At 40.6% G+C, this 284647-nt stretch overlaps 11 protein-coding genes and 3 long non-coding RNA genes across 46 annotated transcripts in view; 7 read left to right on the top strand and 7 right to left on the bottom strand.

Moving 5' to 3' along the window:
- mycbp2 (MYC binding protein 2) overlaps positions 1-61766 on the top strand; it is a 65863-nt gene extending 4097 nt beyond the window's left edge. Inside the window, exons 3-84 of one of the 16 annotated variants that reach the window (XM_081601366.1) lie at positions 7652-7867; positions 9958-10111; positions 10223-10419; positions 11228-11470; positions 11636-11707; positions 12621-12717; positions 12817-12890; positions 14687-14825; positions 15007-15083; positions 15806-16010; positions 16096-16260; positions 16366-16524; positions 16648-16852; positions 16959-17104; positions 19189-19275; positions 19609-19713; positions 21801-21920; positions 21999-22080; positions 22231-22348; positions 23203-23561; positions 23669-23841; positions 24158-24283; positions 24744-24871; positions 25034-25125; positions 25274-25408; positions 25500-25583; positions 26149-26245; positions 26340-26532; positions 27487-27761; positions 27859-28080; positions 28743-28934; positions 30270-30476; positions 30597-30734; positions 30831-31009; positions 31092-31234; positions 31330-31430; positions 31522-31740; positions 31818-32040; positions 33008-33126; positions 33556-33643; positions 33755-33804; positions 33902-34074; positions 34498-34642; positions 34775-34981; positions 35497-35552; positions 35622-35737; positions 35867-35964; positions 37070-37186; positions 37676-37816; positions 40188-40265; positions 41614-41838; positions 42725-42857; positions 43185-43310; positions 46573-46785; positions 49219-50850; positions 50938-51107; positions 51183-51430; positions 51527-51694; positions 52158-52315; positions 52402-52601; positions 52684-52833; positions 52912-53072; positions 53174-53330; positions 53412-53636; positions 54318-54383; positions 54612-54851; positions 54957-55046; positions 55135-55215; positions 55299-55565; positions 56860-57143; positions 57236-57332; positions 57828-57947; positions 58037-58138; positions 58261-58389; positions 58773-58905; positions 59065-59168; positions 59595-59783; positions 59868-59975; positions 60104-60313; positions 60402-60509; positions 60663-60828; positions 61379-61766. In XM_081601366.1, coding sequence (XP_081457492.1) covers positions 7652-7867; positions 9958-10111; positions 10223-10419; positions 11228-11470; positions 11636-11707; positions 12621-12717; positions 12817-12890; positions 14687-14825; positions 15007-15083; positions 15806-16010; positions 16096-16260; positions 16366-16524; positions 16648-16852; positions 16959-17104; positions 19189-19275; positions 19609-19713; positions 21801-21920; positions 21999-22080; positions 22231-22348; positions 23203-23561; positions 23669-23841; positions 24158-24283; positions 24744-24871; positions 25034-25125; positions 25274-25408; positions 25500-25583; positions 26149-26245; positions 26340-26532; positions 27487-27761; positions 27859-28080; positions 28743-28934; positions 30270-30476; positions 30597-30734; positions 30831-31009; positions 31092-31234; positions 31330-31430; positions 31522-31740; positions 31818-32040; positions 33008-33126; positions 33556-33643; positions 33755-33804; positions 33902-34074; positions 34498-34642; positions 34775-34981; positions 35497-35552; positions 35622-35737; positions 35867-35964; positions 37070-37186; positions 37676-37816; positions 40188-40265; positions 41614-41838; positions 42725-42857; positions 43185-43310; positions 46573-46785; positions 49219-50850; positions 50938-51107; positions 51183-51430; positions 51527-51694; positions 52158-52315; positions 52402-52601; positions 52684-52833; positions 52912-53072; positions 53174-53330; positions 53412-53636; positions 54318-54383; positions 54612-54851; positions 54957-55046; positions 55135-55215; positions 55299-55565; positions 56860-57143; positions 57236-57332; positions 57828-57947; positions 58037-58138; positions 58261-58389; positions 58773-58905; positions 59065-59168; positions 59595-59783; positions 59868-59975; positions 60104-60313; positions 60402-60509; positions 60663-60828; positions 61379-61494 — 13911 coding nt within the window. In that variant the 3' untranslated portion in view covers positions 61495-61766. Of the gene's footprint in view, positions 1-7651; positions 7868-9957; positions 10112-10222; positions 10420-11227; positions 11471-11635; positions 11708-12620; positions 12718-12816; positions 12891-14686; positions 14826-15006; positions 15084-15805; positions 16011-16095; positions 16261-16365; positions 16525-16647; positions 16853-16958; positions 17105-19164; positions 19276-19608; positions 19714-21800; positions 21921-21998; positions 22081-22230; positions 22349-23202; positions 23562-23668; positions 23842-24157; positions 24284-24743; positions 24872-25033; positions 25126-25273; positions 25409-25499; positions 25584-26148; positions 26246-26339; positions 26533-27486; positions 27762-27858; positions 28081-28742; positions 28935-30269; positions 30477-30596; positions 30735-30830; positions 31010-31091; positions 31235-31329; positions 31431-31521; positions 31741-31817; positions 32041-33007; positions 33127-33555; positions 33644-33754; positions 33805-33901; positions 34075-34497; positions 34643-34774; positions 34982-35496; positions 35553-35621; positions 35738-35866; positions 35965-37069; positions 37187-37675; positions 37817-40187; positions 40266-41613; positions 41839-42724; positions 42858-43184; positions 43311-46572; positions 46786-48271; positions 48380-49218; positions 50851-50937; positions 51108-51182; positions 51431-51526; positions 51695-52157; positions 52316-52401; positions 52602-52683; positions 52834-52911; positions 53073-53173; positions 53331-53411; positions 53637-54317; positions 54384-54611; positions 54852-54956; positions 55047-55134; positions 55216-55298; positions 55566-56859; positions 57144-57235; positions 57333-57827; positions 57948-58036; positions 58139-58260; positions 58390-58772; positions 58906-59064; positions 59169-59594; positions 59784-59867; positions 59976-60103; positions 60314-60401; positions 60510-60662; positions 60829-61378 lie in introns of all 16 variants that reach the window. The other 15 variants (XM_081601391.1, XM_081601387.1, XM_081601382.1 and 12 more) reach the window with 15 other exon arrangements.
- Positions 61767-63790: 2024 nt separating this feature from the next.
- Positions 63791-72571, top strand: fbxl3a (F-box and leucine-rich repeat protein 3a). The gene is made up of 5 exons (XM_008433705.3): positions 63791-64163; positions 65343-65715; positions 65839-65961; positions 66800-66971; positions 68402-72571. Exons 2-5 carry the CDS (start codon positions 65344-65346, stop codon positions 69040-69042), a joined length of 1308 nt encoding a protein of 435 aa, XP_008431927.1. The 5' UTR covers positions 63791-64163; position 65343; the 3' UTR covers positions 69043-72571.
- A 360-nt stretch (positions 72572-72931) lies between these two features.
- Positions 72932-77008, bottom strand: cln5 (CLN5 lysosomal BMP synthase). The gene is made up of 4 exons (XM_008433695.3): positions 76782-77008; positions 75630-75804; positions 75158-75383; positions 72932-74501 (listed from the first exon to the last, which is right to left on the bottom strand). The coding sequence occupies exons 1-4, from the start codon at positions 76883-76885 to the stop codon at positions 74014-74016; spliced, it is 993 nt and encodes a 330-aa protein (XP_008431917.1). The 5' UTR covers positions 76886-77008; the 3' UTR covers positions 72932-74013.
- Positions 77009-77740: 732 nt separating this feature from the next.
- Positions 77741-81047, top strand: LOC103479317 (glutamine amidotransferase-like class 1 domain-containing protein 3, mitochondrial). The gene is made up of 4 exons (XM_008433683.3): positions 77741-77987; positions 79253-79424; positions 79549-79747; positions 80579-81047. The coding sequence occupies exons 1-4, from the start codon at positions 77790-77792 to the stop codon at positions 80772-80774; spliced, it is 765 nt and encodes a 254-aa protein (XP_008431905.1). The 5' UTR covers positions 77741-77789; the 3' UTR covers positions 80775-81047.
- Positions 81036-88817, bottom strand: acod1 (aconitate decarboxylase 1). 2 transcript variants are annotated; one of them, XM_008433674.3, is made up of 5 exons: positions 85106-88817; positions 84773-84934; positions 84518-84607; positions 84110-84309; positions 81036-82560 (listed from the first exon to the last, which is right to left on the bottom strand). In XM_008433674.3, exons 1-5 carry the CDS (start codon positions 85115-85117, stop codon positions 81600-81602), a joined length of 1425 nt encoding a protein of 474 aa, XP_008431896.2. In that variant the 5' UTR covers positions 85118-88817; the 3' UTR covers positions 81036-81599. The 2 variants fall into 2 exon arrangements, with proteins under 2 accessions (XP_008431896.2, XP_008431888.2); XM_008433666.3 differs by having other exon boundaries at positions 84773-88817.
- Positions 88818-88998: 181 nt separating this feature from the next.
- Positions 88999-91859, top strand: kctd12.1 (potassium channel tetramerisation domain containing 12.1). The gene has a single exon (XM_017307896.2). It carries the CDS (start codon positions 89267-89269, stop codon positions 90125-90127), a length of 861 nt encoding a protein of 286 aa, XP_017163385.1. The 5' UTR covers positions 88999-89266; the 3' UTR covers positions 90128-91859.
- A 29225-nt stretch (positions 91860-121084) lies between these two features.
- Positions 121085-180653, bottom strand: lmo7a (LIM domain 7a). 12 transcript variants are annotated; one of them, XM_017302070.2, is made up of 30 exons: positions 180039-180653; positions 170768-170838; positions 167901-167970; positions 160700-160806; positions 151490-151520; positions 148628-148741; positions 146608-146827; positions 144892-145138; positions 138874-138903; positions 138129-138243; positions 137036-137175; positions 136053-136719; positions 135343-135606; positions 134960-135074; positions 134016-134177; positions 132921-133099; positions 131899-131962; positions 130602-130643; positions 129845-129870; positions 128952-129062; positions 127781-127867; positions 126899-127356; positions 126614-126670; positions 125633-125688; positions 125362-125505; positions 124078-124261; positions 123543-123857; positions 122288-122396; positions 121795-121897; positions 121085-121705 (listed from the first exon to the last, which is right to left on the bottom strand). In XM_017302070.2, exons 1-30 carry the CDS (start codon positions 180108-180110, stop codon positions 121683-121685), a joined length of 4383 nt encoding a protein of 1460 aa, XP_017157559.2. In that variant the 5' UTR covers positions 180111-180653; the 3' UTR covers positions 121085-121682. The 12 variants fall into 12 exon arrangements, with proteins under 12 accessions (XP_017157559.2, XP_017157557.2, XP_017157574.2 ...); XM_017302068.2 differs by lacking the exon at positions 130602-130643 and adding an exon at positions 130923-130979 and having other exon boundaries at positions 180039-180651; XM_017302085.2 differs by lacking the exon at positions 130602-130643 and adding an exon at positions 130923-130979 and having other exon boundaries at positions 132921-133015; positions 180039-180650.
- LOC108165752 (LIM domain only protein 7-like) lies at positions 139905-144276 on the bottom strand. Its single transcript, XM_081601339.1, has 3 exons — positions 143657-144276; positions 142613-142759; positions 139905-142208 (listed from the first exon to the last, which is right to left on the bottom strand). The coding sequence occupies exons 1-3, from the start codon at positions 143881-143883 to the stop codon at positions 141416-141418; spliced, it is 1167 nt and encodes a 388-aa protein (XP_081457465.1). The 5' UTR covers positions 143884-144276; the 3' UTR covers positions 139905-141415.
- Positions 180654-181949: 1296 nt separating the features above from the next.
- uchl3 (ubiquitin carboxyl-terminal esterase L3 (ubiquitin thiolesterase)) lies at positions 181950-186162 on the bottom strand. The gene is made up of 9 exons (XM_008433642.3): positions 186017-186162; positions 185819-185830; positions 185309-185437; positions 185003-185159; positions 183995-184080; positions 183828-183875; positions 183654-183729; positions 182702-182760; positions 181950-182569 (listed from the first exon to the last, which is right to left on the bottom strand). Exons 1-9 carry the CDS (start codon positions 186056-186058, stop codon positions 182480-182482), a joined length of 699 nt encoding a protein of 232 aa, XP_008431864.1. The 5' UTR covers positions 186059-186162; the 3' UTR covers positions 181950-182479.
- Positions 186163-189156: 2994 nt separating this feature from the next.
- LOC145549316 (uncharacterized) lies at positions 189157-196197 on the bottom strand. The gene is made up of 2 exons (XR_014085230.1): positions 190167-196197; positions 189157-190088 (listed from the first exon to the last, which is right to left on the bottom strand). It is a non-coding gene; the product is annotated as an uncharacterized LOC145549316 (long non-coding RNA).
- A 3073-nt stretch (positions 196198-199270) lies between these two features.
- Positions 199271-201372, bottom strand: LOC145549314 (uncharacterized). 2 transcript variants are annotated; one of them, XR_014085229.1, is made up of 3 exons: positions 201179-201287; positions 199368-199694; positions 199271-199285 (listed from the first exon to the last, which is right to left on the bottom strand). It is a non-coding gene; the product is annotated as an uncharacterized LOC145549314 (long non-coding RNA). The 2 variants fall into 2 exon arrangements; XR_014085228.1 differs by lacking the exon at positions 199271-199285 and having other exon boundaries at positions 199324-199694; positions 201179-201372.
- Positions 201373-209876: 8504 nt separating this feature from the next.
- commd6 (COMM domain containing 6) lies at positions 209877-214020 on the top strand. The gene is made up of 7 exons (XM_008433632.3): positions 209877-210153; positions 211054-211112; positions 211420-211485; positions 212292-212368; positions 212518-212686; positions 213217-213369; positions 213471-214020. Exons 1-7 carry the CDS (start codon positions 210129-210131, stop codon positions 213519-213521), a joined length of 600 nt encoding a protein of 199 aa, XP_008431854.1. The 5' UTR covers positions 209877-210128; the 3' UTR covers positions 213522-214020.
- An 814-nt stretch (positions 214021-214834) lies between these two features.
- LOC103479266 (uncharacterized) lies at positions 214835-220416 on the top strand. The gene is made up of 3 exons (XR_014085222.1): positions 214835-215085; positions 216551-216693; positions 216783-220416. It is a non-coding gene; the product is annotated as an uncharacterized LOC103479266 (long non-coding RNA).
- A 2011-nt stretch (positions 220417-222427) lies between these two features.
- On the top strand, positions 222428-259979 carry tbc1d4 (TBC1 domain family, member 4). 5 transcript variants are annotated; one of them, XM_081601270.1, is made up of 23 exons: positions 222428-223506; positions 231694-231822; positions 231930-232161; positions 233335-233579; positions 235527-235616; positions 236037-236141; positions 236225-236357; positions 236486-236577; positions 236731-236841; positions 239403-239525; positions 240088-240147; positions 242143-242357; positions 242744-242887; positions 246093-246250; positions 247365-247577; positions 249349-249510; positions 249614-249772; positions 250919-251019; positions 251122-251265; positions 253975-254134; positions 254274-254443; positions 255229-255405; positions 256047-259979. In XM_081601270.1, exons 1-23 carry the CDS (start codon positions 223117-223119, stop codon positions 256275-256277), a joined length of 3744 nt encoding a protein of 1247 aa, XP_081457396.1. In that variant the 5' UTR covers positions 222428-223116; the 3' UTR covers positions 256278-259979. The 5 variants fall into 5 exon arrangements, with proteins under 5 accessions (XP_081457396.1, XP_008431801.2, XP_008431834.2 ...); XM_008433579.3 differs by having other exon boundaries at positions 242140-242357; XM_008433612.3 differs by lacking the exon at positions 242744-242887 and having other exon boundaries at positions 242140-242357.
- Positions 259980-284647: the final 24668 nt, after the last annotated feature.

The following is a 284647-nucleotide window of genomic DNA, read 5'->3' as shown; positions in this document are numbered from 1 at the left end:
ATAAATCCTCTGCTGAAGTGTTTGAACTGATGCTGTGATTAAAGACGAGGTCAGATTTTTCCTGCAGATCTGTGGTTTTTTTTTTGTTTGTTTGTTTGTTTTGTCAGGATAATCTTTTTTTATTGGTTTTGAGCTCAGTCAGGTGCAGTATAGCCCCTCCAAACATGAAGTTGGGGAGGTTTAATGTGGAGCACTCTGGGAGTGGCTCAGAGTTGTGCATGATGGGCTGTTGCCAAGCGACCTAATGTGTTCCACATCTCCACAGCAACAGTTTCCTGCCTCCATCTCCTTCATCCGAAGGAGGATCCAGGTCTGGATAAAAAGGATGCCGTTGTGTTGTTTTGATCCCAAATTACTTCAAACTCATAAGGAGTTTAATTATACTGAAAGTTATATTTATTCCTTTCCACTGTTTCTTTAAGAGAGTAGGTTTCCAAGGAGATGTGGAAAATATGTCATGCCTCTGTTCTACAAAAAAAAGAATCTGTCTGAAATGTTTCAAGTTTTCTTCAAGTAAAAATCCTCCTTTTAGATGATTTCTTCTTAAAGTTAAGTGACAATCTCTACACGCAGAGAAATGAGGCTGGATATCAGGGAGGCATAAGAACTGTGGGTTGCTGTTACATGGACACTGGGCAGTCATGTCGTATTTGTACTTGTCACGCTCACTCTTGCTCTGTCATGCCTCTGACGCTGGAGTAGTCAGACAGTAGAGTGGTTTGAATTCTCTTCAGCTCCTCTTCTGCTGCTGCATTGAAACATGAAAGTAGGGCAAAGAACAAAACGGAAAAAAAACAAAACATGCACGCTTGTCATTTCTATGAAGAGCATTATGTAACATCTTGTTTGTAGGCAGATGTGTTATTTGTTTTTGTTAAAATTGTATCGCAATTGTGTATAATTGCAATAGTAATATGTATGATATGGTACGCTAAGCAATTTCCTCATCATGCATTTCTTGCTTGAAGTCATCATCACCAGAAAACTTCTAGTTTTCTTAAGTGTCTTGGAAATGTAATAATAGAAATGTTTTGCATCCCTTTTCTGGTGGCTTCCTTCTTGTATATATTTCCTGAAAGTCCAAGCTTTTATGCTAAGTGATCATTGATATTGAGCTTTAAAAATATTTGAGCTTTTTTTGCTAGGAATGTCCTGATGAGAATTTCTTTCTTAGATGCAGATCAGAGTAATTATGATGCTAAGGAAATAAAATGAATACCATGGATGTACCCATTTGCTATAGATTTTTTAAAAAAATTTTTGCGTCTGGAATTTCAACAGGACATCTACAAAATACCACTCCATCATGACATGAAATAATTTAGTGTGCTACTATATATTAGCATAACTTTATCATTTGTATCTCTACATATGGCTGCAGTTTACAAACTCATGCAACTCTTCATGCAGAGCAGTTTGCTAAAATGCCATGCTAACATTGGCATGTCTGCTTTGTTTTTCTGTTTCTCATTGATGATTCACATATATGTAGCATAAATCAATGCAGTACCAAGTCATTGCGTATGGACAAAACATACAAAAAAGTTTCTCCTGCGTTGTAAGCTTTGCACTTTTGATTTGAACGTTGTACGATTTAAATGACTGGTGTTTCTGCTGCCATCTGTTCTGCTTTAGTACTTTTAGACAGCTTGCCTAAGGATGTCCGAGCACAGGTCAGAGCAGGCGACATCACACAGACAAGGAACTGCAGAAGACAGTAGACTTTATGATTTTTCAGTAGAGAGTAAAACGCTCTTAGAAGTCTAATTGTTGCCATATTATAAAACAGCAAAAAAAAAAAGTCTTGATTTAAGCCTGAATTGAGATTTATCACAACACTATGGGGGGATATGATTGTTTTAAAAGTGGTTTGATTGCAAACAGGATAAACTCCTAATGTCTGGAAGAATGGCACAGTGTGGTTGGGATTGTTTTAGTTAGTTTTTCAACTATTTCTTCCTCCACTGTTGCAGTAAATGTAACTGCCGGTGTGCTGAAGTAAACGATTTGCTAACAAGTGTATTATATCTTAAGAGCGGCATCTGTGTTTGTGATTGTCTAACATAATGCAGTGGTAGCTCCACTGATGAATTTTTAAATACTTTATATCATTGTTTTTATTGTCATCAGTAAATACTGCAAAGCATCGTGATGACATTTAGAGTCCTTATCTCCGGTTCCTAATAAGGACTCTGCTCCGATACTTGAGATTATTATGTGGTTTATTTATATAAAGCCATAATTAGTGTGTTTGTGGCATGGATACGATGTCTCTCTACTCGTGTGCACAGATATTTTAGATGTGTTGATGTGATCTTCATTTGATGTCAAAGATTACAGTTAATTTCTTTTATAACTTGTGGCTCTTAATATTTAAAGAGATTTAGCTTTCAGCCAGTTAGACATAGAGCAGATCCTTGGAAAGGAGAAGCAATCTCCTTTTCAGCGCTGTAAGCAGAAAGGTCTTTCCATGAAATGGTTCAGCAAGCTTAGAAGCAATATTGAACATTATGAAAATGACTCTTTTTTTTTTTTTTTTTTTTTAGAGTGAAGCTAGTAAGTGCAACACTACTTGAGAAGCACAGACTTGAGCTCAAAGGTTAAAAACTGGCATGGTTTATGTTAACATAAGGTATTATTGAATTGCTTTTTATTAGGATTTTCTCAATGAATTGTATTGTAATGGTGATGTAAAGATGCATTGAGCACGAGAGGAGAGACAATACGCGATGTTTAAAAAGAACATAAGATTTTAACAATATTTCGGAGGAAACCAAGAAGGACTTAGGCTTCCACAAACACAGCGAAGGTTTTACAAGTGCGATATTGATCTAGTTGTAGTTGTCATTTCAGCATTGGCGAGTCCAGTATTGCTTTTGCAAAGGAGTGCAAGGATGCTATCAGAAAAGATATGGCCACACCTTATGTATGTTGTTAGTGGCTGAGATATTAAGCGTGTTGGACAATGTGTAATGGCAAAGACAGAAATGAGTCAGAAAAATGCAAGTTAATCATATTGATGATTAGCAAGCCATTCAACGTGCGGTGGTGTCAGTGCAATAATGACATGATTTGCGCTAAATAAGTCACATTTGTCGAAAGTATAAATGCTTTGTGTTTCTGCAGAAACACTTTACTCTCTCCAGCATTTTGATGCTGCCTTAAACAATAAGCGTCTCCAATCACATCGCTACTGTAAAATGCCTGAATGCGTCGTACTTAAATAATCATCTGATATTGTGATTGCAGTGATGACGCAACTATGAAGAATTTGCAGTATGCAGTCATATGCAATAAATTACAATATGCGTTCTGATGAGGCTCGTTTATGAGATTAAAAGTACTTTTTGAAAATGACCTTTAATCTGGTACTAAACATGCTTTTCATTAAGCCCATTTTTCTTTCTTAAAAATGTTTCTTTTTATTGGTATAATGTAATATTTTAATCTTAATGGTCATGTTTTTGGCATGAACCAATACAGCAACTACAGATTTGATTTCACATGTTTACTCATGAAATAGCCTGTTATATAATTTGATTTCAGCTTACCATGCTGGCTTTCATCCCCTCTGTTTTAATTTTCTATTAGTCTAAGATACTTCCTTGACAAAGTGCCGTTGGATGTCTGGCAGTGGCTTTGTAAAACTTTTTAATGTTAACTTCAGATCAGCAGTGTGGAGCACACAGAAACCCTCTGAGCAGCTTGCTGGAGTCATGCGTTGTACTTTAGCAAAGTGAGAAGAAACCCATGAGTGTGCCGGTTGGATTTGCATATTGCATAATGGGATCTTCATCTTCTTGTGTGCTTTCAGATAGAATGGATTGGCTGTTCGTTGGCATATTTGATAACAGTTAATAGTTCTCGCTAACCGGTGCTGCTCCTGTGAACTTTATAAAACTGGCAGATCTGCCCAACACCATGGAGCATCTGGGTCTAACGCTTTGAAACACTCCTTTTACAGGTGGAAGATAATTAAATAATTCAACTTTATTTTCTCTGCTGCACAAGTTTGACAGGATTTAGTTTGCTGGCTCTGAATATCTCCACGCTTTAATTCTGTTACATGAACGCTGTACGGCCTGAGTCACAAAGGTTATGCTACTACCGTGGCAAAAGATCAGCTGACGGGACTGTTTGGGGAGTGTGGAGCCAGCGTTCTCCTCCTCGCAGGTTGTAGTTGATAATAAATGACCCTTTCCTCCCCTCAATAGATGACCTCACCTCCTGCCATCACGATGCCAGCATCACAGCAGTGCGAGAGATCCTGGGTGGATCGATGCAGTTCTTTAGAGCTCGTCTCAGGACTGTGGTTTAAAATACTTCTCTTGGTGGAACTGGGAAAGCAGTCAGCAATTAGTTAAATTGTTTATCGAGTTTCTCAGTCAACTGCAGTTTGTCTGATCATGATTATAGAAAACCTTTAATCTGAATAGTTATTTTAATCCAAAGTTTCCCAGCTGGGCTGCCCTCCTCATTTATATTAAGAGTAAAATCAATTAAAGAAAAAAAAAACAACTCCTTGTATTGTAAAAGCTCAGTAATGGAGGAGAGTGGTTACGTTGAGCTGCTTGCTATCCATTTCAGAAAATATTTGCTGAATCATCAACTCCTGTCATCTATATGAAACATATATGCTATTTAAATATGTTAAGTGTTTTTTGGGAAGTCAAAATTCAAAGCAATTCATCTCTGTGTTGGGATTTGGGTCAAGTCTTCTTTGCAGATTTGTTTTCATTAGGCTACACCGTATGGGTTTTGAAGCACAAATGACCCATTTAATCTGTTTAAAGACCCGACTTTGACTAGACCACTCCAGAACCACTTGTATTTTTGGCTGAAACCAGACTTTCTGGTTCAGTCAATTATGACAACTTGTCTAGGTCCTGAACCGGCAAAGAAGTTCAACATTGTCACACTAATACCACCATGTTTTTTTTCCCTCTTCCCCATCTTCTTCCTTTTACTTTCCAGATGTAATTTTGTTGCTTGACTCACACTTTTAAAAATTCCACAACAAAGTTTTGGATCATTATGATGCCTTTGTGCCAAATGTGAAGTATCACTTTCTGTTCTTTTTTGGTGAGTAGGAGTTTTAACCTCAAGGTCCCATGGATGCCATTTTTGCCCCATGTCCTCTTTATTTTTAAATCATCACCTCTGACCTTGACTGAGACAGTTGAGGCCTGCGGTGCTTCCAGTGGTGCAACCATCTGGACTAATGGCGTCCTGGAGTAATTTTGGTAGGAAGGACCCGTAGGAAGGATGAGCTTTTCAGTCTTATTTTGTGTGTAGTGGCTCTCACTGTTTGTTGAAAACACAAAATCTTAGAAAGAATTTGTAGATGCTTTTCAAGTCTGATGGATCTCAATGACTTTTTCTTATGAATTATTATTATTATTTTTTTTTTTTAAAGATCTTTTGGCATACTTCATGTTGTCAGACAGGTTCTATTTTTTATTTCTTTATTCAATGAGGCAATAATCAGCACTGAATATTGCTAATAATGTATTCAATATTTTTCTGAGTACTGTGTATATAAATTAAGGGTCAGTTTTTAGGCAACACCTAGATATTGTGTAGCCTTCAACAATGGAGTGTAAAATGGCAGAAGGCAGCTTTCGAATTGTTTGCATTAGTTGCTCTATGGTCAAAATTGGCTTTAAGGAAATGCATTAGACAGATTTTTTTTCAGCATTAAAGCAAACTTAATAAATCAGTTAAACCCGGTGACCTATTTCACTATTTCTTTACATTTTTCTGGAAAAAATCTGTATCCAGCCTAAATTTTACACCACCTATTAATTTCTTCTGTAGCTGATTTCCAAATCTTTTATTTTTCTCATTTTAAGAAAATAAGTTGTAGCATTGGCCAAATGTTTATTTCTGCAACACTGTTCACTGGTAGTAAGAAGCTACTGCTGACGACACTCACGTTAACAGGCAAAATGATCTAACATGTTTCATTTTGTTAAATTATGGAACTATATTCCCTCCTGTCCCTTTAGCCTTTTCTGAGATGACACCTCTGTTGCCAAACAAAAAGACTGTGGCCACACGCTGCGGTGACTCACACCCAATCTGTTGCTCAATGAACAATATATGTCACAATGCCAAATTCTGTAGCCTATCATACTTTACTGTTTGCAAAAGAGCATAAAAAATGAGCTGTTCACTGTGATTTCATTGGACCTGTGTGATCCTTTCTGATAGTAAGACATCTATGTTCCGGGCCATCAGCAAATTATTGGCACCCTTGGCAAATATTTACACAAAGCCTTAAATTAGCCTTTTATTAACCTTTTTTATTTTATTATTATTATTATTTTTTTTTTTTAAAGTTCACCCTCATTACTGTTTGCGGTGACGAGACAAACATGGGTCCTCACTCAACTTTGCCTGTTACACTTCGAGTTGTTTAACTTTAATTGGTACAGTTAATTGGTTGTGAGATATTTAAATGGTAAATTTGATCATATTTTTCCCATCTTTAAACAGTTATTTCAGTTATGATAGATTCTTACAAAATGAATAAATTTATTCCAGCTATATCCTGGATTTTTCTCAAATGTGCATTTTTGTGAGGTTATATGCTTGCTAATTAAAAAAAAAAACTATTTAGTAGATGTGCAAATTTTTGTGTAGAGTACCACATTACTGAAACTCGTTCCACATTTTAGATAGGTGTCGGCCCTGCAACATTAAATACTTCAGCCACAGACCATTGGAGGATATTTCCGGTTGCTTACAACATGGTGGTTAGGTTTGCTAGAAATAAAAACTCTATCTAGGAATCCTAGTTTATCATGCAGAGTATCTGGTAACGTCTGTTCAACAGATGCTGACAGGCCTTGCACATTATGTTCATATAGATTTTTTCTGTCTGTTCTGAGTAGACGGTTACATAGTGATGGCTTTGTGTAAATAATTTGAAGCCCGTTTGGTCGACATACGTTTTAGACATACAGATGTTTTCTAGTGAGAAATCATATATAAAATTGGCCTTAGATGTAGGATTTCTTACATGTCTATTTTCTAGATGCAAGTTGAAAAATCTGTGTGCATAAGACTGACACGACATGACATCTGTCATGAACCTGAAGAATCTTTATGAATCTCTGACTGTTGTCATGAAGTGTCATTTGGTAAATAATGACACTTATAATGCAAAGTTGTTCTAAAAGTTGCATTGAAAGTTAGAAGTGTCAAATTTGCATTAAAGTGTCGTTATTTTGTAAATGCTGCAAAGTTGGCACTTTTAATGGACTTTCAATGCAACTTTTAGAGCAACTTTGCATTAAGTGTCATTTTGTACCAAATGACACTTCATGATGAGTCATGGACATTCATTAAGACTCCTTCATGTTTTTGACGGTGTCATGTCAGTCTTATGCACACCTCATCTAATAAAGTGTTACCAATATGTTTGGTTGGAGGAGGAATTCATCGCTTCTTTCAGCAATGAAGAAACGAGAAGAAAAGTTGGGATTTCTATTTAATCGACATTGTGGAAATGTTTTTTTTGTTTGTTTTTTTTGTTTCCTTTCAGTGTTTATGTACTTGTGAATGCACTAATTGAGAACATAGTGACCAAGTAAAATATTTATAGATCTTTGTTGTTTGTTTGTGTTTTTTTTTTTTACTTCCACAGGCCGAGAGTCTAGATGGAGCTCTTTTCGTGCCAGACATCAAACTACACAGTAACCCCTCTGCGTTTAATGTCTACTGCAATGTGCGACACTGTGTTCTGGACTGGCAGCAGAAGGAGGCCTCCCTAGCTCTGGCCTCCAGGACCTCGGTGCAGAGTGGCGACTCGGACAGCGAGGAGGAGGAAGAGTACCGTGAGCCGGCGGTAAAGCTGCCAAAGGTATGAACCAAGAAGGAGGTTGTTTTTTGTTGTTTTTTTTGTTTGTTTTGTGACATTTTTGTAGTGGTGTCATTGCTTTGTGTCTTGGTAGAGACAATAGTAGTTTTGATGAGCTTTTGATGGCTCTAATTGTTCAAATTCATCCTTTTTTTTTCTTTTTTTTTTTTTTACCTGTAAACTTTGTAATTTTGTTGATATTACCAGGAATACCTTTAAGCACTGAAAGCCCTGATCAAAGAAGAATTGTTTGGGGTACAACTTTTCCCCTTGGTTTAGAACAGAGTCAACCTGTGGACTTTTGACATGTTGCTATGGCAGTGGCGTAATTAAATTATGACCCTTGTGCCCGGGTAATTACCTAGCCACAGCCATTTACTGTAGCAAGATGGAATATTTCCTTATGTGAAACAACATGGCTAGAGGTGATCTTGTTTTTGTTTTCATGCCGTTATCAGAACTCAGGAATAGATCAGCTGTTTGGAGACTAAGGGTCTTTAATGTTTGTTTACAGCTATTTCAGGGCCAATAAGGTGGTAAACATTGCTTCTTAAGCAAACTGTCTACACAATTATCTGCCAATTATTCATTGGTCGGGGGGGAATAGGCTTGGTGCTTGACAGGTGTCGTGCACTGACAACAGAGGAAAAAAATGTAAAAAGATGTTTTCCATTCATGGAAATTTGATTAAATATAACTTGATGTTTTAATCTTTGAAAACAATATAGTATCAGACTTTTTAAATTTATTTTAACATTTTCTGCATTTCACTCACTTTATATCCCCAGTCCCTGATGGTTTGTAGGTGCTGTTGATAAAGAAACAGGCAGTCTTGTTCATGCTTATTGTGGCTCTAGTTGTAGTTACCAAAAATCTAGCATGTGTAAATTACAGGGTCCTGATTCTTAACATGTCTCTTTGTTGGTGTGTTATTTTTACATACATGCATTTTGAACTTAAACATGGGTGCAGGCTTGGATTCACAAATGCAGAACTGGACTAACATTTTTTTAATACAGCCACTCCTGAATGTGCCCTTAAAAAGCTAAATGATAATTATCTCCCATTGTGCGGTACCCATTAAAAGGTTTTTGTTTGTTCCTTTTTTCTGTAGTCATCTTTCATTCACTCTTTTTTGCTTGAATAAGATTGCGTCTTGAGTGAATAACTGCATCAGAGATGGAAACCCCAATAATCTCTTTCTTTAGTGACTCACTTCAGCTCTTTCTGAAGTGAGTCACTGCACACTGAAGATGCTTACAGAACTTCATCTACAAAGAGCAAAGATGAGACCAGTCAACAAGGTCCAAAAACACTTGTTGACTGGAAAATTAGAGCCAAACCCTTCTCACCCCAGGATGGAGGCCACTCTACTTCTCCTGAATCTGACCCACTGTATAATAAAAAAAAACTGCTACTGAAGCATTGTTTACCATGTAAATATTCCACAGCAATGTAGATTCTTTCATTATGGATTATGATAAAGAGATGCAAGTCTTCATGCTTACATAATCTCTGAGCCAAACTCTTTGATGATACAACGCTTTTTAGGATTGAGTTTTAATTCCATTGTGTTGATGACAAGATAGATGCTGCAAATATGTGTTAGCAATGTTAACAACATGAATGTGTTGAGAAAACAATTCTTGACATGTTTTTAAAATCTGATGTTATCATTGAATCTGTCCATTTAGATTTTTTTTCTTGGACTTGTATTGCATCTTTTATGCAATAAAGCTTACTTTTAAGTAAGGGGAGAAGAGTTTCTTCAGTGGCATTGCAGCGTTATTTGATTGTCTAACAAACCTTGTTAAAAAAGATGGGAAAGTACATCTGTTTCTGGGCCAAACTCTTCCACATATGTAGACATCCAATTGCAGCTGACATTCTACCCAATGTACTAATTGGATATTTAAACTGACCCAAGTAACTATGCATACTATAGGAGATTGAGCAGAGCAGGACTCCAATCCTTGGTTAATCTACTCTTTGCATTAAAATATGTAGAAAGAAAAACATTTTGTGTTAGCAAAATGTCCAATATCTTTCCTCACTGACTGTTTACACAAACCTGCTTCCTTTCTCGTCTGCAGATCATCGGCATCGGCCTGTGTGGGGTTTTTGAGCTGATTAAAGAAACTCGGTTCTCTCACCCATTACTGTGCCTGCGCAGCCTGCAGGCTTTGTTGGACATGCTGCAGGGGCAACAGCCAGAGGGTTTTCAGACGGAGCCTCCTGATGTGTTAGGTAAACTTCTATTTGCACTTGCCTTTCTATAATGGTAATTACTTATTATTCTATTCTATTTTCCAAATATCTAAATCCTCCACATTTTTTTTGTTTGTTTGTTGTTTTTAGAGTCTCTTTTCCAGCTGCTGTTGGAGACCACGGTCCGGAGCACAGGGCCCAATGACCCAACTGGACAGGACATCACCGCTCTGTCCTGTGCATGCCTTTTCAGCCTTGTGGTGGCTTGGGGAGATACGGGCAAAATCCTGCAGGCTGTTTCTGCCATTCTCACAAATAATGGCAGCCATGCCTGTCAGACTATACAGGTGATTAACCACTAAACTTACTTCAACAGACTCCAATAGTAATTATCTACCTGCAGAAGGTATCTCAGAGCATATTTCATAAGAAGACACCTGGTCCCAAATAGGAATGAAAAACATGAATAAAAGTTGTGTGGAGCATAAAGTTTTCTTTTTTTTCCAGTCTGTTCTGGATAGCATAACTTTAGCTGCCTTTGTCCATTTGCTCTGTGCACAGATGCTCAGGGCCACGTCTGGACAGCTCAAATTGAGTTTTGCAAAATGTCAAGCTGCTCTGATTCTCCTTTTTAATCTTGTTACTCTGCTTGAATTCCTCTGTCGGTTAGCTAATCTTCTTTTTGCGTCTGCCTTTCAGCTTCTGCATCCTCTTTCTCTTGTTTTGTTTTGGCCTAAAAGAAAGAAAAACAAACAAAAAAAGCTTCAGTTGTATGTAGAAAGAACTCTACACTTGATCAAGGATTCACCGGACCTCTCACAAATTTTATTCCTCACTATGCTAATAAATGCGCTTATATTTTACGTATTGCCTGGATTGTGAATCATCACAATGTCAGGCGGAGTGGCAGAAAGTGTGCTGCTTGGTTGTGCGTGGGTAAACATCTGTGAGATCAGTGACATTTGTAGTCGCTTTAATGGTAATGGTGTCAGGTTGTGTGAAAATGCTTTTGGACAGAAATGTAAACATACAGAAAACTGCAGTTTATGAAACATTACAAGAGTTTGACTCAGATCTGTTGCAAATGTAAATATCAGGAAGTCCCACTTTTTTCTAATCAGAGGTCTACCTGCTTATCTTGTTCAATCAAACCAGGTCCCCACAATATTGAATGCACTACAGCGAAGTGTCCAGGCTGTCCTGGTGGGAAAAATCCAAATCCAGGACTGGTTTGGAAATGGCATCAAACGTGCTGCACTGATGAACAAATGGGTCCTAAAGGAAGTGTCCATTGACGAAGACGAGCGCTGTCTTCTGCAGACTGATGGTTCCTTCCTGTATTTGCTCTGCAAGGATGGACTCTACAAAGCTGGATCTGGATATAGTGGTACTGTCAGGGTATGTGACTCTTCAACATGCATTTTGCTTTTGACTAGTTGTTTGAAACACAAGACAAGAGACTAGGAGAAACTCACGACATGTAACTTCAGCAACTTAGAAAAAATTGCATTCAACAAAGCATTAGTGGAGGTTGTCAACTCACCGAAGCGCAATTCCCCACAGGGACACGTCTACAACTCCACGTCTCGAATCAGGAATCGAAAGGAGAAAAGGTCATGGCTTGGCTTTGCTCAGGTAAGTAGTGCAGCAGCCTCTTCGAAAAACATTTCATATGATACATTTTGCTGTGAAGTTTCAAATATCAAGTTGTTCAAATCTTTCAAGTCATGGCTTAAAATTTATGTTTTTTTTGTTTGTTTTTTACATTTTCTATTCATTTTTTTAAAAGAAATCTCTATGGAGAAGATTTTAAATCAAACACATTTAACTGTTTTAAAGCCAATTACCTTCTCTTACTTAAAGCAAAAAAGTCCACTGGGATATTTTTCTATTTTTATAGTATCGGCATATTTTCTTTTAAGCTAACATTAGCATAATAGGCAATACTGCAAAGTACTTTCTATTTGCATATTGGCTAGCGGTCGCTAAATTCAGCTGCTAATATAATGATTTTAGCATGTTAGCTGGCGGTTGCTTTTTTTCTAATGCTGGTGCCACTTTTATCACTTGAACTATTGTTGGCTAATTTCAAGCTGTTGATTGTTTTTTGAGGAATTCATTATGATTTCAAAATTGTAAATTTATTTTATTTTTTTGTATAACCTACTTTTGGAATAATGCTTCTATTTTTACGGCTTCCACTTAAAGTTCAGCAATTCTTTCTGTTTCAGTTTGGCTTTTTTAGGAAAGCAGTCCACCCATTCAGTTTATGGCATTCAGACAGCTCTTGTAAAGTTAATGTGATTTTTTTAAAAATGTATTTATTATTTTTCTTCTCTAGTTTGACAATATTGAGGGAACCAACCGGTGTCCCTCAATATTGTTGAATATTGTTTAATAATAACAAATATCAAGCAATCTGTTTTTAAGAAGATCTTAAATACTTAAAATGACACTTAAAATCCTAATTCCATGTGTTGTGACTGCCCTGTCAAGAAGAGTCGGCTGTAATTTGAGATCAGTAATAGTGTCTGTGTTGTGTCCTCAGGGGTACTTATTGTATCGGGACACAAGTAACCACAGTATGTCGGCTATCAAGATCAACCCTGAGACCCTGGAACATGAGGGTGTGGTCACCATGCCAGGTACAAAGGAAACACATTGACATGCTTTCATCAATGTGCTGTTAAATTAGGCCAACATTAACTTAAGCAACACTATATTCACCTTGTCTCTTGCTGCAGGTCAACATTCAGATGGACAAAACATCATATTCACAGATGGAGAGTACATTAACCAAATAGCAGCCTGCAAAGATGTAAGTTTTCATAGGCTTTTGTTCTTCTTACATTGTATCTAATATAATAGCAAAAATATTTCTGGCTTTTCACATCTTTCAGAAGAAAGATGTGAAGGCTTAAAGCTATAAGAGTCCCTAACTTTTTATAAGTAATCCTGGAAAGAAAACTCAAGCAGCACACCAAGTAGAGAAAGCTGATAACTTGCTTTGAAAAGTAAAGTCATTCAATTTTCCTTATTCTCAGATGTTCAAGTCTGGGGTTTAAATGAGTCAAATAATCCCTGGAAACGTCTCTAAACGTCTAACTTTGTCTTCGTTATCTTCCAGGGAGGGTGTTGGAGAGTTCTTTTAGACAGCTGACTGGCAGTGCGCAGCATCTAGTGAGGAAGGGGCGGCACTAAATTAGCCGACTCTGTTTTTTTTGGCACTTTCTCTGGTGCCTCATTAAAAGAGGTTTAAACATTATGATGGAATTTTTATCTGTTTCAAATTTGAAATATTTTTTTAAAAGAAGAAAACAAAATCTTGGTATACTTTGATGCCACTACCAACCCCTTACTAGATTGCACCAGTTAAACTTAAGGTGGCTATAAAAATTGAATCACTTTTGGGCTGAGAATATCCTTAGATAATAAATTAATATAAATGGACTTCAAATAGTATTTTTCTTAGTCAAACTGAGGTTAGTTGCCTCTCTTTATTCTCTCTGTGTAGCACATGTTTCTCTCCCTGAAATCCTCGGTTGATCATCAGCTGTGCCACAGAGAGGCCTCTCATTGTATCCCTTCATCTAGATGTGTGTGGGCGTGGCAGCTGCGGCCCCACATGCGTGCACTCTCCAGAGAGCTTAACCTCTCCAGCGAAAGCACTTTGTAATGGGAGTGGGGGCAGGGTAATACGTGAAATCCATACATCCACTGTAAGAAGAAGCCTTCTTCCCAGCTAATTGTATGGATGGAGTACTGTTTGGAGGGGAGGAGTTTGTCTGCATTCGTCAGTGCAAAAGCTGCACAGACCACTTGCAGTTAATTGATCGGATGAATGTCCAATACATGACTGTGATCATTGCCATGCTGAGTTATAGTTTCTGTTCACTTGAAGTCGATTCTTGTTTTCTGCTTTGTAAATAGTTGTTTTTATCTACATTTTTTTTATTGCCTCACTCTGGCAGATGTATCATTTTACAGGCATAGAGCTGAGTCAAGTAGGACTAAAGTCAAGGTGCTTTGATCTCTTGCAAATAATTTTAATTAAAAAGACTGTGCATATATTTATCTAAACGAGAAGTTCAGTATGTTGACCCAGATTTTCTGCAGCTAATAGCAACATGTTCTAATTCCTCGAATCTGTCCACATTTTGGCATGTTACAACCACAGACCTCCATGTATTTCTTTGGGATATTTTGTGACCAACACAAAGTTGCCTGCAGCTCTGAAGTGAAAAGATCTTTTCAAGATCTGTTGCAAAACAAAAATCAGGAAAGTGTGGCATGCATTTGTATTCTGTCCTCTTTATTCTATCTAAAAAAAAAACAACCAAAAAACTATTCACTTTAAGGAGCACAAGAAATATGTGACAGAACTTGCTCATTTCAGATAAATCCAGATGTGATTCATCAGAATTTTTTTTTTTTTTGTGCCTGCAAGATGCCGTTTGCGTCAAACTGAACTTACTGATTGTTTAAATGGTTGCAACTGGGTAAACAACATTCAGTGACAGTGTTTGTGTTTAATATGCCTTAGATGCCAAACAGTAACAGTTTTGTGTTGTGAAGTCAACGTTTCCCCTCCCTGTGATGCCCTTGCTCCTGCAGGACGGTTTTGTTGTGCGGATCTACACCATGAGTTCAGACCCGGCTCTGCAGCAGGAGCTGCAGCTGAAGCTGGCGAGGAAATGCCTGCACGCCTGTGGCATCTCTCTCTTCGACCTTGAAAAGGATCTACACATCATCAGTAAGTGATACAAAATGAGTCTGGCTGCTGAGTGTCATATGGGGCTTTACAGCTGCAACAAGTACTTAGTTGTTGTAGGGGTGTGTGATAGGCTGGAAAATTTTATTTATTTATTATTTTTTTTAATTGATTCTGTCCTGCAGGATGTTCCTTTTTTTTCAGTCATCTGTTTTTCTCTCAGGCACTGGCTTTGATGAAGAGGCAGCATTGCTTGGAGCTGGCAGGGAGTTTGCTCTGATGAAAACTGCCTCTGGAAAGGTGAGCAGTCGGGTGTCTGAACATTTAAGAGTAATGAAAGTTAGCGCAGCGTCAACAGCTAAGCTTTTATCTTGATAAGGGTAAGCCAAACTCTCTGCCTCTAAAAAGTTTATGCAAGTTGTTTCAGTGCACTTTTCCCCCACTTTACAGATACCATTAATAATTTTCTAAATAACATATACTTGGCGCGTAGAAGCTGTATTAACCGAATTAGTAGGAATTGATTTTTTCAGAGGCTCTTTTTTCTAATTAAAACTAGTAGGATGTTTTTAGAAAGATTGAAGATCCTACTGCTGAAACTGCATCATGTGTACGATAACTCATTTTCTTTGGAGCACATTCAGTCAGCACTAAGTTGAAGTAAATAATTTACATATTTTGAAAAGTGTCTCATCTTGATGAGAACGCTTACTATGTAGGTGGTTTAGGGTGTGTTGCAGGGTGTGGTTGGCTCTACGTTGAGTCTAGGTGTGGTGCAGTGTGCCTCTTTGGCAGATAGCAGCTCATGTTAGCAACATGCTGCACATTTTATGTGCCTGATTTCAAAGCATTTTATCCTTTATTTTATTCTTGATTTTCTTTTGTTGTTGTTGAGGTTGAAACTCTACCATAGTGTGTGAGAAAATTCTCTTTGACATTAAAATTAAAAACTTAATTTTAACTATATTAAACAAGCATAGCCAGCAGTTCTCCAACAATCTGCCAACATGTTCTTTTCTCAGATCTACTACACAGGAAAATACCAGAGCCTGGGTATTAAGCAGGGTGGCCCATCAGCCGGTAAATGGGTGGAGCTGCCCATCACAAAGTCTCCGAAGATCATTCAGTTCTCGGTCGGCCATGACGGCTCCCACGCCCTTCTAGTGGCGGAAGACGGGAGCGTTTTCTTCACCGGCTCTGCCAGCAAGGGAGAGGACGGGGAATCCAGTAGGATATATTCCCAACTACATTCAAGCATTCACAGAGTAACATTGGGTGTTGATTAAAGCAGACGTCTCATTTCCCGTTGCAGCTAAAAGCCGCAGGCAGCCCAAGCCGTACAAGCCCAAGAAGATGATAAAACTGGAGACAAAGACAGCCGTGTATACTGCTTGCAACAATGGCAGCAGCAGCATCGTGACAAAGGACGGAGAGCTTTATATGTTTGGCAAGGACGCTATTTACAGTGACAGCACCTGTAAGTCGATAGGAGTATTTCAGCTTTTCTTTTAAGAGCAAGTTTGACACTCGCTTGAACAGGGTTTCTTTTGTTTTGTCATAATCGTTTCATGTCTCTCCACAGGCCAAGTGACGGACCTTAAAGGCCATTTTGTAACTCAGGTTGCCATGGGGAAGGCTCATACGTGTGTTCTCACTAAGAACGGAGAAGTGTGGACATTTGGGGTCAATAACAAGGGCCAGTGTGGCAGAGACACTGGAGCCATGAGCCAGGCAGGGAAAGGTGAGCAGATCGACGGCAGATTAAATCAGTAAAATACAGACCCACGATTCTAATAGACGTACATTAGCACTGCGATGTCCTCAGACTAATTTATCGTTCTGGTGGTGCTCGTGTTTATTGCAGCATTTGGCGTTGAGAGTATGGCCACGGCCATGGATGAGGACTTGGAGGATGAGCTGGAGGACAAGGAAGAGAAGAGCATGATGTGTCAGCCGGGCATGCACAAGTGGAAGCTGGACCAGTGCATGGTTTGCACCGTGTGTGGAGACTGCACCGGGTACGGTGCCAGTTGTGTCAGCAGTGGGCGACCAGACAGAGTACCAGGAGGGTAAGCCGGCGATGGAATAAGAACGCGTTTATGCGCAGTGCGTTTAAAGTTATTAATTATAATGTAACAAATTATCTTTTATCTGTTTGTGTTGTCTCTGGGCTAGTATCTGTGGTTGCGGGTCTGGAGAGTCTGGCTGCTCAGCGTGTGGTTGCTGTAAGGCCTGCGCCAGGGAGCTGGATGGTCAGGAGGCCCGGCAGCGGGGGATCTTTGATGCTGTGAAGGAGATGATTCCACTGGATCTGCTGCTAGGTATTTCACCACTCGTGTCTTATCACTTTAGCCTCATTTTAATTAAGCATGCAAACAGACAAAGTATAAGCATGGATGTTTGCAAGTACCTTCCACTTTGTGTCATTATTAGAGGTCGAATGCAATCTAGTAAAAAAAAACACATTTTTTTTTTAAATTGTTGAAAATTATCCTGACATTCATGCCATATGATCACATACGACTCAAACGTTTTGCTACAGCTCTACAAAAGTAAAATGAAAGTTGTTTTTTTTTAGAGAGAAATCTGAATGTAATACAAACAATACAAATTAATATATTAAAAAGATCTCTGTTCAATTGTCTTATATAATACAACTTAATTTATGTGCTTGTACAAGTCTGTTTTTGGGAGGGTTGAGTTTATCTTGATGTTTTGCAAAGGAAAATGCACAAATGGGAAAATCTCATTTGGATTTGCTGTATTTATAAAAAGTAACTTTAATTTATTTAAGCAATCAGTCCCTAAATATTTTAACTAAGCTTTTTATTGTAATAAAACTTAAAATATATTTTATGCTATTTTTTGCATTTTCACATTTAATTTTCTTTTTTTTTTTTTTTTCTTTGTGCATAAATGGTTTGCAGCAAACTCATCACTCCTCTTGTTTGTGTCTCACATAAAGCCAAATCATATGCATGTTACAATCTTAAGCACATTTATGAGTCAATTGTTTATTGGTGTAATAATGTCTATAAAATTGATTAGGAAAAAAAATTTCTGTCTAAATTAGAACAATATACAAAAACTTTGACTCATTGCTTGTATAATGAATTTGTTTAAAGCTGCACTCTTACCAGTGTTTTTCAGGCCTGTAATTTCTTTTGTTAAATTTGTAAAAAAAAAAAAAAAAAATTAATTAATTAAAACAAAGTGCGACACATCATGACATTCCTAAAGAAAAACGGACAATAAGAAAACTTGCTCTACCTCCCAATTTCAGTCCAGCCTTTGTTATTCTTTCTTACATTTTCCTACGGATATCAGCTTCAGATGCTGATCATTTGTTGTAGATGTGATGTGTTTTAAGGTCCGGTTCTGTTGATCTGCTGCTTGTGCACTATTTCCATTGTGTGCAGACTCTGCTCAGTGCTGCTTTCTTTCGGGTACAAAGAACTAATCAGAAATGAAAAGAAAAGAAAGATTTGAGACTTTGGCTGAAATGCACTTTAGAGGTTTTCTTCGGTCTGGCTGCTTTAAAACAAAATTTAAACAAATGACCCAAGCCTTTTGCATAGTGCTGTACGTCAGAGTGTGAGTGGTTTCTGAGGTCTTCATGAACGCTTGCCTTCACACACAGTACCTTGCAAAAGCATCTTCAAACATTGAACTTAACTTTTTATCACATTGCAGTGACAAACTTTGCTGTATTTTGTTGGGATTTTACGACTTGAATCAAAAAGTAGTGCACAATTGGGAAGTGGAATGAAAATGATAAATAATTTTCTAGATTGGAAAAGTATTGTGTAGATTAAGCTAAAAAAAAAAAATCAGTTTGAGTTTGGAAGACATACAGCCAGAGCCAGATGTGCTGAGCTGGTTCAAACTTAACTCAAAAGACTCGCAGCTGTAATTGCAGTGAGTGTCAGTTCTACAAAGTATTGGCTCAAGAGGGTCAATGACAGATCTAAGTTATATATTTTTTTAGTTTCTTTTTAAGTAGAAAATCAATTCTTCCACTTCACAATCATGTACTAGTTTGTGTTTGAGTCATAAACTCCCAAAGATGTAACTGTTTAGTTTGTTAGTCGTAATGTGAAAAAGTTCAAGATACACGAGCCGTTGTTTAAGGCCATTAGTACACGACACGCTGCCAATATTACGTTCTTCTTTGCAGTTGTCTGAAAGCTGTATTTCATAAACTTGTCAGTGTTCACTCTTTGTTAAAATGCTTGTTTTGCACAGTCACTTGCTTTCTCCATCAAATCCCTCCTTCGCTCATTGATGTTTGTCTTGTTCTGCTCTGCTCTGCCTCATCCTCCCACCTCTGCCTTCATCCCATTTGGGGCGCCCTTTACCCCGGGGCCTTTTATGTTTTCAGCTGTGCCTGTCCCTCCCCCTCCAGGAGTTAACATCGAGGAGCACCTTCAGATCCGCCAGGAGGAGAAGCGTCAGAGAATCAACCGCCGGCATAGGTTGGAGGAGGGAAGAGGTATGGGCCAAAAGATTTTGGAGAAGAATGCGGTTTGGAAATAATGTTTCAATGCTTCAGAGTTTTGGTTGGGGATATTCAGGATACCTGGCTGCTGGGATGGATTATAAAAATGTGGAATGACAGACAGTAGGTCTATCCTTTTTTTTTTGTTTACGTTTTGGATTGTTTACAGATGTGAGGCAAGAGCTTGGGTTTTGTGTGCCTTGGTGACTTCCCTCTTCCTTGTCACATATTTCTCCGTGTCTGTATTGTTGTGATGTAGTATTGCCATGTATTTCTATCCCATTTGTGAGCATTGTGCATGCATGTGAAAGTTTTTTTCTCCCCCAGGCCCCCTTGTTTTTCCTGGTCCCATTTTTATGAACCAGCGTGAGCAGGCCCTAGCCAGAATAAGACCCCTTCAGGCACTCAGGCATAAACGGGACAAGCACAAAGGTACTATGGTCTTCACTAATTCAGCGGGTGCGGAGACGCCCCTTTGACCCATCTCCCAATCTGGCTGTCCCGTCCACCTCCTTTCACTCTCTGAAGGAAGGACTCTTTAAAGTCTGCACCAGGATAAACACCTGCTGGCATGGAGGACTATAAACTCAGTAGAGCTAGTTAAAGACTTCTTTACAGAAAAGGTTTATTATTGGGGATTTGCTGATTAGCGTTTTTTTCTTTTTATTATTATTGTCCCTGATACTAATATGCTTCATTAAAGCAACTCTATGTGTAAACCATTTCTAAATCAGTTTCACATTATTATGAACCATCAAGGATATCCTTGATGCTGCAGTGGCCATTTGTCTCAGCAAAACCTTTTTGTTTCTAAAAATGCATCTGATTTTATTTTACACATACATGTAGTTGTCAATAAACTAATGACTTGCTCCTGCTGAGGATTTTATGACCAGCAGTTTTAGTTGGACAAATTTGTGGACACAGGTTTAGAATTTTAGGTTGTATTTCATTGTGTATCCCTGCATACAGTTAAAGGCCATGAACAAAATTACCGCTCTTAAAAATAACTTGCTTTTCACAAAATAATTATAAATAATGCGATAATTAACCATTCCTAGACTAAGACTCGCAAGATTATTCTTTCTTTAGATGTGAGTTATTGTTATTTTAGTTATACTAGTTACATATTTCACTTAATCCGCCTACGCGTGTGCAGACAAAACCTACAGAAAGCTGTTTACTGCATCATAAACGCACTACTTTGTTCTAAAAGTTGTAAAATTGACAGCTGGTGTTCTTGTTGCGCTTTAAGCAGATCTTTCCTAAACTGGAAGATGTGTATAACGTGTGGAAACGAAAAGCTGCAGCAGCCAACACGGTTTCTCTTTTTTTCCATTATAAATGATGAAAAAAAAAAAAACTTAAACTTTTTGGGGAAAATACAGATTTTTTTCTTAGATCAGCAAATCAGCGAATTTTTTTCTTAGATCAGCAAATCAGCGAAAGAAAGTTATTGTAAAAAGTTGGCTGAGCAAAATGTGACTTGCACAACATGGATCAGGAGATGAGTTTAGTTAGTTATTGGTAAATGAAAAAATAGCAACAATCATTAATAATTCGTGAATTTTGCTATTTATTTATTTATTTATTTTTGCAAGAATGATCAGGACACTTCCAATCCTTTCCAAGTTCTTGTAACTATAACATTTAGTTAATTATTATCCTGTCATCATATCGGCCTCTGTAAGATGTCTGTTGATTATGCATTTTAAAAAATGGTTTTCTAAGGACAAAAATCAGAATTAGCTTCAATATCTACGGAAAATACCCTGCAATAGTACGGCACTTGTCATGTTCGTTTTCCCATTCTTCTGTAAAGTAATGATAATGCACTACTTTTTCACATTTCCTTTTTGTGTTTTTATTTTACCGATTTGCAGTGTGTTTTTTACTGCATGACATACCTGCCGGCTCAAAATCTGCAACACACGCTTGTTAGTTTGTTTTGACCTGCCTGTTCCTGAACAGTTCAGATTTGGTGAGCCGTTCAGATTTGTAGAGGACTGTAGCATTGCAGACCCAGCTAGTCGGTGAATTATCCAGAACCTTCAGAAATTTGTGCCCTGAGCCTCGTCCTAAAAAAAAAAAAAAAAAAAGCAGGGATAGGTTGCTGAGTGAGAGTGTTGAAGAAAGCAGAAGATTATTCCTTCATTGTAAAATCAGTTTTTTTTTTTTTAAACAGCTCCGGGTTTGAAAAGATTGAGAAAATGTCCAGTTATACTTTATCCCTATGATTTTTTTTTTCTCTCTTTTTGGACTAATGCATGTGAGAAATTTTGAATTTAAAATGCGCCGATACCAAACGGCCCTTTTCCTGCACAACCGTTAGCCCCTCCCTTCTATTCCAGCATGTTTTCCCCTTTTTTCCTCTCATTTTCTTTTGAGTCCTCTTTCCCCTCCAGCTCTGTTTCTCAGGACTCTGCAGAGACACCCACCTCGGCGCTCTAAAGCCGCCACTACACTTATCTGTATTTACCCTCCGCTCGGATGTGCTGACTTCAGTGTTTTTCTTCTAGATGGTAGCAGCGAGCGCGGAGAGAAGGATGCCAGCAAAATTACCACTTATCCCCCCGGGGCGGTGAGGTTCGACAGCGAGCTGCGAGCCGTTCAAGTCAGCTGCGGTTTTCACCACTCAGGTAAGCGCTTTCTCGTCGTCGCTGCTTTAGCCCTTTGGTGGTTTTGTCTGGTTGCTGTAAACAAAACCTGCTTTGCAGTGGTGCTGATGGAGAATGGAGATGTCTTCACGTTTGGGTATGGCCAACACGGTCAGCTTGGTCACGGAGACGTCAACTCCAGGTAAACAGATTGATGGTTTGCCGTAGGAATGGCCACAATAGCTGGATTCCGCAGCTCCATTCTGGAGCCCAGATCTGTTTAATGAGTTGGGTTGTTGAAACACATTAATTTCTCTAAACTAGCCAGCTAATTCAACATTTTACCATGCAGGGGCTCTCCCACCCTGGTTCAGGCTCTGCCAGGACCGAGCGTCCAGGTGACGGCAGGCAGTAACCACACAGCTGTTCTCCTCATGGATGGGCAGGTCTTCACTTTTGGGAGTTTCTCGGTGAGAAAATGTAGCAATACAGTCTTCTACCTACACATGATCTGGGTAATTCTCATGGCATGATAAAGTTGAGTAAAAATTATGATTTGACAGTATTGATCAGGGTGTCCGCATATCATTAAAAAGTCGTAAAAAGTCTTACATTTATTGGGAAAATGCAAGTTGGCCTTAAATACGTTACAGGTATTAAATTTTGGACTGTTTAATCTTGAAGAGTTTAGTGTTTTTTTTGTCTCGAGGAATATTTCTGTTGGGTGAAAGTTTGAGTCAAGTGCAGATATCTTTGTTTTCGCCGCTTTCTCACTTCTTTTGCGAACCTATGAGACTAAGCGCAAAAAGAAAACAAAACCAAAAAAAACTTTCCAACTAGGCACTAAGGCGGTTGAGGCTTCTATGTGATGTAAGAAGGACAAAGCTGCTGCCTAGAGCCACAAACAGATCCCAGAAATTACAGTTTTTGAGATGTTTGATTGTGATACAGCAGAATTCCCCAACCGCCCCCTGTATTTATAGTATTTTAGCCTTAAATTTGATTCAAGATGGCCTTAAAAAGGCCTTAAAAAGTCTTGAATTTTACTTGCTGAATCCCACAGTTATCCTGTTGATATAAAAAACAAAAACATAATGTGATCTAATTTGTTTTATGTCAAATGGCAACGACAAAATCAGTTCTGCCATCTTATTAAAAGAACTTTACATTACGATGGAAAATTTATAGCAATTTTGAAATCATGATGTTCAAAACTTTGGTGTAATACCCGTACCTCGCTCCGATCTTTACGTAATAAGCGCTTGTTTGCTTGAGTGCATTTCTTTTGCATTTCAGTCTGAATGTTCGCTTGCTTGCTTTGCAGAAAGGGCAGTTGGGCCGGCCCATCCTGGACATGCCCTACTGGAACGCCAAGCCGTCACCCATGCCCAACATCGGTGCCAAATACGGACGAAAGGCCACCTGGATCGGCGCCAGCGGAGATCAGACGTTCCTGCGGATCGACGAGGCCCTCATCAACTCTCACGTCCTGGCTACTTCTGAGATCTTTGCCAGCAAGCACATCATCGGGCTTGTTCCATCCTCTGTGTCTGAGCCGCCTCCTTTTAAATGTTTGCTGATCAACAAGATGGACGGAAGTTGCAGAACATTCAACGACTCAGAGCAGGAGGACCTGCAGGGGTTTGGCCTCTGTCTGGACCCGGTTTATGATGTCATATGGAGGTAAGTCCTCAGAGTCTTTGAAATGACCAGGTTTTCAGTATTTGCTCGATTGTAAAAATAAGGACTGAACTTAAAATCTTTTAACCCCCCCAACTCTTTTTTTGAAGGTTCCTTCCGGCTTCAAAAGAGATGTGGTGTTACAATGCGGTAATAGCTGATGCTAGGATGCCCTCTGCAACAGATCTACAGGCTCGATGTAGCATTCTCAGTCCAGAACTTGCATTGCCCTCGGGATCACATGCGACCACCACTCGCTCTCATGGAGCTCTACACATTCTTGGTAATCCTTCATATTCCTGACACAGTATTTAATAAACGCCTATTGAGATGTCCAATGATTTATTTATAATTTTTAAAATTAAATTTAATTATAAGTATTACCATGTCAGCATCTTGTAAAAATAAGTAACATCTGTTTTGTTTTTTTTATAAATCCTTGTAAATTTTATTATTCTGCTATATTGAGTTTTTTTTCACATTTTTAATTTTATCTCAAACCTGCTGTTTTGTTTTAGCAAAATTAGAGTATTATTTGTGAGCTAAGAGGTAAACCAACGTGATCAGAATTAGCTGAAAAACAGTTTTTCTCGCTGCAGGTTGCCTGGATACATTAGCCGCCATGCAGGAACTGAAGATGGGCGTAGCAAGCGCAGAAGAAGAAACCCAGGCGGTGATGAAGGTCTACTCAAAGGAGGACTACAGCGTTGTAAACCGGTTTGAAAGTAAGACGGAGTTAACGCTCAGAGTGAAACCCAATGCACAGATTTTGGTTATTGCTTGAATCACTGAAAAGAATATCCAGAAAAAAGTTTTATGTCTTCAGTTTATTAACCAACCTATCAACATTTATTTGATTTATTTCACCTGGCTTTTTTTTTTTTTAAGATTTTACTCCTTGTCCTCCTGTTTACAATCTCTGTCCTTTCAATGTGTTCAGTTTTGTTTGCTGGTTCTATATTTGTACAAATCCGTAAATATATCAGAGACTACTGTTTTTCATTTATATTTTAAAAACTGTCTTGAAACGCTTCGAATCTGAAACTAGAATACTAGGGAATTTTTCCATAAAAAATAAAAAAAATATCCAATAAACTCTGAGAAACCCGATTTACAACTAATGGCAAATTAACTCTTTTTAGTCAGCATAGCTTAGCCTCATTGATGCCATGATTAATCTCATAGGTCACGGAGGTGGCTGGGGTTACTCGGCTCACTCTGTCGAAGCCATCCGTTTCTGTGCTGATGCCGACATCCTGCTGGGTGGGCTGGGCCTGTTCGGCGGACGAGGGGAGTACACGGCCAAGATCAAGGTGGGAAATTTTGATAAGTTCCTGTGAGAGCTGATCATTTAACCTCTTTAACATGTGCTGCTTAGAGTATTTTGCACATATAGATGTTATTGGTAGTTGCAATGTACTACTCAAACTCTTAAAAAAAGATTGACAGACTCCTTTCTTAAACAAAATGTGTAGCTCTTTGAGCTGGGACCCGACGGAGGCGACCATGAGACTGATGGAGATCTGCTAGCTGAGACCGATGTTCTGGCTTATGACTGTGCTGCTAGGTACGAATGACGTTTCCTTGTTTTTTTTGTTGTTGTTGTTTTTTGTTTTTTTTTCCATTAGTACATGAAGTTCCCCTTAATGTCCTTAGCTTTTTTTTGTGATCTGCCTACATGCTTGGCTTAAATTGATGGTTCTTTTTGTTTCCAGGGAGAAATACGCCATGATGTTTGACGAGCCGGTGCTGCTGCAGCTGGGCTGGTGGTACGTGGCGTGGGCCAGAGTCTCTGGCCCCAGCAGCGACTGCGGTTCCCACGGACAGGCAACCATCACAACTGACGACGGGTGAAGCATTATTGCATTTAAGCTAATAAATATTTTTATACCCTTGAATTAGTGTATCAAATGTGTGTGTGTGTTTTTTTTTCTTTTTTAGTGTTGTCTTTCAGTTCAAAAGCTCCAAGAAATCCAACAATGGCACCGATGTTAATGCGGGTCAGATTCCTCAGCTACTCTACAGGCAAGCAGAGCTACATTTCTACATTTTGTTGAAAGTTATTTAAGCATTCCAATGCCTGGGGAAAATATTCATATACTTTGTATTTTTCCACACTTTGTTTGATAAAAGTATGCATTTGCTTTGTATTTTTCCACTTTTTGTCATGTTTCAATCACAATCGTAGTCCAACACAAAGTAAAACATAATTGTGAAGTAGATGGAAAATCTGAAATGTGTGGTGTGCATTTAGAGGCTGAAAGTGTTGCCCATCATTATCCTGTATTTAGTTCTCTTGATGTTTCATATCAGTTGTGACAATTCTATCTTTCTCTGCTAAAGTAATGCAACCCCACAGCATGATGCTGCCGCCACCATAACACACTCAAAGTGTCACTTTTCCACCACACAATGTTTTGCATGTAGACCAACATGTACAATTTAGCTTTTATTACTTTCAAGGCTCTGTGTCTGCCTGTAGGTTTATCAAATTCCAAATTCAAATCAAGTTTATTTATATTGCACATTTAAGAGCAATTGGCTAAATATAATGAAGAAATGGGTTAATAATTTTGATGTTTAACACTAGGCTTCCATCCCACGATGGCAACGCTTCCAAAGGAAAACAGCAAACCAGTGAACCAGTTCACATCCTGAAGCGGTCATTTGCTCGAACGGTCTCGGTGGTGAGCTTTTGTGTGTGTGTGTGTGTGTGTTTTGATAATAACTATGTTTGTAAGTGAATTTTTTATTTTTTTTTGACTATCGCTTTGCTTGTAGGAGTGTTTTGAGTCTCTGCTGAGTGTTCTTCACTGGAGCTGGACCACCCTGGTGTTGGGAGTGGAGGAGCTTCGAGGTTTGAAGGGTTTCCAGTACACGGCAACGCTGCTGGACCTGGAGAGACTCCGCTTTGTTGGCACGTGCTGCCTCCGCCTGCTCAGGGTTTACATCTGTGAGATATTCCCCATTGCAGGTAGGAACACCTTTAGAGTCTGGAAAAAATATGTTTAAGTGTTTTTCAGGTCTAGATAAAAACGAAGTACAGAATTCACACTTTATTTTCTTTTTCAAATGCATTCATCCATCCACCCTGTTTTACATGTTCTTGACTCCTATGTATAGTCCTGAGTTTTTTGCTTGAATGTCCAGAATTGCATAAAAACCTGTGGAACAAATCTAGAAAAAAAAATGCTTGCATAATAAGCATAGAATATTTAAACGGACAAAATGTAGGAGCCTTGTATATTTAAAGACTGAGCAATGAAGAAAATATATACTATAAGTTTATCTTTAACTTCTGTACTCTTGCTTTAAAAAAGGGCTAAAAAGATTTTACTTGGAAAAAACACATTACTTGGATTGAAAGATGCTGAATCTTTAACATTTCTTTGCAACACAGAAACTGCCTAATCCGATCAATCAGATTAAGTATTAATCCGATTGAGTTAGTAATCGATTGATTGTTAAATTGAGCACACATACTCAAAAAAGGCCTTTTAGTGAAAAGCATTTCAGAGTAGTAATTAAGCCAAAAACTCTACAAAACTATATACTCACATAGTATAGTTTTAGCTTCATCTGGTTCAGATTTACAAACGGAATGCTATGGTACTGTATTTTAGGCAGTAAAATGTTTTTCTTATTTAAAAAAAAATGTAATTGTTTATTTGAATCTTTTAATGTACTTTTAATATTGTATAAAAAGGCCTAAGTGGTTAAATCTGTAGACTGTGCATATTTCTAATCAGAATAATTGTAAGATTAACTGATTACTAAGATAATCGTCAGCTGCGGCCGTAAAAGAAACCAGTGTGCTATTATTAATGTGATTTTTCCTATGCGCAGGTATTCTTACAGAAAATAATAAAATAAACACCACTTGTATTCATTGCAAGAATAATAATGCTCTGTTCTGTCTGATTTACAGCCAGCACCAAAGCTGTGGTGGAGGAGTCCAGCAAGCTGGCCGAGTGTGTGGGAAAGACGCGCAGCCTGCTGAAGAAGATCCTGTCAGAAGGCATGGATAACTGCCTGACTAAACTGGATAATGACCCTCAGGGCTACCTGTCTCAGCCTCTTACCTTGCTGGAAGCTGTGCTGCAGGAGTGCCACAACACATTCACCGCTTGCTTTCACTCCTTCTACCCAACTCCAGCTCTGCAGTGGGCTTGTCTTTGTGATCTGCTCAACTGTCTAGACCAGGTAGGAGGATTTCATTCTTCCAGAAGCTAAAATTTACCTTCACTCTGAGGAAAAAAATAAATGAATAAAAAATTCTCTTTCTCTCCTTGTAATCCAGGACATTGCTGAGGCAAATTTTCGCACATCCAGCAGCCGTCTGCTGGCAGCTGTAATGTCAGCTCTTTGTAACACTTCAGTCAAGCTGACATCCATCTTGCCCATTGCATACGATGGAGAAGTGCTGCTGCGTTCATTAGTGAAGCAAGTCAGCACGGAGAATGACTCTGCCCTTGCTCATCGCTTCCCCCTGCTGGTGGCCCATATGGAGAAACTAAGCCATGTAAGTTTTGACGGCAGCGATATTCACCCTGTGAATAGATTTTCTTGAATCTTGCTTAACTGTTTCTGTGGAATTTGCTTTTATCATTTTACATTTTTGGATAAGTATGGAAAGACGAAAACCAATTACTGAGAAATGTTTACTCAATTATATGGAAATTACATATATTCTGTTTTTTTTTTTTTTTTTTTTTTGACAATTCACAAATTCAGTTTTGTCACAGTCACTAATAGGAAACCCAGTGATATACATGCTCATTCAGAAATCACATGTGGCCATTTCACCTGTTTGGGTCTTCAATTGGACTCATGGATACAAAAAAAATTAATGCCAAAAAAGTAATTAAAACGGCTACATATCCCAGCAACCCCAGGTTATGAACTTGGGTTTAAATAAAAAAAAAAAATCTGTATTTAGTGGTCGACTTATCCTTTTCACCAAATCATAGATTTGAATTTTTTATACTAAATCAGGAGCCAACTTGAGCTTTGTGATTTCCATTACATAAAGATAATAAAATAAAAAAATTAAAAATGGACCAAAATCTTCACATTTTAATCTAGAGAAGTAGGAAGTTTTCAAATGGAAAGAGAAATGTGTTTTAACTCGGTTACATCAGCATTTAAGAAAATTCCCATGTGTAACGTGGCTTCCTGTTTCAGACCGAGGAGAACCTGATGGGTATGACCAGTTTCCGAGAAGTGCTGGAGAAGATGCTGGTGATCGTGGTGCTGCCGGTGAGGAAGACTCTGAGGAAGGAAGTGGAGCTGTTCTCCCCTCACCTGGTCTCCAACACCTGCGGGCTGCTGGCCTCCATCGTCTCTGAGCTCACAGCGTCCGCCATGGGCTCCGAGGTAGCCTCACATCCACTTCACTTTCACTGAGAGCAACAAAACACAAACAACAAGAGCGTTCGCCTCGAGGCTTGGGTTTGGCAAACACCTCACCATCATCACGAGCTTTATGGTCACTCAGTGACCTGTTTTTTTTTTTTTGTGTTTTTTTTTTGAGAGTATATACACAAAATCAATCTTTAGTGCTTAACTTTGATATTTATGCTTTTTACATTTTCATCTCATGTTTCTGTCTCTTTTAGTTTATCAAATGACTTGAATCTCCTTCTTCATTTTTTAATCAAATGTCACACCCAGACCTTTTATTCCCTCTGCTTATTGGCGATCTTTTGCCATTTAATTTCATTTAAACTGTCACCAAACTAGCTTGTGACAGTTACGGACACTTTGTCCTTCCTGTTCTTAAAAAAAAAAAACAGCAACAAACTGAAGGAGGGCGGGGGGCCGAGGGGCATTTTGCTGTCCTTTATGTTTTGATGACTCATTAGATAGGAGTGGCCAAATGCTTGTCAGCCTTCCTTGTATGCACACTCCCTATTATTATCATCAGTCGCTGCAGTCAGGAATCCTGTTGCCATAGCAATATCACTTGACAGCAGCACCCCCACAGCAATGTTTTTCTCCTCAGTCTGTTGTCAGGGAAACAACTGTTTCCTCCTCAGTGTACCCGATTAGGTATCTCAGCAGTTGTCTGGTCCTTAACTCCCATCAGGGTGGAAGAAATAGCAACTTTATTTTTTTATTTATTTTTATTTTTTATTTTATTTATTATTTATCATTAGGAGATAAAGTTTATTTTTGATAGTATATTTTCATAGTTTTTTGTAATCCTGTCATTTGGAATCGGAGATTTCTTGTTGGTTCCTGGGTTTTAATTACTGTTCAGGCTTAACCTGCTAAAACAGTTTCAGCTAAATCCAATTTCTCTATAGTAGTTATAATTAAGAGCATTCCTTTTTAGCCTTTCTGCCATAAACCACCATTATTTATTTTAGTAGCACAAGAGACCTCACTGTCTATGAGAGTCGTTGTAAAATCATAATTCACTTTTATCTTAAAACAAAGACAAAATAATTGAGTTGATATTTTGAACTCAATTGGCATCTCATCATATTGATTATCAGCCACATTGGCAATATGTATTGGATATAGATACCCATTATTTGTTTTTGTATCAGTTCATCCCTAGTTGTATATTGCATTTATTCCTTTAATATTCGACCTGATCCATGTCACTTATTATATACCGTTTTGCCTTCCTGTAACCATTGCTGCTAATTTCTCAATAAACCTAAGCTATTGGGTACATGTCTTCCTGTGTGCTTCTTTTATTAGGTTGATGGACTGAACTCGCTCCACTCTGTGAAAGCATCTCCAAACCGCTTCACCAAAACAAGCCAAGGTCGCAGCTGGAACACAGGCAACGGCTCCCCGGACGCCATCTGTCTGACGGTGGACAAGCCGGGCGTCGTGCTGGTCGGGGTCTGCGTCTACGGAGGAGGGGGCATCCATGAGTACGAGCTGGAGGTGCTGGCTGACGACGTAAGCGCTCATAAGTCTTTTCTGCCTAGATTAGCTTTTCCTAACACTTAGCTGTGTTGTTGCTTGGCCGGTTTTCAAAAAAAAAAAATTATTTTTAACTTTTGTATACGTGTCCTTCAGGCGCAGACGGAACACCCTGGCGACTCGGCACATTCTCACAGGTGGACGTCTTTAGAGCTGGTGAAGGGCACCTATAGCACTGATGACTCTCCCAGCGATATTGCGGAGATCCGCCTGGACAAGGCGGTGCCGCTAAAGGTACTTGATCATTCTGGAACAGGCCGTTCAGGGATTTCTCTCAAGCTTCAAAGATCTGCAGCCGAGTATTAAAGTGGAAATTATTTTCTGCTGCAGGAAGGGGTGAAATACGCTGTTCGGTTGCGTAACTACGGCAGCAGGACGGCCAATGGGGACGGAGGAATGACGACGGTGCAGTGCTCAGACGGCGTTTCCTTCACCTTTAGCACTTGCAGCTTGAGTAGCAATGGAACCAATCAGACCAGGGGTCAGATCCCTCAGATTCTCTACTACAGGTAAACACAGAGCCAATCAATTCTTATATATTGTCTACAAGGTTTCTTTTTATTTAACACATTTGTTAAATAATAACTGAAGGAGCGAATACGATGGAGACCTCCAGTCTCAGCTGCTCAGCAAAGCCAACGAGGAGGACAAGAACTGTAGCAGAGCTCTGTCTGTGGTTAGTGCTGTGGTCAGAGCTGCAAAGGACCTTCTCCACAGGGCTTTTGCAGTTGATGGTAAGTGCAAAAGCTAATATGATGGAGAAACTTTGTAGCTGAAGACATATGCATTCAGATTTTTTTTTACAGTAGTTGTCCTATCTTCTTTGCAGCTGATGACATTCCAGAGCTGTTAAGTTCTTCCAGCCTCTTCTCCATGCTGCTGCCGCTCATTCTGGCCTACATTGGACCTGTTGCTGCCTCTGTGCCAAAGGTAGAAGCTACAAGCTTTGACCAGTGCTACCAAAAAAAAAAAAAACTTTAATTGATATCATGAGGTGTAATGTCTCCTCTTCCACTTGCAGGCTGCTGTTGAGGTCTTCGGCCTAGTTCAAGAGCTGCTACCCGCCGTTTCTGCCCTCAACCAAAAATACGCCCCGCCTTCCTTTAACCCCAACCAATCCACTGACAGCACCACCGGGAACCAGCCTGAGATCGGCCTGTCGGCTTGCACCACTTCAAACCACTACTCTGTGATCGAGAGCGACCACCCGTACAAGCAAGCTGGGGTCACACAATATAGGGTACTTCACCTTTTAACCATACCAATAAATCATCAAAACATGCAGCGAGGCGCTTAAGTCGTCGTTTCTGCTCTCAGGTCTCCTTCCCAGACTGCGTTCGATGGACCACCATAGAGTTTGATCCGCAGTGTGGGACCGCGCAACCGGAGGACGCCCTTCGGCTGCTCATCCCCAGCCGCACTCTCCACCTGTCAAACCTGGGTGGGAAGCCTTTGATCCACGACACCATCAACACGTGGACTGAACTTAGGAAGTTCTCAGGCTCCACTGGCTGGCCCACCACCGTGCTGGTGCTTCCAGGTGAGATTATTACACCTGGGAAAATCTGTTCTTGTTTTGTTGATCCTAATTAGGGATCCTACATGGTCTGGTAAGGCCTGGAATTTGACCTCAGGGCTTTCCATGTCTTGATGAGTTTAGATAAATGTTTCTTTTCTTATTTGTGTCCTTTATTCCTTATGTTTTTTCCTTCTATCCTTTCTCTCCTTTTTTGTTCTGGTGTCCTCCTGTCCTTTCTCTCACAAGTTCTTCCTTCCTCTGTTCCTTGTGCGCTTACTTCTATCCCTCTTTGGGTTTTTCCTTCTTATCCTCCCTACCTTCCTGTTGTCTTGCATCCATTCCATCCTTGTGTCCTTCCTCCCTTCTCTCTCCTTTTTTCCCCTTTATTCCTTTTCTTTCTTGTTTCCTTCCTCTCACTCCTTTATTTGTCTTTTCTTCCTGAAGTTCATTCTCCCTTACTTCCTTGCGTCTTGCTTCCATGTTTCCCCAGACACCACATCTCTTATTCTGGTAGCTTAAGCAAACCATATCTCTGCTGTTACTACAAGGTTAGATAAAGAATGAACACAGAGTGTTATGTTACTACTTTGTCAATACTAATCTAACAGGACAGCAGCTATTAGCCTCAGGTCTGTGTGACACTGCTGATGGTGCCACAATCGTGATGTGAGGATTTAAATACAATCCTGAAATAGTCAATTATGTTGTGATGTCAAGTATCAGAAAGGATGGGACAAATTATCATAGGAGGCAGGAAAAAACCCTTTGGTACAGTTTAATGATAGTATTACCAGCATTTTAAACAAAGAATGTGGTAGAAAAATGAATCACCGTCATACTAAAGACAGTAGTTCAGTAGTATGTTTTTCATTTATCAGTTAACGAGAATTCCTAGCTGTAAATGAGATTATTATGCAGCCTTTGTCACAGGCATCTTGCTGAACATATAAAATCTCTTAATCAATTTCAACGCCTTTTCTCCCTTCAGGAAACGAAGTTCTCTTTTCATTGGAAACGGCCTCAGATTACGTGAAAGACGAGAAAGCTTGCTTCTACGGCTTTAAGTGTGTGGCTGTCGGATATGAATTCAATCCCGGTCCCGACGAGGTAAAGACTCACTGTTTCACTGAAACAGTTCTACAGGCGATTTGGTTAAATAAAAAAATAAATAAAAAAACACGCAGCACCATCTTGACACACAGTTGAACTTTAAAATTAAAATGAGAGTGGCAAAAAAGAAAATGCACATTAGCATTTTACATGTTTTAAGTGCATGCATCACTTAAATGTGAAGTCACAAACTGTTTGACACATTATGAACTGCAGTTTTGTTTCTGGTATTCCAGCTCAACCAATTAATAATTTTCAGTTTTATAGAAAATTCTGTTGTTTTTTTCCCCTCTACACCCTGTGCTTAAAATGTTCTCCAATTTGGTCCACTGCAAGTCTGAACACTGGTTGGATGTTGTGGCTTGTTGACAACGTTCTGTTAAAGGTGAATGTGAACTCTCATCCAATTTGTTTTTGGGCTTTCAGGGTATAATCCAGTTAGAGAAAGAGCTGGCGTTCCTGGGCAGCGTGTGTGCTGCAGCTTTAATGAAGAAAGATTTAGCCCTCCCTATTGGTATGAAAAACGCAGCATAATGGATTTTTCTTGTCCCTTATGACTATTTTTTTAATAAATCTGTTTTTCTATTTTTAAGTATCAATCTGTTTGGTCCTGTTTCTAATTTAGGAAACGAGTTGGAGGAAGATCTTGAGATTCTCGAGGAAGCCTCCCTTCAGGTACGTTGGCTGTAAAATGAATCCTGAGGTGTGTTGAATGTAAAAGTGTACATTTCTTAAGCACTTGCATATATATTTTTTTACCTCACATTCCTAGGTGTGTAAGGCCCACTCTGGGATCCTGGGGAAAGGTCTGGCCCTCTCTCATTCTCCTACCATACTGGAGGCCCTGGAGGGCAATCTGCCCCTCCACATCCAAACAAACGAACACTCTTTTCTGGAGGACTTTATCACCTGCGTATCAAACTCAAGCGGAGGGCGACTAGCCAGGTGTGCAGCTGCTCTTTGATGCTGACAAATCAAGTCAAGTCATTTTATTGCCATTGCACCGTTTCGCTGAAATCAAAAACACACCAGAGTGAGAATAAATAGATCATAGGAGAACGGCAAACAGATCAAATATATGAAACAAGAGCCCTCTAATGCCATTTTTAGCTCTCCTCACTATGCTGCAGGGCCCAAAGCACCTCCTGAGAGCAAAACAAAGCTTATATTGCCCTGCAAATCTGAAACAAACTTCTAGAAAACAGCAGAAATAGTTGAGTTTCTTTTAAATCGAGGCTAAAAATCCACACCTGCCCAGAATCGTCTTTGATTAGTACTAACCGGAACGTCGATCAACATAGTTGATGTGTTTTGATTACTGAACAGATAAACTTGACTTTAATTCTTTCACCTTTTTGCTCTGTCCAGATGGCTGCAGCCCGACTCTTACGCAGATCCTCAAAAGACCTCTCTGATCCTGAACAAAGATGACATCCGCTGTGGATGGCCGGCCACTGTGGTCGTACAGACTAAGGATCAGTATGGGGATGTGGTTCATGTTCCCAACATGAAGGTAAGGATATGCTTTTTTATTTTATTTTTTTATTTCCTTCTTTTGGGAACATTTAGATTTTAATGGCTTGTAAATGTTGTAATTGTGTTATTTTGCCCAATTAGACTCCGCTTTTATCTTCTTCATCTGTAGGTGGAGGTAAAGGCTGTTCCAGTTTCCCAGAAGAAGTCGATTCAAACGGACAACATGAAGAAGCTGCAGAGGCTTCCTGGAAGCTCCTCTCCTTCGTCCTCCGGCCCTGACCTCACCTTTGGAGGTCTGCCGACGCCTAAGTTGGAAGCCACCTATGAGCCGGTCATAGTGAAAGAAGCTCGATACATTGCCATTACTATGATGAAGGTCAGCATGACTCACTCGCTCTCCGTTTATATTTTCATTTGCTCATCAGTTAGGTGAGGTTTTTTTTTTTTTTACAAAATTTATTCAAGATAGGGAACACTTTTAAAGGAAAAACTGGTGTAATTACGACAAATTCTTGGTTTCAAAAACTGCCAACATTTCTAAATACAGTTGGTTCCATGACTTACTGTTCATTGTGCAATCTCTATTAAAAATGTCCTTTCTAGAATCTTCTCAAAACTTCGGCTCATCCTATCTGAATTAAAGACTTTCATATCACAGAAAAGTGATATCTGATCCTGTTGTTTTCTGGGTGATGTGTTCAGGGATCTAAAAAAAAGAAGGGCAATAGTTTAGTTTTCAACTGGGCAAATTACTGAATAGTAATTGGGCGCATGATAAAGTAAAATTATCATCATAATTTTACTTGACTTGAGGAAATGACATGTAATACAAAGATTACACAAAAAAAGTTTGGTTGTTACCTTCAAACTCATTTTCTACATTTCTTTTAGGTGTATGAAAACTACTCTTTTGAAGAGCTGCGTTTTGCTTCTCCCACCCCAAAGAGGTAAGCAGCGGCATGCAGACCACACTTTCCACTCAGACGCAGCGCTCTCACCGATTCCTCCCTCAACAGACCCAGTGAGAACATGCTCATCCGTGCCAACACCGACGGGACCTACAGTGCTAACTGGACCCCAGGAGCCGTCGGCCTTTATACAATCCATGTCACCATCGACGGCATTGAAATAGGTATTTCCCCACCTCTCCCCCTGTCACTGCCAGTAGTTGGTGTAAATATGAGCATATTCTGTGAACGCTCTGATTAACATCTGTGCAGTGAGTGTACGCCTGAGTTCTGAATCTTTTTTTTAATTTAAGATGCTGGGTTGGAGGTGGAAGTCAAAGATCCTCCAAAAGGGATGATACCACCTGGGACTCAGATGGTGAAGCAGAAGGCTGAACCTCAGCCAAGCAAGGTGAGTTTTAGTTTTCTTTCTGTTGAACACACACACATACACACACACACACACACAAATGTTTTAGAGCATCTAAAACAAGGATTATTTGTTTTTCAATCCATTGTCTTGCACCTGCTTATCCCAGCGTTTCACTGGACGATAGGCGGGGTGCACTCTGGACTGATTGCTTGTCCATTACTGGGCAACACAAAGATTGCCGACGATGACCATGAACGCAATTACCTAAGGGCAATTTAGTGTTACCAATTAAGTTACAGTTTTGTTTTTGGAGGAAGCTGGTGTGCCTGTGATGCACAGGGAGAACATGCAAAAACATGTCGGAAAAGTTTATATTTATATTGGATTACTCTGTTTTGAGCCCAACAGTGTTTTAATAAATGTATTGACATATTCAGGATTTATGTTATAATTTATATTTTCTGTTTTAAGTACTCAAAAAGTGCATTTTAATGTATGTGCGACTCTTGTCTAGCCCATTTTGAATTCCAGAGTGAACAAAAATTCCCATTCATATCCAGTAGATGAGGAAAAAGAAGAGACAGGTTTGATTTGAATCTTGAAAAAGAAACCCCAAATGATTTGTAGCATGTTGTCCAGAGAAAATTAAGGCCTGAAAGTGAGTTTGTTTGTTGTTGATACTGGGGGATAAGTAGCCATTTAAGCTTACAGACTGTAAAGATCTTAACGAATATCCCGTCAACTAATAAGATCCAATTTGATTTCATCATCATTTTGTGAAAAGGATTTTACTTTTTCTGAAAGTCATAATGGGGAAACAAGCAACAATGTGTGTTGTTCGGTTTTGTCAAAAAATAAATAAAAAAATAAACAAGCTTTGGAACTTGTTTTTCCATAAAAGCGAGTTTAAAGAAGCACCGACTCGTTCCTACTGAAAACCCATCTCCTAATGTTCTGTGCTCTTCTGCTATGATGATGCGTATGATGCAAAGCAGGCTCTGTATGGGGACAAATCGCATGTGAACTCCCACCATCAGTGCCTCCCTTGACATTTCTTTCCTTCTGATGCACCTCTTGTTGATAATTTCTTCCTATTCTTTGCTTCCGCTGATCTCGATCTCCATCTCCCTTCTGACTCTATCAGGTCCGCAAATTTGTGTCCAAGGACAGCGCGGGCCTGCGTGTCCGTAGTCACCCCTCCTTGCAGAGTGAACAGATAGGCATAGTGCACGTCAATGGCACCATCACTTTTATTGACGAGGTAACTCAATGTAAAAAAAAAAAAAAAAAAGATCATAGAGGTAGAAGCTGGACTACTCTGATCCAAGCTTTTCTTCTTTAAATCAAGAAATTCAGACTAGAAAATGGGACAAATAATGTAAAGTTTAAAGACTTTGTAATTTTGGTATATTTAACAGAATCATTTCTCTGTAATAATTATTGCTTTTTATAACTTTGATGTTCTTCTTTTAAGTTGCTTCATTTCATCTTGCAAGACACTCTGAGGCCACAAGAAAGATTCTGGTGCTTTTTCTAATTTAAGTACATTTTCTAGCTCTTTATACATTCTAGAGTTGATTTCTGCTGATTTGCTTCTCACCGTAACGGCAAAAAAAAAAAAAAAAAAAAATCCTTTCCTGCAGCCTCAGAGATGTCAGATGTTTGTGATCTGGGTGATTTCCCCTTCTGTCTCCTTTAGTAACAAGCCGGCATGGCTGTGCTCTGCTCTGTTGCTTGTTTTCCCCCTTAGATCCACAATGATGATGGAATATGGCTCAGGCTCAATGATGAAACAGTAAAGAAGTATGTTCCCAACATGAATGGTTACACAGAAGCCTGGTGCCTCTCTTTTAATCAGCACCTGGGCAGGAACCTACTGGTCCCAGCTGACGTAAGTAGAAGGCGGCCTGCTTTGAGTAGCTTTCACCCGGCCTGACGATGACAGGCTCATGCACTGTTGGTTTGGGAAGGAGCTTGTCTATGTTGTGTAGCAATGGTTTTGCTTACATGTCCTGGTGGTAGCATGGTAAGCGGTCAGTTAAAAAGGGCAGCTCTCTGGGTGTTTTTGTGCATGATGCAGTGTCCCGTAACATTATTCATACCTCTTGAACGCTGTCACGTTACAACCACAAACTTCCATGTATCTCATGGGATTTTAAGTGATAGACAGATAAAAGTTCAGTTGAATAAAAATTATACTTGGTTTTCACCACTTTATACAAATGAAAGTCAGGAAAATGTGTTGTTTTTTTTTGCACTCAGCCTCCACCAGTCAATATTGTGTAGAAATAGATTTCACTTCAGCTACAGTTGCCAACCTTTTGGGGTAGAATCTGTCATGTCTCTTCCAGCTTTCCAGATTTAAATCTTTGCCCGTTCTCCTTTCCTCAGACTCTGATTGGATGGAGAATATCTGGGAACATCAGTTTTCCCCACTTGTCTCAGGTTCTCAGTTGTGTTTGCACTTTAATTTGGAGATTTTGACGACGGCTGAAACAATTAATCTGATTAATCATGATGAATTAATTTTTGAAATTACACTCAACAAATTTAGGGTTTGATAGGGTTTAGGGTTTGATTACTTAAGTGGAGTATACAGACTCAGAAAAAAAAGTCAGTAGCTAAAAGAACAACATATTTTGAGCAATAATTAAAACAAGACTGTACAAAAACATATGTACATTTCACAATGAAGATAAAAAAAAATTCTCCTCTGTTGGTAAATATGCTCTACCCTGAACTCAAGTGGCATAGCTTTAGCTTCATATTAAGTAAAAGAAGTAATTATCCTATTTAGCATCTTTTGGTATCAAATTATTAATCGGTAAATCCAAAAAAATAATCAAGTTCGAAGCGACGATCCACTGATGCAAAGTCTAGCAGAAAAGGCTGAGCTTTTTACATGTTGATGTTAGAAGCATTTTCTAGCTGCAGCTGCATCCTTTGCTTCAAGTGGAATGCTATATTGTTGCATTTTAGGCAATAAAATGTTTATTTTCTTGTATAAGAAATGAATTAAATTATAAATTTTTAATATTGTAAAAATAAAAAAAAGGCTTCACAATGCAGCTGGATTTATGAAGACAGTTTGTTGCGATTGAGTAAAGTGAGCTGAATACAAATCCATGCCACATGCATTTTGGTAAATCCTAAAAGCAATGAACATCGTTTTACATTTTCATCAGCAAAACAAGTTTGAACAGCACGTTACAATCACTTCCCAGTTACTTGCTACTCTGTGTTGCTCCCTCACGTAAAATCCCAATAAAATACATTGACTTCTGTGGCTGCAATGTGACAAAATCCGAAAAAGAATTCAAGAGGAATGAATACTTGCTCGGGGAACCGCATAACTGAGAAAGACCGGACTATGAAACTTTCACTTTCACTAACACTGCAAAGGACAAGCTGCTAATCAGTGTGCATGTGTTTACTCGTGTCTCATCCTGCGTTTAGCTGAACACCTTAAAGGAACACCTGATTTGTAGTGTCCACTTTGTTTTGTGCATTAGTGAGAATCCCAATGCAGCGATTGATTCACAAGGAGAAAGAGAAACAATTAAATGTGGTGCAGGTTTATTCTGTAATGAAGGGTGTTTTAGTTGGTGTATCTGACTTGCAAACTGTCTTTCTTAAGGGTATGCACTTTTTATTTTTTTATTTATTTATTTTTGGGAATTTGCTTATTACGTAGATGGCATTTTCTTCTTTAACAACAAGGTCAATATTACAACGGTTCTTCTTTTTTGCTATAAAATTAATCAGTGGTCCATAAAAAGAATATGTGTAACATTTTTACTTTACTGCATTGCAACTCCTCCTCTGCATTGGGATGTTTTAGTTGCTAGGAGGCTTCAGTGAAAGGTCTCTGTCTGAACAGCATGGCACGCCACATCATCCAAGTGGGGGGATTTTTTTGGAAGTCTCCTATTTATCTATATTTTATTGTATTTTTTGGGGGAAAGAAATCTCCCCAAAGTGTTTGCAGGGAGCTTCTGTTATTGCTTTAAATATGTAAACATTTTGGGCCCTTTTATTGGTGATGCACACCAATAATCCCACCTATTTGACATCCGCCCAAATCTAACCGATATCCTTCTTTTCTTCAAATAAACCTCTTAAAGCAGTAAAGCCAGAATGCCCAGGGCTGAACTTTTTTTTTTCTTCCAAAAAAATACATGCACCTTCCCCCCGCCCTGTTTCTGCTTTTTCTTCCTCCTGAGTCGTCTACTGTTTTTTTGACTCTCTCACGATTTGCTCAGAATGTTTTTAATGCAAGCCAAGGATTCAGGGAAATTGCCTTTTTGTCATGGACTCCCTTATCTATATTCCCACCGCAGGTGAGTTGTTTGAATCGGGGATAAATAGCTTGACGGTCTGTGTGTTGTTCCACGTGTCGCCTTGAAACCCTTGTGAGTCAGACGTCAGAAGTATACTTGCATGGTTGTCAGAATGCTGAGGTTAATGACATTTCAACCTCATACTTCCCCTGAATCCGACTCCATTGTTGGTGTTTGGAAGTTTTGCGTAATTGCTTTAAAGAGTTGGTAGTTGCATGGGTCTCAGGTGTTGATGTCCAGTCTGTTGCATGAGATTTTGTGATATGAAAACACAATGCCCATGTTCGAGCATGACTCCCTTCGAGCTGTATAAAAAAATGCCTTTTGCTTTTTAGTAGGCCCGCTGGTTGTTTGTCAGAATTATTTCAATGTTGAATAGATTCTTGATTTCTTGTGTGTGTGTGCTGAGAACACTGCGATCCCGAAGACAAAGAATGAGGCGTATGCTCTTTTAGAATTAGCTGAAACGAAAACATCTATTTTTAACTTGTTTTTGATGACTTGCCGTATTTGTTTTAAAGGTTTTAAGTCGAGCTTGGCTAATGGATTGTGTGTTTGTGCTACAAAGGTATTGAAATTTACTCGCCTTTTGATCCGTTACAACCATTAAATTTCATGCATTCTTTAATATTCTAGACCAATACTAAGTAGTGTGTAATTGTTAGGGGGAGTGAAAAGTTATACACGGGCCCAAGTCTTTTGGGCAGTCTCTTGCTGCTTTTTACGTACAGAGACTGAGATTTCTGCTCATTCTTCATTTGCAAAACAAGTGAAACTCTGACTGAATAGAAAGCAGGTTTCTCTGAAGATTTTTTTTTAAAGCTGATTTAGTCCTGGATATTCACTGGACCATTGCAGCAAATGGAAATGCTGAGGTTCTAACCTAGAGTATGCAACTTTTATTAAATTTTTTTTTTTTTTTTTTTACATATTAAAAGTGTCACTATGTCCCGACAGCATAATATGTGACGGATAATCTGTGGCCCCACCTTCTCATTGTGGCCCTACTGCCATCTGCAGAAATGCATCGCTCTCAGTTAGGAACAACCTATCAGAGAGTGGAGGACGGTCTCAGCATGATTGGTTGTCAATCATGCTTGTGTACGCATAGCTCATATAGCTCATATCCATTCCATTTCATTATGGTAATCTACTTTGTGAGGGTCTTTAAGCATAGAATTCCAACCAACTAGATTGAAGTTTGTGGTTGTAACATTAACACGCAACGGGAGGGAAAAGTGTGAATACTTAATATTCCAGCATTGTTTCCAGCCTCTTTTTTTTTTTTTTAAAGCTTTTTAGACCTTTTTTGTTGTCGTATTTTAATTTATGCTTTTACCTCTTGCAGGAGGTCAGGGGCCAGTCGGAGGAGAACGTAAAGGAGGTGAGCAGCTGCCCTTCCCACGAGGCTCCCGTTCGGGTGCAGAACAGGGCAGGGCAGGGCGGCGGCCCGGGGCTTTATAAGGTAGTGAAGACCGGCCCCTCTGGTCACAACATCAGAAGCTGTCCAAACCTTAGGGGTATCCCTATTGGAATGTTAGTACTTGGCAACAAAGTCAAGGCCATAGGCGAGGTACGCACTCACCCTAAAAATAATACAATGTGTTTTTGTGGCTGCAGCTCAATAATTTAGTCTGTGTAGATCTCCTTACATTATTACTTTTACTTTCAAAGCTGTTCTCTGTAGCTTCCGGGCATTGGGTTTGTTTTCTGCCTTTGCACTTTCTGAGGTCTATGCAATCAACTTTTGTGGCTGCAGTACTTAACACCTGACTAATTCCAACATATGTGTAATTTTATGATGATCTTAGGGTGTCAAGTTCAGCTGCCTTGGTAAAAAAAAAACAAAAAAACCTGATTGCCAAATCCTGGAGCCTTTCTGTACCTTGACTTCACTTTTCTTGTTCTTTTAACTGCTCTGTAAGTTTGATTTAAACACCTCGGTTTCCCTTGATCTTGTCCATACGGAGCCTCCTCTCTTCCTTTTTGTCCTTGGCTGTTGTGGCGTGTCATGCTGTTCAGTAGATTTCTGAGACTGCTCTTGAATGGCCGGTATGGATGTGGGAGATGCTGCCTGCATTTACTAATACTTCCATCTGTGTATGTTTTTCTACAACAATGATATTCCAGCGCGTTGAGAAAACACAACTTCATGCATTTACCTTTCAATAAAACACCTCTATCTTAGAGTAAGTTATTTTTGATTAATTTAACCACAGTTTTGTCCAGCAGTATCTTCTGATGAAATCAGCTTCATGTAATCTTCTGCTTATGAACACTGTGTCTCTAAGATGACCCAAATGCTTGCATGTTGTTGATCCTTCTGTGGCAGAGATTTGCTCTTGGTTTCTGCGTGTGCCGTAACAAACTGGATGTTGAGTGGGTGAACAGTGAAATGGATCAGACTGGCTTGGAAGGGCATGTGAGAGTACGAATAAAACGTGTTGTTTGTACGCCAGGTTGTGAACTCAGAGGGAACTTGGGTGCAGCTGGATAAGAACAGTGTAGTGGAGTTCTGTGAGAGCGATGAAGGCGAGGCGTGGTCGCTGGCCAGAGACCGCGGTGGCAACCAGTACCTCCGTCATGACGATGGTGAGTTTCGCTTGACCTTATAGCGTTTGGTGGCGATTTGAAACATTTACAGGACCCTCGGTATCCATTTAATTTGTCGTTTTTGGACATTTAAAATGTCTTTGAGAGCCAGTGTTGAATGTTTATTATTACAAATTTTATTTGATTTTATTCTTTGAGATTGTGTGCCAACAACATGTGACCGAATTTAACAGCTCTAGAGGTAAATTTATCTCAACGTGTTTTTACGCAATCTTACCAGAGTAATCTGATTACTGTGGAGGATTCTCTGATTAAATATGTCAAGAATGAATGTTAAGACTAGGCGATTTAACTTGGATTTTTCAGAACAAGCTTTGATCGAGCATGGGAATCAAACCCCGCCTCCCAGTCCCTTCTCTGTGCAAGCTTTCAACAGAGCAACTACTTCAAATGGAGCACAGGGCTTTGATTATGGCATCTCCAACAACAAAGGTGAGTTTACTAAAGATGGCTTTTGTTAACAAAAACAGTTGATGAGCTGACATTATCTGAACGGAATGTTCCTTAATATAAATATACATCTTTATGCATTGATCATAGCTCATTGTCATGCTTCTCTCTTCCTTTTGAAAATGCTTGAAAGCATCACCAATGGATTTGCAGTTTGCCGATTCTTTAACTCTGTCCCTTGTGAGATGTTTAAATCATTTATGATCTTGTTCTCGGTTTGTAGCTTTTCCGGGCCATATTTATCAGGAAAAGCTGTTGTATATCTCAAAATATCACTGCTGTATTTGATTAAAAATATTGAAAAGTTATTATTATTTTTTTTTTACAAACTATACTGAGATCTCCTCTACAAATGTGGCTCTCTTTGAATCCCAAGGTGTCAATGTTTTTTTTTTTTCTGTTTTCTTTTTTTATGTTTCTGCATGCTTTTTAATTTGTCTAATGCTGCTGTGTCATGCCTCACATCTCTGCAGTGTTGGGCATATGTCTGCATGCATGGGCCAGTCAATGTCATTTGAACTTTTTGTGGGCTTTGTAGTTGGATGCAGAAGCCGGCTCTGACCACCCCTCTCACCCCTTTCTCTTTGTTGTTTTAGTTAAGTCTCTTTTACAGTATGTGGCCCTTTATTTATTCAGTAATCTTCAACTCATTGTGAAGTACAGCGAGCATCACCTCAGGGACAATGCAGCTGCAGGCTCAGTAAAAAGTGTATTTGTCCCCTTTTTTTTTTCTTAAATATTGTGCCTTTGTCGTGCCAGTTTTCATACAGTGATTTTCTCTGCCCTACTTGGCTAAAGAGGTTTTCCTCTTGAGAGTCTGCTCTGTGGAGAATTATGGTTTTAAAAACCAGTATTAAGCTTCAACTGTTTAGTAGTTTAGAATCAGATCTAAGGTCATCCACAAAACTATGTATGTGTAATCAAGTACAGTGACAACACAATGTTTGACTGCCAAATGTTGCAATTCATAGGTGCAACTTCTTCTTTAGAGAATGAAATAAATATACAGAGCAATCCATTGGGCTTCTCGACAAAAGAACGTTCAACAATCTTTCCATCCTTACATCCATTGTCTTTCACTTATCCAAGATGGGGTAACGAGTAGCAGGGAAACCCAGTAATCCCTCTTTCCGGCAGTGGAATCCCACTGTGTTCCCAGGCCAAAAGGGATTTATAGTTCTACCATTTAGATCTGGGTCTATCCCAATGGCCAATGCCCTTTTAAAGCGAGAGGCACCTCTTTTTCAGTCCTTTGTTCATCCATCCCTTTTTGACCACACATGAAAATCAGAATGTAGTTGTACCAGTAATTTGAGGACTTTGCTTTCGATTCATTGGTTTTTCTTCAGCACATCAAACTGCCCACATTACTTCAGATGAGACGGTATCTGAATTCTCCTGCTTGAAGCAGACTCTACGCCAACTTGGAGAGAGGTTGAGAATACCTCAGACTTGGAGGAGCCGACTTTCATTCAAGCCATGCGACACTGCTGTGAACCACCCCAGTAAATGCTGAAGTTCTTGACTTGCAGATATCAACTCAACTACATAATCTGTAAAGAGCAAAGTTAAGACCTTGAGGGTTTCTGAGGTAGGCGCCTTCATTCCCATGGCTACGTCTTGAGAATGTGTCTTTAAACGCCATAAACGGTGTCGCTGAGTATGGACAACTCGGGTAGAGTCCAACCTGCACTGGAAACGAGACTGACTTTGTGCTAAGAATGTGATCACGACTCTTACTTTGGATATACAAGGACTGAATGACCCTTGCAAGCGTCACTGGCATTGCATACCCTTGCTGGACTCCCAACTAAATGATGACTGTGTGAGCCACACCCAGAAAACCATGTGAAATGGACAGCTGAACTTCAGTGACAATCAGCCTCATCCCTTGATTAAACATGAAAGAAACTTTGACTGAAAATCTCAGAAAACCAGGCTTTCTTTGAGTCGTTATAAGTCCTTTTTCAGCATTGTTTAGTTTTATAAGGTCTGTCCAGCAGCCTCCCCATCCATCAGATCCCGCTCACCACTGGGTGACGATACGTGAGATACATGGACCACCTTGTGCTGAAACTTGGTATTTGTTATAGCGATCCTTTTTATAGTGAAATTCAGTAACTTAATGTTCAGATTCAGATTTGGGAAGCCAATCATATCCCTTTAGGTAAAACCATCATCATCATCATCAGACTGGGTAATCTGAGCTACCTTTCCGTGTCTAAGCACTGACAAGAGACGGACTTTCCCCTCCAAAGAGTCCATCCTGTGGAGGGGTCAACACCAATATTGTGGGCATCCCTTGCACCCACCGAATACCATCTTGCTTGGAAATTCAAGAGAAGAAGAGAGTCTACCTCATTTCTGCAGGCTAGGTCCCAGAGTCAAGGCTGTGTTTGAAGGTGCTCACCGCCACACACAGTTTCTACTCTTTTTCCTACGAGCGATGTAACATTTAAAGTCCTGAAAGTCACATTATGACACCCCTGCTCAACCTGCGCCCGACCTGACCTTGAAGTCACGTGCGGGGTGAGGTGTGAGCAGTGTAAGAGGGGGGCCTTCTTGTAGCATTTTTGGGCTAAGCTCAGCCAAACACCAGGAGCCAATTGTCCCCTAGTGAGCATTCTGTGGAGCTGGGCTTCAGGAAGGAGAACTGACCTCCCTTTTCCAAGCAGGTTCTATCATAGGGTCAACCATTACTGAACTCCATCGTCTGATTTGATCAATTACCACCTTTAGGTAATATCTAAAAATTTAATTGGGATTGAATTGAATTAAAACAAGATGGACTGAATGGTGACTTTATTTATTTGCTTAATCTGATTAGTTGTAGTAGATGGCTTTTGTTGTGAATGAGTGTGGTTAACATAAATTTAACTGACCTAAAATGTAAACATGTGAGAAGAGATGTTGGGAAGGATTAGTATTTTAAATTACATGCCCTGAGCTATTTGTTTTTGATACAGTTTGAGCAGTTAAATATAATGTGGTTTGAATTTTATACTTTAACTTTTTAATAAAAGGACCTTTGGTTGCACATCTAACAAAAGGACTTCCAGGAAGCTGTATGTCCATTTCGGCTCCTCCTATTTTGTAAATCTGATGTGCTGTCAGCGGTAACTGAATGATTTGGCACAAAATGAACAAAACAATCCTGAATTCCCCCCCCCTCCCCCCTCTGACTTCCTCAAAAACCAGAGTATAAGCTGCAGTTTCTCCACTTCCTCTGTGTTCATATTTGCAGGTGACCGGTTAAGTGCCATACTGAATTCCATTCAGTCTGGGCCCTTCCACTCAGCAGCTCCCTCCTCTTCCTCCGTATTTGATCAAGCCGCCCAACCTCCCTCCTCTTCCTCCTCCTCTTCCTCCTCCTCCTCCTCCTCCTCCCTTGTCCAGAGCCCATTTGTGTTTGGACAGTCCCCCTCCCAAGTGTCTCAGCCACAACCACAGCTTCTGAGTAAGTCTGTCCTGCTTTCTGACAGCACTTGCTCACACAGGTGTTGAACTTTTTTAACCTTGCAATGTTTTTGTTTTCCTGATTTATTCCTCCATGTTAAATATTCTATGTGGTGAAGAGGGGTGATAAGTGACACATAACGCTACTGCTCTATGGCGCAGAAATATCTTTAACAAGCTTACGTGTCTAATGTTTACTGCTGAAATCTTGTTTTTAGTCAAAAATAAATGGTTTGTAATTAAGGAGAAAAAAACAACACGCTCATAAAACAAGATTTCAAGCTGAAATACTTAGACTTAATATCTTGGTAAAATGAATATTTTTGCTATGTGCTCACATAGGAGGCTGAGTTGCTTTGATTTCTGTTTGCTGTGCTTGCTCAGTTGTTTATCGTCTCCGTTTCGTTCATGGTTTTTATTGCCACATAAGCGTCTCGTTTCATTTCCCACCTCAGCCAGCCAGAGACTTTTATCTAAGCATTAAGAGCGGTGGCCTGTGTAGATTTTTGTATGCCAGCTCGATCATTTAAATGAAAAAGTGTGACGATATAAAAGACGGTCAGCTTAGATGATCCTTGGAGGTTTCAGCTGAAGTAATATTCTTTGCACATGTTGATTTATTTTGTGGCATTGCTGCTGTCTGCTTTCTTGTTTGTTCTGTGTTGTCTGTCTGCAGAGTCCTGTGAGGGTCATTAAAACATAGATGCAATTTAAAGCACAACTTCCTTGATTGCCTGCGATGAGCAGATTAAATACAGAATAACTTGCATAATTTTTTTTGCTGTGATGCATGCATGAAAGGGACATTCTATGTAGCTATTGCTTGAAAGAATACAAAAGAAAAATGATACAATTTTTAAATGTGTATTTAAAAATGTTTCTGATGTGTTTCCCCACATTTTAAGAATAATTAAATGTCTTGGAGACAAATCAGCATCTTCAGGTCAGAATTTAATAATAATAAAAAAAAACTGCTTGGAAAACAGTTTAGCTCCAAATGGCAGATTTAAGACTTTTCTGGTCATTTTTCCCCAGGCCCATTATTTACATGTTACCATTTGTGCATCTTTGTTTCTGTATATATGTGCATGTCAGGCTCATGGCTATTGAAGATGGTTCAATTCCTTCCAACAAAAGCTACTAATATTTAAAAAACAAATGTTCATTCTGGTGTTCTGCATCACTTAATGCTTTTTATCACTTCACACATCTAAGCAACACATTTCTTTTCACAAAACCCACAGGCCTCTGTGACTTCACTGACTTTTTCTAAGTGTCTTGTTTCCTCATGTTCCATCTATATTTTCCCATTAGTTTGTGCGTTGTTGTTTTTCCTGTTTCGGCTTCATGATTTGACTCCATTGGCTTCCTATTCGTTCTTTCTTCCTTTCTGTCCGTCTGTTCTTCCTCCCTCCCTTTCTTTCCTCCTTTCTTTCTATCTTGCATTTCATGTCTGGCCTGTTTACCTGCTCCACTGTTTCCCGCAGTAGATGGTTCATCTCGCATCCTTGCTTCTCGTGAGCGTGTGCACAAAAGCAGTGTGTCGGTGGCCGGTCATGGTAGTGCTCTCTCATCTCTCGCTCTAAGGCAAAAGGGTGGGTAAATCACAGATTGCATGCTCCCTTCAGACTCAACAGAGGGTGGGTATGAACACCAGAAAAAAAAACTCCTCTGAGGAGCTTTTTATATTTATGTTATTATTAAATGGGTGTAGTGATTAGACGGTAGGGCTCAGGGCATTAGTAGGAGCATAAAAAAAATTTAAACGCTTTGTTTGACAATATTGATTGCCTAAATTATGCTCAGTGCAAAAAGTGACAAACATGGACAGATCCCTCTGGCAAAGACGTATAAAAAGCTGTTAAATAAATGTATTTTTAATTTTATAACCATAATCTTACACTAAAAAACTTAAACAATCCTACCTTTAATTTCAGCACATTGGTGGGGAAAAAAATCCCATTTTCTCAAAAAAATCTTTTACAAAATCACCAGAGACAGTTATTGATACCTTAGCTGGTAATACCTACAATCCTCTATTGCCAATAGGACAGCATTTAGTTTTCTGCTGTAATAATTCATAAGGTTGGAGCATAAAAAGACAGAGATTTAGTTTTTGTAGGAATTAGGTCTTCAAACTTGTCTGGTAAACCATTTTGGTTTGATTTCTGACAGAGCTTTCCCCAAAATTGGGTTGGAAACCATCTTTCATCAATGCTTTCATTGTCCACTGACTAGTTTCATTCTAAAAATTGCTTTTAACTACCTTTATTAATCATGAGTCTTAACATCTTTCATCTTCAAGGCTTTAGTTCTCTTTGTTTGTTTTGGCACATTAAAATTTTTTGTGTGTTTGCAGTTTTTTTTTTATGACTCTTCAACGATAATGGCATGTTTTCTAATTCGTTTGTGTTTGAATCGTCAATGCTTTTAGGCGAACGAGGAAATCTGATGTCCGGCGCGCGCTCCCAAACCAGCAAACAGCGTCAGGAAAACCGCTCCCCCAAGCAAGAAAGTCGAGGAAGCCGCTCCTCTGAACAGGGCCGGGTGAAAACGAGCGAGGGCGGCCTCTTGGCCAGCGAAGCTCTCATTCTGCGGTCGGACACGGCCAAGCTGAGGAGTGACTCTCACAGCCGCTCCCACTCGCCCAACCACAACACTCTCCAGGCGCTAAAGGCGGACGGTAGAACCTCGGGCAGTCGAGCCGAGTCGCCAAATCCAGGCTCTCGCTCCTCTTCTCCCAAACCAAAAGGCGTGTCCTCATCGGGACGATCCAGTCCCTCGAGCAACTTGTCCCAGCACTCCTCTTCGAGCCACCATGACAAAAACCTACCCCCCAAAGTCAGCCCTTCTTCTAAAGCAAAACTGGATCCTCCCAGGGAGAGATCCAAGTCAGACTCGTACACTCTTGATCCGGACACGCTCAGGAAGAAGAAGATTCCCCTCACAGAGCCGCTGAGGGGAAGATCTACGTCTCCTAAATCTAAGCTGTCTCCTAAAGATCCCAATAAAGAAGTGATCAGCAATGCAGAAAACCGTGCTCCATCTCCACACGTGACCCAGGAGAACCTCCACAGTGAGGTAGTGGAGGTCTGCACCTCTAGCGCTCTCCTCTCCAACGAGGACATCAATGACGAGAACGCGGAGCTCCGCAATTCGGAGGAGGGCTCGTGCAAAGTCCACTTCAGCATCGGCAAAGCTCCCGTCAAAGAGGAGCTGGAGAGCCGCTCGTCGCCCAAAGTCAGCCGCAAAACGTCCAGCCGACACACTCGTCCCAAGAAAGACAAATCTGGGCCTCTGTTCAAAGCTGAGAGCACATCGAGAATCGCAGAGCCCGTCAAACAGGCCATGTCTCCCTCGGTGGCTGAATGCGCTCGTGCGGTTTTCGCTGCGTTCCTCTGGCACGAGGGGATCGTCCATGACGCCATGGCCTGTTCGTCCTTCCTCAAGTTTAACCCCGACCTGACCAAAGAGCAAGCCCCCATTCGTAACTCGCTGGGCGGACAGGGACCCGAGGAGAAAGAGAGCAAGTTGAAAAACCGTCACTCCTTGGAGATTTCTTCTGCGCTCAACATGTTTAATATCGCACCCCACGGCCCAGACATCTCCAAAATGGGCAGCATCAACAAAAATAAAGTCTTGTCCATGCTGAAGGAGCCACCGCTGCCAGAGAAGTGCGAGGATGGGAAAGGGGAGGCCTCGTCTTATGAGATGACCTCTCACCCCTGCTTGAGGCCGAAGTCGATTTTGCCGCTAACCTTGCAGCACTTGGTTGCATTCTGGGAAGACATTTCGATGGCCACCATCAAAGCAGCCACCCAGAACATGATCTTTCCCAGCCCGGGGTCCAGTGCCATCTTAAAGAAGAAGGAGCACGAAAAGGACAGCAAAAAGGCAAAGAAGGAGAAGAAGAAGAGGGAGAAGGCGGAGGTTCGTCCAAGAGGGAATCTGTTTGGAGAGATGGCTCAACTCGCCATGGGAGGACCGGAGAAAGACACGATCTGTGAGCTGTGTGGGGAATCTCACCCTTATCCTGTCACCTACCACATGAGACAGGCTCATCCAGGTGAGACGAGCAAAGTCCTTTTCCTTACAAACCGCAAACCCGTCCCGATCTGTTTTCAAACGAGCTTCGTTTGCATTTCCATCCCAGGTTGCGGTCGTTACGCCGGGGGTCAGGGCTACAACAGTATCGGCCATTTCTGTGGAGGCTGGGCTGGGAATTGTGGAGATGGAGGTATAGGAGGCAGCACCTGGTACCTGGTCTGTGATCGCTGTCGAGAGAAATACCTGAGAGAGAAACAGACGGCAGCCAGGGAAAAGGTAACAGACGTCGATGAATCGTCATGATTACATTTTTTTTTTATCTAACCTAATACGGTCAACATAATCTTAAAGGTGAAACAGTCGAGGAAGAAGCCTCTGCAGGTGAAGACTCCCAGAGCTCTACCCACCATGGAGGCCCACCAGGTGATCCGAGCCAACGCGTTGTTCCTGCTGTCCCTCAGCAGTGCAGCGGAGCCCAGCATGCTCTGCCACCATCCTCCCCGACCCCTTCACTCGCAGCTTCTCCCCAGCCTGAAGGAGGGCGTGTCAGAGGAACTCCCCAATAAAATGGGCTGCCTCTATCTACAAACGCTAGCCAGGTAGTTATATGACGACTTCAACTTTCTTCTGGTGAAAACAGAAAATGAGGGTTACAATAATGGTTTTTTGGGGGGGGGGTTTGTCTTTTGTTTCAGGCAACACACTGAGAACTTTGGAGCTTATCAAGATGACAACCTTTTCCAGGATGAGATGAGGTATCTGCGGTCGACGTCCGTTCCTGCCCCCTACATTTCTGTCACACCGGACGCTTGTCCCAATGTGTTTGAGGAACCAGAGAGTAATATGAAGTCAATGCCCCCCAGGTAAAAAAAAAAGTGCAAACTCCTTGCGACTTTTTATTCACTCCATATCGATCACAGACTATAAAAGTAAAGCTGAGGTAAAAGTGTAATAGAAGTAAGAAATACTGCCACCTGCAGGCGGTGAGTTAGCAGCTACGTAAAACTCCATGTTTTTAACAATTTTTGCAGGAAATTTGCAATGGACTCACAATCTTTTAATATTGTGAGAATTTCTGCGATTGCAGAATTGCAAAACACTGGACGAACTGCTTCTTATATGAACTGAAGTTTGTGGTTGTAACATTGGAAAAGTTCAGTGGGCATAAATAGTTTTGCATGGCACTAAATTGGTTAAAAATCTCTTGACGTCCGTACAGTCTGCCAGTTCAACCAATAACATGCCTGAACAGAAGAAGCTTAAATTGTTGTCTTTCGGGATATTCTAACTCAGAGTTTTGCTCCTTTTGTCTTGATTTCCTTTTAGCCTTGAAACCAGTCCGATCACAGACAGTGACACTGCAAAGCGAACCGTTTTTCAGAGGTCTTACTCCGTTGTGGCATCAGAGTACGACAAACAACACTCGCCCTCTCCAGCCCGAGTCAAAGCCGTGCCCAGACGGAGAGTTCATAGCGGCGATGCAGGTAGATCAATGCGAAAGTGATTTGCATCGCTTAGCTTGAGTCGTGATATTATTATTTCTGCATAAACCACTCCGTTTTCCACATAGAAGTGGGCTCCTCCCTGCTGCGCCACCCGTCTCCTGAGCTGTCCCGCCTCATCTCGGCTCATGGCTCACTTAGTAAAGGGGAGAGGAATTTCCAGTGGCCTGTTCTGGCTTTTGTTATCCAACATCATGACCTTGAAGGCCTGGAGGTGGCCATGAAGCATGCTCTGAGAAAGTCTGCCTGCAGGGTGTTTGCGATGGAGGTACGGGTGTTGTGGCTGCGAAATTTTACTTTTCGATGTCGGACGTTGTGATCAATTTTTTTTTTTTTTATGTTCTCGTCAGGCGTTCAACTGGCTTCTGTGCAACGTGATCCAGACGACTTCTCTGCACGACATCCTCTGGCATTTTGTAGCATCTCTCACTCCCTCACCCTGTGAGCCAGAGGATGAGGAAGACGAGGAGAATAAGGGGAACAAGGAAAATTTAGAACAGGCAAGAGTGGCTTACAGTTACGTGATTTTTTTATTTGTCAACTTTTTCTAATCATGAATTATCTCCACGGTTACATAGGAGAGAGACCTCGGGGTTTGTGAACACCCTCTGTCGGACATAGTGATCGCCGGGGAGGCAGCCCATCCGCTCCCCCACACTTTCCACCGCCTTCTCCAGACAATCTCTGACCTCATGATGTCACTTCCTAGTGGCAGTGCACTACAGCAGATGGCACTGAGGTAAAAATCTCTGCTTCCAGAATGGAAATAACTTGCCAGATTGTCTTCTAATTTCAGACAGGCAAACGTTAAGCTTCGCTGACTGTGTCTCGTTGCTTTAGGTGCTGGAGTCTCAAGTTCAAGCAGTCCGACCACCAGTTCCTCCATCAGAGCAACGTTTTCCATCACATCAACAACATCCTGTCCAAGTCAGACGATGGGGACAGCGAGGAGAGCTTCAACATCAGCGTCCAGTCGGGTTATGAAGCCATGAGCCAGGCAAGAACGCAGACCAGTTCTGGCTCTTATTACTGCTCATCTGCTGTGCATTAAACCAGGAGAAAATGTGTGTTTTTACAGGATCTCTGCCTGGTAACCTGCTTGAAGGACCTAACCAGTGTAGTAGACATTAAAACCTCCAGCCGCCCCGCCATGATTGGCAGCTTGACTGACGGCTCCACGGAGACCTTCTGGGAGTCTGGAGACGAGGACAAGAACAAGACCAAAAGCATCACGTTCAGCTGCGTGAAAGGCATAAACGCCACCAAAGTTTCTGTCCATGTGGACAACTCCAGAGACATCGGGGTAAGGAGCAACACCAAACCAGGCTGTAGAGTTTTAAAGGACACCAGTGTGTTCTTTGATTCAAAAATAAGATCCGTTGTGGAATTGCAACATATGGCAGCGATTGGAAAATTTGGGATCCACTCTTAAAGCCAGCTGGAGTTGATCTGTACAAGTTGAGACATTCTTATTTAAAACGAGTAACACGTGCTTGATTAATTCTCGTTTTGGAGACAAAAAGATGGTTGTTTCAATTTCAAGCTTAAGTTTTTAATAATGAGCAACAGTTTCAGCACAATAAGGAGTTTGCTGATTTTTTTTTACATTTTTTTAATCCACTAAAAAGAGGAGTCAGACAAGCCATCCCCTGTTTTTTTTTTTTTTTTAGGAAATCATTTGTTCATCAAGTCAATTTCTCTGGAATCCTTTATTTATGGTCTAATAATTTGTAATTCTCTATTTCTACACTTTCACTGGGCGTACGCTGTTTTTTTGATGCTACTGTTTATATTGAGCTTTTAAAAAAAACTGGTAAAATAACACTAGCTTTCTTTTGATGACTTGTTCATAATTTGGCTTGTAATATTAATGTAGCAAAGCTACATTAAACTTAATGTGTTGGCATAATTGAGAATTAAGTTAGTGAAAATATGTCGTATTATGGATTTCAGGGAATTTCTATTTTGTATTTTGTGCAAACAGAACAAAGTCACGTCAGTAACGTTTCTCTGTGGAAAAGCCATAGAGGATCTCTGCAGAATCAAGCAGGTAGGTGCCATTTCAGTGACGTAACGTGAGAAATTATTTAAAAACAATTTCGGGCATAAAATAGATGGCATATTCACTCTATAAAACTTTTGTTAGTTTTGACTTGTTCCTTTGGCTGTCTTCCAATTTGTTTCTTTTTTTTTAATAAGGAATGAAAAATGGCTAGATGAATTGATTACACTTGTAAAATTTTTTAATAATTTTATTTAATTTTTTTTTAAATTACAGGTTGACCTTGACTCGCGTCACATGGGCTGGGTGACGAGTGAACTCCCTGGAGGCGATTATCATGTGATCAAGGTGGAGTTAAAAGGCCCCGAAAACACTCTGAGGGTTCGCCAGGTGAAGGTTCTTGGCTGGAAGGAGGGCGAGAGCATCAAGATCCTTGGACAAATCTCAGCCAGCATGGCTCAGCAGAAAAACTGTGAAGCCGAGACACTCAGAGTTTTCCGCCTCATCACCTCGCAGGTCTGTCAATCTGGCTCATTTGCGTGCTGTCTCCATCATGCGGTTATATCGGCAGATCATACATTCAACTGAAACCGTGAGTGTAATTCTTCGGTTTGCATCTAGGTTTTTGGCAAACTAATCTGTGGAGACGCAGAGCCGACGCCAGAGCAGGAGGAGAAAAATCTGCTTTCGTCTCCGGAAGGAGAGGATAAGGTCTGTAGAAATCCAGTTCTGTGTATCTTCCTCCCAACTGATTTGTTGTTTCCTGATTGTTTTGATCTTTGTTGTTTTCTGCAAACAGGTACCATCTGATGCGGATCTTAAGGAGCACATGGTGGGAATAATCTTCAGCAGGAGCAAACTAACCAACCTGCAGAAACAAGTAAATGTCCAAACCACTCAAAAGTAACCACCGGATCTTTAAAGCGTCCACAGTCCAATGGAACCGCTGCCTTTTGCTTCCAGGTGTGCGCACATATCGTTCAGGCGATCCGCATGGAAGCCACACGTGTGAGGGAGGAGTGGGAACACGCCATCTCCAGCAAGGAGAACGCCAACTCCCAGCCCAGCGACGACGACGCCTCATCTGACGCCTACTGCTTCGAGCTCCTCTCCATGGTTCTGGCTCTGAGCGGCTCCAACGTGGGCCGCCAGTATCTGGCGCAACAGCTCACCCTCATGCAGGACCTGTTTTCTCTCCTGCACACCGCTTCTCCGAGGGTGCAGAGACAGGTGGGCGTGAATGTGAACACACTCTCCGACATGCAAATTTGTGTTTTGTGGTAGCTTACATATTGCCTGAAAACTGCATGTGCTTCTTCATTGGGATTTCTGTATGGAAATGTCTCCATTAGCTGGTGGTGAAGGGAACTGCAGCATACATAACATTGTAGAAGCGCTTGTTTGAAACACGTGTAGCTCTGGGCTGGGTAGTAATATAAAGGCTGAATCATGACAAATACTCATTCTAACATATTATTCTGTCTCTTATTCATTGAGTTACACATACCCCCTTCTGTTTATTCCACACATTTAGATACAGAATGTTCCTGTAAGGTTTGCTTGAAGAAGTGAAATTGGTGAAATGACACACGGTAAAATGGTTGTTTTGATCATCCTAAATAAGGCTTGGACAAACATGTGCATTCAGATTGGAATAAAATTTATATATAAAATGTTATAAAACTTCAGTTGACCTGCGCAAAAAAAAAAAAGTCTGCTATGCCAACCCTCTTAGCCCAATTCCTCATTGTGTGTTTGAGAAATTGATTAGTTCACACTCTTGTAATAAAGATGTATGCTCAGTAGGGCAATATGGCTTAAAAATCTCATTTTTTTTCACACAAGATCTGATTTTAATACATTTATTTCTCTTTTCTTCTAAAAAAATAAATTACAAATAACAGAGAATATTTTCAAAAGGTGACTTTTACATCAATACATCAATCGTCCCTTTGTGACTTGTACAACAGAGTATTAGGGCCAAGCTACAAAATTATTGCTAATTGTTTAATAATGAGAATTTAGTCATATTATCAGAAAAAAGTCAATTTTACTAGAAGTCATTTTAATGAGAAAAGGCTTTTAGAGTTACTGAGATCTGGCATGACCAGCTCACTAGATCCTTTAGGTCGTTTCTTCAAAATAGATTCAGTTATTTGCACAAAGTCCTGCTACTACTAATAATTTTATGCTGATGTGTTAAAAAAATATTTATCTGTTAAACTGATATCAAAGTAAAACTTCATAAGATTGCTCAACATTCCTCATTTAATCTGTGTTGGATTTTTATGAGAAAAAAATCAATATTACAACTTTATTTTGGTAATGTTAAAACTTCATTCTCATTTTATTTCAACTATGTCTTACAGCTGTATAAAATCGATTTATGGCCCGTCCATATTGTGGAGCTGAAACTAGATTTTAAGACTTTATGGTTGATAGATCAAACAAACTGTTCATAGGATTAAAGTATTACCTGTAAAATAGTTTATTAACATTTACCTCATGACCGTTGTCTTCTTAGGTGACATCTTTGCTTCGACGTGTCCTGCCGGAGGTGACGCCGGTCCGCCTCGCCAGCATCATCGGGGTTAAAGCTCTTCCCCCGGCAGACATCAGCGACATTATCCACTCCACGGAGAAAGGCGACTGGAACAAGCTGTGCATCCTTGACATGTTCCTGGGCTGCATCGCAAAGGCCCTCACTGTGCAGCTGAAAGCCAAAGGCACCACCATCGCCGGGACGGGCGGCACCGTCGCGGGGAAGGGCGTCACGACCGTCACTCTACCGATGATCTTCAACTCCAGGTGAGCTGGAGTTTTGTGGAAGACTCGAGAGACGGGGGTTTTGTTGATGTCAGTTTGTTTTACGTTTTCGTTCTCTATCTTTTTGTACGCAGCTACATTCGCAGAGGTGAGAGCCACTGGTGGATGAAAGGCTCCACGCCTCCGCAGATAGCTGAGATCATCATAAAGCTGGTCAAAGATATGGCAGCGGTGAGTGTTTAACTTTTTTAACATTTAACATTTTCAACCAGAAGTCCTTTCATAGCTTAACTTGGTTCAAATTATATAATAAAGTCTTCTGTGAAGCACCTTTTGCTGTCCAATTATTATTCGGTTAATCCATAAAAATAGAAAACAGATTAGCTGTACATTGAATCGATAAGCTCAGTCCTTTCTACTTGACTTGTCACACGTTAGAAGTACGTTTTAGTTTCCTTTGCTACAAACGATCAAGCATACACTAAATGAATGTTATTGCGCTGTAGGCAATAAAATGTTTATTTTCTTATGTAAAAAAGGAACTGAATTATTTTATTTGCATATTTTAATATCTTTCTAATATTGTATAAAATAAGCTTTAAGTGGCTAAGTCAAAAATCTACAGATTGTGCCAATTTTGTATTCAGTTAATCAATAGAATAACCGATTGCTAAAATAATTGCTAGTTGCAGACCTACACAGATTAAAGTGACACATTGTTTGCAGGGCCACCTGTCGGACGCCTGGTCCAGAGTGACCAAGAACGCAATTGCCGAGACCATCATAGCGCTGACTAAAATGGAGGAGGAGCACCGCTCTCCTGTTCGCTGCATAGCAACAACAAGGGTAAAGGAAGCAATTCAGAAGCACAAATCGATGATTAGAGATGTCGTTTATTGGCGACGCTGTAAGTATTTTATCTTCTCCACCTTTAGCTGTGGCTCGCCTTGGCGTCGCTGTGCGTTCTTGACCAGGATCACGTAGACCGCCTCTCTTCTGGTCGCTGGATGGGGAAAGACGGACAGCAGAAGCAGATGGTGAGATTTATAAATAGGCGTGAAAACTAAAGAAGGGCTAAATACCCTTCTATTTAGCCTCGTAAAGCGTACGAGGCTAAATAGAAGGGTAATAATTTATTCCCTTCTCTCCCCACCCACAGCCCATGTGTGACAATCACGATGACGGCGAGACGGCAGCCATCATCCTGTGCAACATATGCGGCAACCTCTGCACCGACTGCGACCGCTTCCTCCATCTTCACCGACGCACTCGCTCCCACCAGAGACAGGTTTGTGTCCGAAGTTTGCTTTAATATCAGTAAGTTTTTGTCACTGCTAATAAGGTAAGGTTAAGAATCATTGAGTTTCATGGCCAAATTGCGATCTCTGGTCGAATCTTGTGGTTCCAGTTTTGGCCCTTTAGATTTCTCTTTAAGAACTTTATAAGAAATAAAAACGACTTTCAAAGCAGATTTATCAAATCCTTCTGCTGTAATTATTTAATTAATTAAGCTGTAATTTTAAACTTCTCACTGATGGCAAAAAGTACAGGTCCTGAGTGCTTATATGTGGTTAATTTCTCTAACTCGATTCCAGTTACCAGCTGATTTCTATCTAGGTGGCCATTTTTGTTAGTTCATTGGTTTCAGCTTTGTGTTCTTCTGCTCTTCAGGTGTTTAAGGAGGAGGAGGAGGCCATAAAGGTCGACCTCCATGAAGGCTGTGGGAGGACCAAGCTCTTCTGGCTCATGGCTCTCGCTGATTCAAAGACGATGAAGGCCATGGTGGAGTTCAGAGAGCACACGGGTAACTTAGCATAGAGCATGACAACGGGAATCGCTAACATTCTCATGTCAGAAAGATAAAAATTATATATATATATATATATATATATATTTAATTTTTCAGTCTTTGCATTCCCAGGCTTATGTCTTCTTTCCGCTCACATGTCTAATATTTTTGCAGGTAAACCAGCATCCAGCAGCTCAGACGCCTGCAGGTTCTGTGGCACAAGAAATGGAACCGAGCTTTCTGCAGTGGGGAGCGTCTGCTCAGACCCAGATTGTCAGGTGTGGAGGATCCACTAAGCTCAATCATCCACAGCAAACAAACTAGGCATAGTTTATTTTAATACCATATACAAAAACACATTGTTGTACTTTGACCCTTCTATGCAATAATAGTTCAAACCCCGCATATTTTAGCAATAAAAAATAATTTGAATTATTTCTTAATAAACACAGATTTATAGATTATCAACAATATATTTTACTGACTACGTAATATAGTTTTGCTTAATGGAGCCTATAGAAAATGTTTCTACTAAAGTGCTGTTGGTGGAGGATTACAAATACTGGATTAGCATCTCCCTCTCCACAATAAACTATTTCTAACACATTTATTAATCCAGGTACATCCAAAAGCCACTAAATACTTTTGTGTATCGTGTTGTACTTCATAAACATCACCACTTCCTTGCCTGTCTACTCTCTCAGGAGTACGCAAAGCTGGCCTGCAGTAAGACTCATTCCTGCGGTCACCCCTGTGGAGGAGTCAAGAACGAGGAGACCTGCCTGCCGTGTCTGCATGGCTGCGATAAGAACGCAGGCTGCCTGAAACAGGACGCAGACGACATGTGCATGATCTGCTTTACAGAGGCTCTCTCGGCAGCTCCTGCAGTACAGGTGGCTTTGAGTTTTGCTTCTGTTTTTTATTTTAAATATATAAGTTAGCTTGCCTTAACGTTAAACTGCCGGTTCTTCTTCCAGCTGGACTGCACTCACGTGTTTCACCTTCAGTGCACTCGACGGGTTCTTGAAAACCGCTGGCTCGGGCCGCGCATCACGTTTGGGTTCATGCTGTGTCCAATTTGCAAGGTATTACGCTATATTTGAGATTAGCTTGCTAAAAATGTTACCATCTCTAGAGACATGGCGATCTTCAGACTCTATATAGGGTATTTAAAAAGGATTTCATGAAGTTTTATCATTTTTGTCCTCTGCAGAACAAAATCAATCACTCTGTGATCAAAGACCTCCTCGACCCCATTAAGGAGCTGTATGAGGACGTGAGGAGAAAAGCTCTGATGAGACTGGAGTACGAGGGGCTACACAAGAGCGAGGCGATAACTACGCCAGGAGCGCGCTTCCACAACGACCCCGCAGGCTTCGCCATGAACAGATATGCGTACTACGTCTGCTACAAGTGCAAAAAGGTCACAAATGGCTTCCATTGATCCGATTTTTGGCTCAAATGTTTTACATGGATTGAGGGAAAAAAGTCAACCGTGTCCCTTCTTGTAGGCATATTTTGGAGGAGAGGCTCGCTGTGATGCAGAAGCAGGACAAGGTGATGACTACGACCCTAGCGAACTGATCTGTGGAGCATGCTCGGATGTCTCCAGGGCCCAGGTGAGTGAATGACGCCCGTAAAGAATCCCAGCTACGCTAGATGGAAGATCTTGATTAAGACGGGGGTTGCCTGAACAAGAAAACGGTTTCCGAAAACCGTTGTGCGTTTTGCCAGAAATCCGCCTAACGTTCTCTCCTGTGTGTGTTTATCAGATGTGCTCCAAACACGGCACAGATTTTCTGGAGTATAAATGCCGCTACTGCTGCTCCGTGGCCGTCTTCTTCTGCTTTGGAACCACACACTTCTGTAACGCCTGCCACGACGACTTCCAGAGGATGACAAGCGTCCCCAAGGAGGAGCTCCCTCGTTGTCCTGCAGGTGACTGGATGGTTTCTCTCAAAAACAATAATGTTACCTTTTCCTCAAAATTTCAGGAGTCTTATTTTAGCTGATGGTGTCAATTGAAGCCTTTAAATAGTGGTAAATGTGTTTTTTCTTTTTGGTGCCTAAAACGTATTATATTTACACAAACAAATTTGAATATTTGTTGGATTTTTCTGATCTGCCATGCTGGTTAGACATTTAATTGCCCTCCATGAAACATTTGTGCTTTAGCGTAAAACATTTCCTCTTTAAAGCTCTCTGTGAAGGGAGAATTAGTTTTAATTTACCTGCTGTAAAACATAGAATACTATCACAAATATATAATAATGAATTGAAAATTTTTAGTCTATTTTTATTGTTTTTATCTTCAAAGTGTGGTGTTGAAAACTTACCTTGAAAATGTTTGAGAAGTGCTTGAGTTTTGCTGTGAGAAAAGTATCCAATCATGTTTGTGGTTGTAGCATAATAAAATACCTAAGTGCTGTTTTTATTGTGATGCCTCCAGAGAAATTGATAAAAGGTTTAATTGCCATCTGTGTTGCAGGGCCCAAAGGCAAGCAGCTGGAAGGCACTGAGTGCCCCCTGCATGTGGTCCACCCTCCGACGGGCGAAGAATTTGCTCTGGGTTGTGGAGTGTGCAGGAACGCCCACACCTTCTAAACTTTAAGAGACTCACTGAAAACCAGTTGGTCTACTGTGATTTTTATAGCCGCCGCCGCTGCTGAGACTCGGCGATGAAGCTTGGCTCTAGCTTTGAGTCTTCTGGACCGCAGACCAGGTTTCCGTTCTACGCCGAGTTGTCAGGTCCGCTCCTTCACCAACATCAGGATCCAGGTTCTGCTGCGAGCGCAAGCTGTTACGCCTTCGGATTCAGAGCAAACTTAATAATAAAAAGTGTTTTTTTTTTTTGTTTTTGTTTTTGTTTTTTTTTTTTTTAAAGAAGAATGGAAAAAAACCAGAAAATAACCTGTGACGTGTTTGCATGCAGCCGTTGTAATCCCTCGGCTTCTATAGACGTTGCACACCTCCCAATCACTGAACTGTAACGATGTAACATTGAAGATTAAATAAATTTGCTTAAACGCAACTGAGGATGACCGTGAGTTTAAAAAGGGGGGAAGGAAAATAAAACAAAAAGGAAGGGGCCATATTTCCAGCTTCCTTACTATAAATTTAAAATATTGTTGTATGTAAACATTTTTTTTCGTAATCTTGTATAGTATTCCCCTCTGTCAAGTGCATCATGAGTTGACAGACGACAAAAAGGTGAGTTGGTTGTTGAGACTGTTAAGAATATCGCTTCCGGGATGGAAATAGTGTACGATTTATCTAATCTTGTATATAGCGATACTATTCAAAGTAGCTGTATTCCGAAGTTGCTCTCTTCAGTTGTTTGGTATTCTGGGTTTTGTTTTGAGCCAGAACTTTTAATGAAGTGCAATACTGGGTGTGCCTCCTATTTTGCAGCTGTTTCATCTATGGAATGTATGTCAAATAAAAACCACTGTACATTTTTATACAGTCGTAACCCCCTCTGCCCCTCCCCAGTCCTCGCCCCTCCCTCTTCTTGGTGTCTGTTCTCTTCGATTACTGTCTGGAAAAGAGAGTCTGGCACTTGCAGTGAAAGATGGTTGATGTAAATTTTGTTTTCAGCTCGGATAAATAAAAATAAAAAAAAGCATCAAAATCCTACATAAATACAAGAATAAAAATAAAAAAAAGTCTTGATAGAAGTGGTTACAGCTGAAGGATTCAAGGGTCCAGTCTTCACACCAAATACAATTGTGCACCTGTATGCGTTTTCCTAGTATGTGGCAAAGAGATTTTGGGGGTCAAAGAATGCAGAGTGTGGGGGATAAAAAAAGAAAAATAAAGAAGCAGCTGCTGTTAAATAAGAAGCTTATTACTTGTGAATCTGCTCTGTAATATCTGTGGTGGATGGAGTTGAATGGTAATAAACCAGATTCTCTGTTTCACAAATTATACAATGTGTCATCAGTTTTTCATTAGTATGCCAAAATACAATTTCTGCTGGACATTAAATATGCAATCCAGTGGTGTATTTCCTTCTTTCACCAACATTGCACTCACAATAAAAATAAAAAAGTGGAAAATGGAAGTATGGATTTTCACAGCAAAATGTGTAGGTAGCTTTTTGAAGCTTTGGATTTTCATTACAATCTTCCCCGTTCTTTTGAAGAAAAAAGAGCATTGCTAGTTTAGTTTTTTTGCTAAATGTTACTGAAATTCATTCAGTATTTTCAAATACAACTGAAATGTATTCGCAGAAGCCATACAGAATGCAAGAAACATGCAGATAAGATAAATGCAAACAGAAGAACTCATAAAAATGAGCGAAAGATGTATCACTCTGGGAGCATTTTTAGTTTACTGTTTTTTTTATTCGCTTAAAACATGTTCATAATTGGTGCAGTTTATCACTTGACACAAAAAATGACAAGAGATGTTATTTGGAGATTTAAAGCCATAATTGTGGAATTTAAAGTAATTATTTAGACTTTCTAAGTGACAATCTCAGGATTTCATTTGAACTATTACTGATGATAGCGACTTTGAGAGCTACAATTACAACAAAATCTCTCAGCAGATGCTGAATTACACAATTATGACATTGACGGTCAAAGTTGTGTATGAATTTAATCCTGATACTCAAATTAGCGAGTTTTGATCTCAGAATCAAAATCACTGTATGCCTTTGAATCTAACATTTATGATGTTGGATTCCATGAATATTAATTTCCCCGTCAAAATAACGTCTAACAATCAAAATGTACTTTCAAACTCGTGTTTCTCAACATTGTGATTGAAAGTCAAAATGACTGTTTTTCATAGATATGACTTAATATCATGTTTTTCTAGTTTAAAATGACTAACAGAGAGGTGTAATTTACCTGAAAGAGAATTTGTCTAATAATAACAAAGGGTCGCACTGTTTTGATGCTCGCTTATTTATATATCTGTAGGCGAGTGTTTTGTGGAGAGAAAGTAGGGTTTTGCAGCAGAGTGAGTAATCTCGCGAGTATGCACGATCTTTACCAACAGCCATTTCGCATTACGTTTCCCGTGGAGCACCGCCGCTGTCAAAACACTTCGCCATTTCAGGGTTAGGAGGGGGAATTAGGTCAGTCGAGCGGAGGTGGCAGTTTCTTATTTTCTGTCGTCAGTGTGCTCGGTAATTGAGTTCCGATGCGAGTTATCTGGCTGTTGCGGATGAGTTTTTCCTTCGTGGGCCCGGGTTGAAGAGTGAAGTCAGCTTTCGGATTTTCCTCCGTCCAGCTACTGAGCTAGCGGTGTGTGTAAACAACAAGGTAGGATGATGCTCGGCTGAGCTGGAGCTTAACGAGTAAATGTCACCTTATCGACAAAAGTGTTATTCACGACACGTACAATGCGTTACAGGAAGGTGCGTGTAGCTAACTTTTAGTGAAAAACTGTTAGAGTGAATTTAAAACAAGCTAATGTAAAGTTAGCTAACAGTTACGTTCATTGACGCTGTTGCGAATTACAGGAAAACGCTTTAGACAATTTTACATGACAAGTTTTGTCTTCGTGTGATACAAATTCAAACCTAAAGCTGGCGTTTCATGTGTTTTCTGCAGTGTCATATTTATAATCTTTGTCACGTTTCTCACGTTTTCTGCCGAAAACGTGACGTCACATTGTCATGGTCACGTTGTGGCAGTCAGAAAAATGCTAGCATGTTTCCTCTGTTTATCATTGGGTTTTATTATGTTCCGTGCAGCTCTACCTGTGAATGTTAATCTACAAACCGGTTACTCATTTTAGCTGTGTTAAATTGCTCTAATCGATATGTGTCAATAAAGTTTGATTTATTGCTGCCGAATGCAAAATTAGAAAGGAGCCAAAGAAAACATGTGACTTTTTAAACTAACACAAAATCTATTCTCAGCAGATGATTTGATGACTGGTTGAGGGCGTTACAGTTTAATATTAAAGGATCATCCACCAAACTCTTAGACTAATAAAGAAAAGAAAAACAATCCTGCTCCAAAACTGATGACTCATGAAATTTATTGCAAACGTAAATAAAACAGTGGTTTAGTCATCATAAGGACACTGGTATTAGGTTGGTGCTTTACACATATGATGCATGAGAAAGAAAAAAGCTTAATAAGTTGACTTGAAAAGAATAAAATAAAAAGTTTAAAGAAATCTATATTGAAAAACGGCAAATTTTCAGTGACAGTAGACTCAAATTTGTTGTGAGGATAACATGGACAGTTTCTTAGAGCCAGAAAAATTCTTAAAAAAAAAAAATTAAGAGAACTCTAATAAACCAGTAATACTATTTTATTACTGGGTCATTGTTTATTACTTTATTACTTATTATCAGCATCCAGAAATGTCAAACATCTACCATTAAGCAAATAACCTCCTGCCGCTTCTATATTTTTTCTATTTTTTTTTCTGAGGGAAAATTTCAGAGCTTATACACTGGACTTAAACGGCACATGTTTATGTTTCAGGATGAAACGGATCAAAGGAGGAGAGGAGGCAAGCGGCGGTGAAAGCCCGCCAGAGGCCTGCAAAAAGCTCCGTACGGAGACGAGCGGGGAGTCGGAGGCCGTGGCAGCTGGTGAGTCTCCGCTGTGTGACTGGTCGCTGCTGCCTCAGGAGATCCTGCTGCACATCTTCCAGTACCTCCCGCTGCTGGACCGGGCCTACGCCTCGCAGGTGTGCCGCGGCTGGAACGAAGCCTTCCACATGCCCGAGCTGTGGAGATGCTTCGAGTTCGAGCTCAATCAGCCAGCGAGCTCGTACCTGAAAGCCACGCACCCGGACCTCATCAAGCAGATCATCAAGAGGCACTCCAACCACCTCCAGTACGTCAGTTTCAAGGTAAAAATCCAATCCCTGCTGAGTCCGTCTGGTTTTATTGCTATTGCTAAATGTTGACGTAAAAAAAAAAAAATTGTTTTTGTCCTCCTGAAATGATGGCCAGTCTTTGTTTGTTCCCATCAGGTGGACAGTAGCACAGAGTCTGCAGAGGCAGCATGTGACATTCTGTCACAGCTGGTGAATTGCTCCCTGAAGACCTTGGGGCTCATATCTACCGCCAGGCCCAGTTTCATGGAGGTTCCAAAGGTACAGTCAACACTTAACAAGAATTTCCTTTCCCCGTATTAGCCAAGGAAAAGATAAGGTTTTAGGCCAGTTTATCTTGAACCTTTGACCCATTTAATTCTCTTACTCACTTGCTGACAAGATGGTGTTTTCAGTCTTCCCACTCACAGATAAGGTTAGAAAGTAGCGTCTGTCTCACACATAAACAAGGTCAGCATTTTGTTATTTGGCCTCATTAAGAGAACATGATGTTATCAAGTAAAACACTATTTAGTGCTCCTCTGTGCAGAGAGTGATCTCTTTCTGAACCCTCGAGCAATCCCTTAATGCTGACTGAATGCTGACTCATTTTTCTTTTACTTTTAAAAAAAATATGAACTTCACCCTTTTGTAAGGTTTAAGTCAATGCTAAATTAGATTTTTTTATTTGAGTCATTATTTTCTGTACATTTTTAACTTGGAGTTTTGTTTTTCTTTTTGATCGTGTTTGTTATTGTTTTTTAATGTTACCTTTTGATTAATCTGTTTTCTACTTTTTGTCATTGATCTGTTTTTTTTTTTTGTTTCTGTGATGCACTGGAATTGATCTGGAAAATTTTTACTGATGTTGGCTGTGAAACTCTTCCACCGGCATAGTCGTGTTTCTAAAGTCAGATTGTGTCACGTTTTCCTGTCGTCACGAGTAGCTATTAACGTTCAACACTGCAATCGGTGCTCTTTGCGTAGCGTATGAAAACGAATCCAGCTGCTTCAGCAGTAATGGAGCCTGAATTATTGAAATCTGTGAAGTAAGAAAAAGCTTACTACATTAAGTTTGAGGGAAAAATCCAGAGGAATGACGGCGTTTTTACTTCCTCAGTCTCACTTCATCTCGGCGCTGACGGTGGTGTTCGTCAACTCCAAGTCGCTGTCGTCGCTGAAGATCGACGACACGCCAGTGGACGATCCGTCGCTGAAGGTGTTGGTGGCCAACAACAGCGACACCCTGAAGCTGCTGAAGATGAGCAGCTGCCCCCATGTGTCCCCTGCAGGTACGTTGTCATTAAGAGATATTGTTGTTTTTTTTTTGTTACTAACTTCCAGGTATTTTATTGGGATTGTATGCAAGAGAAAAGCACAAAGTAGTGTAGTGCAAAGTTGCAAGATGTTAAGGAAATGATTAGAGTTTTCTGATTTAGTTTTACAAATAAAAATCTGAAAATTAGAGCTTTCTTTCTGGTTCCTTTATCTAGTGCAACCAGTTTCCTCTCGAGTCACCTGGTTAGTAAACAGAGACTACCGTCGTATAATTTATTCTCATCGTAAATACGGCTGGAATGCGAAGGGCTTCAAAGAAACTGTGAGTAAACTTTATAGAGGAGTGGCACGCCTGCTAGTCACACATTCCACAAATCTGGCCTTTGCTAACTGGGCTTATTATGGCTTTCTTCTAGCAATGCCACTTTTTTAGTAAACAAGGCAGGTCAGGGACTTGGCAAACCTGTGGAAACGGAAACGCAGTTAAACTTTATTTTCCAGTTTTCTTTGCTGTAATTAAGCCAGACACTGAAAATCCTCCCAGAAACATCCTCCCCGTGGTGAATCATGGCGTTGGCTTCGATATGCTTTCATGATGGTTTTTATACGGTTGGGAAAAGGGATGGTGCTAATTATAGGGCAGCGGTGGGTGGAGGGAAATCTTCCGCCCGGACAACAACCCAAAATGCAGAGAGCTCCAAGGCAAGGGCTTTGGATCAAAGCGTAGTTATGAGTTGGAGCGGTCCAGTCAAAGTCCAGACCGAAGTCCTACTTATAAGTCTGCGGGCAGTCTATACATTTTTGATGTTAACAGAAAGTCTTGAGCCACTCTGACAGAGCTGGAGCTTTTTTTCAACCAAAAAAGGGGTAAAAATCTTATTTGGGAAAAGTATTGAATCGATGATATTAAAACAAATGATATTTGTATTTGTGATAAAAAACAACATAAATAAAACATAAAAAAATCTGAAGCATAAAATCCAAATAAAAAGAAACATTTAATTTTAGCGGTTGTAACGTGACAGAAACATTTAAATGTACTCGACATTTGAAGCTTTGAGTAAGCGGCGTTCTAATGATTTTGGCTCGTTTCGTATTTTGTATGTGGGTGTTCATTATTCCCACCAATTTAACTTCCAATCAGGCCTAAACGTCCGTCGGCCATATTTGTCGTTTTTATTCACAATACTGCTTTTCATTTGGTGTTTGGAGCCTGCACTTTTCTTCTCTAACTCGACTTTGTACTGTGTAGCGGCAATTATGAAGAGACCCGTTCTGTGGTTTCTTGCTGTGACATACATTTTATGACATACATCTGTTGATTCAAGCCACAGCTTTCCTGCCAAACACAATGAGCCGTTTTGTTCTCGACGCAAAATTAAAAACAGGGGCCAGAAAAATCGGCGGGATTAAAAATAAAAGCATCCCCCATCTGTGCTTGCAGGGATCCTGTGCGTGGCGGACCAGTGTCACGGGCTGAGAGAGCTGGCGCTCAACTACCACCTCCTCAGCGACGAGCTCCTGCTGGCGCTCTCTTCGGAGAAGCACGTCCACCTGGAGCACCTGCGCATCGACGTGGTGAGCGAGAACCCGGGCCAGCATTTCCACACCATCAAGAAGAGCAGCTGGGACGCCATGGTGCGCCACTCGCCCAAGTTCAACCTGGTCATGTACTTTTACCTCTACGAGAACGAGTTTGGCCCTTTCTTCAACGACGAGATCCCCATCACGCACCTCTACTTCGGCCGCTCCGTCAGCAAAGAGGTCCTGGGCCGCGTGGGCCTCCACTGCCCCCGCCTGGTGGAACTGGTCGTGTGCGCCAACGGGCTGCGGCCGCTCGACGAGGAGCTGATCCGCATCGCCAAGCACTGCACGCAGCTGTCCGCCATCGGCCTGGGGGAGTGCGAGGTGTCCTGCAGCGCGTTCGTGGAGTTTGTGAAAATGTGCGGCAGGAGGCTGTCCCAGCTGTCCATCATGGAGGAGGTGCTGATCCCGGATCACAAGTACTCCCTGGACGAGATTCACTGGGAGGTGTCCAAGCATCTGGGCCGGGTCTGGTTCCCGGACATGATGCCGACTTGGTAGGGGGGTCGCTTTGAGCTGAAAAGCCGCTCCGCTGTAGTGAACTGCCAGATGCCAGCTTGACGAGCAAAACTTCTCTGAGCGTCTGTTTGGAGTAAAAGAAAATACCCCCCAAAAAACGGGGATGTCATGCGATTCCGTCTGAGAGCCTGAAATCAACTCTGGAGTGAAACTCGGAGAGGCCGGAAGAGCAGCGACAACAAGCCGAGTTAAATGGATTAGGGCTGAATAATCGTGATTAATCGTTTATTGAAATAATTGTCCTCTGATATAGTGATTGATTAACCGGAGTACACAGGTTCTAAAAAAGTCCAACATATTCAGAGTGGTTAATTAAGCCAAATATGTAAAATAAAATAAATATATACATTTTGCATTTAAAATAAAAACTATTTTTTCTCTAGATATGTTTTAGCCAAAATTCCTCAAGTGGTATAGTTTTGGCTTCACCCAGTTCAGATTTACAAAAGGAATGCTACGGTGTTTTATTTTAGGCAATAAAATGTTTATTTTCTTAATTAAAAATGAATTTAATTATTTGTCTATTTGCATCTTCTAATGTATTTCTAATGTATATATATAAAAAAACTCTTTAGGGGTTAAATGATAAATCAGCAGTGTGTATTTTTTATCCGATTAATCGTCAGAATAATCGATTACGAAAACGGTCATTAGCTGCAGCCCTGACCTGATGTGGACATTTTCCCACTTTGTGCATCAGGAAAGATGTCAGTCCGTGTGCATCTGCAAGCACAGGCTCAGGTGTGTTTTAACACGTCAGACGTTTTGCAGGGAATCCGGTTAGTTGCATCGCTGCATGTCGTTACACTACCACTCGGCCTACATACTACGCTCTGTTTGGACGCCCTGCGCTCTGAAAACAAAACGGCTTTTGAGGTTTCTGAATTACTGGAAATGCAAAGACAGCAACAGATGGGGATTTTTGTTCTTTCAGACGATGCCGAAGGAGTTTTATAACGCTTTTAACAAGCAGGGGAAGCTTTTTTTTTTTTTTTTTTTTTTTGTACTTCATGAATCACAAAACGTCTCGTTGCAGATGTCCAACGTTGGCAGAGAGCAACACGTAAATAACGGTAGATATTTGTGATGTGAAGGTGTACAGTGTTCAGTAACGTACCTGAATTGTATTTCTTTTTGTGCATCACACACTCTGTATATTTGAGACACTATTTTTATTTTTTTTTCTTGCGTTGGTGAAAGAAGGCTTTTTTTGTACAGTGAGAGATTTTTTTTTTTTCTACGCACCTTACATGGAAACCAAATGACAGCTGGGCCGAACCGAGTCTTCGCGGCCAAATAATGCATTTTTGTATCGAACCGAAGCTCTGATCAATTAACACGGTATAATAAAAATAATAATGCTATAACGAAGGAAGAGAAGCAATCAATTTACAGTGCCTTGCGAAAGAAGCGCGTACCCCTTGAGCTTTTCCACATTTTCTCACATTAAGTTTTGTTGAGACAGAACAACACAAAGTAACGTTTAGATTCGCAGGTTAAAAGATACAAGCTTCTTTGTTTTAAAACTCAGAAATCTGAACAGTGTGGCGCACATTTGCATCCCTGTGTCGATATTTAAAAACCGCACCTGCATTGCACAGAGGGAGGTGGATTCTGTTTAGTAATCAGGTGACTTGTAAAGGTCATTGGTTTTATTTAGGGGCGTTGGAGTAGCAGTAGAAGCAGACGCCACACTTCTCGGATTTTTACTTGCAAAAGATGATGCTTACAGTCTGACAGTGTGAAAAGGCCGAAGTCGTACGAATGCTTTTACGAGCCACCGCATTGTGCAAGTCCCGATTGCGTCCAGGAGTGTCGGTGCACGTCGGTGAGCCTCCGCTCTTTCCGCTCAGTTTGCTTCGGAATCAGCAATATAATAGTCTGCAGCTGTTGGCGCTAAATGCACGTTGGGAACGCAGAGCTCAACCCTTTTTTTTTTGTCTCTCAGGTTTCAGTTTTTATCTTCTGCAATTTGCCCGGTAAAGCTCCACATCCTGTCAGTCTTGTATACCAGTCACCCTCCTATTGCTAATGTTTTCTTTTAATAGCATCAAACAGGCGCAGCAGAGTTATTCTTTACAAATACGTCTGCTGCCGTCTCACGCATTCTTCCCCTACAGTCAGAAGAGACGTGGCAAGTCAGATGAGTGAAACGTATTATTTTCTTTTCCTTTAAGAAGGAAGTCAAATTCACTTGTATATAAAACGCTGTGTGTTTGATTATTTTGAATAGAAATGTAACCATTTCTTTATTTCACCCTGTCGGGGTTCAACGTTTGCTCAACCAGCAGCTCTTTGTCTTTTGTAATACCGAATTAAGATGAAGTAGTTGCCTTTTTTTTTTTTTTTTCGGATGCTAGACCCTCGAGAAGTTACGCTTTGTTGTTAATTATTACGCTGAACTTAATTTGTGAGTTAGTATTGAAGATCAGCAACAAGATCATTGTTTATGTTTTGTTCTTCTGGTCGTTGTCATCGTGGTATCGTTGCAGACAGGTGGTCCTCAAGTTCACTATGACGGTTTTTACAATACTTGCGTCTTTAAAAAAATTTTAATTGAGTGATGGTCTCTCTCTTCTGCTGTGGTCACTTGATCTTGTTAATGTTTTTTTTTTTTTTTTTTTTTTTTTTAACAAAACAAAAAATAGGAAATCCACTATATTGCCAAAAGTATTTGTTTACTCCTCCAAACTCGGCACCAGTTTACTTTTGCATCAGATTTATAAACCTCTGGATGAGTGATATTTGGTGTGGAATAGACAAAATCCGAATTTCAGCCTGATTGGACGCCTCAGTGAAAATTGTGAGTCAAATTTACACGTCCAACATCAGTGTCTGACCTCACAAATGTGCTTTTGGAAGAATCTTTAAGATTCCTCTTCTTCTAGACCTGGAAAGCGTTCTTAGAAGAGTTGAAGCTGTTGGTTTCACAAGTCGTCTTGCATCATATTAAACCCTGGGAATTTGATGTGTGAGTGAGGGGACACAAACGGATGCTTTTGGCAACACGTAGACTAAAATGGAGACATTTCAAGTCATTATTAGATTCTTTTAGTATCAAGTCTCACCGAAGTGGGTAGCTGTGCCGTCTGTGTTCATGTCATCGATACGGTAACATATCACCTGATTATTATTTTTTTGGATTTAGTGCAGTGATTTCGCTTCAGTTAAAGAAACCAGCGCATTCGATTTTTACCGTCGCCTTCATCTGAATAGTCAGCTGAACGGGTGACTCTTTTCGAGGGAAAATTATTTATCTTGCATTTTTAAGTACCGACCGTCATAAAATGTTTTGATCTCCGTTTTGTTTGGAGTACTCTAGTTAAAGTTTAGGAAAACTAAACTGTTAATGCTGTTTTTATTTTTATTATTATTGCTTCTGTACGGCAAATGATTATGGAGAAAAAAAAATACAACTTTGTGTACTTTGCTTTACTGGTCACTTGTCTTTAATTTAAAGGTATTGTTTGGGACTTGTGATCTTCTCCAGAAATAAACAATTGTGAATGTACTTGTTTTGTTGCACCTTGTATCTGTTCACCTGCTTCACTGCTGCACCAAACAAACCTTACAAAAATATTTAGACATTTCCAACAGTGACTCTAAACAAAGACAAAATACTAACCACTTGTGAATTTATTATTCATACACTAAAATGTTATTTTGTCAGTTTACCATATGTCAGAATAATTTATTTCCATTTCATGTTATGGATTGATGCAAAATCAAATCATAGGTGTGAATTGGGCAAAAATAGCAGACCGCCCATGTGATGACCTCATCTGACATGATGGACTTCCTCTTTTGCTGTTGCACGGCGTCGCATTGCATAGCCAAAAGGACCGTTGGACAAAGAGTGCAAGATGTCAGCCACAGTTGTAAACATTTTTATTAATCAATTTAAAAAGTCAATAAGGCATCTTTTCACAGACTAGAAGAAAAAAAGTCTTTGTACTCAGTGAGCTGATAGTCTGATATGAAATAAATCTTCAGAGACCAATTGTGGTCTCCAAAGGAAATGATTCAGCTTAGCAATAATTCTAAAGCAGAAGCCACAACAGGCAGGTTTGAAAGATTTCCTTTATGCCGTTACCTCAAGTTAAGTCACTGACTTGAGGTCCATTACTGCCATCCCTAGAAAATATGTGCGACACACCCAAAACCCTAGTGAGTAGAATAAAGCCACAGCAAAATAAAGGAAAAAGTTCAACCTTTAATTTTGGTTCATTTACATCGAAGATGAAAGTTGGTTAAATATCCGAACATCTGAAAGATATTTATTGGTATTAGATCAATGCTTAACTGCAGTCCCTGTAGAACATATTTCTCTTTCCCATTTTGAAATGCAACACAGAGGAAAAAGGAGCTTCTGTGTCATTTCATATTTTATATCCGAGTTATAAATTTAAACTTTCTAGACAATTTGATCAACAAAAAAGTTATTTAGAAAAACAAATATGTGAAATTGTTATGGATGCCGATGGAAATGATGCCATTTGCGAAAAATATTAGCAAATGGTGGTTGGAATATATCTTTGAAGTAGATTTCTTTTAAGGACTTCAGCACAAATTTTTTATCAGGTATGCCTGGTACATCAGATGTAAATCAGGTCATTTTCATTTAAATCAGATCTTTTAACATTTTTTTATTTGTCTTTGAGTCATGAAAGTTTACATCTATGGCATCTCCATAAATATAGCAGACCAGTTAGATCAGGTTTTGTTGAAACAATGTCTCCACCTAGTGGTCAGATAAGGATCATCCACTCACAACAAGCATTTTAGAAGGTGAAATCAGACCAGTGTGCTTCCTGCAGAGAAGGGAAAGTGTTACTGTGTTAAAACAAAACAACCGACTCAGCGTAAAGGTCAGCAAGTGCTGGCAGGACTAGTTATAAATTTTAAACTTAAAAAAACAGAAATAAAAACAATTTCAAGTGTACAGGCTAGTTGTTAAGGCAAAGGCACCTCTTCATACGTAATCTGCACGTATGGATGTTTCATTGGCAGGTGCCAGTACTCAAAGTTGTAGTACAGGTAGAAGCTCTTGTCCAGCACAACCTCCTTGTAAGCCTCCAGCAGGCTGAAAGCGAGGTCGAAGATTGACTGGTGCGGCCTGAACGTGTGGTAAAACTGGCGGATGTTCGTCGCGAGGTTTTTCAGCGCCGGCTGCCCGAATATGGCGCTGTCGTTGCCCAGGTAGCTGGGCTCTCCGCTGTACAGATAGATCTTGGTGTAGTTGGTCTGTGAGCGGCTGGACAGCTTGGCTCCCAGCTCGGCCAGCTTCCTGTACGTGCGATGGACGAACTGGGAGCAGTCGTACGACTCGAACCACACCGTTGCGTTCGGACCGGGGTCAGAGCGAACGGTCCACGTCTCGTAGTAGATCCCGGTCTCGTTGTCGTCTTGCACCCACTGGGCCATCGCGTTGAACTGACTCCCTGCAGGACAAAAAGTAGGGTTTAGGAAAAGTAATAGCGGAAGCATTCCATTATCTTCATCGACGTTACGGCGATGTGAAAGACAGCGTATCGCTGTAGAGATTTCTTCTGCTTTTACGTGTTTTACTGTAGATTATGAACCAAATTTTAATATCAGACAAAGATAACCTGAGTGAATGCAAAACTCTGTTCTCAGAAAAGGCCGTTAAAATCTACATGTGAATATATATATGCCCCACATAAATTAATTTACGGTCATTTACCACATTTTCTATTCAACTCTTCTAACATGAAGTGGACTAACGTGTGTCAAACAGCAGTGTATCATACCCAGATCTAAAAGGAATTTGAAAACAAATCATAAACAAAGTCATTGACATCTATCATTTTTAAGCCTTTGGTGCTAAAGTGAAACATTAACCACCAATATAACCCAGGTTTGCTCAAGTTTTATTTGATACGACATAAAATTTGATATTCGTTTGACACGTTTACGATCGATCGAAAAGCAAAAACCAAAGAGATCTGTCTGTAACCTATTTGTTTTTTTTCTAAGAACTGCATTTATTCCTGGGCGATGGGAGGTGCAGCCTTGAGACAGTCACAAACGCAGATTGCCAACAGGTGTTTCCACTAACAAAGTCGGAAAATGTCACCTGTTACTTCTCCTATTTTCTCCAGGGTCCCGTTCTGCGACCAGTGCAGGTCATCGATGCCTTCGAAGAAGCAGGCAGCTCCCTGGTTGCACCAGAAGGGGGCGAACATCTCCGGCCGGAGGTGAGGGAACGTACAGTTGCCCAGCTGGAAAAGCTCGTACCACTCCATGGTGTAGTTGGCTCCGGTCTCCAGGCTGCTGAAGCCGATGGCATCGTGCATGATGTGCTGCAAGACAAAAAACACGGGAACTCTGGCTTGAGATGACGCAGGGGGAAAGCTGTGCAGCTGCGTTTCTATTAATACTGTCAAACACAGCTGCACCTCAGCTTCCACAATGCTGCTATTTTGGATTATTTCGAAAGCACGCGAGTGAAATACAGAGTTCTTTTGTACCAATTCAGACGTTACTTCAACTGAAGGTGCAGAGAGAAATATCTGAAATAGAAACATTAAAAAGATTGATGCACTCACTAACTTCCCCAGCACATCTCCGTATTTGAACTCCCACACAGGCGTCTGCAGCCGGTAGACAGAGACGACGTCGCTGTCTCGCACGGAGGGAAAGCGTCCATCGCGGTCTCCGGTGGGGCAGAACGGGTAGAGAGCTTCGCAGTACGAGTCCGCAGGAGGTCGCCGGTCAAAGCGCCTGATGAGAACAGAAGGAATGAGGGACGGAGAGTTAAAATTACGTCACTTTGGAACCATTTAACAGCAACCTCTAACAGCTACCAAAATAATAAGCAAACTTCAAATGAAATTAGATTTTTTTTTTTACACACTTTCAGGGGTCAACAATGTCACAATTTTAGATCTCCTTCTGTAATTTATCTTGAGACTTATAAATAAAAAAGTCAGCTCTAAATTAACAATTCTATTTTTCTGCTAGCTTGTTGCGCTTTGACACAATAAGACCACAAAATGTGATTTGTAGAATTGGTATTTTTGTGTGACAAACCAAAACAAAGTGCAATAAGGAGGAAAAATATAAAAATATTTCAGATTCTTAAACTATTAAAAATCTTTCACTTTGTGAAACCTCCTTTCATTAAAGTCTTTTTGGGTTATGTCTCTAAAAGGTTTGCACATCTAGAGATGGACGTTTTTGCTAATTCTCTTTTGGAAATTGACCAAAGTTCTCTCAGACTGGATGGAGAACATGCATTTTTAAGTTGTATGTAGGTATGGACTTTGACTAGGTCATAATAGCACATGACCTAAACCTTCCCACTATGCTCTAGTTGTCCGTTTAGTGTTGCCCTCCTGGAAAATGACCTCTGCTCCAATTGTGTATTGGGGAGTAAACTATTTATTTATTTTTTTTAACTGTACGACACTAAATATTACTGATGCTAAAGTTTTCTGATTCTATTTACTTAAAATTATGCACTTTAATCTACTGACGGCAATTGAAGCAGACATTAGTTTCACTCAGTTCCTTAAAGTGACACAAAGTAGAATCACGATGAAAATAGATGAATAAAATCAATGTGGATGAACTTTCACCAAAAGTTACATTTGTGACACAGCCCAGCCTCGGCATTTTTGGCGCAGCCACATCAAATTTACGCGAATGCAACACAAAGACGGACTTCTCTAAAGTCATATGATGAGCTGACCGCATACCTGTAGGGAACAGGCCACTGCTGTCGTCCGTCAGCCCGCAACTGAGCAACAACATGAAGGGAAAGGAGCAGCTTCACGCACACGGAGACCTCCCTGCGGGACATGTCGCAGCGGGACAGATAAACCTGAAATCAGGGGAAAGTTACGGCGATTGTTTTCACATGATTCTTCCTCTCTAAGCTGACTTCCTTCTTCACGGGGTCACGTGGGTTTGTTGATGAGACGTAATCGCATGACGTCACTAAAACGGGAAAAGAAAATAAACTTCATTGATTATTTAGGATTTTCTAAAGTAGCCGTACAGAGCCCGTCTGGTGACGTGGGAGAAAAAAATTAAATAAAAATTGACTTAATAACTAATATATTTGCTCACATCTTTTTAGAACTCCTTGACATTGCTGGTATATAAATAATTATATTTATATACCAGATTTAAAGATTTAAAGATTGAAGCTTTAAAAGTCAAAACCAAACGGAAAAAAAAATTATATATATATATATATATATATATATATATATATATATATATATATATATATATATATATATATATATATTTTTTCCTGCAGGGAATAAAAATAATTTTTCTGGTGGAGGTTTTAGTTTGAAATTGCACAATACCAAAACGCAATTAATGCTAGTTTATTTTAATATTTTCATGTAAATGTCAAGCAAAACTTTTTTTAAGCTTAATTCAAAATTCACTGCACAATTCAACTGTATTTAATTACACATTATGTTTAAATTCAGTGTCTTTTCCAAATTAATAAAGTAGGAATATAACTTATTTTAGTGCTTGCTTATAAAAAAAATAATCGAAAACTGTGTTTAGATAAAGCAAAAAAACAAACAAAACCATTATGCTTTTTGGATATTTTCTCAAACGTACCGTGGTGACGCTCCTGTTCAAACACACGAGGGCGCTAATGAGCTAACGTGCCCGAACACCATCTCACGCCCCTTGTAATCCACAGAAGAGGAAGCAGAGTTAGAAAGGGGCCGTCCGACATGCTGCTCAGCCTTCTCCAGCACAGTAGTCGCAGCCTACTGACTCTCAGGACGGTCCAGACTCTGAATAAAAGCTTTTATTCCTCCCAGATGGCTAAACGCGTCGCTGTGGTGCTGGCGGGCTGCGGGGTTTATGATGGAAGTGAAATCCATGAGGCCTCGGCTGTTCTGGTCCATCTGAGCAGAGGAGGTGCCACTGTAAGTCTGCTTTATTTGCAGGGTCTGACCCTTGTGTGGTTTGAGGTGTGAAGTTGGCGAAAGTATGAATTAGTCACTCTGCCACATATTGAAGTCAATCAGAGGGATTCATTATGTCAGAATTACACGCAGTGCTGATGTGATCTGCGTGAAAATGACCTGACCTCTATAAGCTGTTCAGCAATACTGAGTGACATTAGGGAAGCTGAGGTTAGCTTCCGATTCGGATAACTAAAGCTAAAGAGCGATTTCCACTATATTCACCAAAATGAAATTTAACCTGCTCTAGCTTAAAAAAACAAAAAAAAAACTACAGCATTCTTCAAAGCAGGACTAGATTATTCTCCACTAAAGGTAGAATCAATAAAACCCAGTTTGAAAGATTCTGCGACCCCCCTCAAACATTTTGTCTGTCATTGTAGCCAAGTAGCTCAAAATAGAAATTCTCTCCAGGAGAAATTATGCTCAAAATTTCAGTTAATCTTAAAGAGGTCAGTCTTGGAACAGGGACAACTTTCTTAGTCTTTATTCTCACATATTGTTGTTGAAGTGAAGACACCGCAACTTCACTTCACTTTGGAGGAAGTCCAGACATGCATCACAGCCTGGTTTGGCAACTGAAGTGCTCAGGATCAAAATACTCTGCAATGAGAGCAGCTGAGAGGACCATAGGGTGCGCTCGACCCTCCAGTCCACTAAAAACTAGTTTTCTAATGAATTAAACAGCCAATTATTAATCATCTGGAATAACCTCTAATATAACAGTGAAGTCCAGTTTAAATGTGCTCTACCGTTTCTAATAAAGAGTGTTCCGGCAGAATTATGCCTGAAGCTAGGTTTTACTGAAACTTGATGCAAAGTTTATGTTCAAATATTGGTGTTTGTTATTGTAGCTTTAAACATGCATGTGTATTTTTGACCCTGTGTAAGCTGGATAAAATAAACTCATTTTAAAATTATTCCATCTGGGAAAAAGAATGGCTCAAATCCATATTTAAAAGCCCAAAACCATCCATGCATATTGTTGGCTTTCCTCCTTCTTCTGGGTGTTCCAGTCAACGCAGATGTTTAAATGCTGCATTCACTGGCTGCTGGGACGTTAAAATATCACTCTTTAAAACAAGAAAGCGTAAAAAGCTCCTCAAGAAATCTGATATCCTTTATTCTTTTAAAATCTTAGTTTTACTCATATAGTTTTCAGTTTGCTACGCTGGTTGTGTTCTGTTGATAAAAATTGCTTCCTCTCCGTTTTTCCTCGCTTCCAGGTGCAAATGTTTGCTCCCAACGTCGACCAGATGCACGTGGTCAATCACCTGAAAGGTGAACCTTCCGAGGAGAAGAGAAACGTTCTGGTGGAGAGCGCACGACTCGCCCGTGGGAACATCCAGGATCTGTCTAAGCTCAGTGCCAAAGACCATGACGCCATCGTATTCCCAGGTTTATCCACCGCTGCTTCGGCCTCCTTGATTGCAGTTACCTCCCGACAGATGTTACAGTGGGCGGTGTAAGTGAAAGCTGTGCTGTAACTCCCTGTTTTTTTTTTGTTGTTGTTGTTTCTCAGGTGGTTTTGGGGCGGCGAAGAACCTGTGTACGTGGGCAGTGCAGGGGAAGGACTGCTCCGTCAACGACGAGGTGAAGGCCGCTCTGCAGGCGTTCCACAGCGAAGGCAAACCCATCGGCCTCTGCTGCATCTCGCCCGTCCTGGCAGCCAAGGTGCTCCCGGGCTGCGAGGTCACCGTCGGCATCGAGAAGGACAGCAAGTGAGTGTTAAACGCTCCATACCGGGTGGGAATTAGTGGAATGAAGCAAACGCATTTCCTTAATTCCTAATGAAACTGCAGGTTTGCTAAAAAATTCTCTCTTTTCTCATAACTACATATGGAAAGAGAAATTGACCAGTTCTCCTAACCCCAACTTCCTCTACACGTTCAGAACAGCGTGGCCGCACGACCACTAGAGTTTTGGCATAATGCCGATTTTTCACGTCGACGAGGAAGGAAGCATTTTCAGGGAACGTGCAAATGCTGCAGGGTTGGTTTCACAATGTCAGGCAAATGATCATTTACAGTAATCAAGTTGTACTCATGGATTTCATGACACATGCCGTTTCATAGCAGTTTTCACCTCTGACTGTGTGACAATGAAACTCAAGCTTTCAAGACTTTTAGAAGTGATCAAAACATCTGCTGTGAAGCTGGAGTCGAGCTAGAAAATATCGCTGATGAAAAAAGAGACTAGAGGACCAAGAGGTTCCATTATGGAGGATCTTGTGTTTTCTTTCTGCAGCATTAATTCATTTTTTTTCCTTCACTAAGCTACAGGACAAACTTTAACCATCCGACATTTTCTGCAGACTCGAGTGGTTAATCTCAGGCTTACAAGGTTCTGCTGTTCTAGTCCAAATGTAAGGATGGCCGTAATGACCAATCACTTCCACAGCTTTTTATGTTAAAGCACTTAGAACTTAGAAAAATAAAAAAAAATTCTGGTATTTAGTTTAAAAAAAAAGGGAAAAATCTTGGTCTGACTGTCTGACGATTAAACCGTCGCTTCACGCAGCAATTAACTCTTATTTTGTTTCCCCTGCTCAGGTATCCAGACACGGCGGGAACGGCCGACGCCATCAACCAGCTGGGCTGCAAGCATGTCAGCAAGGGCGTCGGCGAGAGCCACGTGGACGAGAAGAACAAGCTGGTCACCACCTGCGCCTTCATGTGCGACGCTCCTATCCACGAGATCTTTGACGGGATCGGCTCCATGGTGCAGGGCGTCTTGAAGATGGCCTGATTCGGCAGAAGAACGCAGAAACGAATGTCGGAGTGTAGATTTGCCAAGTTATTTTTGTAGGCAGCTGCTCAGTTAACAAGGAGATTTAAATTCGATTAAAAAGAGATACTCTTGAAATGTTAGCTTTTTGGGGATAGTTCTGACGTCTGCATCATGTTTGAAACTTTTGGTTCACCCAAAAAAAAAAAAAGGATTTATTTCATTGTATTCTAACACCGTCATTGTTGATTAAATTTCTGAGGATCAATAAAGAAAACTTGCTTTGCAGTTCAATTTATTTCACCCAAATCTCTCCGGCAATAAAAAATATTTACATTTTACATTTTCTTATTTTAAAGAGACAGTGTTATGTTTTCTAGGCATGTCACACCATTTTAAAGTACAGTCAAGTAACTCCCAGCTTCTCTTCAACAATTGTGTATATATAAAACATGACTTAAAAGAAATTGGACTTTGCAATTTAGCGCCTTGAAATCGAGGCTCTGTCTCTTTAAGAAGCTCCTGCTCTTTCCAGCACATTTAGCATCATCACAACATTCCTCTGTTAATGTTTTTACCTGCATCTCATCATACAGCCAGTAACTCCTTTTATTAGCTCAGTAGCTGCTCAGTTCAGGTGTTTGCTAATTGCTGCTGTCTAGTCTGAAGGAGCTGAGTTGGTGAGGATGAAAAAAGGCAGGGATGGTATAGACCACAAGGATTCCTCAATCATTCATGGGAAAAAAAATCAAAGCAACACTTCAGGTATGCTTTTGATGAGGGAATAACACTATTAACAGGACGTTGAGTATATTTTGCATAACACTGTCCCTTTAAATCACTCAGTCAGATCATTCTTGTGCTGTACACCTGCTCGAGCGTGTTACTGGTCATCCTCAGATACGAGCACAAGACCGAGCTCTCCGGCACCTTCTCAATGTTCCCAATCACATCAATCACTCCCTCCACTCCCTCCGTGCACAATACCGACGAAGCGTTAACTATGAACTTCTCCACCAGGTCCTCCTGACTCAGAGGCTTCCTCCAGTGGCCGTAAAAGGTATTGCATCTGGCTGTGCAGCTTTCTCCCTGAGCCGTCTCTATCTGGACCTCGCAGTACATCTTGTCGAAGCTGGGATGGTTGTCCACCGGCGTCTTCACCTCAACTTTAGAAAGAAGCTCCTTCAGAGCGGGGCGGTTAATTTGAGCCGGGTCGAAGGAAGCCACCGTCACCTTGCCGTCCAGCAGGGCCGAGCAGGCGTTGAACTGGAAGGAGTGCCTGGCCTGATGTTCCGTGGTGGGAAAGGGGCAGTTAATGTACTTGGATGGAGGCACTTTCAGGGTGACCCTTTGGATCTGGCTGAGGTCAAAGTTCCAGGCCGCCTCTTGGAGCTTCCCACGGGCCGCTTGAGCTGCATCCACCAGCCAGTGCATGGCCAGGTGAGCAGGGATGCGCTTGAATGCCACATCCTGATCTTCCAGGATCCACCTGAAGACACCAGAGGCACAATCTGGCATCGTGGAAGGGCTGTAGTCATTGTAGTAAACTCCCAAACCGACGTCCATGTCCAGCATGGAGGGGTTTCCCTCCAGTCCCATCTGTGCCAGCCGGGCAGCTTCTAAGCCTCTCCGAGCTGCGTTCCCTATGTGGAAGGGCTTGGTTTGAGTGGCGGCGTTGGCCAAAGGCGCCCCGGCAGAGGAGGCTGCGATGGCCAGCGCGTGACTGCACTGAGGAGGAGACAGGCCGAGGAGTTTGGCGGAGGCCGCGGCGCTCCCCATCACTCCAACTATGCTGGGAGGGTGGAACCTGAGGATTCAAAACGAAGGGCCACGTTAGAATTTTTGTGGACAATAAAACAATTTCCTGTGCTCGTAAACCATAGAAACTTCATGAGAAACTAATCAAGTACAGTTAAATGCAAAAGTATTTTTCATATTTTGTCATGTTACAACAATAATATGAGGCATTTTACCGGGATGTACTAACACAAAGAAACGTGCAGTTGTACCACATCAGCATGTCAAACCAAAGCTGAAACACCAGGCAAGAAGATTGTTGAAAAAAATCAACAATCTTCTACTATTTCAACAGTCACCTGTTGAAATAGTAAACAGACAATAGGTTTAATAAGAAAACAGCAGGAAATTGTTAGCATGTCGCCACAATAGGATAGGATTATCATAGGATATCTAGCAATCATGTGGTAAAAAGGTGTTTGGGTCAGAGGAGATGCTTTTCTTTAACAGAAACACTGAAAACACAGAGAAAAAAGTTGCAAAACACTCCAGACTAGGGCGAAGGTTAATCTCCCATCAGAATAACAACCTGAGACTCAACCAGAGCATTTTAGATTAAAGCACACTGATTTCTCTCTCTCTTTTTTTTTTTTAGAATGGCCACACCTAAAACCCAATGAGGAAACTTGTAAATGGACGTTGACAGAGCTTCTCCACCCAATCTGACTTAAGTTGAGCCATTTTGCAAAAGAAGAGACAAAAAACTTGAATCTGTCTAAAGGAGGACCTTTCTTTGCTATTGTCCCTCAAAACACATTAACCTCTGGCCAGGGGCCCCCTTTTAAAATCCACAGACAATGCTACAAAATATATAAAGAAACATCAGCTCTTAAAATGTTTTCTTTTCTCCTTCGTTTAGCGTAAATACAGCCTGACACCGTCTGATTGTAGATGGTCATGAGTACTTTACTGTGGTGGAAAATTTTGTAAGAAAATCTGTAATATTTTATACTAATTACATCAAATTTTATTTTATTTCCACAGTTTATTACTTATGGTTATTTGCAGCATTGTCCTCCACAAGTGGGCGGTTTCTTTGGCTTTTTTTCTTGTCAAGCTTTTCCATTTGTTGCTTGCTACGCCAGCTTGAGGAGCAAAACAGCTTGGTTAATTTGACTGACACCTAATCAGAAAATAATTTTAACTTAATTTTTCTTTTTTTTATTGAAAAGCAAAACTGAAATTATGACAAAAACATCAGTTAAAAATAGCTATCAGATTAATAATTTAATCTAACATTATTATTATTATTATTATTCCTTCCACTTTACATTAAAAGTTATGGTTTCAACATGACAAAATCGGGAAAAAATTGAAGTGTTTCAAAAATGTATGCTGTTTCGTAATTCCTGGTGAACAGACGTGTAATGTAATAATAATAAAAAAACTTTCTGATATATTGATACACTTTTAATGACTTAAAGTTTTTTTATTTTATAACTGGGTGAACAAGCCTTTTAAGGCTCACATGTCTTCAGGGATTCATCCATTCTCACAACTGGGTGAGAATAATCTGACAGTAATCTTAATGGTTTCAGAGACTGCCAAACGTTTCCCACCTTTCGGGGATATTGTAAGCCTCCCTGGAGAATCTCATCAGCCTGCCTTGCACCTCGATGCCAACGTTGAACGCCAGCAGCAAGTCCAGACCAGAAGGCCGGCTGGGCAGCGTCTCGGCCAGGGCCAGCAGAGCTGGCAGAACGGCTCCAGAAGGATGAGTCGCTGGATGCCAAGTGTCATCAAAGTCCATGGAGTGAACCTTGAGTCACAGGGGTCATCAAAGGTCAAAAGAGAGACAAATTGTACAATGCACAAAATTTTGCATGAGTAGTTCGCAACTTTAATACGTTTTGTTGAGATTTTACCAACACAATAATACAAACCAGTTGCAAAAAGCTGTGGTTGGAATGTGATAAAATGTGGAGTGTTAACTTTCTATTGTGGTGCATTTCTGCGTCGAAACTTACTGCGATGCCGTTGACGAGCGCGGCATAACAAGGAGGCAGCGTTCTGTCTGATCTTCCCCAAATGCTGCTTCTGTGCTCAGATGTGAACAGCTGCAATCAGACCAACGCATGAAAAGTGATCTTTAGTGAGCAGCGGCGCTCGCTTTCAGATTTTACTCAAAATCTCAGCAGGAACAGGTCAAGTGAGGAAGAGCAGGACTTAGGTAAATGTAGCTCGCGTTAGGAAAACGGATGATTTGACTCGTCTCGGCTTACCTGGCTGTACTTAAGAATCTTGTTGAAGACAGCTGTCCGGGTCCCTAACAGCCCAACACCCAGGGTGTCCAGCATCATCCTTTTGCTCCTGTTAATCACACCATCTGTCAGCTGAGAGGCACCCAGGGCGTGGATAGCAGCTCCAAAGCTCTCGGTAACACCCTGGAGAAGTGAAAGCAAACAAACAAAAAAAAAGAAAGAAAACAGCTGCTTGAGAACAAACAAGATTAATGTGGAATAAATAGAGCAAAACACACACAAAAAAGCTGAGAAAGTATTGCAGAGAAAACGCTGAGAAAATTCAAATCTGGGAGTGAAAGAAATCTGCGATACCTTCCGCAGCATTGTTCGCACTCAACCAGGCGCTGAAGTGACAGAACATGTGAGAGTCCTCGTCTTTTATAGCTAGCTCGCCTGCGTGAGGGCTGGTCGGCCAAATTTCCAAAGTGGCTTCAATCCACCCTTGATGAGAAGTGTGTACTTTCACAATGACTGAATGTTTCCTTATCCTTGATTTTATCGACTGTTTTGGGAAATGTGCTGCGAGTTGTTTTGCTTTTGTTTTAGTGTCAACATCATCTTCTTAAATGGCATGTTCAATTATAGATATAATATTATAACGCTTGGAGAATAGTTGTGCGGGCCGATGAATCTAAAACTGGCCATGATCGTTACATTTAGAGGGAAAAGTAAAAACTTGCAAAGACTGAGGACATCATCTGCTACTGTCAAGTACGGGGGTGGCAGCATCAAGTGGTGGGGTGTTTGCAGAAGAAGAGACAACTTGGACTTCACGCTTTAGAGGGCATGACAAGGAAAGAACATAATGAGGAAATATTGAAATAACGGGTGAAATATCAGCCAGGAAGTTAAAGCTTGGGGAAAAAAAATAGTCTTCCAAATGGACGGGGACACTAATTAAACAACCAAATTAGTTACAAAATGGCTTAAGGACAACAAGGTCATCACAAAGCCCTCATCTCAGTCCTATGGAGAGTTTGTGGGAATATCTGAAAGTACGTATTTGAGCAAGGCAGTGTACAAATCTGACTCAGTTACACCAGTTCTGACGGAAGGAATGGGTCAAAACTCCCAACAAGCTGTTGTGAAATGTCTTTATGACTTACATTATTCAACATAAACGGAATGGTGCCAAATGAGGAAGTGTATGTAAACTTCTGAAAGTGAACGAAGTAATAAAGCAAAAGTAAAAAAATATATAGTATATGTATTAATATATGTATTAGTCTGCCACTTAGTGAAAAGAAACAATATTAAATTACATACGCTATTATATATCTTCCCACCTGGCCTAAAACAGGAACACTTTTGTGTGTCAGTGAGAAATATAAATGCAACCATCTGTTTTCATTTGTATCTAAATACATTAATGACCTTTTTAACATTCTATCTTTACACAATTTTCTAGCATACCTGTAATCAAAACAATAATCAAATGTTTATTTCTGACTTTCATGCAGAACTAATCGATTCAAGAAGAGCTACTTGACCTTCTGTACTGCCTCGGCCTCGTAACCTGGGGATAAAAAAACTTGTCTTTGTCTTTCACAATACGTGTGTTTTTGAGACCACGGACAATGGAAATTCAGTATTTTGAAATAGGAAGTTCTGTACCGAAAAATTTGTCATGAGTCTAAACCAGTCACCGACCCGCAGTCACCTGACAAAGATTGTTTGACTTCAAACAGCTAGAGATGGAAATGAAGAAATTAGAAAAGCAGACAACTGCTCATAAAAAAAAAGGAACAATCTTAAAAGTTTTCATTATGCAACGTTAATGAATGGGGCGTGTGAATATTTTCTGGACTCTGTGTAATTAACATCAAGCACAGGAAAATTACGCAACTTCAAAAATGACAAGTTATGGTTTCAAAACAGCAACACCCAATTATTGAAAGCAGCATCCTGTGAAGATTTCCAAGAAGTAAAAAAATAAAAATAAAAATTATTATTTATGTTTTCCTTTCAGGTTGTAACACAGGTACATAGCAAGGAAGCATTCAAAATTTTTAATTTTCTCATTTTAATTTCTCTTCTAAACATGTTTTATTTACAGCTGGCTTTGTGGTTTCATTCTAACTCCATCTTAATACAAGAGTCCCAAATAGAGTTTGTCATAATGACTAACCAAGGTCTGCTTAGATTATCATTTATTACCTTTATGCCTTGAATACACCTAAGAAAATTCAGTTTGATAATAGCATGCCATCAGTCCTCTGCTGGCAGGGATTTTTATTTCGCTTTCGAGCAATCCAGTCCCGCAACTTCCTCAAACACTTCCTCTGGTTTCACACCTCAGCTAAAATCTTATGCATTTCCTTTTCCTGTCTCACGTTAAATATCATTTTGCAGAACAAATTCATTGGCATGCATGCATGCATGCTTCTTTTCTCCCAATCCCAGGGAAACTACACTTCTATCTATAAAAGCTCTGATTCTGGCCCTTTAAATGCCTTTATTTGAGCATATTGTGCAACCTGCAACCGCAGTTATTGCTACAGGGAACAGAGACAATGAATATATTAACTTTTTGACTACATAACCTGTCATTCTTAGAGGAAGAAATGTAAAATGTGTTCAATTATTTTTGCAATAACCAATTATGAACAGGAAAAAAAATCACTGTGTGCAAATAAATTATATATATTATAGATCATAGATATATATAATAATAATATTTTTTTGTTTTTTTCTGAGATGAAAGCCCTCCCTTCATTTCCTGGTTTTGCTTCTCCACTCTAAAAACTGGGGTTTGTGTTCACTGGCTGCATTTCCATCTCCAGGACAATAGGTGTCGCTCTTTCCATGTTTTATGTCCGATGCCTTAGAGTAACAGATATCAGTTGGAATAATTCTGGACATTTCTTGGATTATTCAGATAATCAAGAGAAGCTCGGACATTAATTGAGCGCCATAATGAGCCATGAGAGCATTCAGGAGTTTCATGCTGCGATACTTAAGGAGCGGAAAGAGTGAATCCATGAGCGAGTGACAGACAAAAGATTGAAAAATGCATACAGACATAAAAATAAATAAATAAATAAATAAATAAATAAATAAATAAATAAATAAATAAATAAATAAATAAATAAATAAATAAATAAACGTCTTAGAACAACTTCTTGGATCTTGTACACTCATTTCTAAAATTCATATTAAGATATATTAGCCACATACAGATGGAAAATTAATTTATCTGACTTATCGAGTTTAAAAAGTGTAAGTTATTGTGGTGTAATTAATTTATTTTCCCCCTAACTTTGATAAGTATGACTTACAGATACAGAAAAAAATAAAATTCGGTTTCTCAGAAAACTACAGTAATCCATAAAAGCAATACAAAAATTGTTCTTTCTTTTTTTTTTTTTTACTTTAGAAATCGACCTAAAATATGTCCATGCTTTATACTGCATCCAATCCCCATTTTGGATTTGATGGACACTTCTCTTCTCCTGTGACTCTGCCCCACTCCCTCCAGACTGTGGGATGCTCATTTTGAATTGAGATGCAACATTTATTTTCAGCTAAAAAGAGGACTTTGCAGCACGGAGCAGTAATTCCATCTTTTCCTCCTCAGTCAGATAAGATGGCCCCTGACGTTGAAGTTGAGTCAAGCTGCTGCAGTGCATGTGATTTGATTTGTCCATCAACTCTCGAATGCTGTAATTGCTTCAGATTTTTTTTTTCTGGTTGTCGTGTGGAAGGAGTTTCTCCTTCCACTTAACCTTCTGTTAACGTGTGGAAACAGCTCCCTGTGTGCGAACAGCCAGTTTATGAGAAAATGACTTTTCTGAATATAAGACTGACTTATCAGCTAATACTTGAAATCCACCACTTTGTGTGAATGAATTTATATAACTTTTATGAATTAACTGTTTTTTTTTTGGTGATATTCTATTTAAAATGTAAGGGGTGGGAAATGCCCCTCCGTGTCTCTCTGAGGTAACGCCCCTGAAACCGGAGGATATCATTTGCGTTCATCCTCTCCTCTCCTCTCCTCTCCTCTCCTCTCCTCTCCTCTCCTCTCCTCTCCTCTCCTCTCCTCTCCTCTCCTCTCCTCTCCTCTCCTCTCCTCTCCTCTCCTCTCCTCTCCTCTCCTCTCCTCTCCTCTCCTCTCCTCTCCTCTCCTCTCCTCTCCTCTCCTCTCCTCTCCTCTCCTCTCCTCTCCTCTCCTCTCCTCTCCTCTCCTCTCCTCTCCTCTCCTCTCCTCTCCTCTCCTCTCCTCTCCGTCCTTGTCTGTCCGTATTTGTATTTGCGTGTGAGAGGCGAGCGAGAAAACGGGAGTAGGAAGCTGCAGAGGCGCCCCTCACGGCAGCATCTCAACAGTTAAATGTTAATTTATCAGTCACCCCTGTGAGTACGCGCACACACGCACATGGTAAGCCCAGTCTTCATAAGCAGGCTGCCGCCGCTGGCACCTCGTTGTTCCTTCCCACTGATCCTCCTGCTGCAGCGCAGAGCGGCTCGGAGAACATGGCACTGGCCGACACGGAGCGCGCCGCGTCCGGCTGCGGGGACTCGGGCTCCCCGTTTTCAGAGATCATCGAGCTGAACGTCGGCGGGCAGGTGTACGTGACCAGGCACAAAACTCTGATCGCCGTGCCGGACTCGCTCCTGTGGAACATGTTCAGCAAGAAGTCCCCCAAGGAGCTGGCGAGAGACAGCAAGGGGCGCTTCTTCTTGGACAGGGACGGCTTCCTGTTCCGATACATCCTCGACTACCTGAGAGACCTGAACTTAGTCCTCCCGGACTACTTCCCGGAGAAGAGCCGCCTGCAGAGGGAGGCTGACTTTTTCTTGCTGCGGGACCTGGCTAAGCGCCTCAGCCCGCGGGTGAGTAAGGACAACTCGATCAGCGAGGAGATCAGCCAGAGCGACACGGAGGACGGCGCGCAGTGCTGCTCCTCCTCCGGGGAGCCGCTGCGCGCCCTGTCCGCCAGCGGGGCCATGCGCTCACCGTCTCTGGACTCCAGAAAGTCCGGGTACATCACCATAGGATACCGCGGCTCCTACACGATCGGTAGGGATATCCAGACCGACGCCAAGTTCCGGAGGGTGGCGCGCATCACCGTGTGCGGGAAGACCTCTCTGGCGAAAGAGGTGTTCGGGGAGACGCTGAACGAGAGCAGGGACCCGGACAGGCCCCCGGAGAGGTACACCTCCCGCTACTACCTGAAGTATAATTTTCTTGAGCAGGCGTTTGACAAGCTGACAGAGGCGGGCTTTCACATGGTGGCCTGCAGCTCCACGGGTACCTGCGCCTACACCAGCAACGATCCAAACGAGGACAAGATCTGGACAAGCTACACTGAATATGTCTTCTGTCGGGAATAATAAGCTCATTCGTGCCATTTCGATGTAAAAAAAAATGTACATAGCAAAACAAAATCTAGAAAGGACTGTCTTTTTGAAAAGTTCTTGTTCTGAATTGTAGGGAACGAGTGGCAGAGAGAAAACTGATTACTCGACTCGGAAATAGATTCTAGACACGGTTCTAACTGAATTTCACCGAGAAAATCAATTTGAGTTTGTTAATTGAGCATCACATGAGCAGTTGTGCCTCCAAAGTGTGGGAGGGGGGGGAGGGGGACCGGGAGGGGGAAGTGGTTATCCTTAAAGATGTTCATTTTCCGGTGTCCAAACAACACGTGGGGGGTATTTAGTTTTTCATCTATACTCTGTAAATTTAGGCCTTAACTTAGAAACGACAAAGGCACTCCTGATTCTTCAAAAATGAAAAGCACAAGTTGTGACATTTAAGCAGAAATAAACAAATCTCTTTGTTTTATTTGTTCCACAAATGGGAAATTATGGTTTAGACCTGACAGAAAAGCTTTTAAGAGGGTTTCCTACTATCTTTTTTTTTTTTTTTTTTAAATAATCCCACTCAAAGTAAGAAGAAAACCCTCCAAACCCAACATAACACCGTAAAGAGCTAGAGCATTTCAAGCAAGGGCATCAACAGGTATTAACTTATTTAGTGCAGAAATTCAACGTTAAATCATGTTAATATTTCTCTGCTATTTTTCATAGAACATAACTGCATATTTATATCATTATCCAGGTAAATATGTTGCCATTTAAATTTTTTAAAAAATATATAAATAACACAGCAGTATTTAATATTTTTTCTTACATGTTGAATTTAATCTTCTCAAAAATGTAAAGATTACAAATGTTTGTGTGTTTCAATTAGATGAGATGCATCTGATGTGAAAATGTTGAACGAGTTAATGGATAATAAGATTCATCTTGGACTTGAGGCAAGTAACTTGAGACTTTGGCTGACCCCATAGCAACTTGACTTGGACTTAAAGATTAACGAGATTTATGGCAAAAGATTTGAGACATAGATTTTTTTGTGTGTGTGTGGCATTAGTGGCCTTTGTTGACAGAGGATGGGAAAGAGGCCAGAGAGAAACAGGTAGCCATGCAGCCAATGACCAGGTATTGAACTCAGTGACGTGGATTGTTACATGGGGAACCTCCTCTAATCGTTAACCCTTGAGGCTAGACTTGCATTTGTCATTAATTTGAAATTGCTCCTGAAAAACACCGGCTTTTGACTTAGACTTAGTCCTTAGTAGCTTGAGACATGATTCGGACTTGCTTCCCGTAAACTCAAGACTTAATTTGGACTTGCCCCCCTAGGATTTTGTCTTGGTCCTCTGTAACCTGAGATTTGACTCAGACCTGCTCCTTAAAGACTTGGTACTTGACAAGGACTTGGAAGAAATGACATGTAACCATCCCTGTCGTCTTTCGTAAACTTTCTGGAGGCGCCCCAGCGTTTGTGCTGGGGCACCTCCATGGCACAAGCAGCCGCCATCGTCTTCATCGCCATATAGTCCCAGCTGATTTAACGCTGAACTGATTGATGTCCAGGAGAGCTGACAGGCGGAGATTAATATTAGGTGTCAATGTACATTCAGGGCTGAGTTGTTTGCCCAAGTTTTGTAGTGTCTTCTAGCAGTTTCTACCGCTGCAGTGACTGTAAATGTATACGTGGAATGTCTGCTATATTTGTTACAGTGTTCAGACCTAAATAAAGCCTTCTTCTCTTTTACTCCAAGCTTTTTGCCAATCATGTTCCTCTTATAATCTGCACTATCTGTTAAAATTAGTGGCATTTTGCCCTCCACCCCTCTCCCCTCCTGCATTTCAAACCCTTACTCCACAGGGAATCAAAGAGTCAGCCTCAAAAAGAGAGACATGCCCTGCTCGGAAATCTCAGCGCTGCACGGCGCTGGGAAAATTTGTTTCACTTTTCGTAAACCCTAAAGGCCCAACGTTGAACATTTTCCTCTCTTTCATGTTTGGCTTCTTGGATGTGCTCCGTTTTCTTTTCAACCGCACGAGAAGAAAGCCTCCACGTCTGAATGTCGTTAGCATTTAAATGTTGCAGGAGGATGCGCCGCTCCTGTTTTGTCACACGAATTCGGCAGCGTGGCGTGTGGATGCAAATAATGCAGCTGCGCACACATGATGCCATTATCATTTCAAGTGTAAATAATGAAAGGGTCCAGCTGCACACAAATAGGAGGGTGCCGTCTGCCAGCGATTGTGGATGAATGGAGAGTCAGTGACTGGCCAGAGCGCAGCCAGCTCTCGCTTGAAACGGACTCAGAAAATGGATTGTTACACCTTCAAAATGTGGCTGGGATTAGGGAACGAACAGCAAGCCCTCTTTGGGGCTCGGCAGAGATGATCTCTTTGCTAAATCATTTAAAAAAGACCTTGGGTCTTCTTCAGCCACCATGGAGAAATTGTGTGAGTTCAGTAATATTTACATTTTTAATCTCTACGCTGTATTTTCATTCTAAATGTATGTTTTGCACATTTGATAAAAGCAATGTGGTCGGCATCTCAACAGTCACAACAGAAGCAACAGGTTTCTGTACTAAAATTTATTTAGTGAGATTCAGCAGCTCAGTATTGGCTTAGCCTCACTTTAGGTCAACAATTGTTATACCCTTAGGCAATTTCATAATTCAAAATTTGTAAAAGAAGAGCTGGTGCAGCGCTCTACTGTCTGAAAGCCTCCCACTGACTCCTTCAAACATGCCTTGTGTCAGTGGGGCAAAATCATCCAAATGGCTTCCCAGAGAAGACATTTGCCTGGTCCTTGTTGGTGCCTGCAAGTATCAATCTAGCTTGAAAGAGTTGAGTTTGGAGCAGACTCTTTTTTTTCTTGATTGGTACACACTCACACCATGGCAATGTGAAACTGTCTTCACCAGACAGTGACACTGGGGGTGTAGTAGTTGTCCATTCATGGTAAATTGGGGATTTTGCGGGTCCTAAACTCTTCCTGAGGAAATTTCTCTCACTTAAGTCTGATACGGGTCTGGTGCTTTGAAACGGGGTGCTCCACCAGAAGAGCTTGAGTTGCAATTTGCTGAGAAACATTTAATGAAATATCACTGGGGATTTATTGATATATTTGAGTCTGTACATAGAAAATGTGACCCTGTGGACTTAGAGGAAAATCTAAAATAAAAAAATAAAAAACTTGTGCACCCAGTTTTTATTTTTACATTTCTCTGAAACCATTTATTTGTAAATGGTCCACCCTGAAATACAAGTCAAAATCAGTCTCAGAGAGCTAATAGACACATGTCGGTGTACAAGAAGCACACTATAAGGTATATTCTCACAACCTTTCCCTATACAAAATCTAGGTATTATTTTCAGAAATGCTCATGCTTCAAAAATAAATAACTAGTTTTAATCCTTTCTTTTTTCTTTTTTTTTTTTTAGCGTCAGAGACACACAAGACAATGGACAACATTGCCATTTATTAGAACTGGCTTCTTTTACACGACATTTATTCCTTGGAAACACCCTCGATTAGTCACCAGTCCATCATCGACTTCTGCGTGCAAACAACTGACTCATGGCCATGTTTACTCATGAAATATTATGAGCACCTCAGCTGCTGTGACACTCGTCTCCTCTGAGTCTGTGGATTGGGACCCAATTGAACATGTGCAGGGAACTATCATTCACAACTGAACAAATTGTTCAAGCTGTTGCGGCACATGCAAATTTCAGTCCCGCAGCACTTGCTTCGTATTTCAGCCATAAAGCGTGATTTCCATTGCTCCTTAGATTCATGCATGCTGTCACTGACTGTGAAATGGGAAGAAAAAGGAAAGAAACCAGTATAGCCAGTGTGATTGAAACGATGGATGAAATCTTTATATATACGTCTTTGGAATCAGTCGCGGTAGGCGGTGACCTCTCTCGACAAATGTTACCAAGTCCACAGACTTGGTGACATAATTGGCCTGTTAGACCTGAGAGTTGTTCAAAGAGATTGTTAGAAAAGGTCAAGTGCATTTCTTAAAGCTTTAAATAAATCATACACTAACAATTTGCTCTAATAATCAGTGTCCAGGATACTCCCCGTGTGAGTAGCTAACTAAGGTAAGTCCAAAACCCCAGAGTCTCCCAAACACAAAGCGAAGGACTTCTGGTGGCCAGCGTGAATACGTTATGTAAGGTCAATCTGAATAAGAACTACTTCTAATTTTGTAATTTTAAGATGACATGTTTTTTGTAGATTCATAATCCACCACCTAAACATTCTGTACTAAATTCCCCGTCACAACATTAGAGCTAGTTCTTGATCATCCATCAATTCTGTCAATAAAATAAAATTTGAGAATTGATGGAAGCATAGTGTATCTGTGATATCATGGTGTGGCACCTGCATAGCATTTTAAACTTGATCAGTTTATTTAGGTCTTTTTTTCCCTTTTTTTTAAAAACTTTTTTCTGCTCATATAAATTTGTATTACTCTAAACTCTCAAGAAACGACTTTAACTAGAGACACCAAAATGAGTTTAATTAAAAATGCCCTTCGTTGCCGTGCTGCGGTGATAAATCACCCATGAAGCAAATATTGAAATTGTTTGAGACACTGCATTTATTTCTAAACTATATTAAAAAGCGTGACTTGGAAACTAAAACATTGATTATTATTATAATACGCTGGTTGAGGAAGGGAGCTCTGAACATCTCACAGAACAATGTTTAATCCATCATTAAATATGGAAAGAGTTTGACACGGCAAACCGAGAAAGACGTTGGCGTTAACCTAATCAGACTCGACAGGCAAGGTGGACAATAATGAGAAAAGTATTAGAAACTTTGCTTGAACTTCAGCAGGAAAAAAGATAATATCCCTTGAGATTTTTTTAATTTTTTTTTTGCATTTCATGGTGTTCCACAAATTATTGCATTGAATTCCATCCATCCGTCCATCCGTCCGTTATGTGCTTGTTGTAGATTCTCAGACAACTTTAAGTCTCGACTGTTTCAAAGTCATTTTCATACATGGATATTCTGTGAACCAAGTCTTTCCCTCGCAGCTCTTGGGTTATGTTTTGGGTAAACCTCTCTTCCAGTCTCCTGTATTTCACAGGTTCTCTTGACCAGCTTTTATGTCCCTGCTGAAGATATGACATACCCCAGCATGATGTTGCCTCCCCTAAGTTTTAAGGTGTGGATAGTGTGTTTTTAGGGTGATGTGTAGACCTGGTGAACCAGCACACAGCAAAATCTCAGATCCTCCCCTACATGGCTTCTGGACCAGTGCAGACAGGAATTCAAATGGCGTTATTTTTTCAACAGTGGCAATCTCCCTGTCATTTTTCCATAAAGGTGAGATGTGTAGTGATGACTAACGCTGCATCTCTGATTAATGTTCTCCTTACCCTGCGTGGCAATTTAGGTGGATCTTTCCATTTTCCAATGACAAACTGAACGGTCATCTGAGAGATTTTCAAAGCTTGGGGTAATGTTTTATGACCTTAAACTGCTTTAAAGTCTGCAGCTAAATTGTTTTGACATGTTCTTTGGTCTTTGTTTTTTTCAGTTAGGCCACTAAATGCCCTGAAGTTGTATAATTTTATTTAAATATTATTTTAAAGAAATTGAAACCATATCTATTTAACATTCATCTTGAAGGTTGTACATTACTTCCTGTTCCTAAAGAAACACATACATGTTTTGTTCACATATACACAGTTACCATTGAATGCACACACTCTTAACTATTAACAATCATTAACCAAAAGACAAATGAACCAAACAGTGGTGTGTGTGGATAGTGGGACGAAGCTGGAGTAACCCGGAGAAAACACAGGGAGTCCCCAGGCCGGGATTTGAACTCAAGACCTTCATGTTGCAAAGGAACAATGCTTCCAGTTGCACCACCAAATCAACCATAGATGCAACAACTGTTAACCAATGTTGCCCCCAACAAGTTGTCTACTTGTCATAGTGTTTTTCTTAAAATTACAAAGCTAATCGTGTGTTTTAGGTTGAAAAATAAGAGGCTTAAAATGTAGAGCAGCATCTAAAATTCAACCTAGTGTGTAAGGATGCTTATGAGTCGCATCCCAATAAATAGAAGTTTAAAAAGTTGCACATGAGCACTGTGTAGGACTGCGAAACATCGTATAAGGAAGCAAAAACATGACGTCTTGCAGAGTTTGAAATAATTGAATTCACTTTGTGCTAATTTTTATTTTGTATTTTTTTTTTTTTTTACATTTGAAAAAGCACACGTTGCATTAAAATCCATCTCGTGTGCATCCTGGCCCTGCTGGACGATCGCCAATGCCACAATTTGCGATCACCAGGCTCCACATCAATGTAATGCGTCCTGATTAACCCGAGCCGAGATGCTATCCACGCGCTCGGCCATTAAACCTGCCACCTTTCATGGCTGCTGGGTCCTTTTGAAAATTACGACCATCAAAAAGAAAATGCCCTTCCTGCAGCAGCCATGCATTTGTGTAAAAGCCTCCCCCATATACAGCGCTGCTCGTCTCACATCAAAGCCTCACAGTCGAGTCTCCTCTGCATTCGGAGGGTTATTGCCAATCAGCGGAGTGTTATTTGCTCAATGGCGTGCTCATTTTTTCATTCGTGTGAGGCGGCACCTGGCAGCGGCAGACTCCCCTTTATGCTTCTCATATTTGATTGCTGCCCTAAAGACCAATTACTTGGACTTCAGCACCAATCAGGGTGCATTAAGTTGCTCTTTCGAGAGCGCTGCGACTTTATCATGAGATCTCAATGACTCCTGAATTAATCAGTGATGTTTGTGTTGGATTTTTAAAAAAAATAATTTTTTTTTAGTTTTCTTCTTTTGCTTTGGGAAAAGAATAAAGAAAATGTGTAATGTTCGGGAAGTTTTAAGGCTTATAATGTCAAAAGTGTTTGTGATTCACATAAAAAAAAAAAAACAAATTCAGAATTTAAGCTAAATTTTGTGATCTATAGTTGAGCTTTCTTTCGGACGATTGATGACTTTTGTCCCAAAGGGACAGAATGGCAGGGCGAGGAAGTAAAAATAAGGTAAGACTTTTATACAGTCCGAGTCACTGTGGACAGAAAGCGTTTCGAGAAGAAGCATAAAACACCTTGAGGCGTCTTTATAGGAGTAAGACCTCTGACAGCTTTGCGAGCGGAAACGGAGCAAGAAGACATGCTTATTGTTGTTCTGTTGCGAAAAGGGAGACGACTCCTGTTCTTTTCTGGTCTTTAAATTGCCCAGTTTGTCCTTTAAAGAGATTTAAAAGTAAACTTCAGCACCACTTTAGCTGAGGAATCAATAATTAGTTTATAGGTTTGTGCCTAATCTGAACGCAGGCATTTTGTTTCTTTTACAGCGTTTCCTGATCCATTAAGGGCCACATCAGAAACGTCCCCGGTGACATTTTAAACTAAAAACAAAGGAAAATGGACAAAAACATAAAATGAATACATAAAGTGGGCATCAAAAAGTGTTTGATTTTTTTTTTTTGGCACAGTACAGTTGGCACAATGTTTGGTCATCTCCATATTACTTTAGTATCATAGATAATACCAATCCACTAACTGTTCAGCAATTGTCACCAATATTTAAGTTAATTCTTAAGAGCATATGCTGGTGAGTATTCTCGAAAGCAAACAGCTTCATATCTTATCTGAAAAGGTAATCTAAGGTAATCATGCTTAGTGTGAGTAGAGGGTTGAATAAAATAAATGGTTTATTTTTTTATAATCCTTTTTGGCTTTCTGAGATTGCATAAATCATTCTAATCCCTCAAAACCAGAGCAAATGCAAATAAGCCCAGACTATTTTACTTGATTTAAAAAGCTCATCTTTTTGTCCTTGATGAAGAAACACAGTCTTACATTGAACATTACATTTCCCAAGTATTTTTTTATTTTATTTTTATGAAATGGATCAAATAGAAACAAAAAAAAGGAAAATATTTGGGTCACTTATGGATTTAAAATGATCCTCTAAGTGCTGACTGCCAATATTTCAGCTAAGAGAGGCAACCAGTGTTACTCTGATCCCTTCAAAGGGCTTGAATGAACTTCATTTTCACAGAAAGCAGGAGAAGTATTATTATTTCAATCAAGGCAAATATTTACTCAGTTTTGTTTGAGTTTCCCCACTTTTGTGGAGCAGATTTCTAGAGATACGTTTCCACACGAAGATGCAAATGGATTGGCTGTGGTAAAAAAAAATAAAATAAAATAAAAACAGCACAAGAATAAATCTGTTTCTGACTGAAATGTTGATATGACTCTGGTTTTTTCCGATCCACCCTTTGTAAATTACAGGTTACGTGTTGTATTAAATGTAGGAAAAAGTTTGGAAATGAAGTCTCGTCATTTTAGCAGGGGCGTTCAACAACAACAGAGCTGTCGAGCCATCATTCATAGCTCAACCTCAGTCTAATAAATAATTCAGTTTTCATTTATTAGCGTCACACTGGCATTCTCCATGGGGATCCTACTGTAAACACACAAGAATATAAAATACTTTCAAGACTTTAGGGCTAAACAAACGAGCAAAACCGAATTCCTCCTCCCTTTCTCATTACCCAGAAATAATCTTTGTCAATATTTAAAATAATCAAGAGAAGCCATTGTTAGACGGCCCAATATAAAAGCCAAAAAATGGGAAAAAACCTGAAGGATCCGAGCATCAAGGCTTCAAACTAGAACAGAACCTTCAAGAAGCCGATACAAGAGACGGCTGTGGTGTAAAGTTAAAACAGTAAAAAAAAAAAAGAGTCTGTGTGTCATATCTGATTCAAAGCAATGACTGGTGGGGGGAAAAAATGTTCTGTACACAACGATTCACAGGTGATTTCATCCTCCATGTGCCGTATTACTCATCTGTACACTGGCAGTCTGACAATCCTCCATCTAGGAGTTCAACAAACAACACAGCGAGAGACGGATTCCTCTACAGATATTACATAAGACATGCTAAGTCGATATCAATCGCCACTGGCAGCATACAGGTGAATTAGGGTACTTTTAAGGTTTTTTTTTCTTCTTCTGTTGACATTCACATCAGACTAAATGGGTATTGATTTCAGCACAATGCAATTAAAGCATGGACTGTGCTGTACGTTGATGCCGGTGCATGAGCTCTGACGGATTTCTTGTTCAGAACAAGGACAGTGGAGGAAATTTAAAAAAAATGAAATGGTGAAACTCTAACATCTGTTTTCCTCCTCTGACAGATGTCTGCTTCCTCTGCTGGAGTTGTTTCCAGCCTGATTAGACAACTAGGTCGAATGTATTTTCAGATATATTTTAGTTTTCAAACAAGTTCAACGAGAACTTTGTGTATTTATCAATTTTTTTTTTACATATACTCTACCAAGCTAGCTGATGGGAACATCCAAGTTTGTCGTGTTTCCAGCGTTTAATAAAAAGTGTTGCTGTTCTTATGCAGAGAGGCAGAGATTTCTTTATTTATTTTTTGCTTCTGCTTGGCGGAACGCGTGCATGTTGCTCAGCTGAAGCTGCATCCTTCAGGCCAAGCTTAGACTTGTCGGCGCTGGCAAGCGTCAGTGGAGTTATTTTGATATTAAAAAGGATAATTTCTATTTTCTTTTGATGTCAAGAGCGGCTGTCCTAATCCTTCAACGAAATGTGCTCACGTGTTTCCGTCCTTCATGCTTTTGTAACAATGTTCTGCATCTTCTCTGTGTTCTTTGGTATTTTTCAAATTCATGGAGCAAAACAACATGGCATGCTGAATGACATCTGCCTGGATGACTCAGAGGGTTTTTTAAATAACATTTAATTTTTTGTTGTGGTTGTTTTGAATGGAAAGGTTACTTATATATTTCAATGCATGTTATGTGATTTAACTTTTATTCACTTTTCTTTTGGTTTTGTAATCAGATCAAAGGTCACATTTTAGCCTTTATTGAAAGGGAAAGTGGGTTTTTAACCTACATAATAGTTTCAGGATGGTAAAGTAAAATATTTGGATTCATTTTAATATATTTATTGTTGAAAGCAGATGTTTACATACACTGTATAAAAAAAGACAATAAATGGAGTCACACTTGAAGACACATGTCAAGGCAACAACTCATATTTTTTGTCATCGACTTGTCCTTCCTCGAAAAGTCAAGAAAGGATGGAAGGAAGGAGAGAAGAAACAAAACAAAAATGGAGGGATGGATGGATGAGACGCTTCCTCAATGAAATTGACACATATTTGCAATAAAATCAGAAAAAAGGAAATAAAAGCAAGTGTAAATAAAAAAAGGAAACTTCAAAGCGTTAAAACTTTAGTTTTGTTGCAGCTCTATTGTAGTTTATTTTGGCCAGCGTCCTTCCCTGATTGAACAGTTCTGAAGTGCTAAGCTAATGCTAACATATTTAATATCTCCATTTTGCGTGACTTGTTGATATTTCTGCTCGTCGCTTATGCAGAATATCACATATTTGCAATTTAAGTTATAAATTAACAAGCAGAGTTCAAATTAAAAGGACGAGGTGCATATTTTTCTATGAATCTAAAGTGGATCCCATAAACTCCATGTGGCTCGGCTTAGCTCATTCTGTTGCAAATTCAAAAATGTCGATTGCGAAGTGTGCGTTTTCTCCCCATTCATGTAAAGCCTGAAAAATTACACCGATCTTTACTGAATTGCTGAGGTTTGTTAAAACAAACAAACAAACAAAAAATATGAACAGAAAATGCAATTATTTTTACACTGAGAGTCTGCATTTTCCCCTTTTTAATGGTGAAGCAAAACTCTGTGGCTGTGCAGGATTTCTGCCGAGAGACACACCGGTCTAAAAATCCCTTGCGAGGGAAATTGCTGCAGGACATCAATACGGCGACGAAAGAAACTTGATGATAAATCCCACTGCCCATTCAAGTCGGAAACGCTGCATCTTTGCGGCGTTCCAGCAGCAGTGTTGTTAAACACAAAGCACAATGAGGCCCAGAGCTCTCATTACTCACAAGCTTTATTTTTTTCATTTTTGTCATGAAGACTGCAATAAAGAAACGTTGCACAAACTTCCCAGGCAAAGCTTTTTGTTACTGTTGCTGCTTTACAGCTGCACAAGAAATCGTGTAGGTATTAAAATAACATTAAGCAGGTACGAATAATAAATTTAGCAAACCATAATCATACTGTATCTCCAAATTTAGGATTTTTATTTGCTTTTTTTGGTGCTTAACTTCTCTGCATTTCACATTTCTTCGCAATAGCTTCAATTAGAAGGTGCCAAAGGTCGTGACATCAGACTTTTAGAGTGTTAGCGGCCAAGCAGATGTTACAATGCTTGGTATTCTCTCACAAGCTTGAGTTACACTACACAGATGAACTATTAGGCATCCTACTTGGCCATTAATTCAGCTACATAAGCAAGTAATGCTCCTGTTAACAAGTGCCTGTTTGGTCAGAAATGCATCTTACCCCCCCGGGTAAACGTCTGTAGCTTCGTACCGTTAATCTTTGCTAAATGTTCATAGTAAAAGTTGATGTAAGAATACTGCAAGGATTATAATCTTTTAAAATTGTTGGGTGCAATAAGACAGCATCTCCTTCATCATTTCAGCTGGACTGAGTTCAAGCGGCAGATTAGATGAGATGCTTTTTGAAATGAAAGATTTAACAGCTCCAAGAAGAGCCTTGCCAGTTTTGATATCGCTCTTTATCTCAAAAGGCTGCTCTGCTGACAGAAACGCTCAAATATTTTCTACTTATAAATGTGATTAATAACTCAGCCCTCGTCTTCTCACGCTTTCTGCTCGGCATCAGATCTACAAACACAAGCCCGAGGTTCGTGGCGAAGCGCTGGCCGAGCTGTAAATATTTGTTGTACGCTGATGCATCACATCGGGTTGATGACGACAGAGCGACAGGTGGTCTGCAAAGTTCCTCTGAGCACATTCCTCTTTTACCGTGAAACGCAGAACTCTCTGAGACAGATGACCTTTAAGTGACATAACAGCAGAGGAGGAGGTTTCTCCAAGTGTAAAGGTCACCTGATGCACGGCTGGCTAAAAATACTAACAAGAGTGGAAGAGCAGGAGTCAAACGATGAGCCAACTTGACGTCCTTTGAACACATACCGCAGTGTAAAAAAGTACTACAGATTTCTTCTGCTTTTGCCGCTTAGTCGACATTTCAGTGTTTTCTGTTGTCAGACATTTTAATGTCAGATGAGTAAATACAAAATGCAGCTTTCAAATAAGGATTTTAGTTATGGCAGGGGGAAAAAAGCCATTCATTCAATGGTGAAAAAGTATTCACTTTCTAGACCTGATAAAGTGACCCCTTAGTGTTGGTGATGGATAAGGACCACAATGGCCAACAAATAGATGAAATCCTTTAATTTCTTTAGATTAGTCTAAAACATCCATCGCTGTCCATTTTAACAATTCAAACATCAAATATATCTTAGTGTACATCAATGCAGACAGTGGAGCAGAAGTTAACATCAACTTCCTCCCTTATGTCCACTCTTGTGAGCACAGCCAATCAGCACCAAGGAAAATGAAGGCCACTCCTGATTGGCTGCATCAGCCAATAGTGTGTCAGATTTCTAAGTTTTATTATTTCTTTTTCTGAAGACCCAAGCTAGTTGTGTTTTCTGGTTGTGTCCACCTGGGTGAAAATAATGATCTATAAGAACTCATCAAAAAGTCTAGATGAGTCTTTTACCTCACTGTGGAGAATTTTAGTCGCAGTATTTTAATACAGCTATACTGTACATGGTTTACTTAAGGACACATCAGAGATCCTTAAATGCATCTTCCAGAATTTCACCAGATTGCTCCAAAAAAAATATCATGATCTCTTTTTCTGGGATTTTTTTTTTATGTGGATTTGCTGCTGCTTTTCTAATAATTTTCCTTCTGCTTATGCAGTTCCTTGAGCTGCCTACTTTAGTTCCCTGGAGTCCCAGAGGCTTAGAAGCGGCTTTGTAACCCCTGTCCAGATTAAAAGTTGTCACTTTATTTCTTGTCTGTTCTTGAATTTCTTTGAATTGCGTTGCGTTGATACTGGAGACATTTTAACCTCATGCCGCCGGGCACGTTTCATTTATTTGATTTCTTGCCTTTGCAATTCTGGTAGTAATCAACTTTAACGGCCGCTCATTAAAAAATATGGTTAAATACTTGACCATATTTACAGCATGCCATTTGTGTAGATTGATTCTCAAAAATGATCGAGAATGTTCTTTTGTTTCATTAGGACTATATTTAGTAAAACTCCTGTTAGCATTGTGCAGGTACTGCGAAACAGATGTTGAAAAGATGTTGATTTTTATTCACTGAAAATAGTTGTCCACATAAATAAAACAGAGCTCAGGTTGATTCTTACATTTGTGTTTATTCTGAAAATCATTGCCAAGCCAGTTGGACTATTTTCAAGCAAACACTTCACTCCTCTGCCTCACCATGTCCATTTAGATATTTTTACTGTAAAACATTAAAGAGTACACCAGATTCCCTCTGATTGGCTTTTGTTAATTTAATACTAAATACGTCTAGTAGTACTCAGTGCTCTGCCTTGTGTCGATATTTGGACCATAAATAGATGCAGAGGACGAAAACAACCACAGGCTCCTCTGCTCCTTTAACCCCTACTGGGAATCAAATATGTCTGTCCACTGCCACCGTTTACAGGTTCAATAGATCGATAACAGAGCCCTGATCGACAGGCATTTTTTATAATCACCACTCAGTCAATTAAACCAATGTTAACACCATGTTCTCCTCCTCATCACCAACATTGGACTTCTCTTCCCCTCTTGTCCTTGTTTTTCCCCACTTATCCCGCTGAGCCTTGAGGGATCTAATTTTGGCCTTTGATCAGAAGCACCAATCATGCACTCACATGTCTGCTGAAGGCTGGCGACATATTTTGACAGCTTACAGAAAAATCCGCTGGAAAATGGCTGAACAGATACAGACGGCGCTCATGTGGATTTTGGCAGTTTTCGTCACCAGCCTAAAAATAACAACAATAATGAAAAAGAAATATTAACTGACTGCACACTTCTTCGAGCTCTAAAATGTAAACCACTCGTCATTTAATCTTTCTGTAGTTGGCGACAATGCCTCAACTTAAACCTTGTTGCTTCACTTTATCATCCTGGGCTCGTTTGTGGTGGCTTTATGTTGCAGTTTACATCCATGCTTATGTTTTGTAAAGCTAACACTGCTGAACCATTATATTTACTTGAATGTTTCTTCTGTTATGTAGTAAATTTATTCCAAATTACTTCTGTATCCTTTTATACTTACCATTGTTAGAACCTACAGTCAGGACAGGTGTGTGGGCGGGGCCAGTCGCCATTTCCTGTTTAAATTAGTGTATGATGTCACTGAATGCATCCATTGGTAAAAACAAATGCGGGGTTTTCTTTTTGTGCGGGGTTTTCTTTTTGTATTGCATTGTTTATTCTCTGTAAGGTAACCTTTTTATAAAATGTTTGATTTTTGCAAATCATTTCATTGTGAACATGAGTTTGTTTACGTGTGGCTTGGTTTGACCTGTTTTCTAAAGGTACAGACTAATGAAATTCAGCTGTGTCTCCAATTATGTGTTGTACCCAGTAAGATTTTGGCCACTGGGAGGTTAAGATGTCATAATCCCAAGATGTTGGGAAAATAAAATCCACCAAGGAGACACTTAACTCAAACTGTCTGCTGATGCTGTCTCCTTATCACCTTCCTTGACACTTTGACTACATTATCTCCTCTGCAGAACTGTGCGTCATTCTGTGTTGTTGCACAAAGTCCAAATAATATACCTTCAAGTTTGTGGCTGCAGAGTAAAAACAGAGTGGGATCCTATTTTATTTTATTTTTGATCAACGGTGAAACTCTTGGAGGACTAATTCTTTCTGCAAGTCCTTCACTGCTGACAGCAACTCGCAGCTGGTCATTCAAACAGCATTTATATCCAATTATGGGAGATTTCTCTATGGAACGAGCAGTGCAACTCTCACAATTAATGCTGGCTTAAATCGTTGAGGATGTCAACTGTATTTACTGAAATACAATTACCGGCTTCTGCTTCCGAGTGCAGTTGCGGTGACAACCTGCAATTTCCTTCTTTTGAATCGATTACGTTGAGCTCAAAATCCAGCTTTTAAAAAAAATAATAAAATCTCTCTTTTGAATTCCACACGAGCAGTGTTTCTTCAACAAAGCTGCTGCAATTTAAAGTGGCAGAAAAGTTTCTAAACTGTGCTGTGGCGCAAACCTCAGCATATCCCTAATTCGAGAGAGACGTTTTTATAATGAAAGAGAAAACATGTATTTCTTCTTGTATCCTTTGGCAGCTACAAGGAGCTATTTTTTTACTTGAGAAACTCTCCATTCTTCACACATTGAGCCATGAAATATGCATTCAGAGCAGTATAGTGAAGGGCCCAACATATGATGCTGAAATGCAGAGGTGGATTTAGAGCGAGTGAGTCACCAGGGAGCAAATCTTGCTGCAGCAACAGGATTATGATGAGCAATGTGCAACGATATATATTGTGGTGCCTAATTTTTTTATTAAATTTTTTTATTTTGGGTCATAATGTAATATTTAAGCTGATTTACGTGACGGTTACAATGACCGGTGACTGGAATATGTCTGTCGGCTTGGCTCCCCTCCTTTCAAGCCATTAAGGAGCGAGAACAATTATATAATGAATGATGTAACGATCAAATAATAGTGAAGGCAGAAATGTGATGGACACTCATTAGCGTTTGAGAGCAGCTGCTGTGCGTCTTTTCGTGTGGTGTGTTATTGTTGGTGCGTCGCCATTTTTTTAGGGGGGAACATGGATGCAGTTTTTCAGGCAGTTTTTGAGGAAGAAAGAAAACCTTGTTTTTCCTGAGTGACAAAATCACACTTCATGAGGATATATTCAGGTTGACATATTTTTCTTATCTTTTTTTTTTTTTCTCTCACCAAAGGGCACACATGTCTGCACCCTCATGCCTCAGCTGTGCTCTATCTGAGGGTAACAGGTTTCCCTATCAGCGCTCCACCAGCTGCGTGCAGGACAGAGGCAAGCCGCCGACTTCACAGAGAATAAATCTCCTCCTGCACACTTAAGTCCATCTAATCTCAGTCCACCTTGGGATCTATTGACCCAATAGAAGCCATTCTGTGGACAGACTGATGCCTGACGGGCCCGCTTATTAGCGGCATCGATTACTTATTAGATTAGACTGGGTTTTTGTCAGGAAGATCGAGGGCGGTGTTTTGTAGGAAATGCTGCCCGCTGGTAGCTGCGATCCAGCTGGTGAATCAGCAGAAAGCTGCCTGCTTGGCAAGACCTGCGATTGGGAAAAAAAAGAGAGAGGAAAATATTCCAACAATCAGATCTTTAAATAATCTGTTATAGTTAAATGTAACCCTATCATGGGGGGTCAGCAGATGCCAGGGAATCAGAAATCAGGCCAGCTGAAGGAGATTACTGAGAGGCAAAAGAGGATTAACGAGAACAAAAAACATAAAACATTTAACTTTCACTCATGCAGGAGAATTTGCGCTGTTTTATTTAAGGAAAACTACTGATACTAGATTACCCGCTGTAATCCAAGACTTCATGTCGAAGAACGAGATGGATTTGATTTAACATTTTTTTCCTTTACACAGAACGTTCTGAAACTAACCCAGTTACAAATGTTGGTGTGTATTATAAGTCATCTTTGTGAAAAAGATAAAATAACACAGAGGGTAAATTAGGGACACAACCTGGACAACAGTTTTCCAGATTAAGGCCTTGGCTTGTTAATCCCTTTAACTCGATATAGAGATTTACCTGAAATAAAGAATGTGGGTGGAGCAGGGTGACTGATCAAAGTGTACATAATTAGATGGTTAGCAACTTAATGTCTTCCCAACCATATTATTCAGAAATTATGTACAATATTTGTCTATAGTACATATTCTCAATATTTCAAGTCTGAACAAAAACATTCCTTCTCACAAGTTGCTTTTAATTTTTTTTCTTTTATTACCATTCACAATATGTACAAGACTGATCAGTAACTTAGTGACCAATCACTTATTAACCCTTACATACAATTGATCAGATGACACAAAAACCCGACTGACTTATAAACCAAGTAGCATTCTGTCAGGAAAAAATGTTGGCTTCTGTTAAGTTTGAAGTATAAAGTCTCTAATTTTTATTTTTATTTTTTGATTCGGGTAATATGACACACAAACACCTTCCTGGTATTTCAAATGTCACTGAGACATATCTGTCTCCACTTAAATCCCAAAGCAGACAAGAAGTCAACAAGAAATGAACACTCATGGTTTCTAAAAATAACCAGGCACAGCCACATTCAAGCTTCAACGTAAAAAGGCAAAGTGGAAGAAAATGACTTCAAAACAATGGAGAAACGCACTGAAAGATCTGAGGGCTTAAACTCCTCAGCAGTGATTTTGTTTTCCCCCTAAATTTTTAACTCTTAGCCAAAAGTGTTAATTATTAACAGTGCAAAACTTGCAGCATTTCCAACGGGGCTGTGATTTACTCTGCACAAACCCTCATATCTTCCTCCTCTGAGGACATAAAGAATCACATTCAGGAGGGCATGAAATTGAGTTTGGAGACAAATGGACACAAGCTATATCTTTCATGAGCAAACACCCAGGCCATTAGCAAGTTAACAAGCCAAACACTCTTAATAAGCTCTGCTTGTCTCTTTGCTTTGTGACCAATGAAGGCCTTGCAGGGCTTAATGATGAACAGTGGAAACGACTGAGTGGTCTGAGGACATTACACAGTTTCTCCACTGTTCCAAGTTAATCTGGAGGACAGAATTGTGGAAAGATTCTTGCATGAATTAAATCTGCACCTGTGTTTAATCACAACAGCTTAATGTTGAGAACATGAATTCACCAGAGAACATTGTTTGCATATGTAAAGTTGACTTAAGTAGAGATGAATGTGAGACAAGACAATGTCTCACATTCATACCTCTGACACCCATTTTATATGATTCAACAACACAATGATCTTATGATAGATAAGTACAGCCTGTTTACCACATAATTGTCTTTTTTTAACTGAAGGACGCATCTGGGAGTATCTGGCTTTTCCAGGCAGTCCAACCAAGGTTCAGAACCGAAGATGCATATTGGTTGAGAGCAGATTGTGGGTAAAAAGTAGTTACACTAACTTGGGTAACTTTATGGAAGAAGAAAAAAAAACCCCTTTTAGGAATAGTTTTACTACACTACTTTTTATTGCTACTCTTACTTGAATCTAATTCCTGAATATTCACTTCACTAAATGAAGAAAAATTGTGCAAAAGTGTGTTTTATGGTTAGTATTTTGCATAAATTTTTTCAACTTAGTCTTTGAAACACAACAATTTGCTCATGACATCATTTTCTATCAGTATGATGGCATCATTGCAAAAATATCAACTCAGATGTTATGATCAGCTACACAGAGTTATTTCTTGACTGACCATATGTGACTTTTACTTGGATAAAAAAATATGTGAAAGAAGTGCTACTTGAGTTTTTGGGTATTTTTGGGCTGAGGGAATCAGAAGACGTTCTGTTCCCTCCATTTTAAGCACTTGGGATCCTGGATGACTGAGATTCTGCACTAGAGTACTTTTGCGAGACACCGTATTGCAACAAAAAGCAGAATGCATCTTTGCTTCTTCCTTTTCTTTCACCGAAGGAGTGTGAAAGGGTGTGCATTTGCACCAATAAGAGATTACTGATATTCCTTTTCTCCTGAGACCTCTAAGAAGATTAATATTAACCACGAGCAATCATCCAAAACAAACAAGCTGTCAAACTGTGATTTAGTGAGGAACTCCTGAAGGGCGTACAGTTCCAGCTCCAGTTTCCTTTCCCTCCTGGGCCCTTCAGTCAAGGGTGAAGAAAACGGCAGTAAGGCGTACCAATGACCCATATGCCTGGGACTCTGGGGCAAAACTCTGAGCAAGTTCAACTTTTTAGGTCTACTTAAACTCTTCACCTCTGTCCACAAAATATCTAAAAAATAAAAAAAAAAGAAGTAATAAAGCAAGTCCGGAGGGTTTGCAGCACTGACGTTTTGTTTTGTTTCTCTCCAAATATCAAAGTCTCAGAGTTATTTCATCTTCAAATTTGTCATTTGAGTCCATTTCCAATCTTTACACGCACAAATCTCCCTCCAGCATCACAGTCGTGAAAACTATTGATATCAATATATTGACAACGGCCCGGCACCTCCGTTACGTACAGGCCGAACAAAACAAGAGGCTTACAGGGCAGGAAATGATGGGTTCTGGAGAGCTACTCTCCATACAGTAATTACATCTTTGCGACGGAGATAATGACGCTGAATGGACTACAGACAAAAGCCCAGACGTAGAGCTCCACAGTCACAGCAGAGCTTTTTCAGACGAGGCGCCGTCTGCTCGCTGCACTCGCAACAATAGGGAAGTCTTATCTTGTCTGGCTTGCGCACCGTTTCAGGTGTCTTTTCACTCCGCAGCCGTAAGGTTCTTTGGAGAAACATAAAGACGGGGCAAAAAGGCAAACTCAGCACAAGAGAGTAACTCAGGAGATCTTTTGAAATCCTGAACCTGCGCACAGGATGAAGAGTGATCTTTGCTTTTACCCACAAAGACAAAGTTCAATAAACATAAATTATGGTAGTGTTTTCTCTCCTGTTGAGTGTCCCCCCCCCGCCCCCCCTCCACCCCACTCAAGGTCAGAAATTATGCATTTTTTTGTTTTGTTTTGTTTCTTCCCTGTGGGCAAAGCAACAAAAATGTTCCACGAGGGCAACAACAGGTCAGAAAAACTAGAAAGGGCATCAAATATGAAGAAACTGCAAACCGAATGCATCAATGCGCGAGCAGAAAACTCAGAACCCAACCCGGCGTCGCGTCTTGGTTTGGAAAGTAGAAGAAGAGATATTTATTGTGGCGCTAAAATAAAACTATATGGTGTGGGTCTGAGTCACCGTGAAGAACATGAAGCGAGCGTGAGTGATGTCTGCGGCTCGGAAACTGTTTGCCGGTAAAAAAAAAAGAAGAAGAAGAAAAAAAAAACGCTTGGCTCTGATGTGTCATCGGTCTGGTTTCAGCAGAACATCAAAAAAATGTAGAAACCCCCCAACCCCCAAAAAACCCAGTTTCCCACAGAGTCCGACATGGAACAGCAAGAACGGATCGATTACGTCAAGAAAAAAGGAAGATGGACACATTTAGGAATTACTCTGTAAGGCCCTGTGAGTCAAATCTTTGAAAAACTATAAATATACCCTTAGATTTTTAACTTAACCTTTATTTCCTCCTACAAAATATCTCACACTTTACCTGCCAACAGTGAAAATTATATTTATCAGCTGAGCTGAAGGCTTAACCTTGAGGAAGGACATGCAGGAAAAAAAAAGTTTACTGAAGTCCTCATACATGTTTAATATACCACTGTTTATTATATATATATATATATATATATATATATATATATATATATATAGCTGACTGTATAGCTCAATAGGTAAGTCACCAGTCTTCCACCCGGGAGACCCGGGTTCGAGGCCAGGCAAAAAGTTACAACGGTGACATTGAGCTGTCAGTGTGGGTCCTTAGGCAAGACCCTTGGAGCTATATAGCCTACCTCATACCATGAGAGACACAAATAAGCATGACATGCCGGCTCAGACGTCGCCCGGTCAAACAAGGTCTGCGTCAGGTGCTGGGGGACCAGAGCACCCTGATGAAAAGTGGGCTACTGGAACAAGACGGAAATGGGCGAGAGATGAAAACATGGATCTGTTGGAATGCTACTACTCAAGTAATCCTAGTCAGAGGGGCTACATGCAAAGACTGTGGGAGGAATGGTTAGCTCGACATCCCCAGTCAACACTAACTGCCAAACAACTAGTAGCTCAGTGTTCCAACATCCGCAAACGGCAACTGCTGTCACAACTGGAGATTGACGAGGTACGACACAAGTGCTACGGGAAGGAGCCAGGATGCCAGGTCAGAAGGGAGTCAACTACAACTCCCCGCCCAGAGACTGGGTATGTAGCCCCAGTAATGAACCAACCATCTGAGCTGAACGAGGCAGCAACTGACCTGAGAGAGAGAATCATGGCCCGAATGAACACCAGACGACCCCGACGCCAATTACAACGGCTGAGTGAAGTACCATCAGAAAGTCTCATTGAAGATGTGAATTCGGCATTGAGAACGATCCCTACCAACACCATAACAGAAACCAATGAGCTGATATACAACTCAGCATCAGTGATCCTTGAGATGCTTGGTTAAGCCATGGAAAAGACGGTTAGAGGCTAAGATCAAGATAACAAGGAGGGAAGTGAGTCAACTGTCAGAGCTCCAAAGGGGTGCAATGAAAAGATCAGTACCCAAGAAGTACAGCCAGATGCCCATACCTGAAGCACTCGAAACTGCCAAACAAAGGCTCCAAGCCTTGGCCAGCCGCCTAAAGAGATACACGAGAGAGAATGAAGCCAGGAGGATTAACCGGCTCTTCGCCACCCAACCAGCTAAAGTGTACTCTCAATGGCAGGGTAATAACAACAGAGCAGACCCACCCAGGCTGGAGACTGAACAATACTGGAAAGGCATATGGGAAAGGGAGGCGTCCCACAACAGCAATGCACAGTGGCTAACCTCTCTACGAGAGGACCACAGCAACCTCCCTGAACAAGCCCCGGTAACCATCACTGTGGCAGATGTCCAAGACAGAGTCTCGGGTATGAAAAACTGGACAGCACCAGGACCTGACATGATCCATGCCTACTGGCTTAAGAAACTCACTGCCCTCCATGAGCGACTGGCAGCTCAACTGAACCAGCTGCTACAAAATGGGACTCACCCTGAATGGTTAACTGAAGGGCGCACAATCCTGATACAGAAGGAACCCTCGAAGGGTTCAGTCCCATCCAACTATCGGCCAATAACCTGTCTCTCTACAACATGGAAGCTCATGTCAGGCATCATAGCGGCTAAGATAAGCGGGCACATGGATACATACATGAGCAAGGCACAGAAGGGCATAGGCATAAATAGCAGAGGAGCCAAACACCAACTCCTTGTAGACCACACAGTCGCCCGAGACTGCAAAACCCGACACACCAACCTGTGTACCGCTTGGATTGATTACAAGAAAGCCTATGACTCAATGCCACACACTTGGATCATTGAATGCTTAGAGATGTACAACATCAATAGGACTCTAAGAGCCTTCATTGCAAACTCGATGGGGCTGTGGAAAACCACCCTTGAAGCCAACTGCAAACCACTTGCACAAGTGTCCATCAAATGTGGCATATACCAAGGAGATGCTCTGTCCCCACTGCTGTTCTGCATAGGCCTGAACCCTCTCAGCCAAATCATCAACAAGACTGGCTACGGATACCGACTCAAGAATGGGGCCACGATCAGTCACCTCCTCTACATGGATGACATCAAGCTGTACGCCAAGAGCGAGCGAGACATCGACTCACTGATCCACACCACCAGGATCTACAGCACTGACATTGGGATGTCATTCGGACTAGAGAAGTGTGGTCGGATGGTTACAAAGAGAGGGAAGGTCGCCCACACAGAAGGGGTCTCACTCCCAGAAGGAACAATAGCAGACATAGAGCACAGCTACAAGTACCTGGGAATACCACAAGCAAATGGCAACCTCGATGAGGTCACAAGGAAAGGAGCCACAGCCAAATACCTCCAACGAATAAGGCAAGTCCTGAGAAGCCAGCTCAATGGCAAGAACAAGATCCGTGCAATAAACAGCTATGCCTTACCAGTAATCAGATACCCTGCCGGAATAATTAGCTGGCCAATGGAAGAGATGAAGGCCACGGATGTTAAGACTAGGAAGCTACTAACCATGCATGGAGGATTCCACCCCAAATCCAGCACCCTGAGACTGTACACGAGCCGTAAGGAAGGAGGCAGAGGACTAGTGAGTGTGAGAGCCACTGTCCAGGATGAAACATCCAAGATCCATAAATACATCAAGGACAAAGCCTCAACGGACGATGTGCTCAGCGAATGTCTCAGGCAATGGGGAACAGAAGACAAGGTGCTGGAAGTACCATCATGGGAGGACAAGCCCCTACATGGGATGTACCACCGACAAATAACTGAGGTGGCTGATGTCAGGAAAACCTACCAATGGCTGGAGAAAGCTGGACTCAAGGACAGCACAGAGGCTCTCATCCTGGCCGCCCAGGAACAGGCCCTAAACACCAGAGCAATAGAGGCTCAGATCTACCACACCAGAGAAGACCCAAGGTGTAGGTTGTGCAAGGAGGCCCCTGAGACAGTCCAGCACATAATAGCAGGGTGCAAGATGCTGGCAGGGAAAGCATACATGGAACGACATAACCAAGTGGCGGGCATAGTGTACAGGAACATCTGTGCAGAATATGGACTGGAAGCCCCGAGATCAAAGTGGGGAACACCCCCAAAAGTGGTGGAGAATGACCGAGCTAAGATCCTGTGGGACTTCCAGATCCAGACAGACAAGATGGTAATGGCGAACCAACCGGACATTGTGGTGGTGGATAAAGAACAGAGGAAAGACGTTGTGGTGGATGTAGCAATACCAAGTGACTACAACATCAGGAAAAAGGAGCATGAGAAATTGGAGAAGTACCAGGGCCTCAGGGAGGAACTGGAAAAGTCCTGGAAGGTGAAGACCACAGTGGTGCCTGTGGTCATCGGGGCCCTCGGGGCAGTCACCCCCAAACTGGAGCAGTGGCTCAAACAGATCCCAGGAACAACATCAGACATCTCAGTCCAGAAATGTGCAGTTCTAGGCACAGCCAAGATACTGCGCAGAACCCTCAAGCTCCCAGGCCTCTGGTAGAGGACCCGAGCTCAGAGGATGAAACAGACCACCCGCGGAGGGTGAGAAGGGAATTTTTTTTTTTTTATATATATATATATATATATATATATATATATATATGTGTGTGTGTGTGTGTGTGTGTGTGTGTGTGTGTGTGTGTGTGTATACATATTCCTATATGTGTATACACAGCTGGAATGACTTCTAAATAATAATAATAAAAAAAGATGCTATTTTTGGAGGAGCCCAAAGAGATATTGATCCCAGTAGGGGTAAATTGTTTAATAATTTACCACTTGATGCTAAAACGCGGGTTGCAAAGCGAACGAGGGAAGACGGATTGCAGTGTGTTGAGTTCTTAAATTCTTCTCTGAAACAGAGAGAGCGAAGCTGCTCCAGTCAGTGCGAGTTATCCAGGCTGTTTCAGCCTCAGGCTGGCTTCAGGCTAGAAAGAGGATTACTGCGCTGGCCATATGGTGACTCCCGGAGAGAAAAAGAGAGAGAGGGAGAGCGAGTGAGCGAGTGAGCGGCACAAAACTGGATCCTGGGAGTACTGCATTCAGGTGAGAATGAGCAGCACTCATGCACAGTCACTTTCCATGTCTCCCTTCAGGCTCACAGAGTGTGACTCTGCCCTTCAATGGATCCATCAGCTCTCGGGTTTTTTTTAAGTCAGGTTTTGCACAGCTGACATTTGACCCTCGCCTGACCTCAGCCCGTTTGTGACTCGACTCGTCGTCTCTCCACCTACTAGTGGGTCCTGCACAGTTCATCTTTTCTGTTATGCCCGCACTCTTTGTCTGACTTAACATAGTCAGCAAGATAATTTCCCCTCCATCATTAGTTTTAAAAGGTTAACACAGATGAAAAAAACAAACAAAAAAGCAAAACATGTAACTTCATGATGGCATATTGGAGTTTGTAATTCATCTGGGAAACAATAAGCAAAGGTTAACAGCTCGTCCTATCCATGGGGACATATTCATCTTTTCCCTCTATTCCATGTTCTTGTAATGACTGTCTGTGACTTATTATTATGTAATTAAGTGAGTTGAGGTTTGCTCTGTTTAATTAGTGAGATACATGTATGGTTTTGTCTCCTCCTAATTAATTTTATGTTATATATCAAAACTCGTAAAAGCCTAAATCGGAGGTCAGACAAAATTTGCACAATGGCGAGAATATTTATCATTTTAAAATAATTCAGTTTAATTTTATTGCGCTAAGTCTTTAAACAAAAGGAACGTCAACCCACTTTGGTTGAATTTATTTCAATACCTCCAAAAAGAACTAGCTCAAACACATTCAGGTACAGATTCAAACATAGCTACAGACCTGAAGCTTCCTCACAGCAGGAGTTTAGCTGTGATTTAATTTGGAGATTTAGGCTAAAAGTCTTAACCTGTAATTCATCAGATCGTGTCACATTTCGTCAGAAAAGGCTCCAGTCTTTCACTCCTCACATGACAAATATGGGCGATTTTATCACTTGAATCTGACATTATTATCTGCGCCTTCTTTAATGTTGCAATGGGCCTCTTGACAGCCTCCCTTACAAGTTCTTTTCTTATCTTTTTATCAGTTTTCTGTTGTATCTACTCCCTTAGCAATTCTTGTCTTTTTTTTCTCCCAGACGGCTGATATATTTTGACAATGAGATTCCTCCAGTTTGCAGACCACGGCTTTCACTGTGAAATGTGAGTAAAAAAAAAAAATCTCATGGAGAACTTTCTGGTACAGCCAAACATTCATTTGAATGAATGGTTCATTCATTTAAATGAAGGCAGCTCTGTACTGATTTTCATGTACCATGAGGTCAAATGTGGTGCTTAATTCTGGGTATAATTTATGTGAAATCAAATGTACTGGACAAATAATTTAGAGTTTTGATGAATAATGCAAATAGAGGGTTTGTTCAAGGTAGATTGCTAGATAAGTGGAGATATTTTGAAAGTCACTAAACTTTCGTGATATTTTGAGGTTTGCATTTTAGAAACTTGAGCAAAAAGTGATGCAGAACCGAGAAGGACTTAAAGAGTGATATAAACCGACCAATCGGTTGATGACCAACATAAAACAGGGGAATTAAATGAAAGGGAGCAAATCGTGAATTTTGCATCTTAAAAATGTAATTCTCCAGTAGAAATTGAGGCAAACGTCTGCGATGCTGTGCAGGATCCTAAACGTGAGTTTGGAAAGGCAATTAGGAAAAAAAAAAAAAAGTCTGCAGGAAATGTGATATTTTATCTGTCGTCCGTCAGCTGATGTGTAAAAACGCAGTGGGCTGGAGGTTGTTGGTGCCTGGTTAAATCACAGCTCGCATTGCACTTCACAGCGAATCGTCTGTCAGCACATATTCCAATTAACTTCAATCCCGATCGGCACGTTTGAACTTTGTGTGGTTAAACGACTGGGAATCTGCAGAAGGTCAGCGCCGGAGCAAGCCACAACTGCAGGTAAGGCTTTCTGTCCACATACTGCTGTAAAACATACTGCAAACACCAACGTGGTTCTAGCGCATTATTCTTCACGTAGATAAATTCAGTTTTGTTAAGTGATTGGTCTTTTACAGTCCTTGTCCATGGTCAAAGCATCAAATAAAGAGGAGAAAACACTTAACAAAGAATCTGTATTCTAGCTCATGCTCTGCTGTAGTACTGAGGCAGGATGAATTAATATCAGTATAGAAAACTTGGTCCCCTGTCACCCAAGGCACTAAGCAGTCTCAAACATATCTGGGTGCCCCAGCTGGGACCACGGAGGCTTATCATTTTACAGCCATGTAACACTCCCTCTCTTCCCGCCTGCCAACTGCAAAAAGCAACTCAAAGGCATCTTATCACCAGGAATAGTGTTCCTTACAGTGTTTAAGACGTAAAGGGGAGAAAAGAAGAAGAGGAAGAAGAAAAAAGAGTGTTCTTTAAGGTCGCAAGCAGAATTTCTGGCACATTATTATTCCTGATTATAACATGGTTGCAGGGGGGAAGCAAAGATGGGTGAGTAGGGAGTTTCTTTTATCATTTCTTCACTTAAATTAATTATTCTCTTGGTTGTTTTCAGGCAGACCAAGTCCGCTGGAATACACAAAGTAGAAAATGTAGAAGGCTCAATTCACATTTCCTTTACGCTTCGCCCAGCGATTCACAATTCAGCAGTTTAGCGTCAGTCATCGATGGCGGTGCTGCTGTCATGAACTATGTGTGATTTTTTTCTTTGTTTTACATTTTCATAGAATGGAGTCATGACTCAGTGCTTCTGTGTTCAGATGCATCTCTGTTGTGGATGGTGCCATTGACGGAGCATTTCCTTCCTACCAGTGAATGTTCAGACGACGTCCCCTGAACGTTGCTGTGAATTTTTGGTGACCGTAGGTCTGCTTCTCCGAACGTCAAAATGAAACACCATTAGGCATCCGGAAGACTTCAGCTGCGGACATTAGGTGAACGTTGGCGGGACTTCTGCCAGACGTTCGCCAAACGTCCACAGCCAACCTTCTCTGGACATTTAATGGCATTTCCTTTTGATATTAGGCGAATGGCTATTAAAGGCGACCAAGGCAAAAGTAGTGATAACACGTTTTTCTACAATTTGTGTATGTACACTTAAAAAAAGGAAACAAATGTCAGCATTTTCAAACATTCAATGACATAACTACTGCTGACATAAAGCATACAGGGTCTTTTCCTCGTAGAAAGTACTCCTAGTCAAGTGTTTTTTTTTGTGTGTGTGTGTCTCCTTCCTGTGCTTTTAACACCCAGATAGTAATGACAAATGGAAGCTTTTGTGAGGCCTGATACTGCTGGAACTTTCTTCTTCTTAACAGGAAGTAGTTCCTCTCCACTGTTGCCACATGCTTGCTCAGGAGGAGGGATTGCTCCACGCTGATCAAAGATTTACTGACAATTGGCTTTTTACCAGGTGTCCAAATCATCAAGTGACTATAATTATTTTGTAACCAGATTTGAACTTGACTATATGAACAGGTTTAATGAGACGAACCGAAGAAGGCCCGAACAGGATTCTTTATAACTGGGAATACATTTTTTTCGTGAAGTTTCCTTGAGATGATAATTTCTGGGAATGGGCGCTGGATAAATAAGCTGAGCCGAACAGACAAAAAAAAAAAAAAAAGCAAGCAAACACACCTCTTTTATAAGGTCGAGACTCCTTTGAATGAGCGCTGCCCTTTTGTGAGTGGGGGATTAGAGGCAGCATTTTTAATGAAGACAAGTAGGGATCTAAACTGATCCTTCCCTCGCTTCGCCAAAGGTCACAGATCAATAATCCCGATAAAAGTTGGAAAAAATATGTGCGTGCTCGCAGACGAGAACTAATAATATGTTGGTAATTAGCAAAGAAACTACTTTTTCCGTCTCAAACTAGAAAGTTCTGTTGATTGTTATCGAGCTTGTATGACTAATACCTAAACACGCAGCTGCTCAGGCAACACATGACTACTGGAAGCTGAAGCTGGTAAATCTGGTAGAGGACAAAATGTTGAAGAGACTAGACTCAGAACAGTTTTGACCTGAGCCAGATTAAAACATGGACCACAACAACAAGTTTGAGGTCTTGACTTGGCCGCCGATTTCCCCAGATTGAGCACCGGTGGGACGTTTTGCACAAACACGTCCAGAAGATTTACTGAGACTATTTGTGCGTACGTTACATGTATGGTGGCTTATCAGCAACTGTTGTCTGCACAGTTCTATATCACTGTTATTTTGTGGGTCAAATAGCTTCCTGGATTTGTGCAACAGAGTAGAAAAAATGAACGATGCACATTTAGTTTTCAGTGATAAATTTGAACCTTTAAAATTTGCAGTTGAAAGTGGGTTATTATGTCCTATTATATGCTTTGTGCCTTAAGGACTAGCTTTATAACAACATTATTACAGTTTATGTGACATTTTATGCTGTCGAGGGTGTGGATAAAGAACTAATAGAAATTGTATTTAGTTACATGTTAGAGTATTATATTTGATCTTATAGAATTATTAGGCTTGATTATTGTCATTATCAGACGTACTACTTAAAGTAGTAGTATTTTTGTAATAATAATCTGATACACACACACACACCCACCCACCCACCCACATTGAATTCAATGTTACCATTTTCTTCTACAAAACTGTCTTCTGACATCGTATTTTTTGACTTGGATAATTTTGTCCCAATGAAATAAAAAAAAAGGCTGACATTGCCAACAATTTGCGGTTTTGTCTTTTAAACTTTCAAGAAATTTACAAAATTGTCACACGTCTTAATGCGAAAGCCTCTCCAGTGAGACCTAAAGACCAAGATTGAAAGATCCTCCTTGATGCGCCGAGTATTTACAGATTTACTGGAAGGGCATTTTCTTTAGTCCCCGTTGCCAACTGGAGGTGCAGAATATGTATGCAGTGAGCTGTAGCAACAGGTCTTTGGAGACTGTGTCTGCAATTAAATGTCTAATTATAGCATCAGTTTAAGCTGCATGTAAATTAGCCTGATGGCTTCTCCTGATTCAGAGAGGCATTCCGTCTGGGGCAGGATGTGCAACCTGGAAGATGATTGCATATCTGTCACCGTGTCGAAAGTGTGCTTTTTAATTGTGAAAGCACCAAAACCAAAACCAGATGTCTAAGCTAGTGACAGCTGAAGTCAGAATATGTTGCAAATTAGAAGCAGCATAATATTTTGGTTTGCTGTAGATTAAACTGTTTGTTTGATTTGCTGTGTTTCAATTGCACTAGCTCGTCTCAGAAAATATGTTATGTAAATGTCATGCATTTGCATATGTGGTGCAACCAACAGCAGCTGTCACTCAGCTGCAGCTAAAATATCAATTCAGTCTGTTTTGGTGGAAAAAAAAAAAAAAATCTTACCCTACACTGCCCCCTTAAGGCCAATCTAAATAATGAAACAAGACAATTTTCAAGGACGGGTGTTGAAATGAGTGAAGTTATTGATCTATGGGAGTTAAACCTTAAAAACTGAAATAAAGGGAGTGAAAGTATCAAAATGAAAAAGATGATCAGTTAAGAGAGCAAGGTTTTTAATAAGTACACCTAAATGAGAAGCATCCTGCTTCCCTTTGTGCTCAAACACACAGACACACACACACTCTTCGATTCTGCTCTGTAACAAGCTGGCTCTGGCTTTAAAAGAAAGATCAAAAAACAAAAAAAACATGGGACACCTATTTTGGATGACTTTAGATTTCCCAGCCAGCATTTCAGCTGTGCTTGGCTCCTTTCAAAACTAAAATCTCTCTGCAATAGAAGCGCCAAGAGAGATCTAAAAAAAGAATCCAAGAATTTAAGACGTCCGCCTCCAAGGACTGTTTGTGCTTCACCTCAGAGAATACAGAGAAATCAATGCTCGGTCTAAGCTATTTCCTCAAAGTAAAATTGCCTGAATGGAGCTCATTTCCACTGTCTTTTACCTTGTATTGTAAATGCAATTGGGAGCTGCAGACTAAATATGGACGTTCACAAAATACACCTGCGGAAAGGCAGGAACAAAGGAATATGCGAGAGGGGGCTGGGGGGAGCCTATCAAAGTATAATCAAGTGCAATGCATGTGCACTGAATAAAATATGCATGACAAATTGGCTTTGGGAAACTCAGAGCATGCTGGCCCTCTGAACCTTAGCAAAGAAAAAAAAAGAGCTCATTGAGATTCCTTTCATTATGAGCATCGCTCTGCAGAGAAGCACAGAACAGGAGCGACAGACAGGAAAAAAAGAAAAAAAAAGAGGATGAGAGTAATGATTTCAGATACCAACCAAGAGGCTGGAAAACCATCGCATCGTATTCTAAAATATCATCGCACTAAATTACCTCGCAAAAGTATTAATAACCTCAGAACTTTTCCACATTTTACACGTTGCAAAAGTCAAAGGGATTACAAACTAAAAATGAAAAAGTGTGACGTCCATTTTTGTCTGTTTTGACTCAGAGTGAGCCGAGTACGAATTCCCTTTTAGTTTTTCCCTCCCGTCCTCTTTACAATCTTAATAAAACACACTGAAGTCTGTAACTGGAAAGTGACCAAATGTAAAAAAAAAAAAAAAAAAGTCAAAGGGTGTAAATACTTTTGCCCCGTATGCTTTTCAAAAGCAGAACAAAACACCCCAGACACGTCCCAACTGAGGATTTAGTCATTTATTTACAGAGTTATTCTTTGCCTTAATTCAGTACAGAATGACGTGAAGTCTTAGCATAAAAAGTGCGGTCACAGCAGGCCGTCATTTTCAAACACGATGCATCAGAGAATCCTAATGATTTCATTTCCTATGTCTCTCACAAATACAAAGCCACATACGCATGGAAAGCATACCTTCCCCTCCCCCCCCACCTAATGGGCAAATTAATACCACCAGACACGCATAGAAAAGAAGCATGATCCTGCAGGTTTCTCTCACCACGTTTACAAAATCTGTCTAAACGAAGTCGGAAAAGCAAGCTCTCCTGGAATCTCTCAGAGACAGATTTATGGCTAAAACATAAAAAAAATAATAACAATAATAATAATATATAATAGATAGGGAACGTAGAACATTTGTACAGTTATAATGCGTCATACGAGATCATGATAAAAGCAGATAACTTCTTTTGAAATCTTTATCTCATCAGTACAATTAAAGACACCAGAGGTCTGGCTTATTATTGCAACGGCTTTCACTTTAAAGTTCATGGGTTGTTGTCACATGTAGTCTCCTCGTCGATCTGCTGCAGCACGCCTGCATCACATGGATGTTGGCTGGCTAGCTAAAAAAAACAAAACAAAACAAAAATGGAACATCGTAATTTAATGTAAAAGAAAAACGAATGTGGCACGAACCAGATCGATTTCTTACTTTTGACTCGCATGTAGCAGGTGTTACAGAAGAGTTGCTTGTTTCGTATTCTGACTTCGGCCCCGGCCTCCGTGCCTCCGAGGTCGGACTTGCAGTCGATGCACTGTGTGGGTTTAGAGAGAGAGAGAGGAGAGGTAAAGAGAGCCACAGAGGCTGTGATGTGGACAGACAGACAGACAGACAGACCGAAGGCCGTATTCATTCAAACACAAATGATTGGAGTAGTCGCAGGACATGCATCACGACAGAAAGTAACAACACGGGTGCAGGAGATCAGATCTGATTGAAGGTCAAAGTCCCCGGATAAGTAGAGAGCTAAAAAGTTTGAGCTGCTGGGAAGAAATCAGGATATTCCCCCGAATCCCCCAGCCCACCAGAGTTAATAGAACGAGGAAAACAAGTTCAGATCGACCGAGTTAGTCTGTGAAGATCAGCAAACAAAGGCGTGCAGACGACACTCTCCGCCGTGGCGAAAGGAGTCCCCGGCTCTCACCTTGAAACAGCCCAAATGATAACAGAGCCCCAGGGACTCGATGATCATGGCTGCTCCCTTTCCCAGCGGGGTGTCACAGAACGTGCAGGTTTTCCTGCCACTCACTGACCTGGGTCACAGAATCCACAGCTGTGATTTTTAGAGCCGAAGCACACATGCGACGAGGCATGTGTGACTACATGCACACACACACACACACACACACACACACACACACACACACACACACACACACACACACACACACACACACACACACACACACACACACACACACACACACAAAACACACATTTACACTGAATCCTGCATGATTTTTTTCAGGAGGGCCGGACGATGCAGAGCTAAAGTTTTATCACAATATTTTGTGGTAACCATAAAAGTGATTATAAGAACTATTTATTACTAATTTTTTAGGCGACTTTATGGCTGTGACTGCATGACGCAACAATCATAGCAGCAATAGTCACATAAATAACTGCGACTTGTGTCGCTATAGTTCCCACATTAAGTGCATTTAGTCACATTTTAAAATTTATTGGTATTTATTGATACTTTCATTAAACAAACAGGGGAGAAAATACCAATCCCAACAATATGGACAGTTTTGGGTGATTTTAAACATCGTTAATTGGAGTTTATTGTGACAAGAACGAATCTAAATTCTTAACTTGGAGAAATTGTATCAAAATAAATGATAAGCAATGCGATAAATACATGTGACCAAGACTGGCCTGTTGATTGTCTTGCTGTCGATCCAGAACCATCTTTTTAAAGAACTAGAGAAGTGAATTCAGCTGTAAAGTCATCTTTTACAGTGCTGAAGCTCATTTTCACTTATTAGCATTTACGTTCAAGTATTAATTAGCTTCATTAGAGGTGAAGCTGATGGATCTGTGGTTTGAAACTCATTCTTAATTGTCACGTCCACTTTGTGGAATGCAACCGTACCTCAGCATAATGCTGCCACCAACATACTTCACTTTGTACATTTTTAGATTAGAAAACCTCACTTTGACTCCTCCAAATATTCAACTTACCGTAGCCAAATAAGTCAAACCATAAAACCTTTCCCCAGAAGATACTTGGCTCCCCCATGCAGACTTAGCAAATAACCAGAAGTACATCAAGGAGAAAGATCCAGAATACCCTCAGCAACCACTCATCACCTCACAGATATAACACATACAACCCAAAGTCAGGGAAAGGCAGGTTCCTGGGGGCCTTAGGAAACCGGCGCGTTTGGCCTTGTTACCTGTTCCGCTGCTGATAGGCGTCAGGTGCGGGCTCCGGAGAGGTGATTGGTGACGGAGTGGTATGGGAGGAGGACGGACGGGACCAAGGGGCCGGGTAGGTTCCTGCCCCACCATGGAGGGAGCCCGAGGAGAAGGAGGGGGGCAGGGTGGAGGAGCCTGGCCGGCGGGGCCCCGAAGCGCCAGTGTAAAAAGAAGAGCTGCCAGAGTAGCCAGAATACGGCCGAGAGTAGTTTGAGGCAAAAGAGCTGCTTCTGGGAGTCCAGGATGAACGCCGAGAGTCGTAGGAGGAGTCCAAGTTGTCAAGAGATTCCCCTCTGTAAAGCCAACCCACACACCACACAACCCCTCCATTAAAGGATGTTAGTTGAAGAAGCAAAAACCATCTGACCACCAACCGCTTTCAGGTTTTCTAACAAAACGTGCCAAATCAGTGTCAGTGTGGCAGCCAGATGGTTAGACGTTTCCGCTTCAGGGCCCGGGGCTGTTAGTAAAAGTACAGAACCAACCAGTAACCGGGACGGACGAGGTGTCTACCTGCGCATAGGCGGCACGTCGCCGTCCCTGTTGACGGCCGGGCCGACAGAACGCTGGCGGATCCAGCTGCTGTCCGTCAGCAGCGGTGTCTTCTTCTTCATCTCATTCAGGATCTGCTGGCGCTCCAGCTCGGCCTGCGACAGCGACTGCTGACTCTTCCCATCTGGAGTTGAGCTTCCCATCGCTGAACCAGAGAGGAAAGAGAAACAGTGTAATTATGCTGGGTGAAAAGAGCGTTTTTTTTTTTATTAGACTACATGTTTTTTTTATAAATATGAGTTTATTGTAAAACATATTGCAGTAATGCGCACCAAAGACGCTTGGCAAAAGTATTTATACCCCTTGAAGGTTTTTATATTTTGTCATGTTACAACCAAAAGCTTCAATGTCTTTCACAGAGACAAAGTGGTGCATAACTGTGAAGTGGAAAGAAAATATTACACCTTGTTTCAATTTCTATTATTGCTGTGTAATGACTTGCCAGAACTGCCTTTCTGTGCAACTGCAGTTTTTTTGGTCTGAATATCTCCACCAACTGTGCACAGATACTGAATTTGTTTTGTTCAATCATCTTTAAGAAATAGCTCAACTCAGCTAGATTAGATGGAGAGCATCTGTAAAAAAAATGTTAAAGTGCTTCCGATGATTTTCAGGTTGATAAAGGTCTTGTTGACTTTGACAGGGCCGTTCTCACACACAAATATGCTTTGATCTTCTAGACCGTTTTATGTGGATGTGGTTGTGAATTTAGTCTGTTTTTGTCTTGCATTTACCTTCATTTACCTCATGAGCTTCGCAGCTGATTCTCTGATTAATGCTCTCCTCGCCTGACCCGTTTATTTGCAGAAATGTTTGACAGCCTTGCATCATTTCCTTCCACTTCACACTTATGATTTACTTTCTCTTAAAATTCCTATTAAAAGCACTGAGGATTGTGGCTCTAATGTGACAAAACGCAAACGTCTTTAAAGGGGTATGAAAACTTTTCCAAGGCGCTGTTCAAATCAGACTTCAATCATGTTTGGGGCAAAAAAAAAAACCTGCGCAGATCTGAAAGTAATTTTATTGCAATCAATAAGCTTCTGTTCTGCCACACGTGCAGTAATTGAGTCACTTTTAGTGCAAGGCAGCTGATTAACGTCTCATTTAGTCAGTCAGATGCAAATCAAACAGCTGTAAGTTTTGATTTGGTGAAACGACAAATCAGTCGATCGTAATGGAAGGGAGGGACTGATTTAAAAAAAAAAAAAGCAGAGGCGGTGGAGCTTCCAGAATGAAGCCAACCTCTCTCTGCCTCTGCGTATCTGAGGGAGTTTCTCCATTCCAGCTCTGATGCAGCCTTCTGGCTTTGGTGGCGTTTTCTACGTGCGATCGTCAACTCCTCTTCCAGCAGCCTGAGAGACAAGTCCTCTGGCTGCCGTAGCAAACCTACGTACAGCAGGACAGGGCTCACACACACACATACACACACGCGCACATCTGCTGTGCAACAACAGCCCTACGGTGGAGCCGTTCAGAAAACAACCCGACGAAGAAACAAACGAGCCAAACTGACCTCTCCTCTGAGGCTTGTCGTCATCATCCAGCTGGGGAGACGACTGGGATTTTGTCCTGTCAAACAAAAATGTTAACGTTATAATTAGTGACAAATTATTAACTTTAAAGTGATCAATAATCAATAAAAAGCTATGGGAAACTGACAATTCTTGTCAATAAATTCTCCTACTATTTTCACAGTAAAACATGTCAAATATTTGAACGTTGTGTTTAGTTTTCTGACGGCAGACACTTTATTAGCATTTTTATATCGCAGACCTTCATTTAAACTCATTTTTTAAATTTAGGAAGCTGAAGTGGACAGCAGCTAACTCCAGTTCAACTACATTTAGGTGAACATCCACTTGTATGACCTGCAACACTTTTCAGTTGACTGTAAAGAAGCCTAATTACAAACATGCACTTAAACATCATAGGGAAAAATATTATAATGAGTTTAGGCTTTAATGATCCAATTTTTTTAAAGGTGGAATTAACAAATAGCATTTGTTTTAAACAAAAGTTAGGTGCATAAGTTTGAATTCAGGGGTCTTTTCTCCATCCCCACATGGTCAAAGTTGTAGTAAAACATCCCAATTAATTTGTGTAGTTCATAGTTCTGTATAGAACTGGGTTTTTCAAATTTGAAGACTAATTTGTCAATTTTTGGATAGTTTTCCTACAAAGTTTTGACTGTTAAATAAAATAATGGCAAAAAGAACTGCTAAGAGATTCGATGGGCCAACAGAACAATGGATGAAAAGACGACCAGGTATGTGGGCAGATTGACTGATGGATGAAAAAACAGATATACGGATGTGTGCGCAGATGCTTGGACGACTAAATGGACAGAAGAAAAGCTGAGTGGTGTGGATGGATCCAGTAATGCTTCATGTAAACATCAACCTAAACCGGTGTTAGTAGCCTGCGGAGCAAACAGCCACGACATGAAGCATTGTAAAAGCAGCGATGATGGGCTAATGGCAGCAGGAACACTGACCTGTCAATAAAGGACAGCGGAGGCTGAGCACTGTCAAAGTCGTGGGAGACAGCGGCCCTTTGGTGAGCAGCAGTGTGTGCAGACAGGTGGGATGATGATGGAAGCAGGGGGAGAAGGGAGAAGTAGAGTAAAGCACAGCAAACGCATTAGTTGCAGCTATGTTAATGCACAGGCAACAAAGAGCATCAAGTGACACGAGGATGTGTGTGTGTGTGTGTGCGTGCGTGCGTGCGTGCGTGCGTGCGTGCGTGCGTGCGTTAGGAGCAGCAGCACCACGGCACTGACCATCTCTGCTGCTCGAAGGCTTTCTGCCGGCGCTGCTGCTCCACCGCCTCCTGCTGCCTCCGCTCCTCCTCTCTCCTCCTCTGCTCCTCCTCCCTCTTTCTCAGCTCCTCCTCTCTCGTCCTTTGCATTCTCAACTCCACCTCCCTCTTTTCCCTCTCCTCCTCCGCCTGCATTGCTCTCCTCTTCCTCTCCTCCTCCGCCTGCATCTCTCTCCTCATCCTCTCCTCCTCCGCCTGCATCTCTCTCCTCATCCTCTCCTCCTCCGCCTGCATCTCTCTCCTCTTCCTCTCCTCCTGGAGTCGCTGGAGGTCCCGCTCCTCCTCCTCCCTCCTCCTCCTCTCCTCCGCCTGCCGCTGGCGCTCCTGCTCCACCTTCCTCTGCCTCTCCTCCTCCTCCCACAGAGTGGGCTGTTGGAAAGAGGAGCGGGGCGAGTGTGGGCTGGCGCTGTGGCTGTTCACCTGGAGAAACATTGAAAACGACACAACGGCCTTCAGCAGCCTCATTCCTCGCTGTGACATCAGGAGGAGCCACTTGTTAAATATTCTCTACAAATTCCCTAATATTAAACAACAATAATAATATTTTTAAGACTAAACTTAATAGCAATATTACCAGCGTCCACGTGACTAATCCTTGTTCTCGCCTTGCTTTCGGTACATCCTTTTATCTGAAATTGTTCTCCTTTTATAAAAGTCAAATACAAGACTGTGAGACCACGTAATGGTTTTATAATTACAGGACTTCTGTTCACTAAAGCTTTTTGGATACATTTAGACGAATTTACAGTGTGACTCATGACTAATTGCCTCCCTTTTAGAACAATCCAGACAATATTTCAGGCAGCAGTCCATAACTCATGAGAACTGAAATAACTTTCATTACCTGCTGGTGGCCCACGCTTGTGACAATCTCCTGCTGGGCCTTCAGCCACTCCTCCTGCAGCTTCTCCTGATCACGCTTGTATTTTTCCTGATGATTAGAAAGCGGTTTTATAATGCCAAACACCCTTTTTTCTTTTTTTTGTCTACGCAGCATGCAGAAATGCACCGTGTCTTGCAAAAATGCTTGAATCTCTTGAACTTTTTCATATTTTCTGACAATTACAAGTGAAAACTTGGATGTGTTTCATGCATATATTCATTCCTAGACTTTAAAATCTTGGTTACTCTCATCTGACCCTTTGTCTTTTCTGTTTGTTCGCTAGTGCTCTGTAACAAACCTCTGAGCTGTCTTGTAATGAGATTATAGCACCCACACATGGACTCTCCTCACTACTTTGGTGACTTCTGAAGGTAATTTAATTTAGAAGTATCAGAGTAAATAGGTTTAAATACATTTGCACCCCCAAATTTTCAGATTATTTATTTTAAAAAAATAGTCATTTTCCTTCCACTTCTCATTTATGAACTACTCTGTGTTGGTCTGTCACACAAAATACACAGAGTTTGTGGTTATAAAATGAGAAAACGTAACAGGGGTGTGAATACTTCTAGACAGACAGCCTGCCGGGAGGTTTGTGGATATGGAGGTCACCCATATCTCATGTAATCGTTCAGAGAATCCTGATCTGAAGAACCTATTAAACCTTGGCAGGATGAGTCCCGGCTCATCTCGAAATCAGGTCGTTTATCAAATGGCGATGAAGACTACTGAAACAAGAAAACCCTCTGAGATTTATCAGGAAATCCTCTCTCAAAAAATGTGTCTCTTCTGGCTTCAAAGAGGCTCTAATTATCGTGGCTATATAACACATACTTCTGGGTTCTTGAATGCTTTCTTGTTTGCAACACAAAATATTAATAATTTAAGTTTAATTTTTGCTTTGTTCATTTGAAGATTCTTTATTAGTTACAATCAGTACCTGAAACATCATAGTTTTAATTTTAACAAAGAAAACTAACACATAAAAATATATTAATTAAATAAAATTCAAGTTATAAACTTTATAACTTTGGTTATTATAATTTTTTCTCATATGGACCTACTTGTGTCTTTAATAAAGTTGATGATGTTGATGATTTATTTCAGTTCATACTGTGATTTTCCTACAAACCTGTAGGAGGAGCTCTTGTTCTTTCTGCCATTTCTCTTGTCTCTTGCGCTCTTCTTCTGGGTTCCAAGACCAGCGGCTGGAGGAAACTGGAGTGATTGCAGGAACAGGAATCTGAAAAAGAAAAAAGTCACCAAAAAAAAAAAAAAAAGAAACACAGTCACTACATTTAACCTTAAAAACAGGTGGTGTGCACTAGTTTTTTTCCATCTTGGAAAATTAAAATTCAAGTGTCTCTAACAGAAAGTAGGTCCTTAAACTTTGATTTCTGTAAGTCTGTCTGTGTTTGAAGTCTTGTTTCTTTTTCCTGAGAGGCTAACTCTCCGTGCCACAAAATGAGCCGATTTTGGCGGTAAAAAAAAAAAAAAAGTTTGATCTCTAAAAGCCAAAAAATAACATGAATTTCATTAATTTAGAGATAAAAAGAATTTGGTTGACATGATGTTTTTTTTTTCTTTCTGCAGTGACAGAAACAAATGAAACCTAAAAATTCAAGCAATCAGATGTTACAGCAATGAGTGCAATCAGGAGCGGCAGCGACCCATTTTTAGTGCAGCTGCAGAGGGATTATTAGGACCACACTGCACCGCAGGACGGCAGCTCAAGCTGTTAGCACCGACTTTTTAAGATGCACTTCTAAGTGTTGGAAAAGCATTCACATGCCTTCAACATTTTCACAACTTCTCGTGTTGCAATCAGAAAATTTTAAAGATTCTACTGTGTTTGATAAGACAAACCAACACAAAGTGGCGCATAATTGTATTGTTGAGAACAGTGTGTCTGGGCTTCATGGACACAGATTCACAGTGCCTGCTTTCACAGATGTTGTCATGGCAATCGAATAAACATAGCACAGATAAGAGAAGATTCCCCTCTGACGCACTGACGCTACTCACATCTGGCATCGCAGACTCCGATCCTCCTGGGAACGAAAAAACACCGAGTCAGTTCGAGAGGCATGCTCGGGCGGAGCGACGCAGCAGCACATGTAAACAGACAAGTTAACCCTGAGGCCCGAGAATACGTCCAGGCAAAATGGCTCGTTAGCGTTCCAGTTCAATTTAAAAAAGTGTTGTGTGTTTTAAAACGAAAATTCAAAGCAAAACAGTCATTAATGTTTTCACCAAGCCTCAGGGAACCACAGGTCAATTTTCACTTATTAGGATTCATCTGGTCTCTTTGTGGCAAATCACAAACTTATTGACATTTGCACCTCAGTATTTTTGAGAGGAAAATCAATAAACATGATCAAAGAAGCTTTAATCAGCGATATGCATGCAGCAGCAGCAACAACATAAGGAGCAGCAGACAGGCAGCCTGAAAGGCAGACAGACTCTTCGGTACGTGCATGTCAGGAATACCTAACACTTCATGAAGAGTGGAGCAATGCGCTAATCTGTGCAACACCACAAATGCAACAGGATTCAAGGGATGTGCTTTTGTGGTTGGCATGTTGGGATGCTGACATGCTGCAGAGCTTGAGGAGCAGCACACACTGCTTCAAAATGTAGCTAATGTTCAATTTTTATTTTTTTTTTTAGAGGGCGTCAAGTTGGACAAGAATATTACTAAGCTGTTCAGGTTTCATGTCAATATCCCAAGTTGTACCAAGCAAGGGTGAGGACTTCACTGCACACAATGAACCCTGTTTACCACAGAGGAAGACCAGCGCACTGACACTGGGCCCTGAGCCACCTGAGGGAGGGAAGGGGCACAGCACAAGGGTTAAGCTTTGACACCAGACAAGAAAAAGGGAAAAAAAATAAAAATAAAATAAGGAACCTTGGGAGCAGGGTCCCATTTTTATCAACACAACGAAAGTCTGAGACGGACAGGAAGACATGCAGCTCCGACTTGGAATTCGGACAGATAAAAAGCGCAGAGAGATCGGCCATCGGAATACACAGAGAAGTCAGAGTCAGCATTAGGAACCACATTCATCCCTTTCAGTCGCTTCTTCTCTTTGATTTTTACCTTGTTCAAAAAACTCTGATCTCCGTTTTAAGTTTTTCAAAGATATTGGTTCTGACTCTATGTGAGAAACGGAAAACAGGGTTAAGTGAGACACAGCAGAAGAGAGAAATTAGTTTAACCTGAGAAGAGTGCACTTACAGATGGACACAGATTTGTTGGTACTCTATGTAAAGGGTCATTTCATACTGAATAATCTGGAGACACTCAACCTTTGAATGGGTGTGTTCATTCAGTGGGGGAAAAATCCAACAAACTGCATCTTAAAAAAAGTTACAGATAGCACAGTTATTGCCACCTAAACATGAATGAATTAAGACTGAAACATAAATAAATGCTGTGTACCTATTTCTGTTTCAAAGGATGACAAACACTGGGAACGCTCTTTTCTGCTGGAAAAGTGAAGGTTTACTCCTAATGTGTCTTTCTACAGGATAACAACCCGAATGACAGGCCAAATCAAACCTGACTCAATCCTAATCCTTTTACCTTATCCATTCTGATCCATTAAGAAAGGGCCCAAGACTCTAAAATGGTCTAGAAAGAAAGACTGGGTAAACAGGAAGGGTCAAAGGTCTGTCAGTCAGCTCCATCTTATTGAAAACTCAGAACTGTGCAACTGGCAACAGGGAGATGTATAAATAATTAAAATTCTAGGCCATCAATAACTGTGCAACCTTGTTAAAAACAATTATTAATCAAAATGGGATTTTTTCCCTCTGAATAAAAGCACACAAATTAAAGGTAGCATTTCCCCACCTTTTTGTAGAAGGACTTTGTGGAAAAAGTGAACCTATTTAAAGGTTTTTTTCATATCTTTACAAGGTTTACCAACAAATTTGTCCGTTCTATTTCCAGCACACGGTCATAAATGACATCTCTGTTTAAGGTTTGTTTATTTTCCACGTCTTTGCTATGGTCAGAAATAGTCTCAGAGATCAGTTCCATAACCTTTCCAACTTTTAGCACTGCTCTTTACCTTTGTTCCTCATGGTCACTGGTTGATCTTGGAAGTCCCCATTAACTCTGTTTGAAGCCACATCCTGCAGGGAAAGGCTTAAGGTCATTAAAGCGTCACTTAATGAAGGAAAATACCAGAAAAACACAGAAAACGCTCTGCAAGTTTCAGCTAGCTCCATTGGCCCTGAAAGTTTCCATTTTTTTCCTTTTTATTATTTGCCCTCCCAAATTTTAGCTGAATGGGCACAAAGCGTTGGATGTACTACTTTAACTTGCTTTGTTGATCCAGTTATTAAATGTGGATCAGTACTACTGGATACGTCTCAACTTGTGAGCCATCACTTTTAGAACACTTGATGGATCCAGTTGAACTGGAGTGAATAATTTGATTTGTATAAGATTTTGAATTTCCAGCTGGCTGGAAATTCAAAAATCATATTTCTTTCGATTCAATAAATGCGTCATAGCTAAGTGTTAAAAAATTGCTCATTGTTGGCCATTTTCAGAATCAGTGAGGACAGAAATGTAAGAAGTTATAAAAAAACAACAACATATTGAGGCATAATTTAGGTTACGAGAGAGTCAGAGAGAACAAGCATTTCAGCGGATAACAATAAGACTTAATAGATTATCACAGTTGCTTCATTTTAGCCTCTCAGGATTTTGCCTTCTGTAATAAAACATGCTGGATATGGAAACTGGCAATCTATGCACACAGAGACTAGATTTGATAGTTAGCAATGCTAACTCCTGTGCTAAAGACAACTTAAAATGTAAACCGATCATTTTGTCTTTATTTTTGTCTGCAGTCATGTGACATCTACCCTGACTATGACTGACCAATCAGGTGTAAGGCTAGGGAAAATGTTAAAAATTTGGTTAATTATAGTTATGACAGAGAAATCGGTTGCGGCTAAAGCTAGCACTGGCTAAATTGCCAGATTGAAGACTGGCAGCAAAACTGTGATCACTGTATTCGTAGATAACATTGGAATAAAAACGACTTAAATTTACGTCAACCGAGTGGATATCGACACTTACCACCAGAGTGGGGGCCTCTTTAGCCAGCACTGATTCTGTGACGGTACGGGAAGTGAAATCCAGGCTGGAGTTGGCGGTCTTTGTCTCAGGAGGACCTAGAAGTATCGGATGATCCGTACTGGTCAGATTGATGGTCTTATGGCTTTTAAATGGCAGGGAAGGTTGATCTCTGTCCCAGTCTGCATGCAGTAAATGCAATGGCAATAAAAAAAAAATAGATGGTGTGCTTGAAGATAAACCCAAGATTTGTGCATGTAAGTGTATGTGAGTCCGTGACTCTGTCAATGTGAACCCCGGCATCCGGAGGCAGAATATATACACACACACACCACCACTATAAAGCAGGGGGACCAAGAGGTGCCGTTATGGTGTTATTGTAGAGAACAGCAGGCGGCGACAGAGAAACCACCTTCCCCAGCCATGCAGCCCAAAGAAGTCATAAACTCATACTGATTTATTAATAGGCTTTTACTAAATAAATTGACTTTACTAACAAGCCGTTTATGTTAGTTTCAGTGACTGTGTAGTTTAGCTCTGTTCTGAGGTGACACTGATATAAGTGAAAGACTGCAAAGACAAACAGCACAGGGTTAGCTCTCCAAAGGGAAATGTTTTATAGATACTAAAAAAAATGGACAGCAAAGAGAACAATGATCAGGAAAAAAAAAAGATGGAACATGAACATTTTTAACCAGCCAATTAAAAAAAAAGAAAAAAAGGGGGGAAAAGAAAATAAACCACAGAGGTGAGAACACACCCAGCCCTCCCTCAGCAGGTCCTTCGTCATTTAGCTGTCATGATATCATTCATGGCTGACTTCACAATAGTTTACGGACCAATTTAAAGTGTCAAAACTGTTTAGCGACGCCCAGAGATTAAGCGGCATTGTCAGTCCAGGAGAGTAACCCTTGAACCTTTCCTTCGTGTTCAGTCTCTTTGCTCTCACAGCAGTCAAACAAACAAACACACACGCACGCACGCACGCACGCACGCACGCACGCACGCACGCACGCACGCACGCACGCACACACACACACACACACACACACACACACACACACACACACACACACACACACAGCGGAGATGACTCACTGTGCTGGCCGTGACGGCGCACATCCATGACCAGGCTGCCCTTCTGCAGGGCCTCCTCCAAGCTGGACTTCCACTGCTCGTAACTCATTTGTGCCACCTGGAGCCCGTTCACTGTCAGCACTTCGTCCCCGACCTGCAGCTGGCACATCTCGGCCGAGCTACCTGGAGGTTACAGGGAGAACGGGCTTATTAGAAGAAGGAACGTCATTAGAACCGACATCAGAGCAGTCCCAGCTTTTCCAGTTCTTCTGGTCCAGGGCTTCAAACATCAGTAAACAAAAGAAGCATCTTCAACTACAAGAACTGAACAGTAGATGCAAAGCGCACAGTTAAAATACCCAGTAGAAATGAGCAAACTCCACATTTTTGTTTGTGATGGCAGAACGTAGGAGGCTTTTACCGACACTCCCAAGCAACCAGTTAGCAGGTGCTGTAGATAGCATCTTACGGTTGCTATGGAGACTTGTCCTTTCTCCGTCCAGATTTCTTTTCACCTCAGTCACAATTTTCCTCATTGTGCGTGGCGGCAACATAAACTCCTACCCAGTTGTTTAAAATTTTTAAAACATTTATCTGACTGTAGAGATGAGTAAGTTTAAGGTTTAAGTTTAAGGTTTCATGAATTGATGCGATATGTCAGTATAGCTTAAAATACACGTCCTACTGTTCATGCGCTGGTGGGGAGCTGCAGCAGAAAACAGAGGCTCAGACCCAGCAGATCTGACCCATATAGACGCTGCCCTACATAAGGTTCTGGCATCACAACTGCAGTGGACTCAAAAACCTGCTAACGGCTAACAGGCGTCATTTAGCTGTCATGATGAAACAGAGCCAAAGCACCAGTGTCCAGTATTACCATGTGCTACTGTGAATTACATGCAAACACTGCATGGGTGACTTTTCATGTGAAAGGTTTGGGTTCGAGCTCAGCTGTGTTGTGTCACCTGGTTGGATGGACGTGACCTGAGCTCCCGTCGAGTCCCAGGCAGCCTGGAAGCCAAAGTCTCGACTGCTGTTGGGTTTCTGGTTCAGGCTGATTCGCATCTCACAGAAATCCTCCTGGAAATCACACAACAGCAGGTGAGTAATAAGAATATGGACTATCTTTCAGATTATGTCTATTTCTTTTTTTATTTGGCCAGAAAAGCTTCTGACATAATAGTTTGTTGCTCCATTTTAGTCAGCAAACAAACTGAAGATGAACTAATTTTAGTTTCATTGAATTTTTATTATAAAACAAACAAAAAAAAATACATCTTTGTTAACACCATCAGTCTGAAGCAGAGCTTTCCTTTTCTGATATTACCAGAAGAAGAAATCCCAGTACCTTGCTGGTTTCTTTGCCAGGAGCAGGACTGACTGAGACGTCACTCTTGACATGAGACGGGAGAGACCTGATGCTCTGAGTCGAGGACAGGCCCTTTGCTGTGGCGCTCTCCTCTTCCTCCTCCTCTTCCTCGCCATCGCTGCTGTGTGCAGAGCTGGACTGAGCCTCGTCCTCTGAGGTCATGTACTGATGATACCGGCTCGGCACTGACGCCTTCTTAGAAACATCGACGTTGCCGTTGACACCCTTGTGGGATTCGTCCGTCTGTCGAGGATTAACACAAAAAGAGTTGATCAGTAGCTGAAGAAGATAGCTAGAGCTACAGCCAGAGCTACGACGGCTGAGTCCGGCCTCCTTCATCTTCCTAGCGTACCCTGAGCACGTTTTGCTGTTTTATTATCTCTGCTGCTTGTACTTCTATTAGCACAAGACATTTTTTCTTCCACTCAACTTTTCATTAATTACTCTCAGCATGACTATAAACATTCGTCTTTTTCCAAAACCCATTTTCACATGCAATAGAAGATTTGTCAGAGAAACTCAATTTTGTGTCCTCATTAGTTGTAATGAGGGTTTAGTTCAGCTCATCAAAATGAGCTGAACTAAACCCTCTTTGTGTAATGAATCTACGTAACAGATAATTTACTCGGCCACTACTCATTTATTGAGACGCACCTCTGTGTGCCTGGTACACGGTTTGCTGTACTTACCGTGTGGGCTCTGGAAAGAGAGGAGATGCGGGTCGGCTGGGTCCCAAAGGGCCTCGGAGCGACAACCGAGGTTAGCCGCGCGCTATCCGATCTCTGGTAGCTCCGGGGGAGGGAGGCGGAAACCCGAGACACAGCGGGAGGCTTGGGTTCCATCGAGCTCGACTGTGGTTGTCTGTCCAGAGAGCTGGAGGAGGGGGCCTCCACCCCAGTCGGCGCTCCCAACAATGAGGGCCTTGGCTCGAGCTCCTTCTGGGTGGAGGCAAAAGAGGAGTGGGGGGCTACGTCCCTCGTAGTCTTCTCTGTGTATTTTAGGACCTCGTGTTCCTCCGCTGGACTCTTCTGATAGGATGTAGCTGCTGGAGGCTGGTTGCTGGTGGTGGTGGTGGTGATGGAGTTTCTGGCTGCAGGACCGTCCACGGTTTCCTGCGGAGTGGGAGGTGAAGGCTGTCTGCGAGCACGTGGGGAAGCAACCGGGGGGTCCTCGGCTTTCAGAGAGGGCTTGGAGGGTTCTGGGGAATATGAGGGAACGTCGATGGTGTAGCTTCTGGGTGGAAGCGATCGGGTTGGTGCGCGAATTACGGGTTTCTCAAATAAGTTGTCGTCGTCGTCATCCAAGTAGGAGAGAGACGACAGGCGGCTGCCGATGCTGTGCTTTTTTTTAGGTTCTCTGCGGGTGGAAGGGAGGAGGAGAAAGGTGAGGGTAGTGAGTAGGAAGGGGGGCAATGTGCAAAGTTAAAGATGAGGAGGTGGGTATGATGCAAAGCGATGAGGTATAATAAACTGATTCCTATTTACACACTGAAGACAACAGTGCAGTTTCTCTTCAACAACACAGAAAAACATTTTTGCCCTTTATTACCTTAGTAAAGTATCCCTCCTCTGAGGGTAAAAAGGTGCAAAAGAAGAACAAACTCATTAAGCACCACAACCACCCTGATGCTCTACACTGATCAGGTGTGCTTTTCCCCCCCCTTTTTGCTCACCTCTCGTCTTGGATCTCCTTGAAGGACTTGGACCTGCCGTCGCTGCCGTACGTGACCTGCTCTATCTTCTCCCGCTCCTCCTTCTTCTTCACTATGTCAGAGTTCACGCTCCGGCGCCGGTTTTTCCATTTGCTCAGGTCCTGCGGAGAAAAGATATCCAAGTTCACCTAATGCGTAGCATCTTTGACACATCAAATCTCAGGGTTTGGATTAAAGCGACAGGCTGTCGTGGACAGCTAGGGGATGTGGTGGAGAAGTTGGGGAAGAAAAAAAAAAGAGAAAAAGGAAAAAAAAAAGAAACAGGGCTCCATTTGAAGGTGTTCTATTTGTGAGCCTGAAGCTCCTCCCGACTCGCTTCCCCTGTGGTTTGGGGACTGAGTGACCTAAATGCAGCTTCAGGACTCCATTACTTCGCGGTGACATCAATCAGACAGCAGGCAGGTACAACAGAGAGAACATAAAGACATCTGTCACGTGATAGGCGTTTTATTACTCATTAAGTAAGTGACAAAACAGGTACATAATTGTCATCACTTTCAAGAAAACGTTGTTCTTTTATTAAAATGAAGTCATTTTCTGTATCACAACTTCCCCATCGTTATTACATGATAGCAATATTTCATATTGAATCTGTTGTTGGGGTTGTTCTTGCCAGCAGGGACATTTGCTGATGAGAACAGTCAATAGCCAGAGGGCAGCACCGCACCAACCAGTTCCTGCCTCTTTGACTTCAATCCAAATGGCTCTGATTTCAGCCAGCAGCTGCAAGTCTAATCTCACAGATCATGAGCTCGTCTTTCACTTCAGCCTTATCTCTGCCAGAAGCAAACATCTTTCTTGTCTGTCTTGATTATGCAGAAAACTTATGGGAAAGATGGCTACAGGCGTGTGCTAGACAGTGCCCTTTTCACATCCTGTCACATTATAATTACCAGCTTCAGTGTATTTTATTGAAGCTAGTAATTGGGAAAGTGGGAGGAAAATGATTTAAAAAAAATAAAAAAATCTGAAGTTCACTGTACTTCAGTTTTAAACCCCTTTCACTTGGATAATCCTAAGTAAAATCTAGTGCCCATATATCAAATATACTCACATCCTGCCACTTATCTTCACTGTCTTTAATCTGTTCTCTGTACTTCTGAAGCTCTTCGAAGCGATTCTGCCGGATGATTGACGGGTCCACCTGGATGTCGCTTGTTGATTTGCTCCTGAGAGATGAAATAAGTGGAGGAAATAGTAAAAAAAAAAAAAAAAAAAAAGAAAAAAAGTCACCTTCTTTGCATTGTTAATCTCCAAAAAAAACAAAAAAAACGTACTTCATAAGTTTAAATTAAAAACATTTTACGCATGCGTCATCTCTTACCATACCGCCATATGTGCAAATACTGGAAATCATGTTAGACTTTCATGTAACGGAGTTAGTATACACACCACAAAGACCAGCCAGGAAAAAAAATTAAACAGGTTATAAAAAATTAATGGGTTAATAAAATTTACGACTGTCATCCCCACCATCATGCAACAAAAGTCTCCATAGGGTCACAGTTGACAAAAAAAAAACTCCCTTTAAAGATGTCACACAAAGATTTCAGACCTCTAACCAGTCAAAACGGTCACACTGCAGTTTTTTATTTTATTTTTTAATTTTAAGAAAGAGCTTTTTGCAGCCCTTCATCCCCACCCTCCCACCCTGGACTCGCCCCTGTGTTTAATATTGCATGTTAAAAGTTAGCAGCAAACAACAGTGAAAACAGCACATCAAGAGGCAGGGTGCGACTGGACAGAGGTCTGAGCAAATCCAAAACATGCCACATTTCTGGGCACCCGCGTCAACTCACCCATCAGAACTTTCTTGCGTTTGCTGCTGTCTGGGGGAACCGGAGAGAATCACAGACAACAAAAGTCATATTTCTGTAGGCTGTTTTTTTTTTTTTTTTTTCCCCACACAGTGAGACTGACAGTACTCGGGTCCAAAGCTGGAGGCCAGGTGGAGACTCTTAATAAAACTCATTTGTATTTAAACCAAACACAAACATGACTCCACTTGCCAAAGTCTAAAATTTGCAGCTGCCTGCCTGCAGAAGATAAAGAGTGAAATAGCTGACTTGACAGTATGAATTGTATGGGCAGTTGCCCAGGGAAACATTAAAAAAAGGGAGGCATGGGTACATCAAGTAAAAAACATTACTTATCTGTCAAGTCTGCCCTATGAAAGTTTTCTATTGCAATGGATTGCTTTTTCTGTATTTTACGTAGGTGAACCCTCATTCTGCTGAGAAAAAACAAAACAAAAAAGAAACAGGCTTGCCAGTGTGCTTTGTGCAGAACTCTGGAATATTTAATCACACCCCATAATCTCAGATAATTTCCTGCACTAAAAGGCTTTAGTGGAGTGGAGAAAGCTTCCTAAACTCCACTCATGCAAGAAACAAAACTGACTCTACTGTATGGAGCCTCTTACTTAATAGAGATGTGTTTGGATTTCCCTCTAAGCAACACATCCTCTCCACAGACTCCATGATGCAAGCTTAACTTCACACATGGCAGCGAAGTAAATCCAGATGAGCTTGACTCAGCTTAAATGGTTGCATTGTGCGCCCAGCCTGTGGTGAAAACTTTGAGTTCTGCTCACCAAGAGAACGCACACGTCGCATGTACTTTCAGAGAGGTGGGGGATTTCTTTACCCCCTAATAAATGTTGGCGCACATTAAACTGCCTGACTTGTTGCAGTCGGGGCTACTGTATTTTGCATCTGCCTTGTCTTGCTGCTGCGCTGTGAGTTTCGCATGTTGGCGTGAAGCTCTTTTCAGCTGAACTCGGGGTCAGATTCACGGCTTGGGGAGTTATTCATCTGGTTCCAATGCAAAGTCATGGAGTTATTTCTTTTATTTTATTGATCAGAAATATATAGATGTACAATTTACAGGCAAATTCAGACTTTCAAGAAAACAAACTAAAGATGAAAATATATGGGACCAGTTTTTTTCATGAAATCCTTTCCGGTCAAGGAGAAGTTTGGGGGTTTTTGTTCATGAACCACACCCACACGCAGGAGCAGTATGTTTGTTGCACAACCGGGGAGTTCACGCTGAAGGTAAACAACATGCACCTCTGAACCGTAACCCTTTTCAGAATAATAAAGTATTAATTCTCAATATAAGAGCAAACAAAATTGAAACTACTCATGGGCAAGGAAGACAAATGTTTTAAAAATATTCCATCATTATCATCGCTTTGGTTTAAAACCCTTTTAACAAGATGCCATTACTCCACACTGCTGGTCAGCTGGCTGAAAGAGGACTACGCTACCAAGACATCTGTGTCAGTGTAAATATTTTCAACCCCAAAAAGCCACAAAGTCAGTCTCATGATATTTTAAAACTACAGGTAAGCTATGAGCAGCTCATGGTCAAAAACATAATAACAGCAAAAAAAAGTGATAATTTTTTGCCATTCCAAATATAATAAAGCTAGTCAGACAAATACCTTTTTAATAATGTAATAAAGTTTTTAATATCTAATAATAAACTGCTATATTGCCAGTAACAAAGCAAAAAGTTATTACTCTTTGGTTCAGAATTTATTTATTTTTTTTAAATGTGATCACTGCAGTGGATAGTTGTGCAATGCATAAAAACCACTGTGTTTCTTGAAACTGCAACAATAAAGTAATAACTTAATCAACTTAATTATTGACAAAATGTTATTATTCTGAAGGACCTAAAACTTTCTTACATTATTGGAAAAATACTGCATTATTGCCTATGAGTTGATTGCCAAACTAATTATACAGCTGATAAAAGCTAGATCCATTCCTGCTACTCTATAAGGAGCCAAACGACAAACACACATACTATTCTGGGCAATAAGCACAAATTATTATTAACTTGAAAAAAATTTGCTAAATGTAGCTGGCATTTATTACTGTATTTTTTGCTTATGTCAATGTGTCAAAAGAAAAATGCAAAAGCATATTATTGCATTATAACCAACAGTAATTACAACAGAAATAATATGGTGCAATTTAACCAATTAGATTATTTTGTGTCTTTTCATTTCAACCTTCTCGTGTAAATACCGTCAGACTGTATTTCCACTCAAAGTCACCAAACAGTGACAATGTGATACCAGAACATGTCAAGAACTAAATAGACTTTTTATACAGCAAATGTCAGTATATCTCCTTCTATGTGGCTTACAGCAACATGTTTTAAAGTGACCCAGTAAAAAAAAGTAGAAGCAGCGTTTCATTCTAAACAAGAGCGTGACTGGACAAAAGTTAAACCTCCGACCGACTCCACATCCATCAGAACTCGTGTGTCATCCGACACAGGGTTGGTAAATGGTACATGGATCAGAAGTTTAACATCAATATGCTTCTACACCTTCAGAGCCACTAGTCTTTCCAATAAAAGCTTCCTCTTGTATCTTAGCTGAGAGGCTTCCCTGATTGCCTGCCACCTCTGCAGGTCGCCTTCGCTACAGGAAGAAGGCACGGAGGGAGTCGTGCGACCGGCCAACGGGCCTCTCTGCTGACTCTGGTCGGAACAATCTCGCAGCTTCCGAACCAGCATGTCATCCTTTTCTGGCTGGAGCTCATTCTTAGCTTGATCCTGCTCAGCTGCGGCCGCTTCCCGAGTCAGAGGGCAGGGGGCGCAGAGGAGTCTGGCTTTGAGATCAGCAGGGAGGGCCCAGGGCTCCGGGACGTGCATGGGGGCGTAGTTGTCTGGGGCCCCCGAAAGCGGTCGCTGCCTCTGGGTTTTCTCCCTGCGATAAACGACATCGTCCTGCTCAATATCTGGAAAATCGTCTTCCTCTGCGTCTCCGCGAAGGTGTTGCTGTGTGACGATATTGAGCTGTGGCTCAGACGAGTGGAGTCTGCGCTTGGCGGGGAGCCGAGTCTTGAACGCGGCCAGGTCCGCGTTGGACTGAAACGACAGGGTCCGCCTGGCGAACATGTCATCGTTCTCCAAGTCCGGGTCAATACTTTCATAGTCAATGGGGTCCGGTGGCTCTCTGGGGTCTTCGCGCCCCAGAAGCGGCCACTTCTCACCTTTGACCAGTCTGGGACCTGAGGTGGGATCCACGGGGGCAAACACCAGAGGAGGGATCTCTAAAAGAGGGGGCTCTATCTTGGGGAGCTGTGGGGGAGGGTGTGCTTGAACATGAGGACTGCAGGGTGAGCAGAAGGAGAGAAAAGGATAGAGAGATGATGAGCGCATGCATGGGACCTGGATCGAGGTGCAAGAAAAGGTGGAAAGGGAACATTTGATTCACACAGATGCTGATCAAATGTGGTTGTTGCTCGTAAATGTATACAACCGCGAAATAATACCAATGCAAGTTGATTGCAAAACTGGGTAGAAGCTGTAATAAATTTAAATACAGCTTATTTCCAAAAAAGGGGAAGCAAACTCCTTGTTAGAGCTCGTTAGGGCAACCCCAGTGGCTCAACTGCTCTATTAGTCGATTAGAAAGCAGCTTAAATCAGTTCAGCCCCATATGGAGTAGTGTTCCTTTAAAATGCGATGCTTTAAAGCGAACTCGCATCGTCACAGTCGTGCAGCTGTATCGACCTTTTCCCGACAACAAGGGTGGTTTGAGCCGGGGTCTCGTGTTTGTGGGAGCGAGAGGGGGAGGTTGCAGAAGAAGGGGGAGCGGAGGAGAACCAAGGACCAATGCCGCCCTCTGAGTCGTCGGACGAAGAGCCGGACCTCTGACGGCTACAGCCGAGAAGAGCAGGAAGAGAGAGGGACAGAGGAGGTTAGAATAGAGCAGAGGGAGTGCGATCGCAGGATAAAAGCAGGACTCATAGGAGTTCGGGAAGTTGTACTGCAAAGAAATGTGCTGTTAAATAAATGTAAAATATTTTTATATTAGCATGCAGCTAGTTAAAGAAAACTAAGCAAGAAGAAAACAAACAGCAATATGACTTACACCTCGCTAAAGTCTTCATACCCCTTGAACTTTGTCACTTTTTGTCACGTCGACTCTGACCGGAAAAGTATTCCCACAGCATGATATTGCCACCACCATGTTTCACTGTGGAGATGGTGTTTTTATTGGTGTGGGCTAGAGTTAGGAGGAGATTGGGTGCAACAAGGTGAGGAATACAGGATGCACTCCGGGATGTCGTGTTCGCTGCACCATACTCAATGGTATATGTGTCAAACTCAAGGACTGCGGGCCAAATCAGGTCCACCATAAGCTTTTATGTGGCCTTCTAGACTTTAGAGCTTTCAAGATGACTGTTGTGTACTTAAATATTATTTCATCAGTCAAATCAAAAACAGTTTTTATCCGTTTTCACATTCTATCACTATCAGCTCTTCCCACAGTTTGGTTATGACACCCCTGCTGTGTACTGGTTAGGTGGTTTAATTAGATTTTATTTAGGCATATCAGAGAAAAGGCGGCCAAATGTAAACCCAACCACAAAATCTTTATTTTATTTTACACTAAAAGTTTACGGTCGTGTAGGCAAAATGTGGAAAAAGCTCAAGAAGTATGAATACTCTTGCAAAGCGTTGGGTAAGCCGAGGTGTAGTTAACATGTTACGATTCCCTGTTGAATTTTGGTCCCCAGTAATGCGACACACACAGTCACCCCCCTCACACACCTGAAGCCTTGCATCTCCTTGTACCAGGGCCTCCTCTGAGAGCCCAGTTTGATCTTCTGTACATGAACGTCTTCTTCTGGCGTCCAGAACTTTGGTAAGAACTTGTTATAAGACACGCTGCTCGCCCGCTGCAGTTTGGCGCCTATCTTACGGGCATAGAGATCATCCTGGACAGGATCGGCATAGCCCACCTCATCATCATCATCCTCTTCAGAATCATCGCACATGTACCTGAACAGGCTGTCGGAGCACACGCCCCGCCGGTGGTCCACCCTCACGTGGCTGCGGTCGAGGGACTGCGTTTTCCTGCTTCTGCTGCTCAAAGGAGACAGCCAACCACAAGTGCCAAATTAAAAATCACTCGTTGTAGGAACCAAGCTCACAAAAGCCACGCAAAAACAAAAAGCACAGCAGCCTCAAACCAAATGATGTAAGGATTAGGAAACCCAAGCAAACACAAGGCAAACTGAGAAACCAATTTTAGGTCCTATGCCACAAAAAAAAAAAAAAAAAAATTTAAATTCCAACTCAAAGCCCACAATTGTTTGTTTTTTTTTTTAGAAAGAACAAACATGGTTTTACTGCAGCTTGAATCTGTAAATCACTCTCCCCAAAAACTCCATCAAACTGAAGTGTTTGAAGCTGTGTTAGAATACTTTGGGTAAAGATGTTGCTCATGGCTGCAATAATCCATGCAAACTGAGAGGAAGAGGAGCATTGGGTTTTTATCTCTCATCACACAGGCACATCCACACTGCATCTTCATGTTCTCTGACCTGTCGCAGGTCACGCATGGCTGAGTGGGGGAAACAGTGACCTTAGGCCAGGGGCCGCCTTTACCCCAACCCCCCCGTCCCCTTACTGAGGGGCTGACAGGCACGGCAAAGTTGGTGGGAGGAGCAGGGGAGGGACTGTGGAATCGTCTGCTTGCCAAATCGTCCAGGACGAGATCGGGGTCCGGTCGGTCTGGGTCCGAGTCACTTCCGCTTCCTGAACCATATTCCCAGCGGGGTTGAGCTGATGATGGTAAGGCACTCTGGGTGACATGGCTGCCGCCATAGCCAGGAGTGGAAATCCCTTCTTGACTAAGATCGCCATCCCACAGCATAAAAATTAAAAACACAAGCAACCATGCTAACACTTTTGTGAACTTTTGGCAACTAAACAAGCCAAATATTTTACCAACATGAACTAAATAAAGAACAGCACCTTTAAGTGGAAAAAAAACGATGTACCTGGTGAGCGTGGCTTCATCTTCTCCGTAGCCGGAGCTGGTCCAGCTACGCCGGCTGTCCTCGTTGCGCTCAGCCCGTTTCTTCCTCAGCGGAGCCGGCACGTAGCCCGACTGCTTGTCCTTAGTGGGCAGGAACTGGTTAAACTGGGCGCTGGCTTTAGGCGTGATGACTAGTGACCTGCGGTAGCTGAGGCTGTTCTTGTCAGCCATCCTGAAGATGGAGTCTGCCTCGGTGTCGCTGCAACAACCTGGACCGAGAACCAGGACAGGATCAGGAACCGGTGCGAGACAGAAGGAGGGAAAAGAGAAGAAGACAAACAAAGCCAGGATGTAGAAAAGAGTGAGGTTTGTGTGTGTGTGTGTGTGTGTGTGTGTGTGTGTGTGTGTGTGTGTGTGTGTGTGTGTGTGTGTGTGTGTGTGTGTGTGTGTGTGTGTGTTTTGGAGTGACTTTGTAGGAGTAACTGAGGGGTGCAGGGTGGGGAACAGAGGCCTCTTCATTTACAAGCTGCTGTGGACGGCTGTGGAATGTCTCACTGCCTCCAGTTACACAAAAGAATCGCTGGGTTGCACAAACGTCCATTACCAGAGAATCCGTTTTACATTAGTGTGTCAAAGTTTCGTACTTTGATATTCTACAAAAAAAAAAAAAAAAAAAAAAAAACTTCCACAAGCCTACCACTAGATGGTAATAGATGTTTGTTTTCACAAATGAGAGTCAGCTTTTCAAGACAGCGGGTCTTCCCAGTTCACAAAAATTTCATCCGTCCAGACGGATGAAATGGATTTGAAATATTGAGAGATAAGAGGGTCTAGACCAGCGGTTCTTTAGCTTTTAAGAAAATAAATATTACCTCACGAAATATTAGGTGTTCCAAGTTCTATCTAATCCAAACCTTTTAAAACAGTACAAGAGCCTCAGCAAGAAAGACAGAGAAAGAACAAAAGAAAAAGAGAGAAGAAGAGTAAGATAGGAAAAGTGAAGCAAACAAACACAAACAAAGAAACAAAGCAGAAATGCCTTCTGAAGTGAGAATCTAAACAGTCAAAGACAGAGTTTGGTAACAGGTAAACCAATTTAACCTAAAAATCCAGCATGGTCGATAATTGCTTAAGCTGCAATTTTTAAGCTGCAATGTCCTAAAATTTTCTTTAGTGCTTGAATGGAAACATTGCAGAAGGATGCATTGCCATTGGACTGCAGCCTATTGTGAACGGTAAGGAAAGACGAGGTAGGGTAATTTTATTCACATAGCACAATTTCAACAACAAGGCAGTTCAAAGGGCTGCAGTAGCCAATGAACGGTCAATGAGAACAACAGTAACTATTACTGGTTTCATCCAGAGGAAAATAGACACCAGCACTTGTTTGTGGTTCATTTTCTCAGAGTTTTTATTTTTAAATATTCTCAACTGCACTTCCTCTGTGAGTACTGCTTTCTTGAAACAAAGATCAAAGTGCACAAAGCACTGTGGTCACAGCATATTTTTGTCCATTTGGGGTGTATTCACTCTATGTTATTACTAATTAACTTATAAATACTTCACAGTCAGAGTACCGCAAGTGGTATTCGGACCACAGTTTGAGAGGTATGGATCTAGAGGCTCAGTGACTCAGTACTATTTAGAGTGAAACACAGATTTAAAAAGAAAAACCCAGTCAATTTAGCGGACGAACGACACAAAGGCAAGAAAAAGCGGTTTGAATCGTCTACTGTACCCTCGCTGCTGCCTTTGAGAGTGGCGTCAGATGAGATGCTGTGGGGTCTCGAGCCCAGCGAGTCCAAACTGTCTAACGAGTCGTCCCTCCTGTGTCCGCCTCCTCCGCCTCCTCCACCTCCTCTCAGGGAATAGATCTCCACTCGCTCAGAGTACCAACTGTCTCCAAAACCGCTGTCTCGAACGCTGGAGCCCTTCTGACTGTTTGATTCCTGCAGAGCCTTTCATGCACACACAAACACACACAGTCGGTCACACATTTGCTGATAATAGGGTGCCAGTTATAATATTTACCTTCTCTGTTGCTGTCCGTTGTCAACCCTGTTTCATCTGCTTTAAATTTTGAACCATTTCAAGAGCTTCCAGTTCAGACGAGCTAAGTGTCTTGTGGAGTTTTGCAGGTAGACGAGACAAATTTGGCCAAGACCTAACAACAATGTTCCAGCTGTCAAGCGTGGTGGTCATAGCATCATGCAAAGACCTCTAAAATCTTTAACCTCAATTCAAATCAACATCCAGACAACAAAAACTTGGTAGCAATGTGGACTTCAAATAGGACTATAGCACCAAACACGCATCAAAAATGTTGTGGGAACAGATAAAAGTGGACTAACGTTAAGTTTTGCCGTTGACCGAAAGGGTACCGAGTGAGAAAGAAGTCACTGCTATTAAAATCAACACGTTCCAACTCAACTAAAATTGTCAGTTGCCCTCATGGACAAAGGGTTCATAGCCAGAGAAGACAAAGATTGATCTGTGCGGACTCAGTGACATAACCGACCGCAAACCGACATTTAAACTGGCTTAAATGACTAAATCAGGCTGACATTAACCGTCTCTTCCCAAAGCGCTAACCTAAAGCCCCTGAAAACTAATGTGCCCTGTTTAATAGCAGGGTGAGCGGCAGGAAACCCTCTGCTTGAAATTAACTCTTCATTGAATAGAAAGAGTAGTCAAATGTCAAGCTAGAAAGGGAAAGAAAGAAACATCCAAACAATAAAGAATTAAAAGCCTCAAAAGTACTTCAACCAATAATGACTGTATGCAAAATGACAGAAATAACGTGGGTGCTTAATACCTTTTTTATGCCTAAACACACAGTCCGTAACGCATCTAGATGACACTGTGCCAGTTCTAATATTTAGCTCCTTTGAGTGTGTAAAGGGGAGGAGGTGCGCGGGATCTCCCAGGTAGATTTTAAAGTCTGTGTTGACGTGGTTACTGTAAACATACAATGAGTTACAATGGGTGACGGATGGTGAAATCTGCATCGAAAAACATCATCATTTCTTCCTCCCTGCCATCTCTGCCAAAACAAACTTCATCCCCACACCCTTAATGACTGTGTTTACTACAAGACGAGAACGTCTCTGCACACAAACACATAAAAGCCTCCTTAAACACGAGGGCACTGAACAAGCCAAAACGTGTCAGACGATTTAAAGAGAAAGACGGTTTTCTGATCTGTAATCTTCCGAATCCTGCCAGACAATAGAGGTCAACAAATTAAAACCCAACCAAAACCTCAAGAGCCACTGAACTTGGATTAACGTGGCTAAATGTACAAAATGTGCCCTGACCAACTCCTATTACCAAAAAATCCCTGGAGTGAAGTGGATTACAGAGGGCTCACACACAAGCTATAAATCCACGCGAAACACAAGGTGCCAAGTTCAACACTGGCACGGGCAGGACGGGAGGGACGGAATGCCTCTCTCAGGAAAAGAAGTGGCTATTTTAACATGTGAACTATGTGTGCCGCGTTGTAAACAAGATGAAAATAGCTGAGTCAAGGGATCAGGTCACTTATGACTTAACGCAATGCTGGTTTCGCCGCCCACCAGAGTGCGCCCCCCCTCGGCCGTCTGTGGCCGTCCTCACGCATAGTCCACATACCAGGGAGGATACACAAATGTACTGAGCAGTGACTGTAAAAGAGGATTTCAATACACGCTGACAGCTAAGCCTTCAACAGGTACTAGAGCCCAGAGGTACAATTACACCTTCGAAAAGGAATTCACCTTGTACAGTGCGGTCCCCAATAATCCCTCGAAGGCCTTGAAATTTAGGTAAGGTCCATCATAGAAACGATCACTCTGAGCTCTTCTACCCAGCCAGTAAATGGTGATTAAAACCTGGAGGCAAAAAAAACAAAAAAAACAGACAGTAAATATAAAAAATAGCGGATAGCAAAATTTTATAATCATCAGAGAATATACAGCTCTGGAAAAAATGAAGAGTTCAGAGAAAAATGTCTGGTTTCTCTGAACCGAAAATTTAAAGTTTGGTTCAGTTAAAAGGTTAGTATTGTTGTTTCTAAATGAATATAAACTTCTTTTCTTTGCATTATTTGAGTTCTGAAAGTATTTGACCATTTCTCATTTTATGCAAATAAATACTAAAACTTTTTCTTGGAATTTCAGAGACATGTTGTCAATAGTTCATGGAGCAAAAGAACAATGTTCATTTTACTCAAGCATATATATATATATATATATATATATATATATATGAGATAAGTTTCTATATATATATATATATATATATATATATATATATATATATATGAAGAGTTCAGAAATCAATATTTGGTGTTATAACCATGAGGTTTTCAAAAGGGTTCAGTGCAGTGGTCTTAATTTTTTCCAGAGATGTATATTTATCAAGCAATGGCAGCACGTTTGCCCTCAGTGGTGAATGATTTATGCTGTTCCAAGCAGGTGATTGCTCTGGTCTGATTTCTAGGCTCGTTTAGAAAACAGCACATCATAAAGCCGTACAGCTAAGTATACAATTTCTCCAACAAATAAGTACACATCAACAGCCTCCTACATTTAATGTGGCTCTCAATGACATGTAAGGTTAAACCCCAAGTTCAAAATACATAGAGACAAAATTGACATAGGGACATTTAGAAACTTAGCTCAAAACTTTTGACAAACATCCATCAAAACAGATTCATAAAACATCTTTATAGTGTTTCCATTATTGTCCTGTTTCTGTGTTTATATACCATCTGAGAAATTGTTGCAGTTTGTTAACTATGCACATTCTTACTTTTTTTTTAGACAAAGCTATGCTCAATTTCCTACTGCAAAACTGTGATAATAACAGCCATCAGACCTCCTGCTGAGCTGTCATTTCGTATTAGTATACTGCATTTTATTTCATTTTGTTTTTAATTTTCTTCTTGTTTTGGATTTTCTTTTGTATTGTGGAGCACAAATGCATACCAAAGATTTTGGTAAACAAGAAGCATTCATATATTGTGCAAGCATGCATAAAACGCTTCACAATTTTTTTTTCTTTTTGGCAACTTGTAATTGCAGATGCACTGAGAAAGAAAAAAATCAGCTGGTGACCAAACGTTTCAGCTTGACCAGGCCCGAACAGTAATGGTTTAGTCAGAATACAGTAATTAAATATTTTTCCCGTTAAGCCCTTTCAGGTCACGCTCTTCGGTGCGGATCTTGTGACTGAAGAAATAATTCTCAAAGTTAGTCCTACCAAAGCTAGCTTGTTGGCGCGAACAAAATACTGAAATGTTGATTGTTTTTATGCTTTTGAGCTTTAGGCATGGTCTGTCGTGCTGTTTGTTGGATTTGAAAAATTTTAGCAGATTTTTTGAAGGTTGAAATCAGGATCAACACTCTTTAGGGACAACGCAGAAATGCTTTTGTTTACAGTTGGTAAATGCTAACCACGCTAGTTGTTTAAGGCTCTTTAATCGTTTTATTTTTTGTCTTTCAAAATAACAACCAAACCTTTTATTTTGCAGCGATTCCTCACCACTGCTACAAACACATAATCAATCATACAATGAGTCAGGAAGTCTAGGAAAAATACTTTGAACACTGATAAACAGAGACTGAGAATCAGCTGAAACACTTATCTTCAGGTCAAAGCTTAACTGGAGGTCAGAAATCTGTTCAGTCCACGTCTACCTTAACTTGTCCAATAAGAGTGGATAAAAATATGTTTTTAAATATCTTCCTTTCGCCTTTTGTTCTTTCAACTATTTGAATGAATAGTTGAAAGAACAACTATTCATTCAGTTGTTCTTTCAACTGAATGAATAGCAGCTAAAATGCTCCTATGCTAAAATGCTGCGTGTGAGCATTTTAGCATAGGAGCTAAAATGCTCACACGCAGGTGAAACAAAAATATTCTCATAATGTGTTGAAATATTTAATACAAAATGTGCTAAATGTAAAAATAGAACTGCTACTATGTCTTATCCTAAAGCAAGCAGAAGAAATCAAATGCTTATTAGGCACACACCTGTTTTATCTAATCTTATATAGACTGTGCACCATAAGACACAGTGTTTACCATTTACTTACATTTCAATATATCCCTTGTCATGCATGTTATGGTTACAGCTTAAAAAAAATCTTTGCTGATTGTTCTAGTATGAGTTGTGCAGCGAGGTAAAATGGCCTTTATTAGAAATGCTTTTCTGTGTTTTACACAGCAGAAGAGGCAGTTGAACCTTATTATTGTGGAAATGACAATTGCATTTAAATTCTATATTCTATTGTAATTGTTTGTAATTATGTAATTAACTCTATAAGAGAAAGGAATAATTGCCGTTAGTATTCGGTTTTACTTGGCTCTCCATTTAATTAGTAGACTCTGTCTCTATTGGTCAGCATTTTTCACAGAGTTATTTATTAACAAGTAGTGGTTCCGTGTTTCCCTCTATTGTTTGTAAAACATTTCAAATATAACAGTAGAAATGAACAAGGAGTGATATGCTTTAGAGACCATAACTTCAGGTACAATCCCTGACAGCACCGTACCTGAAATAAATCAAGCTCTACCTTTTTATAATTACCTAACAATTCACAGTCCGACAGATGATTTATGGGAAAACAACTCACATTTTTCAGCCTCCTGTTTGTCTCTTGATGCCTGTGTGGGAAAAGAGCAGAAAGGAGAGATGTTTGTGTAAAACTGCAAATGACAATAAAAGAACAGAGGGCATTGCTGTGAGCTTTATGTCAGCTGGGCAGTGAAAGAGCTGGAAGCTGAGAGCACAGTCCTGACTTTTGTCAGCCCTCCGTACAACAACACACAGAGGCAGAGAGAAAAACAAACATTATTTCTGAAATGGAAAAAAACAACAATAACATCAAAGCACACCAGAAACTGATTTTTTTTTTTTTTTAGCTTTCAAATATGTAGAACTAACAATAAGCTGCTCGAAACATTTGTTTGACTTTAAAGAAAGATTCTTAATTATTATTTTTATGGGAATAAAACTAACAACTGGAGAACGAACTCTCTGAAGAATTGGCTGAGCTCTTTCTCTCTTTCTGTGGCTCAGCAGTCTGACCCGACTGTCAGTAAAACACCTAAAAGGGAAAAATCTGACTTCCCATGGAGACAAAAACAAAACCCACAGCGTCATCCTGGAAGGCCTGTATGACTCTCACCTTTGTGCGTTTCGTGTCTACCTGTCACTTACGGTGACAGATGTGTCCATCTACAGAAGAGTGAGAGAAATGATTTACAGTCTTGCTTCCGTCTCTGCTGCATCCAACACGTTCCTGATTTAATGCGGTTGTGCTGATAATATCTAATAAGCAGACTAAAAGTATGCGCCTTTGAGGCCATAATCACAGAGTGATGTAAAATTCAAATAACACCCTCTAGTGTGCTGACTGACAAATGCTTACTATCATGATTCAAGCCCTGCCAAAAAAAACTACTTCTTGATTATTAATATTTTTGGAATCATCGCAGTAATGTTTACAGTAAGTGCTTCAAACAAATATTCAACTTCAGATCTGAGAAGGCTTCCTTGTAATTGACTGGCTTTTATAACCTAATGACTAAGATTTCAAAAATTCACATTTGTGAATATTACTTTCTCAGTTATCTGCATCTTTTGTTTTACAACCAAGAATGAGTTGTGACAAGTTTGAGTTTAAGAAAAACAACAGTCTTTTTTTTTTTTAAAGAAGCGATAACAGGAATTTAAGAAAAATAAATCCCCTGCTGCCACACTAACACTGCTGAAGATCTTTAAAGTAGAAAGTACACAAAGTATTCAAAGTGAAAGCCCCACTTTCGAAAATCCAACTATAAACAATCTGCACCTCATTTGTAAAAATAAAAAAAAAAAAAAAAATCAAGTAGGTAAACGGATAAAATATGTTGGCAGGAATGTGCTGAGAAAAAGCAGCAGCATTTAGGAAAAAGCTATTTTCACTCGATTGTGTTTTGGTGTAGTGTTACAGCTAGTGGCACGAGAGTTATTTATCGTCAAACGAATAGAAAGGATGAAATTTAACACCAGCAAATTCTCAAAGCAAACACGGTGCTGTAACCAGGGGATAATAATTCCAAACACGCCTTAATCTCACTCAACAACAGAGCAGAGGGCAACATGGCAGACAAAGATCACAGAACTGAAAGTCGGTTCTCTGCACTCAAAGCAAAGTGAGATATAAATACAAACACATTTACCGTTATTATTCATCAATAAGTGTCATCGGTACGTTTAAATCTTTTGGAAATTGCAAGAAGGATTTCTGCTGAAGCTAAGTGCAAATATTTGCCATAGAACTATTGATAAAGCACAGCTATAAGTGCAGACAAAAATATTTAAATATGAAATATTTTAATATTTCATATTATTAAAAGTTTCTCACTAACCTAGTCCGATGGTGAGCCTTGGTAGGACTCAACACACTGCCCAACAAATCTTCAACTTTGCTGATAAAATTAGCCAATAATAACTCAACATGCACAGAGGCGCTAATGAATACACTCTAAAATATTTGGCACAGAGCAGACATCCAAAAGCATTAAAAATGCCATTTGCTTATTTTTTCTAAAGCAATCATTCATGGCAAAACTGCTACTTTTCTAGCTTCCTGCAGCAGCAAGCTGAGTTGCAGGGCGAACATCGGTTTGTCGTTAAGAGGCAGTGTTATTTTTGTTTTATTTCTTCCTTCATACTACTGCACATACATCTGCGTCTCGGTAAATGTATTTTTCTTTGCAAGTTCTTCATTGTGCAGTAGCAAAGCTTCTAATAAGCTTGTGAGCCCAAAAGTAGATATGCATTTAAAACTACCAGCGCAGGAGGTTAAACTATATTACTTTAACTGCACTATAACTACATGAAACTATGTGGAACTATATTTACTCATCTGCCTTTGAGGATGAAGACTTTTCATGTAGAGTGTATTTTTTTGCCACTTGGTAAAAGCATTTAAGTATCACAGCAGCTGCCTGGACTAAATCCTGGGTCTGTACCAGCAACACTTGGTGAGGTCGTCTCTCTAGCAAGCTGCCAGGTCGTTGGGAACTTTCTCTGTTGGCTGTCAAGTTCAGTCCCCCCACCCCCAAAACAGCTGTGCTGTGTCGGAAAGAGATATACAGTCAAGTCGTTGAGTTTGCAGCTAACTAATGCGCTCCGTGGAGCATGTAGCTCTTTGTTTGTATGTCCAAAGTGAATGTTGTGTATTTACGTGGAACTCTTTCCTCTTAAGTGAGTTAAACTGCTGTGATTACAGCACTGCAACCTTCAACCGCTTATGGCATTTCACTGGATGGGTGGCAGATCCCCTTTCCCACCAGTGTGCGTCATCTCACACGAGGAGTTTCCAACACGGTCATTTGCCAGAAGTGAAAATTAAATTGAAGTGGACAGGGTTTTTTTTGTTTTTTTTTTCAGTTGGGCCATGCATAAATTTATAGGCAAAGAAAAAAAAATACAGCCAGCAAAGAAAGAATCAAACAATGCTTTCTTGTGTTTTTTTTTAAACAGTTGCAAAGTATTATACTTGGAAATAAAAGGAGATTTAAGGTCATGCATTGGGAATAGCAGCAGCTGAGCAGAGGAGTAAACAAAAACATCTCTTTTTTAACCCCCATCCCCCAATGCCTCAGGATTCGCACATAGATGTCAGAATCAGCTGAGCTCTCATATGATGAAGCAACATCACTGGGGAAAAAATAAACACATCAGGAGTCTGGTACAAAAACAGCACAGAGTGTACAACTATAAAAAAAATAAAAAAAACATCCTGACACAGGACCAAGTGACAAAATAGCAACATTTTCACACTTGCACCCATTTTCCATTTTATTAGGTACACCAGATGCTTGGTTTGAACTTCAGCAAGTCATCTTCTCCATCCTTAGATGCCTAAATTCACTAAACAGCTCCCATGTGATTGGCTGAATCTTTATTATTAATGCCTAATAAAGTGAAGGGCTATTAGATCCATCCATCCATCCATCCATTTTCTTTACACCCTTGTCCCTTAGAGGGGTTGGGAGGGTTGGGCTATTAGATGTTTTTCTTTTTTTTAACAAATTTGTTAAAATTCATACACACATAATGGATCACTTTTAATATTACTGGTAATATCTGTAAAGTATTCATGATGACATGAAAAAAAAGGTTTTACTGTGGACAGACACCACACAATAGAGAACATCAAAAACCACATTAAAGATGAATAATTAACATCTGACAAGCCTTTTAAATCATTTTCACGAGGAGTGAATGTGAGTTGCGCCAACACATAAATTAAACAAAAATGCAAAAAAGGAAGTAAGGGCACATGGGCTACTATTCAAATTTTAGACAAATTATTTTCCTAACAAAGAGCAAAGGAAATTCTCTTTCCAATTTCCTATTTTCGCTTGTGCTGCAACACAAGTGAAAAGACATGGAGTGATGAGCAAAATATGTGAAACCTTTTCACATGGCCTGAAACTATGTAAACAGCAACATCCCAGCAAACCTGCTCAGCTTCATCAACAATGTCACAGACAAGCAAGTTACTTCCCAATAAATGAAAAAAAAACTATAAAAACACATACCTTAGAAATGAAAATCTTTCACTCTTTCAACATCTGTCTCACCACACAAATGAGAAATGAATCTGATTTATATATTTTTTCCTTTCTCCGCTTTATTAACCTCTGCTGCGGGTTGCAGCAAGCATCCAAGACAATCTCATAAGTGCTAAAAACAAAGTTGCTCTCAGTTTAATTAGTGGAATCAGCTGTGGTTGCGACAGTGTTGGACATCATTGTGGTGTGCTTATCTGAGACACAGCAGCCTCTGTGGGCAAGGAGCAGGGTGAGGCTGGCATTTCCCTCTCCAGCCAGCTTACAGAGCACAAACATAACCCTTGTGTTGGGCCTGGTACAGCTGGGGGTCACAACTGGCAGACGAGGAAACTTTAAAGGTTGCTTGGCATTGCTCCTTGTTCAGTTACACAACTGGACAAACAGTGATGGCTGTGCCTTTTACATAAAACCATGAAACCTAATGGTTTTGTGAAACGTCGTCTTCGCACCATTAGTGCACAGTGAGCCACACCCTCAGTACCAACAAACTAGGCGTGACTCTCGTTCTTTCTACGCAGTTGAACTTAGCTACTAATTTTACGCAACTTAATCATGCCTGCACAGGATTTGGTGCAGTATATGTCCAACCTTAAATACATTCTGTGTGGCGAGTGAAACTTTGTGAGGAAAAGCAAAAAATGTTTTTTTGCGGTAGTGCGGACGTTTGGTCTGCAGCCAAACAAAGCCATTACATAATGAAACCACATTGTATAGGCACTCCTCTCCTCTGTTCTGTAAAAGATGCCCTTGAAATTCCTGAATGGTAACATAAACCTTGATTTACCTGTCCATCTTAAATAGTTTCCTTTTATTTTTGTTGTTTGGGAGAGCAGCAGTCACATCTTGTCAATAATTTGCTCAATCAAACTGTGGAAAAAAACGAGACTTTGGACTTCTTTGCAGGGGGTTGATTTTCTAAGTCACTGGGGTCAATAAGCAGATGCCTGGGTTTCTTATTCAATTAAAAATAACAATCCAACTCATATCCAACCTATATATTCCACTATATACACCTCTACTGGCCTTGAATTCAAATAGGGGACGTAAGGGACATACACAGACACGTATGAGGGGAATATTGACATTCTGGTCACTTACAGGCAGCAAAAAAATAAAAAATAAAAAATTCAAGTAACTTCTGACTTATTTATGTATTAACCATGCCCACAATGAAGTTCATATGTGAGACATGAGAAATGAGATTTGATTGCATATTATTTTGATTCTTAAGTAATTTTTTCTCAGAATGAGAGACATTTTTCTCACAATATACTGCTTTGCTTGTGAGCTTGTAGCTAGCAGCTACAAGCTAGCAAACTTAAGGCTTCAAAATAAGTATGTGGCATATTTAAAGGTCATGGATGAAGTACTTTGGTTATTTGATAGAATTATAAACCCCTTATTTAATTCTTTTCTTTAATACATTTTATTTCCATCTAAAAGTACTGATTTTGCAGTGACCCTCTTCTCACCTTCCTATTTCTTTAGTCGTCATTTTGCAAAAGTAGACATTTGTTAATGTGGCAACATTATCTTTGCACTTTTTGGTACGGACTGTACAGAGTGTATACATTTCAGACTCTCTTTAATGACACATTAAGACACTTTTTTGTTGGGCCAAGACAAAGAGAAAAGCTACATTTGACAGGCTCGGGGAACAAAAACAAGTTTTAACCAGCTACACGATTCTGATCGATGAGAACCTTTAATAAAGTTACGCTGGTGGATCTCTTAGGTCGTCTTTATGATGCTGATGCTTGTAAGCTTTTGTAACAAGGGTTGTTAGAATGAAAAACACTTTAATGGCTCATAAAAAATGTTGTAGTTTTTCGACAAAATATCGTCAAGGAGACCAGGTCCCAGTAGCTGTCGCAGTAAGTCGACCAGGAGTTACTCAGAAAGTGCCTTCTTTTTAGCACTTTCTGGTTGGCTGGTGGGTTTTATTCAGTATAGAGCGAAAAAAGAAAGACAAGATTTGAGGAAAGCCACAAGCCAGGTCTCACACCCTCCCAGCTGAGACAATGTTTGCCAGCATTACGTAAAGGTACAGTCCCCCCTACATCCTGCTCCTTCTTTATTTCTCCAGGGTTTTAGTCTCAGTTGTGCAGCCCATGAAGCATAATTCCCAAAATAAATCTGCGAGTCAACAGGCAGTGGGTGGTGTCGAATTCCACCAAATATCTTTAAATTCAATGACTCATCTGGATTGCTGCAGTTTCCTGTGGAGATGACGAAAAGTAGCAACGCTGGTTTGGTGAATCACAGTCTCCTGCGATGCATCGGATCCAGTCTGGTCACAATTTTAAACAAAGGCGTTACATTTGCTCGGTATTTTTTTTATGACAATCTTTAATTGGTCCGAGTTCTCCGGCACAGCCACCCCTTCTTATCAGGGTGTTGCTCAATCACAAGAATTTGTTTAGCTGCAATAAAATTTTGATACCGACCGAGCTGTTGATTGATAAAGGTCTTTATCAGGACAAACGTTGCACAACACAAAGCAATGCAGCATAGCAGGAAGGTGAATACTACAGCATCTTCACAGCTCAAAGGTCAGGGAAGATATTCAATCTGCGTTTATGGCTGTCGTAACAAGAGCGTTGCGTGAACTGAACTGTGTTCTCAGCACACGTTGTGTCAGTCAATTTCGTGGCAGCTTTGCAGCGCGCCACAATGATATGGAAGACCAATCACCGGAAAAATCAATGAGGATTGTTTTTCACCAAAACGACTCCAATTTAAAGCAGTTGCATGATTAGGAATAAGCAAATTAATTAAATTAACAAAGTAACTAACTGGTTGGTCAACAAAAAGCCAAAGAATAGAAATAACCTTGTCCAAAGCTTTGTAGTCCTGCTTTTATCTGATTGTTAACTGTCTAAATGATTGCATCTGTAACAATAACTGATGCAATTAAGTCTTACAACAGTACAAGATGTGACCGGAATGAAATGATTTTCAGCTCAACAGTGTCTGACTGAACGCAAACTCAAATATCAGACATCATTTTCAGCTCCAAACCTGAGGGAAAACTGGATGTAAAAACCGAATGTGAAAGTTAGCATTTTTTAGCAGTAGTATAATTTGTTCAAATGACATCAGAGGAGGCAAAAGATAGATACAGAAGTATAGCACTAAACATTATTTTCTACATATGTTTAGACATGTCTGTGGTTCATCACATAGCTAATAGCAAGGCTAAATGTATTATATTAAAATTATCCCAATTTATTGATTTTGGCTTTAAGCTTCAGCTTACTATTTATTATGCTGGATTTGGAAATAGTACATTGATGATCTTCATTCTCTGGTGAATACACATTCTGGCTGATGTTTATAGAAAGTAATGCCAAATAGTGTTGATTATCCTCATCCCCCCAACTCGAAAGATTATCTTAAAAAGGAAAGAGAAAAGTGAAATATTCTGAGATCAAAAAGATTAAAGAAAATCTTTGATCTCTAATCAAACAGAATAACAACAGTAGAAACAAAATCCAACAGCGCTAAGCAAAGCACCTGTCAGGCTGGGTGTAAGGGGAGTGGAGGCTGGACAAACACCAGGATTCAGACAGCTGATAGAGACAACTTTCTCTCCCTCTCTCGCTCTCTCTCTCTCTCACTCTGGAGCTAATTTGCCTAGACTCTGATAAGCTGCACAGCAATAAAGCCGTTGGATGCACGTCTGCAGCCTTGTTTGGCATTTTTGACTCATATTACTCTATTGTGCACCGCGTCCCTTTGACTGCAGCGACGTAATTATACCTTTAGTCTCATCTATGGCCACTCTCAAAAGAGTGAAAGACAAAAAAACAAAACGATAACAAAGAGCACAAACAGCTTCAGGTTAATTTACCAAACGTGATGCTTTCCAGCAGCAACAATGTCCACATTCCTGTATGAAAGAGCAGCTAAAACCCAACCCGACTTTAAATGCCACATGCAAACAAACGCAGGTGTGCTCTGAACGACTGTACGCCGGAGCAGGACGTACCGATAATCTATTAAAAGCTCGTCCACTGTGAGCGCCGACACCATTCCAATCAATCCAGCTTGTCAAAGTGACCCCCCCCCCAAACCCCAAAGAGCTAAGAATAGAACAAGGGGGAACTCACTCACTCGACAGAAGCAGAAGAACTTTGAGGCCGCTTATGTTTTTTTCTCTATCCGCATTCACCTACTGATATATTGGTTTGCTTCATCTGGCTGCCATTAAAAGGAAGAGAATTTTCTGATGTCATACTGAGAGTGCTTTACAGCCAATACCCTGTGAAAATCTTATGCAACGCTCACCGCATCAAAGTGTTATCGTTACATTTACAGCCCTGATTTAGACGTTTAGTGAGCTCCATCTGAACACAAAGTGTCATCTGCTGTGGGCCGAGGGTGTGTCTCAATAAAACGGAAGACAGATTTGCTTATTTGGAGTCCATATTCCAGTCCGTGAACAGTACATCCTATGTGACAAGCGCACGCACACACAATCGCACACACATGCCGACTGCGCATGCTTTATTGTTTTATTGGGATGACACTTTGGAAGGAATCAAAGCAAAGAAAACGCTCCAGGAAGTGGAGCTACTTTCTCAAGGTGATAACGCCTGAGATGAAATTAAACGGCGCAATTATGTGGCCAAGCTAGGTGTGACTTGTTTGACAGAAAGTACACCAGAGCCAACTGAAGGGAAACCAGCTAACTCTGGATGAATCCCCTCAGCTTGTTGCTGTATGTGAACACTGTAACCTCGTTTGAGTCTTGAACAACGTTCAAGAGTTTTTGTTTTTGCTTGCACAGCAAAATACTGTATAAACTGTCCATCTCAGCAGACAGACTGAAAGTTAGAGCAGAACTGGTTGGTCGACATGCCTCCCTGACAGGTGGCTAACTGAAAACAAAACGATGCGTGGAACGGAAAATTAACAAGCCCAGTGTGTAACTCCAGCAAGATGTTGTCTGATCAGACTGTTAAGTTAAATTATAATATCACTCTCACATCACCTCTGAGTGCGTCCTCCTGCCCGTTAGACGCCATTCCATTTGAAAGAAGCACAAGCAACATCTAAATACAGCCGGAGTCACACTTTATGTGAGGAACCTCACGCTTCATGGCACTTTAAAGCGAGAGGTAAGAGTACGGTGAAAGATGGCTCTCTTAATGTACAGTTTAGCCTGAGGTGAGTGGGTGTAAAGCAGTGTTCGCAAGATCAAAACTTACTTTACTGTCACTCTGGTGGACAAGTCCTGCAGATCCCCGGGGTGAAAGAGCTGCGCCTCCTTTAGTCCAAGCTTCCCACAGGCCTTGAGGAAGACGTTAAGGTTGTCCTGGACAGAGAACAAAGCAGGTATGATTGCCGTCCCCCGTGCTCAGACGCAGAAAATAATCGCTCCAAAAAAAAACGGTGAGGGGTGGGAGGAAGAGAGAGACAGAAAAAAAACAACTCCCTGACAGGGAACAGCCTACAACTGATTGCTTCCAAAGTTCAGGTCACCACAGGGAACAGCGGCTTGCAGGGAGGAGCGTGTGAGTGCAGCAAATAAGAAGTGACCCGAAGCAGAACACACACACACAGAGATAGAGAGACAGAGAGAGAGAGAGAGAGAGAGATGAAAGAGGAGGCGGGGGTTGCCTGACAGGAGCTGAGTGACAGAGGCAAAGCCACCTGTGGGATGGATTAGGGTGGGGACCAAACCAAAGCAGGAAGAATGACATCAGAGGCATGTACAAGTCCCACCCAACCTGCCATGCAAGTGCAAAAGTGACGCACGCAGCAGCAGCACATGGCCTTCTTCTGCTACTTCTTCTTCTTCTCACACCCAGAAACTGCACCCTGTCCTCCCTGCCAAGCCTTTTTTTTAATCAAAACATACCTGAGTAGTATTTTGTAGACATTCAGTTGCTATGAAACATGAGGTCGGGTGACAGGGGCGGACAACTATTTCCCCGTAGCTATTCATGAAAACGTGGGAGTGGAAGAGGCGGTTTGTCCTCCGACACCGTGTCAGTCCCATTGCATAAAGGTTATGTCTGAGAGCGCAGGAGCTGCACAGATGTGAGCCGGAGGACGTCTTGTGCTATAAATGTGCGCACGTCTCACGAGTTCAAAATAAACCTTCCAGTACAAAAGCACCATTGCTTTTCTGGATTGTGATTTTTTTTGTTTGTTTGTTTGGTTGGTTTTTTGCTTCGAAAGGGTTTTGATGTGATCGCAACATCGGCTGGGATAATTAAGGGCTGGGTGGCTCTATATTTATGTGACAGACATGCTTATTAGTAATTAGTCAAAGAAGCATCTAATCTCCCAACATTTGCATCTTAATTAATACTTAAGAAACAAGCTGAGGAGTTTACTGAGGGGCGATGGATCAGTCGGGTGGGAAAACTGTCACCCTGAAAGCATCATGACACTGTTGAAATGTTCTCACCTTTTTTTTTCTTTTTTTTTTAATAACAAAAGCTATTAAAACATTTGCGATATTTATAAAGCTTTAAGTTGTCAGAGCAAAAAGCTGAGCGATTTTCTCAGGCTCTTAGCAAACCCATCATTTGTTGTCATTGCATGCCTCTCCTGTGTGCATTTCACCGACCCTAAATTTATGACAACATCACCGAGTACAGCCTGTATGTATAAATAACAAAGGACACATGACAGTGAGCTACCTATTTGGAAAGTTTAACTCCATTAACTCTCTTTAAAATGTTTACACACCTTTCTACACCCTCAGTATTGAAAGCATGAGATAAATGTCTCAGCAGACAGACATAATTAGTCTCGACTGAACTAAAACTACATGATGCTAAATTACAAGGAAAGGGCCGGCGAAGCACAGCTTTAAACCATTTATGGTTCCAAAAGAGCTGCAACTCTCCAACGTAGCATTTAGGTGATTACATTGCTAGTTAATAAACTGGATTATGTTAATTCTATGTGTCAATAAAATGACCCCACAAATCCCTTATATGGTAACTGAATATATTGACAATTATAAAATCTAAATATGAACACAAAGATGGAAATGGAAACAAAAAAGAAATTAACTAAAAAGATGTCAAAATGTCTACTGTTAAGTTTTTTTTATATCTTAACTAAATACAGATACAAATTTAAACAGCTATAAAAAGCAACTTAACAAATCTATTTGTTCAGTCATGAAAAAAAAGAAATATTATTCTATTATTTTTTAATATTAGATCTAATACTTAATCACACCTCTACAAATTACTGTAGAATAAATATAGCTGATTTTTTTTAATTTATATGTAAAATTCATTCATGTTGAGTAACTTCTAATTAGCAATATGTGATTTCCTGCTTCACAAAGGCATAAACAGGAAATGACAGCGGCTCTTTTCTCTTAGTCACCCTTGAAATGTGAAAAGCACGACATTTAAGAATGACAGATGTCTGAAAAATAGCTACGGTAATTTGCCTAAACTTACCAATTGCTACAATCTGACTGACAATTAAAAGGGTCAGGTATGGTGGAGCATCTGAGATGTTGGGGCCTGATTCTCTTTCAAAGGTAAGCGACCCGACGGACATCAAGACGCACCTCAAAACATTAAACCAATAGAAACACTAATAGAAATCCAGCACTAACACACACACACCCACCCTCACACACACACACACGCACGCACACACGCACGCACGCACGCACGCACGCACACACACACAGCATTGAAAACACAACAAGGACAATTTAAAGACAGGTGGATGTTTATGACTGCGTTGCACAGCCTCCATCTTTACAGACAATGCAAGTATGTGGAATATGAGGAAACCAGTCGCTGTGGTTTCGAAAGCAAAATGTTTTTTTTCTTTCCGTCCTTCCTTGATTACAGGATCTTAACTGCTTCCCTTTGTCCTTAAGGACTTGCCAACAATCTGTGGGTGTTTATTGACAATGGGTTGCAGCTCTTCCTGTTTCTTGTAATTCAGCCATTGTGTTCGAATGCAGCCTTGGATGACTCCTATTTAAAAGTGGTACCAAAATCAAAAGCAGCATCTAGACTTAAGAAAACCGTTTTTTTTTTAGATTAAACTTTGCTTCTGTCATTTTTCTAGCATAGCAGACATTTGAAAAGGGGATTTGTCTGAAAAATGACAAAAGCCTTCAAGTCAACATAATTATTCATGAATAATTATATATAAAAGGACCACACAAACCATCAGATCAGTCAAACTCATTTTACATAGTTCCTAATCACCATGGTCCAGTTTTCCGGACCATGGTGATTACCTACCCTACCCTCTCAAAAACCAATATGCCTCCTGTGATGCCACAAAAGGAAGGAGGCAACTTATTGGAATTACGTTTGAGTACATTCATAAATATGTATCCTTTGTGTTTTGTTTCCCTTTTTTTTTTACATGTTTAAAATCAAATCCAATCGCTTTACAATAGAAGAAGTTCAAGTCATTAGGAAGGGTGATGTCCTTGTTAGCGTTTTACCTTAGCTTTCTACGGCAACATCTGTCAAGGCTCAGAGGTCACTGGGGTCAAATTGTGGTTCAAACATGTAAAGTTGAACCCCGTGCAACTGAAGTGCAACAGAATTTATGTCAAAATTGGTCAAAAGTCTCTCATCCGCCAGACTGTTTACCAACACTTTTTGTTCAGCTGGTTACTTGTGCACCAATGTAATTGACACAAGCACACAAAAAGGAGATGGAACTTATTTAAAGAAACTTCTTTTAAACAGTGGAAGTTCATATTTCATTACCTATCAATGTCGTCTAGTCAGTGCATTGCTAAAAAAGGGTAATCTAATGGAGACTGGAAAAACACTGATTCAAGCACTTCGCAACAAGGAAGAAAAAGATTTGCCTCACAGGTTGTCTGACTTAGCATTTTATCCTTAAATGTGCATCTTGATGTCCCTCGGGTCGTTCGTCGGGTTAAGGACGAGGATTACTATCAGATTACCCTCGCACAACCTAGGAAGCAAACATAGCATGGAAAACTATGCTTAAAATATCAGGCTACACACTTCCAAATCTTGGGAAAAGAAAGTAAGAGGAGATTGGAATACTTGACATGCTGCCACTCCTCAAACAGGGCTTTATTGAGCCAGACAGTTCCAGCAGTCCGATCCAGTCATAACATGCACCCGTAGAACATAAACACAGTAACAAAGCATGGTCAAATGCCTGTCATTGCACAGATGATTACACACACATCTACATGTGTAAAGACACCCTGGGGCCTATCGAAACTGCCTGCTTGTCTCCTCCTTCTGGTACCTCAACTCACAAAGGGGTTGGTGTATGCAGAGGACATCCAGTACCACACCAATTACTGTGTATTTTGGGTGGGCAGAACCAGGCCCAAAGCCGGGGCTGAGATGGTCCAAACCCACAGCCTGCAGAGTATGAAATGTGCTGACAGGAAAAAAAAAAAAAAAAAATTCACTTGGACATGAGTAAAACCAAAGAATAGACCCAGGTTGGGAGCCAGCATTGCTAAATATTCCCATCCCTCCCTTGGGATTTTGCTCTGCCAGAGTTTTAAGCTGGTATCAATTTAAACCATTTAAAACCCTTCAGATAGCAAAAGTAAAACAACATATGGTGATGGTGATGATGATGATGGCAAATGTTCACATATAAGTGGCAATGAGGCGTAGTTACAAATAGCTCTTCTTCGTCAGGTTGGTTTTAAGTAACAACCAATCCGACAGAGTAGGGAATAAAAAGCCAAAAACATTCCTTTTCCTGTTGGTCAGCTGTAAGAAGAGTAGTGGGGGACATGATGTGGAATCAAAAAGTGTAGAAGAAGAGGAGAAGGTTGGAGGAGGACGAAGAGGATTAAGAAGGAAAGGAAAAGCAAAGTTTATCCTTTCCTTTTCCTTACCCTTCTTATTTTTCTTTGTCTTCCTCTGCCTTTGTCTTCTCCTGTGCAGACTGCAAAAATGGATTTAAACTGAAAATCTGACCAATTTGATCAATCAGAAGAGCCACCGCCCCCCAGCTGACAAATCCACCCACTAAATGCAGAGGGAGAGCACAATTTTCCAGTGGGAACTGTACAAATGGTTTGCCTTTTCTTGTCTTTTCCACTTTTGATTGGGTATTTTTGCCACATAACACAGTGAGGACATTTCATCCACTTGGCAAAGAGATGAATTGATCCGAATTTAACGCTATCAGATGCTACGAAGGCTAGACATATATTAAAGCTAAGCTGCTCTGTTTTATCCTTTTGAACTTTCAACTTCTGTTTTGGACTTGGGAATGTTGGCAGCCTTTTGTAAATCACACAAATTGTTAAAGTTCTAGTTTCTCTTGGGTGGTAGCATTTAAACTTTAGCCTAGCTTTCTGCCTTAGCCATGTATGTTTAGAGCATTCTAGTTAATTTTGTTGTTTGAGCAAACATTATCACCACCAGCTGGTGGCTTATAAGTATAAGAGTAGTCTGGCTTGAAATAAAAGGCATTTTGCAGATGTAGATCTAGTTTTATGAATGAAAGAAGAATGCTTGTTTAGGAAAATGCCACAATAAGGCCAACTGAAGCCCTCATTATGTCAACATTGTATACAGTGCCGCATTTCAGCTAAAATTGGCCTTGACAGATCAAAGCTTCAGAAAAATGAAGACTGGAAGTCAGCGATTGGTGTTTCTCTACTTTAAACACCGCCTAACACTTTATCCCATCCTCACACTCCCTGCTATTTTTAAAGACTGCAGATAGCAAGACCACTTTACTGCTGAGGGAGTAAAGTCTCAACAACTCTCAGAGTGAGAGTGAGTAATGTTTGTCGGGAGAGCATCCAGCCTCGCTCCATGTGGCCGGCAGTAATGGATAGCCTCAGGCCAGCCAGAAGCCTTTGGAAGGGGGAATTTATGATCAGGTGGTTTCAGGTTTGCGTCCAAGCCTCGGAAATACCACACAAGCGCCGCGATGGAGCCGTACCCATTACCTCAGCAGGTGCCCAGCCTTTACGTCAACACAGCAAATGGCAAAAAAAAAAGAAAAAAAAAGTTGATTTTGCCACAAAACACATATGACACTTTATGATTTACAGTCTGTTTGTTTTACTGACGACGTTTGTTGTCTCATGAACATGCTGAGACACACACATACACACACACACGCGCGCACGCACGCACACACACACTTGGGAGAGGGATGTCTATAATTCCTCTAGACAGCTGGACTCAATTACTCCCACTAGAGAGAGCTTTCGCAGGGATGGGTATTAGGTAGGTTTTCAAGCCTCTACTTCCCGAGAACTTGTTTGCAGGCACTCCCAAAACATCCATCTGCAGAGAGCCATGGTGGCCCAAAAGCCTTAACTGGAAGATGTGCAATGTGCCACATCTTCCAGTTAAGATTTATAACTGGCATCTTAAAGAGTTTAAAAGACAGACTGCTCCATCATTCAAAAACCCAGTTTTCAAGAATGACATAAAACCTGATTGGACTACTTTGGAGATGCACTTGATTAAATGGTAAACAGACTAAGCTGTAGTACTTTTGAATCTATACTGACCAATTAAAACACCTTTCTACTGGAGTCACATGCAGCTAACCACACTCACAAATGCACACGCATTCATACATTATTTTTGCAGCATGTAGTTCAATGTGGGATTTAGCGCCTTGTCCAATGAAGCTGTGGCGAATAAAAAAAGATGTAATCAAACTCACAGGCCCAACCAGTCCTGAAAATTGGCCAACCTGTTGGAAACTCAAATATTTGATCCTGATCAGTGCATGCACTGGGAATAATCAGTAATCAATCTGTGTTGCACTTCCACTCTCTTCTGTGTGGAGGCTGTTACTGAAGGAAGAAGAAGCAAAGTCAGCATTTCAGTTGTTCATTACGGCTGCAACAACCAAAATCTAGACTTTGGATAGCTGCAGTTGTTCATTTCTGCCAGAGGAAATTAATTCTAACCCAAATGTTTTGGAAATGTTTTGTCCAACCAGAAATGGAATACCAGCCAGGACTATTGCAGCTCTTTTGGTTTTATCCTTTTCATCTTTTAATCTCTGCCTGTCATTAAAGAGTCTGGATGTTGCCAAAATAAAGAAGACTCATCATTACCTATTTTCAGAATGAATCAGCCCCTGGCTATTTCCTTTTTTTTAATCCCACTTTACAATGACTGTCTGACATTATTGTAACATAATTGTTAAGTAAGCGATTTGCATCCTTTGAAGCAGCTCCTCATTCACCAAACTTACTGGGCAAGTATGAGGAAGCACATATCCAATTACCTTGACCTGTCAAACTTCATTATTCCCTTTGCTTTAACTCACAGCACCGAACATCAGCAGCGTTACAAACATGAGGAAAAACGTGAGAAAATGATGTGGTGTAAAGCTTAGAAACGCTTTCACTGACGGCTATATTGGCATAATTTGAAAACACAGTCCCAGACTAAACAAGAACAGAAGACGACTTACCAGTCCAGCAATAGGTGTAGGGAGCCTGTTGACCCTTTTGATGGTGCCAGGCTTGATCTTGTTTATCAGACTGTAATCAGAGGAAAGAGACACAGAACATCAGGGTAAATTAAAAGGTAAGTGAAAGCACCCGCTCATTGTCAAAGCTGCCCCAGCTACGCAGGAATGAGCAGGATTTGATGCACAGTCCTGGTGGTGTTGTGTGTTTACGACCTGGTTTAATGGTGGCCACCTGGCTTCAGTTTAGTAAATCACCGGTGCCGCGCCATGGTGTAAACAAAAATGAGCCCTTGTGCTTCCAAAAACATGCCCTCCACTGCAGAAGTAACCTCAAAACAAACCTGAATAACCACATTTAAACTCGGAAAACAGCTACGGTTTTAGGTAGAGGATAATGGACTTGTGGTGCCGTTTAAAACCACTTTGAAGGAAAGTTATAGAGTAAGAGTCAATATAAAACAAGATAAAAAATAAAAACAACTGCCTGCAGTGACAACCTTTGTAGTTAGGGTGTTTAAGAAGGTTTTTTACTCTGCAGCATAAATAGTTTTTCACAATCACAGCACAGAATCTGAGCACAGATAATATATTTCACAGTCTTATTTGTACTATGTTTCCAGCACATTATTGTGCAGAACAATAATGTGCTGGAAACACATTATTGTTCTGCACAATAATGGGTAATTACTTCAGTTATTATCCATCTTCCACATATATGAGATCGAGTTGCACATCTAACAGATCAAGGGGGGGAAACTCAAACATATCTTAGACTTTAGACATTATCCAGTTAAGATATTTATGAGATATCCAGTGAGAAATTTGCTGTTAATTGAAATAGGACGACAATTAGTTTGATGCAAGATCAAGAAGTGACTTCCTGATCAGAAACCTGTGAGTCTGATTGTTTTCTGACAAATGAACCCACTGCGTATAAGCACATCCAGGACTCAGAGTTAACTATTTTTGCTAACAATGAGGTGTTTAGTAATGAGGCCAAAGAAACACCAGAGCTATTCAAAAGGATTGGTATTTTCCACAACATTTTGGGACATGTCCGTGGTTCATGTGAGAGTCCAAGAGAGAGCAGATAATACGAAGGCTGAACAGAATACAGCAACATTCCTCGGAAGTCATTCATTTGGGATGAGTTTCCAGAATGTGAAAACCCATTTCTTCTATGAGAACCGTGACCGAAGACCAAAAGGAGCTGACTCTCTCTCTGAGCCGTTTTACCCGTGACTACTCCTGATAGTTGAAACATTTTTGTAAATTATCTTATTTTAACCAAGTGTAACCACCACATCTAGTTTATCTTAATCCAATTAGAACAATCGAGTATCGGTGTTTTGATCATTACTTTGGAGATAAATCTATCAGGCGATGTCTTCAGGATAACACAGCAGTTGGAACCGTAAAGCATAAAGAACGTAGTTTAAAAAAGGCATATGTCTATGTTTGTCTAATCTACATGTTTAGCCAGGTACCAATTTACTTTAATTTATTACAAATGTTAGCTCTCAAGTCTTCTATTAAAATGGTTCAAGGTGGTCAATGGTCAAAATATATATTATTTTTTCCAAAAAAAATGCTAATCATACAGTCATTGCACGGTAAATATTTTTGCACAGCTTCCATAACGACTAGTTATGATGGAACAACTGCAGAAATGAACTTAAAAAGTAAGTTGTGGGAATATTTTTGAAAACATGCAACTAAAGAAGCCATTGTTTTAAAGAAACTGAACTCCGTATAAGATGAAGCAATTTTCTGGCTGTAGGCGGATGGGATAGGCTGACAATAGACTTAAAGAAAGAGTGTGGGGCTGGGGTTGGGGGTCTGGGGGCCTGCACTTGGGTTCATGCTGGTCATTTTACAGCGAAACAATGGATTTTCATGAGATAAAACACAAACACTTAAGGCTGAGTAGGATATAATCATGTGTGAGAGCAACACTGGACATTCCTTTGCGAGCAAGAAACTGGGATATCTGCAACACAATGGGAGCAGGAGGGTTGTGTTTGTAGGTGAAGGTGATTTAATCTGTCTTCCTCTTCCTCGTGCTGAGAAAACACGGACAGCTTGATGACTGAAAAGAAAAAGAAACGCAAAAAAAAACAAAAAAAAAACTGCAGACGGTGTTGTTCGTCAGAGTCAGGCCCCAATCAGCAGAGCGAGGCGGTTCTTCTTCTTCTCCTTCGAGCGACTGCCGATAAAGGTTTGGACGACTCTGCACGGGCTGCTGCTAATTATCAACCTCATGCTGACATGTGCAAATCCCATCACAGTGTCCGTTAAGCAATTTGCACATATGCGTGCTGCTTCATTATGCTCTGCCGTACAAATGTCCTAACTGAGAAGAGTTATTGAGTCAAGGCAAAAAAAAGCAAATGTCACAAAAACATGGACTCATAAAACTGACTTGTTGGCTCGTCCCATATCCATTCGGGGAAATTAGAAAGCAGCATGCTTTGAAACCTTCCTGTGGTCAAAACTGAAACTTTTTCATCCACTGCACAGCTTCTCATTACAGCGAGGACGGCACGCAGCCCAATCCACAGATCCATAACATCTGTCCACCAGGCAACACAACTGGAAAGACATCGCTCTCCTATCCAGCAAGGCATGAGAGAAAGTCTGATCGTGATAGCATCAAATAACCTACAAATAACTGCCTCCATTGTTCCGTCCGGACAACCCTGGCTCCGTTTATGCAAGCTAACAAACAAACAGTGGCCTGGCAGGGGGTCTGCCTGGGAAATATCAGCGACACTTACGTTGGAAGAGAGCAGACGTGGAGGAGAGCGAAGGGATTCCTTATGAATGAGTGGCCTAATAGAGATGCCTGGGAAAAGAGGAGTACTTACTCACACAGCAGAACTCCATTCTCCAGGGCTGATCGGAAGTCGCCGTTCCCAAATTTTTTCTTGGTTGCTGCCTGGGGAGAGAGAAACAAAAAAAAAAAGAAGCAAGAATACAAGAACAGTGAGCAAAAACAGTCAGCAAGGGTTGGGTAAGGAGAGGAGTAGGAGGAGGAGGAGGAGGAGGGGGGCAGAGTGTGATGAGGGGTGGGGAGCGTTGGAGAATAAAGGTAGGATGTTGAGAACAGTAGCAGAGGAAGTCAGAGGTATTTCCTTCTGAGTTCCTACACTGTCTCTGAGGGCCAACGTTAAGTAAGGTCCTCCAGGTATTCCTCAGGGGGTTGGGGGTAGGGGGGTCCCGAGTGGGTGATTTCCTCTCACTTTAATGCTGGAAGCTGCTGGGAAATGTGCGGGCTGTGTTAAAACTGTACTGGAGTCAGTCTGCAGAAGCCACAAGGCTGGAACACTGAAGGAACACAGCGGCTGTGTTACAGCCTCATGCTTTTCCCATGATCTCAAACCGCCGCAGCAGAAACACCAGGAACCATTATGTAAGCAAACACGGACACTGCATGCATGAATGCATGCACACCCTGACGTGCAGCCTTAAACACAAGCGCACATGCAATGGAGCGACTGAAGCAAATGTGCAGGACTTCTACAGCAATTCGTGGATTTACTACATTTCCTGTGCAGCTTCTCTCTCATGCAGCATTTTTATGTGAAAAAAAAACACAATTATTTTTTTTAATGTTTTGCAACAAAGTGCATGATTTTTAGCCACTCCCTGATTCCTGCAGTGTTTTGTTGGAATGCTTCCTGGTCTAATAAAGTCTAAATCTGGATCTCTTAAATACAGAGAGGCTAAAAAACTGTATTTACTCAGCAGTCCTGCTCAATACTTTCAATACAACACTGTGCTACTCAAACAATGTGTGAACTAGAAAATAAATTGATAAATAAAAAGTGATAGGATTCATATCTACATAAATAACAACCATGAATATGTTGTGAACTTTCAAAAGTAGGGTGTATCGATAAATTGGACCATATTTACTTAATTTTGGGAGGTCTGGGATCGGCCAATACTTACAAATCAAATCTGCCTTATGTACTTCTGCAAAGTTCTTAAAATCAGCCACTCTCCTTCCTGACTTACTCTGACAAACATCAGGTCATATCTACACGTTTGTTGTTAAAAATCTGGAAAAAAATAAATAAAAATTGTCATCGGCCAAAATCGGAATCACAAGGTAAAGTTTTTTTAAAGATTGTTGATTGACCAGAAAACTCCAATTGACGCACCGCTAATCGAAACATTGAAGTTTCATAACACTCATTTGAAGTGGTGGAATTTTAATCACAGAAGTAATATGGACCAATATAAAATTTTTCTGGTAACAATTTTCACAATATTTCCTTTTGTAGAAGAGTAAGTGTTAAAACGTCTTTAATTAGCGTCCTGTGTACCACGACAGACAGACGGATTGACGGACAGAGTTCAGCGACGTCCGATTCTAAAAAGCAGCTTCTGGCTGCTTGTTGACTCCTCCTTGCTTATAATGTGGCTTGACATGTGTTTAACCGCTAAATTCAATCTTCCACACTTCCTGTGATGTTCATGTTATTGCAAAAAATACACATGCAGCCAGGAAAGGCGAGTGGATTTGGCGGTGTCCCGCAATGCTGTGAAGTTGCGAAAATAAAGTGTGGGTAGGGTAAGAAGGCTTTCGTTCTTTTCTAAAACAACACTGGCAGAGGAACTCAGGCTGACCTAATGCTTCTGAATTGAATTGAAGAACTTCTTGCTCTTCTTGTTACAAATCATTTCTTAGTCTGTGACTGCTTAGTCGAAGAAACTATATGTGTTCACTTCATGCCTCCCTTTACCTGCAAAGACTTTCCCACCTGATGTTGGCCTGTGATTACCTCGCTTGGTGAGTCAGGGGTGTCGCACAGGTGTGACATCTTTCATCATTTCGGTCAATTAGAAATAGAAAGGTTTTGATTTGTGATTTCTGTTTTTGTTTTAAACCAGAATTAGCAGGTGTAAAAACAAAGTGTTGCAAGAAAGCTCAAAAAGGATCAAAGCAAAATGCAACAACACTCCATGTACTTAAATCAGTAAATAAATGTCCTTAATTTGAGCCAAAAAACTAAAACAAAACATAGGTTTCAAGCATATTCTTAAAAGGTCTTCTATATTACACTGTAAAAATAAGCAGGCTTGTCGGCATTTACAATCAAGGATTACGCCCATGTTTTAAAGCAAGCTTGAAAAAAACTCTTGCAAAGTGAAGTGCAGGACAAAATTACGGACAAGACAGGAAAAAGCGAAACAGTTAAAGGCGACTAAACGTAACTATTATTATTTTCAAACAATTTGCACTACACCTCAGAACACGCCCTGGGTAACCAGAGATGGCCACGGCCTCGAATGCTTATCATTCCAAGAGAATTAGACCATGCCAAGATACATGAACGAGAATAAAGTTCTCACACATTTCCACTGCCTACCTCTGTATCATTTGCACAATGGAATCGAGCTACATGGTAAGAAATACTTCAGTTCAGTCTGCTTCTTTCTTTTTCATTCACAAAATTAGTATCCAAACTAATTCCCCAGGACAAAAAAAAGAAAAAGACAAACAGGAAGATGAGAGAGGCAGTGAGAACTGCCATTATTTTATAAGGAGTGAAAACAACCTTATGCAACTGGCAGCAGTCAGCCAGGCTGTGCATTTAGCATACGAAATCCTGACCCCTGCTGTTCCACAGATGCGTCGGCAAGTTGCTGGGATCCACTTGCATGCAAATAAACAATAGAGAAGGAAACAGCTCTGTGTGAACGATAACATCTTTCATCCTCTTTCCACAGGGTGTTACTTTGATGTTGCTCTCCCCTCACATTTTCTAATCAAAAGTGACATCGGCTAATCTGACTGAAAGAGGACAATTAGGGTATTAGGTGTGGGAACCACCCTGGCACCAAGCTGGATGTGCTGTAACAGAATACCAGTGTGCTCCACTATTATTAGAGATATTATCAAGCATCAAGATCAACAGGTCTGATCTGGAACGGCAGACGGGCGCTCTGGTTTTATCAGAGAACTAAACACAGGAGCAGAATCAACAGCTGAGTTACGATGCGGAAAGCTCCAGAAATAAGGTTCCGGTTCACCATGGGTAAAGACAGATGCCCGAGCAAAACAATTGTGCCTCGCAAAAGTTTTTATAGGCCTGCGTCTTTTCCCACATTTTATTATGTTCCAAATAACCAACTTTAATGCATTTTATTTGGTTTTAATGTGCCAGACCAACACCAAGTATTACGCAGTAGTGAAGGTGGGAAAAAAAATCCTTCCATCTGTCCGTCCTTTGTCAAGAAACGCATAGTAGCTTTGGGGGAACTGTAAAAGAAACCCACCGTTGCTCAGGTGGCCAAATTTCTCAACAGGAAAACAATTGGTTATGTGTTGTAAAAAAACCTAGAGAAATTCAGTTTGAATTGTGACACAAACCATTTATGGGAAACAGTGATTAGACGGAAGAAAGCATTTGTCTCTTTGGTGAGACCGAAGTTGGATTCTTTTGATTAGGGGGTCTGAAACTCCAGTCCTCATGGGTTTTGAGAGGATGATCTGCTCAAAATACTTGAATCGAATAATTAGGCATAAGCAGGAATGTCTTGAACGTGAATGCAGGCTGAGTGAGTAATCCAGCCACTTCATTCAACTGCTTTGGACCAGTTGCATCTAAATGTTCCAGGTCAGCGACCAGAAACTTATCCATGTGTTGGAATGGCTCGGTCAGTCTCTGTCAACTCTCCATCATGATGTGAATGAGCTAGAGCTATTTGGCTTTGCTATTTATGGCCAAAACCTGCTTCTATAGATAGGCAACGCTGGTATACACGCACCCCGAAAGACTTGCAGTCGTAAATGCAGGGAAAAGGTTGAGTCTCGCTTTTTAAGGGATTTTGAAAACCATGCCTTCTTTTCCATCCACTTTACAATGATAAGCTATTTTGTTGTGATTGGAAGGATTTCACATAATAGATTGACGTAAAGTTCATTGTTGTAACATGACATCACGGAAAAAAAGTTCAACTTCTGCAAGGAACAGTAATTATTACAGGAACAAATCAAACGGGGGGAAGCCCAGATAGTGCATGAACAGTCTGAGGAGTCCATGTTTATTCATACGGGACACCAAGGCCAATCTGGTTACTGATGTAGCACTCAACCACTAATTGTTCCTGACATTCTTTGTGTCTCGAGCATAGAAGTATGGGTCAACAGAGGGAACATTTTTCCACACGCTTCGGGGTTTGAATTGAAAACAAAAATTCAGCTGTGGAATCCATTAATGTCATCACTGGTACAATGGAGCTACAACTGTTTCTACACCGAAGCAACTGGCTTCCTGTGCAAGGGCCTGTTTTCACGTTGATGATTCTGAACGTAGTTACTAATTACTTCATGTCAAAACTGTCAAAAAGGGAACATTCAGGGTGACAAATGGTCCGTCTAGATTCAACGTTTCTATGGAGGTAAACAATGAAGCAACATCAGCTCCAGAGAGCAAGAGTTGTTTCCTCTCCAAGTTATTAATAATTTCATTCCCTCAAAGACAGTAAAAAAAAAAGTCCACCGAGACGGATCAACTTGGCGATCTTACTGTTTTGATTGATACTACTCTGTTCCAAAAACAGAGCCATTCAAAACATATTTTGTGAGTTATTTGGGGAAAATGTCCAGGAAACATTGCTTCAGAGGAGCAATAAATTTCCTCTCCATTCAGTTTTCATGGGTAGTGACAGAAAGACTCGAGCGGGACGCCGTTAAATCTGGTAGTACCTTTGTTTTCCCAAATCTAGGAATAGCAGCCAATAAAAATAAGTCTTGGGTGCTTGGGTAGTTCTCTCGGTTCCTGCATAATATGGACAGGAAGGATACTTTAATTTCATTCAGATTTATACAACTCAGAATTCTAGATCTACCAGCTTGTATTGCTCTTGAATACCTACTTTATTCTTGATTATTTAAAGCATTTTTGAGAGTAAAACAAACTAAAACCCTGCCTTAAGATCTGCTGTTTCTTACAGCTGCAAAGGGATTCGTGTGCCATGACATTTTTTGTCAATTTTGCAAATACTATCTACTGTCTTTTGGGTTAATATTCTTTGATTTTAGTTTATTTTAATAGTAATGTATTGCTATACTGGCCCATTCTATACTGTCATTGTTTCTCATGGAATGTTTTGATCATTACCTTAGATAGGAAATCAGATACCGTTTCTCAGCCAGCTCAACTCCCATCCACTGGGAACAACAGAAGACAATAGATGGATCCACTGATGGAGGGAAATCAATTTTCCCTTCATCTGTGAAGTATTTCCTTTGACACTGGCTTTTTTTTCTAAGCAATTTCAGACTTTACAGATACATCTTAAAATGTCAAGGTCTGAAATCCTTTCTAATGACACTTTTGAGAGGGTAGGGTTTGGTTCTGTAATAGAACAGTACTGCTCCACAACATTGTCTATTAAACATGCATAAAAGTTTTCTAATATTCATAAAAAAAGTTTCCAATTTCTTTAAAGATCTTGCAGTACTCAGTGTGATTTTTTTTTTCTAATTTTCTTTCCATAAAGCTTACTATGTATTAAATCTTGGGCTGCTTATATCTAAAACCTTATGAATAATAATATATATTTAAGTACTAAGCATCAGAATAAGTCACTGCTAAATATAGAAACTGAATGAAAAGTACTTTTATGAGCGTAGAGAACAATCTGATTGTAACCTGACAAACTGATAAAACCCACATGCTAGACCGTATGTTTTGCATTTTTAATGTTTTGAATTGTGCTCCTGCTTTCGCTTGAAAAGAATTCAAAAATGTTTTATATCTTAAAATATTTACATAACAAAAACAGAAACTTTGGTCAGAAATTAGCACGTGTGTTCTTTTGCATGTTCGATTTTAAGATGGCCTACATTTTCTATAGATTTGCTGAGAAATCGGCAGTTGCCTGATTGAAAACTGGATAATCCTTGATTGGTCCTGACCACTGATAGGAAAAAAAATCAAAAATCTAATCTTCTCTAATGATCAGAGAAGTGTACCTTATCAGCTGGCAGGTCGTGCTGCCGGCAACACCTTTCACTATAATGGAGAATGAATAAGACTCAAACGTTAGTTATAGTATCAGTGGTGTGATATAATACCTTCAAAGGATGCAGATTTAAGAAGCTGTTGAAAAAAAATTCTTATTTTCAAAAACAAGACAAATCGTGTGTCTGCGCTTCAGGTTCCAATAGAGTGTGAGAGAGCAAGACGTTCAGATGATTCTTGCAGGAAAGCTGATAAAGGGGTACAGCAAACTGCTTTATTCAATCCTTTTGAGCTCTGTCTGTCCAGGATATCTCAAGAGTTGAAGTAATCATCTATATTCTAGGGAATACACATGAGGGCTGTTGATTATGTAATGCTAGCTGTGCTAGCCCTGCTAATAGCTAATATAAGATGCTAACTGCAGTTTAAACAGAAAGACAACTTCATAAATATTTTACTTTGGTTTGAAAAAAATACATTTTCTGTTTTACAAGTATCATTTCTCATTCTCACAGCGTTTTGTCGCCTCTTCTTATGTAAACAAGTAACAACCTCTCACTACAAGAAGGCTTAGATGCTAATAATTACAGCTCTTAAAGAGAAATTTAACTAAGCTAAAATTGGTATGAGCAGGTCAAAGTATAACATAAAATGGAGTTTGTCAATCTTAGTGCTTATACTTACAAAAAAAAATAAATTCCTGAAAAATAAACAACAAACAGAAGTAGAGAACAATGAAAGGAAACCATTATTATCACTAATTGTCATTACAAGCAGCCATATGCTTGCTCTTCAGACCCATAAGTTGCTCAAACACCACCACTTGTTCGGGGTCGTCATAACAGTTACACTCGAAGGGTTTTCTATTCAATTAACAAGAGCTTCCATTATTCCAACAGGCCCTGTGGTCGAAGGATCCCGTGCCCTGCGCTGACAGCCGACTGCCTCAGAGGGGGCTGCGTTCACAGCCATGGCAGCAAATCCTGGAATGTGTCCATGTGACGGGCTCCGGACCGTTTAGTCTCACTTTTTTAACGCCACCACCAACCTCGCAGTGCACACATGCCTCGGTTTAAAGCTCTGTGAAGCCAAGCAGCTTGTTAATCATTCAGAGGCACAATCCAATAGCAACAAAAACTTTCTCTTCGAGGGGGTGGGGGGCGCCAACAGCTTCTCTAGTGCCAGAGTACGGTTTGTTGTTGCTCTTTTATTTCCACCGTGCCAGCCCTCTCTCACATTCTTTTCATCCAGCAGTTCCATGGCCTTTACCTTCACCTTCTTGTACTGCAGCCTTCAGCTGAGCGCTGCAGCCCCCATCCCAGTCCCACCGGCAGAGTCACTACAATGGGCCAGTGTGTGAATGGGAGAAACGCTGATGTCACATTGAAAGCATTCAGATTCACCCCTTCATGAAATTAGAACAATATTTGTTTAGTTACAGTCATGCAGCAGCTTTGTGTCGGTGCCACCATGCTGGGAGGAGAATTCGCAAAATGAGGGGGGGGGGGAGAAAAATGGCTCCCTAATTAGATGAGAAGAAAGAGTACGGCGAGAAGTTGGGTGGAAATTTTATGTAAGGTGACATTTTAGATTTGTTAGCATTTTAGAGGGTATATGTCAAATTGTATTGACTGCATGAAATGGCAAGTATGTTTCACCTATTAAGGTATTCCAAGGATTTGAACAATAAAAAAAATTGTATCCTACCATTTGTATGGTTTAAACACAATTTTCACCCAAAGAAAGTGTTGGAATGAATGGAATTTTTCCTAATCATAAGGAAAAAAGTCCACCTTCTACACACTGCTGCTCAGCTGCCCTATAGCACATTCTGTCTGTTTCACAAAATATTTCCAGTTGCAATAAACATCTACAGTCATGGCTCTTACAAAGGGAACACCGCTTCAAAAATACACTTGACAAGCTAAGAGAAGCATGTTAGCTTAAAAAAAAAATTTACTGTAGGTTTTGCTGGATCAAACAGTTCAACTAATCAACTAATAACATGAAAACTACTAAACCTTAGCTGTTCTTTATTTCGGTTGCTGATTTCCTGAAATTATCATAAACAATTTGCCTGCCATGATGTGCAACTGCTTTAAGAATTTTTGCATCAGTATTTCTCACATGAAAAAGGTGTGAGATCAAAACAAACCAAGAATATGTCAAATTATTTGTTAACATCTCGGCAACTGGGACAAGCTGCACTTTTTCTTAATGCTTTTGTATCTTTTTCTGCTTGAAACTGGAGCCCTGAAGCCCCACGAGCTTAAAAACAGAGGAGCAGGTTTTGACAAGATCTAAAGAAATAAAAAGCAGACAAGCAGTCCTGCAACGATGAATGAGTTCAACACAATGTAACCTTTTCACTAAGAAGATAAGACACCCGTTCACTGAGAAACTATTTTTGTTTTCCAGAAGCAAGGCTGATCTCACTGGTTAAATTGTACACCAGTTGAGAAGGAACAGCATGAACCTGTAGATATGTTCAGACTTCCCTACTTTTAACATTAAATCTAACCAAAAGACACTGAAACACTGAAGACACTGAACCTTGATTTCCACATGAAATGCATACTTTACTTTCATCTGAGAGAGAAAGACTGTCAAGCAACAGTCCAGTCTTTTTACTCCCCAGCAGGGTAAGACACATCTGCTATTGTCTCTGACTCCAGAGTGGCTTAACGCAACAAATGTAACAGTTGTATCCCAAAGTTCTCTTGAAGCCCCGACTCCATAGCTACACCTCCTTTTTTTTTTAACTGCACTTTTTTCTTCCAGTGCATTTTCCATTCGAATGTTTGGATACAGGACTCTTAACAGGCAGCTTCTTCTGCCATGACCTTTTGGGAATCTCCGTCATAGTTCATGTTAAACCAGTGGTTTTCTTCACAAATGTCATTTCTGTGTTAAAGCACACGATCTTGTGCAATGACTTTTGCGGCTGTCATTAATTATAAGCCTAAATCGTCAAAAATAAAAAATAAAAGTAAATGCATGAAATATATCATAATGAATATAAATTACTTTGACTTTTTGAGCAGAATTACTGAAACAAATGAGCTTTCCAGAATAGTATCACTAATATATTGGAGCATAAAAGCGTCTAGTGTTAGAATATCCTCGGTACAACAGTTCTCAGGTAGCTTTTACTTACCTCTATCCATCTTTGCGCCTCCAAGTATGCTTCCTCGCTGCTGACGGAGGACTGCTCACGCCACTCCATCATTTAGGCGTATCACTCCAGGTTATGAGATGCAAGCACAACTATCGCCTTTAAAAGTCTTCCCGTGGACAGCCAGAAACACAGGTGACCTCGTGATCACACCTCTTGTTGAGCACAAAAATGTTTCCTATTGTTCTTTTGCAGCAGGGTGGATGCAAGGTGTAACAAGAGGTTAGTACATTCCGTCTGCATCACCCTGCCGCTGCAGCAGCTTTACCTGTCCTTTCATCCGACACACCTGTGGTTCGGTTCTTTTCTTCAAAGCTCCGATCAAAAGAGTCCTCGGAGTCTTCCTGAGCTCGACTTCGTCAGCTCACAGAGTTTAGGGCATTTAGAGCAGCAGACCTGCAGCAGGGAGGGGGCAGCTGAGAGGCAAGGTCCGGGGTGTATCCACCCGTGCCCCTGCGGCTTCCAGGTAAACACGAAAGCCCGATTTTGCCCCAAGAAAGACCATAAGGGAAGAGGGGGTGGACGAGTTCAACACAAAAAGCGCAAAAGATCAGACGTGCGGAAGTTTCCTCTTCCTCAAGTGAGGAGGAAGAAGAATAGACTTCTCGGGCAAAAATCGTTGAAAAGAAAGTTGGGCGAGCTGTAGACTGATGGACCTCGAAGAAAATACAAAAAAAATAAATAAATAAATAAATAAATAGTTTGAACACCTGGGAAAACTGACAGCGATCGGATCTCTCCATCGAGATCCAAGCAAAGTGCGCCGTTACAGCGCCACTCAGTGGAGGAAAGGGAGTATTACACGATCTGAAAACTATCACATCGCTTTCAAATAACCTACAGGTCTGTCATTTTCACCATGTAGGTACTCTTCAACTGACGCAGAATAAAAATAATGTTATTTTTGCTTGAAGTAAGTATTTCATACAATAGAAAAGAACAATGTGGTAGCAAAACTTTAGTTCCCAATTAAACAGGTCAGACTTTCCCTGTTCTTGACAGGATTTGCACACAATTTTGGCTCACTCCTCCATACAGATCTTCCAGGATTCGGGGCTGTTGCTGGGAAACACAGAGTTTCAGCTCAATCCAACAAAGTTTTAGTAGGTCCAGGTCTGGAGACTGGGTAAGCAACGCACTCGCCCTGTTCCCTTTGCAGAAAACAACCACCTCAAAGCATGATGGAACCATTCCCATGCTTCACGGTTGGAATGGTGTTCTTGGGGTTATACCAATTCTCCTTCCTCCAAACATTGCAAAATAAAACTACTAAAAACAGGTTTTATTTTGGCCTCATCTGACTATATGACAGTACATCCTCCTCCTCTACAGACACTGCTGTATTCACAGAACATAATCTTATAACCTTGTAAGCTAATTCATACCAAAGTGAGTCAATTAAAGACTTCTCATACTTTTGTCACAGTTCTGTCACATCCTGGAGGTGTAGTCAATGTTCCTTTATCTTTAACATCTATTAACATCTCTACAATCGTCAACATTTGGAGCCTTTGTTGTCCGTTTGTGTCATTTTGTAAATGCAACAGTTTTTCCTTAAGCCTTTCAGATAATTCTCATGACTAAGCCATATTTCTAAAACAGGCATCTTGATCGGCAGCATCAGGTATGTCTGAGACTACACCCTGATTTGTAAATGTAAGCTCCTTAGAATAAATCTATTCAGAGGGTTGAATCATTTTAATGATATATTGTAATAGCAAAAGCTAAAAATTAAAACCTATTTAAAACAGCTCTTGCAGGTTTTTTTTGTTGTTTTTTACAACCACATCATAATTTTTGGAGTTTTTATATTAAACCTAATCTAATGTGGGAGCTAATTTTAGTAGAAAATATATGTAAACTTGAAGATGAACACTAAGGACCCCAAAAAAGTGCTTATTAAATTTGCCCTTTATTTGACAAACTCATAATTACAAAAATGTAGGCACCTTTCACTCACATGTTCAGACTAGATGTTTGTTATCCTCCGACAGTCATCTTTGTTAAAGCAGTTCATAACGCATTAATTCATGAAACATCTTTTAAGTGTTTTGAGAGAATGAAATTAAAGCATCTTAAAATGCGTCTCCACAGCTCCTCTCCATGATGTGATCGAAGTAATTGTCAAAAACAAACCCAAACACGATAAAATTAAACAGTGAATAAGTGCAGTTAAATGTTCACCCAAAGAGCTTCAAACATACATATGAAGCAAATCCTTAATCCAAGGCAGCGATGCAGATTTCCAATTTCTGGTATTCTTTTAGTTTGAGATTTGCTTGCTATAACATTGTGAGAGAAAAAAACAACATCTGTGTTTTATAATATATTCAGCACTTCAGAATGTTTGGCAGTAATGTTTTCTTTGCTTTCTGGGGTCAAAAAAACAAAACAAAAAAAAAACAAAAGGAAAAAGAGCTTCCTCAGAACGAGTCTTTGGACAGAGCGATGATGGTGAAACGGACCTCTTGAGGGTCGCGAGCCATGAAAACCTTACAAACTTCTACGGCGTCCTGGAACACACAAGTCAAATCATTTACTGCCAACAGATTTAAGGGAAACTCTCGCTGTCCAGCATCACAAAAAAATAAACTAAAAGTGAACTTTGTATGTAATAATCTTAATTGTGTTTAGCAATATCTTACCTCAAGGAGCGTATCTTCTGTAGTTTTTCCATGGACAACAGGGAAAGGCTTCCGTCCATCTATGAAATTAGATGAAATTAATAGTTGCTTAAAACCTTTTAATTATCACCATGGCTGCATATATATTATATATATATATATATATATATATAACCGCATTTCGGGAAGTGGACATTTTCTTATTTCTTCAGTTGTTTCAATAAACACCAGTCTTACTTGAATACTGTGTCTTTGCTATAGAGGTGAACCAATTGCAGTTTTCTAGGTGATCGTCAATCTTAACAATCCTGATCTGCCAATTACGATTTTGGCTGATGTAGATTTTTTTTGTCTACTAAGTATAGCAACAAAGTTGCTGAGTTGTAAACTCAGCAACTGTATTGTTGCTGAGCTGTATTGTTAACTGTGTACCTGCAGACGTGACATGGTGGCCAGGTCTGTCAGCCAGCCCACTCTCACAGCATAACAGAAAGGAATAGTGGCTGATTATCAGATCCTTTTCAGAGGCAAAGAAGATTGTTTTGGGAGATCAGCCAATGTCTCAAAACGAAGGAAAATCAGAGCCAATTTATCGGTGCACCCCTACTTTCTCGTTTCGATCGGCTGTTTGTGAAGCTTCATATTTGTTCCCTACGAAACCAGGAGGTTAAGGATTATTGCATAAAAGCTCTTAGGAACTCTAGTCTACTTAAAAGTTAAGAACTGAAGCATCACTTTTACTGTATCAAACTTTGGCTCCATGATTTGGGGGATTTCCCCAGCCCCCAACTAAACAAATGAACTCAAATTAACAGTCAGACCTTCATAACTTTTTCACCGAGAGACTTTGTAAGCTTGAATAAAAACATGACTTTATTGTACGTTTGTTAATACAAAAGTGCTGGTACCTGTACAGGGCGCTGTAATGTGACAAACCGCAACGAAGATTTGCGACATGCTGCTGTGAACTCACCTAGTTCGTATAACTGTCCTCCGACGTTCACAAAAGCTATAAAATGCAGATTGACTTTTTCATCTAAACTCGGGGCCTACGTCAGACGAGAAATTAATTCATTGAGGTTAATTTGTGTACATGTCAAATTCAGTGCAAATGAATCTTACAAATGAACTTATAGTTATTCCAAACCTCAGTTTGTCCCTCCTGTGCGCTAGATTCATGTGTGACACGTATGCTCTGGGAGAAACAATTGAACAAAAGAACTACATCAGTCATTTGACTTTTCTCCTTTACAGTTCCTTCGGGTTCGTTTCTAAAATTAATGTCCATCCATGCTCCCTTCAGCTTCGTCCTACCTCGTCTTTTTCCAGAAACGTGGCCCTTTCCTCTGGGGTCATTTTTGCCGTTTGTTCAAGGAACTTCTTAAGGGGAGAGTCGGCCTCTGCGAAGAAGGAGCGAAATATAAAAGGTACAGGACTTCTCGCTTTTAAATACAAGATTAGATTTAAACTACACTACTTATTGCTAAAGTAAGGGTTACTAAACATTTGTGAAAAAATCCCAGATTATTTTCAGATGCAACTTTGCGAAGTTCTGAATCTTGAAGTTAAATTAATAAAAGCAAGAGAGAAAAATACTAAAGACAATGACCAAAAAAATAAATAAAAAACAGAAACACTAAGAAAGGAAAGGAGGAAAGAGAAGGAGGAAAGGGTTGATGGAAGGAAGGTTGGAAAAGAAGAATAGGAAGGAAGGACAGGAATTGAACAAACAGTGGGCACAAAAAAGGAGGACAAATGATCCAGGTATGCATCTTTGTATGAAGAATGGAAGCACATAAGTACACAAGGAAGAAAGAGAGGACACATGGAGCCAAGAATAAAATAAAGCAGATAATATGACATTTCTTTAATAATTTTCTCTTATTGTTTGATTCTATCAAGGCAATGTGAAGACTATGGGAAATTGTTTTTTAATGTTCAGTTTTTGCATTGAATCAGCTCTCAGTCTAACTGTTTGGATTTCTAATTATCGTACAATGAAAAATTTTTTTTTTAAAGGAACATTTTTATATTCACACAAATTGTGTTAAATATTGAAACGATTACTATTATCACAAATTTTTACAAAATGTTTATTGTTGTGCAAATCTTATTTTTAAACCACAAACGTTTCTTTCACCTTTGTGGTGAAAGAAACCTTTCATCTAACATGAAGTGTTAGATGAACACTTCATGTTCATCTAAACTCTCAGCTAAATGCACTAAGGATGTTGTGATGCAACAAAATGTGAACAGATCCACATGCTTTTTGGTCAGTTTTACTTTTCACTCCAATGTGATTCACATGAAGTTAAAACTCACCAAACTGCAGGTGAGCCTGGTTGTTAGCCACTGCGTGAATTAATCCGATCGTTCCACAGGCGTTCCCAATAGTTTGCTTGATAAAATATACGTCAGGGGAGACTCCGTGCCCCTGGCCTTTGAGTCTCTCCTCCTCTTCTTGCTTAAACGCCTCATACTGGAAGCAAGAGAAAATCAGCAGAAAGACAAGAAACATGTAAACGATCATCAATATTTCTGGTCAACATTCATCAATGGCACATAAACTATAGACACCTAAAAATCAAGAGCGTCTATGTGTTTTATAACTGGATAAATATGCCAAACCTTCTCTGTTACAGGGAAGAGGAGCAGCACTGCACACACTGGTCTTGGCACCAAGCTCAGAAGCTCTGGATCCAACCCGTAAACGTCCCCAAACTGCCAAGACGGCTTCATGCCCAAACAGCTGACAAACTAGATGCAAACAGAGTAAATTAGCATGCACAATAAGATACACGGACATAATCTGGTTGAAAATACAAAACCCACTCACCCACCCTCCAAAAATATATATTTATGGGCTTGTAGACATATATTTAGGTTGTGGAACCAGACATGCTTTTGACAATTAATTTATTTAAACATGTTTTCCTAAGTTTGGACATCATTTAGCCACTGCAGTATGTTTTTAACCGCATTAACAGCGATTTTATTTTATTTTTTTATTGTTTTATGACAATACTGTAAATGTAGCATAGTGTTCAAATATGCAAGGCGTGGGCCTTGCACATTTGAACACTATTTGCAACTCTTTATTTTCAGCACTATCGTTAAATAGAACCAAAAAGAGCTTACCTTGGTCATGACCTGAAAACATAATAAAATAGAGAAAGAGAAATTGGTAAATACATATGATTTATTAGCAGAGCCCCTACACCGGGCTCAGCTTTTGTTCTTATTGCTAGCCAGCACAGTAGCTAGTGCTCACATGCTTCAGAATGAATGGCTTGAATAAAACCTTGCAGCTGTGAAAATAGCCGATGGGGTACATACTTCTGGATTGGACTCCAGAGGCAGCCAGCGTGGAGAGTCCATTTTAGGTGTAGTTTGATGATATGTTGCTGCTAACTGCGAGCTGAGTCTGATTTAGAAAGGTCTGTTTGACAGCTGCGATTCGCTTCCGTGTCTAATCAGTGCACATTGACCTGGAGGCGAATCACGGGGGTGGTTCGCTTGTTTTAGCTCACAACAAACACATCTTTAAGAAGATTCAGAATTTTTCACGAGCAAGTTTCACATTTTATGCTGTTTATATTAATATTATATTAATATTGTTGACATTTAAGGGCTACTATTCTAGTAAATTTAAAATATTTCCTTTTAACACCCCCTTTCTGAACCTTACGGTGGATCATTCCAGAATTTGGGCGTTGCTCGTTTGTAGAGATGCCTCGGTTTTATGCCTTATTTTTCATAAATTATTCAAGTTAATTAGTCACAATTGTTTCTAACATTTTACCTGAAAAAAATGATAGAATATTGGATGTCTTTTCATATGTAGCTCATACCCATTCGCTGCCAGACGGGGGCAGCGAATGGGTACTTTTTTTTCAAGTGTCGTGTAGAAGCTTTGAGTAGTAGAGGCAGCATCATACGTCAACGCTGCCGCCATATTGAAAGTGGCAACTTTAAAGCTTTACCAGTACCCAAATCATAATGTAAAAACTTCACACTGGTTTCTGACCACTCTTTCTTTTGACTATACATTGATTTCCAAATATAACAGACACTTTAATTTGAAGGAAAAAAAAATATGGACCACTGCTACAGTCTAGGATTTTTCTAATTAGGCAAGGTATGATGCTTTTAATATTATATCTGATCAGGAGTGACTTACAGAAAGATGAGAAAGTTGCAGGAAACATACAAGTTATGTCAATGCATGCTGGCTCTTAAAGTGCTGACCAGTGGTGGGAAGTAACGAAGTACATGTACTTTGTTACTGTACTTAAGTACAGTTTTCGTGTATCTGTACTTTACTTAAGTAGATTTAATAATGGATACTTTATACTTTTACTCCACTACATTCTACAGTAAGTATCTGTACTTTTTACTTCACTACATTTCTACAAAAGTGTCGCGTTACTCGTTACATCCAAGTTGCATTGAGCTTTTTTTTCCCGTTAAAATGTGAAGTTCAGTGTCTAAAGGTGGCGCCGTAAAATCCAAGCAATAACGTGACTTACGTGTTTGTTGTCACCCATCGCCTCCAACTTTACTCGCACGTGAAGCTCCCGACATGTGCAGTGGTTTCCTCTGAGCGGGAGAAGATGTCTGTCTAATCGTCAGTTATATAATAGCGCTGCATAAACCATAAGATATAGCGACATGTAAAATCAGCAGCGCTTCGCTTTCACAGAGGGTGGGGACTTCGTCCAACTTTTAGCGTCACTTGCATAGGCGTAGGAAGCGGGGGAGGACATGCCCCCCGCCCAATATTGAAGAGAGTCACATTCGTCCCCCCCAATAATTTCACCTCAGTTGCGAAGAATTTTAAAATCTTCCACTCGCATGCTTTTACAGCGCAGAGTGCTTAAATAAGCTAAATTATTTTATTATGAGAGGAGCAGATCAGGCATAGGAGAGCCAGGTGGAGTTTCAGAGTGTGAAGATATAAAAATTATATTAATTAATTATATAAAAATTATATTAATTACATGAGACAATAAGAAAAGTGCTTGAGGAGAGGTTTAAAAATAAATTAGTGAAAATTTTTGCTACAAAGTAAATAGAGTTGAGATGTATAATAATGTATACATCTGAAAATGAAGTTGTTGCATTCTGTATGATAAAAACATACTTTTTATATTTAGTTCACATTCTGATCCTGTAAATTACTGTAGTGTCTGTTGTAAATCCATGAATCCATGCAGGAACACCAGGTTGCAGAGAGTCAGAGGGAGGCAGAGACAGAAACACATATCTGTAGATATTTTTAATTAAATGTTTGCAGGTAAAAATGACAGGAGAATAAAAACATTTAGGCTTTTTGCCTCAGTGTTTTTTTGGCTCATGTTTGCTGAGTTACTGAATGCAGGGCTGGAAAGTGAGACTGAGTTAACAGTGAGGAGCTAAGGTGTCAGATGGGAAAAGTATCATTTTTATTTATTTTGTAGATCAAACTGTTGCACTGATGTAGAGAGTTGTTCAATAAGAACAAAACTTGTTTTTTTAGATTTTATTTTTGTTGGTCAAACTGCTGTATTGAGTTTAAAACTGCAGAGTCCTATTTTATTATTTGTTTTTTACTTTGGTTTTAGAAAGAAGTAGAACCAGTTCAACTGCAAGTCAATTTATATCAATGCATTTTGACCAATAATCAAATGTCTTTTGACCAATAAGATATATCAGAATTTGGTAGCCTGTCTGTGCTACCAGAGTATTTAGCTTGCTAGTTGTGAGGCAAATGCTAAAGTGAGTGTTCATCCTGGAATCCTGATTATTGGATTGTAAATAGTAACGTGTTAGAATACTTGTTACTGAAACAAGGGTCAGATTAGAGTAACGCATTACTGATGTGATGATGGCATAATTGTTTGACATTTCTGCTCAAAATATTTACTGATCTGTCAGGTTTCCGATATGCGTCGCCCCCAATGACAGACTCGTTCCTACGCCCTTGCCTAGAACACTGTAAAAGGCAATACCTATTCTTACTTAAATTAGGTTTGTATGCTTTACTCAAGTCTCACTAAATTGTTTATTCAACTCAAGTAATGTGAGCAATGTACATGTTTGGCCTGAGAAAAGTACAAGACTACATTATTTTGAGTAAACTGGATTTGACAATTTTTGTCACTGGAGTGAAGGCTTCAGCTCAGCGGTGCACATGCGCAGTAAAGTGCGGGAAGCTTCCATTGGAAGAAACAGAGCTTCTTTAAAGGTGAGTTATTCATCTTCAGTATATTTTCATGTGCCATGTATGCCTTTACTGCCTTTACTACTCGCATATATGGTTACAGGTTAATTTTTCTTTGAAAAGATGACGCATAAAAGTCTTTGCAGGCTAATATGCTAATGTTAGCATTGGCTCATGGGTCCAACATTAACTAAAACTGCCACGCTTTTTACTTGAGAGCCTTTAATGTTTTTGTCCATTGTTGTGGAAAAAAACTTACCAAGCACTGTTCAGGTAAAATCACTCAATCAGGTTTATTTATGAATTATGCACAATACAGAGAGCTTGTAGGACAATCAATCATGAAGCAATTCTGGGTGGAAAGCTCTGCCAGGCAGAGACAACACATGAGTCTTTTACACACATTAAAGTTCATTTTAAATTGATTTCTCTTATGTCTAGAAGAATGAATTTCTAAACTCTTAAACATCCTTAGGAGTCAAACAACTAAGAATGATCATAATTAAGCTACCCAATTTCATGTGTTTTCTAGAAAACCCAACAAAACAAAAAAATTTACATTAGTGCAGTGAAGGTATAGATAAGTGTCCGTTCAAAACCCAACAAGAAAGCGCAGATTTTCCATTTGGAAAGTAGGTAAAGCGTAGAAGCAGGAACACTGATCGCCTGCTCAGGAGGGTTTGTTACCTCCTGTCATAAAAGTATAAATCTTCACTCTCTGCTTCAGTCACTCGACAGTGGACCAGCAATAGTTCTTTGAGTGGAGAGCCTTTCAGAAACATCTAAACCAGCTGTTGATCTGGACGTTGTCCTCTTTGGTGTCAAAAGTTGAAGTACTTGATACTTTGTAGAGTGAAGTTTTGCTGCTCACTCTATTGCTCTATTGTTTCAGATTTAAAGTCATGATCTAGATGGACATTACAGACAGGTCGTCCTTCACAGTGGTTGATGTGGATTCATGTTGTTCCTTCCTTCTCGCCCCTTTCCCCTACTCGGTCTCGGCGTTGCTGCAGCCAAATCCTCCTCCGTCTCTCTTCTCTGGCTTCCTGTCAGTCCAACTGGTTCTGGTGTTGGATCTTTGGGTTGTCCAGATCGTCCCTCAGGAAATGTCCATGTTGTCCACAGATGAAACAAGCGTCAACAGTTCAGAGTCGTCTTCTCTCACAGCTCTGAAGCATGTTTAGCTTTTCTTCCTCTACGCTGATACTGGACAGCAGATCAGTGGAGGTTGTTAAAGCTCAGTCTCACACAGTTTTCAGTCCAAATGCCTAACAGGAGACTGACAGTTGTCCCCTGGAGGTGATGGAGGTCTTTTCTGTCTTCTTGATCCTCCAGATCTTCTCGATCATTTTCATCGGCTGGTTTTGTAGGAGGGACATCATCTGGTCCATGGGAGGACAGATGGGAGGAGTTGAGGTCAGAGGTCAGATGCACCGCGCGAGGCTCAGACAGAGAGAAAGAGAAAAAGCAAATAGAAATCAATTAGGGTTTGTTTTGTCATTTTCCTTGTTGTTTTCTATACATATATATTTATGAATCTTATTTTAACCTTTTAGGTGATCATATAGTTTTAGTCATTTATTATCCATCCAGTATTATGGCTCCTGTTTGTGGAACAGTTTATTTCCAATAAAGGTCTTTAGGATTCCAAAAAGGTTTGGTTCCCTCAATTTAGAAAACTCAAGGAATCACCTGCCTTATTTACCTTCCCTATGACTCGTATTTAATCAGAATGCTAGATTTGGGGTGGAGCCCTCCATGCATGGTCAGTAGTTTCCGAGTGTCTTAACATCGGTGGTCTTCATCTCCTCCTTTGGCCAGCTGATTATTCCTGCAGGGTCTCTGATTACTCTGGTGAGTAGCTGTTTATCGCACGGATCTTGTTCTTGCCATTAAGCTGGCTTCTCAGGACTTGCCTTATTCGTTGGAGGTACGAGGGGGTACCCAAAAGTTTCCAGAATGACGCTGCTGCACGCGCAGTTGTTGTAGTACCCGATTCTGCCTCTAGGTATTTGTTCAACCACGCCTTCTCAATCAGTGTGCCAAGCAGCGTTGATGTGGAAGGTTTCATCTACCCGCAGTGAATTTTCTTGTAAGAGCTGTTTTGTCCAGCCGTCGTTTTTCTTCAAGGAGAAGTTCTATGAGCAGCGCGCGGCTGAAGCTTTGCTTCCTGCTCGGGAAAAAAGGATCGAAAACCGTTCAAATGTTGAAGACCGCTTACAAGGATGACGCTAGGTGTCAAGTTTACTCGTGCTTCACCCGCTTTAAAAATGGTGAAATGTCAATTGATGATCAACCGCTTTTTTCCGGCTTCACAGCGCAAAAAAAGCGCAGCTGTGAAGTTTTGCTTCCTGCTCCGGAAAAAAGCGGTTGATCATCCATTGACAATTCACCATTTTTAAAGCGGGTGAACCATGAGTAAACTTGAGCTTGACACATAGCGTCATCCTTGTAAGCGGTCTTTAACATTTGAACGGTTTCCGATGCTTTTTTCCTGAGCAGGAAGCAAAGCTTCAGCCACGCGAACTTCTCCATGAAGAAAAACGACGGCTGGACAAAACAGCTCTTACAAGAAAATTCACTGCGGGTAGATGAAACCTTCCACATCAACGCCGCTTGGCACACTGATTGAGAAGGCGTGGTTGAACAAATGCCTAGAACAGTGTTTCTCAACCTTTTTTGGGCCAGCGCCCCCCTAGCCTTTATCCAGGTCCCTCACCGTCCCCCACCAAAGAATTTGCAGGCTACTTTGCACTGAGTATTATTTTATCATTAATATTACTATCACTATTGTAGATGTTTTGATTTTTATGCTTGTTTCTGTATTTATCATCAAAAATAATTTCCCAGAGAACAAAAAAAGTCATGGGAATAGAAATTATTTTCACAGGCGTCTACGAAAAATGCAATGAACATTCAAGTTAAAATTTGTAGGCCTAACAGCAGCCAATCAGAGTGGGAAAAAAAAATCTTATTTTGTGCCGTTTTCTAGTTGTTAAATCTTGCACAAAATGACCAGATAAAAGATGTACGGCAATGCCAGTTTAAACTTTGAACTATTTGCAAAACGACTGAGCTCTGCAACATTAAAACATGGATAGAACTGTAACTACATCAGTGTTTGTCAGTTTCTGGTGGTGCAGTTCTGTGCTGCCTTCAGGAGAATGGGATATCAGAGTATCATCCATAAAACTTCACCCACATGGCATTTATTGTTCAAACCAGAGCTTTCAGTGGAGAAACAAAAGTTCCAGGTCCTTTTAATGCCATACAAATATGAGACAGAAACATGGATTATATATTTATATAGACCTGACTATTGATTTATAGATTAATAGTTTTACTGGACGGAAATTACAAAGAACAAATCTGGTTCTTAATCAAATCCTAATGAGTCAAATTGAAAGTGTTATGGAGTCTCAACCTCATGACATTAACACTGACATGAAAATTAATATTGAAGAAATAAATATATCAAAGCTAATTAAAAACATAAATAAGTGATCAGTTCTTTACTGTTATGGTCTGTAAGATATATTTATTCTCAGTATTAGATGTGGTCTCAACAAACCCATGACATTTCAGCAATATTTTACCTTTATCTGGAAATAGTGTCTGTTTATTCTTGCCATACAGTCCTCTGTATTAATTATTGCTCGAAAGGTCTTGCCATACCAGTTTATTCCTCTGTATTTACTTTAGTTTCTTAGTTTATTCTTGCATTTTGTTCTTCATTCATTTCCATTTAGTTTCCTTTGATTAGTATTATCCTCTCTTGGTTTATTGCTATGTTCACTTTAGTTTCTTTCCTGTTGCTAGATTTATTTTATCATTTATTGACGCTGCTCACTGTCTGTAATTTTCACTCATCACCTGCGCCGTCTAATCGTCATGTGTTTCACATCATGTGTTGATTTTTTTCAATGTTCAGTGTCGGATTCTCTGTTTTTATGCCATAATTCACATCTAGTTCGTCGCTCCGTTTTATGTCCCGCTTCTCCTGTTTCAGAGTTTTGCGCAATGTGCGCGTCTTTTTTTTAAGCCCCCAAGGTGCTCGGCGGTCGGGAAGCGTATCGATGGGGAAAAGCGATGCAGAACATATAGGCTATACTGCATTCTGATTATTGAAATTTAAAAGTGCTGTGTTGTTCTATCACACCAGTTTCATACCGGACCACTTACAGCACCAGTGTTAACGCTATAAAATGAACGCCCTCTCGTGGTATCACCCATGGAGGGATTTCTTGATTTCTTTATTTAAATGGGTTCATTTTTCAGAGGGATACACAGCGAGGGTATCGTGAGTTTAGCTACCAGTAGAAGAAGAACGGAGCTGCGCCAAGAAGCTACAAACACTGAATAGAAGAAGAGCTGCCATCAATACAGCTGCAGCCAAGCATGATTTAATGTTACACAATACAGTTTTACCAAGTTGCTCAAAGTCTAAACTGGCATTGTTGTGCATTTAAGGTGTAAAGTTTACCTTCGACTAAACGCCCCCCAAAGGCATCCCAGCGCCCCCCTTTTGAAAAAATGTCTTCCAGCGCCCCCTGCCGTCCTCTGAACGCCCCCTGGGGGGCGGCACCGCCCACGTTGAGAACCGCTAACCTAGAGGCAGAATCGTGTACTACGAAAACTGCACGTGCAGCAGCGTCATTCTGGAAACTTTTGGGTACCCCCTCATATTTGGCTGTGGCTCCTTTCCTTGTGACCTCATTCAGGTTGCCATTTGCTTGTGGTATTCCCAGGTACTTGTAACTGTCCTCAATGTCTGCTATTGTTCCTTCTGGGAGTGAGACCCTTTCTGTGTGGATGAGGTTCCCTCCATCCGCCACAGTTCTCTAGTCCGAATGACATCCCAATGTCAGTGCTGTAGGTCCTGGTGGTGCGGATCAGTGAGTCGATGTCTCGCTCGCTCTTGGCGTACAGCTTGATGCCATCCATGTATAGGAGGAGACTTTTGGTGGCTGCATTCTTGAGTCAGTATCCGTGGCCAGTCTGGTTGAAGTTTGGAGCCATCCCGTTCTTCCAAACAGCGATGGTGCTCAGAGGGGCTTTCCTCCCTCATTGCTCCTTCCCACCTGCCTCACCCGGAGAGCCAGGCCGCCGCTGCTGGGACCTTTGTCTGTGGAGCACCGGCTCCTCCGTCCAAAGAGGCGCAGGCGATTCTTCTTTGTGCCTGTGTCCTTGAGCTACAGGCGCGCCACCTGCAGCTCTGTATGTTCTTTTTTTTTGCCACCATTCGGATCACAGAAACGTGGGTGGGCATCTGCCTGCGCCTGCTTACCAGCAGGTTTCTGGAGGTCCATATGGTGGCTAGGGTGAGCCACATCTCCATGAGGCCCTTTTTTATGTTTTCCGGTGGCTCACCCCGTGCAGCACTAGCTGCGTGTCGAGGACCTTCCTTACTGGCAAGTATGGGAATTGCAAGGAGTCGGCCTTTGCCCACAGGTCCACAGCAGCGCTACACTCCCACAGAAGGTGCCTAACCGACTCCGGGTCGGGGGCAGATGTCGCGGGAGTGCATGACGGCTCTGACCGGGAGGATCCCATGAGCCACCATCCTGGAGTCTGTTTGGAAGGACGGGATGGCTCGCATTGATGATTTGGCTGAGGGGATTCAGACCTATGCAGAACAGCAGTTGGGGCAGAGAGTTTCCTGGAAATAATTATGATTCTTTCCAGAGTTTTTGATTTCTGCCCCATTTGATTAACACTTGTGCAAGTGGTTTGCAGTTGCAGGTTTATTTATTTATTTATTTTTTAATATATATACTGCAAACTGCACAATTGGTTTGCAGTTGCAGTTTTTTATCCATCCATCCATTTTCTTACACCCTTGTCCCTTAGTGGGGTTGGGAAGGGGTGCTGGTGCCTATCTCCAGCTAACGTTCCGGGCGAGAGGCGGGATACACCCTTGACAGGTCGCCAGTCTGTCACAGGGCAGTTTTTTATTTATTCCATCCATCCATCCATTTTCTTTACACCCTTGTCCCTTAGTGGGGTTGGGAGGGTTGCTGGTGCCTATCTCCAGCTAACGTTCCTGGCGAGAGGCGGGGTACACCCTGGACAGGTCGCCAGTCTGTCTCAGGGCAGTTTGTTATTTATTTATTTTTTATTTTTTAAATATATACTGCAAACCACTTGCACAATTGGTTTGCAGTTGCAATTGCAGTTTTTTATATATATTTTTTTATTTATATATAATGCAAACTGCAAACCACTTGCACAAGTGTCCACTGCTGTTCTGCATCTGAACCCCCTCAGCCAAATCACCAACAAGACTGGCTACGGATACCGACTCAAGAATGGGGCCACCATTAATGTTACCCTAACCCTCCTCTACATGGATGACATTAAGCTGTACGCCAAGAGCGAGCGAGACATCGACTCACTAATACACACCACCAGGATCTACAGCACTGACATTGGGATGTTATTCGGACTAGAGAAGTGTGGTCGGATGGAGGGAAGGTCGTCCACACAGAAGGGGTCTCACTCCCAGAAGGAACAATAGCAGACATTGAGGACAGTTACAAGTACCTGGGAATACCACAAGCAAATGGCAACCTCGATGAGGTCACAAGGAAAGGAGTCACAGCCAAATACCTCCAACGAATAAGGCAAGTCCTGAGAAGCCAGCTCAATGGCAAGAACAAGATCAGTGCAGTAAACAGCTACGCCTTACCAGTAATCAGAGATCCTGCAGGAATAGCTAGTTGGCCAAAGGAGGAGATAAACACCAAGGATGTTAAGACTCTGAGGGGGCGTTTACACGACAACGATCCAACAAAAACGGCACTTTTGTTCCGTTTTTGTTGGATCGTTTACACGATAACGTTCTAATTACGATCTGTGTTTACACAGTAATGGTACGCCTAGTTGGTGCTAGGTTCTTTGAAACTTTGAAAGTGCGCATGTGTTTAAAAACAAAGTTGTACTTGAAGGCATGTGGATTTGCGTGAGAAAACATGCATTGTGTGCGTCTGATTAGGGCGCATGCAGTTGGAAAAAGTGGGATAACTTTGAGCTTTCACGGTGTCTGTAGCGGCCCCGGACTGGAAGCTGTTTATTGTTTTTACCTTGGAATGGCCAACAGTCTGTTATTCCTATATCAATTTGATAAAATAGGAGTTCCCGCACTTCCCATATCCGTGTCCTCTGTTACCTTTTTCAGTAGTTAAAACAGTTTAATCCGTTGCTAACAAGTCGTAACTTGTTTTTCCGAGCCGCCTTCAAACGCAACATGAAAGCTGAGACGCTCGCGCTGGGTTTACACCTGTGAGGCAGCGAAGGAGACCTGATGCTGCTGCTGCGCAGGTGTGTGTTAGAATCATGGCAGCAAACCAGCAAAACGTAAATAATTGCAGTTTTTTCCCCGAACTAACCGACTGAGTTGAGTAAAGCTGTTGGATGCAGGTGATCATAGCTAAAAGATGACTAGCTAATATCAATACAGCACGCTAAGCTGGTTAACAAGTAGCCTGTATGCTACTTATGTTGTTGTCTATGTTCAGCAACGTAGATTCATTTTGACCCCCAAAATAAGTCGATGCCCCCCCTGTTAAACTCGTCTGGAGCCGGGGCTGGTCCGTAGTTCTCTAGATAAGAGCGCTGAACAAGCAGCCGTGTATTTTGCCATCTGGGCGGTGCGGAGCGGTGAAGAGACGCTGAGGGAACCGAATCTGATGGGGAAACGGTAACACCAGCATTGTGAGTAGTTTCTTCTTCTTCTGTGGATTGTAGGAAGCAGCTATGTTTTGCGTCATACTATGCATGAGCTGGGGATTCTCTGGAAGAAAAGATCCGTTTTTTAGGTTTACACGACAACGGAAAACGTTATGTATCAGAAACATCGCACTCTGGAACCCGTTTTTAATCTGTGCCGTTGTTAGAGAAAACATTCGGTGGTTTCGTGTAAATGCACACTACAAACGCAACAAAACTCTTCCGTTTCCCCCCGAAATCGTTGTCGTGTAAACGGGGCCTCAACTACTAACCATGCATGGAGGGCTCCACCCCAAATCCAGCATTCTGACTAAACGAGGAACAAGGAAGGTAAATAAGGCAGGTGATTCCTTGAGTTTTCTAAATTGAGGGAACCAAACCTTTTTGGAATCCTTTACTGTGGCGATTTAAAATAAAACCTATTGGGTGTATGTACAGTAAAAAGAGGAGTGGGCCCAAAACTGAACCTTGGGGAACCCAAGCTGAGCAACAAGGTCCCAGAATACTGAAATATTAAAACTGTACAATTCATGTTTAAGGTCAGAAATCAGCAACTTCCACCCAATATACAGAAAATGTTTTGTGACAGAGAGGGAAGTTATAATTTAAGAGGTGATGGACATTTTAAAAAACAATGTATTAGAACAACCATGCAGAGTTTTTGTTTATCGGTGCGTGGAGTAGATGTATAGAATGGATTGAATGATGAGTTCAAAAAAGTAGAAATATAAACCAGCTTAAAAAACTGATTAAAAAGGAGCTTATTGCAAAATGTTCTATAAGATGACTGTTTTAAAGTCTGTAAATACTATTGATAATATAAATACTTCTTAAATAATGAGACATCTTTAAATGTCATGTAAAATGGAAACAAGTTGTCTCGTTTTGATGTTTTGACAGTTAATTGATTATAAATTGATAAGTATGAAAGGGGCAGGACATCATAAGATATTACATCTTCTGCTCCTTTTCAAACAGAAAATATAAAATTTGCATGTCACTTGGGCATAATTTGTTTTACCTCTTATTTCTCTAGTCTGTTTCATTCTATTTTATTTTATTTTATTTTTTTCTGTCTTGATTGTCTTTTCTGTCTGTTATAAATAAAAATAAATACATAAATAAATAATTAGCTGGCCAAAGGAGGAGATGAACACCACGGATGTTAAGACTCAGAACCTACTAACCATGCATGGAGGGTCCCACCCCAAATCCAGCACCCTGAGACTAGCCACAAGGAAAGAGGCAGAGGACTAGTGAGTATGAGAGCCACTGTCCAGGATGAAACATCCAAGATCCATAAATACACCAAGGACAAGATCTCAACAGGCAATGTGCTCAATAAATGTCTCAGACAATGGGGAACAGAGGATGAGGTGCTGGAAGTACCATCATGGGAGGACAAGCCCCTACATGGGATGTACCACTGACAAATAACTGAAGTGGCTCATATCAGGAAATCCTACCAATGGCTGGAGAAAGCTGGACTCAAGGACAGCACAGAGGCTCTCATCCTGGCCGCACAGGAACAGGCCCTAAACACCAGAGCAATAGAGGCTCAGATCTACCACACCAGACAAGACCCAATGTGTAGGTTGTGCAAGGATTCCCCTGAGACAGTCCAGCACATAACAGCAGGGTGCAAGATGCTAGCAGGGAAAGCATACATGGAATGACATAACCAAGTGGCGGGCATAGTGTACAGGAACATCTGCAGAGTATGGACTGGAAGATCAAAGTGGGGAACACCCCCAAAGGTGGTGGAGAATAACCGAGCTAAGATTCTGTGGGACTTCCAGATCCAGACTGACAAAATGGTAATGACGAACCAACCGGACATTGTGGTGGTGGATAAACAACAGAGGAAAGCCGTTGTGGTGGATGTAGCAGTACCAAGTGACTACAACATCAGGAAAAAGGAGCACGAGAAACTGCAGAAATACCAGGGCCTCAGAGAGGAACTGGAAAAGGCCTGGAAGGTGAAGACCACAGTACAATACCATCCCTTACAAATTTTATTTATGAAGCACTTTATACACCAATAAATTGATTAAAAACAGAAGAAAACTGACCGTCAGTAGAAGGATTAAGAACACGATAGAACCGAGCTGCAGCGTGTGCTTTAGCTTTAGCACAGGACAGCGTTATCTCAAATAAAACAGGCATATGGTCTGAAAATAATGAGTCACCAATCACTAAATTACAAACTGGTAGACCATAAGATAAAACCAGATCAAGACTGTGACCATGCACATGGGTAGCACCAGTCAGACTGCACAAAATTAAAAGAATCGGTTACATTAAGAAATGACTGAGCCATAGGTGAAGTAGGACGACAGACAAGAATATTAAAATCACCAACAATGAGAACTCGGTCATACCTTGGCATAATATCAGCCAGGAAATCAGAAAAGTCATTTATAAAGTTTTTGTTGTACTTCGGTGGCCGATAGACCGCTGCACACAGCACAGTGTGAGAGCTGCCGAGTTCAGATAGGCTGATCTCAAAGCTACTAAACGAGGCCAGAGGCAACTGTTTACAAGTAAAACTGCTTTTAAAAACAGTCACTATACCTCCACCGGACCCTGACATCCTTGGAGCATTAAAATAGCCACAGTTCCACGGTACAAGTTCATTAAAAATGCTGGAGTCACCAAACCACTTGTCCATGATTCTGTTAATAAAACATCCAATCAATAAGAGGAAAAGAAATCCCTAATGACGAAAGTTTTATTTGTCAGCGACCTGGCATTTACCAAACTGATCCTGGCAGAAATCGGCGGGTCTACACCATCAGGTGGCGTCCGGTGCTCCCGGCAAAGAGGCCGCAGGTTGCTAGGATTCACCCTGCGTCTACAGGGCCGAGGAGCGCAGGGACCTGTGGTAGTCTAGCCTGTGGTCATTGGGGCCCTCGGGGCAGTCATCCCCAAACTGGAGCAGTGGCTAAAACAGATCCCAGGAACAGCATCAGACATCTCAGTCCAGAAATGTCAGGTTCTAGGCACAGCCAAGATACTGTGCAGAACCCTCAAGCTCCCAGGCCTCTGGTAGAGGACCCGAGCTCAGTGGATGAAAGAGTCCACCTGCGGAAGGGTGAGAAGGGAATTTATATAAATATGAATAAATATATATACACATTGTCTGAGTATCTCTAAGTAGGTTTGATTTTAACTAGTTTTTCACCTTGCAGTAAACTACATTATTTTTTTCTTATGTGCACAACTATCAAACGTTTCCCAAATACAATGTGACCCCAACACTGAAATTGTGAGTTTCTGTAACAGTATATGTTGAGTAACTGAGGGAAATAACATAAACATACAATATTTAGGGCTCTCTAACAAGCACCATGATGTGCAGAAGTGCTTACATCCCATAACTATTTCTAGCATTTGCAATGCTGCAGCCACAAATTCCAAGATATTTTACAACAAAGATGATTACTTCAGATCAACACAAAGTGCTGCATAACTGTAAAGTGTAAGGAAAATAATTTGCAAACTTTCTACCTTTCTGATAACATTTTAAAACTTATAAATCTGACTCGTTATCAAATTTCTGGGTCTCGTCAGAGAACTTGGGAACAGGAAATTTAACAAGGCAAGTGATATCAGATCTGAACCTGTCCGAACAATATCAGATGATACATTGGATGCTCACAGAAAGGAACATTTTAAGTCTGCTTGTAAAGCAGGTGTTTCTGTTTTTTAATAGAATTCCTTTAACTCAAGAATTAAAGCCAGTTCTAGGAGTTTAAGATAAATTGTGTTTTTTTTCCTCATTTCTGCCTTTGCAATGATTCTGCTTAAACATCTCTTTCTGTAAATATTTCTGTCTTTGTTCTGTAGACTATACTTGGTATCATAAAACATTAGGCAATATCAAGATCGAATAATGGTAATATTAGCCTAAATGCAGCCAGTGGCATGTGGGCTATAACTAGCATGTTGTCTTACATTGACTTCTTCCATTCAGTGTGCTAAACATGGTTAATAAATAAACAAAATAGCTAAAAAGCTTATTTTAGGAAAAAGACTACTTTTAATGTGGGCAGTAGTTACATTAGAAATGTTTGTGCTCTGCTTTTTGTTCACTTCGTGGCACTTGGTTACCAGTAAACACACTCATCTCTTAGCAACAGATTAGCAACAAAAAATTGTTATTGTTCAAAAAACATAGGATTTCTTCTGCTCTCTCTCAGACGTTTACTTTATGGAACTTTGTGGAACTTGGTTACCAGAAAACGCGATCATCTCTAAGCAACAGATTAACAGCGTAGCAACAAAAAAAATCTTATTGATAAAAAAATATAATGTTTCTCCCGCTCTTTTGAAATACCACTTATTTTACACTAACAAGAATTGTGCAGTTGGTCAATTTTGCAGAAAATTTTTTTTTTTGTCATTAATGGCAAATAGGCTATATTAAACACACATTCAACACAAAAGTAAAAATCTCGATTTATACTTCGTGGCAGTTCGTTACCAGAAAAACCCCGTTTATCTCTTAAAACCAAAGTAATAACAAGTAGTTTATAAAACAAAAGCTCTTTTGAAATAACGCTTACCTGATTAGATACAAGACATTTACCGTTGGCAAATTACGCTAAAGTAAATATCTGAAGTTCACTTCGTGGCACTTGGTTACCAGTAAACACACTCATCTCTAAGCAACAGATTAGCGACAAAAAATTGTTATTGTTCAAAAAACATAGGATTTCTTCTGCTCTCTCTCAGACGTTTACTTTATGGAACTTTGTGGAACTTGGTTACCAGAAAACGCGATCATCTAAGCAACAGATTAACAGCGTAGCAACAAAAAATTCTTATTGATAAAAAAAATATAATGTTTCTCCCGCTCTTTTGAAATACCACTTATTTTACACTAACAAGAATTGTGCAGTTGGTCAATTTTGCAGAAAAGTAATTTTTTTTTTGTCATTATAATGGCAAATAGGCTATATTAAACACACATTCAACACAAAAGTAAAAATCCCGATTTATACTTCGTGGCAGTTCGTTACCAGAAAAAACCCCGCTTATCCCTTAAAACCAAATTAATAACAAGTAGTTTATAAAACAAAAGCTCTTTCGAAATAACGCTTACCTGATTAGATACAAGACATTTACCGTTGGCAAATTTCGCAAAAGTGAAAATCTGAAGTTCACTTAGTGGCTCTTGGTTACCAGTAAACACACTCATCTCTTAGCAACAGATTGGCAACAAAAATTGTTATTGTTCAAAAAACATAGAATTTCTTCTGCTATCTCTCAGATGTTTACTTTAAGGAACTTTGTGGAGCTTGGTTACCAGAAAACGCCATCATCTCTTAGCAACAGATTAACAGCGTAGCAACAAAAATTCTTATTGATAAAAAAATATAATGTTTTCTCCCGCTCTTTTGAAATACCACTTATTTTACAGAGAGCAAGGAAAAGCCAAAAACTGGACACATTTTGTTTGTCGTCTTGGAGATGAAGCGGAGTTTTTTGTTGGCAGCGATTCAGACCCGCCAAAACTGCCAGCCTAGCCAGCGAGCCAGGATAGTTACAGGTAGCAACTCTAATGTTAATCACAATGTGTGAGTTCACTGATTAGAAACTGTACCAGCCCCAAGGTTTATAGTTAAGGTTTACGTTGGAACCGCCTGGGAGAGCGGCGCGCGTGATCCGCACCGAGTTGCAAGGATCCAGAGATGCTCGAGGCGCTGCGACACGCTGCGCATGCGGCGGCGTCAGCTCGTGCCGCTGCGTGTCCGCTTCAACGCGCACAATGAACCGAGCTACGTGCTCATGATAAATTAAAACAAATTCAATAATTTCCATTGGCACGATTTATCACTTCTCTTTTTATTTCTCTTTCTTTCTACAAAAAACTGTATGATAAAAGCTTTCAGGTTGGTGCTTTGGTCTCAGCTAAACCTTTTTTTGAAGGAAAATTTTATTTACAAAGACTTCAAAATTCATTTTATTTTTGTCATTTTGTTTATTTATTTTGGATATTTGAGATGCCTTCCAAGGCTGCACAGTGGCGCAGTTGGTAGAGCTGTTGCCTTGCAGCAAGAAGGTTCTGGGTTCGATTCCCGGCCTGGGGTCTTTCTGCATGGAGTTTGCATGTTCTCCCTGTGCATGTTTGGGTTTTCTCCTGGTACTCCGGTTTCCTCCCTCAATCCAAAAACATGACTGTCAGGTTAATTGGCCTCTCTAAATTGTCCCTAGGTGTGAGAGTGTGTGTGCATGGTTGTGTGTCCCTGTGTTGCCCTGCGACATACTGGCGAACTGTCCAGGGTGTACCTCGCCTCTCGCCCGAAACGTTAGCTGGGCACCAGCAACCCTCCCGACCCCACTGAGGGACAAGGGTGAAAGAAAATGGATGGATGGATGGAAATGCCTTCCAGTTGCAGTGTTAAATGTTCATTATAATTTTAAGTTTACTGATCTTTCAGATTGTGTTCTTGCATTATAATTTTCCCATTAACATTTATTACTTAAAAATGGTCTAAAAACAACAATAATATTGTTTATCAAAAATCAAAATTTGTTATTGTGACAGGTCTACGCACATATGATTTATAGTGTAGTTAGTTTATTGCCATGGATGTATAGTTACTTTGAAAGAGTAATTTTATCACTCAATGAAAAATTCATCCATCAGCTAGAAAATGTGCATCTCTTTTCCCTCCATCGTTTACGTTTGTGTCGCTGGTGTGAAACATATCTCCCCAAGGAAAAAGAAGCAACAATATGTGTTTTCTAAAAATAATCACAAATACTTAACTTGGCTACGTAATTTTAATCTGATTATTGGATTGTAAATAGTTAGATTACGAGTTACAAGGGGTCAGATTAGAGTAACACATTGATGACACCATTGTTTGACATTTTTGCTCAAGCTATTTACGGATCTTTCACCCACCTTCTTTCCATCCCCTTTCTGTTGGATTTCTTTCAAAATAAATGCCACCAGTGGCAAAAAAAAAAAGTGAAGTTTATGCTATGTTAGGACAGGAGACGAGATGTTTCCCTGAAATTATGATGCATAGAATCACATATCTAAGTCTAAACTATGTTACACAGAGTAAACATAATAAAAACATGCTTTATCTGTGACATTGTTCATTAAATGGCACATTTCTAATGTATTAAAATTAAATAGATCGGTTCACTTAATGATATTAGCGATTAGGTAATCCATTCAGCAAGTACTTTTACTTTTAATACTTAAGTGTTTTTAAAAGCCAGTACTTTTTTACTTTTATTTAAGTACAAATGTTAATGTGGTAGTTTTACTTTTACTTGAGTACATTTTTGTCTGTGTATTTGTACTTTTACTTAAGTACATTTTTTCTCCACCACTGGTGCTGACTTCAGACACAGTCTCCATAAAGTCTTGAGTGAGATTTACTTCTTGGCAGGGGTGAAAGTAAGGGGATACGGCAGGGTACCGAGTACCCCTAAAAGATTTAGCGGGGGTACGCAGTACCCTCAAGAGAGGAGCGGCTGTCTGCTGTAAAAAAAATCAATGGGTTCACTGTGCAGCTGTGAGTTCACCCACTAATCAGCTGTGGCTGATTAGTTTTTCAAGAACAATCTAAAACACGACTTAATCAGTTAATAAATAGCTTTTTTTCTCATTTCATATTGTTTCTGAACTGTTCGTGCTTTGGTAGCAGCGGTGCAACATGTCGATCGCGGAAGGTTTTGAGTCGATCTCGGCATCAGGTGACAAACTAGGACGCTGACAGCAGCACGTTCTCCTCTGACTCATCAAAACGTTCATAACTTTATTAAAGAACAACAACAACAAAATCAACATAACGTGCTGAAATTAATGACACAATAACAATAATCTCAGTGATTATTGTGTCAACAAGGTGTTGCGAAATTCAGTGCGTTTCGGTTCCATTACCAAAATAACGAGCAAAGCAGGAGTTTAAAATTAACTAATCAACCACCGCTGCGTTCGGGGGAGCGCTTATTAATAATAAATATCAAGCCTGCAAACCTAATATTGTAACGGACTGAATGTTGTGTCTTTAACATAATCTAGGGTCGGCTTGTGGAGCGCAGGAGGTTGCCATAGCAACGGCTGTGCTTAAATTACAGACGGAGAGTAAAAAGGTGCGAGTGGTTTAGAGTTGATCACCTGTTCGGATTGTTTGACCTTATTTTACTTTTGCATTGGCTCATCACAGCCGCTGTAGTTTTTGAACGTTCAATAAACGACAAACTTGGACTAATTACCTCGTTCTTTGTGAGTATAAGTCATTTACAACAACCATCAAACACGGTAAATATGTTTCAGTAAGTATTTAACAAACAAATGGCTTCTACCGCGATAATTATGTGAAATTAAATTAATTGTCTGATATAAAAAATAGTTTGGTGTTTTGAGCTCTGTTCTGCCCCAGACTGGAAGTTGGAAATGTCTTAATTAGTTTTAGAAAGTTCTATAGTATTAATTTATCTGTATTTTATTTTGAAAGAGAATTTTGAGATATTAGTGCATTGTGCAAACTGCAACTGCAGAGGCAGTTGCAGTTTGGAATACATGTTAACAGAGAGAAAGCCTGTTAATGTATGAACTTCACCTCCTGTGTTGTTAATCTTTTTTTACACCTCCGAAAACAATGGCTGTTCAATCTATGTTCTGTTTAGCGTTAGATGTTTTGTTAGTTTATTTTGAGATTGTTTTCCAAATGTGTTTATTCCAGAAAAACCATGTCCTGATAGTTTTTGTTTACATAGCAACAGTTGCTACGTGACTGTTTCTTAACTGCAGCTAAGGTTAATTCTATTCAGACACTAGAAGTTTATTCTGTGTATTTAGAGCTGATGCATAGTTTATTTTTTCTGTTTCTTATAGTTTCACTCAACCTTTCATTGAGCTTTTCTACACCACTGCTCAAAGTTGTGTCAAGAAAACGTAATAAAGGAGCAAAACGCTCAGCTTCTTGGCTCATAAAATTGAGTTTGGCTTGCTGTTGATCTACGTTAACATACACAGAGTATTTAACACGTGATAACAGTATAAGCTCAGAGCCTGAGAGGCTTTTCCTTTATCAAACACATTTTTTTGCCTCTTATTTAGTGGAAACATTGATGTTGATGAGACTTTCTCCAAAATAATAACCTTTTTCAACCTTTATAGCGCCACTGTTGAAAATGAGAAACATTCACAAATGACACTGAAATAAAATCCAGTCCAACATCTGGTTTGAGGTGATTCCTCTGGAATCTGTTGGAGGAAAAATATTCCAACTTCACAAAATGAGCTTTAACATAACAGAGCTCTGTGGTTCCTCCTATCAGTATGAGAGTCGGGGTCAGGAGGCGCCATGTTAGGAAGAGAAGTGGAAGCTGCAGGATCTTCAGAACAAACAGGTCATGATGCTGGGCTATTATCCCTCTGTCTGGACACAGGATCAATATAACCAGTTTAAAAGCTAAAATGAATGGTTATATGCCAGACATGGAAAACTGGGATGCACTCCATGCCATGATGTTCAGAATTTAGGTCCCATGACATCTCAAGGTGTCAACATTGCAGCCAGTGGGCTTAGGGAGGAAATACCGCTTTATTTTTGTAGCAATTCAAGAGCTACCAGCTTTTCTTTTGTCGCTTCAAAAAAAGTTCATCAGCACTGAAACTCCAAAGCACACAAAGCTTTAGTTTGGGGACCACCTAACCCAGGGCTCCCCAAACTACGGCCCGCAGGCCGGATCCAGCCAGCCTTCACATTTGGTCCAGCCACTTGAACACATATATTTTTTTTTGTCATAGTACCCCCAAGAATTTAAAACTACTTTCATCCCTGGGTAAAACACAATGGGCATCGAGGTAAGGTCAGTGTCTGGCATAAAACAAGTTCTTGCAAGGAGGAGCCATAATGTTAAATTCCCACCACACTTTCTCACAAACTAAAACATGACAAAAACAATATAATAGCAGAACTAGCATGACCTAGATTAAACATATTTCAGTAATTTGCAAAAGAAAACCGTATCAACATATTTTATAAAATGCATAAATATATGCAAATCCAAATGTATGTCAGTTATGACATCACTCTATGTGATGTAACAATATCATTCTCTTTTGTTATGACATCATAAAACTGTCTCTAAGTACTTGAACTTCCCAAGATCTTTCATTCGAGCACTGGAGAAAGACTGGAGGAGACTTAAAACTTTTAACATGGATAATAACGTCAGAGATGAAATTGAGGAATTCTACATAAGGGTTCAAAGGAGGAGGGTAAGAAATTTGACCACAGAGGAGTTGCTAGGAGAAATAGCGGAACTGATGAAGACTATTAAAAGGTCTTACAATTTAAATGAGTCGGATGAAGAGGAAATTGTGGAAGCGATTCTTCAAAATTTGAATCGAGAAGTGCCGCAGCAGCAGCGTGCAAGCTGGAGTATGTGGAGCTTTTTGACAGATTGTGGAGAGTCCTTTATGAACGGGTTGGATTTTGGCCTGGGTTTTGGGGCAGCTGCAGGCATTGTTTTCATTGTATGTTCAAAACTTCTGTCCTAAACTGTTCTGTCCTCTTCTGAATCTGGATGATGCTTGAGGGAGGGATCCCCGTCGACCTGATCTTCAGTTGCAGAACCTGGCTCTTGGGACGTGGAATGTCTCCTCTCTGGGAGAGATTGGGAGAAGGGTTCCTGCCTCAAGTGGAGGAGTTTATGTATCTGGAGATCTTGTTCACAAATGAGGGAAAAAGGGAGCAGGAGATCGACAGGCGGATTGGGGCAGTGTCTGCTGTAAAGCAGGCGCTGTACTGGTCTGTAGTGGTGAAGAGAGAGTTGAGTCAAACAGAGACAGCTCTCGATTTACCAGTCGATCTACTTTCCCACCTCATCTTTGGTCATGAGCTTTGGGTCATGAGCTTTGGGTCATGACCAAACGAACGAGATCACGGATACAAGCGACCGAAATGGGTTTCCTCTGCAGGGTGTCTGGACTCTCCCTTAGAAATAGGGTGAGAAGCTATAACATCCGGGAGCGACTCAGAGTAGAGCCGCTGCTCCTCCACGTCGAGAGGACCCAGTTGAGGTGGCTCGGGCATCTGGTAAGGATGCCTCCTGGGGGCCTCCCTGATGAGGTGTTGCGGGCACGTCCCACCGGGAGGAGCCCCCAAGGAAGACCCAGGACACGCTGGAGGATCTATGTCTCTCGGCTGGCCTGGGAACACCTTGGGATTCCCCCCGAGGAGCTGGAAGAAGTGACTGGGGAGAGGGATGTCTGGGCCTCCTTTCTGAAGCTGTTACCCCATGACCCAGAAACAGCAGAGGAAAATGGACGGATGGACAGAGGTTTTTGTTATCATGCAGTTTCTAAGGGTTCGGCATGTAAGAGGATGAGGAGGTTCTAAATACAATTTTACGGATGGTTTGTCACTTTCACTTCTTTTGGACCTTCTTTCCTGCCATGAAGAGAAAACGTCATTACTCACCTGGAATGTATTGCTTCTTTTTGTAATGGACAACCAGGTTGTTTACCTGTAATTTTGGGGTTTCTTTGGTTACCTGCAGCATCCCCTGAATTGGATGGTTCATTTGGAGGTACTGGTTCTAAAAAGTTTAGATACTTTGATTGTAATGTGGGCTGCACAGTGGCACAGTTGGTAGAGCTGTTGCCTTGCAGCAGGAAGGTTCTGGGTTCAATTCCCGGCCCCGGTCTTTCTGCATGGAGTTTGCATGTTCTCCCTGTGCATGCGTGGGTTCTCTCCGGGTACTCCGGCTTCCTCCCATAGTCCAAAAACATGACTGACAGGTTAATTGGCATCTCCAAATTCTCCCTAGGTGTGTGTGTGTGTGTGTGTGTGTGCATGGTTGTTTGTCCTGTGACTTTCAGCTGCCCCTATCCTGGCCTCTCTTCGATCCGCCATCCCCTTCTTCCCACCACTGACCCTCGTCAGCCCTGCTGATCTCCTCATGGACTCCTCTGACCGGATCATCTTTTCTAGCTCACCTCCAGGAGAACGCCGTCACCAGTCCACCAGGATTTCTGTATGTCTCAGCTCACAGCTGGCTCTCCAGCCTCATCATCCGGCAACCTCGCTGTGCCCATTGGGGCGTTGTCTAGCTTCATGGATTCTTCACGAGCCCCCTTTGCCCCCCTGTTAAACTCATATTTAGTGAGGGCAGTCATTAAGCTCACTGATCTATCTGCTCCCTTCAGCCTTCATCAGCGACAGACTGTCTGTCTGTCTGTCTGTCTGTCTGTCTGTCTGTCTGTCTGTCTGTGTTTTATTTAGGATATGTATCCCTATATTCTGCGAAAGCGATGTGAAACTCCATATTCTTAAGATTAAGTTTCACATAAACCGTGTTATAGTCGGAGATAAATATGGAACTTTTAGTTATTCTATCAGTGTCTGTCCAGCAGAGGGCAGAGTTAACCTTTTTAGTTTTCTGGGCTTCACACGTTCAAATCCTTCTCTGGCCGTATCTAGATTGCATAAATATTTCTATATTAGAAATTAAAAATACACATTCTGTGTCTATACTGCACTAAACCAAAGTCATTTGACCACAGAATTTATTTAATCCATTATAAAAGCCTTAAACGTGAATTCATTGAATCATACCAAGGCAAATCAGTTTAAACATTCTTATTAAAAGTTTGAAAATGGTATATATATATATATATAAAATTGTCATGGTACCCCCAAGAATTTAAAACTACTATTCTATTCTAAACCTTTTTTTGTTAGTCCTATGTAATTCTCTGATAAATTTAATATTTTATTTTCAATAGCTATAAGCCATAATGAAAAGAATTAACAAGATCCTGTCTCAGTTTCACTTTTTGAATTGAGTAGATAAATAGCTTTTCAATTATATTCTAATTTACTGAGCTGCCCCATGCTTTGCACAGTTTGCAGAGCTGTTGCCTTGCAGCAAGAAGGTTCTGGGTTCGATTCCCGGTCTTTCTGCATGGAGTTCGCATGTTCTCCCTGTGCATGCGTGGGTTTTCTCCGGGTACTCCGGACAGTCCAAAAACATGACTGTCATGTTAATTGGCCTCTCCAAATTGTCCCTGTGTGTGTGTGCATGGTTGTGTTGCCCTGCGACAGACTGGCGACCTGTCCAGGGTGACCCTGCCTCTCGCCCGCAACGTTAGCTGGAGATAGGCACCGGCAACTCTCCCGACCCCACTAAGGGACAAGGGTGTAAAGAAAATGGATAGATGGATGTCCCATGGTTGAAGTGAAACCATCAACCCGGACATGCCAAGTTTATTGTTTTCCACGAGAAACAGAGTAAAAACATGTTCAGCGAAGTATTGCGGATTTTCCTGTATCATAACAATAGATACTCCCGTGCAGCAGATGGCGCTGTGCAGTTTTTAACGTAGTTAAACATACAAGAAGGATCATTTGGGAAGCAGCAGTATGCATTTTGCTGTTTTCAGTACCTCTTTGAAAACAAACAGGAAGGTTTAGACTTTAAAAAGCTTCTTAATTTAAAGTATTTTACAGTACAGTATTTTACTGTCAAACAACGATGCCAGCGGCAGAGGAATCACACGGTGAGTTCTAAACGGCTCTAAAAGGGTCAGAACTTTACTACTGAGACAAATAGGAATAGTGACAGACTTGTAGTGTCTCGGTTGTAATGTTTCAGCATAAAATGACAGAAGCTATTCTTTCCCGACTGAATAGAAACACTCATTTGGATCTCAACTTTGTTTTTGATTTCAACCATGCATCGATACAAAACAACGGGGATATAGATACACTAGAACACTTCCATTTATTTACAAGACAGAAAACAGACCCAGTTTATGTGATTTACTCTAAGCTTTTCCTTGTTTCATTCTTTTGCATTATGTTAATATAACGCCGGTGAATAATACATGTCTTGTCAAAGTACTCTACAAGACAAAAAGTTCAAAAACATACCCAGTTATATAGAAATGTTTAAACAAATGAATCCATTATAAGCCAATCATATAGACAGATTCAGTTGCGGTGTAGTCAAATGCAATTTGGCTTAAGTCGGAAAGTGTTACTTCTAAAGAAACCACCAGATTGCATCAAGTCCTGCTATAAACTGGATCTTTGGGCACTTCTTTTAATAGCAGGTTGTTACAAAAACACAATTTGTTTTACTTTGATAAGAACAATCTGTAAAAAAACAAAAAAACAAGATGACCCAATTTGAAATGCAATGAAAGTTCTCTGGAATGGCGCTGCATGTTTGAGTGCTTCTTGATACATTAGTACTGATTTGTTCATAATCTATGGTCATTTAATTTGCACAACATGCAGTAATGGTTAAGAACAAGGCAAAAAAAAAAAAATGTAAAAAGCGATACATTTTAAAGATTGCAAGAATTTCTGACACTTGAAGCAATAGGAAGAGATGGTAAATTATGTCATAATTAATGCAGTTGTCCTTATGTGGAGTTGTTCTTTTGTAATTTCAGGTATCAACAGAGCAGTAGACAAAATCTGCAGCTTGCCTCCATATCTGTTAACTGAAACGGTGAGTAATATAAAACATCTTAAGTTAATCATTTCTGGGTGTGAAGGGAAACGGCATACTTGTAATTTCTTCATCGTATCATTGACATCTAACTGGCACACATGCAACTTCTGAAATGCGGCGAGTAAAAGCGAGGCGACTCTAACATGTCTGGTACGATTTGCTTCATAATGTGTCTGCCTTGATAACAGTAGGATGTAAACAGAGTTGAGTAATATTGACTTTTTTTATGTCAACCGCCCTCTGCAAAAACCACTCAGGATGTGGTTTTGGAACGGTTCAACTGCAAATCTTTTAATCTTCACAGTCTCAGCACATTCTGACATATCTTCAAGGGCAAACCAGTGGAGCAGATTCAGCTGAAATTGCTCTTGTGAGTCAAGATTTCTTTCTTTTTTCCCCAAACAACCTCTAAACTATCTTCCACTCATGTCTTTGTTTTGCCCCTTGTTTTATCTGAATGTTGCTGTGTGCCCTAACGTGCCCTTTCCTCTTTTTTATTTTGTTAGAAACTGTGGAGTACTCACTTTTAACTCAGAAGATTCTAGTTTATTAGTCACTCTTTAGCTTATATTTTAGAAACTGTAGAGCACGCAATATTTAGATGCAGAGAGACTCCTATTATTGCAACCCAGAAAAGGAATTAGAACAAATTTAGAATCCAGAAAAAAATATTCCAGAACAGGAAAATGTAGTTTTTATTATTACTTAGAAACTGTGGAGTTCTCATTACTTTTACAAATTTAGAGTACACTTAGAAAGTCCTGAAAATACTTATACTTATCTCCCAGAAGTCCAAAGGATACTTACTTACACTTATTTAGCAACCCAGAACAGGGATTAGAACAAATTTAGAATCCAGAAAAAAACTACCTTAGCAATTACTTTTTAGACTCCTATTCTCCCAAACCAGAAAAGGAATTAGATCAGAGGATACTTACTTGTACTTATCTACCAAGCCTGAATAGGAGTATCTAGTTTATTTACTTTGGATCAATATTATTAGCTTTTTCTTCTTTTGCTCTTTCCTTTGGTTTGTTATTTTGTTTGTATTTCCTTTTAATTTCTGTAAAGCACTTTGTATTGCCTTGTTGGTGAAAATGTGCTAAATAAATAAATAATTACCTTTACCCAGTTTGTTGTTTCCTGATTTTCTTTAAATGTTTATCATCTGGACAGAGACTTCAGAGGGCCGGGGTAACAATCGATCATGAAGCTGTCCAGGGTATTACTAGATTTCTTCTGTTGACATTCAGGTAGTATTATGTTTTGTTTTGTTTGTTTTTTTCTCACTGGATGCAGAGTGCTAATTTGGTCTTTATTTATCAAATCAAAATGTCAAATCATACACAGAGGAGCACATCAGTCTGCTCTCAGATAAAACATTGGTGGCTTATATCTCCAGGTCAGCTGGAAAGAACAACTTCTCTGCAGACGAACTTGTGTCCAAACTGGAGGAAGGCAGCAGCAAATGGTCCAAAGCTTCTCTTCAGACCTTGCACACGTTGTGGAGCGAACATGGTGCCTCGGTTCGTGCTCAGCAGGAAGTTCAGTCCATGCTGAGCATCGGTCAGGTACGCACAAACTTAAGAGCATTTCCATCTAAAGAACTGTTCAGATTTGGTCACAATCCAAACACAAACTTTACACGTTATATAATTTAATTACACAGAGATGGATGTTTGAGGTAATATTTTGTAAAACTGCCTTTGGTTCTTATAACGTTTTGTCAAAAAAAAAAAAATATATATCTTTCATATACACCACATTTGTGAGTGTGTATCAAACAGTTGTGTCCACAAATTGTTCCACCCAAGCTGTGGATCTTTGCAGCTCCCTCACGTATACCAAGGGTCTCTTGGCTGCTTCTCTGATTATTTCTTACCTTGCCTGGCCTGTCAGTGAAGTTGGACAACCATGCATCACTTCATCCATTTTCAGAATCATGCACGTCTTTGTCATGTCTAAAAAACCCCAAATAAAACAAACAGAACTTTGTGGTTTAACGAGACAATTTGAGACCAAGCTGAAGCTAATGGGTGTGAATATGTATCCAAGTGTGTCCTGATAATCAGAATAGATTTAATTTGTGTGTACGCTGTAGCTTGTGGACATGCAGTGGAAGCTGGGGATGGCGGTGAGTTCAGACACATGCCGGTCTCTAAACTCCCCTTACGTGTCTCTGCTGCTGAAGATCGTCGAGCCCTCTGGACAGATCTGCCAGAGGGCTTTCGAGATGACAATTCCACAGTTCCAGGTTGGTGTTAGTCGACATCGACTTTGATCTATATTAATTCTAACTGAATTTTTCAGACACTGATGATATTTTCTTTTTTTTTTGTGCTTTTGCCTCTTAAGAATTTTCACAAGCAGTTCAAGGAGATGGCAGCGATTATGGAGACTGTATGATGTGCGAGAAAGCCAAAGTGTGCAGTTAGTACCAGTTTATATAAAAGTGAAAGAAGGAACAGCTTGACATCCTTGGGGTTTTTTTTGTCGTTTTTTTTTCTTGCCAGGTGTCTTAAAATGTCAACGTGACTTGCTGTAAATGTCAGCTCTCAGCTTGTCTCTCTCAGCTCTTGTGTGATGCATTTGAAGCCCTTTAAGATGAGAACAGCTGAAAAAGGCAGCTTTTAGGGTTACGTAATTTATCCTATTGCTTCTCCCGTGAAACACTGAGTGGTTTGCTTAGTTTTGCAACATCTGTTATGTGTCCATAATGAGACCGATTTATGACTTGTATATTTTTATTTGCACACTCCGACCATAAATATCCATTTTTGTATTGAAGTTAAAAGACTGTTGCGTCATTTTATGATTGTTTTTTCTGCCAGTTTTGATGCCTTCATTGAAACGCTGTATATAACCCATGATGCACTTTAAAATAATAAAGTGGTTGTTCCATTTAGTTTTTACATGTATTTTTGTATTCTACTGCATTTTCCTAATATCGGCAGCAGAAGTTGTGATCTTTTCATCATGTTTTTCTCTTTAAAAATAAATAACATTTTCCTTTCCTGTTTGGAAATAGTTTTAACTGCCTTAATTTTGTAATAGAATAGAAATACCCATTATTGTCCAACAGTGGGGAAATTCCGGGTCATGGTTAAACATGACCCTTTACATTTTCTTTACATTTTAAATGGTCCTTGTTAAATGTGGGTACCACATAGTATTTTAAAAACAACAAATATTAGTTTTTAAAATGATTTGTTGTGTGCCCAAACATCCATAGTTGCCCTGAGTCACTGCATTGGGGAAACTGGTATGGAAGAATATATATTTACTTCATATTCCATGTTGTGGAAAAAACAAAACTGTAACTAACTCAGAAAAGAAGTCATGTTTTTTTTTTTTCCTCATTTATTTCAAACAATCGTAAGTGTAACAATTTAATGTTTGGACTTGTGAAAAATTGTGATCCATAAAAATGAGTAAGAAATTACAAAAAAAAAAAAAAAAACTTCAACAAAGCACACCAAAAATAACGACTAGGAAACGTGCTTATAAAAGGTTTGTCAATTTTAGACGGACTTTTTTGTTTTTTTAAATATTCCAATAACGCAAAACAAGGGTTAATTTTGAGAGAAATAACTTGGAAGCTTTCGTATTGGGATTGCTTTAAATAAGACTTTTAAAGGTGTATTTAAAAGTCGGAAAAAGTCAAAGTGTAGTCAGTGTCGACGTCATCTCCACAAGTCACGTGACGTAAGTCGCCATTTTGGATATCCTTTGGATACCTTTTCTGTTGTTTAACAGCACGCGTGGAAAGGTAAAGAACAAGTCTCTAAGGAAGACGAAATGGCTTGTTGTGTCGCTGTCGGTTGCTCTAATCGGTCAATCAGAAAAGATTTGTCATTTTACCGCTTTCCTAAAGACCCAGAGAGGAGAACTTTATGGGTGCAAGCTGTGTGCCGCCGAAACTGGAATCCCACCGACTACTCCAGAATATGCAGTAAACATTTCATTTCGGGTAAATATTCCAGTCTATGTGTGTATTATTGTTTTATTGCTGAATTGATTTAGTTAACTTGCTGACTTATAATTTTCTCTACACACTGCTTTCACTAACCGCGCGGGTTACGGGTGTTGTGTCGAGTCTGGTACCACCGTCTAGTTGCCTCCTCACCAGTTCTGCACTGCTCTCACTCCATGGCGCCTCTGCACCGCGTTTTATGCTCATGGGCGGCAACCTCACGTTGTACACTGTGTACACTAGGGTATTTATAGGAATATTTAAACAAATGTTCTTGCCATCAAATGTCAGTACAATATTGTGCTGTACTTCTTTGAATTACTGATCAGTTTTACGTTCAAAACTCGCACTTAATACAATCTCCCATTACACATTTTAAAATGCTGTAAAATAATATAAATTTACTATACTAAAATTTGTGCACGTTTTTATATAGCACATATGTTTTAATTCTGACACGCTTCTGCAGCATCATTCTTAAATATTCAAGTTAATTACTGATGATGCAAAATTTTGCAAATAAAGTCCTATTTGTCTTTAGATGCACCTTCATTAACAGTCCATTTGTGTTGGGATCAGAGGTATGGAATTTGTCTTTATATCAAAATAGTCTGTAAGTGCACCAAAGAGTAAGTAATTTCTCAGCCAAAACAAAAAGTAGGTCAAGCTGTGGACTTCACTTTCAGTTCGAAGCATTCACCAACCCGAGTTAAGGGACTCATCTGTCAGACAGCATAATGTAACACTAGATTAGGTAATATTTAGTCATTGCTGTTGTATGAATCGACTTTGTTTAGCACTAACTCTGTTTTATTTGAAAGCTCAGAGAGATGCAGATAGAGAAATACTGAGAATTTTTGAGAGGAAAAAAAGAAAAAAACTGTTGTACATTGTAAAGTTATACTGTCCCAAACTTTGCAATATAACTTCCCCAAACTGTAGATTTTGCTTCCAATAGTTAAGATAAAGACCTTGTTAAATTTTTAAGCAGTTGTTTCATTTTTTACTATTTACATCATTTAAAATAGTGACTCACATAAAACAGTGGTGTTTTTATAATTTATAAAAACCAATGCACAACACTAAGACCTCCTAGAAATGGCCAAGAATCTTATTTTATGGCATTCCGAAAAATAACAAAAAAAACTCTTGCTGAGATGTTTGAAAAACTTAAGCATTTCGGAGTTTTCTCAATGTGGATAATTCAGTGTATAGACTTGCTTGAATGCACCCTTACTACATCATTGTAAATGTGTAGAACCACAAGTAGTGGGTAAACATGTCTTTGCAGGAAAACCCGGTTTCAACAAATAAAAAATTGGGATCTAATAAATTCTTAAGGTTTGTGGCATGCAAAACTCAAACCCTGCCAATCCTGATTAGTGGTATTTTAACGAATGAGTAGATTGGACGATACTTTTGATTGTGTCCACAAATGCTTAATTCCTGCCATCACTTGCAGGGCAAAAAAGCAACAACCCGCTGTCTCCAGATTATGTACCCTCTATTTTTGCGTATACCCCAACTGCTGAAAGGAGAGCCAAAAAAAGAGAAGCAGGGGACAGCGAGGAACCTACAAAGAAGAGTCGCACCAAATCTAATCAGGTACGGGAAATGCATCAGATATAAAAGTTTGATTGAAAATCGTCACTATAAGTTATAAAAAATGTCTAACTGCTGGTGTTACATTTCAGACTGAAATAATAAGTGCTGCAACTGCACTGCTGGATCTCTCTGGGACTGGGCCAAACAGTGGGACAGCGGATGACGTTGACCTGTACGAAGAAGAGGTTGGTCAAGCAGATCTGCGTGGGGAAGAGGAAGAAGAAACGGGAGTGGAAGCTCAGACTGACATGAGCGGTGAAGATATCGACAGTTTGTCATCCGCAGTTCAAAAGTTGACTTCAGACAAAGAACTGCTGACTGATCAGCTAAAAGTCATGGACCTCACTGAGGAATCATTTAAAGATAATGATGAAAAAACAAAGGTTTACACAGGTTTACCGACATTTGTCTCATTAATGGCCGTCATGGATTTGATCATGCCTTGTTTACGGAAACCAAACTCGGCCTTATCGCCGTTTCACAAATGCTTATTGACATTAATGAAGCTAAGACTTAATGTCAGTATGCTATATCTATCATATGTTTTCAGAGTTCACTACAGCACAGTTGCAAAAACATTTTCTGACGTGATCACCTTTTTAAATATCAAATTAGTTCCTTCTACTGTATTTTGGCCTGAACGAGATGAGGTAAGAAGTACAATGCCCCAACTTTTTAAAGCTACGTATCCTGATTGTGTTTCGATACTGGACTGTTTTGAGGTATTGACCGAAGGACCGTCATACCTTGAAACCAAAACCATAAACAGTTCACACTACAAAAGTCACAATACAATGAAGTATTTAATTTCAGTGACACCACAAGGTTTCATTAATTTTATATCCAAAGGATGGGCTGGCCGTACGTCCGATCGGCTGCTGACGGAGAGCTGCGGCTACCTGAACAATCTTGCTCCAGGAGATGCTGTTCTAGCAAACAAAGGGTTTAGTATTGAAGATATTGTTGCACTGCGTGGCGCGAAGTTGGTAGTTCCTGTCATCACAAAAGGTGTCAAACAGCTGCCGCACGGGGAAATCACAGAAGGCAAAAAACTTTTATCAGTTAGAATAAATATGGACCGAGCTCTGGGCAACCTAAAGCAAAAATACCCAATTTTACAGAGCACCTTTCCTATCAAGTTCTTACTCACGGATCAAACAGCAAAGATGTCGACGCTTGACAAAATTATGAGAGTCACTTGTGGTCTCTGCAATATATGTGACTCTGTGATGCCATGTAATTAGACTGACCCCAGATTTTCTGAGTTGGTACTTGGCAAAGGATTCTTTAGGTATGCTACATCTCAATGATCCCTGCATCACAGTGATGTGAACATGCCTGTCAAGTTCTGGACTTGAGAATACGGGAAATGTCGCCAAACTGACGTAAGAGCGTATTATGATTTAAGGCAGGGGTCCCCAAACTTTTTCCTGTGAGGGCCACATGACGTTTCCCTTCTCTGGTGGGGGGCTGGAGTCAGTTTGTAACAGAAAAAGTGTAATGATGGCAGGAGTGCCTAAATGTAAAAAATTGTTTTCCAGAAAGCACAATCAAATAACCCTCTCTGGGTTCTTCACAGAAAAAATCCAGGAAATAACACTATTTATTAAATAAATGCGGACTATAAGCCGCGCCGGGCTATATGCCGCAGATATCTCTGCCGCTATTGGTTTTCCACAACGATGTAGCAGCAGCAGAGGGGGGGTGGACACCCAAAATTTTGAGTCATAACAGGTCAATCGAATATCACATTTTCTACGGTTGAAAAAGAAAAGTTGCCAAGTGTAGATTTAACTGAACTGATTACGGTAGTTTCCGAAGGGTAACTAACAGTAAAAGCTTAGGAAAAAAGTAGCGGCTTATAGTCCGGAAAATACGGTATATGAAAAAAAATCTAAATGCTCTCTGGTATAGTTCAGGGGGCCGGACCAAATGTGGCTCTGGCCTGCGGGCCATAGTTTGGGGACCACTTATTTAAGGGAAAATAATACGGGAGCACGGCAGGAAAGGGGGATAAAAACTCTAGGGCAGGGGTGTCAAACTCCAGTCCTCGAGGGCCGGTGTCCTGCAACTTTTAGAAGTGCCTCTGCTGCACCACACCTGAATAGAATAATTAAGTAATTAGCAAGGCTCTGGAGAACTGAGGAGGTAATTAAGCCATTTGATTCAGGTGTTTTGTACCTGTGGCACATCTAAAAACTGCAGGACAGCGGCCCTTCAGGACTGGAGTTTGACACCCCTGCTCTAGGGTCTCGGCCAAAATGGGAGACTTGACAGGCGTGGATGTGAACATATTCATACACCTTGAATTTTTTTTACGTTTAAATCAAGCTGGAACCACAAATATGGATTTATGTCAGTGTTTTTTTTTTCTTTGTACTGAGGCGACAATGGATCAGGAGGTAGGAGTTTAGTTGTAACCGATAGGATGCAGTTTCAATTCCCTGCTCCATTTGTCATGGCCATCTTCTGTAGCTACCACGTAGCTCACCACCATCAGAGAGTGACTGAACGTTGTGCGAAGCGTTTTGTGGTCTTCTGGATTAGTTTAAAGTGCTATACAATTATACGTCATTTACCATTCAGTCTTTGGAACTTGCACTGTGCTCAGGTCACAGCCAATAGAGATGGGATATCTTAAGCAGCTGGTCGTTGTGGAAACATCATGTGAAGCATCATTATTTTTCTCCCTTGTTTTCTGCTTTACCCTCTTTCTCACCATTCCAGGTTTTTTTCTAGGTCTACTCCTGATTGAGGCTCATTTAAAAAAAACGTGTGCCTGTTAGATCCTGCACCTTGTTGTTAATGAACAGAGCACAGTTCCCTCTGCTTTTCTTTTCAGGGTTGTTTACAGTAAATGCCTCATTCTGCTTGAAAGCAAACATAGTCGCTGTTTTTATCAGCTGGATCATCCGTGTTTGCCAAACTTGGACAATTTGCTCCTCACTTAGGAATAAGTCAGCTTTTTTGTCCAGGATTGTGTGCAGACACAAGTAATTTGTATTTTTTAAGGCTATGTTATATTCCACTGAGGCCTGAATAATTTAATGATATAAAACATTACGTCTGTTTACTTGGAATTATTTTTACTTTCTTTGACTTTATTAATGTAGGTTTGGAGCTTGAGTACTGTATTAAAAATGTTGAATTTTCCCATTTTTTTCATGTATGCGAACAAACTGTATTTTTAACATTCTTTTGTTTTTTTTTAAACTGTTGCAGGCCTATTGCTCTATCAGTGGATCATCTTAATTGTGCTCTGCTTCCGTAAATATAAATCTTATTTGTATTTGATCTCGGATTCATTGCTTTGAGAAGTTAAAATTTTTTGTTGTCTTAGCTGAAATTGGAAAAAAAAAATAATTTTACCTATTGCTCAGTGTTCGGTTCTATATTTAAATCATATTTAGGTTTTGTAGCTGTAGTAAGGTCTTCCAAACAATTGGACATTCAAAGCTCAGTAGTGGCAGCGTTAATCTATGCAGCTACAACAGAGCTGAGAAAACCCTTGATCATTTTTAATTTAGTGGTGTAAAGCAACAGTTCCTCTCTGAACTTTACTCTAGTTTAGTTCAAAGCTAGACAGTCAGTAGTATTTTTTTTTATTTATTTTACTGATAAAAGTTTTAAGTTTATATGTGCTGGATATTATTGCCAGCTCAGAAATGTGTAGACTTGAGCAGATTGCCTCTTCTGTTTTAATAAATTACTATTTTTAAGCTATGCTCCTATCTAACAATGTTATTTTCATTTTTATTAAAATTCTAAAAAGGGAACCTTATTATTTCTTCTAGATGTCAATAAAATGCAGGCCAAGATTTTTAGTTGTCTGGACCTTGAGTGCTTGATAAGTAATAGCTAAGATAAATAGGAGAGCTCAGTGTTGGGGGTGTCTAGTCTGCAGGGCCCCACTAGCTGACTGATGAGGTTATATATGGCAAAGTTCTATTTTGAGAAAGGTGAAGTTCTAGGAATTATGTAGTCTGGCAGTTGGAAACTTCCTGCTACGTGAAGCAGCTATGTAATACTATGATTCAGCAGGGGTAGCTTGTAAACAGAAAACCTGTTTACTGTTTACAAGCTCATACTCGATACTCATAGGCCTTAAACACGGCTTTCATTAAAAACTATCCTCAGGAATTACAACCAACGGGAGCCCAGAGGAGCTGTGCCACAGAGGCTGGAAACATTCCTCATATTGCCATGGGAAACACTTCCATTTAACAGCTCCTGTTCTGTTGGAGAAAAGGCGGAGCTCTGTCCTGTCATTTGGTTCTATGGCAAGGTGATTTATAATTTAACGCCAAAAAATGTCAACTTTCTAAAATGTTTAAAAAAAAAAAAGCAAGACAGATAACTTAAATTTTCTCGTTTAACAAGACTTTCGAATTATGATGTTAATCATACTACATGATTTTATTTTTGAAATCTAAAACTTAATTTAGATATTGTATTTAAATAGAAATGTAAGGACATCCTGTCATAAGCAACCAAGCAGCATTTTCAGAGTATTGCCATGTATTTGGAGTGATAACAAGAAGCAGTTTATTTCAGAATACAAAAAGTAAATACAAATGTATTGGCTGCCACATCAGAATAGGCTGGACTCATCGACCACTAGGAGAGCACCAAAATCCTTAAGATCAACTCTAATAACGACCTCTGGAGGACACACAATCTTTGTTGCTGGACACCATCCAGTAGCTGGAAAATCAAGAGTGACATTCATCCAACTTACAAATATCTGGGCATTGTTATAGATTCTGTGTGCTTTTTTTTCTATCTCTTTTTTCCTCTTTTATCTGCTTACATGCTGCAGCTTGCATAATCATGTTTATGTGTGACTGCCGCCAGGCATACGTTAACAGACTGAAACTGATTAGACTAGCCTTTAGAGAGAGTACAGATTGCAGAGAATAATAAAACAATCTTTGCCTCACTTGGTTGCATCCCTAAGGTGTGCTAAGGTGTCCAGCGCTGGACGGTGAATGTCACGCTGTATCTGTTCCATTTGTATGCCATACATGGCTTGCAACATCTGATCATATTTCGGCACTAAAGCCTGTTTTTATATATAGCCAAATCTCATTATTTCTCAAGGTAATTTACCCTGAGGGGTTCTGGTCAAGTCTCGAAACTGGATAACAAACCTGGGTGGTGCACGGACACAAAATTGAATGAACTCCAAGAGCATCCAAAGAGCTGACTTTTCATTTCCAAAGTGAAACCTGGAGGACCAAGCAAAACCTCAAATAGAACAACCACGACACATCAGGAACTACAAATTGAAGAGGTACTGGCAAATATGGAGGGCGTTGTACGACCGGGTGTCAGGGCCATACTAATAAAAAATAAAATTATGAGCCTAAACTCTGTGTTACAAGAATGAAGTTGTATGAGTGAATATAATATCACAACATCAAAGTCAATATCATGAGAATAAAGCCACAATATTGCAAGAATAAAAATTAAGTAGTGCAAAAACTCATATTTTGATAAAAAAAAGTCATAACTTTACGAACAAATAAAGCAGTTATGACTATTCTCGTACATTACTCTTGTAATGTGATGACTTTATTATTATTATTAATCTTTTTTAAACATTTTCTTAGTGTGGCCCTAATTTGACCTTAAAAAAAGTTAGTTTGGTGTCCTTTTGAATAGATGTTACAACGGTCTGCCATACCCCCACCCGCTTCCCCAGCACATGGGATGGCTGGGAGGTGCTTCAGCGCGCACAGCCGCTCCGCCTCCAAGGCGTTTGGGAAGAAAGGATCACAATCAAGGGACTGTTCTTGAAGACGATTTACCAGCATCAATATATTGATCGTATGTACGGGATTGATACAACCTCACAAGTCCGCGCGCTTTAGGATTTCAGGATCTGTATGGCGTAAACGCGCCGCGGTCTGTGCGCTCTGGAGGGACGTTCAGCGCGTCAGAAAATCAAGTTCTACCAAACGCCTTGTGTTTACACAGGAACCATCCAAAGCCACGTTTTAGCAGGCAATCTTCAACGAAGTGCAGCACACAGTGCAGAAAACTTTTAGCTGTTTACCTCAACAGTGGAGTGGAGCAGTGAATCAGACTGCACGTATGCGATTACTTTAAATCCCTTGAGGTAAAAAAAAAAAAAAAGAAAAGAAAAAAAAAAAGAGTGGATCGGATACACTTTTGACATTTGGATAACATGGAGAATTGCAGCTGATCGAGCACATGTTGTGCATGTAGCAGAGCCCCGTTGTTGTTGTTGTTGCAAGAGCATAGAGTGTGGATGTGAACATGGAAATTGCTACAAAGTAAACCCGACGTCGTGTGGACTGGGCTTGCAGGGAATGGTCCATCGGGGATATTTTGGAAAGTGTTTTTAGTTCCCCGTCGCTGTCTCGCTAGTTTTGGACGGAAGAGTCTGCTGGGGTCGACATGGAGAGCCAGGAGGAGAAGGAGAGCAGGACGGACAAGCGCGTCGCCCTGACTTACGTCGGCTGGTGCTCGCTGGACAGGCGGACGACTCTGCCCATGCTGCCGTGGCTGGTGGCCGAGATCCGCAGGAGGAGCGAGAGGGGCGACTGCGGCCCCGTCATGCAGCCCAGAGAAGTTCAGCTGCTGCTCAACCCCCCCTTCGTCCGCTGCGTCCCCACAAACAGCAGCAACTCGTCGGTCTTCATCTTCGAGCACAAAGCTCAGCTGATCTCGCGCTTCATCCACAACAGCAATGACCTCACTTGTTTTTCCTATCTGCTGCGGGGCCAGCCGGACAACCCGGAGTCCGAGATGTCCTGTCACGTCTTCAAGGCCTGCGACCCGAACCAGGTAGGCGTGCTGAAGTTTAGGCACACAAGCCAGTGGCGACCCTTGCACGAATGACGCCCTGGGCGAGCCACTCCATATGCAACCCCCATTTTTCATCCTTTGGTGGTTAAATACACCTGATTTTGTTGTTAATATGTAGAACTAATTTAGACATGAGTCAATGTTGTGTTCCAGTAATACATAAATATTTAATCTATGTGTACACCAATGAGTTAGTTCATTCTGAATTGCCACAGCTCGTAGCGTTCAAGACAACTGGTGACATCTGGGAGGGGATATTCCAGATGTTTAATTGACTGAGCTTAAAAACAACCACAGATAATTGGTTATTATTTGCTAAGATATATTTGTGATCAAGCTGAGGTCAATCACAAAGAAAAGTTTTTTTGTCATAGCATCAGATTGTAACAACAAACATTTAAACATTTACATTTCTAACTAATTATAATATTTTATTGTATCTATGCTAAAATGTCAAATCAAATTCAATGTAATCCTTATTCTTAAATACATTTTAGATTTGTGTTAAAATGTAGATTTTTACAGAAGGCTTCCCAATGGTTTGTGGAGGGAAGGGGCTAAGTAGTGGCTTAGTTTGCTTATGCTTTGGGCCAGGTCTGCCTGTAGTTTAATTTTTTCCCATGTCTCCTTCAGAAACATAATCTTCATCAAACGATAAAAAAAGTCTCCAGAAATTCTGAAAAGTACAAATGAAAATTATAATCATATCAATGTTTGGAAAAAGTGTTAGTATTTACAGGTAAGTACTGATAAATAACTGTAATGATGATCAAATGTTGTACTTTACTTATTGGAAACAGCACATGACAGTAGAGGCTGTAGACTGATGAATAGATGTACGTTAGATATCACAAGATAAAGTACATAAAGTGTAGTTTGTTTCCAAAAGTAATATGTCAATTGTAGCTATTATCTGTAATTTGCAGTCAAACACTCTACTCTCTTAAAAAGTCGAGTTTATTAAAACGGAAAAAAAAAAATCTATCATAATTCATAATTTTCCAAACATAAGACAAGGAAGCGGGGATTACCATGGGGCGACAGACTTTGCCTTTTAATCTCACACAAACACAGTATTATTTTAGCCTTTACTCCAAACTTGTTTATCTTACTATTAAGTATTTAGGTCACTGGTTGGAGGGGATAATATTTGGCAGTTAATCCATTCACTGTCCTTTTTCTGTTTAGGAATCTCCTTAAGGTCAAAATAAAATGACATAAGATAAATGTGCATACACAAAATTCTTTAAAGAATTTGCCTGGATTGCCTTTTTACACAAAACAATTCTTACAGTATTTTGTCATTTTCTTTACACTTCATAGGTGCTTTTAGATAGCAATAGATATTTTTTATTTATTTATTTATTTTTTGCCACAAATCAGATTCCAACCTAATGAACTTCCTACTGCGTTTGCTGACAAATCCTCACTGTAATCCTTCACAGTCTTGAGATGCATAGTTTTCCAACTCCTTCTGGGTTATTGATGTCAATTGATAGTAACTGGGAAGCATTGTATCAAAAATTGATAGTAATTGAGCAATAAAATACATACGTCTGAGAAAAGTGTGGGTATGTTGATGAATATAAAACTGTTTTGCTAGACGCACGCATTTCAGACATTACAGCTCTCACTTCTCGTTTTTGGGATGACTTCATGTGATGCAAAACTCACTTGTAGGTCAGCTGTTTTTTTAAGCTTAACTGTAAGTGCCACAATAAGCACTAACTTAAGAATTCATACCCCCTTTTTTTTGTTTGCCACGTTTTGACTTTGACTTTGTCTGCACTTTTGGGTCAATCTGACACATAAATAAGCTTCGCTCTCAACCATTTCAGTGTAGCTTTTGCTGTGTATCTAGAATTTTTGAAAAAAATATTTACGTGAACTTCTATCAAGAAATCTCTGCGACCTCTGATTTGTTTTCTCCAAGGAAACAAAATCCCCACCACCATAGTTCACAGGAGGTCTGTGATGTTTGCTTCGGTGGTTTGCATGTACAGCCAAAAAGTTTAATTTAGGTGTCATCTGACCAGAGTGGCTTCTTCCATATATTTGCTTGCATTCTACACAACTTCCGGCAATGTTTGCCTGCAAGCTGGATTTTTATGACTTGATTTTTAAGGAATTGCTTTTCTCTTGACACTCTTTCTTAAAGGTCATGTTTGTGGAATGGACAGCTAGAACTTGTCCTGGCAACAGATTCTCCCACCTGAGCTGTAAATCTCTGTAACTCCTCCAGAGTTACCTTGAGTCTCTTACCCGTTTTTTATTTGCATTTATGCTGAAGTTAAATTATACCCATTGCTAATTATCTGAACAGAACTTTTTAGTGGGATAAATAGAAATGCATCTTTGCAATGCAAATTGTACAAATGCAAATTTTTACATTACATATGATTTTCCTTATAACTCAGCTATGTGACAGTTTGGTGTTTAGTCCCAATGAAACACAGTGAGGCTCTCTGCATGTGGTATTTGTTGCAGATGTCAACATCCCATCACTTCTTGTAAAGTAACTCTTTGTTGTTGGTTTGTATTTTCCAAATTGGAGCTGTCACAATCGATGCAGATGAGACATTTCTCCTGAAATCTGAACAGGCACAATATTGAGTCAGCACATTTACATGCTGATCAGCATGCCAGTCTTGAGTAATAAACTGAAATGTTGAAAACATTACAAAAACCAGGAACGTGGGAGTTGGTGTTTGAAAAACCAATGTGCCGTCTTGCTGTCTTATCGGCGCTGAAAGGCCTCACCGTGTGGTTCAGTCACCCAAGCAGCATGTTGGGATTTTTGCCTGGCTGTAGATTAGCTGTAAAAAGGATGAAAAAAAAAATCACAAGCTTAATGAGCAATTTGCCAGTTTATTTTTGCACATCTAAACATCAGGATGCGCACATACGATTCCTTCCCAGCCGGCAACCCAATCTGAAGCTTCACACTCGCTCGTGTTTGTCTTGTTTCCCCAGTGACCCAGGGAAATACGCACAAATAATGTTCACAAACGGATATGCTCTGGTTTTGCGCTCATGTCAAGTGCGCCTGTGTTGTATCATGTTTCCAGTGGTATTTGGAGGGCCCGAGCACAGAGTCTGTTTTGCGCTCTAAAATAAGAGTAGAAGTACTTTGCGGCCTCTCAGCTGAAGTCTACAGTTGGAGAGTCGTCGTGGACATGCCTCAGTCACTATTACGCAACGAAAACTGGTCTGGCCGCATGCAACATATGAAAGGTGGACTACGTGTGATGGTCGGGTTTTTCTGCCCATGTGCCACCGTCATGCACAACGCCCTGCTGTGAGTGTATTGTTACTGATTCGATTATCTGCCAGGCGTATCCTCTGTTTGTTCAGAACCAGCTTCTTGTGCTTTCGGAAAGCTCCTGTTTGTCTCGGAAAAGTTCAAAGAAATATTGCTGCAGACTTTGAGCTGACAGAGTGGTAGCTGCTTCCAAATTTATTCTTAGCTGAGGACATGATGGGAACTCATTGTGTAAAGCCAGAGTCGGGAGTCCTTGCATGCATTAAATTGAAGGGAAAGGTTAAATAAAATAGGGAGAGGCCAGGCCTCCTGCACGGCCTGTGGCAAACTGCAAATCTGATTTTGCATGCATAAAGAAAAAGTTAAACATTCGGATGTGGCGTGAAAGCACGTTCTGTCTCTATACTTGGCTGGTCACGTGTCAAATCAGGTTAGACTTGAATTTCAACTTTAGCTCTCGTGTATAAAGTTAAGAGTTTATGTCCAACCATAAAATATTACATTTGGGGTGTTTCTTTAAGAGTTTTCTCACATCTACACATAGATTAACATCATAGTCAGAGTAGGACATTCCACTGAGTTTAACCTTTCACCTCCTCAGAATCTCTGCGATTTAGTGTGGAGCTTGAAGCCACAGTTACAAATCTAGCTTTGACTCTGTAATAGCGTGATCCCGTTATAAAGCCAACAACAGAGAACTTGAGCCTGCCCATCACGTAAACCACAAGCTCCTCTGCTTTTTAAGTTGCGATCAGAAGTGGACTGGCACCACTGGAATCTGTATTCTCCTGTGATATCCAGACAAAACGGAGGTGGATCTGAACAGTACCACGTGCCGTTGCACATAAGAAACACTGCACATAAGTGCACTGCATTGGCGAGTCGTATTTCACTGTAGATTACAGATTGAGCTCTGCCACTTCGTTTGCTTTAAACTAAGAGGCGGAGAGCAGCAAGTTGTTATAACCGGGCATGCTGCCTCTGTTTGAGAGGTGAAGATTCAAAAGGGCATCGCCCTACATTGGCTTATGTCGCTTTTTAGGTGTTTTTGTCATTAACGGGCATGGCAACGATTCTGTTGTGAAGTCAGATCAGAATAATTTATACAGTGTCTCTCAAAAGTGTGCAAAACCCTCTTAAAGTGGCAGGTTTTTGTAATGTCAAAATTCGGACTTCAATCACAAACACGGCTAAACATAATTATAGTTTAGCAGAGAACCGACAAATGGAGAAATATGTCTCCCTATTAATTTTGTTGTACTCTCACTGTTTTCTGCTTTTTATCCGCTGATATTTAAGAATGACAATTCATCCAGATTTTTATTTCTCCAAGAGTTACCTGTAGTCTACCTGACTGATTGGATTCATTAGGATTTATGGATAAAAATATCTGAATATCATCGGCATAAAGAGCTCAAGTCCATTATCAGAAGCCGTGAAAATATTGTTAGTAGATTTCACAAATTCTGCTTCAGTACTGTGATGAAGTCTGACGCCCGACTGAAGCGCTTCACGCAGGTCGTCGTGGGGTCATCACTGAACTTTATTTTAGGTAAATCAGATTAACTGTAACAGAGCAAAACTGAATGCTGAAACGGAATCAAAAGTGCTTGGCATTGTTGCAGTTTTTGTGACATGTTAAAAATCCAGATTTTCCCAACAGATAAACTTTTATTAATGGACCAAAGTAGCTAAAATGGGCCAACTCTCACAATTACTATTCTTTTTTTATTGAGACAATAACTGACGCACGCACAATGATTCATTTGGACATTAGTCACTTAAATTAGTCCAATACAGTAGTCTTTTATTCATTTTTAAATCACTATCAATCAGAACAAGTAGTTTGCCTAATTTTCTTAACTGAATTTAGTTGTGCATTTTGTTCCTATAAATGTTTCCATAGGGTTAGAAAATGAAGGCGATAGCTGTCTGTCGCAATATTTAACTCCTAATATTTATACAACTACATTAGTTGATGACAACAAAAAAAAAACTGTTTTGTTTTACACCCATCTTTGTGGATTATGTTGTAATCTTCCACCTCCTGCTAAGGTGACGTAAGGGCCTTTCTGTTTTATGTTGGGACATGAATGTTGTTAAATTCGGCTGCCCAGTTTATCTTCTTTGGTAACCTTTGACATTTCAAACAGAGTCTTCAGTCTTGTGGATTCAGGAAAGAGGAGTTAAAAAGTAATTAATATAATTAATAATTACAAGTAATTCTGCTTGTAATAATGTGAAACTGTGGCTGAAAGTGAGAGGTGAATTGACCTTTGTATAAAGATGTCCACTGATGTCTAACTGTGTTAGTGTTGAAAGCTTGCTGGGGTTAATGAAATGAGTTAACCAACCTTGACTTTTAACTTTGCAAACATGACAGGGTCCGTGGACTCAAAACGCAGCATATTTTCAGCAGTAAAGATGAGCGCTGTCTGACAAAATACTGTAAAAAAATAAAAAACATCCTTTGAAGAAAATGTTGGTACTCCTTCGCCAGCTGAAACAACAGTGAGAAATATGGGGACCAAACAAAGTCTTGGAAAATTTGATTATTTCAGGTCATGGTTAATAAAGGATCTCCTTCAAGCTATTGAATACATTGGTTCTGCAATTAGACTTGGTGTTTATTGAATAAAGCATGGCATGATGTAGTGTTTTATGTTTGCAGCTCGGTTGTAAAATATGCAAAGAACCATGTTTTTTTTCCTTTTTTTAAGTTTAGTTAGCTTTTATTGCTCGTTTTGAACTGCTGATTGAATGTTTGTTCTTGAGATAGAGAAGTACATCTGCAGAATAGGGAACAGTTTAGTCTTTCTTTGTGGCATGAAGGTTGCAGCCTTGCCTCCCTTTTAATATACACAAAACTTAAATACAAGTTTCTTAATTATCCTGGATCTTAAATACAGTTGAAAATAGATACGTTTTTTTTTACTTCTTTTATTCCCAGTTTTAACAAGGACTTCTTGTTTGAAACGTTTAGGAGACACAAAGTCCGAGTGTCTATTTTTTTTTTTCATGCATATTGTGTATCAGCCCAGTGGTAACCTATATTTTTATAAGAAATCCAACTTGGCTTGCCTGCAGAAACCATAGATCAGTGTGTAAATGATCTCATATTATTACGACTGTCTGTGGGGAGGTCATAGTATTTCACCCCGCAATCCATCAGCTCACGTAATGTTTGCTTTTCTCCTGGACTATAAAAGCTGAGATTCACTGCTGGCATTTATGTTGACAGTCCTTGCTCACACCCAACATTGCTGTTATGGTTCCACAGATCCAGGCAGAAATGGGTGAAAGTTAAATCAGCATGACAATGAGTTATTATAGGGTTTACGTTTCAACCGATTTTAAATGTGGGGGTGGGGGGAGCCAATTCTGTCTTGGTCGGTCTCCTACCTGGAACAAGCTGCTTTACAGACTATTTTGGGTAGGTTATAAATAATTGATAAGCCCAAATGGTGATATGGCGTCATCTTACTCATGCATAGTGAATAACTTTCTTAAAATCTTAAAATGGTCCAGTCATGTTCCCCTCGGGGTTTGCAGAAACGGCGCTGCTTTGATTGAAGCGAGGACTTTGAATCGATCGGATCCAGAGGTGTCTGCTGTCTGGTCTGCCAGACCAAAGGTTGCCATCTTCATCTCGTGTCTGCTTTTTTTTTTCCACCGTTGATGACCTGTGTCAGGAAATTGGCTTCCTCAGCCTCACAAGATGTCAAGGAATTATTACAAAGCGGCTTTGCAATCTGCTAGAAAGATAATTACAGACTTCTTTTGAGAAGATCACTTAGCAAGCATGTCCGTCCATCCTTAATTTTCTTCCTAGTTTCAATATCTTGTCACCAGCTTGGCACGGATCAGCTTTAGAATTTTTTTTTTTTTTAACCGTTGCAGCCGGATGTAAGGCACAAACTCCCTTTCCCTTCCTTGCAGGAAAATTGCAAGAAATCTTGTCAGGATTTCTTGATGTCCTAATAGGAAGTCGGTCAAATGTTTTGCAGGATGTTTTTGTTTCAATCCCAACCATCCTCTTCCTGTTTTCCTTCCATTTCACTGTGATGCGTCTTCTTCCACTAGTCTCACCTCTAATGCGTTGTAATACATTTACAGAGTGGACGAATCCACTGTCTTAGCTCTCAACATTGTATATTAGTTTTGTATTTGGTCAGTTTTCTCTTTATCTTGTACAGATATGAAGTAAAACAAATGTCTCTTACGTTTCTAGACATTCCTTATGAATTTCTCTCACAAAATTTATTCCTATTGGGTTTTTTTTTCTCCTGTATGAATGTTACCAGGCTGCACCGAGTGTATTGATAGCACGAACTCTTCCTCCAACACACTGCTGCACAAACAGGCTCACCTTCAGATCTCTGGTTTCTTCCAGCCCTCTGTTTTGTCTTCAGTCCAGTAACGTATTGATTTTTCCATGACTCCTTGTCTATTTCTTCTGGAGTTCAGTCTGTTTGTTTGAGCCTTGCTTTCCACCAAGGCCGTGGCGTTTTTTTTTGTCTTTTTTTTTTTATTGTGTTACATGAAGTTGGGTCATGTTAGTTATGCAGAATAATGTATGAAGTCAGGAAATGTCTTCAAAACATAGTTTTAGTGATTCACATTGACTTTGGTTTGTGTTTTATTCAGTAGAGAAAATATATGAATATAATTTCCCTATTTTTCATACAAGTGATCATCCAACGAAAGCAATTTTTTTAGGCTTTATTTAATTTCACTTTCAAACCTTTTTGCAGTGCGTTGGAAAGACATTTGTGTCTCTCAAATTTTTTATGTTTCAACCACAATTTTTATTCCTATTTTCTTGTGGTTTTATGAACTTTAATTTTATTTTTGAAGGTCTCCTCAGTCATTATCTGCTCTCATTCCACTGTATTTACTCACAGGTCCCAGAGGTAATCAGCAGCATTCGTCAAGTTTCCAAATCGGCTCTGAAGGAAGATGCCAAACCCAAACAGGAAGCCGATGAGGCGTTCTACAACTCCCAGAAGTTTGAAGTGCTTTACTGTGGCAAGGTAGTTCCCTGAAAAAACAAAAAACAAAACAAAAAACAGACGTACATTTTTTCATGTTTCATGTACTTCGGGTGAAAGTTGTCTATTTTTCCGATTTAAAAATCCAGGTTACTGTGGGTCACAAGAAAGCTTCGTCGACCCTCATTGATGACTGCGTGGAAAAATTTCGCCAACACGAGACTGAACGTAAGCGCCTGCGACTTCTCAACGGTCAGCGAGGGTCCACAGAAACCATCCCCGTGGATCTACTCATCGCTGGAGACGGAGACCCGCTTTCCACTGCCCTCAGCAGAACCACGGAGGAACCAGAAGCTCCTGGACTAGAAGACCTGATCACAGGTGAAGGGAAAAAAGAAAAAAACAATTAAAAGTTCAGTGCTGACAACCTCTGCCCTGCAAATCACATGTTTAAGAGAGAACTCCAAATTGGTTTGAAGTGGGATTCTGTAGGGTAGTTGTGAGATGGCAGTAACTTCACTGCAGCATGAAGTCAGTCAGACTCAGATTAGAGTTGCTGTGTTTTCAATCAAAGACGCCAAAAGGTCTAGCGCTCATGTGAACACATTTATTTTATATTTCTGCTAGGAAATACTTTTATCTCAAACAATTTCTCTGATTAATCACACTGAACATTTTCCATGTAGTTTACCACTGATATCTGGTCATGTGAGTCATCATAATTAACAGCCGCAGGCCGACGTGATGCCGGTGCTTTTCAGTATTTAGTTTTGAGCTGAAATCTAGTTTCGTAAACAAATAAATGTTTGCGTCAGTAAAATTCAGTCCGTGCAGATGAAGCTCACATTTGAGAATGAACTCCTGTGGGGACTGTTTTGATGTGGAGTGGCATTATCTTTTTCAGTTGTGGCTTTTGCTGCTTGGGAGGAGAACTGCAGCGAATTAGGACAAAAATAAACACAGGAAGATATTTTAAGACCATCAGTTTAGTCAGTTTGTTTTATTCTGAACATGTAAAAATAATTGGTAAGAATTACCTTATTGTGTAGGATGTGGAGTAATCTCATGTTTTCAGGATCCACAGTGTTGGCCGCCAGTATGTTTAGATGATCTCACTCTCATTTTGTGCCACAATGGTAATTGGTAAATTAACCAGATAGTTACACGATTCTATAGACGGGAGCTGGTTCGAAAACACTCCACTCATTTTCACTTTTAAAGAAACAGAAGATGGGACTGATGAAGAGAATCTAATAAAGTACTCAAGATGAAAATGCAGTACTTACACAGTCTGAGTCGCGTTCACTTAAAAAAAAAAAATTGCTGAGCACTTATCGTCAAATCAAGGCCAGGCGTTCCCATGCTAAAACAAATACTCTAACGGAAAAGAAACGTGTTCAAACACAGTGAAACCTGTCTGATTGGTTGCACATCAAGCCGTTCTTTGCAACAACCAGAAAAAAAATACCCAAGAGTAATATCTAAAGGCTAAAGAAAAACCTCTTCTTAATCTAAGCTATACGTCAAGTTGAAGGTTTTCTTTATCTGGTCCAGGTAAATGCCTGCCCAGCAGTGGCAGTCAGAGCAGTCTGCGAGGATCCTTCCCCGAGTGCATCCTGGAGGACTCTGGGTTTGAGGAACCTCAGGAGTTTCGCACACGCTGCAGCAGCCTGGCTGGAAGCCTGCAGAGGAAGCCGGGGGAGGGAGTCATCATGGGTCCCACGCGTCGCAGACACGCCAGCGCGCCCAACAACGTCCAGCCGTCCGATTCCGACAAGAACCGCACTATGCTGTTTCAGGTAAAGGATACAAAAATCGAAGAGAAGTTGCTTTGATTTGAATGATGTGTAAAAAAGCAATGCATCTTTGCAAAACAAACAAAAAAAATAAAGTATGTTGCTTGCAGTGTCCGTTCTTTGCGGATGAGTGTCTTGGAATATGTCGGCTGCGTCTCGTCATCGAGTCTCTCTGCATTCAGGCTGCTCGGCCTAACTCTACCGCCAAATCATTTCCACGCTCACGCGCCAGGCAGGTGTAGCGTACAGACTTGCCACTGTTCTCAGCAACATTTCTGCTCCTGTGTAAACTCAAAGCCTCTTTATTGAAAACATGTGGGACTGGAGTGCAAGCCAGCTGCCGTTCCTCAAACGCCGTGCCCGTTTCCTCATGAGGCTAATTTTAAAAACTAGAGCACGACGCTCAATATGATACTCCACACAGCGGTCAATTATTGGAAAAACCGTTGGCCGGCTGCGTCGTTGGCCTTGATTCGGAGTTGGCGCGAGCGTGTTTCTGCCCATCAACAAGCAATTTAGCATTATGTGATATTTTGATTTGGAGATCGTTTTACATGTCCTTAAAACCATAATCAGCCAACAGAAAAATTAATCCATACCCCTGGAAAGTTGTTTTACATGAGCTTTTATTTGACAGACTGGCACAAAGGTTTGCATAGCAGTGAAGTGGAAGGAAAAATGCTACATGGGTTTTAACATTTTTAGAAATACAAGTCACAAAACAGTGGTGTGCAGTGTCATTCTTTATCTCTGATATGCTTAAATAAAATCTGTGCAACCAATTGTGTTCAGAAATCACCTAGTTAATAATTACAGTTGCAATTTTCACTGTCGCAATTTTCTTTGGATAAAAATCTGACCAATGACCTTAATGTTTTTTGCTTAGCCCATTTCTAATTTGTCTGTTTTTCATGTTGACAGTCGAACCTGCATCTTTGATGCACTTTTTTTTTTCTAAAGCATCTTGAGATGTTTTGTTCGTTTTGCTTTATAGAGTGTATAGAGTTTATGTTAACTTTAATGGCCAATGTGCAATTCTTCTTTTGCCTTTTGACAACTTCCAGGACATTATTTTATTTGTTACAGCGGTGCTATTTCTAAAAATAAAAAAGTACTTGAAAATATTATTTGCACTTTAACCATGTTAATATAATTTCTTATTTGGAAGGCCATGAGCAGCAATTTCAACGTTTTTTGTGTGTAAGACAATGTTATGAGAAAAGCTTTTAAAAAATCTGCGACTTTGACTGCAACATTTTGTAAAAGTCAGTAATGTTAGGTTGCAGCAATCACGAAAAATATCGCAACATTCTGGAGGGACTGGCTATTGGCAGATTAAAGCACAATTGTACTTCGGATTGCATGCAGAACGACGTGTGTGTGTGGTGGCAAAAATAACGTTGCGTGTCACTCTGGAGGTGCCAGCCCCTTCTTGAAATATGGGGATGACAGCATTATGATGTGTGGATTCTTTAGCAGGTTACTAAATACAGAACAACCCCGGACGAAAACTTGTTGGAGGCTGCAATAGATTAGAAAGACTGGGGGAGAGGTTCACCCTCTAGTGAGATCACAACTGTAAACATGCAGCCAGGGCTGCGATGGAGTGATTCACCTCAAAGTATATTCATGTGATAGGATTAATAGGGAAACTTTTCATTCAGCCTGATTGAGTTTGAGCTCTTTTACAAAGACAAATGATTCTGGATGTGCAAAGCTGGCAGATATAACCCCAAGAGACTTGGAGAGAAAGCATGAGCTCGCTGGGCCATAAGGCAAAAACAGTTGTTGCAATGTTTTCCGTCCAGTTAACTTCCACGCCACGCTTTTCTGTTGGGCAATCAAAACCACAATAAAACACAGTGAAGTTAGGACTTGAATCAATAGCGTTCTGGGGCGTGAATATCTTTAAGTGCTTTAAACGAATCTGTATTTACATGTTTTGCACAGGTTGGGCGTTTTGAAGTGAACCTTATTAGTCCAGACAGTAAAACAGTGGTGCTGGAAAAGAACTTCAAAGATATCTCATCTTGCTGTCAGGTTGGTTCATTTTTTTGTCTTTCATTATTTACACTGGAAAGCCTAATTTTTTTTTTCTTCTTGCTGCTGCTCCAGGTTATGAACAGAGTAACTTAATGCAGTACGATGATCCAGGCCACAGATCAACATGGATTTTTTTGTTTGTCATTTAAACTGACAGTGAATTAACTTTTTATCTGTGAAATACTGTGGAAATGTGGCCCCTTTTTTCATATGTAATGCTGTTTGAATGCGTCGAAAGAGACTGCTATTCCGAGCTAATGGACTGCCTTGTGGTTTTGGTAACTTACTGATAAAATGGGACCATTATGCTTCACTCTGTACTGCAGTTGAGTGATCATTAGCTTATTCAGTACATACATTTCAAAGTTTTTTTTGTTTTCTAAAATGACTTTTCTTACTCGCCTCTGTCTTCAACAGGGCGTCAAGCAGACCGATCATTTTGGATTCATCTGCCGGGACCAGTTGGAGTCTGGTCCCAGTCAATACGTGTGCTACGTCTTCCAGTGCGCCAACGAGTCGTTGGTGAGTTGCACTGGGGGTGATGTCAGTGAAAATTACACCGGAGAACAAGAGGTGAAGAGCTTGTGTTTCTGTTTATGTATCAGGTTGACGAGGTGATGCTGACCCTGAAGCAGGCCTTCTCCACCGCCGCAGCCCTGCAAAGCAACAAGACCCCGGTGCAGCTTTGCGAAGCGTGCCCCATGCATGACCTGCACAAGCTCTGCGAGAGGATTGAGGGTAAGCACCCTCCCCACCCCCCGTGATCCGAGCAGCACGCACCCCATCACCCCGCTGCGCCCCCGACTCGTACTGATGATCAGTACGACAATGAGTCTGTTTCTCAGAGCGCCTTTTTCTCTCCGCAGGTCTTTATCCACCCCGAGCGAAACTAGCAATCCAAAAATATCTCTCCCTGTTGACCGATAATGAGCAGGCAGAGATTTTCGAGCGAGTTCAAGTAAGCGCACTCTCTCTCTCCTGTTGCCATAAGTGACACATTAATGGTTTTGGGTTGAGAGCTGTTCAGGTTTTCACAGCTTCCTTTTGCTAGCTTCAAAGCACACCGTCTCCTTGTTGTCGTCTTTTAAGGTGTGTGTGTGTGTTTCTCCAGAGACTGAAGCCTGGGTCTGACCAAGAGGAGAATGAGTTGGCGATTATGTATCTAAGGCAGCTCTGTGAAAGCAAGCAGAAATCTCATCTTCACATCGGAGAAACCCCTCAGGTATACTCTTCACCCTGAAGAGGATCTGAAAACTGTTATGGGAGTTTTATTTAAACCAGCGAACTTTACCCTCATTTATGCTTGTTAGCAATTTCTAACATTTTGTGTTCAAGGTTACTGATGATTCGAAGAAGGGCCGGTCTTCACTTAGGTGGACTGAGTGCTTGAATGGTTTTCAATGAGTCCAGTAAGCTGTGATATTTGAGAAGAAATTTATTATTTAGCATTGATATCATATATGTTTCTCTTTTTTTCTAAATTAAGACACAGAAAAGAAATGACATTTATTTAATCAAAGAACTTTTATCCCTAAACCAAACATTTCAGTCAGTTTCAATCTAACAAGTTGTGGTTTATTATATAGCATTGCATGTTTTTATTATATAATTGCTACTTTAACAACATTTAGAAATGTCATATTTCTCCAGCATAGTCCGTTACGAGAGCTAAAGCCACAATCCCAACTAAATATTCTTATCTGTTTTTTTTTTTTTGTTTGTTTGTTTTTTGTTTTTCCCCAAGTTGCCAAAAGTTCCCGGTGGCTAACAACCCATTTCATCCTTAAGTGCTTTTTGCATCAGTGTGTATCAGAGTAATCCCCTTTGTGGTATTTTTAAGTATTTTGAATTTATTTTTTACAAAAAAATATCTTAAATCGCCCTAAAATTTTTTGCTGAACTGCATGCTGGATTAAAACCAGAAATATCAAAACTAGATGCACACACACCAATTCAAGCTCTCTTCTTGATACCTTATGAAGCATCAACAACAACAAAGGTTTGTGTGTCAGACACGTAAAGCTTTATAAAGTATTGTTTGTTTTTTGTAATTTGATAAATTATTGAGATAATCAGAAAAATTTAATCATGAATTTTTTATTGCATTTTATTTTTATGATTTTGTGTGATAAATTATGACCCATAATAAAACTAACTTGCTGGCGAATACTACTTCCTGGAGTCACATAATGATATTTACTTTTCAGTAAAAATCACGAGTTGTGAAAGGAGATGTGAAATGTCCCATGGCAGACGTATCATTATTGTGCTTTACTTGTTCTTGGGTTCAAAAATATGAAATCCACAGATGCATAATGACTGGTACACAAAAACCTTTAAACGCGTTGTTTCGCTCTGAGATCAAGGATTTGAAAATATAGACTGGGATTTTTAATGAAATCTCCCACTAATTATCCTAATGCAGCAACGACACATAATTCTTTTAGGGAATCACTATAAAATCCACGGAAAGGTCTAACTGTGATCTATTTTTAATGTGTTTTTTTTTTAGATTCAGGCTTTTGTGTTTCACCAGTTTTGAGAGACGGAGTGATTTCACAGGGCTTACACTTTAAAAGTGTACTAAAAGCATTTCAGAGTCAGAGGAAACTTTGAGTATTCACAGAAGCTTAACAAGTAAACCTGAGAAATGTGTCCCAAAGAATCATTAACCATTAACACATTGCTTCTCAAAGGTTCCTTCAGTGATCCGTTAGGACTGTTTTTCTTTATACCACAGAACTGCACATTTAAAATAAAGAATTTGTTCCCTTTTCCTCAGCTGATTTCTGAAAAAAAGATGCAGATAATTTTAACATTACTTTTAAAGTTAATAGAAAATATGAGCTTTTGACGAGTTACGACTAAACTAGAATGCTGCAAATAATCTACCGATTTTAAACGTTTAGCACTGTCTTTCATCTAGACAAATCTTCCTGCTAAATGGAAGAAAAACAAAACAAAACACTACCTCCCTACATGGCGTCTTTTTCTAAGTTTATTTCCTGGTATTATTTTAGTTTTATCTGGTAAAATTAGTTTTATCTGCAGATGTTATTCCTGTCTGCAGTGGAAACAGATAGGAATAATACGAACTACGCAAAACTACTCCTGGTTCTTAGAAAAAGGGCCCTGCAGTGGAAACTCAAAAAGAGAGAGATGGGCAGATTTCCAGGAAATCTAACTCGTGACTATCTGTGTTTTTCACAGCTGATTTTTAGGTGTTTTTTTTTAAACGAAAGGGAAAAGTTCAGGGTAAATCCACTCATAGCTGTTCCACACAGGTGACTGACATCTTCCAGGAACAGATGAGGGAGGAGAAAACTGCTTCTTTTACTCCACAGGCTTGGAGAACGCCTTGCTCTGTCTGTCTGTCAGGTGTTATTAAGAGAAACATTAGTGTGGTTTTGAAACCCAGAAACCTATTACCAACCATCGAGTCATACACCTTTTAATGTTGCTGTTGACAAGTATCCTAACCCCCCACTATCATTAAGTGCTCATGGTCAGGTGAGAATATGAGTGGCTAAAATAAAAATAGCAGTAAGTTTTGAAATTTGCAGACATACCCTTATGTTTGGGGAAAGTTTCTGTTAAAACAAACAGTTTCTAAATCTAAAATTCAATTGAATTCAGTCTGTAAAGTTCTTAATCTTTAGAAATGCTGGTGTAAAACACTAGAAACTAACATTTTCTTCCTAGTTTTACGCGTCTGATGCTTTCTAACCTAAAATGGCCACCGTTCCCACGTCATTTAATGATGATTTTCTTGATGTTCTGCAGAATGCAACAAACAGCACGGCTGCAGGAGACGGCTCAGCCACCGGCAGTCGATTCAAACTCGATATTCTCAAGAATAAAGCCCGCACCTCCCTCACCAGCTCTCTGGAAAACATCTTTGCAAGGGTAGGAATAAGTAGAGATTTTTCTTTTTTATTATTATTTTAGTACAGTCCTTCCCCTAGTTAGATATTTTCTCTCCAAGTTTTTGCTCTGCTTCTTCATTTTCTCTCCACCTGATTGGAGGTAGCCACCTTTTTTTTTTTTCTTTTTTTTGGTCCCCACCCAGCTCAGTCTTTGTGGTGGTTGCTGTTTCTGTGTCGCGCTCATCCAAAGGGATTTGGATTGACCCATATCTGCCAGTGAGACAACACAATAATTCCTTAGTGAAGGGATCCAGGCATTCAGAGAGTCTCTGCTGCCATCTGTTATTATCTCTTAGACCTTAGCTCAACCACCGCACTGAATGCTATCACCTCTGAAAGCATCCGCCCTCTTTCCATCTTCCCATTTCAGATTTTCCTTACGACTGCGCATTTCTTCGATTTATTTATTTTTTTTAAGCAGTTTTATCCTAAAGAGTTAAAAAGAAAACAGTTATGTCACATAAACCCTAATTGTTTATTTTATCAAACACTTGTATCTTTTCGCACCGTGTCTCACGTTGTCTCTTGATATCTGTCACCAGGGTGCCAGCAGAATGCGGGGCCGCTTGGGAAGCATGGGAAGCATTAGCAGTTTCGAAAGAGTAAGTGTCCTTGAGAGAGAAACATGAGAATTCCCAGAGCATCTATCAGGGGATTCTGGGAATTCCCACTTCTTTTTTAATTTTTTTTTTAACCCACCGGCTTATTAAACCCTTTTACACTCCAGCTTTGCCATGAGCATCAGAGCAGAGTGTTGGATTTGCTTTCTCTCCTTGGCTCCTCAGACTCAAAGACGTGATTTTGCTCCGCATTGTTTCCAGATGTTTTTAAGATTTAATGGGCAGCTGGCCGAGAGGCCGAGCTGTACAGCCGACCGGGACTGTGTTCACGGAGGTGTCAGCGAGCTGCTGGGAACAAGCGGTTGCATTTTGTTGCCGTTGTGCGGAATGTGCAGCGAGTATGAAACGAAGTCCCTTTTGCCCGTCAGCGCGAAGTTAAGAGGATTTTGACCGTTTAGCACTCGCCCGCTGCAGCTTTTACGACTCGCGTCGAGGTTGTAAAAAAAATCATTCAGCATGATTCGATCAAGCCACAGATACAGGATCATTACTGCTGACCTAATTAAGTTCATCTTAAAATTAGAAAATATGGATATAATATATAGATGAACAAATATAAGCTCTGATCATTTATATGATCATTTAAAGCTACTTAAATGATCAGATACATATAAGGAGAGAATATAGGTGAGTGAGTCAGTTTTTTCTTGAATTCATGACATAAATTTTAAATGCATTTTAATTGCACATAATGTTAAAGTGTTGAAGTAGTTCAAATCTGATTTTATTTATAGGTGTAGGCCTTTGGCCACACTACTCCAGATCTCTCTCTTTTTTTTTTTTTACGTTTCTTTCATTTCTGGGAAAAACCTGAAGGGTCTACAAACAAGAGTGTCCATTTGCAGCCCTCAGAGTGACTTTTAGGGGATCCATTCGAGAACGGGTTAATTTGAATCAAAATAGCCGCTGCTGTCTTCAGGTTTCCCCCCCCCCGATGGATTTTGTTCATCAGCGGGAGAACGTTTCTCAGAAATCTGCGAAAAAATTCTCGGCAACATCTCCAGAAGCTCGGCAGAGCCTCCGCTTCAGATCTGCCGATATGACCCAGATTGCCTCCTGCTTCAAACTCTTTGTGTCAGATTCAGTAAAGCTGGAGCTGCCAGGTTGAGGAAATTCAGACTCCATTCACTCTTTTATCGTCGCTACATATCTTCTACCTTCTCAGAATCTGTGAGCCGCCGCAGATTTTATTTATTTTTTATTTTTTTTGCCTTGCATACTTCAATCAGATTTACAGTTCCTCAGAAAAGTTCTACATTACCCAGTAGAAGACAAAAGAGATTCTTTCCCAAGTAACGTCGTCTGGGGTCAGATAAACCTGTTTGCGTCGAGGCGTTTTGCGGAGGGCCTCATTACGAGGATGGGATGTAAAAGCGAGCAGGAAACGACGCTCAGGATGTCCAGTTGTACTTCAGCCGAGATCCGTCTGTCGCATTGTCCGCTCAGCCTCATCATGACACAGAGAGACGCGGAAGTGAGCCTCTGTTTACAGCCTCATTAAAGGCGAGTTCATTGTGCAGCTCTGCTCTGCACTGAAATGGAAGGGGTTTGTGTAGGAACTGGCAGCACAAATGTCACTGCGTGTCCAGCGTGGTGACAGGAGTCAAGAGGGGGGAGGTCTGTGACGGCAGGACAGGAGCAGATTGGAGGGTTTTTGTGCTGACTTGCTACCAGTGAGGTCCTCCCCGCCAATCGCGTGCGATGCTCCGAGTCATAGGACATCATCCATTAGAATACAATAGATGTGGGAGTTGTACCAGCAGGCATGAGGCACAGAGTTCAATAGTGGCGAGTGGAGAAGTTGAGAGTGGAGTCAGTTTAACCGTGAGGAAATAGGTGAGTGCAGATTTCATTTCCAACAACTTTTTTTTTTTTTGTGGGTTTGTGTCGTGCTATGCAGAATATTTTTTGGTACATCTGCAGCCTGAGTGCGGCAAACACGCATACAAACATCTCGCATTTTGTCCCAACCAGCAGGATGAGGAGTCTCCCGGTCACTCTCCGCCAGGTTCGCCTCCCGCCTTCCCGGACGACGAGCTGGAATCCGGGCCGCAGTTCCGTCGGCGTGCTCACACCTTCAGCCACCCGCCGGTGAGGAAGCGCATCTCCTTCGAGAGCCAGCCGGCCAACCAGACCAAACAGGCGCCACTCCGCAGGCAGCACTCCGTCAACCCAGAGCTGCTGCAGACCAGGTAAAGTACCTGAAACAGTTGGTCATTTTGTGCATTTTTTATTTTTTACACATTTAGGAATTAATCTTTTGCACATTTTGCAGTTTTTTTTAACTGTTGTGATTAGCTTTGAGATTTGGTTGATTTTTTTTTTAACAGTTAATCTCCCTAATCACTTTAAAACTAACAAAAGATTCCTGCACACACAATGTAATCTATTTGCAGCACTTTGATCAGTCTGCTCCCCTCATCCCCCTGCTGTCCTCTGAAACAATAGCACCACAGGTTTCCTGTCAGTGTTTTGGACCCACATGCATTTCTCACTGTTTTCCTTTCCTTTATGTAATCTTTGTTCTCTTTTTTTTAATGATTTTATTTGTGGGCGTTTCACGCTGGGCCTGCCCCAGTCACGTGGCCGTGTCCAGAACTCGCAGCATTTCAGAGGGGGAGTCCTCCTTCAGCCTCCCCTCCACCTTCTCCGCTCCCACTTTCCTGAAAAGCTTTTACCAGGGTTCGCTGGGCTCCCTGACGGACAGTGGGAGCTTCAAGAGGTGAGCGGAGGGGCGAGGGGGGTTCGGACCACCCGCCCCCCTCCCTTGCACAAACAGACAGCTGGTGATGAAGGATATGACTTCTGTGGGATGGGAACAGCTGACCTGTTGCTGGGATGGCAGTAGCCATAATCCGTGTTGGCTGAATCTTTGTAACTCGCAGCTCTACTATCCAGCCTCTTTTCAACTTCTCCTCAACATAAACACAAACTTATTGTTCTCGTTTCCCGGATTTCAAGATTTTTTTTAAATAATTTTTTTAACCCTCCTCTCGGCTCTGCAGATGGACCGGCCTTCTTCCCGTTTAGAGCGGGATATTGATACATCCTCCTTCTGTTTCATTTGCATGTGCGTCTAAAGCTTTTTTGCACGGCAAACTCCTGCGTGTTTCACCGAAATGAACAAATGTCATTAACTGCATTTCGTTCTTCTGATGTGACAGTACTTTGCAAAAATATCGGCACCACTAAAGCTTTTTTTTTTTCCAGGCTAAAACAAAGCGTATTTTATTGGGATTTTTGTTTTATTTTTGTGATAGACTAACACAAAGCATCACATTATTGTAGAAATGGAAGGAAATCAACAAGTCGTTTTTGACCCTTTTTCATTAGTAAAAAGGGTCGAAACTGAGATACGGAGTTAATCTGTGTTCATTCCCTGTGACCAATACTTTCTCTGCAAATATGGCTGCAAATTATTTTGGTTTGTCCCCAAAAGCTTTATCTGATGGGAATCTGTCGGGAAAATTCACTGATGAACGAGAGTCAGTTTGGTGATGAGGTTCTATAAATCTTTAAATTAAGGAAAATAATTTTTTTTTAATCATGTCTATAGATTATTTTTAGATTCTGCCCCTCCTCCACATCAGGGAGGGCAGCGCCCCCTATGGACCAGCTGCCACTGCATCCCCACAACATAACACCTTCACAGTGTATCACCACGGCGATGGTGATTGCGTTTTACTTCTTAGTTCAAAAGTTCAGTTTTGTTCTTATCCATCTAGCTCACCTTCTTCTATCTGTTTGCCTTTGGTCTTTGCAAAGGCTTCATTCAACAGTGACTTTCTTCCAGAAAGCTCAGATTAGAGGATTACAGGACTAATACTTATCCTATCACCAGATGGGTCTGTGAGTGGAAGCGGACGTCCACCACGTCCATTTTAGGTTTTACAGTTTTGCAGTAAAAACTCTTTAAAAGGTTGCTCTCTGATGTGTTCAAAGCTCGGGGTATTGTTTTATAACCCAAACCTGCATGTAACTCTCCCAGCACTTTCTCCCTGAACTGTAGGCTGCTGCATCTTCATGATGCTGAATGTTCCTTGATGTTCTCTAGGAGCTGTTGTATTTATGCTGACTTTAAATCACATTCAGGTGAACTCCATTTTCCAGACGGGTGCACTAGATTTTATTTAGAGGTAGCAGAGTAAATAACACTTTTCTGGTTTTTATTTGTAAAATATATTTCAAACCAACCATGCCACCTTCCTTCCACTTCACAACAGTGTAGCACTTTGTTGTTCATCGGTACCATGAAACACATTGAAGTTTTTGGTTTAAACAAAACAAGATGTGAAGTAATTTTTTTTTTGCAAGATGCTGCACAATTTAAAACCTAACAAGCTTTGCAATTTTCTTCTTTTTTTCTTTTTTTTCTCATTTTGGAAGGTTGTCGTCGGTAACCTTTGGCCAGTCAGTGACCGTGTTTGGTTCTTCAGTGAAAGCAGGATAAACCTCGGTGTGTCTGAGAAGTGGGTTCTGTCTCCTCAGATGTCTGGGTGACAGAAAGTAAAGGTCAACATTTCCATTATAAATGAGATGCAGCGCAGCGGGCCGCTGTGCTGCATTACTTCCACAGGAGGTGTTGTTTGCTCTCCGAGCAGCCAGACTCCACGGCGGCATCCGAAGAGTCAAGACAGCTTTTCTAATTCTCGAACTGCGTTGCTCCCAGATTATGGGTCAGATGTTTCAGCCTCGGTTTTTGAATGTGCTGAATATGACTCGTCCCCTCTGAGGTTTTCTTTCTGATTGACCCTTTTGGCAGCCAAAGCTTTTTCTGACGACGCCCTGCTTGAGTTAACAACAGAGAAACATTAGAGTAAATGTGTCAAGGGAGGAATTTGAAGGAGTGACTGGGGCATGCATGGAGTAGCAGTCAGAGCCGGATTGTTTGTGTTCATTGACATTAGTTTTGAACCAAGGTCACTTCCTGTTTCCCATTGCTCACATGTTCAGGCAGGTTTTTGTGTTCTGACAATGCTTGCTGATTGCTCAAGCGTTTTGTGACTAACAGCAAGAGGTTGAAATAATTATTTCTCTTTGTTATTTTTATTTTTATTTTTTTCTCATTTTTGGAAATCATTTTGCTGTTTAAGATCTAACCTGTTCCATTAAAGGCTTTAGTTATTGTGAATGTTTGTCACTCTTTGAATTCATTTTCCAAAAACCTCATAGTGTCAGGGAAAATTATTTACAGGTACAATTTATAAGATTAAGCAAAGAAACAATAAATTTGACTTTTAACATATTCAAATGTATTTGTGCAGAATAAATATTGTGCAAATAAATTCCTCCACGTCAATGAAAGGTGCAGGACGGCATTCTGAGATAACTGTGGGCTTAGTCCGAACATCTGACCAAGCGCACGCTTTGCAGGACCTTCACCTTTGCTCTTTGCTGTGCCGCAGACCTCTCCCCTCCCCTCCCCTCCCATGGTCTTATAGAAATGGATTCATAAAAGTTTTTACATATTCTAGCAACCAGGATGGTGAAGGTTTGCGTTCACCCACTTCTGTCAGACTGCATTGGATTGTATCTCTACAGCTGGGATGTCTGCAAACAGATTGCGAGCGTAAAGCTTTTCAGAAACTCTCATCACCGGCCTCTTCTCCTTCGCTGACAGTCATCTTCTTTTTCAGAAAGAACAGAAATGCATGCGCCTCGGCCGTGGCCGATGTCTCTTCTGTTTACCGCTGCTTTATTAACATGGACACTGGGGAATCGGTGTGCGGCTGCTGTTTTTTCGGAAGATTCAGCTTCACCACTTATGAACTGAACTGTCCCGTAAAGCTGGACGGGTTCTCCTGTCGTGCTTGTGTTTGGTTTGTGTCTGCCATCATTAGAGGGGTTGAAGAGAGTTGGTGTAATGTGACACCTGACTCCTTCATCGGGTGTCTCTGACACATCTGTCCTTTCTTTCTTTCTTGTAGCAATGGAGAAGGCAGGAAAAGGACGTTGTCAAGCTGCAGCAATGACTCTCTGAGCGGAGGTCTCCCTCTGACCCCACGCAGGGTCTCCTGGAGACAGAAGATCTTCCTGCGGGTCGCGTCACCCATGATCAAGCCATCTGCATCTATGCAGGACACAGGTGTGGTAACATGATCCTTTAAGCTGTTCTGCAAGGATTCATTATGTGCAACATGTAATCGGCGTCCTCTGCTTTAATGAAAGATACCAGTGTACCGACAGGAAAATTTTGTATCATGAATATTGTGGGCAAATGTTGTCAGTGTAATGACAGAGTTATTAAGCTAATGTACTTTGATAATATGCGCAGAGTTTGGCTGATAGTCCAAAAAAATACAGCTTTATTACTACAGTTATTGAGATATGTTTTTGTCATTTCACTCAGTTTCATATCGGTTCTCTGAGTAGCGCACAGAAAATGTTTTCTGCAATACAAAAGTTCTGCTTTTAGACAATATTTTGTTTTGTGTCTCGGTGAGATTTTCCTTTTGTAAATCAATATGAAATGAAATATAAATAAATGCTACAACTTCTAAAGACTGCAATAGTAATTCCAGTTAAACAAACTAACCACAGCAGACGTCTTTGCAAAAGATTACACATTAATGTAGTAAATACTTACAAGGAGTTAATTTTTTTCCCCCTTCAGTTTCTCTAGCCACATGCAGACCTGACCTGTAACCCAATAGATTCTGTTTGGCAACATGAAGAAGACTTTGACGTCCCAAAAAGAAACATACCGTTCCCTAAACTAAAAAACTTGAAACACTGATAAGAAACAAAGTCACTGAAAGGGTTACAAAGCCATCTCTTGGACTAACCACAGTGAGAGTCAGATCCATTACTGTTTATCAGTGAGACAAGGCAACAGTTAAATCCATCTCCTTCTGATTTTAATTTGCTATCTTGTCTTTGTGTTTCTGACTCTGAATATCCCCTCGGTTCAGGAAACATTCCCGTTTACTTCAAAATGCTCCATTTTTTCTGTCAGTTTTGGAATAAGTTAAATACTTTTGTCAGTATTTTTGTGTGTGTGTGTGAAAGCAGGTGCTTTTAATCGCTGAGAACCACTCGAGACAACAAATCCTAAATTAAAAGCAGCTGTGTGGAGCTGCTCTCTCTATCCTCTAAAACCCTCTGTGGACTCAACACTGCTAGTAAATCAAACTTATTGTTATATGGCAAAGCAAAGTGAATTTTAAGCACGCGTTCATGTGTTAACTCACTTTTTGCAGACGGCTCTGACGCCACAGAGCTGCTGCCTCTGTCTCCTCGTGCCTCGGACCCGGGTCGGGACCATCTGAGGCGCCTTCTGTCCCCGGCGTCCGATCAGCCGGCCGACAAGAAGCCCAAGAAGACGGGAGCCGATTACAGAGCTCTCTGGAAAACTGCCATCCACCAGCAGATCCTGCTGCTGCGCATGGAAAAGGAGAATCAGAGGTTGGAAGGTGAGCGTAAATCCCTTCTCCACCGCACCAAAAAGTGGCATTTTAAGCCTGGAGCGCATTCTTTGCCGGTCACATGAAGGACACATGGTGCTAATGATGACCTCATACTTGCTAAAACAGGAATTACACTTTTGTGTGTATGTTTTTTTTTTCCTCACTAGTAGTGTTCAGTTTGTAAAAACTGCAACATGCTTTATAAAAAAGTTTCATTGCACCAGTACAGCTTAAAGATCATAAATCAGGTTTTAGCTTATGATACTTATATTAATTTTCATTTAAAGTATAAATAAAAACTCAATAAAAAAAAAGAGCAAGCACAAGGCAGCTGAGAAATAAGCCAATAGTGAGCAAGGAGCAATGATGTTGTGTTTGAAATCCAGACCTGGATATCAGACCTGGTTAGCACAACAGCATCCTAAGAGGAAAGTGTCAACAAACTCTCCAGCTTGAATGTGAGTTTGTGAACTAAAGATTTACAGTAGATGTACAGTATTCAATAAATTTAGATATTGTTGAAAAGTTAATTTATTCAAACTCGGTCTACTGAGTGAATCGCATTATGCACACACACTGATGTTTCATACTTTTATTTCTGACAGTTGTGATGATTTGCAGCGTGTAGGTAATGAAAATGTCACTCTCGAGGTAAAACGTCTAAGAAATGGTGAAATAGTGTAGAAATCTAACAGATGTACGCAGTTATTTCAAAACACTCTGTGGAAATCTCAGTCAGCCACAGCAGTGAATGGCCTCTTGAGACAAAAGACTAATTTCAGGTTAGTTTGTGTAATTTTAATTTTATTTTTTTTGCCCAGGTTCTGACCAGCATTGTTACTCTTAATATGATTCATCATGTTTCTTCTCAAATTTGTGTCACTAAATTACAGAAATCATACAGTGATTATTAACTAAATGGCAGTGATTGGAAGCAGCTGAAAATCTCGCTTTGTTTTTACAATTGATCAGTTCCTGTTGTACTCATAAGGTTTTAACAGAGACACGGTGGAAAAATATTTCTGAATTCAAGGAAGCAGTTGCTGCTGATGTAGCACCAAGAACAAGACAGTTAATCTACGTTATTCGGAAGGAACAATAAAAAAAAATTAGAATGTTTTATTTTTAGGATACAGTCCAGCTCTCTTAGATGCCATTCATCAAAAATAAATGGCATCTTGGACTGCACTTCTCAATAGACGTATGCAGAATTAGGTCTCAGCAGCAATGAGTGTCTGAACATAATATTTTGATGCATGCATATCTCAAAATACACACACACAAAGAACAGAGCGCATCACTTTAATGCACTTTAATCCAACACCAACACATCTCCTTTTGTTTGTCTGATATTTTGACGTCAATGCTGGTCTGAGGACCTTACAGTGCAAAACTGTTTTCTGTAGAAGGTAAGCATTATAACTGAAGCCTCTGGGATCAGGGAAGAAGTTTTGCATGATACTAGTGGCTAGCTGCAAGAGTCATTCAACTCATCTTTCCTTTTTATTTATTTTTTCTTCTGCATGTCATGGGGTTGGCAGTGGGGGGTGACCAACTTTTTTTTTATTATCCTTCCGTTCCCTTCATCACTACGATCAAGTCTTTAGAATAATCTGGTTTCTATTTGGTGTTATTGTGGCTTTTGTGTCTCGTGTTTCCATCTCAGTCTGCATCATCTCCTGGTGGTTTTTGCCTGTCCCTTTTTATGCCCTCTTCAGCGAAGCGATGTTCAGTTTGTTCGCTTATCTGTTTTTCGTACCTCCTAATTCAACCGAAGCGAGTCGAGATGAGCTGCACGTCCGCAAAATGAAGCTCAACTACCAGGAAGTGTGTACCTGCCCCAAGGAAGCTCAGGCGCTCTGGGAGAGAAAACTAACGGCTCCAGGCAGAACCACAAACCCGCAGGACAAGGAGGACATATACAGAGCCATCTGCCAGGGTGAGAGGGAAGTGCGTGGGTGGATTGAAATGCACTTTAAAAGACTGGCGTTATTAAATGTTACCTTACCTTATACTTGATTTATTTGTTTGTTTCTCTCCAGGAGTTCCAAAGAGCCGACGTGGGGAGGTTTGGTTGCTCCTTTCCCATCAGCATCGGCTGCAGCACAGGCTGCCCCAGCGCCAGCAAGCTCCAGACACCCCCTACTACGACCTGCTGAAGCAGCTCACCGCACAGCAGCACGCCATTCTGGTGGACTTAGGTGGGCATGCTCACCGTTGCGTGACCTCCGCTTTACCGCACGGCCCCACTAGGATTGAACACGACAAAAAGGGGAAATATTCTCATCAATGCCCCCACTGCAGGCAGAAGCGACATCTTTAAGTTCAAAATCTACAAGAAACAGAAATAAGGCTTTCTGCGTGTCTTGTTTATAGGTTTATTGTGACTGATTTTCCTCACAAAGAGTTGCGCAAACATTTCTTTGCGTTAGGAAGAAAAGAGAGAGATGTGAGGAAGTCGGATGAGGATTGTAGCGTAGCTTTCAAAAGCACCTGAAAACAAAGGAGGCACGTGGAAGTTGATGCTTCTCTTTTTGCTACAATTATAGGAAGAAAGTCATGTTTTATTCTACACAGGGGGTGGAGATTTAGTTAATATGTTGAATTTAAAACACAAATACAAATCTGCTGCGGAGCTAATTTCTTGAGTATTTAATTTAATGGTTAACTTAACCACATTTGAACTGAATTTGAATGCCCTTTACATTTCTTAAGCTGCACACTTAAAGTTACAGTAGCAGAAATGACTATTTTCTCTAAGTCCATAGAATACTCCAACACATGGTTTAAATTAAAAACTAAATTCTTTCCAACTTGACTCACAGTCCGGATGGTTCCAGGATTTGTCTCAAATCTTCTGAAGTGCTTGTCTAAAATGTACACGTCTACTTTCTGCTTTAATTTGTTGATAATACAGCTTATTTAAAAGTTTATGAACTTCGTACTTGAATTTCACCACCGTGAGATTTAAAGACTAGTGTTTCAGCTGCTCTTTGTGCCACTCCTCACTAAACCAGCAGCTGCCTGGAAGAAGGTGCAGCAGCAAATACAGTCCCTTGGATTATCTACAACAATAAAAGGGTAAAAGCCACTTATATTGTGAGTGATTACCTCGATTGGTTAGATTAAAAACCCAACAGGCGCTTCCTATGTTAGGTCTGCAAGCTGCGCACGGTAAAATGGACTTCGATGTAGAATAAATTTAAGGGGAAAGCTGAAACTGTGGTCCTACTACTCAGTGGTGCATAAAATTACAAACAGCAAATATTTTATTAAGTTCTCACACGGAGCACTGTTTTTATAACAAAAGCTTATAACAAAAGTTGTAAATCCAACTCCCTCCTCAGGCCGGACCTTCCCCACCCACCAGTACTTCTCGGCCCAACTTGGAGCGGGCCAACTTTCCCTCTACAATTTGCTGAAGGCGTACTCTCTGATGGACACAGAGGTACACGCTGTAATCCTTTTTGCTCTCCTCGCAGAAACATTCAAAGTAAAGAATCTCCTCAATGTCATTATGAATTGTCCTTTTCCTATTTGTTCTCCACAGGTTGGCTACTGCCAGGGCATCAGCTTTGTGGCCGGAGTGCTGCTGCTCCACATGAAGGAAGAGCAAGCTTTCGACATGCTGAAGTTCCTGATGTACGACCTGGGCATCAGGCGGCAGTACCGACCCGACATGGTTTCACTGCAGGTCAGCGCGGACACACTGATCGGCTGCTTTGACATGCCGCTCGAACAAAAGCAAACTCATGCGTGCACAGAAATATTTTTCACATCAATACTGACCTATATATATATTCCCTTTTCTGCATGTTTAGGATTTTTATTTTACTGTTATTAAACCAAAAAGTCTTGAAAAAGATCCACTATTCTCAACCATGGACTACTTTGCTTTAGTCTTTCACATAATAAATACAATTGATCAAAGTTTGTGTTTGTACTGTCACAAAATTAGTCGTGGCACTTGATTTTAATTTAATTGCAAGGTCAGTAAATAACTAATCACAATTTGATTGAAGACCATATATTGATAAATTAAGCAACATCTTTAATTCAAAAACCCTTTATTTGTGGCTACATTATTGAATAAATAGACGTAGGAGCTGAACATCAAAGAGATTTGTTGTTTTTCATCTGTTATTTGTATTATTTAACCATCAGATTCGGGCAAAAGCTCCATTATATCCATCCAGCATTCAGGGAACTTCTTTGGAAAAAAAAAAAAACTTCTTTAGAAATGTGCACTGTGGACACTCACATTAGTGCTGGGTACGTCTGTGCTGCAGCAACACGTTTTGCATTTAGATGGCATTTCAGGCTTGAGTAGCTCTGGTTACCGTCCGACTCCTTTATGCACAACATATTCAACAATAGCCTCTTCCAGAGTCCCATCGGGTTATTTATTGAGGCAAAAATGAACCCTCAGGGGTCCAAGACAAGCGGCTTTGTTGTCTTTTGCTTTGTTTGCGGATGTCGCTTGTGCGTCGCATTTAGGGGCATACCAGAAACGCAAACATAAAGGTTCCAGTCGGAACTTTTATATGTAAAACTGAAAAAAAAAATGTGTCAAAACTTTTAACACGTTAAAATCTATGTATGTAATTAATTAATCAAAATTAGCACATTAAAGTTCTGGCCCTAAGCAAAATAAATAAAAAAAATGCTCCAATGGTATGAATACTTTTACAAACCACTGCAGGGACAGTTTTGTCAGACGGCTGAGCGCCTGATGAGTCATGATGGATGAACAGCAGGGATGTGAACATCGCCAAAGGGTTCAGGTTCTGACCTTCCTGTTGAAATTCCTGCTTGCCGTTTGGCCACTTTGGGCATTTTGTCACAAATACTCGATAAAGGCTGCTGCTGATATTGATTACAATAAAAAAAAAAAGTAAAAAAAAAAAAAAACTGTTTCATAGTATCATTGAACAAAAGAATTTTCCCTCAGTAACTAATAGCTCTGTTTGCAATAATTAATAGTGAATCATTAAGATTTTTACGCATTGAAAATTGTTCATAAAAAAAAAAAATCTCTGCTGAGTTTTCCATAACATTGTTCACAAACAAATTAAACGCTTAGAAAATAATGGGACAGAACCATTACAGTCTTTATGAGACTGAAAGACAATTATTCTTTGTGTAAACAAATAAACATTTAACTACTTCTTCACTTGGTCCTGCATTCTCCAAGCAGAAGAGGAAAGGCACAATGTGGTTTGCATTATAACCAGTACTGTTATCCAATAAATGCACATGGCTTCAATTTATTTCCTAGGAATAATGCGCATTTAGAGCATCGTATCCTCTCATCCAGCAGCATCACAGCGTAACAGAACAGCCCAGAACCTGAGTTTGCACACCAGCAGTCCAGACCTGCTCCATAGTTTAAATATTTTAGGTATTATGCCATGGATAAAACACTGAAACGTTTTAATGCAAGAACTACAGCGCCTGATCCTGAAGACAAGCTGATGAAACGCAGCGTTCAGTTTTCTTATGTAATGCCATCACACGCTTGAGAATGTGCAGGAATTCTTTCTGAGTTGATGTTTCATTTTAACCAAACGTGTGTCAACTTTGTGTACAAAAATACCACTTCAAAATATTTCCTTACAGTTTTATGCTTTTTGTCTTTATTGTCTTTTTTAAAATTGCTTTTGACGGGAGTCACAAGTGCAGATTCCATTTTTTTTGTTTCGAATGCACAGACACACACAAGAAAACAAACACATTTACTTCCTGTTTAAAACCATGCACAGCGTGCTCCTCCGTTCGTTTTATAGCGGTCATCCGCCTGTCACCTTTTATTGGTTTGCTTTGCTGGCAGCAGCATGTCTCCACCTCTCCGTCAGACCACACCTGCTCTGTTAGCTCCAGTTAAACATCAGCTGACCTCACCATAGTTGAAGCATCGACAGGGGGGGTAATGTTTAATCTCCTCCAGGTAACCGTTCAGCCGAGCAGAAGCTTGCCGTTTCCCTCCCTGCAGCAGTTTTGGTCTTTAAAGAAGTTCCCTGACATATTTGTGCTGTTTCCTTTGCGCTTCGGGAGGAGGTTCAGGTATAGCTGGTCTTCTTTGTTACTTGAGGAAATTGTAAAAGCAGAGAGTCTAATTTTAGCCCGAGCTAACTTCTGCTTCTCCTGTCTTTGCTCTTTGCTGTCTCAGACTGTAAAAAGAGTTATTGCAGCTCATCAGACGCACGGCCTTGTCTGAGCAAGTCCTTTAAGCAACACTGCTTTCACTTTACCAGCGCCTTGGTTCAATGGGGGAGGAAAAAAAAAAAAAAAAAAAACCTTCATTGATTCTTGGATTTCTTTTGGAAACCTTGTCTCTTCCAGATCCAGTTCTACCAGTTTGTTCTGACCTGATGTTGCCTTTTTCGTCTCTGTTGTGCTCCAGATTCAGATGTACCAGCTCTCCAGGCTGCTGCACGACTACCACCGGGACCTTTACAATCACCTGGAGGAGTACGAGATCGGGCCGAGCCTCTACGCCGCACCTTGGTTCCTCACCCTCTTCGCCTCGCAGTTCCCCCTCGGCTTCGTGTCTCGCATCTTTGGTAAAGCCCAGAACAGTGGGGTCTCTTGATTGCAGCCAAGTGCCTCAGCAGAATTATATCTGCTGAGGCATTTGTGTTGGAGATTACATTAACACTTTTTTGATGCTGCTTCTTTTTTGTTTTTTGTTTGTGTGATTAGATCTAGTGTTTGTACAAGGTACTGAGGTGATCTTTAAAGTGGCCCTCTGTCTGCTGAGCAGCCATGAGAGGGAGATAGTGGCGTGCGACAGCTTTGAGAGCATCGTGGACTATCTGAAAACGACACTCCCCACGCTCACACAGACACAGATGGAGCAAGCCATTACCAAGGTACCGTAAAGGGATTCAATGCAACGCATCTATGCAAAAGTAATACTCCAATTTTCTCGCATCTGTTTTGGTTTTGCCGACTTGTGAAGATGAACACAGAACACGAATATAAAAAAAAAAACAATAAAGTATACATGCAATTACATGTGTTTTATGTAAAAGTTTTCACACCCCTTGCACAAGTTTCTGTGTAATTTTATTGGGATTTCTTTTTTTCTTTTTTTTTTAGTGGATCAAGACGGGGAATATTTTTTGTCTTACTAATTGAAATGATTCCCACAGCATGATTCTGCCACCACAACACTTTACTTTGGGTCCAGACCAGAAAGTTCAGTTTTGGTTTCGTCTGACTAGAGCACATCTGCTGCATCTCCAAATGGATCATTTTTAAATTTTCAATAGGACCTGTCATTGCTTTCCGAGAGAATCTTGAAAAGTCTTGTCTGTATAAAGAACAAAAGTCCAAAATAGCTCAACAATTGCAGATGTTTCTATTTTGGTTTACATATAAACTGCATACTTTAATTCCAGCATGATACCCTTCAGTAGTTTGACTGACTACTGATAGAAAAGAGCAATGTCATATGTTTTTGTACTTTAGACATCTTTAAATTCAACAGGTGTGCCCCCTGAAAATCTAATGTTTTACAAACAAAGCAAGGCTATTGCAATACACAATTTATTTCCAGGCTTTATATGTCTGAAGCATTGGTGCAAACAAAGAAGTGTAGAAAAATGTAAGTTAAGGATAAGCAACCTCACTGCAGCTCATTCTGGATCACTAGGTGATGGAGATGGACATCTCCAAGCAGCTGCACGCATATGAGGTCGAGTACCACGTCCTGCAGGATGAGATGTTGGACGCCGGGCCGCCGCCCGACGACTCGGAGCGCCTCGACAAATTAGAGAAGACGAACGTGCAGCTGAAGAAACAGAACATGGATCTGCTGGAAAAACTTCAAGTAAGTAAAATAAAGTGCAACATCGCATGTTTAAATGGTAAACCAGAATACTGTTGAGAGGATATATTCTTGTGCACAGAGTCACGATTTGTTAAAAAAGCAATGCCAATTTGTGCAATCTAGAAGAAGCTGTGTGTAATTGCAAAAATGTCATTGCCTCTGGTTGCCTGTAGATGGCACTAATACATCAGTGGAAAACACAGCGGCAATGAGAGACTGTTGAAGAAACAAAAGGCCTGAGAGCTGTTATGTTCTCCACGTACTTCAATCATTTCAGTGAAGTGTGAATCTGTGGAGGAGGACTGATAAAGTCGCACCTGATGAGCTTCATATTAACAGAGGTTTGAAAGTTCTTCAGGCGCTCTCATGTCTGATTGTAACGAGAGAAAATCACTAGAGGGTCAATGTTTTGGACTTGGACTTGGTTTTTGACTCCTATAAAACTCAACAAGTTATTTCAAGAACGTGGATGAAATGTACATTCAGATGCATTATGCCGATTACTGACATTATCCTCCCGGGCTGCGGAGAGAAATTGCACACCTTGTAATACACCTTGTGTTGCAGTCATCAAGATTTTCAGATTTGAGTGTCCGTTTTGCAACAGCGCCTGACTGAGGTGCTTTCTCTCTGTCATGCAGGCTGCAAGACAGAAGATTCAGACTCTGGAGACGAGCGTGGAGAGCTTCCTCTCTCGGGAGAGCAAAATGAAGCACATGATTCGCTCCCTGGAGCAAGAGAGGGCAGCCTACCAGAGGACCGTTGAACGCATGCGCTCCAGCCTTCCCTCCGACGCCCTGACAGATGTGGAGATGACCCAGATCAAAACAGGACCCAATGGGAAAGCCAAAACCGCAGCCAAGAAGCCCTGATGGCAACAGGAGGGAGTAGGTGGGGGTGGTGGGGGGGCAACAAGGGGAGGGGGGCTGGAGGAGGCATTGGCTGCGTTCGGGCAGATGCAGCGACTCAGATCCACAAACTGTCAAGTGAAGACTGCTCAGTGGAAAGCCGACGAGCTCCACTTTACTTCTGTGATGAAGTGTGGCGGCGTTTTGTAAATGTTTGAAGTCTTGAGACAGACAGACAGCATGGGGAAACATCTCGGTTTTGTTTGATGAGCAGATAAAAAGAGTGGTGGGAGGATGGTTTCAGGGTTTCCACAGCGCAGAAAAGCCAATGTTTCTCTCATCTCATTCACGACCCGTTTGGAGGTAGAACCAACGGCCACGCCGTCCTGCAGTGGCCGGATGTTTTGGCTCTATTCATGGGGGAATTTCCTTGTTCGCACTGCCTGGATGTATCTTACTGCCTAACAAGAGTAACTCCACAGAAGCTGCCTGTTGAGACTTCATTTTTTTCAGACCTTGCGAGGTCTATTTACAGCCATTACCAGTGTCTGATCGGGGGCAGCATTTTGTTGTTCTTTTACACGTTCGTCTCCAATGAAAGCTTCGCTTTATTACATTTTAATCACTTGAAGTTTTTAATGAATGTGACATCTCCTCGTGGGTCGTTCTAATCGCGTTCGTTCTCTCTCCGCGACCGTTGGCGTCACTCTTCAGCAGAACTAGAGTGCAGCATCGCTAGAGATCGCTCAGAGTGCCGTTTCTTCTCGAGAAACATCTCTTCCAGATCTCGGGCAGGATGTGAGGTCGCCTGCCGCCTCGGCTTCCTGTAAGACGCCGGCCGCGCCAGTCGTCTCTCTTTTAGCACCGCCTTCAGACTTCGAGGCACAGCTCGCGCTCCCCGGGAGGCGCAGACTAAACAGACCGAGGTGAAGACGGGATCTGAATGTACACACTGCTGCACTTAAAAAAAAAAAAAAAAAACAAACGAAAGAAAGAAAGAAAAAAGCCCTGCAAGGCAGTACCGGTTTAGTTTCTGCAGCGCCTCTCAGAAGTATTCGTAGCTGTCGGAACTGTTTCACATTGTCTCAGTGACGACTATGATGTGTTTTTTCATGATTTAATTTGACATATCAATGCAATTTGCATATAATTGTGAATTAGAAGGAAATTGAAGCATTCATCCATCCAACTCTGATGGGAGAGAGTGCGCCACTCTCTCCCATCAGGTATTGGGAAAGAGCAACACACACAGACAATTGACATTTGACCTAACAGCCATGTTTTTGGACTGAGAGAAAGCTGGAGTACCTGGATTGAATCCACCGAGGCACAAAAGAGGAAATACAAACCATGCAGAGAGAGCAAAACCCCTTCAGACTGGAGATCCTCTTGCAGAAAGTCAAAGGTGCCATTTGACAGAAAAAAAGTGTGTCTGCAAAAACACAAAATCTTACCAAGTATTACTGTCTCGTCTAGTTTCTAGTGCAAATGTCTTAGTACACTTGATATGAGACACAACTAACTTACAAGCAACTTTCCAGCAAGATACTGAAGCTTGTTTTAAATCAATAATTCCTCAATATTGACAAAAGTGTATTTATTACACTGGGAGATTATTTCGCTTATAATAAGATGTTTTTCTAACATTATAAGTGAAATAATATGCCACTGGAACAAATATAGAGGAATTATTGACTTAGAATAAGCTTCTATATCTCGCTAAAAAAGTTGTAAGATAGTTTTGTCTCATTTCAAGGGTTCTGAGATACTTGCATTAAAAATTAGACCAAAAATACTTTGCGAGATTTTGTTTTTTTGCAGTGTAGACTTTGTTTACTCTGATACCCCTGAATAAATTGTGGTACAGCCAATTCCCTTCAGAATCACATAATTAACTATCTGTAGTTTATCAAGTACGTAGCACATTTTCCAGATTTTTTTTAAAAATAAATAAGCGATTTTAACAATCACTTCCAAATCACCCTCTGCGTTGCGTTGGTCGGTTATCTATAATCTGTGCGATAAATTTAATAAATTGTAGTTGTAACATGACAGAGTACAGAAATGTTTGCTGGGCACGAATACTTTTGGAAAGCAATTCCAAAATGCTCAATATTTCAATTGGATATGTCCAAAACTGAAGAGTTTAGTTTAGCAGAGAAATAAGAAAGGAGCTAAAATGAGCCTGAGGGCACTTGAGTTGACCTCTCAACGATAATGAGTCTTGGGTTTTATATACTGCATCGACACACACGGACACACACACACACACACACGCACACACGCACACACACACACACACACACACACACACACACACACACACACACACACACACACACACACACACACTGCAGTGAAGTGGTTGACTGTTTGGACAGACGGTTTATATGCTTCTAAAGCTCTGTCCCTGGCTCCCTCTTTGATTTTGTTTTCTGCCACCTCCAGGTCTGAATCATCGTCATCACTTTTTATTCAAGTGAAAACTTGTCCTCGTCTTTTAAAGGTGTGTGTGGGGGGGTGGGGTGGGTGGGGGGGACTCTTTACAATTAAATTAGGGTGACTTCTATCGTGAAACAAGAGGGTGTTCATCAGCCGTCCTGCCCTGGGAGACGAGTGACACATTTGTGTTGGTTTGGAGTGTAAAGTTTTTATTCTGTTACTTGAGTCCCAGAAGATGTATGGTAATGGCAGCCAGTACAATCCGTTTGTTTATCAATCATACGCACGTCTTTACATGCGAGCGATATCGACTAATTCACATAAAGTGTCTTTAGCCGTCGTGTAAATAAGGTCGTAAGTTCCCGGCGAAAACGAGCGTCTCGTTTTTTGATTGAGTTGGTATTGAAAAATGAGCTGCATGGATTTACCCAGCAAAACATATCAAATGGCTCTTTTTAAAAAAAAAAAAAAAAAACAACAACTTTTAATGGATGCATGCAGTAGAGAGGAAACTAAGCCTTTGTCTGTAGTTTGTACTACTGCAATATCCGTGCATCTTAGATGTCAGACCATTGAACCAAAGATGTGCTTTATGTCCTGGAGATACATGAACGAATTCATTCAAAATGCACAGTGTTTTACATATTTTATGGGCTTTTTCACCAAATCTGTCTCGCTTCTTTTTTCTTTTTTTTTTCCCCTAGATGTTGTTTTTAACAGTAACTTGAAGAAATACCAAATATTGGTTTAAAAAACTTGAGTATGCGATACAAAAAACAATGTCAGGTCTTTTTATCATCATTACACAATTTTTTAAAATTTAATTTTGCTACACAATGCTCTATATGCAGGGTTCCTGTTCATTTCGTGTCAGAATCCCCTGACACGGTTTTAATGTGGAAATAAAAAAAACAAAACAGGATGGATGGATGGGTAATAAGGTAAATGAATGGATGGTTAGACAAACAGATTAATGGACAATCGGAAAAGCGAGAGGTCAAAATTATGGAAAATTGACCGGAGGGAAGGACGGCAAAACAAATGGAAAAGTGCATAGTGGGTGGATGGGTATATGAAAATACATTTCATACTTTTTCAGACTGAATTGGAACCCTGTGTGTGATCTACGGAGTTGAAGGTTCAGCCTAAGAGTCTCCCTGTTGGGGTCAGCATCTCGACTGCTAACTAGTGTTTGTATCACTGTTCTGAAACTGTCAACATGAGGGCTACACTGACGCAAAGAAACTGTCCTGAATACATCAATAAACCTCAGCTTGCCTTGTTTCCCGTCTCCTTATGTCCCAGTGTATTTCCTTCCCATCAGGAGCTCAAATAAAAGAAATTCTGTTCCTTTAGCGCTCCAAGTTAACCTCGCTTAAAAGACCAGCGTAAGCCGACATCCACAAAGAGCATATATAAAGGCTTTTTTTTTTCATTAGGAGTTGTTCTTTTATCAGCAACTTGGGCAAATAAAACCGTATTTCCACATTGAGCTGAAAGTATAAAAGAAGATTAAAAAAAATCTCTCAGTAGAAGTCAAAATTTAGCCTTGTACACGTTTAACATTGAATCAAATAGTTGACTTCCTGACCATGCGTGACTCACTGCTCTGTACGAAGCAATGAGTTTCACGTGTTTTAAGTGTTAGTTTGTGAGAAAGTCCTGTCACAGAGCGCTGTGAAAAAGTATTTTCCCTCACTTGAATATGTCAGACAAACCTAATTTCACTGTGGAGAAAAAAAAAAAAAAAGTTAACCTGACTGAATACAGATTGTCGTTCTCAAAGGATGTTTTGATTGCTAAGGGGAATAACGCAATGTGAGCCAACAGGACCTGATGAAAGTAATCACAAACCTGCCGTCTGCTTCCGTTCCAGTGTTTGTGATAACTGATGGTGAGTCTTTGTCATCAACGCCGTGTGAGAGTTTCGGCCCACTCTTCTTGGCAGAATTGTTTTAATCCAGTCACGTTTGGAGCTCGAAATGACAGCTTAAAGTCTTGTGAGGTTAAGACTCCACTGAACACTTTGGATGCCTAGTAACAATCTCCATTAGCAGCAAAGTTGATTAGTCATTATTTCAAGTGTTGCTGGAGTTTTCACTTCAACGCTTTGTTCCTCTCCGTGCTCAGAATCAGGTGAAGTTGTGAGGCAGATTTCACCGGTTTTGATAGAAAATTGTAAATGTATTGTAATTTCTCAAAGGGAACACCTATCTAATGTGGATTTTTCTTGCTTTATTGTTTGGTGCCTACTTTCTTATGCTGCTACATTGTTTTCTGATAAGGCTGATTGTTCAATATTTCAGAAACCACTGACGATTCTCCTAAGTTCTCCTTACACCAGGCAGGATGTGGTTAGTTGAGCTCGTTTTGTAAAACATTTTCCAACGCTGCATCTCAGTGAAATAGAATATCCTTGAAATGTTCTTTTCTCTTAGTAAATAAAATCAATAAAGTAAAAGACAATATGTTTTTTTTTCATAAAACATCTAAATTAGACAAAATAAATGATTTTATTTTTCATTTTTTCATCTAGGCCTACTGGGCAGTCAATTCAAATTTAGGCTTTTCCTTAAAATTAGCTGAAATAATTTTGTAAGATCAGTATCTGTATATAAATTTCACTTGGAATTATTGAATACTTAAACTTTTCAAAGATATTCTAATTTATTAGGAAACGCTGTGTGCAACTGATCTCAGTTATGTGCTTCCCACGCCTGCAAACATTTATCACCTTGTCCAGGACAGACCTTATTCCATCGCAAAAGAATCTACCTTTTTTTTTTTTTTTTTTTGCCATGCATCATTTCTATGTGTTTTCTTGCCAGCAAATCTCACTCTTGTTGTCTTTTGAGAAAATGTGAGCGATAGTTTTATACAACTGCTGAAAGTCAAGACCTTGTTTATAGATTGGTTGCTTTTTATTGTCAGCATATTCCTCATGCCCTGCTGTTTCAAGATGGATGTTCTATTTTTAATCCCCACCCGCTATTAAACATATAATTTAAGCATAAAATATCTTCAGGAGCACATCCAACCTTTGCCAAGAGGGCATTTTTTTTAATCTTGGGGTACTTTGTTACTAGCAGCATGTTGTGCAAAGTCTTTTTTCCCCCCCTTTCAGATTCGCTGCATCCATAAAAACTACTAAACGCCAACTAAGTAACTCCCGACAATTTATTTAGACAGAAACTTGCATTTTTTTTAGCACAATGTGCAGTGTGTCCTTGGCGGACTTGAAGAGACAGACTAGTTGCAGACGGAAGGAGAAGCGTCAAGTTCTAAAAACTTTCATACTGGTGGAACATTGTGGGAGGTGTCAGGGAAAAGGTTTTGAGTTCTTCTGGCTCTTTGGGGGGATTCCAAAAAAAAAAAAGCTGGCAAGTTTTAGATCCCCTCTTATTCCATTTGTTTAATGTGTGGTTTATAAATAAAATTAAAAAAAATACAGAGAGAAAACCCACCATGTGTCTAACCGACCAATGAGGGGCTTTGAAAGATAGCAGCTATGAGCTCAGTCATTGTTTTCCCAGGAGGGCCTTACCCAGAAAGGACTGCTGGAGTGTCGCTCTGATCAGCCTCTGCCAAGCCTGGAGCTCGTCACACATAAGACACACAAATGACCGCCAACCAGAAGCCTATCGCACGCTAAACAAAAGGGGGCCGCATTCCTTGTGTATTCCCACACGAGGACACATCCTGCAGCAGGGCAGCAGTGGGATGCAGGGTCTCCACGGGGGAATTGGCCCAGAACAACACTTCCTCTGCTGAAGGCTTATCAGCTCTCCTTATGTTTTTTTTTTCATTATCTTCATTCTTCAACCCATCCCTGCCTCCCACTGTCCTCCGTCCATCCCACCAGATTTATGCAGGTTGATGAGAAGCTTTGGTATTAATCACTTTCTGACGTAGCTTTTAAGAGGAAGATGCTTTGATACTTTTGATGGCTAACACACATCCACAACCGATCTTCTGATTAGGACTTTGTTTCATAATCATGTACAGGACTCAATATGGGTTAAAGCTTGCTTGTTTTAGTCAACATAATTAGCATGTGTCAAGGTCCTTCTATAAAGAACCCAAGACAAAGTCAGCTCTTATGTAACGGTTTGAAGATATTGTGGAGAATACAGAGCAAGGTTAATTCTATTTTTGAAGAAAAATGTTCTTAGTTTAACTAGAAGTTGAGAAAGCTCTGACCATGATGATACCGCCACACTAAATAGCTTATGCTCAGTTTTTTTTTTTGTGCACAAATGTCTGGTACTTAATTGAACCCCAGTGTGTTTTTTTTTTTTTGTAGGCGATACCTTAGCAGTTGTTGCTGTGAAACTCACTCATGGTATAATAAATCAGTGACAAGATGGAAAATTAAACACAAATCGCACCAAAGTCAGAAGTCTGCATTCAACATGGCTGCCGTGGCGATAACTAGCAAGAGCTGCACAAGTAAACTGTTATTTTGCTCTTCTGATGGTTTGTAGCAACACTTGAATATAGGACTGTACAGCCTCTGTTTGTGTATATTTTCCTTCAGGGTTTCAGTACATAAATTAGGGAGAAATATGTTATTACCAACTTGTATTGTTTGCTAAACCATTGCCGGGCAACATGTGCTTCACCCTTTGGTCTCCCTCTGGTTGGCAAGAGAGCCCCAGAGAGTGTGAAAGCGAACAACAAAAAAGACAATCAGCTGTGTGTTTGTTACACACTATAATTATTTGAAAAGGTACACTTTCAAGTTTGTTTGGTTTTTTTTTACATAGTGTGGGAAAAAAAACTGAAAACCTGTGATGACAGATTACTTGTGTGAGTCTATTTCTGCGTTTTCACTGCAGCAACAACTTGTTCATTTTCATAATTTATTTAATTAATCCAATCAGTCAGCCACACTCTGTAGCAGCAGTTCAGATTAAATAACATCTATACGTGGTGGTCAATATTATTGCTGATAAGACAACTGCAAAGTGCCCTTATATGCAGAGTTGGTTGGGAGCTATGCCTGCATTAAAATATATTGGTCTTCATTAGTTTAAAAAGGATGCAAAAATATCTGCTCAGGTCATTTTCAGGTCAAGCAGTTTTTTTCGGCATTGACTGACATCTAAAGTATGAATGTATGAAGTATGAACGACGGCTAAAAACACTCTGGCCACTTTATTAGATACACCAGTTCCAGCTACTTGTTAACACAAATAACGAATCCCTGCCTCAGTGCATTTAGACTTGCTGATCTTCAGCATCAGAAAGTGACAAAATAGGATTTAAGTGACTTTGAATGCCAGCCAGTAGCATCAGGTAGCATTGCACCTGGTTATGTCAGTCTCCCAAGCTGCACTCTCCATCAATTATTTCTGATATGCGCTGCAAAAAATTCTGCAAATAGGCAGAGTTTATGTGAGTAGTATGAAGGTCTTTGCCTCAGAAAACTCAACAAATAGCTGAATCCTTCCACAAATAGGCAGGGGTCCACCATATGTTTACAGTTTCATCTCATTTTGTTGTGGTTTTCTGCCAACCAGAACATTAACGTGAACATGCAATTCACGCATATAGCCCAGTCACCCACCACAACAATTCCCAAATCCCAGTAGTTTTCTAATGTGCACCAAGTAGACCCTCTACTCAGATGCGCTGCGATTCCCAAATTGGACTTTCAAACCAAACCCTTAAAACCGACGAAAGTATAAATACAGCTGGGGAGGCGTCTTAATAGTGGAAACAGATTATCTGATTCCAAACTAACTGGAAACTGAAAACATCTTCAATAAACATGAAGCTAAAACTGTGGCAAACTCTGACCTTTTGAACCCATTTAAGAAGGAGAGTCTGATCTGTTGGAGAACGAGCCAGTATCTGGTTTATAACGACACACATTAACGACACGGTGTTCGACATTAAACGGTTTTCAGCTCTTTGCATGACGTGACTGTGTTTATGTGTGCGTCTGAGGGAGGTTGCCATATGAGCTAGTTTCAGTAAAGGAGTTATGGGTCGGAGGAGGGAGAGGAGAGAGAGGAGGAGCAGGAGGCTAGGAAGGGTCCTCCTGCCTTATATGGGAATTTATACCGCTTCGCTTGTGGAGCAGTCTACAAGCTGGAGTGAATTCAGTTGAAAACACATGGCCACAGTCATCAGGTCGTGGATTATCCCAGCAGCTGTTCAGCTGCAATGCTCCAACATAGTTTTCCATGATTTAAGTCAATAATGTGGAAGAAGCTCAAACATTACACCGCTGCATGTCAGAGGGCCTGGCTGAGAGGTGCCAGGCTTGTAGACGCAAGCGATCGGGAGTTGGTGTGACTGATGGAGCATGGGGGTGAGATTTGAGGGTAGTTAGTGAGTGAAACAGCTGCCGGGGTGGAGGAGAGCCTCAGGTGAGCTCAGTCTAGCCTAGAGAGAGAAGCAGGCTTCCCTGAGGACACGAACACACACACACAGACACACACACACACATACACATGCAGACATGCAGACTGTGGCATACAGTTCAACTGTGCCTTGATTTCTTCCTCCTCCCCAAAACCTTTCGTTCTCCGATGCAACCGGCTGCTCCATCTCTTCCAGGGCTCTTTCATTGTCTACTCCTCTTCTGAAGCTGTGAAATAAACACTTGGCTGTAACAGCCTGAATTCCAATCAGCCATCCACGCAGCGAGGGCACCTCTGCTCTTAGACATGCAGCACTTTCCCTCTGACATGTTTTAGTTAGCGCAGTGACAGATTTGCTTCCTACAGAGTGTTTCTCTCTGTCTGTACCTGTCACGGATGGAGCTGCCAGAGGGGCTGATGGTGCACACGACCACAGCCGGGAATGACTGAGGGAAAAGGGTAATAATGAAGCCACCGAAGAAACGGGGCACTAAACCAACACGCGTGCTCTTCCGATTGCCAATCCAGTCCAGTACCTTTGGTTTCCTCCACAGAGAGGAGGTGTGGGGCCGCAAATACTGCCTGGAGAGTCTTGTGATTAATGAGATGTCTGTCATGTCTAAGCCTTCCTCCTCTCTTTCCTGACAAGAGCCACTCTTCCCCTCTCCACCTTTTTCCCCTCAGCGGTCTGACAACACACGCTCTCAACAAAACCCCCCGGGGACATTTGCAGAACATGCTGGGGAATAACGCCTGGCTTACCTAATGAAAAGCTTTGTACATCTGTGGAGCCTCTGGAGGCCCGAAGAACACACTTTGTATCCTCCGACACCAGGGAATCACAGATTTACATGTTTGTACAGTCCATAAGGATGCAACTTAATCTCTAACAGGAAAGCCGACCCCCCTCTTCTCCCTGTTTCCCCGAACAGTGCCTTGCAAACATAAATTTTTTTTCTACTAGAAAGTTTTCATATTGGGGCACACTACAGCCACTGACTATAACATGTTATGTTTAAGTTTTATGTGACAGACCAGCTCACTGTAGTGAGTAACTGTGGAGCCTCATTGAGTCAATCGTTTGTGGAACCCTATGTTGCTACGATATTTGCTGCAAGTCTTTTGGGGTATGCCCAAATATCAATATTCAACTCTTGAAAAGATTCTCAATTGGATTTAAGTGTGTTCAGAGACTAGGCCATTCTAACAAATGACTACACTTTGATCCAAAGTGGCTCTGGCTGCACATTTAAGGCTGTTTTCCTGCAGGACGATGAACATCCCCTCACCACTCCCCCCAAGATTATTCACTGTAAGGACAACGTTTTCTGGGTGATGTGCTGGTTTTCCACCATGCATTTGTGTTTTCCATGTAAGTAAAAGAGTAGCATTTTAGTCTCTGCACCTCCTTCCTCTGTGTGGCTTGTGACAAACTGCAAACCACTTTTCACTTGGCCATAAGGGCTAGATTTAACGAGTGCACAACAAATTTTGGCCAACAGATTCCATTGTCCCGTCTCCGTCAGTGACTGGGCGAGAGTCACCAGTTCATCACAGGTCAGCATGGAGACACACCCTAGCGCCATTTGGAGAGACCAATTATGTCTAAAGTAATGTTTATGTTTTGTAGGAGGAAGAGAGCATACCTATGCATTTCTAGGTAGGTTTGTAGTTGTGCTATTTCATCACATGATGGGTTTGACAGTGCTCTAAGAGATGTTCAGATCTCAAATGTTTTCTTTAAGTTCACAGTTATGAATTTTGTGATGGTCTGTCACCAAAAAATCCCAATTGAAAACGGAGACATTTGTGATTGTTACATGACAGAATATATTTTTTAAAAAGTCCAGGTGAATGCACAGAGTACTTTAAAGCAGGGTTAAAAGAAGGTGAAGTTCACAAACCAGAACTAACATGTCAGAAGATCTCACAAGCGTATTTGTTTCCTCCATATGGGGATCCCCTCCCCAAACAAATGCGACCAAAGTCCCAGGTGACTAAAGTGATCAGAGTGGAGACTTTATGCCTGAGCCTTCTCTAATCAGATTATCCAGTGGCTACATGCCTGGACCACATCACCACAGCAGTGATCAGGAAAAAAAATCACAGAAAAGGAGGAGAAAGACACAACACTGAAGTACCGGCCAGGAGGGAGGGGGTGGTCAGGCAGACATGGAGTGAGTCAGACAAACAGATATCCTCCCACATCGGTCCATCAAATAAAAGTGCATGTAAAGATCAAGTACAGGCAGCAGAGGCAGTCCTCAGATTGACTCTGTTTGCTCATGTGTCCTTGGTCAAGCCCTGCAGGATCCGGGTGTATGGCGTGATGATAAGTGACCGGGTGTGACTTGAGTTTGGAACATCTGACATCATGTTTTTTACCTTTTCACAAGGCCACAAAGGACAGCGACACAAAGACGAGGTGGTGGGCAGAGCTCGTCCATGTCTGACTCAGTGCACTCTGGACGCACTCTGACGTCAGTCAAAGGAAACTCCATGAAAGCAAGCGCTGCTGTTCTAACAGAGGAGGCAGCAATTTAGAGCATCGGTCAGTCTTAGCTGCAGTTATCTGTGAGAGCATACAGTATCTTGTTCAAGTATTCACACACTTTTAGTATTTTTCATACATTTCTTTTTTTTTAAAGGTACAACTCCAAACTGTGACCAGGCCAACATACAGTAGCATATAATGAAGTGGTTGGACGTGCTTTTTAACAAATAAAAATCTGAAAAAAGAAAAAAGAAATGTTCCTGTATGTGAGGTAGTGTAGTCAAATGATCAAAAAACAACTCAAAAGGTTGCTTTAAAGAGAAAAAAGGCAAAAAAAACAATACAAAAAAAGAAAACCCTCTATTTGGTAGAGCCCAGTGAGCCAATCAGTGACAACATAGAGCCATTTAAATATGAAATGCTGGAACTGCCCCTCCTATATCGCTGCTCATCCTGGAGCATCTAAAGGGACAAATATAATGGTGAGTAAAAAAGAAAAACAAAAAATTTATCAGAAATGTGCCTAGAAACAAAAGAAGCATTCATAGTCATTCAATAGTCCAGTGGTATTAGCTTTAACTAAAAAACATAAATAGATGTAAACTGCCTAATGATCCCACAAATAAACCCAGGATAGTGAGTGATGCAAAGTTGCAACAGCAATGTTTAAATGAAATCATTGTGACCATCTATTGGAGGACGAAATACATCAGAAATAAGAATAAGGGACAAGTGGTAACTGCAAACTGAAAAATCTTTGTCACAATATGTTTTCAACACAAATACAACAACTACGTCAGATCTGTGGAGGCCTCAAAGTTTTGCTAGTGACAAACATAATCATGAAGACCAATGAGAAGCAAGCAGACAGAATAGGAATAAAGTGGAAAAATTTACAGTAGGATTAGGTTATATAATAAGTTCCCCAAGTTTCCAACATCCAGAACCTGACGATTGAAAATGTGTGTCACAACTGTATCAAAAAAAAAAAAAAGAAAGTCTCCATCCGACTAAACTGAAATCTTGGGCAAGGAGAGCATTAATCAGAGAAAAAGCTTGGACTCCCATGGTGACTTTGGAGGAGTTGTAAAGATCCAATAAAGTAAAGATCCAATGCTGAGATGATGAGAAAATTTGTCAACTCAACATGGCACATAACACAGACGCACTGATTTGTACACTTTGCATGCAAAAGAAAAGAAGTGAAAAGAAGGAACAAGGTGACTTGTAACAGTTTTTGTTTCATTGTGATCTTAGAGAGAAAACTAGTCCAATTAGTGATACCATTGGATCTTCCCAGTCTGCGTTTATTAAAATCAGGCTCTCTGTTGTTTCTGCTCATGATCTAATCCTACATTTGCTTAATCTGATATGGTGCCATCCTTTTTTATTTGTATGGTCACTGTCGGCATGCACTGCACGAAACTCTGGGCTGCATCCTGTCCTTTGCTGAGAGAGAGTTCCAGTGGACCGTGGTGTGTGGGTACAAATAGTAAAACACACGGCACACTGGCTTCTCTGTTGAGAGGACACAAAGGTCTCTAGGAGGTACTCCACTATTTTGTATAGAAAATGGCAATGATAAAGTCTTTGTTGAAAGAAATTCAAAAGTATTTCTGTTCAAAACAAATGAGTCTAAAACTGAATTTTTGAATTTAAAAGCACACCACACTTTTCAGATTTTCATTCGTAGCAGATGATGAAAACCATGCATAATTTTTTTTCCTTCCACTTCACAAGTGTGCACTACTTAGTGAAATAAAATCCAATTAAGACACGCAGATGTTTGCGGTCACTCTATTGTGGATTCGTTGACGGATGTGAAAATGATTTGGTTTGTTTTGTTTCTTTTTCTCCATCCCAAGCCACCCAGCTGCGAGCACAGACCAGAGCAACCGAGCTTTATTATACCAATCTGACATTGCTGAAGTTGGGAGAGGAGACAGCTGTACTTGTGTGGCCTCGGGCGCACCCATCATTAATGCCAACCTCTCTCTCCTCTTCCTCCGTCCATGCCTCGCTCCAGATTGCTCTGCTTCTCTGCCTCCCGCCTACATCGCTTCTCAAAACAACACCACACCCTTTTTTTTATTTATTCATCTTTTCACCTCACTTCTCTGTCAGCCCTCCCACCTGTCCATCCATCCACGTTCAGACTCAAATCTCTTCACCTCCGCTCTTCTTGCCACTAGGATACCAGAAAACAACCTGCACTGCGTCGGTGGAGAAGGTAGAATGACGCGTTCCTGCCAATCAGTTTTCTTGAATAGATTTTTTTTTTTTCCCCAAATTGAATTAAACAGGGTTCACATCTTAATGGTCTGTGTGGGCTACTGATGGGATCAAGGAGATAATCAGAACAGTGTGTTTCAGAGCAGGTTGTTAGTCATTTTAGTGTTTTTGTTTTTTTTGACAGTCTCCTTTTGGAAATTATTTCCTTAATCCTTCATGCAAAGCTGTACCTTGTACTTTGGACCAAAAAAAATATTTTAAAGTTTTCATGATCTTTGTTTTAGGAATGCTATATTTGCATTAGTCCTCTCCTTTCAAAAGATACATTCAGGTGTCTACTTTTTCTTTTTTAACCCCTTAAATGACAGTAAAGCAATTTACATCTATTCTCTAAAAAACAAACAAAAACAAAAAGTCAATTTTTTCTATTTATGTCTTAAAATGGGATTATTAAAATTATTTTATCCTTTTCTTTTTCAGGAGTGGACAGGTTGCAAGTAATCAATGCCTCTGTGTGTCAGAAATTGGCAGCAGCACTGATTCAGATAAATTTTTGTTTCTTTGAGCTAAATTTGTAGACAAATTTCACCATCTGAGTCTCTTAAACAAAGGAAACATGCAAGTGAAATGGGCTGTATCAAGACATTTTCTTTACATTTGTTATTTAAAGAATGCCTCAATTAGCTACAAATATCATAAATATTCATGAATTTTCAAAATATTTCAACCCTTAAATAGCATTTTTAGTGATCAGTCTTTGCTTCTGAATCACCACCAAAACAAAATATAAGCAACAACTTCAATTGTGATATTTTTTTCCGTTAAGATGCTACACCTAACTTTCTTAAAAAATAAATTTCTGAAGATTGTCATAGAAATATTATGCAACATCATACTTCTCCTATTTTTTTCTCTTTTATGAATGCCATTGTTAATTTTTTTCTAAATTTTGACATTCTTATTTCTTCTTTACAAAACATTAATAGTCATTACGAATGTGTTTTTAATATCACATATGCAAAATGGTTTCATTATATGAAAAAATATCTCAATCTAGTTGACACTATGAAGCAGAAATCAAGCTCCAATTTTAAAAAAAAATACAAAATGCATTATGAATGTGAGTCAATGACACACAAGAAAGCCTAGTTTGTCATTTGCATACACAAAGCCAGTTAATCAAAAATAAAGCAAATTTTATATAAAGGGATCCGTCATTTTTCTCCTCTCTCAAAGCCTGATTCCTCCTGTTCTCCTCCTCTACCTCTGAAACTCTCTGTCCATCTACTCTGATCTTCTGTCTGTGACACCTTAAGGCTGATTTCCCACTGTGCTTCATTAACCTTTTCACTCTTCTTAGTTAAACCCACTGAGTACATTCTGCTTTTTTTTTTTTTTTTTTTTTAAGTCTTGGGGCAGACTTGGGAAGCGTGATGCGCTCTCGGCAGCACGGTGGATCCTTTCACCTGCTATCGCATCCGCATCTCCTCTCTTTATATATCGCGTTAGGAGACGTTTCCCCGAATGTGACACGGCTCCTCTTTTAGTTTAATTTCAATGCCTGTGCACAGAAAAGGTGTCGCTGAACATTTCTATAAATGACAGCCGCCTCACCTCTTCATATCTGCCATGTGAAGTGAGTGGCAGACAAGAGTGTGCATGCGGGGACGCAGCCATTTGATGCGACTCTCCGTGGCTGCTTGATAAGATGCTTCCTGCCTTCGGGGGGTTGGGAAAGGATGATCCCCGAGCACACAATAAAGTCTGTCGTCTCCCACTAAAAGTGTGTCTAATCACAATGAGTGAGGTGTAATTAATGTTTCACTGGTGGGCTGCGTGTGTGCAGCCGAGGACCGTGGGTGAGAGGATGTAGAGCGCGGTCTCTCTAACAAGCTCCCACTCACCCCAGTGGAGGCAGGCAGAGAAGGCTGGAGTGACTGCGAGGCTGTTAGAGCAAGTGGGTAGGACGTGTCCACGACTGTGTGTGTGTGCGCGCGCGCGCATGTGTGTGTGTGTGTGTGCGTGTGTGTGTGTGTGTGTGTGTGTGTGTGTGTGTGTGTGTGTGTGTGTGTGCGCGCGCGTTTGCTCGTCTGTGGGTGTGTGTTACTGTGTGAAAAAAAAAAAAAAAAAAAAAAAAGTGCATGTGTGTTCTTTTGTGTGTGCTGTACTGGGATGTGGAAATTGAATGGAGCCTTTCAGTTCTGCTGCTCGTCTCCCCGGGGGTGAGAGACCGGTTTCCATGGTTATCCTGGAATCCTGCCGCTAATGGGTGGGAGTTTGTGTAGCTCTGGCAACCTGGCCTGTCTAGGTTGGAAGACGTGCATGCTGTGTGTGTGCGTGTACCAGGGGGTGTGGCTGGGTGGAGGCGACGTCCAGGACACTGGAGGTCACATGTTTGAGAACACAAGCTTCTATTCCTTGACCCTCGTACAACCCTTACTCCTACGGCCGTCATGAGCGCATGCATGCATGTGCTTTAAATTAAAATATATAATTACAGATCAGAGTCTTAAAGCTTCTGCAATTCTCTAAATTGGAATTTAGAGAATTCAGCAGAATTTGCACTACGGCTTTTGACTTCTGGAAATTTTGGCCTCTGATTGGTGATGTTTCAGGTGTTCAGTTTCTGCTGATCTTTCATTTTGGTAAAACATAATATCTAACGATTTTTTCAAGAGAAATTATTTTATTTTGACTTTATCTGTAAATCATCAGCGTCAGTGAATGGGGTGACTATTGACGAGAAGATGAATGATGCTAAATACATGGAATACTGTAAAGGACTTAAACCTACCTTTTAGCACCACAGTCGTCCTAAACCCTTAGCCAGAGTTTAGAATGGTTTAGATTACACTGGCCAAGTCAAAGTCCAGATAGAAGTGGATGACAGTCAGCTCCACTAAATGATGGTTTTCCTACAGAAATAAGTGGCTTCAATTCAGTTTATTTAATTTCATTTCATGTCACCGCCTCAAGAGATCATGTTTAGTAGTGTCTCGTTCATGATTGATGGCAAGATGCAGCTAGAAAGGAATAGATGGATTGGCTCCTCATCTTCAGTAATGAAGCGGTGCTTCAGTCTGCTGTAGTGAAGAAAGAGCTCAGTCTAAACAAAGCTCTGTAGTTATTGCTCTTTCTACGGCCAACCCTTAATTTTCGTCACCAAATATGGATCATGACCAAAAGAACAAGATCCCAGATGCAAGTGAACGAGGAAAGTTTTCTTTGTATGTTTGCTGGAGTCAGAGTTCTGTCATCCAGAGAGAAGTGGTTCAGGCATTTAATTGCGATGCCTTTTGGGCTCATCCCTTTGGGGGGTTTTCTCGACCAGACACTCCTGGGATTTCCTTAGGACTCGTAAAATGAGTTGGGTAGTGTCTCTGCTTAGAGTTATTCTGGGTTTCTGTACTGGACCTGTTTAGCTCATGACCCAAACCCGGAAAATTGACCAGACACTCTTGTCTCCAGTTGTGCTGGACCTGTGACCATATCTAGAAATCTGGTTTGGATCTGTAAACACGGGGTTTCAGATTTTCACCGGTACATTAGGTTTCTTGCTAAAGTTCTGGCAGTTATCAAAAAATGGTAAACCTACACTAAACAATCCAAAGACTTTTCAAGAAATGGCTGATGGGAATTTTAAAAAAAATCCTGCTTTTCCAATATCCTGTTGCACCAAAATGTTTTGCGGCTCATCATGGGATATAATGGTCACTGCTTGTTTGACATTATTGTTGAGTTGAGGTGCTGCGTCCCTTAGCTCCCAGTGTACGGTGCCCTAACAAACTTCCTGTGTCACCTCTTATCTCTAGCATGTTTTAATTTCTGAGTCACACTGGATCAGGTGATATGAGTGAGCAGCACACTGATTGGGTAAGCTATAAGGGATTTCTTTATTTTTATTTACAGCGGATTTCAGATTCAGATTATGGTTGAAGTATTAAAAACTTTACTCCACTTCTGGTCTGTTAAAGCAAACCCATGATGCAGATTTATCCAAGGGGGCCCACCAGTTGATTTGCTGCTTTAATTTAATATTTTAGTAGCCGTACACGCTCCGTCTCGAGTCACTGTTTACTTACTCCAGAAAGCAGCTTGCTGATGGACATCGTAATGTTGCAGTGATGAAATTATCTTTCTGTTTTGCAGCAGTATTGCAGAGGTGTAAACTATAATACAGAGAAACACTTAAAGCCCTGTGCTCATGTCATCCCCATCACCATCCTTTTGCCCTCAGGCAGGAAGGACTCTCGAGTTAGCACAGAGACCCCAATGAATGAAAAACCAGTGGATAGTGGATAATGAGAGACTCCACACTGAGTACATTAGTTCAGTACTGGGGAGGATATTCTACCACTGAGTGCACCCCTTACTGCACTGTTCTAGATTATACCTGTACACTCCTGTCCACCTCTACGTTTGCATGTGCGTGGTTGTTTAATGGTACATGTGCATTTCAAATCTGACTGTTGGAATAACAGGAGGGAGACGTGGTCTGCAGTATACGATGTGACCAGTTAATCCTGGCTTCCCTCGATCCCGGTGCTCTGGTTGCAGGCATCAATCCCTTCTCGTCACACAGATGTCTTGGCTACTGTTGCTGCAGGAGCGATCCGTTTGCTGCTTGAACCCCCACGGATTTAAACTTGGCCCAGGAATTTTTCTCCTCTCTATTCCAATCATTATATGCAGCCAGTTTGCTTCAGCCTGGAAACATCAGGGGAAAAAAAAAAAAAAGAAGTGTCTTTTGTATGTCGTCCAGAAAGCATAAAAATAGAGAATAAAAGCACGAGGAATATTGTGATAACAATCAGGCATGATGGTCTCGGCGTGTTTCCTGGAGGGCAAGATCGTATGTCAGGAAAGCTGCCGCTGACAAGGTCCACATGGTTTGATTCGTATCTTAATGTTTCGTGAAAAGGTACACAGATCTGCTCCAAACAAACCAAGCAGAAGCATGAAGAATGTTGGCTGGACTTGTGGTCAAATCCAGAAAGTCGTGGAGGGGGCGGGGGAGAGACGGGGGCAGAGGGACGTTGTAGACCCACCTCTTGCTCCTTAGCCCAGATTTGTGCTGAACGGTTACATAATACAATAAACACTTTAAACTCTGTTGAGTCCCAGGCTCAGGCCACCTTACGGAGAAACAACAAAGTTATCAGCAGTTTCACTTCTGTTACTACCGGCTAAATTTAGAGTCTTGTGAATTATGATAACCAACCTATCACACATTTTGACTCATGGATTTTATTTTAAGGAGCATAAAATATGTTTGCAAAACTGCTTGTATCTGACTGCGTTGTTGAGTGGATGTATTGTCATCTCATGTTATGCATTCCTTCCCGTCGTGCTACGTTACTAGCATGCGCCGAAGAAATGAAGCAAACATTACACCCACCCAGAGACTTTATGCCATTTCTCAAAACAAAAACCTTTGACCAGGCAGCTTTATTAGCTTCTCCGTCTACCTCACTTTGCATGTTTCCCATCTCCCCCCACCCCCTGCCCGATTCATTGCCTTTTTTGATATTTCCACTCCCAAGCCCAGACAGCCTCAGCCTTGACTCAGGGCCACCCCATGCTCTCACTGTCCAACTATTTAACTAACCACAGGGAAACAGCTTTAATTTCAGCTTGCTGCTCAGCCTGGCTGAATGCAAGATCGCTTGGGGGTCTTTCTGGAAAGCTGTGGTATGGGGGTCCAACAGGCCAGGCAGGCAAACAAGGGAGAACAGCAGCTCTTTGCAGTTTGAGCAGAGACAACTCGGAGATCCATAAACTCAGTCAGGGGAGCCTCCTCTGGGAGTCGTTCGGTTAGTTATGCTCCTTTTAAATGCCTGTCCCTGACTCTGTCTCGCTGAAGTTGGAGTTACTCGACAGCCAACGTCCATACGCTGGATTTAAATCTCTTTAAATGAACTGTTGTGGGGAAAATAAACATCTTTGTCATGCGTTTTAGCATTTGCAATAAAATTGCAGAGAGATTTGTAGGTCACTAACCTAAAATGATATGAAGAACCAGTGAGGGTGTATTCATAGAACATGCTGTTATTTATTTAACTACAAAAAAAAAGTATTATGGTTACCATGTCGCAATACATACACAGTGTTATAAAATGTAAATTTCCTGTCAGATGTTTCTTTAAAGACATAAATCATATCATGTCCGTAAGAGATTCAACATGAAAAACAGTTACTGGTATTAATCTGCCAGGAAAGGTTTAAAAAAGCCATTTATCAGGCTTGGGGACTCAAGTGGACCTTTGTCAATAAATTGTGTAAGCATTTTTTGGGAGTGGACAGCCTGCCACAATTACTCTGAGTTCATCAACTAGTAACCTAGCAACTCAGTCAGGTGGTCCGAGTTGCTGATCTCTGTGATTCCACAAGAAAACATTCTGTCAACTGACGAGAAAAAAGTTGTTCTTTTTATAAAGTGTACATCTTTTTCTATTTTTACAGAAATAGAAACCTCGGGTGTACAGCTGCACATTGGGCTTGAACTAAAGCAATTCAAAGTTGCATAAAAGAGTGAGTTAAATTTCCTTCACAGGGATGCAAAACGATCATTGACGTCGTCGTCACCAGTTAAAGGCTGGTGAATATTTAAGTTATATATTCTTCTTGAACATGTAGCAGATGTGGTGGGGACAGTTGGTTACCATGGATACTGGACAGACATTGCTGACCAAGGAGTCAAAACCAAGTTCTAGGCAAGTCCCTGTGCAGCTTCGTCATCAAGCGGTGCTGCTCCCCTCATCGATAGCCTTCTGGCAAAAAACAGACATTTTCTGTTTCCCCATATATTTATGACGTATAGAAAACAACTTATTGAACAAATAAATTTTTACCAGTAGGATATTATGTGAATTTAACCAATTCACCTGGAACAAACCATGGTGTCTGGGGAAAGTCTGTAAAAAATACAAGTTATTACCGTAGTGCAAAAAGTGGTTATTCCTCAAAAAACAGAAAAGTACATCTGCTTTTAACAACGCAGATTTACGTTTAAATGAAAAGCTGAGCTGTTGCAAGCTCCAAAGAAACGGAGATCACGCAACCACAGCAGAGCTCACCACAAAGAGGAAGGAGCATGAAAACCGACGAAGAATGAAGGGACAGCAACGAGAAGGCGTTGATCGCTTCCACCCCTCCACAGATTAATCCCACGTTCACTCTTGTCTTTTCGGTTGCAGACACCTTCAACTCGATGCAGAGCTGTTTTCAGCACATCTCAGGTAGCTTCAGTGACGGTATGGAGAATGGATACATGAGAACAAAGCAGGAGCGTTTAAGAAGAGTCTAAGCCACAGTGAAGGTGCTTCAACTAGATATTTTCAGAAGAAACTAAAACTAACAAAACAAAAAAAAACTTTTCCTTGTTTCTGAGTAAGCGACTGAAACCAGCAGTCTTTTCTCCCAGCCTTGCACTATAAGTGTGTGCAGGGGGAAAAGAAAGCAATTGCTCTCTCAAAAAGTGGCAAATTTGCCTATCAGCATCTTTCTTTCTTTCACAGGTCCGGTGAGTTTCTGCACTCTCTGCTGGTTGCTTAGAAACTAGTTTTGTGCAAAGAAAAGTTTGGATTTCTTTGCCTGGAACCTCCAACATGTCAAATATTGAGTTGTTGGGGCTTTTTCTTCTTCTTCTTTCTGTTTTTCTGAATATTAAAAGATACAGTATATAGCATGCAGATGAACTCGGGGTGCATTACATGGTAGATCTGTTGTTACCTTTGGAGAGACTGACTGCTTTTCGTGCATTAATAGGTCTGTGTAGTATCTTTATTTCAAAAACAAATGTAGAGGGGAAAAACATTAAGATGGTGTTACATGACATCTTCGATGTTTTTAATGTTTTTATCTTTACTTTGTATCTATTTATTAATTTCTTTTTATCCCTCTTTCTAGTGATGTAAAAGTGGCGAGTGACTGAGGGTCATTGCGCGCACAGAAAAACCCCGTAAATTCTAGACTCTTACAGGTAAAAATAGTGCACAAAAATCCGCGTAGGACGGCAAAGTCCTAGCACAAAAATTCGCGTGACAGGTGGACGGAGCCTGGTGCTGCAAGGTTGGAGACCTTGTCCTGTTAGGCGACGGGGCCTGGATAATAATAATTATAAACGGACGGCGGAGTCCGGCAACAACAGGCACTTAAATTCCGTAACAAAAGTATGTTTTTATCTTTTTAAATCTTTTTTTTAATCTTTTTCTCTTTCTTACTGTTTATTCAATGTCACATGCTGTTTTTATTTTTTCTTTAATTACTTAAAGCACCTTGAAATGCCTTGTTGGTTAAATGTGCTATACAAATAAAATTTGATTGATTGATGACTCTTTTTGTGTGTGCACTATAATTAATTGTGTATGCTCATTATAGCAACCTGAAAGTTAAAAATTTAAAACAAATCCAAATAAGTTCGAGTTTCTCTTTAATTGTTTTATATTTGTGATTGCAGAGCTATAGCAGAAAGAAAGGATTGTAGCTGAAAAGGGTACATGCGTGTGTGTCTTTCTGCTGACACGGTGGACTTTTTGATTTGTCTGGATGAATTGGAATACATTTATGCCCTTTGAGGGCGGAGGGCCCAAACCAGCCACCCCAGGGTCTTGTTATCCTCTCCTATGCCTGTGTGTTTGGGGCAACTTTAATGAACACTCCTGTTCCTAGGCCTCCTCTGGCTCCAGTCAGGCTGTACACAGGGGCTGCTCCTCCCCGCCCGTACCTCCCCGGCTGCCTGTGTGACCGAGTGAGTCCCTGTATCTTGCAGCAACAAGAAACGCCCAGATGAAGACAGCAAGGAGGCCTAGGTGATCGCGATGAATAATTCACGTCCAGGGTTCACGTGGGAAGACCTGAAGAGTTTGTCAGAAGATACAGGCAGTCATCACGCGTGAGCACAGACGTGGAGGAGAAAGTGCAAACACAATGTAAAGAAGGAACTTGTAAAGAAGGAACTTTGCTTATTAAAAATAACTTTTTTTTTTTTTTGAAACTTCATTTGAAAACTATGATGACATTTTTGTCATCAACTGCTACACACAAAACCAGTCGGGTGAGTAAATGAATCATAACGAGGAGGATTTGAGTAGTTCTCACTGTCTGGACTGCTAGCAGAGACCAGATATCTCAAATGTGTATAAGTGATAGGGAGACGCAACAAGTGCTGGCAGACCTCATGAGTAATGGGAGATGACAGTGTGAAACTAACACGAAACAGGAGGCAACAGCACGAAGAACTGCTACAGCACAACATCTCACAAGTTGGGGGGAAAAAAACAATAAAAGAAAAAAACTGCTTCCACAAATGTTCTCAATCAAAGTCACATGATGTGTGGCTGAACTCTATCAAGGATAGGAACACAGCTTGTAAATTTAGCCGAGAGCTTGCAGTGAGACGAGGTTACAGGGCATTTTCTGTCTGCCTCTTAGATCTGGGAGTTAAAAGAATGTTAATTTTGTAAAAACCTGCTCAGCTAGCTTCACTCCCCACAGTACGGCAGCTTCAGGGAATGAAGCTGTACTGTAGAATTGCACAAATACATTTCTAGTAAGAATTTTACATGTCCTCACAATGTTGTGTCAATATCATGACAATTTGGAGCTTTGAAGACGCATTTTAAAATTCTCACAACAATTTTACAAGTTTGGAATATTTCAGGGTTTTTTTTTAAATTCACACAGAGTTCAAATGTTATATATAGGCTCAAATAAATGTATGGATATTTGGTAAAAGATGCCTAATTTCTGACAATAATGCTGGCTTAAAATCTGACTACTTGTCTTTTATTTTTTGCAGAACTCTTTTAAACTTTTTGGCTTGTTGGCAACAACCTTGCAATTTTTTATACATTTTTGAGGGTGAGGTCTTTTTAGCAGCCTAATGTTAACTTCTCTCTTTTTTTGTCCAAAACCAGATTTGATGTGAGTTTGAGATTATTCCACTGACAAAAAAACCTCCAGCTGTATTCAAGTTTCAGTTAAGTTGAGGTGAAGATGTAGAATTAGTACAGAGTCCTGATTCTCTACTGTTTCACCTTTTGTCTTTTGCAACGTAGTAGCTTTACTGGCAGCAAAAGCATGATGCTATCACCTCCATTTATACAGATCCTATGGAGTTCTTAACTTTGAAAGTCTCCAATTCACTCCAAACAATTTTAGTTTGGAGTCAAAGCTTCTTCCTCAGCGAGTGACCTTTCACCCCATGTTGGTAAATGACTAATTTTACTGACAGTCTCTTACCATCTTCAAACAGCATCTCCCTAAAGTCTTTTTACTTTTGTTCTAGGGTTCATTTGCACATTTCGCATCAAAATGCTTCCATCTCTGGGGACATTCCCAGCTTGTTTGTGCTTGCATATTTGTTTGAATGAACGTCAAATCTTCAGGCATCTTGAAATTGTGCCCAGTGATTAACCAGATCTTGCCAGATTTGATTTGACTTTCCCATCACGTCGCATAAAAAAAAAAAGAGCAGTGTGACTGAGGTGTTGTCTCTAACCGCATAAATAGGTGGGTTTTGATTCCACTCAAATGTTAGGAAATAACCTGTCAGAATCTGTTAATGCTTTGAAATCTAAGTAATTGTAATGATGTGAACTTCTGGATAAGAAGGCAGTGATAAAAACAAATCCCTTGTTATTCTGCCATTTAGCAAATAAAAAGGCAATTTATGTGAAAATCTGGTTTCAGCCGAATGTACCCGTTGTTTAAACTGATTATTCTGGAGTCTGCGATTGTTTATAAATGACTCCGAGGCTTCCCAAACTTGTGTAATCCCAAAATTTTCCTTCTTAGCTCATCACTGAGACTTTCCCATTGTTCTGGGCTTTGATCAGTCCAGTAAGTACGGTCAAACATATCCTGCGCACGGACTGGAGAAAATCCACAATAAATTTCAACTCCAAGTCTGCGTCCAATTGCGTTTCAAATTTAAATTCAATGCGGTTTCGTGTTGTGCGAGTATTCTGCTCTGAAAGCAGAACTGCTCATCTCAACAAAGCCCTGATATTAAGTAATGTTACAATGAGGTCTCACCTGTTCACTTTGTAGCTGTCGATGTTGGAGGAGAACTGGAGCCTATGTCCCAGCAGTCAGTGGGTTACAGGAGGGGTACAGTCTGAGAAATGTTTTTAATCCATCATGGGGCCATATATGGAGTTAAAATTGTCAGGAGTTTTAGTTTATGGATTCAGACTGTCTCCTCTGTCAAAACGTTTCTATCATGCTCAGCCACGTTTCAAGAAGTTTGCAGTGAATCAAGTTAAATCTAAACACTGAGCCGTTTCTTTGTTCCAAGGCCGTAAGGCTTCCATCAAAAATCATTTTCTTTGTCCAAGTAGTTCAGATTGTTTAGATCCCGAGGTATAGTTCAGGGCCTCTGAGTTTTGCCCTCATCCTGCCACTAACTCTGAAGCCAGAGTCAGAAGTTCACGATATTCAAGAAAAAGAGAGCATATTTATTTGATCTTTTGGTCGTCTCCTTTCCAGCAATCTCTGAAGTTTTCAGACAGTTTAATAAAACGAAACCATATGAGATGCTGAAAGATAATAGTTTCCTGTATATAGAAGTATCTACAGCACTCTGTTTTTAAGAAGCTCTAAGAAGTCAGAGAGGTGGTAAGCGCTCAATTTATCTGTAATCTATTTTAGCTTTCACTGTAAAAATAAAAAAAGAAAGAAAAGAAAAGCCAGCATGATTTTTCAGATTTTCAGACATACCACCTTCAGACCTGAAAAATGCCCAGGAAATAGTATGAATAATTGAATGCATCAGGGGGCTGCACAGTGGCGCAGTTGGTAGAGCTGTTGCCTTGCAGCAAGAAGGTTCTGGGTTCGATTCCTGGCCCCAGTCTTTCTGCATGGAGTTTGCATGTTCTCCCTGTGCATGCATGGGTTTTCTCCGGGTTTTCTTTGGACTGTGCGGTTTCCTCCCACAGTCCAAAAACATGACTGTCAGGTTAATTGGCCTCTCTAAATTGCCCCTAGGTGTGAGTGTGTGTGTGTGCATGGTTGTGTGTCCTGTGTGTCTCTGTGTTGCCCTGCGACAGACTGGCGACCGGTCCAGGGTGACCCCGCCTCTCGCCCGGCACGCCAGCTGGAGATAGGCACCAACAACCCTCCTGACCCCACTGAGGGACAAGGGTGAAAGAAAATGGATGGATGGATGGATGAATGCGTCAGCTTGGCTTCATTTCTGCAACAACAAATTTAGGAAACCTGAAGACTTTCGATCAAATCATCAGTCTCACACTGGCTCTTAGTTGGTGCAATTTTTAAGTTCTGAAAAGTATTACATTTTAAATTAAGTTTTTTAAATCCCCATTTGGTGATTCTTCCAACTTTCAGCAAAGTTATTTATTTTAGGATGATAATTGGAAAATTGCCTTTTTTTTTTTTGACGTTCCTGAGTTTCTGAGCTACAGTTTTCTGCTGGTGTTTTTTGTGCGTACAGTCTGGAAACCCATCTTTTTCATCTATGAACAGTATTTTATTGAAATAGTAATGAAAAAAAAAACCAAGCTGTTTTACTTCAATTAACAAGATATTGTCGATTGAAATATCATGATTGCATCACCATCGTCCAGATCATGATCTGCATCATAAAACAAAATGCAACAACTTTAGGGAGACAAAGAAAATGCAACGGCTTGAATTTAGTCAGATATAAATTGGTGAATTTTTACAAAAAATTGAATGCTTAGCAATGACGACATGTTATTTTACAGCAGATCCAGTGGCTCTCAAAACCATAAACACAGCTGTTTAAATTCCAGGGTTTATTTTGGGATGCAAAAATATTCGACCATAATAAATAATTTCAAGATTTTTTGGGGTTTTTTTTACTGACAACTGAAAAACAAACAAATCAACGGAACATGGTGCCACCACAATGTTTCACCGTGGACACCGTGTTCTTTCAGCAATGCGCAAAGTTGCTTTTCTTCTATGAATACATAATCATAACTTATTGTCCCACAAAGTTTCGGGCCAGGTCTGAATGTTTCATCCGGCGGAAAAGCCTTCAGTCATCTGTCCGTACTACGCATCCAGACAGATGGAGAATACAGAAGACTGTTGTCGTCCCATAGAAAACACCAATTCCCTTTAGCCTCGTAAAAGCTTTTCAAATTTTCTGGCTGTCGTCGCGTTTCAGTAATGTCACTTTATTTAGTTTTGCTTGACTATATTTATTGTACCACGGTATGCAGATATTGCTGTGGAACTGTTTTGCGCCTTGCTCTTAGTCCAATTAGTTCTTTTAATTGTTTGTAGCCTCTCCACAAACTGTGGCTTCAGATTAAGGGATGAGAAAGATCAGCAAAATCCACCAAGTAAATATGCCCTTTATTTCAGCTTCGTCAGATTCAAAACAACTGATGGCAGATGTGAACAAACAAACACAGAAGTCTGACACTGAATAAAAAAGTGCTTCGACAAAGTAAGATATGGTAACATTTTTGGACCTTTTTTTTTTTTTTTTAACACAAACTCTTAAACTGAAGCATTTTAGCAAATGTTCTTTGTTAGTTCCCATAATTGCACTGGAACATGTAAACATCCCCGCGAGGGACAAAAGAAAAAAAAAAATTATAGCTTCTTTCCAGGATGGGGATGCCTGCATTCTTCAGTGAGGTAATTGCAACGAGAGCATGAAAAACAAGGAGAGTTCCCATAAAGAGACAAATACGTCTTTGGAATGTTTGGCCTGTCCTGTAAACAACAAGAAGGGCTTATCTACACCCCTCCCCCCCACCACCCGATTTTTGTAAGCAAAATGTTGCCAGTTTTACAACATTTCACCTCCGTCTCAAAACTGAGTCTTCAACAGAGCAGAAGAAGAAGAAGAAGCGGACAATAATGAAGACCTGTTGAGCTCTGTGAGGGAGAGCTAAGCTTTCCTCTTTTCTATCCTTAGGTCAAGGATTCAAATCCCGACTGCTTGGCACCGGGGTTTTGTGCCTGGACGTGTTTTGAATGTGGAGGGAAAAGCTCGGAAAAATGAACACCTCTGGAAATGCCCCCTGCAAAGCGAGGACTCCTGGGTTGGATGTGTGTTTATGGGAGGGCTTTGGCAGGAAGACTCAGGGACCCTGTCCAGCATAACGGAGCAACAGTGGAATGCGGTGCAGCGGGGAATATCCTGAGTCAAACACAAAAGGCGTTCCTGGGTTCCGAGGAGGAGCGCGTTTCTGCTAGGCGAGGGGCTCTCTGCAAAAAAAAAAAACGCTCTTTGTGTCACCAAGCAAGGCGACACGGAGCACGTCCCGCAGCCGTGGAGCCGAAGGTGCTTACACGGACGCCCTGCTACCGGCATTCAGTCGACTCTTTTCATTTCACGAGGCAACAAAATTAGCAGACCATGTCCCGTGGAATATCTTTCAAACCTGTGACTCATTCAGTGAAAATCTCCATCCAAATGTGAGAGCCTCAACTGTGGCGGTGTTGAAGTCACAGTGAATATGAAGTGTTAGTATTTCTCTCCAGGCTGTGCATTAGGCCGGATGCCACGCACCTTCGCCCACATGCCTCCCACAAACCCGGCACCCGTATATAGAGGGCAGAATCTGAGCCCAAGCTGCAAGCAGGCAGATAAAGACAATCTCATTGATGTAGGAGCAGCTCTCTGGTAAAAAAAGAGACATCTCTGACACAACCCTGCCTGCAATGGAATCAGATTAACTACCGCAAAAAAAAAAAAAAAAAAAAAAAAACATTGTGCGAAGGCTTGAAGGCAGAGAGTCAGCTTTTTTATATGTTTTTTTAAAGCGCTTGTGATATTCTCTATATGGGAATTTATGTGTTTGCATCACCATAAACCTTTTGGTTCGCAGGGAAATACCTTTAACCGAAAC

This window comes from Poecilia reticulata, chromosome 2, assembly GCF_904066995.2.
Source record: "Poecilia reticulata chromosome 2, P_reticulata-male-v2, whole genome shotgun sequence".
Taxonomy (NCBI): Eukaryota; Metazoa; Chordata; class Actinopteri; order Cyprinodontiformes; family Poeciliidae; genus Poecilia; species Poecilia reticulata.
This window is presented reverse-complemented; position numbering and strand designations above follow the sequence as displayed.

Excerpts from the sequence above, each read along its gene's own strand:
- fbxl3a (XM_008433705.3), top strand. The coding sequence starts at position 65,344 with ATGAAACGGATCAAAGGAGGAGAGGAGGCAAGCGGCGGTGAAAGCCCG. Across the intron at positions 65,716-65,838 it reads TCCAGTACGTCAGTTTCAAG|GTGGACAGTAGCACAGAGTC; the intron begins GTAAAAATCCAA and ends TGTTCCCATCAG. Across the intron at positions 65,962-66,799 it reads GTTTCATGGAGGTTCCAAAG|TCTCACTTCATCTCGGCGCT; the intron begins GTACAGTCAACA and ends TTACTTCCTCAG.
- cln5 (XM_008433695.3), bottom strand. The coding sequence starts at position 76,885 with ATGTCCCGCAGGGAGGTCTCCGTGTGCGTGAAGCTGCTCCTTTCCCTT. Across the intron at positions 75,384-75,629 it reads GAGATGTGCTGGGGAAGTTA|CACATCATGCACGATGCCAT; the intron begins GTGAGTGCATCA and ends TTTGTCTTGCAG. Across the intron at positions 74,502-75,157 it reads GAAAATAGGAGAAGTAACAG|GGAGTCAGTTCAACGCGATG; the intron begins GTGACATTTTCC and ends TTTGTCCTGCAG.
- LOC103479317 (XM_008433683.3), top strand. The coding sequence starts at position 77,790 with ATGCTGCTCAGCCTTCTCCAGCACAGTAGTCGCAGCCTACTGACTCTC. Across the intron at positions 79,425-79,548 it reads TGACGCCATCGTATTCCCAG|GTGGTTTTGGGGCGGCGAAG; the intron begins GTTTATCCACCG and ends GTTGTTTCTCAG. Across the intron at positions 79,748-80,578 it reads GGCATCGAGAAGGACAGCAA|GTATCCAGACACGGCGGGAA; the intron begins GTGAGTGTTAAA and ends TCCCCTGCTCAG.
- acod1 (XM_008433666.3), bottom strand. The coding sequence starts at position 85,117 with ATGCTGCGGAAGGTATCGCAGATTTCTTTCACTCCCAGATTTGAATTT. Across the intron at positions 84,608-84,772 it reads AGATTCTTAAGTACAGCCAG|CTGTTCACATCTGAGCACAG; the intron begins GTAAGCCGAGAC and ends GTCTGATTGCAG. Across the intron at positions 84,310-84,517 it reads CGCTCGTCAACGGCATCGCA|GTTCACTCCATGGACTTTGA; the intron begins GTAAGTTTCGAC and ends CTGTGACTCAAG.
- kctd12.1 (XM_017307896.2), top strand. The coding sequence starts at position 89,267 with ATGGCACTGGCCGACACGGAGCGCGCCGCGTCCGGCTGCGGGGACTCG.
- LOC108165752 (XM_081601339.1), bottom strand. The coding sequence starts at position 143,883 with ATGTGCGATGATTCTGAAGAGGATGATGATGATGAGGTGGGCTATGCC. Across the intron at positions 142,760-143,656 it reads AAGGAGATGCAAGGCTTCAG|CCGTCAGAGGTCCGGCTCTT; the intron begins GTGTGTGAGGGG and ends TCTCGGCTGTAG. Across the intron at positions 142,209-142,612 it reads ACCCTTGTTGTCGGGAAAAG|TCCTCATGTTCAAGCACACC; the intron begins GTCGATACAGCT and ends CTCACCCTGCAG.
- lmo7a (XM_017302068.2), bottom strand. The coding sequence starts at position 180,110 with ATGATGGAGTGGCGTGAGCAGTCCTCCGTCAGCAGCGAGGAAGCATAC. Across the intron at positions 136,720-137,035 it reads AAGGAGATCCAAGACGAGAG|AGAACCTAAAAAAAAGCACA; the intron begins GTGAGCAAAAAG and ends TTCCACCCGCAG. Across the intron at positions 125,506-125,632 it reads CGACAAGCCTCAGAGGAGAG|GTTTGCTACGGCAGCCAGAG; the intron begins GTCAGTTTGGCT and ends TGCTGTACGTAG.
- uchl3 (XM_008433642.3), bottom strand. The coding sequence starts at position 186,058 with ATGGACTCTCCACGCTGGCTGCCTCTGGAGTCCAATCCAGAA. Across the intron at positions 185,160-185,308 it reads TCTTCCCTGTAACAGAGAAG|TATGAGGCGTTTAAGCAAGA; the intron begins GTTTGGCATATT and ends TCTTGCTTCCAG. Across the intron at positions 182,570-182,701 it reads CAGAAGATACGCTCCTTGAG|GACGCCGTAGAAGTTTGTAA; the intron begins GTAAGATATTGC and ends TGTGTGTTCCAG.
- commd6 (XM_008433632.3), top strand. The coding sequence starts at position 210,129 with ATGCCAGCGGCAGAGGAATCACACG. Across the intron at positions 211,486-212,291 it reads ATTCAGCTGAAATTGCTCTT|AGACTTCAGAGGGCCGGGGT; the intron begins GTGAGTCAAGAT and ends TCATCTGGACAG. Across the intron at positions 212,687-213,216 it reads CCATGCTGAGCATCGGTCAG|CTTGTGGACATGCAGTGGAA; the intron begins GTACGCACAAAC and ends TGTACGCTGTAG.
- tbc1d4 (XM_008433579.3), top strand. The coding sequence starts at position 223,117 with ATGGAGAGCCAGGAGGAGAAGGAGAGCAGGACGGACAAGCGCGTCGCC. Across the intron at positions 235,617-236,036 it reads ATATCTCATCTTGCTGTCAG|GGCGTCAAGCAGACCGATCA; the intron begins GTTGGTTCATTT and ends TGTCTTCAACAG. Across the intron at positions 236,578-236,730 it reads AGATTTTCGAGCGAGTTCAA|AGACTGAAGCCTGGGTCTGA; the intron begins GTAAGCGCACTC and ends GTGTTTCTCCAG.